This window comes from Cygnus atratus, chromosome 16 (genome assembly GCF_013377495.2).
Source record: "Cygnus atratus isolate AKBS03 ecotype Queensland, Australia chromosome 16, CAtr_DNAZoo_HiC_assembly, whole genome shotgun sequence".
Classification (NCBI taxonomy): domain Eukaryota; kingdom Metazoa; phylum Chordata; class Aves; order Anseriformes; family Anatidae; genus Cygnus; species Cygnus atratus.
The window spans coordinates 855421-1092800 of NC_066377.1; the positions used below are offsets into that span (position 1 = coordinate 855421).

A 237380-nucleotide genomic window follows, 5' to 3' on the forward strand; every position below is an offset into this window, starting at 1 on the left:
TTGAGGGCACCCGTGACTCTTTCCGTTTTCACCTATATTTTAGGCTTCACACCCTTACAAGCAATCATACACTTTACTTTCCATGGAAGGAATCAGGTGCATAAAATTAAACACATGGGTAAATAATTATAGGATGGAGATCTTAGAGGCATGACGAAGGATAAACATTTATCGGCACAGACAGACAAGCAAACATGCAAATATACACATAGCACTTTTTGGTAGGAAAGCAAAAGGCCATCCCAAACCTTCGCACCAAAAGCAATCGTTCTGTTTGACCCATGCATGGAGGATGAGCACATGTTCGGAGGTAAGCCCTGGCCATGTTTCCTCCCTCCTGCACAAGTGCAGCCTGTAGGCCGCGTGGCCAGCTGGGCTCACGGCACAGCACCTCGTGTGCAAGCAGGGGGGGACCAGACCTGCCATCCTGCCATCTGCCTCCCCCAGGAAGCACAGGAGCCTCCTGAGCCCCTTCCCTGTCTCGGAGCAAAGCTGCAGAGACAGCAGGGTCCCCCCAGTGCTGCAGCTTTGTGTGCCCAGGCTTCGGGTGCGGCGCCGAAGCGACTGCTCCGGGGTACCCTGGGGGGTGCAGCCTGCCCCGTGCCGCAGCTCCAGGGGACAGGGGGCCAGGATCGGTGCCTTCTGCCACTTCCCTGCACAGAGCAGATGCGGCAGGAGGAAGAGGGGTGACAAGGGGTGACCCGTGGGCCATGGGGTGCCAGCCCTGGGTGCAGGGGTGGATGCAGGGAGAGCGGCACCGAGGGGCAGGGAGGGAGCCCGGGCATGGGGGAACACCACAAAGGGGCCAAAGTGGGCAAGGGGCGCACGCCCGGGGTGCGGGGGTCCCGAGGAGCCCGGTTTAGATCTCTTGGGGGAAACACGCGAGGGTGGTGAGGCGCGGGATGCACAGGGCCGGCAGCACCCGGCCGCCGGGGCCTGGCTTGGGGTGCTCGGCACCTCCAGGTGCGGGGGTGCCCCGGGGGGGTGCCCGGTCTCGGGGTCCCGGGTCGGGCCGGGCCGGGCGGCGGCGGCGGTGCGGAAAGTGCGGCCGCCAATGCTCAGGCTGAGGCGGGCGCCGGCGGCGGGGCCGGGCCGGGCCGGGCGGGCGGAGCCGCGGCCGCCATGGGGCTGCTTAACTTCACCCGCGACCCGGTGCCGGAGGCGGTGAGCGGCGACATGCACAACCTCAACCAGCTCAGCGCCGAGGTGCGGGGCCGGCCGGGGGGGGCGCGGCGCGGCCATGGCTGCAGGCCCGGCCTGCACCGACGGGGCTCCGCCGCAGCCGGGTCGGGCGCCCCGGGGACCGGGCCCAGTGCGAGCAGCAGCCCCGGGCCGCGCCCCGCAGCCCCGCAGCAGCCCCGGGCCGGGCTCCGCAGCCCCGCAGGAGCCCCGCAGCAGCCCCGCAGCAGCCCAGTGCTGGGCCCGGCAGGCCGCGGTGCCAGGGCCCCTACCGGGACCAGCGCTCTCCAGAACAGAGCGGCATTTTCTGATGTCCGAGGCAGCTCCGCAGAGCCTGGCCCCACGTCTGAGGGACCGCAGCGTGCCTTCCACAGCCCTGACATGGCACAGCCTGGTGCTCGGCAGGGCCAGCCCCGCGCACAGCTTGTTCTCAGCGTGCAGGGGGTGATGGAGGGGCTCGTGTCGTGCCTGGCGCAGACAGGAGGGTCCTGGGCCTGTCGAGCGCTGGTTTTTCTCTGTGGGGCTGTGCAGCTTTGGGGTACTCGGGCCAAGGCCAGCACTGGTGCCAGCAGCAGAGGGAGTGTGCTGGGCTCAGCACCGCAGGTGGGCTCTCCAGCTCTCCTGGCTGCGAGTGCAGGAGGCAGAGGGCAGCAGCCAGGCCTTTCACCAGTTCTTTTCTTTCCCGAGTTAGTCTGGTTACCCTGTGGCTTCCATGAAACATGGGAGTGGATGTTTGCATCCTTTCTCTCTAGCAGTTTTTGGATTACACAGGATAGAACAGCAGCTTCTGATTAGCCAAGAACCACAAAAGCCCTGTGCAGTGCCAGCTACCAGCTGCACAAACCCTTTTGAGAGTCTGAAAAGCATCCATGAGCAAATCCCATCCATAGGCATCTTGTCATGCCAAGGACTGGGGTACAGTACCAGCATGGGAGATCAAACCCTGGGACCAATGTACTGGAGATAGGTAGAGCTGCATCAAGGTAGTGTATCACCCCCGAGTCGTGGTGACGATGGGGGTGGCGAGGTGCTGAGAAATGACACATGTGGATGCTCAGCTCCTAACACTGTCCTGTTTCTTCACAGCAATTCTCAGCGCTGACCGAAGTGCTTTTCCGGTTTCTAACAGAGCCCAAAGAGGTAAGGCATGTGCAGAACACCAAGAAGTGTGTAAATGCAGCTCTCGGGTGAGATACACGCAGAGATAAGATTGTGTTGCTGCTCTTTCTCTCGAGCAGGTAGAAAGGTTTCTGACTCAGCTCTCAGACTTTGCCACCATGAATAAAATCAGCTTGGGCCCCCTGAAAAACATTGTCAAAAGTATTCTTCTGGTACCTAATGGTAAGTGATACGTATGCATATGCTACCCTGAGGCCAAACAGTTGTGTCCATTCCTGCATGCTGTTTAAGGCTGTATGTCTTCAGAACTGCAGTGCACCTGACTTACACAATGAGTGCTAATAGCAGCTAATAAATGGCTTAGCATTTAAGAATCAAAAATTCAAAAATTGCTCTCCTATTGGAGTATCCCTGTCTGGTGACTCAGACTTTGTCTTCTTTACACCCTGCCTGCATACACATCTCACAGGCCTGACTAAACTCACTTACCTACTTATTAAATGCAAGCACAACACTTTGTGACAGTAACAGAGCTTGGTTTAACTTGTGCCTATAAATCCATTTTTACTAGACCAGTGCAAACTTCCATCTAAATGATCCAGGACTGTAATTCCAACAATGACAAAGCACTGTTTGAGACAGATCTGAGTGCATTCACACCCCTCTGGAGTGGGCTGGAAACCAGCATAGTTCTAGGCCACGTAAATGTGACGTCTGCCGTTGTAGTCTTGCTTTAAAAAAGCACATAAGTGCCTGGCAATTTCTCATTCGTAAGCAGTGGAGAAGAGGGGCAGGAGGGATTCCCTTTGGGTGCCCCGGTCAGACTCCAGCACTATTTGAGATTGCTTTGATGTTGGGGCTGCCATTGGACATAATGCTGCATCGGACATCTTCCCTACATGCATGTTCATTCCATGTTGATCCTTCTTGTTATTAATAGTTCCTTATAAATATCCTTCGATCCAGGGTTTCCTATAGCTTTCCTCACAACGGTGAAGCCATGCACAACTGTTTCCTGCATTTGGTCTAAACTTTCGTTCTACTGCTTTAAGCCTTTTCTTCTGTCCCAGAGAAGTGCAGAATAATTTCCTTCCCTACAACTGTCTGGGAGGCGTTTAATGTGGAATTGGCATTTTCTCCCTTCCTGTTTCTGGACTAGGCGCATTCAGTCTCACAGTTCCTGTTTGTGTGCACTGGCTCCAATACTGTTACACCTTTTCATTAGCTCTGGGATGCCACGGCCAGCATCAGAGCAGATTACAGCAGATAACTTTGCCTATGTGCTACACAGACAGAAAGCCACGTGGGGCTGGCAGTCTCTTTGAATTTATGAGATTCCTGCTCTTGGCTTCAGAGAACAGAATCCTTGTAAACTTCCATGTGCTGCCTGTGCCCCAGAACAAAGGAGGCAGGCACAGCAGGGGAAAGTGTTATATGCACACGTTCACACCCATAATCCAAAACACAGCAGGTAGGTCAAATTAGTAGCCTGCCAGCCTTAACAGTTCCCCTTTAACAAGCAAAGCTTCTATAGGAGAGAAAGCAGCAACTTCAAAACACAACTGCTGCTGCTGTTACCATGGTTACCTGCAATGAAATCTCCCTCTCTCTCTCAGGCACTTCCATAGGACTGACTTTTAAAGCACTGGGCATCCGCAAAGATATCGGCAGACACAACTGTATTTCCTATCTCACCGAGCTGTGGTTTGTTTCAAAACACAGTCCAAGACCAGTCTTTCTATGGCAGGGTCTCCATCCCTGCATTTGTTTGCCTCAGTAAAGATCGATTTGACTCAGTAAAAACTGATTTTCTTTCCTTGCGTTGTTTATTCAGGTGCCCTGAAGAGAAATCTGTCTTCCGAACAAGTCAGAGCAGATTTTATTGCTCTAGGTAGGTCACGTGACTTCCCTAAATAAAAGCTAATTAATATTTATCACATATAGTAATCTCATATGGTTTCTTCCACAGGCCTCAGTGAAGAGAAAGCCACTTATTTTGCAGAACAGGTATTAATACATCTTTCCTTGTTTCTAAACTAACAAAAAGACAGTCTTTGAGTGGGAACTTGTAAAACCCCGCTGACATGCATCAGCTGCTTTCTTCAAAACCAGCTCAGAATTTTGAATGAAAGATCCCCAGATAACCGAGAAGAAACACTTTGTCTAATGATACATCTGGTTTGCTGTGGCCTCTACCCCTAGGTTTAGTGATTCCTGCAGTTCTGTGTGGCTTTCATTGGACTGTTTTTCTGCTTTGCATGCTTTGAGCCCTGGGGTCATGCAGTTACATGAACACATGACGTTTTGTGCAGATATTGTTACACTGAACCAGCGTTAAAACAAAAACAGTGAGTTTCATTTCCAGAAGTGACAAGGCAGAGGGGATTCCTTGTAGGACTCAAACATCTTTGAAGACTCCCAACCACGTTAGTTTGTCCCTTCACACACACACATTGGGCTACTGGTTTCCAATTTATGTTGAAATTACAGGTACCATAAATAGATGTCCCTCTGAATTGGTTGTTCGTGTGTCTTGCTCTTGCAGTGGAAGCTGAATTCCCCCACCCTAACACGCCTGGCTGTTGGTCAGACGCTGATGATTAACCAGCTGATAGATATGGAGTGGAAGTTTGGAGGTAATAGAGCTAAAAGATAAACCGAATGGGTTGGGAAACCCAACAGCAGCTTTCAGCTAAAGAACTTTTTATTTCACAGCTTAGCTAACATTATCTCCCTTCTGTTCTTTCTGACTCACAGTTACTGCTGGGAGCAGTGAACTGGAAAAAGTGGGAAGTATCTTCTTACAGGTAAATCTACATCAGAGAGTTCAGGTTATAGTGCAGTTAAGGAACAAGCTATGACCAGGCATGTGGGAAGTACTGGCTGTGAGAGGAAACAGAGGAAAGCTACAGCTCATAGGAGCAGGCTCTGCAACAGTGCATCTGCTTCAGTCTTCTCAGTGCAACTGCCAGCAGATAGCAGGCACACTGCTATTTGTTACTCTTCAGAAGACATCGTGTCACAGAAGTGTAGCCCACTCTGAAAATCTGTTCAAAAAGCTCAATCTAGCAAAGGTCGTGCTATCTCGGGGAGGGAGGGGGAATGCCATCATTTATAAGGACTTCCCGGAGATCCTCCCAATGCCTAATCTGTTCCTACAGTGACACTTCTTGAAAAGCCTGTCAAAGATGTGTGTGCTTTGCAGCAGTCTGCACTAAAACTCTCAGCAGACTCCTGTCTTTTCACAGTGCTTGAAATACAGGCCTCTGAATTAAAATGCCTCTGCTTTTTCTTTCCCCAAGCTGAAGCTGGTGATTAAAAAAGGAACTCAAATGGAAAACGTATATATAGGTGAGTTAACTGTTCTGGAAAAGAAGCAAGCATTCTTGAATCTTGAATTCTTGAATTCTTGAAGCACGAAATCTGAGCTGCAGTCAGAGCTTCTGGGTTGTTCGTGGAGGCAGGGGAGCTTTGGACGCAGACCCAGCAGGGGTCACTGTGAGAGCACTGCTGGTAGATGCTGCGGCTGCTCCCGCCCTGGCCTCTCCCAGCCACAGTCGCTCTGGGAAGCACTTACAAACACTGACTCTTGGGCAGTCTTCACGTCTTTGCATGAGTAAATATAGATATGCCACGGAGCCCTGAAAAGCAGTCAGAGCAGCATGACAGAAGAAGAAAGTAAACAATTCCAAAGTGTCAGTTGCTGTTAGGAGAATCCTCGCCCTGCATGGTCCAGCTAGCGTAAAGAAACAGCTGCTGAGAGTCAGTGTCTAATCCTGCCTAGCTTAGGTGAACGTGAGTTGCTCTGCAATAGCACCAGAATGGCTTTTCCAATGTTGCATGTATAAACTGAAATCTAAGACTTTATGCCTCTTTTTTTCCTGCAGAGTTAACTTTGCCCCAGTTCTACAGTTTTCTGCATGAAATGGAACGGGTCAAAACCAGTCTGGAGAGTTTCAGCTGAAATTGCATGGGTCTGAACTGACATCTGTCCAGGATGTTTAATTTCTCCTTGTGGGCTGCAGACCTGTTCTTTCCCAGCCGACTGTAACAGTGGGATAAGGGAAGACAAGGCCGTGTGACAAACAGTAGTGTCACGGCCCAGAGAGACCCATCGGTCCTTCAGAACCTGGATCTTTGGAAAGTGTTTTGAAGCAACTACAAGACCACCCATCTTTTTTTTTTTTTTTTTTTTTACCATTACGAGATATTATTGTCAGAAATATGTGGATATTTGTACTAAAATAGCAAAGAAATAAATGCATCCCCATCCTGCACCATTTGTATCAGAATTTAATTTGTTGAGAAAGAGAGAAACGGAGCAAAGAACCATTTTCAAACTTGGATGAATTAAGCAGAGAGGACAGGGAAGCAAGGAGAGCATCTAACCTAGTGAATCACTTAATGCTCACTTCCAAGACTCTCATTTCTCTATTATCAAAAAATGGAGTGATTACGTTGTTTCCCAATCATGCCTTGTTATGGAAAATATCTCAGTAGTAGATGAATTTAAAACATCTTAACAAAACGTCTACCTTCACGCAAAGAGGTAAGTCACAAACGGGAAATGGGAACTAGATAAATCCAGCTGTGTGTATGCTGGGCTCGAGCAAGCAGCTCTGTAGCCTGCAGTTTGCGTGGAATAACACAGTTAGGTTCAAACCATTTCCCTGTGGACATACGTCCAAACCCCACGAAGCACCGTTAGCCCGACTGGCCAACAGCAAGGATGAGTTCTCCATTGGGAAGCAGAGGAGTCCCTGGCCGGACCTGGGGGCAGTGAGAGGCTGTTAGGTTCACTGAGTCCCTCCTGTGTCTGAACCGTTTAATTGTCCAGCACCTTTTGGCAGCCCGAGCTCGCTGTAAATTCCCATGGCACAAAGCTGAAGGAAATTCCCTCTTACCATGCAAACTCCTTTCACCTCTGGGCCTTCCTGAGGCACCATGTCCCTGATGAACATGGTAGTTGAAGCAAAGGGCCTGAACGGCAGCGCAGGGATGGACACCGGCAAGGTGCTCCTAGTTCCCAGCCTGCCTCTGAAGTAATTCCCTGTCCTATGGCATCCTGCAAGCCTGCTCTGAAAGAAGCAGCACTGCAGCTCCCTGGGCATGCGTTTGCTCCCCATTAAAGCCACACACTAGAAGACAGTTTCTTCCCAAAGGAGTCACAAAGCTTCCCGCAACTCCCAGCTTTACACGTACCTTCTTGGCTTGCAGAAAAGCTGACATTTTTCCCCATTGCAGTCCCCATTTCATGCAGTCCTGGATGAGTGACTAGAGTCGGTAACAAGGATAGTCTGAATCGCACGCCTGGAAAACAGTACAGGGAATCCTGCTGGCAAGCCCAGGGACAGTATCTGCATATTTATTTTCCCATATATCAGGCCATTCACAAGCATTTTAGGCTTAAGAACATGATTAACGCAATTTAAAAAAGAAAAAAGAAAAAAGAATCTTTGACAATGTCCTGCAAAATATTCCATCTCATTTTGGGTGGCAGGAAAAGCTATTTCAGGGAGGAAGAAAAGCTCCGAACAGCTGCTTTCTGAAGACAAAAGGATTTTTTTTTTCTTTACATTTTCTGCTGCCTGTTCCTTTTATTTCTCCTCACCCTCCTGGTGCCAAGGCAGCACCGCTCAACCCTACCCAGTCAGGGCGGAAGGTGGCCCACGGCGGTGCCGGGGCAGATGCCAGGCCCAGCTGCGGGTCAGGAACCCGCTGCCCCCTCCCCGTTTCGGATTAAGCTCGTCGGGGCTGACGCACACTGCGGCCTGCTGACCCCAAGCGCAGGGGTCGCCTCCATGCTGCTCCACAATCCCCACGGGCGTCTCTGATCGGCGGCATTACAGAGCTGCTGCCGCGCCACCGGGACGCGGCGTGACCTCCACGCTGCCGCCCGCGGCCCCCCGGCCCCCCGGCCGCCCCCTTTCATCCCGCGCACTTGGCTGTGCATGAGCGGAGCTGGCAGCCCCGGCGGGGAGGGACCGGGCTTGGCGCAGGGCGATGCTGACCGCAGGGGACCCGGGGCTGGCCTCGTGCCCCCGTGGCAGCTCCTGAAGCCTGTGCCGGGGTTTGGGTGGCGAGCGCAGCCCCGAGCAGCAGCAGAGCATGGGGAGGGCTGAGCGGGGACGGTGCCACGAGCAGGGGCTGCTGCGGTGCCCGTTCCTCGGGGTTTCCTGGCAGGCAGCGGGGCCTCCCGCGGCGCCCGGTGCGCGCGGCCTCTTCCGGCTGCCCGTCAAGCCCAGCCAGCCGAGGGCTAATCTCCGCGGGGCAGCGGGCGCGGGGGAAGCAGGGGCCTCTTGCAGCGCAGGGTGAAGCTAAACTCCACTTCTGCAGCGGTTTGCCTCCCCCAGGGCTTTCTCGGCCCATTTCCTCCGGTGCAGCCGTGCTGCAGCCCCCCCGCTCCTGCCCAGACCCCGCAACGGAGGCTGCAGAGGGGCAGGGGCAGCTCTGCACGGCCGCAGCTGCAGCGCAGCCACCCCCACGTGCTCAGACACCCGCACAGCCCTGCTTGACATGGTGGGGGCCACCCCACTGCACCCCAGGAGGTCTCTCCTGAAGCCAGGAGGGCACAATGCAGCACCCTGTGCTCCTGCCTGCCCCTCCAGCCTCCCACAAAGCCACAGGGGGGGGACGGGGGTTGCACCCTCAGAGTCTGTTCTCCCTCCCGGCATGGCTTCGATGCGGCTGCGATCGCCAGCTGTGGCAGATAACGATGATGGAGGGGGGCCAGGAAGCTTTAGGACATGGCACCTTCTCCCCTCGGCGAGACGCCGATGCCATTTCCCTCATGGGCAAAGAAGCCCCCCAAGGCCCGAGAACAAAAGCCCCGGCGGCTCCGCCGCCCTCCCCCTGCCCGGGGCAGTGGAGCAGACGCAGGCTCCGCTTCCGCTCCCTCCTGCAGCCGGCGGGGAGGAAGGAACCGGGCGCTGCGGCTCTGCCTGACCTTGAGCAGGTCGCGCAGGCAGCGGCCGAGCTCCCGCGGGAGCCCCCGCTTTCCCAGGGCTCGGGCAGCCACCGCAGGCTGAGCTCTTCTGAGAACCCGGTCTTTATCCATGGCCAGGCTTTCCTGTTTGCAAAATAGGGCAGCTAAACTTGGGGCTGGCCAGCGGCTGGGAAGGGGCTGTGGTAGGAGAGGATTTTGTAGGTTAGACCACAGACGAGCTGGGGAGAAGAAAGCCGGCCCTCACAGCAGCCCGGAGCCCAGCTCAGCGCCAGGCCAAGCCCTCACTGAAGCTGTAGGGAAGTGCAGGGCCTGATCCAGCTGAGCAGCAGCCCAGCAGGCAAGGAGGGATTGCCTCCACCGTGGCTTCAGTCCTGCACTGAGCACCGTGGCAGCAGCCAGCCCTGCCCCTCCTCACCCCACGCCTTCTCATCCCCAATTTCTCCAGGTTTTGGGGCCATGCAGCATCCTGGCTGTCACAGAGTGGTTCTGGGGACCCAGCCCAGCAAAAACTCACGCTGCAAACTGCAGCTCCCAAATCCGCTTTGTTTCTGTGGGTACAGCAGCCCCAAGCACACCCCTGGGAGGGGCAGCAGGAGAGGCCCTGGGGCAGTGCCACCACCCCGTGGCGCCACCACCCTGGGGACAGGGACCCACCAGGGTGTGTGGGGCTCCACATGGCCGAAGCTCTGGGCAGAGCCCCTCAGTGCCTGCCCACCCAGCCGGCGTGAGCTACATCCGCTGAGCACCGTCCCCTCCCGCAGGCAGGGTCTCCAGTGCAAGGAGCTGGAACCAGACCAGATGCAACCAGAAAACACAAATACCTATGGAGAAGTGCCAAGAGCTTTTCCTAGAAAGCGTTTGCTGTGGAAGAGACAGTAGCGGGGCCCAGCAGACCTCGCTGGAAGGAGACAGTGGGACTGCGTTGGACCGTGCACCAACACCAGCTCACCTCGCCTGCCTGGTTCAGCAAGCAGGGCATGCAGGCAGGGCACCTGCATCGCTAATTCAGCCACGGCTTTGTCCTTTGCTCCATTTCTGCTCCCAGGCTGTGCATGTCTGCTGCCTGTGGACAGGGCTTGGGGGGGATGCCCCGCTGGGAGCCAGCAGCAGAGGGTCCACCCCCAGCACAGCCCCAGCTTGGCAGGCGCAACTGCACTGGGACCAGCGGCACCGGGACTGGCCTGGGAGCAGGGGTATGGTGAAAACACGACTGGCCCCAGCTCTCCACATCAGTCTAGAGCAATTGCAAGAACAAGTTCAGGTGCCCTAACCCCACAGATCAGCAAATTCCTTGCAACAGGGGCCAGGCCCTGGGTTTGCACAGCGGGGCCTCCACGACCCCTATGGTAGGAAACAAACGCTCCATTATGGTGGTGACCCCACAGCTTCCCGGGGCAGCCCCAGCTCCTCCAGCGCCATCCCAGCCTCCATGGGGAGGCTGCTGCTGCCTGGAGGCTGCTGTGGCCGGAGGGGGACGGTGGGGACAGCCCGCCCCAGGACAGGCACTGCTGCACCCTGCTCAAGGCGTGGGGAGAAACCCTGCGCGTGAGCCTGGGCCGGTGCTGCCCATTCCTGCAGGAGAGGGGAGAAGCTGGTTGTGTGCGAGGCACTGGAAATATTCCTAGCATGTCCTCCCTTCCTGAGCCTTGCCATCTCTCTAGGCATTTCTTTGTCCAGGCACACTGGGAACAATTGGGGTTGCTCAGCCAGACCGCAGGCTGTCGATCAGCAGAGCGAATGAATGCTCAGGCATAAGGAACCCATCTTCTTCCACAGCACGGGGACATGGCCAGCAGAAACAGGGCCCGTGGCACACAAAGCAAACAATGCCTGGGCACCGGCGCCAGCACCGGCCCGAGGAAGGTGGCGGGAGCCCCGCAGCCCATCCAAGCAGCGGCAGAATGGGAGGGGATCGGCCGTGTCCCCGGCCCCGCCACTCTCAGCTGTGCAGTTTGCACCACGTGGGTGCCCAAAGGCAGCTGCTCATGCCCCTGCTGCCTGCTCCAGCTATTTTAGAGCCCCCTGATCCAGGACTGGTTGCAATCGCTTCCTTTGTGGGCACAGCTCCACCACCAGCACCCCACTCCCGCTGGGACGAACCCGCCCCGTCCCCCGGCCCCAGCTGCTCCCCACTGCAACCCCCCGAGCACCCCCAGACCCACTCCTGGGGGGGCTGCACCCCATGAGCTCAGCGACCATTTCCCCGCGCTCCCTGCAGTGCACAGCTCCATTTTATAGGTCTGCTCTGTCCCAGGGGCATCGCTGCTGCAGCGCAGACGCTAACGAGGTTATCCCCGACCACGCCACAGAGTTCACCATGGAAAGAGAGGGAAAGCGGGGTTAACCCTTGTGCTGCCAGCACACCTCGTGACTCCAGGGAACATCTTTGTTCAAACGCATGCTCCTCGCAGCCCCAGCGACGATGGTACTGTTGCAAAACACCAGGCAGGGAAGACCATGCCAGCTCCTGCAGCATGGCATCCCCCCTCTCAGAGCATCCCCCACATCCGCAACAGCAGCCCCGAGCTCCAGGGCAACACCAGCCCTTGTGCAGGGTGCCCTCGGGATGGGTTTCAGGGAGTGGCCCGAGGAAGGACTGTGCCTGCCACCACCGCCAGCCAAGCCCAAATCCTTCCCCAAGCTTTGTTCCACGCCAGCCCCTGGGATGGTGAATGACAAGAGGGACACGGTCAGCCTGCGGACAGCAGGCCTTGCTTGAATGAGGGTACTGTAAGCATCGCTACGCCAAGCACCACGGCACTGCTCACTTTTTTGCACGTCCTTGTGCATCCACCCTATGGTGACACCTTCGGTGCAGGGCTCCCATGCTCTCCCCCAGCCCTGGGCACGCTCCAGCACCCCCATGCTGCACGTCCCCCCCCCCCCCGGCAGCAGGACAGAGCCACGTGCAGGGGGCTCTGGCTCAGCCAGGACCCCAGGGCCCCAGCCATGGATGTTCCGAGCATGCAGCCCCATAGCCCTAGAAGCCCCCTCCCCCCCGGGAGCCTCCCCCCTTTACCAAACCAGAGCCATAAGAGCAGCGATGCAGCACCCCCGTGCCTGGCCCTGCTCCCACCCCGAGCCGAGTGGGGGGCCCCGGGCAGGGCCCTCCCGTCCGTCTGTCCCCCCCTTACCCCCTGCCTTCCCCACATCGAGTGCAAGCTCGGGGGGGCGGGGGGGGGGTGGGCGGTGCTGCCCCCCCCCGCCCCCGGGCCGCCCCCCGGTGCTTGCGGTGCGCGGCGCGGAGCAGCAGAGGGAGCCAAAGCACCGCGCAGCGGCCCCGCGCCGCCCCCGCCCCGTCCCCCGCCGCTCCCCGCAGCCCCCGGGCATCCCCGCAGCCCATCTCTGCCCCGGCCCTGCCGCCAGCCCCCCCTTCTCTCCCTCCCGCAGCCCTCTCTCCTCCAAGCATCCCTCCTCTCTCCATCCTCTGCCCCATCGCTCCCAGCCCGCAGCGGTCGCCTCCTCCCCACCCGACGCCCCCCCGGCAGCACCGGCTTCCCCCCCCCCAGTCCCCACAAGCCCTTTGCCACTTGGGTTTCCCAGCCAGGAGCCCCGGAGCCACCCCGAGGCCACCCCCTGAGCATCAGCCCGGGGGCACCACGTCCGCCGCCTGCCTTGGCAATCCCGTGCCGTGGCCCCCAGGAACCCGCAGCCACCCTCCTGGGAGGGCAGGAGCCGTGTCACATCAGTCACCCCCTTCTCCATTTCCCAGATTTATTCAGGATGCAATAGAACTGAAGACCAACTGCCCCTGGTCCTTCCATCACCTGGGGACGGTGCCTGAGGGGCCCCGTCCCACCCCACAACGTGCCACGTAGGGGCAGGTCATCTGTCAGGCTGCCTTTGCTAGGAGCCGATTAAAAATAATAACAATAGGAACCACGGGCTCTTTGGGGGCTAGCGCAAGGCATCTGGTTACTGAACCAGGCAGGCTGGTATTTTTAGCTACCACTACCGAGGAGCTGGCTTTTTATACACACATATATATAGGAGCTACCACGCCACCACCTATGTAGGGCACGCAGGACGCCGGCGGATGCCAGGGCCCCAGCTGCTGCCGAGGCCCGGCCGAGGCCCTGCTGTGCCAGGGGACGGGGCCGCAGAGCCCCCCAGGAGGAGCCCCCCCGCGCGGGGCTGCAGGCACAGAGCAGCTCCAAGAGCACTGCTGGAGCAGGTTGCAGGAAGGGGGAGCACACGCCTTTTCACCAGCTTTTCTGCTTGATCCATCTCACATGCAAGTGAATGCTAAGCATACAATGCAGTTATTGAATAAAATTATGCTTTTTTTAGTACTTGTGTGCATGTCATTTTTAAGGCTCTGCCTGGAAACCAAGCGTACAGACAGGAGCAAGGGCTGAGGGAAAAGCCAGGCCAAGCCCAGGCCCCGCGCAGGGCTCGGAGACCGCTGGGATGCGCAGAGGCGAGCGCAGCACCGGGGACGAGAACAGCTCGCGGGTGATGCATCCACAGCTCCTTCACCCCTGGGACAGAGCCAAGAGCACTCCTGGCCAGGGCAGGGGGAGCAGACAACACAACCCATCACTGTCCCCTAGGATCACCCTGTCCCCTCCCCATGTCCCCTCCTGCAGGGGCAAGTCCTGCGCCCCCCCCCCCCATGCCTCCCATGCTCAGGGCAGCGAAGCCGAGGCCCAAGCAGCTCCACCCGCACAACGCAGCGGGCGCCCAGGCCCAGGCGCAGCACTCACGTTGTCTCAGAGCACAGCACACGCCACCGCCTCACCACCGGTATCATAAATGGGTGGCTGCAACAACAGCGCCGTGAACCACCGCAGCCTCCCGGTCCCACACCAGGCTCTGCCTCCAGCTCAGCCCTCCCCAGGCCCAGGCTGTGCCCCAATTTCTAACCTGCCCCGGGGCCTCCTCCCCTCAGCCCTGCCCCGACCCAGGTGCCCCCAGGCCCCAATTCCTCCCACTCAAGGGCTCGCCCGAAAGAATGTCTCCCTCTCGTTAGCAGTTTGGCCTTTATCTATCGCTCCCCTCCCAGCAGGGCTCCCATCAGCTAGGGGCACAAAAAAAAAAAAAAGAAAAAAAAAAAGGGAGGGTCTGCTGCCCTGTGATAGACAGCATTGCCTAAACACAGCGCAACACAAAGGGCTTGCAGAGCTTTTATTGCTGCTGATCCCTGCACTGCTACCCGAGCCCTGCCTGGAGCGGAGTCTGCCCTTGTCGATGGCGTTTTGCAAACAGACCCCCCGAGGGCCCCTCGGATGGGCCAGGGCGCAGCTCCCCGCTCCTGGCCGTGACAAACAGGCTTGGGGGCAGCAGGTCCTCCTCTGTCACCAAACCGGCTGCGGCGACGCCGGGTGCGGTGGTGCCATCTGTTCGGCAGGCGCAGCCCAACGTCACGCTGTGCTGCAGGAGCGGTGCCAAAGCGCCCGGACCCTGCTGGGGCACTCGCACGGGAACCGCGCGCGCCCTGGGCTGGAGCGTGGTCAGGGGCTCAGCCTCAGCCCTAACAAAAATGAGAGCAGGGAGAGCAGCAGGGCCTCCCCGGGCCTGCAGATGACCCCCCTGGGGCAGGGGGCAGAGGTCCTGAAGCTGCCTGGTGGAGGTGGGCACCTTACGGAGTCCCAGCAGCAAACAAAGCACCAGCCCGTCCCAGCGAGGACGCAGTGGTGTGGGGCTGCAGCCACGCTGGGGAGCCTCGCACCAGGCTCCGTCCTGCTCCGCTTGCTTGCGAGTGAAAGGATTTGTCAACAGGGAGCTGATGAGTCCCGCGGGGCCGCGAGCTCGCCAGCCCCCGTGCACCTCCTGCCTGGCAGGCAGCCCAGGGAGGGTGCGCGGCTGGCGCAGGCACCAGAGAGCAAACTGGCCCTGTGCAGCCCAATGCTCCGGGTCTGCACCCGCTGCCCCACCAAGCACACCAGCACAGTCCCGACCCACTGCCCAGGGGAGGCCACGCAGCATGCGGCAGGCTCTGCCGGGTGGCTCCCGAGGTGCTGACCCCATACACGTTTCTGAAAGATGCTGGGTGTAACCCGGGCAGCGCTTGGCACACAGAGCAGGCGCACGCCGCTGAGAGGAATATTCTTTCACTGGGAGAACAAGAAGAGCCCTCTGATGGCTGCCTTGTCCCTTGTAAACACCAACTTTGAGAGCATCAAATTACAGCCGCTGTAGCGGCTCAAAACAAGATGGTAATCAGGAGCGCGGGAGGCACAGCGCCGTGCACAGCGGGTGCTGGAGGGCAGCGGGGGCCGGGAGGCAGCGGTGGGGCCGTGACACTCGCTGCCACGCTGCACCACCGCCACGGCCCTGTGCTTGCGATGGCCCCGCTGCCCCCTGTCCCCCAACCACACGGCGTGTGGGAGCTCCCTGCCCTCTGCTCCCGGCCTCGCTGATCCCTGGGTGCCCACGGGCAGATGCAGAGGGGGCACCCGCTGGGCACAGGGCACCCATGCGGGGAAAGAACCACAGCTCGGCCACAGCCCCGTCAGGGCCTGCCGCAGCCCTCGGCAGCCGTGGGTGTGCAGCATGGGCGGCTCCCACAGCGAGGGCCAGGATGAATGGAGCCCACACGGGACGGGGCTCGGCGTGCTGCTGCTGCCTTCCCCACTGGGGCCACAGCCTGTGAGATGAATCCTGCCTGCAGCCGGGGGCTTCTCCCCAGACACCACCTGCACCAGGGCTGGTGCGCCCGGCTCTGGCGCCAGAGGAAACCGAGCGTGGGCGCAGCCGCGTGCTGCCGAGCGAACCCTCCGCGGGCGGCACAGCCCGGCCGGCCGAGGCCCCGGGACTGCACAGCCCACGGGGCTCGGCTCCTGCCCTCCGCCCGGAGCCCCTGCCCGCCGCCCCGGGACCCCGCCCGCCCCTCGGCCTCGGGCGCTCCCCGCCGGGCTGCGGCCCCCGCGCTGCGGCGCTCCCGGCCCCGGCTGCGGGCGCCCTCCCCGCATCCCCCCGTGCCTCCATCTGCTCCCGCGGCTGCCGGGAGGCGGCAAACGGCACCGCCCGCCCTCGCTCCCGTCCCCGCCGGGCTCAGGCACCGGGAGGGGAACGGGGCGGGCGCAGCTCGGTGCTTTCCCCCCGGCTCCGCGAGCCCGGCTCTGGGGCTGCCCGGGCACCGCTCCAGCCCCGTGCGCGGCACCGCCGCACGCCCCCGCGCAGCCCTTTCTTCCCTCCCTCCCCGCAGCGGGGATTTGCTCTGCACCCCCCCCCCCGAGCCTCCCCCTTCCCTCCTCCGGCGTCCCCCGCCCTCCCCCCCCCTCCCCTGCCTTCCACTTTCATTTCCCTCATCCTCAGCCGAGGCCCCCTGCACCCGCCCGGCCCGGGCTGCTCGCTGCGGGCGGGGGCCGGGGGGAGCCCGGGGAGGCGGGGGGGGTGGGGGAGGGAGGGAGAGCCCGGGGACTGCCGCGGCGGGGCAGGGGCTGCCCGGGCCGCCGCCCCCCGCCCCCGGCCGGGCTCCACCGCCCCCGCTGCGGCAGCTGGCGGGGAGGGCAGGCGGCGGCTCAGCTGCGCGCCGCGGCCGGGATCAGCTGCTCCGAGCCGCTCGCCGCTCCCCCAGGAGGGACGGGCTGGGGACGGGGCTCGGCCCCCCCCCCCCCCGGGTAGCGGTGCGGGGCCGTGCTGCCCGCGGCCCCCCCGGGTCACTGGCTGCCGCCCAGCCCCGCGCTGCTGCTCTCCTCCTCCTCCTCCTCCTCCTCGTCCCCGGCCCCGCAGAGCCGCCCTGCGGAGCGCGGCGCCCAGCCCTGCCCGCTCGGACGGGCGCAGCATCCGCGCTGCGGCTCTCGCCGCGGAGGAGACGGAGCGATGCTGGAGCGCCGCTGAGCCGCGAGATCTCTGGACAGGGGACGGGGAAGCACAAGGCAGGAAGGAGAGAGATGCTCGCAATTATTATCCGGCCAAACCCTTCCAGCATATTGCAGCCATAGCAACAGAGATGGGCTGTCCCAGCCGGAGTCTGCAGTGCAATAAAAGGAGAGAGAGGGACGCAGGGAAAGAAAGAGCTGTGCATTGCACTGGGCAATCTCCTAAGGGGTTGGCACAAACAAACAGCAACTGGAAGCAACTGGAGCCAATCCCCCAGCTCCCTTTGTAATGCTTTCTGACACAGATTTCCTCTCCATGGCTGACTTCGCAAGTTTCCCCATCCTCTCCCCTCCTTGCACGGCTTCTTTTCATGCGACTAAATTATACACGAGAGGAGGGACATGCTGGAAATTCTAGCAAAAAATAAAAATGTGCGGGTTTGTGCAGCCGCCTGCAGCCTCGCTGCCTCCGGGGCTCCTCCTACGCGTGGAGAGGGACGGGACCTGGTCCCAGGTCAGCAGCTCGAAAGCCTGTGAATTCTGAAACCACCGAGAAAAAGGATCTTCCTGCGCAGGGCAGGAGAGCAGCAGGGCACCGCGAGCGCGCAGGGCAGGGCTGTGCCCGCAGCCAGCCCGCGGCAGGGGCCGGGGCCGCCTCCCGCTCCCCTTCCCGAGCGGCTGCCGCTGCCCCAGCGCTCGGCGCCCGGGGGGAGAGGCGTTCGCTCCCTCCCAGAAATGTCTTATTTAGGGGCCAGTAAAAAAAATATGCAAATCTCGTAGGGATGGGCCTGCGAGGCTCCAACGCAACCTCTCCCCCTCCCCCGTCTCTGTAGTTAAATAGCAGCGAGCCGAGCCCCGGCGGCGGAGGGAAGGGAGCGGAGGGGAGCGCGGGGGCTGCGGGCCGGGGGCTGCGGGCCGGGGGCTGCGGCGGCTCCGAGCAGCACGGAGCGGGACAGCGGCTCCCCCGGCCCCAGGCGTGCGGAGAAGGCTCCTGCTCCCCTCAGCCCGGGTGGGAGGAGCGAGCTGTCACTTTTCGGTGCTGGGCTCGCCCAGCATCCCTGTCGCAGAAGCGCTGCCGGGCTGCGATGAGTCAGGTCGGCGCTGCCACGCGTTCCTCCCCCAGCCCGCGCCCCGCTCCGCTCCGCTCCGGGGTGCTCAGCTCCGCGGCCGCGAGGGTGCTGGGCCGGCAGCCATCCCCCGCCGGGCCCCTCCGGCTTCGGGTCCGCGCCGTGCGGGGGTCGCTGCCCCGCAGCCCGGGGAGCCCCGGAGCCCCGGCTCGGGCGGGCATCCCGCGGGACGCGGGCACGTTCCCGTCCTGCGTCCCACCTCCTCTCCCAGACAATGAAAGCCTGCCCTCCTTCCCGAGCCGCAGCAGAACAAATAAAGCAAGCACCATATGGTGCCAAGACACGTTGGAAATGGGGCCAAACCCAGGAGGCAGGGGGATGGCAAGCCTCCATCCCCACGCCAGGCCCCATCTCGAGCTTCAGGCGAGGGTGGGTTTGGGGCGAGCCCTGCACCGTGCCGGGGCTGCTCCTGCTGCCCCCGCTCCCTGCTCTGCAGGGGCACGGCTCCGCACCTCAGCTCGGCTCTTCAGTGCCTCCCTTGTCCCCCTCCCTGCCTGCGGTGGGGCTGAGGAAGGAACCGAAGCTGCCCACAGGAGCCCTTCCTCCTGCAGGGGCTCGGGTAGCGACCTGGCTCACCTCCGGACCGGCACTCGATCTGCCAGGGATAACGCCCTGCACCCTGCCACATGACAGCCTGCATTCTCCTGCCCTTCCCCCAGAATCACAAATCCAAGGAGAACTGCAGCCGGCCTCTCCCCTACAGTCCCTGCAGCCTTGGAAGCTGGCGGGGATGCTTCCCTACAGCTTCAGGACACCACAGACATCGGCCCCTGCTGTGGACAGGACAGAGAGTGGCATCTTTTTCTACCCGCCTCAGCGATCCTCCCACCTGGACACGCTCCCACAGACCTGCAGCTCACAGGTGCCTGTGTGTTTTCAGGCCTGTCACCTCCACACACAGGCACCTGGAGGCGAGATGCCCCCAGACAGAGCCGGGCATCCCCACGGCTGGGTTTTTGGAGGTGCTGAGTGCCTGCAGTCACTTTGCAGCCAGCTTCTTGCGCATCGCTCCCAGCACCCAGCCTGCCTGGGGCTAGGGCCCAACACGGGACAGTGGGACCCAGAGTGTCCTGGGGCTGGGCATGGGGAACTCCCGGGGTCAGAGGGCTCCCCCCAAACTTTGACAGACCTTCTGCAGCCTTAGCAAACAGATGGAAGCCCTGGGCATGCCTGGGAGCCCCATTTGCAGAGCCAGGGTAGTACCTGTGCTTCCACCCTCATTTGCCCCATTCCCTCTGCAATGGCCTCAAAGAGGGAAGCATTTGACTGTGCCCTCCAGGCCAAACTGAATCAAAATTAGGATCTCCCAAAGGTTTTGTAGCCATGGGGTCCAATTCCATCACTTGCTAATGTGAGCAGATCATTTGCACCTGAGTCATGCTGATGAGAATCAAGTAAGTTGTGCAAGCAAAGGGGTTTATTGAATCATACACAAAAATGCTCGGATGATAACGATCAACCAGGGCCCAGGGAGCAGCCCACGGTCCTCCCCCTGCCCCCCTCCCTCCTGTCTAAGAGGCTGTGCGGGGAGGCGCACAGACCTCATCCTGCTCCCCACCTGCCACCAGCTCCGAGCAAGGCGCTCAGCCTCTGGAAATGCTCCATGCTGACTTGTGTTTGCAGAGCACTCTGCGGACACGAAGCGCTGTATAAAATATTCTGTTATTATTTATTGCCAGTGTCATAGATAACTAGGAAAGCAAGGGGCAGTCTTGTCCCACACAGCCTTCCTAGGCTTCCGAGCTCACGCAGCCCCGGCAAAGGGTCCCTGCTGCGATGCTGTTTGTCGGCCAGTGGCCGCGGCCGCCTGTGCTCATCCTGGCCCCAGCTCCACCCTCTGACTCACTATCCCTCCACTTGTTGATAAACAGAAAAAAATGTACAATGGGTGCATTGAAGTTGCACAGTTAAGCAAAGAGTGCAGCAGTATCGGGTCAGAAGGGGAACCTCTGTCATTTTTTGCTCTATTAATTCAGAGGTGGGAATTGGCGGAAACGGGGACAATCGACAAAATCCAGGGACAGGTCTAAATTTCTGAACGTCCCCCAGGGTTAGATCCTGGGCAGGGTTTAAACGCCAGCAGGCAGAAAGAACAGCAGTGAAATCAGGAACAAAGAGGCCGTGGGTGCTGCGGGCACACGCTGGCCAACTCCTGGGTGTGGAGGAAGGAGCCCGGGGGCGGCGCTGGGCCGTGCCGTGCCGTGCCCCTGCAGAAGGGCAGCCTGCGGGAAGAGCACGTGAAGCTGTGGTGGCGGGGCTGGGCACTGGCACCTGGGGATTAACCAAGCAGGCAGCAGCGGGGAGAGGTGGCGAGGCACTCACCTTGCACAGCGACAACCTCCTTTGCTTGAGGTGCCTGCACGCAGGGGACGGGGGACGTACCGGCTGGTGGCTGTGCCAGCATCGCCGCTGCACGCACGGGATGGTGCCCGGGCACCGCAGGGGCAGGCAGCAGGCACAGCTCCACCCAGCAGGTCACCGAGGTGCTGGCAGGGGCAGTGCAGCCAGGAGCTGCCGCGGCTGTGTGCAGCAGCCAGCCTGGGCGGGAGAAGCCCAGGGAAGCTGTGGGTCCACACCAGGACCAGGACCCTTGCAGCTCCCGAGGCCTCTGGCTGGTGCGTTCGGCACTGGGGTGATGGGGTTTGCGCCAGGAGCTGCGTGTGCCCACATGCTGCTCCGGCCAGAGCCTGCCGTCAGCAGGCAGGCCAGGGACCCACGCCTGCAGGAGGTATTTGCAGGATTGGGCCCAGAGCAATCTGTTCAGATAGAAGTGGGTGGTGAATTAATGGAAATGGGAGAACAACTCCCCTGTAGCTCCAAAGCGGGGCGTTAGCAGCGAGCAGAGCTCTGAGCCACGGAGAAGGCTGGAGCCCTCCGTGCCATTTCATCGCTGCTGCTCTGCGTCGGATTTCCCAGGAGCCCTGCAGCCTCGGCCTCATTAATTATGCAAATGAAAAGGTGTTGCCAGCACGCCATCCCGAGGTAGGATCCCTGTGGCCCAAGTTCTGCTCCCAGCCTGCCGGCCGCTGCCCCTGCGCTCAGGCCAGCGAGGGTCCGGGAGCACATCAGGCAGGATGGATGTTTGCAATAATTATCCAGTCATCCCCTTCAAGTGTACTGCAGCCATAGCAACAGACAGATGTTCTGTCCCAGCCAGAGTCCGCAGCGAGCTGGGGAGAGAAGCACAAAAATTAACCCGTTCAGGCCCAGGACAATGCAGAATCCGCTTTATTCTGGGACCAGAGCAAGCCTCAACGTCTCTGAGGAAATTCTAGGAAATCAGGTTAAAAAATAAAAACATACACACACACACATCCCATGAATAACACTTGCCCCGATGCTCACTCACCCACTGTCTTGCAGAAGGAGTTGGCTGAAGGGCAGCAGCACCCTGCAGCACCCTGCAAGCCCTGCAGGCCCTGTGGAGCCCCCCCGTGCCCCCGTCCCAGTGCGGGCTTGGCCGGCCCCGCAGGAGGCGACGCTGCAGGTGCGTGAGGCTCTCGCTGCCCGGCGGTAACCAGCCCCTGGAGATGAAGGACACCGGGGCTGCTGCTGCGGCCGAGCACGATGGGCACCCAACCGGGCAGGGAAGGGAGACGGATGAGCCACCTGGAGGAGCACCCACTGGTAAATTAACAGCTTTGTCAAAGTGTTTAAAGTATTAGGAGGTGGGACGCAGCCAGACGGAGAAATAGCTGGCATTTCGTTGTCCTGATTCTGCGCAGGTTTCCAGGATTCAGCCGAAGTTGCTGACATCCCACCCAGAAATGCTGTAACAAGGGGTCCTCCTGCCCACCACCACACTGAGAGCTTAACCCAGCTTCTACAGGGGCCCTTATCAGCAGGCAGCCCCCTTCAGGCACAAGGTCTTTGCTGCCTTCTCCTTTCCCCACTTGCCAGAGCTTCCTTTAAGCACTAGAACCGAAGTGTTTTAAGCCAAAGGGTGGGCTCCCACATAGCAGTGCCTTCCGAAGGGACCGAAGCTGCCCGGCCCGGCCAGACCCTGCCCTCCCTTCCCATGCGATGCGCTGCGGTCCTGCAGTGGCAACCCAGCCCGCAGCACCGCTCTGGGGATTCCTCTTGGCGGCCCGGAGCAATCCCCTGACCTCGGAGCACTATGAGCAGGCTCATGGGAAAGCCCCGTCCAGATGTCTGCAGCTGCAGATGCTGCTGGAGTGCACCCATGGTGAGGATTTCAAAAGAGGACAACGGAAATGCGGGAGGACAGCCCGCGCAGATGTGCCTAGGGGAACTAGTTACACCTAAAGGGAAGGAGAGAACCCTCTCCCCCCGTCTGGGTGAGCAAGACAACCCACTGTCCTGTGCCGCTCGTAGAGGTCACAGGAACGCAGTTTCACTTCCCAAACTGTAAGGCTATTTTTGATTCATATTACTTCCTTTCTTGTCCTCTGCTACCCAGACAATGAGAACTCCAGCTCGCAGAGGGCATCCTGGCTCCTCAACGTTTGCCTAGTGACAGCTTGTACCATGTCAACACGGCCTACCCTGGAACTCTTCGGTCTCCTGGTTGGGGTTTTTCCTCCTTCTCCTCAAGAAGAAGGAGGAGAGCAGTAAATGTGCTGATCTTGAAAGCGAGGGAGATGTGGCATCGTGTGCAGTCGCACAGGATGTGGGCAGGTGCCATCAGACTTCCCCACGCAGCTCTGGAAATGTAACTCAATCCTGATCTACAACTCCCTGGCTGTTCCTGTCCCAGGCTCCCACACAACTCTGGCAGCTGATGGGTATTTCAGTCCTAACCAAAACATTTAGGCTACTGCACTCCTTCTGCTTTCTTTTTTCTCCTCTTTTCTTTTTTCTTCAAGCACATCAGTTGAGCGTTCACGTGGTTTGATTCCCAGACCTCTGAAGCCAAGCTGGAGATAGAATAAGAAGGTGGGAGAAATGTCTATTATTCCCACAAATCCCAGTTCAATTTGTAACTCCAGCTCCTCTGCTTGCTTCAGTCCCAGGCCTCTCTGGAGCAAAAGACACACCAAATAACGTTTTGGTGCTGTGACATGGACAGAAATTCAATAGGCTCCAGAAGGAATTCGCGCTCTTTGCTGACTACCCTTAGCTGTTTTGACTTATTATCTGACCTGGATCTAAATCAGGTTTTGATTAAAGTCAAAAATAATTTCTACTTTGAAAAGTCTCATTGTTTAGGTTCAGAGCTAGCAAAAACTACAGGAGAATTAAAACTGATTTCTCATTTTGGGGACAGAGACCTCAGAGGTACCTGCTCGGCTGTGCCCAGCGCCCGCTGCGAGGGGCAGCTCTGCCGTGTGATGCCATTCATGAACCGACCACGCTCCGTTTTCACAGCGGTCAGGTTCTCTGCCCAGTTCTCCTCTGGGATCACTCCTGGGGAGACTCGCTGATCCGATGCCTGGTTAGCATCTTCTAATTCCAAGCAATATTCTAGCAAACTGTCTCCAACCAGAACTAGACAGCAGTCCAGGGTTTCACGAGAGCCTTTTATACTTCACCATCTCTCTCCTGAAATGACTCTCCCAGGACAACTTGGGATCGTTCTCCTTTTTCTTGACTGCATCCCGTTGGTGGATCACAGTTACCTCACCTAGATCCAGGCAGGTGCAAGTCAGATGGAGACTAGGTGAGACATGTAGGCTGCCTTTATGTTAGGTAGAAAGAGTAAGGCACCTCTGGAGAGCGACTCATCTTGCTCCACGACAGACATTTAGAGCATCTGGGATGAATCGCTCCTCAAGGCGCTCACCTTTCCGCATCAATTGTGAAGGGAGTCTGGGCAACCAGGCACTACCAGCTGGCCAGAGCTTAAATGGCTGAAGCTAAGAGAGCCAGACACTCACCCTTAGTGATCCAGTAAGTACCTCCACATTTCTCTGCTATTTCTTTTCCAAAGGAGGAACTCCCAGCTTCTAGCAGAAGTGATCGTTACTACCTCCTCAGCCCACTTTCTGCTGCTCAGGACCCTGCCACATCCACTGATGTGGTCCCAGTACAAGAACGAATCCAGCTGCTGACCAACACCACCAGGACAACTCAGGCACCGGCTGGCACCGCGCATCCCAGCAAGTCTCTGAGGTCTGCAGAGCACTTGCTGTGCGTGACTTTGCACAGCTTTTTTGTCTTTCAGCTGATAAACCGCATTTAGAAGAGCCCCAAGGAGAAGGGTACTTTCCTGTTGTGCCCTTCCCACAGCACTGTAAGTGTGCCTGGGGCGAGGGCTGGGAAGTGCCCTCCGTGCCACCTCACCCCGAGCAGGCAGCCGGCAGCCCCTGCTCCCAGCCAGCTGAGAACGGCTCCAGCACCATCCTGCCAAGAACGGCTCCGGCACCGTCCTGCTGCACTGAGGCACGGGCCGGGCTCCTGCGGGAGGAGGGAAGGCCGATTCCCCGCAAGGAGCTCACTGCCTTTTTGCTTTGCATCTCCCATGGAGGAAGTTGCCCAGTTGCCCAGGATACAACTATGTTGTGACATTTGTTTCAAAATACAACTAATCCTGCCGTGATTATTTGTTCCAAAACATCACCATTCCTACCTGGCCAGCTCGGTGGGCACTGAGCCGCGGCCGAAGGCGCTTTGTGCTCGTAGTGGTGCTGGGTGCGAGGGCCCCGGCAGGGGGTCACACGCTGTAGCTGTTGGATGGGACAGCTGCAGGAAACACGGGAATATTGCTGAGCTGAATCAGTCCATCTAGGCTGCTGTGCCGTCCCTGACCCTGATAAACATCAGGTACTTCAAAGGAAGCCCCGAGTGCTACAGCAAAAAAACTGTGGAACGGAACATCCACAAAGGCAGCGTCCTTCTCACTCCTGACAATCGGCTTTAGACTTATCCCCTAGAGCTCGAATGTTTATCTCTCCCTTTCTTTTTCTTAAGTCTGTGCCTTCACGTGTTTCTCCTCCAAACAGGCACCCGGTCCCTTTGAACACACAAACACTCTGTGTGGTGATAAATTCCATGGGTTAGCTGTAAGATGGGTAAAAATTATCTGGTTTTATCCATCTGGGTGACTCATAATTCTGCTGATCATCCCTTACTCTTGTACCTTGAGAAGAGACCTCTGAGCACCCACCCTTTGCCTTCTCCATACATTCCCATCCTACAGAACAGCATTGCAGCCTTCCTCGTTCATCTCCCACCTCAGCTAACCTGCCTTAATGTTTCTAATTAAGTATTTCCGAGGTATTATAATCACTAATTCCTGATTTCCCTGTTTTTAGGTATCTCCTTCTGGTGAGGGAATAACTACAAGCAGTAATTATAAGTACCCCTCCATGAAAAAATGTTACAAAGAGAAGTGATGTCTAGATCGTATTTCTTGGCAGTTACTAAGAACAACTTTTATTTGTATGGTGTAAGTAGCAATGGACCTCGCGTAATCTCACGCTTGTCTACAAAGGAACCTGCAGCAGATCCCCTGTGCTGAACAACTGGCATCGCTGTCATCCCGAGCTGAGAGCCTGAATGCCAGTGCCAGCAAATGCACTTTTTTTTTTTCTTTTTCTATTTTTAAGGACAAGAGTGGCCTCAATTTCATGCATTATAATCTGGCATGTCATGAGATTACCCATGCAGTGCAAGTTAAACCCTTGTTGAATCTGTGCTGGATTGGGACCTAAAATGCTGGTCTGCACACTGAGCCCGTCTGTGAGGGGTCTTCCCAAAACCTTCACGCAGAGGCTAGCAGTTCTTCTTGTCGTGCCTTGCCTTGCCAAACTGGGGAAACTCCTGTCCCTACTCTCAGGAGAGTGATCCCCCCCCCCCCCCCTTTCTAGGTGGAGCCCCAAAACCTTCTCAACAGAAAGATCAGAGAGATTCGGGTAGTCACATGAAAGAGCAGACAAGACAATTAACTGCAACTGCTAACAAATCAAAACAGATGGAAGATAGCAGAGGAACCTAGCCAAAGGAAAAGGTGAGCAGGATGTAGCTCGTCACAGCTGGAATGCCAGGAAGCACAGAAATCAAGCCCAGCAAGCGCTGCGCACCAGATTAAGGCCACTCATTGGAAATGCTGCAGTTTCCAGCAATTTTCTGCGGGGGGACAGCCACTGCCAGGGAAGACCATTGAAGTGCTTCCCTTCCACTGGCCACGCTGCCATGTGGCAGGAGCAGGCTGGCTCGTCCCACGCCAAGGATGTGTCCCAGACAAACGCCACGCTGCTGGCTGGGAGGGGGTCATGCTGCCGGCTGGGAGGGCAGCCCGTGCACACCCAGGCCCTGACCCTTATTTCCTGATGTCCCAGCATTTCCCCGCTGTGCCACAGGTGAGCGGGTGACAACATCATCATTCTAAGATGCAAATACCACCGGTGCAACAACCACCTCACTTCTGAGCACAACCAGTAACCGTGAGCCGTGCCGTGGCCCTCACAGCACCGTTCTTCCTCCTCTTGACTCACCCCTCTATTCCGGCTCTCCCCATGCTAGAAATTACCTCCCACGGCCAGTGCCTCCAAGGCACATTTTCCGCTTCCAAGCCCTTGTTGAAGGCTCTCCTCCAAGCCTTCCTGCCCTTCGCTCCTGCCATCGCACAGCTCCCTGCACCTCTCTCCCCACACGGCAGTCCCGCAGCTTGTCCCATGCCTGCTGGGTCCTTCGCTGCTCGGGGCACAGCCAACGTCCTCTGCAAAGTGCCGTGCTTATTGGGGAGGGGTGTCCCGTAACCACTGAGGAATATAATGCTTATTACTCTGCTTCGCTGTGATGGAGCGAACTTTTGGTGGTCACCATGATTTGGCAGTGATAAAGCCCAAATCCGTACTGTTCATGGGAAAACATCCAGGTCCCGTGGGCAGGCAAGTTCCTACCTCGGCTTCAGGCAGATCAGACTTTCGTCCCCACCTGCAGTGCCGTGTGAGGATGTTCCCTCTTTCCTTGGCTCCCGAGTGTTTAAATTGCAAGGTGGGAAATTCATTGATTTACTTCACTCAGGTCTGCTCGCGCTGAGGAAGGCAGCACTGCCGCTGGTCAGAACAACTCCTCATTTTCGTAGCAAAAGGGAGGCTTCCTCTTACTCTTTTCCCCACTCAGCATCTTCTGTGAAGCAGCCGGACTAGTGCTGAGCGCTTCCCTGACACTCTGGACAGGCAGCGACCCCCCCTTCCCACAGGGCTATTTGCAGAGTTCTCAGAAAGCTCACCCACCCCGCTGCCACCCCACTGCCGCTCAGCTGGTCACTGCTGGGCACCCGCAGGCAGCACGCCCGCGTGCAGGAGCAGGCTGAGCTGAGCCTCGGCAAAGTCTTTGCGAGAAAGCTGGCCATCAAGTCCCAACCATGCTGAATATTTTTCTCTTTTCTGCCATTTCCATCCCCCCCAACTGCTCCTCGCAGCTGTCCCCTGAGAAAGCTGTGCTTCCATGGCTGACTGAGGCTTGAAAGGATGTCCATCTTATTTTTAGTGGTCAGCAAAAATACTGCACTGCACTGGCAAGTTCCTCTAGGCATCCTGTGTTACGTGCCTTTGGGTAGAAAAACCAGAACAGGGCAGACCCTCTGCGCTCCACAAGTCCCTTTCCATCAGTGTCATGCTGGGCTCAGTGCAACCTGGATGGTGAAACTGGGAAATTTTTGAGAGCTGTCCAGAGCTGTCTAATGAGGTAGAAAGGGTCGACGTGATCCATAATGGAGCATTTCAGTAATTAATTTCAGTGCTTCAGCGTGACAGACATCACCTGGTGCTCACCGTACCGCCTCCAGCATGGCTAGCCCACTGCTCAGGTCCTGCAGCATTTAGTTCTCACCTCGGAGACCTGGACGGGCGCAGTGTGGCCGACAGGGTGCAAGGTGCCAAAGAGAAGAGCCGCCAGCCAGTGAAGCGCCCTCGCTTTCGCCCCTGCCTCCAGCCCCAGGCGTGCGGCACCATGGCAGCGGTATGCCTGCCAGCTCCAGCACCGCTGCGCCCTTCACCTCCAGCCCCGGCCCCAGAACACTCCCTGAAGCATCCCATTCCTCTTCCAGGTTCCCACAGGCTCCCGACTGCGGCTTCTACCTCCTCGGGTCAGCCCTACCTCCACCGGCACCGCAGGCAGCCCTCGCTGCGCACCACCACCGTGCTCCTAAATGACACAGAGCAGGCGTGTGCCACCACGGGGCAGGGCCGGTGCACACGCGTGGCACCGATGGACAGACACGGAGCACACGCGTGGTACCACCAGGAACACGGCACGTGTGTGTGTCGCTGCCGGGGACAGCCGGGACCGGCCATCCGGTCCCCACGGTGCCCCCTGAGCTGGCGGCACGCAGCCGCCACCGGAGACCCCCGGAAGGTCAAGGACGGTCCCCACGGAGCCCACCCCCGCAGCGGCCGGGCCCGGTGCCCCCGCGGGACAGCTCCGTGCGCCCCGGGCCCGCCGCACCCCCAGGCGGCCGCGGGGACCGGGCTGCAGCCGGCCAGGCCCCGCCGCTGCCGGAGCAGATGCGCGCGGGGCGGGGGGCGGCTGCCTTCCCCCGGTCACCGCCACGGAGCGGAGCGGCACCGGGAGCCCCGGCTGCTCCCCCGGCCGGCTGGGGACCGGCCTTTGTCTGCAGCCCCGGGGCTGACAGGGGCACGGCTGTCCGGGGCCGGCGGGGGCTGTCCCGGGGCGGGTGCCGCCTTCTCCCCTCCCCGGCCCGGCCGCCGCGGGGAGCCCCTGCCCCCGGTGCCCGCCCCAGCCCCGCAGGCCGCCGGCCCGGGACTAGCGCCGCGGGGGCGGCCCCGGCGCGGTCCCCGCCGGCCGTGCCAGGCCGCTCCGGCGGGCGGCGGACCTGCCGCTGCCGCTGCCCCGCGGCTCCTCCCCGGCTCTGCGGCGGCCGCGGCGCTCGGCAGGTGCCCGCCTCCGCCGGCCCGCCCGGCCCGCGGCCCCGCCGCACACGTGCGCCCGCGCCCCGCCGCGCCGCCGCAGCCGGCCGGCCTTTGTCTGGGGCCGGCACCTGGCCCCGCGCCCCCGGCCCGGCCCCCGAGCGCCCCCGCCGCCGGCCCCGGCCGCCCCCCCCCCCGCCCTGCCCGGCCCGGCCCCCGGGCGCCCCCTGGGCCCGGCGTCCCGCCGCGGCCGGCCCGGGCAGAGCCGGGGGGGGGGGGCAGCGGGCAGCGGCCCGGGGGCGGCCCGGGGCGGGCGGCCCGGGGCGGGGGGGGGGCGCGGCCCCGCGGGTCCGGGCCGGGGGGGAACGCGGGGGCCGGGCCGGGCCGGGCGAGGGGAGCGCGGCGCCGCGGGGCGGGCGGAGCGGGGGGGGCGCGGGGCCGCCGGTGGCCGGGCCGGGCCGGGCCGGGGAGGGGGGAGCGCGGCCCCGCGGGTCCGGGCCGGGCCGGGCCGTCCGGGGGAGGGGGCCCGTCGGCGGCGGCGGCGGCGCGGCCGCTCTAACAGGTGGGATCCCGCTGAGAGGAGGAGGCGGCCGGAGGGGGCGGAGGAGGCAGGGACGGGCGGGCGGGCGGGCGGAGGGAGGGAGGGGGACGAGCCGGAGCCGCCTGTGATCCTGTGACAGGAGCGGCTGCTGCTGCTGCTGGCGCCGCCGGTGCCTCCCGCCGCCCGGCTCCCGGGTCGCTGTCCGAGCCCCGGCGCCCCCCCCGCCGCGGCCCCTCCCGGGCATCGCCCCCCAGCCCCGTCCCGGGCCGCGCCGCGCCGGGGCCGGCCGGGCTCGCCGCGCCGCCTCGGCTTCCCCCAGCCCCGCCGCACGCCGCGCCGGGACAGGGCGCGGGGCCGGGCGCCGCCGCCGCCGCCGCCGCCGCCGCCGCCGCCGCCGCCGCTGTCGCTGCCGCCGCCGGCCGGGCGATGCCGAAGCCGCCGCTGCTGCTGCGGGGGAGCCGCCCCGGGGACAGCGAGCTGGGGCGGCAGTTCCGGGACTGGTGCCTGCGCACCTACGGGGACTCGGCCAAAACCAAGACGGTGACCCGGAGCAAGTACCAGCGCATCGCCGAGGTGCTGCAGGGGGGATCCGGCTCCGGCGGCGGCTCCGGCGGGGGGGAGAAAGGCAAGTTCCAGTTCTGGGTCCGGTCCAAGGGCTTCCGCCTGGGAAACGGCACCAGGGAGGCGACGAAGATGGGTCAAGTGGTGGTTTATGTGCCGGTGAAAACGGGAACGGTTAGTGCGCTCCGTGCCCCGGGGGCTCTGTGTCTGTGTGTCTGCCTGCCTGTCCGTGTCTGTCTGTCCTCCCCGGGGGTGCGGGCGGGAGGTGGGGGGGGGGCGGCGGGTCGGGGGGTTGGGGGGTGAGGGGGGACCGGGGCGGGGGCGGGCACCCCGGGGCCCCTCTGCCCGCTCCCCTACCGGCCCCGTCCCGTCAGCACCGGGCGGCCCAGCCCCGCCGCGCCGCCGGCCGCCGGGAGCGCGCATGCCCCATGCGGGGCGCGACGCGGGGCCCGGCCGCTCCCGCAGCCCCCCGCGGCTCCGGGCGGCAGCACCGGGACAGCCGCCGCCGCCCCGAGCCGACCCACCCGGGATGCGGATGGCGAGAGGCGCCCGCCCGGAGCCTCGCACCTTCCGCCGCCCCCGCCCCCCCCGTCCCATCCGGTGCAGCCCCGAGCGGGCGGCGGCGGGGACGGGGGCGGGAGGGGGGGGGGGGGCGGCGGTGCCCCCGTGCACCTGCCCCCGCGGGAGGGGGGGGGGGGGGGGGAGCAGCGCCGCCGCCCGGTGCGGGCCCCGCCGCCCCCCCGCCCCGTCCGCTCACGTTCGCCCCGCATTTCCCATCCGCCCCACGGCCCGAGCCGGGTTTGCAGTCAAGGGCAGAGCAGCGGCGGGGAGGGGGCGCCGGCAGCCCCGCCGCTGCCGCCGCCGCGCCCCGCCCGCCCCGCCGCACCGAGCCGAGCCGAGCCGAGCCGTGCGGAGCGGAGCGGAGCGAGCCCGGCCCGCTGCGGCTCGCCCGGCCCCGCCGTCCCGCGGCGCTGCCCGCCCCGTGCGGCCGCGGCAGCCGGTGCCCCGGGGGGTGCGGGCGGCGGCAGAGCCCGGATTAGGGCTGCCCCCCCTCCCCCGCGGCCGCCGTCCCGGGAAACTCCCCCGCCGGAGCCTCATTGTTCGGCGCCCCGCCGGGCCGGCGGCGCGGGGCGCACCGGGCCGCCTCCCCCCCCTCCCTCCCTCCGTCCCTCCCTCCCTCCCTCCGTCCCTCCCGCCCCGCCGCCGCCCGGGGCTGCCCCGCCGCCCCATTGTTCCCGTCCCGAGCGCGCCCCGCTCGCTCCCCGGCGCGGAGGAAAAGGCGCAACTTTCGCAGCCCCCGGCCCCGCGCGCTGGGGTGCGCCCCGGCCCCGCTGCCCCCCGCCGCCCGCCGGGGGGAACCGGGGGGATTGCTCCGGGCCAGCGGGCACAGAAGGGCTCCGGGAGGGTTTTTTTTTTTTTTTTTTTTTTTCCTGTCCCTCCCCTCCTCTCCCCGCTGCTGCTGCTGCTGCTGCTGCCGCTGCTCTAAAGGGTGCAGTGTTTTCTGTGCACACAGACTCCAGCATTGATGTGGCTGGAGGATGCTTCCATTGAGGGCAGCCCATCTGTGGCAAATGCTTCTAAACGCACTATTTACCTCCCATCTGGTCTGCCTTATTATTGGGGGGAGGGGGAAGGGTCATTATTTCTCCTTTTCCCTTCGTGGTGCTCAGAGGCGCCTTTCTTTCTCCCCTTGCAGCCCCCCTCCCCCATTCCATGCCCCAAAAAAATTCTTGGCAATTTTTTTTTGAGACATCTCTGCAGCCCTCCTCTACCGCTTCCCCTCCGCTCCCAAACAGCCCCTGCCGAGGGCGGATTAGGAGCCGAGCCCCCTTGCACAGATCCTGCGCTTCCCCCAGGTCCTCTCCATCTAGCCGGCGACTCTATCCCAGATCTTCCAAATGCTGCAGAGTCATGGTACCCCAGAGAGGCCACGCCAGACTCCCTCGACCCCGCCGCCAGCGAGACACCCCCTCCCCTTTGTCCGTGGCGGACTCCCGAGGGTCAGGAGCTCAACGAGGCCGGCGCAAGCCCGCGTATTCCCAAAGGGCTTCTGCACAGATGAAGTTTCAGCGAGGAGCGTGCCTAGGCCCCCACATCTTCCCTGGCAGAGTCCCTGCAGGCTACAGATAGGAGATACACCCAGGCTCCCGTAAGCCAACGAACAAAAAGCAGGCATGCCCTCAGGGGACGGCTGCCTTTTCCAAGGGGCAATACCGCTTATTTCCCAGGGACTGCAGTACCTGCCCGAAGTTAGGGCTGGCAGCGCTGCAAAGAGCCGCTGGCTGTAGGAAAGAGCTGTCATCGCTCTCCCCGAAATCCTCCGGTGCCAGGTCTGTAGAAGTTGTGGCCGCCTCTCCCCCAGGCTCCCGGGCCCCCCCAGCCCCACCTCGCCCCCCCCCCCCCCCCCGGGAATCCCATGGCCGGGTTCAGCCCGATGCGTGTGCTGGGTTTTGGCTTTGCCTGAAGTGGCTCTCAAATGTAGAGGTAACTTGACGGGGATTTTCTTCAGCTCCTGATAAGTCAGTGCTCTCCTGGTCTTTGGTGCTTTGGGCTGGTTTTGTGGGTGTATTTCATTTCTCTCGCGCATGCAGTCAAATAATTCACGACGCCAATACGAGCTTTTGGCTTGACAGTAAAGTGTGTATTCTGGTTTCGTGCCTGTTCTGCTGCTTCTCCCAAATGGTCCCGGACTGGCGTTTCGGTTGCTTTCTCCTGGCCGTGCTCCTCAGCAACCCGATACCCCTCGTCCTGTCCCCCCGTCCTCCTCCCAGCACATCTGCCGGGGCGCTGGCGTGCTCGGGACCGTCCCGGGCCGCAGGGACAGGCAGAAATACACGCGGCCGGGGGGCAGCGCCGGGGGCGGGGGGGCTTGGGCGCCGTTGTGCTGCATCTGCAGGTTGCTACAGGAAATCCGAGGTACCGGAGCGAGAGCTAGAGGAGAGGTGCTAAAGAGCGCGTAGAGGGCAGCAGTGGGGATAAGATCTTTCCTGCCCCTGATAGGGCTGGGGCCACTCCTCCTCTGAAAAAAAAAAAAAAAAAAAAAAAAAGCAAAAATCATCATAGTAACCCCCGCAGTGACCTGGTAGAGCCGTCCCTTTTGGCTTATGCATCCTGAGCTGGCTTGTATATTTTCTGCGCATCTGTAGCGAAAACATAATTAACATGGGGTTATTATTTTCTCTCCCGAGTAACTTTCCCTTGCCCTCCTCCAGGCCTCTCATCAGAACAGGCCTAATCAGATTTGGGTGGCTTGAGAGCTGTGACTGTGCACTGAGAAGGGGGCATCTGCCTTAGGTGGTGGTCAGAGCAGATGGTGGTCTTCTCAAAGAATGCACTGGGAATAGGAACAGCAGTGCGGACGGATGTCTGGCACAGAGACTGTTCGGATTTCTTTTTCCCAGATGAACGTCCCAAAGATGCTGGACATTTAACACATACAATTAAAAAAAACCCTCCACAGCTACACACGGGGTTTGGCAGCGTAGGGCGTTGTTGTCCAACAGCCCGGTTCACGCTCCGGCCGGGTGCTGCATCCCGCAGGCCAGGCGCTTGGACAAATCGGCGTTTAGGCTGTGCTGAGGAGGAGGGTATCTTTGTGTGCTGCTGCAGCACAAACAATGGATATCCCAAAGTGCCCAAGGCTGCCGTTCCCTCACGTGGATGGCGTGCACTAAGGTGCAAACCACCTCGTTATCCGCCTGCTGGGCCGAGCCCCGCGTTCCCTGGGCAGCGCTCCCCCTTAGCCCCGGCTTTGCTAAGAACTGTGGGAGAATTCGGTCGTGACAAGGTGCTAAGATGCAGTTCGTTAAAATCTCGTGTCCCTCCTGTCCTAAGCATTTAGCATCACTTAGACAGTCTTGTACAGAAGCACAGTGAGGCAGGGGAGCAGCGCAGGGGCGCGGGTGGCCCTTTGGTGACAGCCGGGCTGCGGGTGCCTTTCCCGGCGCGGCAGGGTGTGCTGGGGCCGGGCGTGAGCTGCGGGAGTGGTTACGCACACTCTCTAAATCAATGCCGTACCTCGCCGTGCATGGTGTGCACTTGTCACAACTCCGGAGCGGTGGCCAGCCTCGCAGGATGGATTCATTCTGGCAGCCCGCGACGCAGGCTGGAGGACTGAGTCCAATCGGACTGCGGGGTGAGGTACGGGAAAGCCTCGCGCTGGGCTGACCCTTTGGGTATTGTGCAAAGGCTCGGGGATTGGGTAGGCTCTGCAGCACTGCCTACGTTTGATTTTGCTTTCCTGCTCACTCTCTGTCCCCTGCAGAGCTGGCATGAGGTTCTGGAGTTCTTTTAGGCATTAATAAAAGGCTGATGACATTTGTGAGGGTGGGCTGCTATTGTTGTAGCAGTGCAGTGCACCTAGGCTGGCTCCCCCGGAACCGAATGTTTGAAATCATTTCACGATTGTGCCTGGTGAAATTCATCCAAGGAGGGGTACTGCGGCGGGGAGGAGCGCTACAGAGAACAGAATGAGACCAAAAAGCAAAATGGATGCAGGCCTTTCACCGACAGCAGGAAAGACATCACATGGGACACGGATAAATCTCACAGTACAGCGTATCCCTAAATGTATTTTAGTTCCCAGAGACAGAGAGCGTTGTGATGCTGAAGCATGTGAAAGCCGTGATGCTAGGCCGTGGGACAGCACAGCACAGTGGCAGAAAGCTTGAGTTGAGAAGCTGGGCATGTCGGAAAGATGCTGCTCCAACAGTTAATAGAGGCTACATTTTTCCTGGTACAAGTGCACTTCAATGCCCATATTCAGTGCCCCAAAAAGCTGCACATCTATAACCTCTAAGAACATTAGTCAACAGAAGGTTTTCACTATTGTGAATAACCACTTAGACTTTCTGTGGACTTCACGTGATAAAAAAAAATAAATCAAGACTGTTCAGAAGAGCCTTAGACAAGGCAAATGGGCCTGAGGGTATTATCTGAGAAATTGTCTATTACTTCTTTAGCACGAGCCTTACTTAGAGTATACAGAGCCTTCACCTGCTCTGAAATAGCCTACCCCTGAGCATGCAGGGCAGCACTGGCTTTTCCAAGGAGCTGAACTGGTGGCAGGTTTACATTCAAATGTGCACTTACGAGACTGGCACAATGCTGGCTGGATGCATGGTCCCATCCAACCAAACACAGAGATCTCCTACCTTAATACCAGTTCCAGATTCAGCTCTGAGTTTGCACAACATCAACAGCAGTTTTTGCTTCTGAAGACTGCTGGTGGTCAGAGTCACGCTAGCGATAACCCGTCCAAAGGTTCCCCATCCCACCCCTTCTCCCGGTCCCAGCCCCCTTACGCATGCCCGGATAAACAGTTTCCAAAACAGTCGTCTCTATCCACTGTTTATGCTGTACATCTTACGTGATTCCAGAAACATTGCTGGCATTGCCGATCTGAGAGGAATCGAGATCCAAGAGGATCTGAGAGTATTTCCTTGATGAAGCACTCGTATCACCCGAAAGTTATCTCCCCCTGCAACTGCTTTAAGATTTGTGTTTCTTGTTGGGCGTTGCTTTGAAGAAGGGAAAAAAAAAAGAAAAAAAAGAAAAAAAAAGAAGCAAATGAAACAGAGCTTCTGTAACGCCTTCTTAAAATAATGCTAAAATGCAAAGGAAGGAAAGCCCGGTCCGGTGAGACACTGCTCTTGGGGCTCTTCAGATTATGCCCGGTCTTTGCAGAGGAAGAGGGGTCCAAGCACTCAGGGCCCTGCATTAACGAGGAGCTGAGAGGACTGATGATAAGAGCAAATGTAGGCTGTGCTCTCACCTCTCCTCCAAGGGCCGTGACTCAAAGGGACTTACTCTTATTCTGAGCAGGCAGGGGAATTCAGTTGCTGACTAAGGATGGCAGCAAAGCCCAGAAGAGGTTGTTGCACTGGTTTCACTGAGAACTTTCTCAAGAATGTTTGTCCAAACCATTCTCAGCAAAATTCTCAGATAATATCGTTCCCTCAGTTTTGTTTTTGCTATTAAATTAGGACTGATATGAGCAGCGTATGAACTTTATGGACAAAATAAATTGGCAGGGAAACCACAAAGAGGCATGGGGCATCAATGGAGTGTCCAGCCAGCCAGCACATGTTGATGCTCTGGCTTCACAAAACCTTGTCCGTGTTCCTGGGACAAAGGAATACATATTCTTTCCTCTTCCCTTAGTGCAAATTAGTATTTACTTTCCCCTGATCTCATGTTAGCTGTGCCCACCTCTGAAGAACTGCATCAAGATGGGCCAAAGTCACCACCGAGTTTTGGTGTCTCATCTAATTAGCTGATTGTAGCTAGGAGGTACCTGTTGGCCAAAATCATTGTCTTTGTTGGAATGCTGCTGACTTCCACTTTTATGGCTGGTGCCAAAGAGTAGCAATTTATTTGAGAAGAAATAGCTGCAGAATGGACGTGCATGTATATGGGAGCAGGCAGTAATAGCAGAGGTTTGGAGTAATGGTTTCTTTCCCATGTGTCTGAGATTAAGCCAGCAGCCATTGAAAGTAGGAGGCTGGTTATGTCTTGCCAGAGCGGTACTGGGCCTTTCACAGGAAGACAACTGGGAAACCGGGATGCTGTGTAAACGTTTTCTCTCTGCCCTTGTTCTGTTTTGGCTTGACGGCCTGGAAGGACACGTTTTCTCTTCTAATGCACAGGCAGAAGCAATGCTAGCATCTCAGATGGACCCGTTCCTCGCCAAGAGGGAGGGATTGCTCTGGGGAAGGCAGGGCAGGGCCTCGGGACTCCTGGCTTGGCTTGCATTTGAGCGAGGGATCTAAGAGCAGACCCTGGGTCATCCATGCATCTGCGCTGCTGAGGCATCCGAACCCTTCTGGGTGTCGGTGCTGAAAGCGCTACCTGCGCTGGTGCCATGGTGGCCTGGGTGCTCCAGGGGCCCGGTGGCAGCACCCAGACGGGGCAGCTCCTCCCTGGGCGATGCTTTCGGGTCGTTGTTCCCACTGCCAGTTCGGGTGCCGGGTACTCCAGGTACCCCGGGCCCATGGGGCTGTGGCGGCGGGGAGGAGGCCTGCCTGCCCTCGCTCACCTGCCTCGGGCCTTGTGATCCAGCACAAGCCCTTGAGCTGGTGACAAAGGTCTGGATGTGGGCTGGGAAGTACGGTCCTGTCTCTTAGCAACTGGTTCCTACCTCTGAGCTCTCAGAGCTGTGTGGGACAGAGAGCATCAGTCACACTCCTGCTGCAGCAGCAACGTGCCGAGGAGGGGACGGGGGGGTCCGGCCCGCTCCAGCCACAGCCCCGACGCTTAGAGAAGCTCGGGCATTTCTAACACGAGCAGTCAGCTGTGAGTCCTAATCAAAGCTTCGGTTTAATTGCTTTCCCCGTGCCCTGTCTCTGCAAGGCGAACACATCGCCCATTGGCCGCCTGCAGGGGCTGCCTGCCAGCTACCCCGGGAGCAGCTCCGCGCTGCCCCTGCTTTTTGGTGGCAGGGTGGGGACCGGGCGGGGAGGAGGGAGGACACGGCCCATGTATTTCTAGAAAAATTAGATGTCACAGGGTCCTTCCCTGAACTCCTCCGCACTGCACTTGGGAATCCCCCAGCCCTCCTAGGGACATTTGCATTGCTATTTTCTGTCTCGGTGCTTGGTTCTGCTATTTCACCCTCGTGTTTCCTCCTCCTAACCAAAAGCGACTCCTCTCTGGTGAGCATTTCTCAGAGGCTTCCTTGCAAAGAACTGTTTCATAAACATTTTCACAAATCCTCTGCTTTGTCCTCCTAATTAACCATCCAATTGGCCCCCAATGGAGCCTTCACCTCTCCTGTGAAGATCCTGCTTGCACAGATTATAACCTGTCAGCTGCCAATTTATTCCTCATGCAGAGGGCAGGTTATATTAATTGTCTGTCTTCCCTGCCCCGTTTGGTTTGCCCTCCCTTTCTTCTGCTCACTGCAGCATCCCTGTTTCAAGACACAGGCTCACAGAAAGGCAAGGGAAGCCAGCGGCGAGGCAGCGTGGCTTTGCCGATGTGCCCAGCCTGCAGCAATGAGGCTGCTGGACCAGCCGTGGTGGGATGCTGCTGGGCGGTGTCAGCCCTGGGAGAGGGGGCCCTGTGGACGGATTGCCATGATGGCGCCGTCAGTGTTAAACAGCACGTCTCATTTCTGATCCCCCCACACGTAGTTGCAGTTGAGAGCTCCAAAAAAATCCATTTGGCTGGCCCAGGTTAATCGGGAATCCCTGGGGGTGATTTACAGATCAGATTTTGGAAGAGTTGGGGCCCACCCTGCGTGGTTACAGTGGAAACGAGCCAGAATTCAGAGCAGGGTTACCTGACAGACCTAGCAAAATTCAGTCAAATTCTGCCCCCTCCCCAGCTCCCTGTGTGGGACCCCCCCCACCCTTTCGGGTCCGTGTATGCAGCTCAGAGTAAATAAACACTGACTGCGGTAGGAGCCTGCTGTCACCAAGGGTAGGTGCCATGTGTTTTGCTTGGTTCAGGTGTCAGGGAAGGGGGTGGTGGAGTCCAGCATAACCCTTATGGCTCAGCACCATCAGCTTTTGGGGTAAAGGCAGGAAAAAGGCGCAGCAGCACAGTGCATCTCATGTCCTCGGTGCCCTTACCTGGCACAGAGGCTCGGTTCTGGGAGGGAGCTTGAGCCCCCTCGAAGGGCTGCTGAGTTGTCAGCGCTTTCCTAGAGGCACATCTTGCAGTGCCTGCGGGAGTCTCTGACTCTGGCCCACATCCTCTGCATTGCCGGGGAACAATGAGCTGACACCAGGATGCCATGCGTTTGGGGCTCAGCCTCGGCCCGCCTGACCTTGATTCACTGGAGCATCATTTGTAACTTATTTTACATAATTTTGCTTGCCCCTAACGAGCTGAGCTGCTGCTGCTGCACTCTGCCTCCTCCTACTTAGTTTCATTTTGACATCACTGTGTCCTCACGGTAGGTTCGATGATGTTGCACGGCTGCCCTGACGCTGCTGGGTCTGTTCCCAGGCAGAATGAGGGGTAACCTTGCGGCGAAGGGTGACCTCGTCACTTGGTACAGCGGCGTCTCCTCCTCCGGCTTGAAAGATTTTGCTTTGGTAGTGATCTTTATTAGATTCCTGCCTCAGAGCTGGGAAGATTGTTTACCGTGATAAGTTACTGTAGGGAAGAACCACCTCTAAACACGTACTGAGTTTGTGTTGCAGCTATATATTTTCAATATTATTCCAATATTCGATATATAATTTTCAACATATAGCTGCAGACTTGCTTTAGAATGCTATTTAATATAAATGCTCTTTTAATTATAAATTCAATTTCTTGCCACCCCCCGGCATGCCCCTCCATCTCACCTAAAAAGATCCAAATGCCATTAAGAAATTGCTCCCCGTCTTTACAGATTTATTAAAAAAATAAACAACAACAAGCTTGCATTTTAGCTCTACCTAATTGTTCAAAATAACAAGAAATACTGCAGCACGGCAGCAGCCACCAGATGACAATGCCCGTGACACCTGCCTGCTAGCGAGCCACCCTGCCACACCTCCCCGGCTCAGCGGAGCAGCGCGGCGCAGTCCGGAGGCTGCAGCCGGGGCGATTCCCCGGGCAGGCCAGAGCTCTCTGCAGTCAGGCGCTGTGCTCACGAGGCCGCACCGGTGTTTCCACCCCAAACTGTCAGCCCTGACGCAGCTCGGCCTGCCCCGGTGCACCCAGCGGTTTGTTCCCTTTGACGCGGCCGGCTTGCCCACGGCGGGCAGCGCTGGCTCCCGGCTGTGCCCGGCCACGGGGGTCACGTTCGCCCGGCAGCGTGCACTCACCTCCCGGCGCAGCTGCTCCTGTGGCTTCCCCGCGGCGGGCGGCCGGTGCTCGCGGGGAGGCAGCTCTGCTCTCCTGCACCGTGCAAAATGTCCTCTGCCTGCAGGGCATGGCAGGCACGCAACCAAGCCTCTGCCCGCCGCGGCTGCTGCGCCCGTCGCCCCTGTGCCCCATCGGCACGGGGCATCGGTGCCCACCCCACCACCCGCAGCCCCCCGTAGCCCACCTGGGCCCTCCCCGCAGCCGGAGGCAGGGCTGCCATTTCCAGGCTCGCCCCTCCCAGGCTGCCGTGTTTTCATTCAGAGCCCTGGGAGCCGGCAGAGAAATAAGCTGAGGTCAGAGCAAAGGCCTGGGCTCATGGAGACGCCTCAGCTGTGGCTGCTGAAAGAGCAGCTCGCTTGTAAGAGGCGCCTGTTCCCGGTGAAAGACATACACCTCAGCTTTGTTTGCCGTCTAAAAATAATGCGCCTGGCTCCCCCTCACAAGGAAGTATTTACCTTGGAAAAAAAGTATTGTGTACCGTGCCGGCTAGAGAAACAATGCGAATGCACCGAGCACGAGGCTGGCAGTCGGGGACTCGGGTATGCTGCTCCACCGGCCCCCGGCCAGAGTCAGCGGGTAGCCCTGGGGAAATTACTTCTTCTGCCTGCCTTGGTTCCCCCTGGAGAAATTACCTCTCCTGGGCCGTGGTGAAGATCAGTTGATCAGCAGAGCCAGGGCAGGTTTTACTGCAGTGAGGAGGACTGTAGCTATAACAGCTGGATTGGGCTTCACATTTGCCTGGTAGCTTGTGCAAAATTATGTATAAATGTTTAGCACAGAGAAACGTCATCAGCATTTTAGCTACCATTTTTTCCCAATTTTCCAACCAGATATGTTCAGAAAAAATTCCCAGAAAAATACCTCTGGAGAAAAAGGAGCAAAATCTGTAAGTTAAAGCATTTCCCATGTTATTCTGATGGGTTCTTTTTATCATTAGCCATACAGTTGATATTGTCCTCAGTCTAGCATTTCCCCAGGGCCTGTTCCTAAGGCATGCACTGTGCCCGTGGTAAGAGGGACAAGAGGAAGAGGGAAGTTCTAGGAATCAAGCTCTTCTTTCTCCTCGCAGCATTAGCAGAGGGAGCCTGCTGTGGTTTAACATATCCCCCGCAAAAGCTGCTTTCATCCTACACCTAAATACCATGAGGAGTGAACTTCCTAAAGCCCTGGAGAAGTCTAAATATAGAAGCCAATCAAGGACTGACTTCCCAGAGATGAGAAGTACCAAGAACAGTTTCTTGATCAAAAGTTGTAAGAGTCCATATTGAAATAAAGCGTCTGTCTCGGTACCCAAGCCTGTGCAGAAGGAGTAATTGTAGAGGTGGGCTCGTGCTCCTCGCATGCCGGCTCCGTCTGCCTCACGGTACCCGCAGCGCCAGGTGCCGGAGGCAGGCAGGAGGCTGCGGTCTGGTGAGGTGGATGGATGCAAGGTGCGAGTCACTGAAGCACCGACAGGAATTTTTCTGACAGTGCGACAGAATTTCGCTCCTTGCTGTATATTGCAGTTTCTGTCCCTCTGTAGGTACCCACTGCTGTTTCCTGTGCATGTCCGCTCCTGGTCACAGCTGATCATTTTTTCTGAAGAACAAAAATTTCCTTAGAACAAAGCACAACTTACAGGAAATTAGAAAGGCACGACACGAAGGTTGTGAATCTCAAAGCAGCAACCTGGCAGCGCCTCTGTGCACGTAGCAGAGGGAACCACCACGGGCACTGAGGAAGAGCAGGGATTGCTGACTGCTGCAGAGATGGCACTGCCAGGCGTGAACCCTCAGCTGTGCACCATGGGGGCACGGGATGGGGAGCCCTGCTCCTGCCCTGCAGCACTGCAGGCAGAGGGGACGGCGCTGCCTCTTCCCCGCCTGCAAGGGAGGTGACCTTGAGGGGCCGCTCAATGCAACCAGCCCCAAAGCTCCCATTCGGGTATCCCGGGGATGAGCGTGACAGGGGCCCTTCCAGGTAGCCATGGGAAGTAAGAGTTTAACGTGCTGAGAGAGGCTGTACTGAGCCGGGGGGAGATGCTGTGGTTGAGACAGAGACAAGCACTTTCATGTGGGATGTGCAAGGACAGGGGAGGGCTGAGGGTCTGCTCCTCGGACAGCATGCAGCGTGCAGCCATAATCAGCAGGGCTCTGCCGGCAGGAAGTGGCTTTTTGCTCGCAGGAAGCTGAATTCGGCTGCTATCAGCCCCTTGCGTAAAGGCCAGGGGAGCGTTTTATCTGCCGTTGAGCGCAGCAGATGGGGAAGCAGCCGGCACTCCCTCCTGGCCCGCTCCTTTTCCAGCACCCCTGCCCCACGGCCCTCGCGTGACCCCCCATCTGAAAACAGCCGCTTTCCTGCAGAGCGGTGCAGGGCAGAGCTTGCTGCGCCCAGGAAAGCTGCTGGCCCCGCTGGAGGAAGCAGACATTGCCCCTGCCGGAGCACAGCCCCGGGACCCCAGGCTCCCGAACTCCTCCTGGGCCTGTGCCGCATCCTCCAGCAGTGACCCCACCAGGCGTGCAGGCTGCGGAGAGCCAGGTCCCTGGGTGTTCGGGTGGAATCCTCCCAGCTTCTCTCAAATCAGAGCGGCAGAGCCAGGAGAGGGGACTGGGGCACAGAGGCTTGTGGGGACGGGCAGCCCTTGCACGAGGCCGCTCCTCGCACGTTTAGGTCTCGCATTGCACAGGGAGGCAGCAGCATTTGGGGGCCGGTGCAGAGGTCAGCGCGGGGGTCCCGCCGCCCTGCGGAGGGTGAAGCGTGCCCCTCACCGCTGGGCTCAGCCGCAGAGCCCCGGCCGTGACCGCTTTCACACCCCAGGCAGCCAAGAAATGGCTGCAGGGGCCTGCAGAGGCCCAGCGGGCGGCTGGGAGCAGGGAACGGCGGCCGGGGGCGCTCGGGGTGGCCGCTGCCCACCGGGACCTGGGGCCGCCTGCGGCCTGGGAAACCGCCCCGGGGCCGTGCCCCACGGCCGCTCGGTGCCTGCCGGGCCGAGGCCGGGCCGCGGGGGTCCCCGCCGGTGGCCGCCCCCGCCAGCCGGTGCCTCCCCGCCGCGAGGAGCCGCCCGGCCGGACCCGGCCCGGCCCGGCCCGGCCCGGGGGAGCGGATTACCGCCGGCAGCACGGCCCCGCCGGTTGCCATGGCGACGCCGCTACCTGCCGCCGGGGCCTCAGCCCGGGCCGGGCGCGGGGGGGGGGGGGGGGGCGGCCCCTTCTTCCCCCCCTACCGCCGCGGCAGATGTCACCGGGCGGCCCCGGGGCGGCCCCCGCGGAGCTGCACGGCCCGGGGCAGCGCGGGGGCGGCCGGCAGGGAGGGAGGGAAGGGGGGGGCGGGAAAGGGCACGGCCGCGCCCGAGCCGCTGGGCCCCGGGGGAACGGGGACGAGCGGGGCCGCCGAGGCGGGGGCCGGCGTCGTGCGGCAGCCGGGGAGGGCAGGGCGGCTGCGGGAGAACAAAGATGCGGGGAGGGGACGCGGGCGAGCCCCGTGAGGGCAGCCTGAGGCCCGCCGCCATCTCCCCGAGCCCCGGGGCGCCTGGCGCGGGGCTCTCCCCTCCTCTGGCTGCCGAGGGGCGAGGGGGGCTCCGGTGCCGTGGGTGCGAGGTGACCCTAACCCCAACGCGGCCCCCTGCCCCGAGCGGAGCCCCGGCCCCAGCAGGGGGCTCGGCCAAGGGCAGCAAGGAGAAGTGGGGGGCACGGGGCGAAGGGCGCGGGAGGCTGGCACGGGACGTGGGGCCGAAGGGGCCTGTGAGGTGTCAGCGGGGGGCACGGGAGGAAAGGGGGGGCAGCGGAGAGGAGGGAGACAAAGGGCTGCGGGGAGGAAGGAGGCAGGTGGGAAGTGAGGGGGAGAAATGGACAAGAGGGGTTGGAGAGCACCGAAGGTGGCTGGGAAGGTGGGAGAAAGGGGAGCAAAAGCTGTAGGAATAACATATAGGGGACAGGCCAGGGACAGGAGGGGAGGAGATGGGTGAGAAAGGGCAGGAGGAGAGGCCAGCTAACGCTGGGCAAATGTGGGAGGAGGTGGGATGCCTGAGCATGGCGAAGGGGCTCCCTCTGCCAAGCACCTGAGGTGCCGCCGGCTTCCCAAGCACCTGTCTCAAGGCTGACTCCTGAAATCTTGTGTGCATTTTGGGGGCTGGCAGCTCCCAGTAAAGCCCCAACACCAGTAGGGGGCAAAAGCATCCTTTATGCTCATCCTTCTTCCCAACTGAATTTTTATTGCTTTTTAAACTTAATGGCTTTTAAGCCATTCTGAGATATTACGGGCTCTGACTCATGCCTTGAATACTCGTGAGCAATACTGGGTGTGGAAGGAAGACGGAGAGGGGCGTAGGCCCTTTGAGAGGTAACCTATAGCACATATGTCCTCTTAAATCCTAGGTCAACATTTGGTTATATTGCCACTGATAAACCTTCATAATCCCAGAATCACCAACTTGGTACAGCTTCTTATATCCAGTGGCTTTGATACTGCTTGCATCTCACCTGCTTCCCAAAGCTAAATAGTCATCGTGGGGAGAGAAGTCTCAGCGCGGACAAGGGGCTGGAGAGCCTGAGGAGTCAGGAGGGCTGCAGCAGGGGACGGGCTGGCGAGGAGGCAGCTCTGGCACCCGGCATCCGGACGGGCTGGTGAGGAAGCCAGCACTGATGAGCAGAGAGGCTGTAGTGATGCCAGACCCCGAGGTTCTCTTAGCTGCAGTCATTGTAAAACCAAGGAGGAAACGGGAAACCACCGGCCTTGCAGGGATGAGGTTATTTGCTGGTTGGGATGGCCCTGGAAATAGTGATTTGCGTGTGGAGTTGGTTGCAACCTTAATTTTGAGGGCTCTGCTTGTTGCGACTGACTGTGCTTTTCTCCTGATGCAGTTTCCTTTGTCCTGTTTCTCTAATTATCCTCATTTCAACCCTGCTCTGAGGATTATTGGTCAGTAGGAAGCCTCCTAATGCCCGTTCCTCCTTGGCAAGGGAATACCCATGCCCTGGATTAAAGTGAAACTCCCCGAACAGTGACAGAAGAAATTAGATCTATATTCCTCAGAAACCCTCCCTCAGGTGAAGTTTCCCGACCCCCACCACATCAGCCCTGCCACCGTGCCCCTTGTGTTCGTTCTCAATATTCTCTTTGTTACAGCCACCTTTATGTACGGCTCAGAGCTCCCGAGGGAAGGGAGAGATGGTTTGTGCAGGAAAAGCCCCGTGCCCATTTCCAGAGCGAGCACGCCCACCCGTCCCGCTGCGGCCGCGCCGAGCGTAGATGGTCTCTGCTCTGAAATCGGGGTGAGCAGCTTCAACAGGCAGCGCTTCACGGTAAAAGACTGCTTACCCAGTGCGTTGGGTAGTCTTTAGCAGAAGTCCATCCCCCTAAATGATTGATTTTTGAGATTCCCTTGACTGGAGGCTTAAGAACAGCATTTATTCAATCTGTAGTCCGTGTGAGTATGTACAGCCCAAGCACCAATAACAACAAAAAAGACAGCTTGGAAGATGGGACATTTCCTTTGCATGCAGCCCTCTGCTTGCATTCACAGATTTGAATGCACATGAAGAAGATAGTTTGCAGGTCATTTAGATGTGCAGGTTGCTGCTCACCAGCCTGCTGTGTACAAACTGGGCTGCATCTGTGCATTTATTTTCGGAACGCAGGCCTCAAAGGGAAGTGTTATGTATATATGTGTGTGTGCGTGTGTGTGTAGCATATATTTATATATACATACGCAGCAATGGCATTTTTTCAAGCAGAGGCAGAGTGACCTCCAGAAGCCTGGCCCTTTCTGGTACTCCCTGCTGTCAGGGCAGGCACCGACCGCCCCCATCGCTGCTCCCCGTGCCGAGGCTTTGTGCCCGAGCGCCGTCAGCAGCTGCCGGCTACCAAAAGCTGCCTCCCCTCCCCGGCGCTCCCTGCCAGCGTGAGCTGACACCGTTCTTGCCAGTCGGCTCGGAGGAACACTGCTCACCACACTTCCCACTCCCACCAGTCTGTCACCACTGCCGTGTGGCAGAATTACAGCCTCCTGCTCCTCGGCACATCCGAACACAAAGAGCTGTGCTGCTGCTGCCAGCGCTCAGCTGCTCTGCGTATGTGAGGGAGGGAGGGTGCCTCGGAAAGGTCAGTGCAGGGAAGGAGGGCGATTCTGTCTCTTTCCTTTAGGGGCCGTATCCTGGCATCACAGTGAAATCTTGTCCTGCTTATTGATCGTGTTCATGGGGACTGTGTTCAGCTGGGGTGCCCCACGCACGGGCACGCACGTCTCGGGGGTTCCCAGGGTGGTTTAGTACCACTGCAGGTCCACAGAGCTTCCTCTGCCTATTCCCAGCCTAGCAAAATCATTCCACATTATGAAAATTGAATTTCTCGATTGGTTGTGACTCCGCTCTGGACTCTCCCCTCGTTTTTGTTCCTGGCCCAATTTCACTGGCAGCTTTAGCAGCAGAACAGCAGCAGCCGCCACTGCCCTGGCTACAGCATCCTCCCCCCCAGAGCACTGTTTAATTTATCCCCCACCTCCCCTGCGCCCTGGCGGCTCGGGGCTGGCGCTCTGCGACTCTGCCCCCTCCAACCACATTAGCCCCGGGCCCATCTCGTCACCCCTGTCACCCACCGCTGACACTAACTCGACTTGCCTGCACTGTTGTAGGGGGCAGATGGACTGTCGGAGCCCGAGGGCATCTCTCTGAAACGCGTGGCCGTGGTGGAAGATTTCTTTGACATCATATACTCCATGCATGTGGAGAGCTCGTCGGAGCCGGGCAAAGCACCCAAACATGCCGGGCAGAAGAAAACCTACCGAGCGGTGAGACCCCTCTTGGTGCGCCCGGCGGCGAGGGGACGGGTGCGCAGGGCAGCGGGAAGCGCTTCCAGCGGGACGGCCGGAGCGGTGCCGTGCAGGGGGAGGCTGGAGGCTGGAGGCGATGGAGGCCGCTTGCCTGTGCGAGGAGGCGTGAGAAAAGAGTTGTTTAAAGGCACAGCAGCTGCGCTCAGGAGACGGGAAGCAGGGCTGCAGCAGCAGCACAACAGCGCGGCTGCTTAGAGAGGAAAGACCGAATGAATCATACAAAGGCAACTGTACATGTCTGGGGGAAAAAAAAAAAAAAAAGAAAAAAAAAAAGGAGAAATGCTCAGCATCGCTGATGTGCGAGGGGATGTTTACCCAGTCCCCCGCGCTCTGCTCTGTGCCATCTGCCTCCCCTGTGCCAGCCTCTCCCCAGGGAAATGTCAGGCCTGGGCCTCAAAGGGCGGCAGCAGCCAGGAGAGGGGACTGGGGCACAGCCAGAGCCCGGCCCCGCTCTGCACCACGCCAGGGGCATTGGCCTCAGCAGCCCACGGCTCAGCTCCCTCCTCTGGAAAATGGAGGCTGTTCCCGAGCTGGGTCTCCTCAGGTGCTCCCCGGATGCTGAGAACCAGATCTATCCATCCTGAAGCCATTCTAGTTAGGTCAGGAATAATTTAGCTTGAAGTGTGCTTCTCCAGGGAGCTCCCTGTTTCTCCTGACTCTGCACAGCCCTTCGAGGCAAATATTTGGGCTCTCCTGTTAAAAGAAGAGCTGAATTTACTGTCCAAATCCGAGGTGCTCTCCTGAGTCCCACAGCCCTAAGGACCGAGTCGCCTGGAGACAGAAGTGGCTGGCAGCAGCTGGCGTTTCTGGTGCGCGCATCAGCTCGGAGAGCTCTGTGCAGGCCGCCCTGCTCTCCGCGATGATGCCTGGGGTTGTGCGGGGCTTGGTGCGGGGCTGGAGCCCTCACGGGGCTGGGGGCTGTCCGTGTGCGTCCCACGCCATGGGATGGTGCAGCCCTGCCCTGCAGGTCCCCACTGCTGGCACTGCAACGTGCTGTGCGCACCCTCCTGCCCTATGGACTGCAACAGCCCTTCCCCAATTACTTCAATTCATCTCTCAGAAAGACAAGGCTGTGCCTGGGCAGCTCAGGAGAGCAGCAGGGTCCCGCTCTGTGCCCAGGGCTCCTCGCTGTCCCCTCGGGCTCCCTCCTGGGCTCCTCCTGCAGCACCGTGCATCCCGCTGGGCCCGGGTCTGCAGCTCCAGCCGGTCGGCTCCAGGAGCTCGGCTGCCCCCAGCTGCCTCTCCCTCTCCCCAGCATTTCTGATTAGAGAGGCACTGGAGAGTTTGCCCTTGTCCCTGACCTCCAGAGGGAGGCAATCAGAAAGGGAGTTTGGATGGGAGATAACTCATCAGGGAAGCTGTCTGCTCTGCAGAGCATCAAATCAGCTGAGAAATAACAACTGTATCACTAAAATTAGCTGAACATTTGCAGCAGGAGCTGAGGGCCTGCTAGAGCAAAAGCGACAGGGACACCGGGCTCGGTCCCGCAGGTGAGGCGGAGGGACAGCTCTCTGCATACGCCACGGTTCCACATTTGCCAGCAGCAATTTTCAGGCCCTTGAATGTCAGCATTTCTGTGGGAGCTCCTGGTGCTCGAGCACGGATAAATACCGCGCAGAGGCAGGGGCTGAGCCGGGCATCTACGCAGCCACAGCAGAGCTAGATGGGGCTGTGCCTAAATAGAAGGAGAGTCCCATGAGGATCAGGCACTGCATCCTCCATTTGAATCGCTGGGACGAGGTCCCTGCCTGAACTTTCTACCCATCTGGCATTAGCATGCATGTAAAACACTGGGCTCTGCTGCCGCTCAGTGGAGATGGATGTCTCTCCCTCCCACCGCAGCGTCAGGTCCCAGCGCTGCTTCGCCATCACCGCGCAACCCCCCTGCCCCAGCAGGCTTCCTCCATAACGTATTTTCCATCTACTTAGGAAGACTTAAACGTCACCCCTTCCCGTAGGATAGAAAAAAAGAATGCTTGGAATTCATGCGCCTTTAATTTTGTTAACGAAATGAGGTGGGAGGCTGAAGCCCCTGGCCGGAGGAGGGTCCGGGCAGCCCGCCTGCCTCTGCCCCGCTGCCGTGGCTCCCCGGGTGTCTGGTTGCAGCCCCGCTTCCCGTGTGAGCCCCGCTTCTGCTGGGCTCGCCGCCCCGAGGAGGGGCCCGAACAATTGAATTTCTGTCTGCTTTGTGACCCCACTTGTAAGTGCTGTGACCCCTGCTGGGGTCGTGGCCCTGGTTTGGGAACCACTGCACTGGGACAAGTCACTTAGACCAAACAGGATGGGTGATTAGCAGGAGGAACCAACCCCAACATAAGAGGTGGACTCTCCACCCTCTTAATGTCCCCCAATTAAGACCAGATGTCTTCCTGGATGATGTTTTAGGCAAGGCACAGGCTGCTGGGCTGCAGGAGAACCTGGGTGAAGCTCCCTGCCTGATGCTATACAGAAGGTCGGGCTCCATGGTCTCTTATGGCCTTGCAGAAATCTTTACATTAACATTGATATTGCCTCCTCTTTTCTCCAAATAACCCAACCATGGTCTTTAGAAACACTGTAAGGTTGCTGCTGTCAGGAAATAATTGGAACAGTAGTGGCCCACGACAACCAGGTGCCTTCTGTGGGTGCTGAGGTCTGGATATAGGGCTTTAACTTCAGGTATCTGAGTTTAAAAAATTTACCCTTAGCTCTTCCTCATCTGTAAAATACACATTTCCCACAAAGGTTCAGGAGATTTAATTCATTGCTATTTGTAAAAATGTTTTCAATTCCCTAGATGAAATATGTCACAAAAGTGCAAAGTATTATTAACAGTAATTGATTGTCATTGTGGGAAAAAGTGACCTGCCCTTACAAAAGATTAATGGACTCTTCAGGTTACTGGTGCGATGGTAATTAACAACGCAAACAGAGCTGAAGAGGCCTTACTTTCTCATTTGATTCTTAGGCATTCGTGGCTTCCCTCTTCTCAGACTCCAGGGAGGAGCAGAGAGGAGTTTCGGGGCGGGGGGGCTGAACCTGGCCCTTTTTGTTTGGCCGCCCTCCAAAGAGCGTTTGCAGGACGGGTGATGCTCAGGGCAGGGCAGGACTGGGAGCAGCACCCCGTTGCTGCCCCTACCCCAGCTCGCTGGGCTGCGCAGGGTGAGGGGGGACGGTGCTGGCTGCACCCCGGCCCTCGGGCTCTCAGCCAGGCCATGCAGCCCTCTCTTTGTTTCTCCAGATTGCAGAGACCTATGCCTTTCTCCCAAGAGAAGCTGTGACCAGGTTCCTGATGAGCTGCACCGAGTGCCAGAAGAGGATGCATTTCAACTCCAACGGACTGGAGCCCAAAGGTAAAGGCAAAGGGATTGCGCTAACAGAACGGGCAGCATCTCATACCGGACATCACTGGAGGGCTGTCGGTGGCTGCCCCACTCACGGGATGTGGCCGTACCAAATGGTTTTCCCACCCTGGGCTATTTTCAGTGTGCTTTTGCAGCAAAGCCTAAAGAATTGTTTAAAACTCGTGTTGTCCATCACCGTTCATGCACTGTTTTCAGCAGACGGAGTGGGAAGGGGCTGCTCAGCCCCGCTTTCCTTCTGAGCAGGCGATTCCTCTTCTGGATCCACCTTCCCCAGGGCAACTGTACAAAGCTCGGGTCAAAACCTTTGCAGAGAGGTCTGCAATCAGCTCGTGACTGTATGTGGGTGGAAGTGCAGATCTCTGAGAAAACCTGAGCTAAAGTTTTTCCTTTAAACTATTAATTTGGTAATGAAAGACACTGAATATGTCTGAATAACTGAAGTTTCTGATAAAGAAGGAATTTGCAGTAATTAATAGATATGCACGTCATGATCCCATTTTGGATAACAGAAAGTGTTTTGGTAATCAAAGTTATATTATGCCTGTGTATACAGCCAATTAGCATGGCAACTGTGGTAGTTAGCTCATTACGGTTCTTTTGTAAACTGAGCCAATCTGCAGCTCCGAGGCCTAAAAGCTATAAGCAGTGCATAAGATGGGACCAAGTTTTCTTCTAGAGTAAATGGTTAAAGCTGATGTTATGTTTGTTTTTTTTTTTCTGAATTGTGAACTTGTTTTCTTCATGAAGTGCAAAGCATCAAACTGACTCTGAGAGGTTTCACCCAACAAAATTACTCCTATAAAAAATATAAGCAAACTGCAGAGAATTAGAATATTTCAAAACTCTTAAGGCAAATAGAATCATTTGGCAGCTCCTATCAAGCAGACGAGCAGAGTTAAATGAACACAGGATCCAACAATAGGAACTTTCTAGTATTAAATACCAATTTCCAACTGTTTACTACTAGGAACAGACCTACAGACAGCCCGGAGGTTCCGTTTAAGTGGATTATGTGTGCCAGTTATCCATAGCTAGTTACTGAAATGCTTTGTGCTTGCTATATTTTTTTAGAAACTCTCGCAAATAATCCTACGTGACATTTATTAGCCTCGGCTCCATCACTGCAGCCCTTGCCCATCCTGCCTGCCAAGGGCCCGATCCCTCCTTCAGATCAGGTCAAGAGAAATTGTGGCCTTTGGCCTCTGTGGGAGCAAGCCCGACCTTTACACCGGCCGCACTGCATCTGCCGCATGTGGGGCCCCCCGTGCTGCCCCTCGTGCTGCGGCCGCACCAGGACTCGGGGGCAAGAAGGGCAGCAGGGTGGGAGGCCGCAGAGCTGCCCATCGGGTTGCTGCCCACCGGGTTATTGCCCACCGAGGCCAGGTCCCCTTTCCAAGGGCTGTTGGTTGCAGGGTCCTGCCCTGCATGTCCCACGTGCCTCCCGCGGGGCTGCGGCACCGTCCAGGCTCAGTGGCAGCACACGAAGGCAAGATGCTGGGTGTCCTCCCCAGGAGCAGGGCTGAGATGTGCTGCCCTGAGCAAAGCAGAGCAAAATGACTGCCATGAGGTTTGCCCCCTTACCAGTTCTCTTGAAAATAATCCCAAGAGGAAGAGAACACGCATCGGAAGTCCTGCTCCTTATCCACCAGGAATGGAAGGACAGAAATACCTTTCTGCTCTGAATAGTACCTAAATAGTGACTAAGTACCTGTGAAAACACAGAGAGTAGATTAGATAAGGTAACTTTTACTGGGGAAGAGTGTCTGATTTCACTAATGCATATTCAACAATTCATCTGGAGCAAATCACCAAAAAATGTTGGGGTTGTAGAAAAATTATTTAGGTGTATTCACATGCATAAACACATACAGACATACATATGTAAACTCTAACTCAGTAAGATGGAAACATTGGAGTCATTCCTACCTATTCCTACTTCTCTTGTCCATTAAACAAGCCTCAGCACACTTCGTTTGTAATCAGAAAAATCCCTAATTAAACTTATCTAACGTTGAACCCTGCAGGGCACCCACATAGTTCATAAAAGCAAAATTATCTTGCTCATGGGAAGCTTTGAACAACACTGTACTTTTACACTGTTATTAAATTAGGGCTAATTCCAGTGGAATTATACGAGTCTGGAATTAGGATTGAAACCATTTTACTTTAAACCATTCTGCCTGTTTCATCTGTATTTCCAACACACAGGGCATGTGATATAGTTAACTTTTACAAAAGGAGCTAAGCGATTCCAGTAGACCCCTTTAGTGACAGAGGATATGAGGATTGTTCCTGTGGAGTCCTCCAGACCCTTTAAAACAAAGGTTTTCTTTCTTTCTTTCCAGTTAGCTTTAAAAAAATAAATAAACAAAGGTTTTTTAGGCTCCAGCTCTTCCTGTTGCAGTTGCCCAAATTACAGGACATTTGTTGCTGCTAGTGGGATGATTCCAGGCTTACACCGGGATGGTTTCAGGCAGATCTAAGTGCCAAGGTTCATCTCCCTTCTGCTCTCACCTGAGGGTGCTGAGCTGCCTCCGATGGGCCTCGCTCACCGCAGCAGCTCTGAGCTACGAGGGGCAAGATGCAGGAGAGCGGCGTGCCGGCCTCAGCGCCGCAGGGCTCGCCCCTTTCAGGCCTGGGCTTCAAGGAGAGAGCAGCACCATCTGTGTTATTCTTAGCAAAGCTTTCCTAAACTCGTCCCGGTGACCCCAGCCCAGCTGTGTAGGAGGCAGGTTTTGTTCCTGGGAGCTTTTTTTGCTTTTACTGCAGAACCAGCCTGCGGGAAGCACCCCTCGTGCTGGGATTTCGCATCTTTTTATCACAAGAAAACGTCCTTGCACAGTAGAAAAATGGCTTATTTTGCATGCTTATGTATACATAGAACGGCTCCTAATTAATCTGTAGGTCGACGCATGACAGAGAGCGGTGATATACAGCCATGAGAAAAGAGGAGAGGAATTAGTTTACAAGATCCCCAAGTTTACAACATTCCTAAAAGCTTTGCACCTTCATATGCGAGCGAGTGATGGCCTGAGTAACTGCGGCCATCTGTCCTGCGTGCAGAGGCAAGAACGCTTCAGATGCCCAGGACTGAATTAGCAGGACCTGGAAAGAAAACCTCGCATTTCCACAGACCTTGCCTAGGCTCTCGATGTGGAAGATTTGCAAAAACTTTGCAACGTTTAACTCAGTTACAGACAATATGTTTTTGGGTCAGGTAATTTCTTAGTCAGTCACGATAGATGTGATATTTCCAGAGGTGTGAAGCATCTTCAGGTCCACTGAGTTCCACGGGGATTTTGTGATATTCAGCATTTCTGAGAAGCAGGCCCATTACGTTTGGGTTGATGGATTTTCTAAGCTGCTGTAAAACATTTTGTGAAGGCTGTTTGTTAAAGGGGCTGTGTCAAAGGTGCCTGTGAAACTGGTGACCCCAGAAAATGCAAGCCAGGCAGTGGGATTCAGAGATGGGAGTGGAAACCTCCCACCATCAGTTCACCTTCAGCTCCTGGAAATCCTTCTTCGTTGTTGCTTAAGCTCGCTTTCCCGTGGATGGCTGCACATCCCTGCCGAGCGCCCTGGAAGGCTGGGTCAATTCTCCACACTTGCATATCCCTGTGCTGAAGGCAAAGAAATCTTCCTTTTTGCCAGCAGTCTTTCCTGTGGGAAATGGCAACTTTCCTCTTGAACAAACACACTGCATGAGCATGTAAATTTAGTGGTAGAATAAATAATTGTAGCAGTCTCCAAGTCCTGTGCAGGGAGCTCCACAGTGATGACGACAGAGCTGACAAGTCTTTGTGAATTCAGAAAAGTCACTGAGGATTTGCTTTATTGGGACTTGCCTAGTCTGGCTAGAAAAAGTGATCTGCAGGAGCAGTCTGAATCAAGAGTGATCTCTAGAGCTCAGTATGATGCAGCCAGAGGAATCAACAGGAACAATTTAAGTTGAAGATTTTTTAAAATTAAGTTTGTGTTTTAATGAGGGTGCTAAAAATAATCTTCATCACCAGATAGCGATACTTAATAAGTTGCCTTAATGTTAACTCCTACCTGAGGGAATCCCAGCAAAATTGGCAAGACTTTGCAATGCTAAAGCAAGCTGCAAATATATTCGTGTTCATCAACCTCTGCATAAATCCCATTTGCATGGAAGTGCTTCTGAGACCTTCAGCAACACTCAGTTTCTTCCTCTGTTACATTTTAGTTTGGTAGGCTGAAAAATTATATATTGTGTGTAATCTTTTTCCACAGGTGACAGCAATGTTTTTTTTTTTTTTTTCCAAAACAACATCTGTTCTGTAATTATCCTCTTGGTGGGGTCATGTTCTTATAGGAACCTTAGCTCAGCAGGCACCAGCTCTAGTTAGGGATTCTAAGTGCTTCAGATACATATGTTTAATGATTATGAGAACGCATCGCAGGTTTGCGCTCCCACATCCCCATATCTAAACTGATTTTTTCCTCTGTTCTTCAGAGAGCGAACCACCTTCCTCTTTGGTTTCTGGGATCATTGACTACAACATGCCTCTCACCTCTACTTATCTGAAGCAAATGAAGCTGCGGGTGATGAATTCGCAGGAACAGGTGAGTTCCTCTCCTGCCACAGAGCAGCGCGCGGCGCACAGCGGGTTTCTGCCCATGCGGAAGGGGCAGAGGGGGCGGCTGATGCTTTCGGGGGGATTTTTGGAGGATGCTTTTGGATATGTCTGGTTTGTCCAGGCAGGTCTGGCTTTGACAAAGTAAAGCAAGTGTTGCTGCATGGCAGTGGGGAGGGCAGTGTGCCTTGAGCTTTTGGCTGTGAAAAAGCAAACAGCTGCATCAGTCCTGTCAGCAGAGAGGAACTGAGATGTACTTGGGGCAGTTATTGTTTATAGCAGTCTGCTTGATCTTTAGACTTACGGTTCTTCCAAAAAGTTGTCTTAAAAATAAATATAGTGCATAGGAATTTGCTTCTTTACCCCTTCCTATTTGCCTGGGAGCTTTAGCAGATGGGCTCTGCCAATGCTTCAGTCGCTCTGGTCAGCAGCTTGGTGAGGCTCAACTGCAGCCACTCCGCTCTTGTGTCGCAGTGGGAGAGGGCTCAGTTGGTTGACAAGAGTATTAAGCCACTGGATTTTGATTTGGGACCGGATGGGGCAGACTGCCACAGGATTATACCCAGGCTATGCAATTTTCTGAAGTTCTGCAGCTGCAGAATTAGCTATGGGAACCTCTGTGCACCATGGAAACAGTCTATAAAAAGAAAAGCATGTTTTACTCGCTCCCCACAAATCGGCACTGCAAGCCAGTGCTGGATCTTCTCTCCAGCACACTGAAACCTAAATCTGATCTCTTGCATTATTGCCAGTTTGCAGTAATGAAAGAGTTTGCATTGTGCAGGGGAGGGAAACATTGCTGATAGCTTGAACCGTGAAGTTGTGCCCCGTGGATATTTGTTTATCTAATAGCAATCTAAGGGGATGCTGGTAAGAGAATCCAGTGCCAGGGTGTGAAATGCCAGACGTGGGTTTGCTGTCGGGAGCTGAAGGGACAGACACAGAGCTCCTCCGTTGTTTCAGCGGTGAAACCTTGCCTGAGAACGAATGGACGTCTGACAGGAAGCACTGCTGTGTTTCAGAATTTTTCCTTTGCATGTGCTGGACACCCAAGTGGGTTAAGGGTTTTGTTAGCAGCAGGCTGAGCTGCACGTCGGAGCTGCGCGGGGCTGGGCCAGAGGCAGAACTCTGGACAGCTCCAGCCCGGGCTGCGGGACGGGGCTGCGGGGTTTGGGATGCAGGATGCGGGACAGGCTGTGGTAGGTGCCGCTGCAGGGACCCGTTTGGCCAGCCAGGATCGAGGGCTGCCATTTCCTTTGGCTCGTGCGGGGCGGTTGCTGGGTCTTGGTGCAAATCCTAGCAGAGCGGTGTGACTACAGCCGGGCCGATGCACGTGCCATTAACTACCGACCTTTTCTTCACCAAGGACTTAGTGGTCTGTGAAGGCTAACCGTGCTTTTCAGCATTTGAGGTGGTTCCTTCAAGTTAAGTTTGATGTATACGTAAAGGACAGTCTGAGAGGTTTGTTTATTTACCACTTACACGTTTTCTACTGATAGGGCAGTTCCTCTTGGCTCCAAAGTGCTGTTCAAGAGAAGCGTGTTGTGAAGCTTAACTAAACTCCTGTGCCAGTTTCTACAGGTAGAAAGCAGGACTTGTAGTTTGATCTCATTTCTGTAATAGGAAATATCCTGGAAGCTAGCAGACGGTAGTACAGAATCTTGAGTTTTGAAGCTGCAAGTTTAGGGATGCGTGCTTCGAGAACTTCGGTTTGGTAACTCAGAGTTTTGAGAAGTGTGTGCCCTGAATTTTGCTGTAGGAGTTTGCACTGGCTCTATCACTAGATAGACAGACATAATGTACTGCTAACAAGAATGCAATCTGAGCTGGGGGACTGAGGGACACAGGCTGCTGCCCCCCTTCTTCCCAGCAAGGCAGCTTTAGGGTGAGGGAGCTGCGGCTGCAGTGGCTTCAGGTGTTTACAAACTGCAAAAGTCCTTTAAAGGCAGAAGTTATTCTGACTTGGCTACTAATGTGAAAACAAGGAGGAAATGCTCCCTGCTTTTAAAGTTTGTATGCACTACACAAATATACAAGGCATGGTTTTATATCTCAGAATTTACAAAAAGATATTGGTTCCTCTATCTTGGCTTTGCTGCCTTGCCACCTTGCTGCCTTGCACTGCGCTAACATTTGATGGTATTAATAGAAATAAATTAAGCAACTGACTTGTGTTCTACTTGGCTTTTGCCAAAAGCAATTATTTGTATGCAGCAGCACCAGGAGGAACTTGCTTCACTAGGGGTAACAATGAATGAATTTATGCCAAAGTGGCCTTTTAACTTCATTATTCAGGAAAAAAAATGTGCATGTAACTGTAATTTATTACTGCTGTTAAGCACATCAGTATTAGGGCAACAGTGTCTCCACGAGGAAGCACAGCCAGAAGAACCTTAGAGAAAGCATTTTATCTGTGCTTAGGGACAAAAAAAAAAGAAAACACAAAAAAAAAACAGTAAAGTAAGGCACTCTTTCCATGGCTGTTTATACAATGAGGAGTTCCTGCAGAATTTACAGAACGAGAAGGCAAGTCACCATCCTGTATGGAAGTATGCAGAGAACAAAAGTCAAATAATTTTCTCACATCAGTGAAGATCAATATATTTTGAGTCAGTACATTTATTCTGGCATGCCTGACCCACGCAGCTTATATTGGGTTCAGTAAAACATGCAGGAGCTTCTGGGCTGTGCGTCTTCCTTCATTCCAATTTTATAGCAATTCTCCTGTGTGAGAAAAATCAGGCCCCTTACCCTTGCCACGTAGTGCAGAATTAGCCATATTTCAGGGTATCTGCTGAGGTATTAAAGCATCCTTTGAACTTCTGACCTTTTCAGTCTAGCAGCAAAAAGGAATGAAAAGAGGATATTTGATATTTATCTATAATGATCCTTCCACCTCATTTTCACACAATAAATATTAGCATTTTTAAATGATTGCTTATTTGAGTTTATTGCAGTCATTTTCCAGACAATCTTTTCTATCTTATTCAAACTCATCCTTGGATTTATTTTTCATGCCGCACTGTTCAGCATGATTTCCACTGAGGCCTCATGCACAGTGGCTGGTGGAATATGACCGCTTTAGAAGAACAAACCCCAGCACTGAAATGCCAAGCTCCCTCTGCTTGGAGATGCTGCTGCTACCTTGGCAGATTCGGTCTGGGCTGAGTAACCAGGTTTAAATGACAGAGAAACATTTTCAAAGGTTGCTTCAATGACTGCTGACAGAAGGTCACACAATCAGTGAATGGCAGGAGCTGCTCTTGGATGTGAAATAACACAAGCTTTTTCCTCGTTGCTATGGCTTTGCTACACGGACTTGTAAGCGCTCGAGAGGGAGAGGGCCTTGTCCTGCACCCTCACACACTCCACCTGCCCATTAATTGCACGGTGAGGCTGGGGTGACGGTGCAAAGATGTGAAGTGCTTTGCAAAATAAGAACTCGGTTTCAAGAAATATTTCAACCAAAGCAAAAGGGTAATCCAGGAAGGGGGGGCCGAGGGTTCAGGTCCCCCCGATGCACAGGGAGCTGACGTTGTCTCACGGTGGTTAGGGTCCAGCCTCGCTGCAGGACCTGGGAGATCGTGGAGCCTCGTGGCCAGGGAGGCTGTCAGCAGTGTGAGGCCCTTCGCCTTCCACTCTGCTTTCTCCCTGGTCCGCCACTATTGTGCTTGCTCACTTGGGTGTCTCAGAAGGCTCCGGTATTACCAGAACAGCTGAGATGCATCTTGCCCTGGCAGCGTGCTTGCTTCCTTGCTGCTTCAGGTCCATCTCTGTGCTAATGCTGGGGATGCAGAACTGGCTCGCAGGAGGCAGCCAGGGCAGGGAGGAGCGCACGGCTGGAGCTGAGGGCTCGTGGTTGTGTGACGGTGCTGGCCAGCCACAGCTCGGGGCCGTCCTGCGACCCGTGCAGAGTTGGTCTAGCAAATGTTCTGGGGCAGATTTCTGAAATCTGACAGGAGTGTGGTGATTAACACAGATCTGAGTCTGTCAGTTCATTAGTGAGAATCATAGACATCTCTTTTCGTGTGGTCCAGAAGACCAGCACCAGGTTTGGCAGATCTGTGCGAGGTCCAGGTACCGGGATTTAGCTGTTTGGGTGCATTGTGAACAGTTGTGAAGAAATGTTGATGTGTGGAGAAAGCAGAAGCGTGCAGTAAGTATTCCTGTTCGGTGCTTGGAAGGAAGCGGGATGATGTGTTTCCATCACATGAGAATGATAAGGTACTTCCTAGTCCATTAGTGATTAGAGAGGGTGTTAAACATCTCCAGGAATAAATATCTCTAAATCAACATGACAAGATAACTTGCATTCAAGAGTCCTTTCCTCAGCTTGGGAAGATCGGTGTTTCCTGACATTCATTTTTAAGACACTTTGGAGCACTAGCAAAATCTCCTTGGATTTTCCCCTGGAGAAATGGGCATATTGGCCCTACGTGGAGCGTGGCACCGGGACCAGCGGTGACCCTGGGAAGGACGGGAGAGCTGTGGCAGCGGGCACGCGGCCTGGCAGGCTGCTGCGGTGGGAGAGCTTTCCGTGACCCTTGGGTGTACCGACAAGGACGGGGACAGCAAGAGGAGGCTGCGTCATCCCGGCTGGGCTTGCTGAGACCAAGACTGCGATGCCACATCCAGGTCTAGGGGCTGTTTTTGAGAGGCCATTGAGAAACTGCCGAGGGAGCGAAGTGGCACCAGGGCTGCCCTGCGGCTGGGCCGGCAGCGAGGGGCTGTGGGAGCTGCGTCTGCCTGACCAGGCAAGGAGCTTTAGGGGTAATTTGATTGCAGGCTCTGAGTACCTTGAAGTCAAACAAACTTAATAAGGAAATAACATAGACATAACAAGGAAAAAGGCTTAAGGGCTGAACTTAGGAAAACTCAAAAATAAAGGGCACATTTTTAGCAGAGGGAGAGCGAACATTCACTGAAACAAGCTCCCAGGGAAGAGATGGATTCTCCAAATTTGTATCTTCCAATCCAAATGCCTTACCCCTCTAGAAGATACTGTTTTGCTAGATGCAAATTACTGAGTTCAGTATAGACATGACTCCCTGTAATACAGATTTAATTTATGCAATAAAGGCTTGATCATAGATCTGCATCAGCAAAAAAGCCCTCTAGTGGAGATGCAGCTTCTACTGGCAGGAGTGGGCTTTGGCCAATAAATTTAAATTTTGCCCTAAATGACAGACTTTGTCCAGGCAGAAGCAGGGGAGGTGGGCCCAGCCATCATAACAGCATTCCGTACATTTGCTGCTTCCCTTCACCCTCTTAACTGACAAAGACAGTTTAGCAAAACTTTTATCCTTGGCCTTAATGGCTCATGAGATGCGGGAGGTCAGATGATCAAACCATTTAGCCTGGTTTCAAACTTCTGTGAATGGCTTGCTTTCAGTGAAGGTCAGCTCATTTTTGTTATTGGAATTAACCATGAGGTTCCCAGCTGGTAAAAACATCTGACATTTATTTCCAGTTGTGCAGATCTTACAGTATTTTTCCCAGTGTAGCTGCATTACAGGTAAGCTTTGTACGTGCTCAACGCAACACTTGATGCAAGCAATACAATTTGAGAGCAGACCCTGGGCTGGCTGGGGTAAATTCTGCCACCGCAGCTTCCATCTTCCACACGAGGTGTGATGCCAAGGCCCTGACTCTTGGCAGTTACAAGGCAAACCACGTAATTTTCTGTAAGAAAGGAGGCGTTAAATCAAGCGGCACTGCCAGATTCTGGCGATGCTCACCACACTTTGTCCTCCTGCACTGCCCGGGCGTGTTTAGCGGCTGCGTGCTGCTGCTCCCCTTTCCTCGCTGGCAGTTGTGTGTTGGAGGAGCAGTGCCGGTCCCTCGGCCATGCAGCTCCGGGGCCGCCTGGCCCCGCGGTGCCCCCGCCGGTTCTGTGTCTCTGTGCTGGGCCTGGTCATGGCCTGGGCCCTCCTGGCCAAGTGGCCTGCGGCAGCCTCGTTGCCGTAGCCTGTTTCTGAGAATACTGAGCGAATAGGGCCAGAGATCGCATCGTCTTTCTTGAATTCACCGTTTCTTCCAACTATGTCCCGTGTTTTGTGAGGAGAGATGCTGCCCACTCCCTGTGCGGCGACAAACATCACGGGCAGCTTCTTCCAGCAGAACTGGAGACCAGGTTTTGGTTCGGATCCTGCAAAGGGGGCTCTGAGGCATTTCCATGGGGGCAGCGTGGCAAGGCCACGCAGGGTTACGAGAGCGTTCAGTGTCTGTGCTCCCTGACTGAGCACCCGTGGAACAGTCCCACGGATCTCGTTCGAGTTTCCCACAGCCGTGAGAGGTTGCACCGGGGGCTCTGCACCACCTCACAAAGCCGGTTGCTGACGTGCTGCGTGTTGACTTTGATCGAGTCACACAAATGGCTGCTTCTTAATTGCCTTCTCCCTTTAAAAGGGGGCTAATACCTTAGAGAGACTTCTGAGGTCTCGCTCACTAATAAAGCTCTTCGAGAGCTCGGATGGCAACTACTTTGAGAGCGTGAACTATTATTAATGATTTCCGTTATTATAGAAGATGAAGCTGTGTGGTTCAGCTTTGTAACCTTGAATCATGTACTTGCTTGTGTTTCTGCTCCTGTTAAACCTGCACAGGCAGGCTTGCACCTTGCTTGGTTGCACAGGCTCTTAAGTCCCCCATCATGAGGCTTGCCTGCACAAAATGAGCGTGTGCATCTCTGAGGAGCCAGAGGACTCACAAAGATGGATGCTGAAAAAACAGGATGGCTAAGAATGGTTAGTGTCGGTTACGTTTCCATTGACTCAGTTCTGGTTGGGGTGTCTAAGAGGTAAGCTGTGAGGGTTGGTCTCAATTTTTAACACAATGCAGACATTCCTGCTGGTGCCATGTGTTAATGCTTTGACAAACAGTGTTAGGGGAGATTGGATCACGCTTGGCTGCTGGTACCCTGGCCCTTCAAACACCCACTTCCCTGTACTCCAGGGAAAGCAAATTACATCCACAGAAACTACTCCTTTCTTGCCTCTTTATTTGGCAGTGATTGGTGTACCCCCTGAAGTATGCTGTATTTCCTCTCCATCTCTTGGTCTTGGCTTCTGAGGAAAAAAAAAAAAAAGAAAAAGGCAGTTTTATTCATGCATATGCCAGATGCTAACAACTGTTACTTCTACAGAAGGAGCGACCAAGAAGAGGTGGGAATACAGCCCTCAGCCCACAACAAATCTGGTCTGTAATAAAGTTTCCCAAATCTTTACTCTCCTTTTTTTCCCAACTCTGCTCTGAATGCCAGATAACTTAAAATACAGCCTTGATAAAAGTTGTGTCTCCTCCTGCCACGTGACGGTGGCCCTCCTCCAGCTGCTCTCTGCTTTTACAGCGCTGCCCCTCTTGCCTCGCTCTCCTTATGGGCCTCACTCGTGGCAGATTTGCATTTTTGATGCTTATTATCTATTAGTGTGTGATGCTCACAGAGCATCAAACGTGGAGGTCCCATTTGTTATTTAACCTACTTTCCAGAGGCACAAGAACATCAAGTGACTTGCACAAGGTCGCCCATGAGTCAGTGACTCCTCTGGCATGATAGCCGGATCCTGCATCGTGCAGTCCTTGCTCTCACCACTAGATCACTGTGCCACACTCATCAGCAAACTTCCATTAAGCTCCTACAAAGTTTTCGAAAGGTAGCTTACTCCCAGATTTGGCAGCAGCCCTGGTGCTGCCTATGGAGCCTTGCCTTGGGAAAAGATGGCAGATTAGTACCTTAAGGCATTATTATCTGATATTGGGATAAGCTGCGCGACGCGTGGGCAGTTACAGACTCGGGGCATGGTTCTTGTCAAGACCTCGAGCTCAGGCTGTGGTGGCATTGGCAGTGACCTGCCTGGGCAAGCGCTGCCTGACAGGGAGCCCAAGTTTTCCACACGGGTAGGTCTGTGTCCATGAGAAAGGGTTTGCAGGGATCAGAAGTAATGAACACACAGAGAGGGAAGGAAGCAACTTATAAATAATATATTTGATGTGTATTATATATATAAAATAATAACAGTAGTACTGGTTTTATTATGTGTTGTTTTTTTTAAACTTAATCCCGTAAGGCACTTACCCCTGTTCTTGACAACTTGATAAATTATTATTACTGATTCTATATCTAATTGCCAGTTATTTCCCCCTAGATAGTTTGAATCAGAAAAACGCCCACCAGCAGGCAACTCCACATGCCGCCCTCCAGAGCTCTCCCAGCTCCTCCTGGGGGCAGCCCCGCTTCCGCCGGTGAGCCCCGCTTCTGCCAGCCTCGTGACCCCGAGTGCTGGCACAAACAATCGCATTTCTGTCGGGCTCATGACCCCACTTGTAGCGGCGGTGACCCCATTTGGGGTCAGGACCTCCAGCCTGCATGGGGAAAGGCTCCTGCCCAGCAGCTCTCGCGGAATTGCGTTTCCACCCTCGCTCCCTGTGTGGACGCGTCTGCTCGGCACTAAGTTTGCCGATGTGAAATTTAGGTTAATCCATTTCCAAAGTGGATTAACATAGCCCACACAAAGGCACTTAGTATAAAATAAGAGTGTCCACATGGGGAGACAGCACGGAATGGTGACTGCGCTTTAAACTCGCACCCTTGCTATTTTGTGCTCCTCTGCACGACAGCGCAGCCGCCTCGGTCCCGCGAGGACCTCTGCTCCCGAACGGCTTTGTGCTGGTCCAGCTCGAAGCCGAAGGGAGCGCAAGGAATAAACAAAGCCCGGCAATGGGAAGGGGTTAAAAGCCCGCTCCGCCGAAGTCCACGAGTCTCCTGTTCACCTTAAATGGTCACGATTTTATTTTAGCTCCAGGGAGGAGCAGCAGCCATCGAGCTGGAAGGAGCGCGGGGCAGGCCTGGGCTGGGGGCTGCAGCCGCTGCCCCCCCGTGTTCCGCCTCCCGTGGGAGCCTAGGGGACCCCCAGGTGACCCCCAGGGGACCCCCAGGGCCCCGCTTTCACCCTCCAGCCCCCGGCCCAGAGCTGGAGGAGCCGGAGCCCGGCCGTGCCCCTTGCGCCTCCCGGCCCGGCGGTGCGGGTCGTGCCTGGCGCACCCCAGGCGGACCCGTAAGCGGGGGGGTTACGGCGGGGGCAGGCTCCGCCGTCGAATCCGTTACACTCGGCTCGTCTGGTGGGAATTTCCCCGGAGCCGTTACCGGCGGGCAGAGGGGCCCGGGTCCGGGCCGCTGTTGCCCCCCGGGGCAGCCCCGGGCAGCCGAGGGTCAGCGGCCGCCGCCACCGGGGCCCTGCCTGGACGGGGCGGCCGGGCACCGCTCGCTGCCCGCGGCACCCCCGGGGCTCCGGGCACCGTGCTGCGGACGGGGGCTGCCGGGGGCTGCCCGAGGAGCGGCTGTAACGCTTCGAGGCGGCCACGGGGGCGCGGAGCGGGGCCCCCGTCCGCTCCCCTCCCGTGCGGCCGGAACAAAAGGATTCGGCGGGGGCGGCAGGCGGGGGCTTGGGCACCGTGCGCCCACCGGGCTGCCGGCCGCGAGGCGGGGGGGCGCCGGCCCCGACCCCCCGGGCACTGCCGAGGGCGGCCCCGCTCCCCGGGGTCCCGGCGCGGACAAACCCCGGGGCTGAGCCGAGCGGCCCCGGCCGGGGTGCGGGTCCCTGGGGCCGTGCGGTGCCGAGCGGGGTGCAGCCCCCCCGGCGGTGCCGTGCCGTGCCGTGCCGAGCCGAGCCGAGCCGTGCATTCTCGCGGCTCTCCAGCAGGCGCCCGGCCCTGGACATTGTCTCTTCCTCCCGGAGGAAGGGCCCTCCCCGGCCCTCCACAATGTGCTCTTCCAGGCGCGGCTCCCCGCGCCCCCCGCCGCGCCCGGCCCGCTGCGCCCGCCCCCCGCGGCCCCGCTCCCCTTCCCCCGCCGCCTCCGCCCCCTCCGCCCGCGGCCGCCGGGGCCCCCGCTCGCACCCCCCCCTCGCCTCCCTGTCCAACCCCCCCCCCCCACCCCTCCCGCCCGCCCCCCCGGGAGCCGGGAGTGACGCGCTCCGCAGCGCCGGCCCCTCTCCCCGGGCAGCAGCTGGCTGTCAGCCTCTCCGGAGCGCCGCCAGCCCGGGCCCCCTCCCTCCGTCCCTCCGTCCCTCCCCGCCCCGCGCACCGAGCCGCGCCGCCGGGCTGGCGCAGGCCGGCAGGGCCCCGGCCCCGCTCCAGGTAGGCGCCCCCCCCGGATCCCCCTCCCCGGACCCCCCTCCCCGGGGGATGCGCGGGGGCTGCGGGCGGCGGCGGGGGGCGGGCGGGGCGGGGGCGGGGGCGGGGGCCCGGCGGTGGGGCCGTTCCCCAACTCCGGGGCCGGGAGGAGGAGGAGGAGGAGGAGGAGGAGGAGGAGGAGGAGGCCGGGGGGAGCGGCCGCGCCGCCCCGCTTCCCCGGGAAGTTGCGGCTCGGCGGGGCTGCGAGGAAGGGTTAAGGTTAGCGCGTCCTTCCCCGCGCTCCCCCTTCCCCGGAAGAGCACAAAAGCCCAGAAGAAAGTGGGAGGAGGCGGCGGCGGGAGCGCTCCGGCCCCATTAATTCCCGGGCACCGGCCCCGCGCCGCCGCCGCCATCGCCGCGCCGCTCCCCCGGCCCCGGCCCCGGCCCCGGCCCCGGCCCCGGGCGGGGATTGTGCTGGAAATAGCCTCCTCCTCCCTCGAGGTAAAGCCCTACTTACGTGTCAATCCCCGCCGCACGCCGAGCCCCGGCTGCCGGCGGCTTTGCGCCGCGATCCGTCCCCGCTTCCCCGCGGGGCCCGGGCGAGGCCGGGCCGGGAGCGAGGAGCTCGGGTCCCGACGGCGGCTCCGCGTCCCCCGACGTCCCCAAGCCCCCGCCGGGCTCCGGCCGTGGCTGCCCCGGCTGCGCGGAGGACGCCGGTGCCCTTTCGTTCCCGGCAGGGTCCTGGCGAGGAGGCGGCGCCGCGGGGTCCCCGCCTTGCGCCCGGCAGCGGGGCGCGTCCGGTGGGGCGAGCACCGGGACCCCAGCGCCGGGCGACGGCTGCCCGGGGCAGGGCAGGGGCAGAGCACGGGCAGGGGCAGGACGGGGGCAGGGGCAGGGGCAGGACAGGGACAGAGCCGCCGCCGTGCCCGGCTCCCTCCCCGCGCACCGACCCCGGCGTTCAGCACCTCCCCGCTGAACAGCAGGAGCGCGGCACGGCACGGCCCGGCCCGGCCCGGCCCGCGGGCGGCAGCCGGGGAAGGGGCAGCCGCAGCCCTCGCCCCCTGCCCGGGCGGCCGCGGGCGGCATCCTGCCACTTGCTGGCCGCGGGGCCTCTCCTCGGGGTGATTTTCCCAGAAGAGGACTCGGAAGGGGGAGGGGGGGGGAGGCAGCGATCCTCCCTTCCCCTTCCATTTGTTGTTCACGTTGTGGCTCACCCGTTTTTGGGAAGTAACAAACACTCATTGTTGCCATGTCCCGTACAAATCAGCAGGAATTGCCCTCGGTGAGGACGCACGTAACCTGACAAAGAGCGCCCGGGATATTTTGTTTGGCGCGTGGATCGCGCACACGAGTGGGCAGCGCGGCCACAGATCGCTGCCGCCACAGCCGAGCGTGCTCGGCTGCGCTTCGGGGCTCCTCGGGCTCCCCGAAGCAACGACCACTACAGCATTTGTGGCTGCAGTACGCATCTTTGACCCGGAGTGGTTTATCTTCCATTAGTAAGCCTTTCTCTGCGCTGAACTGGTTAAGTTAGGGTCAAATCTGGTTCAATACCTTCTTGGCATGCTCAGAGGGCCGGGTTTAAACAGTTGCTGAGACGGAGATGAGGCCACCTTCCTGATAGCTCCTTGCCGAGCGCCGCGCTGCCGCGTGGGCTGGCGGTGGGAGCTGCGTGCCCCGGCGGGGCCGGCGGGTCGCGGCTGGCACCAAGGTGCGGTGGTGACGGGCCCGGCGGTCACGCGTCGCCTTTTGTTGCTTCTAAAAACACCGCTGCTGCTGGTGGGAAGCTGAGCGAGGCTGCCCGCCGAGGGGTTGCGTGGCGCACGGCCTCGGTTCCTGCTCCACGGAAGGAAATCCGACTGGGACAGGAGGCTGCGGCTTGAAAGGACGTGTTTTAAAATGAAAGGCCTTGAAAAGAGAAAATAAACTATCCTCAGAACCGGAGCCTGGAATATTTAGCGTAAGGCACGGCGTGTAAAGGACTGGAGAGACGCTTGCAGGGCAGTCCCTGAGAAACTGAGCCAGGCTGTAAAATAAGCAGGTTACCGATAGCCTTGCATTTATTTACGAGATACGGTTAGAAGAGCAGCTCCCCCCTGCCCTGTTCAGCCCGCGCTACGGGAGGTTTTTCTCCAAGGAGAGCTGCTGGTGGAGAAACGTTGTCTAGCAATTAAAGCGTCACAGTGCGGAGGTCTCGCTCCTGCTCCCGGACCTACCACCAGCCTGCTGCCTTCTTGCACCAGCCCATGCAGCCGTCGGGACCCCGGGCTTTTGGCTCGGTAACGGGAAGAATACTTTCCCAACGCGGAGGAAAGTTGAGAGCCTCAGCAGATGAGTGCACACACGGTGCCTGAAGATTCGTGAATGAAAAGTGGGACAGAAACGCCGAGCGTTCGTTCTGCACATGCGAGTGTCTGCCTTTGCCAGTTGGAAAACATTGGCTGCGAGTGTCTGCAAAGCAGCTGTGAATATTGGACTGTAGATAAGGAGAGGAGCAGGGATGTTGTTTTTCCAAACCCTGCGCGGTGCCTGGAGTCCTGCTCCGATGTTTGGGTGGGGCTTGTGAACGCACCAGCAGGATCCGACTTCCCCTTTCAAAAGAGGAGCTGCACGCACACTGCCTGACCCTTGATCGCTCGGTCCCTTGAACGTTGGAAACAAAGCGATGGGACTTTACTGCGGGGTGAGGAGATCTCTCTGGAGAGCTGGGCAAAGCAGGAAGGAGGAGGGCAGCGGCCACAATGCTCGGGTTTGAGGAGGGACTGCGGGCCGGCGGAGCAGGGCAGGCACTATCACTCCCCTCTGTGCCACCAGTGGCGTGGAACTGGGGACGAGGCGGCCAGTCCTGAGACAGGCGCTGGTAATGGATTGTGTTCTGTTTTCTAATGAAAGTTTCATTTGAAGTTTGTTTACAGGAAAGAAGAAATTAGCAGAGAGAATTCTCCTGAGAACCCAGAGAGGAAAAAGAATGAGCTGCCTGACTCGCAAGCCAAAAGAGGGTGGAAGGGTAGATTAGATTTACCGTATTGCTCCGAGTTGTAGCTGTTGCTACTGTTCAGAAACGCTTCCTTGTTTGCCTGGACAGTGGAGCCTGCTGTGAGTCTCGGTGTTCAGCCAGGTTACTGGCTTTTGGATAAAATTTGGAGCTGCCCGCCCTGCCAGGTGTTTTGATCCCGGGGCTGGGTGCTTTGGTGCCGGGAAGCTGTGCCGCAGCCCCGGGGTCTGGCTGGCGGCTTCAGGGCAGTGCTGGGAGTCACTGCTGGCATGGATGGGCAGCAGAGGAGGTCACAAAGCCCGGCTGTCCAGCCCCGATGGGTGTTGTGAGGAGAGAGTGTGCCGGTGGCTGCTGGTGGCCCCGCTGGCAGCGACGAGGTGGGTGCAGGGGCACACTGGTTGCCGGAGCCACAGCCGGGGCTGCCAGGGTGTGCAGCAGAGCAGCTCCCTGGGCTGCAGCCCCGCTCTGTTCAGGGAAGAGATGCAGAGGCGCAAGGAGCTCCCAGGGCCCCGTCTCTTGGTGCCAAGCAGAGGGGCTCCTCCAGCAGCTCACACCCCTGGCTCGGGCTGGTCGCTGCTGGGACCCTGTCGAGTTGCTCGCCGCAGCATCACCGGCAGCGTTAGCTGGGCATCGCTTGGGGTGCGCTCTGCTCCCGGACCCGTGTGCTGCCAGGGAGGTTTATCCCGGTTGCGTTTTGGATGAGGGTATGAGTGCTGAAAAGCAGGCGGCCTTGGCTGAAAGCAGAGGGTGACACCGAGGACACGGGGATGGGATTGCTGGGCAGGGTCCCGCATCAGCAGCATGCTCCCTGCTGGTGGCTGGAGCGTGGACCTGAGAATGTGCGGCGGCCTTGTTTGTCTTGAGTCATTTATGGCTTATCAGTTTCTGCTTTGATACCCAGGTTATTTCTAATAATAGGCTAATGTTATTGCACCTCGAGAGAATTGTACACATTTGTAAAGCACTTTACATAGCATGTGCATGCAAGACATCTTCGTGGCTCTGATTTTCTGACCCGTGTGAATGCATGCAGAGCGTGATGCCTCCTGGGCTACGTTCGGGTGCCGAGGCTGGGCATCCTCTGCAACGCGAGCCCTGCGAAGTTACGCCTGAGCCAGGCACTGTCCGAAAACCTTCTGGTCGCTCCCAGGGCTCCTCACCCTCCAGCTGCCAGGTGTTAGGCTGTGGGCAGCAGGGACCTTGGCATTTCTGTTTGTCTCTTAAGCTCCGACAGTAATCTTGGGTAAGCCTTGTGCAGAAGGCCAGATAGTAGGGTGGCTGGCTCCCTGTAAATGCGTGCAATAACGGGACTATAGAAAGCGTGCAGCAGGGAGACCTGTGCGCTCCTCTCCTGTACGTGCAAGATGGAGTTTGCGGAGAGGCAGGATTGCTTCCTGGCTGGGGCAGCAGCTCAGTGTGCCAGCAGCAGCGTGCCTCCCAGTGCCTCCCAGCACGTCCCACTGCCCTTCCAACATGTCCCAGTGCCCTCCCAGCACCACCTGCCCTGCTCGAGCCCCATGCAAGTGCAGGCTCTGCACCGGGGGCCCCTTGCATGTGGGTGCGGTGTGTGCGGGCACCCCGGTCCCGGGGCAGTGGGCAGCTGAGCCGTAAATTCCAGGAAACTCCCCGGGAGGCTGGGGGTGGCGCGAGCCAGCGCCTGCAGCTCCTGCCTCAGGCCAGCAGATGTGTCTGCAGGGACAGGGAGCGGGAGGAAAAGCACAAACCTGTCTTTAAAGACATTTATTTGTTCACAATAAAAACTGTCAGCCAGAGGCAGCCAGACAGGGCAGTTTTTATGAGGCACAGCCTTACGTTGGAGGGGTTCTTGCCAATTGCTTCTTACACGGAAAGGGAGCGGGTGGTGTATGTTATCTCAGGACGAGGGGAAGGAAAGAAAAGGAGCTGAGCATTTACAAGCCTTTGAAATACTTCAATCAAAGGAAAGCGCGGTTGAAAGCGCTTCTGGAAACATTTTTGGTGTTCCCCTCCACCCCGCAGCCCTGGATGCGGTCTCCGTCCGTTATTTTGGGAGGGCGGCTGGGGAGAGGAAGGCAGATAAAGGAATTGCCGGCGGGGCCGTGTGGATACGGGGACGCGCATCTGCTTCCTGCGAAGCGGCGTGCTCGGCTCGGAGGGCTCGGCTCGGGGAGCTCCCCCGGCCCCTCCTCTCATTCAGGATCTCAGCACTGCCTGGATGGTGATGGTTTTGAAATCCTGCGGCTGACCTTTCCGGCTCTGGAAGCGATCCAAGGGGTGTGTCTCGAAGTACTGTAAAGGTTAGCCAGAAGGGAGAGAGAAAATGTCCTTTCAGCAGCAGGAGTGGGAGAGAGGAATGCAATCTATGCCGCCGGGAAGCTGCTGCCGGGGGTGGCAGGGCTCTCCTGCCCCAGGCGGTGCCTCCCGGGGCGGGCAGGGGCCACTGCAGCCCCTCTGCCAGTGCTGGCCTCCAGCCTCCAGCCTGGAGGAGCCTCAGCCACCCAGCCTCGGGGTCCTCCCTTTGCTAACACAACCCCCTTCCCTCCGGGGGCCTTTTCTGCAGCATCGGGCAGCTGGGGGCCGTGGGGACCGATGGCACCATCCCCGGCTACCCCCTCCAGACGCTCCCCTGCAGCAGATGATTTGGTCTGGGGGAAAGTCTGCGATGTTTTACGCAGCCGTTTTAATGGAGCTGCGCCCTGGCCCCAGCTCCCACATGCCGCTCGCTTGCCAGAAACATGCTGGTGTGGATGGAGATTAAAGGGTAAACTCCAGGGCTCAGCCATCCGCTCCTACAGGATGCGAGCTCTTTCTAATTGTCCTCAATTAGAGACAGTGCCATTGCTCAGGCACGTCTTCAGGCAGGAAGCAGAGCTGGGGCGTTCTCCGCTGGGAAAACCACCTACCCCGGGGCTGCTCGCCAGGGCTCGGGGCCGGCAAGTTTCCGTGGGGTGCAGGAGCTGCGGGCCGAATGGCTTTTAGGAGGGCGTGCGGTCAGGAGATGCTAGAGCTGGAGAATGGAGGAAAGAAAATAGCTCGGCGCGTTAACCCTTTCCTGCTTGCCCCTAGGATGAGACATCGGTGAGCAGCGAGGACTTTGATATGAACGACTCCACATGGATCTCAGCTGACCAGCACCTGAACTCCAGCCTGAGCCCCAGCCAGGACGAGAGCATGCGCAGCCCGCAGAACCTGCACGGCCAGGAGGACGGTGAGTGCCCGCGGCGGGCGGGAAGAGCTCGGCGTCTCTCGCTCAGGATGTTTTTGTGACTTATTAAACATTAACCAGGCCTTTCTGATCAGGTGTCCCACCTCTAGGATGGATTTCATATCAGCACAGGCTTCAAAGCCTTCCCGTTCACCTCCAGGTTGCTGTCAGCCGGGGCCCTCCCCAGCTCCGAGCTGAGGGTCCCTGTGCGGGGACATGGCCCGAGCTCCTCCTGCACCGGGTGCTGGCGCTCCCCAGGTGTGGCGAGGAGACCCCTTAGTCCTCGGCCTGCCGCAGGGAGGAGACCAGCCCTTTGCGGTACTGGCCGCAGCTGCCCGTGCCTGGGAAGTTGCCCTGTGGGCAGCATGTGTGGTCCCCAGGCAAGAAATGTGTCCTCTGCAGGAACCGGATGCAACGAGGCTGCGGGGTGGCCGCGGGGCGTCTCCTCGCTTTGGGCAGGCGGTTGGAAGGGGCTGGAGGTGCTGCACGTGGGATGGGTGGGAGGCAGTACGAAGTTGTGTTGTGTGACTTCTGTGAAGCGAGCTGGTTTAAAGAAATGCTCGAGTAAATAAGTGGTAGAAGTACGAGTTCAGGTCAGAGTTCATCTCCGTGATGCTTGCACGCGTTCGGTGCTTGGACTGCCTCTCAGCCTGTGCTCAGGAGGTTGAATCTCTTATCCACGTCTCAGATGCTGCTGGGATGGCAGGAAGGGACTGGGGGCAGCCCGGGCTGTGGGGGGGAGCTCTACAAAAGGGGACTGGGAACCCCCAAGAAGGAAAGGGCTTTCATACCCACGGATCTCCCTGGGGTGGCTCTGTGTGGCCAGAGGCAATGTGACAGGGGTGCTCCGTTCATTAGTCCGGTGCACCATGGCACCCAGTTCCTATTGCGCAGCTGCACTTTGGAGAAGCTGCTAATTTTAAAACCATCCAGGAGCCTCAGGGGGGATGTGAAACTGTCCGGTGCTGCAGTGCCCTGCCCGGCAAGGCTGTGCCAGGGCTGTGCCCACGGTGCCGGGAGGGCACTTGGGTGCTTGCACCGCTCCGGGCGCTCCGGGCCAGGCTGTGGGCAGGGCTCCCATGGCAGAGCCTCGAGCACCATGGCCTCTCTTACCCGTGGCCTTTCCAGGTCTCTCCATATCCCCTGAACTTTGCTGTTCTCCTGCCAGGACATTTCAGGCTTGCGGCTTATCCCTCACCACTGTATTTCCAAGTCTCATTTACAATCTAGAATGACACGGTTTTGAACCCTTTGCTCAACACTGTTATTCACCAGGAGAGTAATTTAATAAGGGACTCACGTATTTAGGCAAATCAAGATATTCTCACTCAAGCTAAATCCTTTCTCTGCCCTCTTAGGAAATGCGTCCAATTTTTCATGCCCTGTGATTTTTCTTCAAAAGCAGGTGTACTCTTTGGGGCCCTTCTTGGCTCCTCTGGTTTCTCTTGTAAGGTTCAGTTGTGAGTGATGAAGGACAAATAGCTCCTTCCTTTTGTGAGGAATGGAAGCGAACTGGAAAAAGGCTAAAAGAGGTAGACTCAGCATGTCAGAAGTGGGGGAGTCAGGGTAAGCAAGCTGAGTCCGGGGTTACTAATGAGGCCCTTCCAGTAGAAGCCCAACACTGGGGTTTCCATCAGGCTGTCCTCCTTAAGGGGGTGTGTGGGGCCGAATGAGAGGAGCCCAGTTTTGTCACTGTGGTGAGGATCCATGGCTGGTGTCCAGTGCTGGAGCTGCAAAATTCAGCCCAGTGCTGCTGGGGTGGAAGGCCTCAATCAGCCCCTGTATCGAAGCACCGCTCCCAGGGGGCTGCAGCCCGCGAGAGGCTGCGAAGGCGACGCCGTGGCCCGGGCGAGGGAAGTGCCAAGGGGGGACCTGGAGGGCACCGGGCTGGAGGAGAGGAGCACAGCGTGGAGAGGGGGCATCGTGTTGCGAAGGGAAAGGCGAATTACTGGCGTGAGGAAGTGAATGTATATGAATTAAAATGTTGAGCACTCTTCAGTTTCCTCTTCTCATGGCCCATGAGAAGTCTTTTTAAAGAAGCAAACGTGTTTTCCCTTGTTCATGCTGGCTTACTGGGGCTGTCCACGTGCAAGACTCCCAGGGAAACCAGTGTCAGCAACCAGCACTTGTAAGCTGTCCAAGAGGCACCGCACAGAGGGCACAAGCCGTGGTGGCACAAGGGCTCTGTTCAGAGTACTTTGTGCTTGGTCTCCTTCCCCTGAAAATCCTTCTCAGGTTCTGAGCTGCTCCCGTCTGCCGTCGTTCACCGGGAAGGGTGCCTGGAGTGTGTTTTCTGTGAAAGGCTTCCTAAAGTATAGACTTTTAATGAAGAGTTGCCTGTTTGGACAGCAGTATCATCTGACACGCTTGTTTAAAAAAAAGCCTTGTTTGGAGTACTGAAGCACCAACTTCAGGTCTTCTAGAGGGCTGCAAAGAGCGTACTCTCATATGACACACAAGCACAGCCGCATGAAATCCAGAAAGGCGTGAGAGCAGGAAACGGTTGTCCCACGCTTTGATACACAGGTATCTGCTAAATCTTCAGAGAGCTAAAAAGCAGCTCGGACAGAAGCCAACACCTTATTTTGTCTGCGTGCCCAGAAACCTTGGCCCGGTATAACCACGCTGCAAACAGCGTCAGGCTTTGGAACAGCGGGGAGAACAAATAGGAGCTAATGTCTTCGGGAGGTAAGGGATAGCAGAAGACACTGTCGGGAGAGCATCAGCTGCAGAGATGGGGCTCGTGTTGGGACGTGTGGAGGTAGGGACACACCGCAGGGTGTAAGAACCCAGGGACGCGTTGCAGGACACGGAGACGCACAGCAGGATGCAGGGACATGGTGGGACGCAGGGTCAGACAGCCCTGAGCAGCGCCGCCGGCACAGGCACACACTTGCTCCTTCCATTTTCCTTTGTTACTCATCCTGCGGGCCCCAGCATGGAAAACGTGAAGCTCCCTGCAACATCCCTTCCCCATAGGATGTTACTCACAGCATACGTGCCCCGCAGGAAGCCGGTGGATACCCAGAGCAGCAGCAAGATCAACATCAACTTTTTGCTGCTGGAGCTGAGCCATTGTGCAGGACATCCTGGAGGGACGTGGCCGTGGGAGCCAGCATGAGTTGGGAGCAAAACGCCCCCGAAAGCGGCAGCGTTGTGCTGACTCCACACCCGTCACCCTCCCCAAAGTCCCGGGCGTCAGGCGCTGCCCTGCCTGAGCTGGCTTCAGGCGTGGGCAGCTGGGGTTGGGAAGCCAGGGGAAGGGGCTGCCCCTCGCCCCCGTCCTTCTGAGCAGGCAGGCTGGCTCCCCAGCGCTGGTTCTGCCTCCCTGCGGGCATGGGGCTGCTCCGTGGCACTGCCCTGGGACAGATCGCTCTGGGTGAGGTCCCTGCACGCCGTCCTTGGTGCCTGGCAGCGTCCCTGCTGAGTCTGGTCTGCCTGGAGCAGCAGGCGCTAATCCAGACCTTGGAGAAAGGACCTTCTTAACCTCCTTAGCTGTGAACGCGCACGCTCGGCAGGGCAGCCCTCGGGAAGGCTCCTGGGTGCCGGGGACGTCCCCCGGGAGCGCTTCGAGGAGAAGCCATGGGGATGTGCATGCGGGCGTTATTTCTGGATGGTGTCCTGGGGAGCGGGGGTGCTTGTGGCTCCTCAGGACACCTGGGGAATGGCAGGGGCAGCACAAACTATCCCACCTCTTCTGGCACCGCACACGTGCCGTGGCTCCTGGTCGCAGCACCGTCATTTCCCAAGGTGCCTCTGACTCTCTGCACATCTCCAGGTTCCCTGCGGTACTGACACAGCAGAGAGGTTTCTGGGGAGAGGAGCGAGCCTCTGGAAAAACGCTCACCAGAAGCTGGGCAGTGCCTGCACGCTGAGCTCGGCCTGCCCCATGCCACAGCCACCCCAACGGCTCAACCACAGGGCGCTCGCTGCAGGGATTCAGCAGGCCCTGACCGGATCTGTCTGTGCTTTTCCCAGGCTGCCAAATTCTCACTTTTCAGGGCTTCCTGCACCAGTGTGGGACTTCACTCTCTTAGAGACCCCAGCTTGGGGTGAGGAGGCACCACGCAGGGCCATCCTCCCCCCTCTGCCCTGCCTGGGCCATATGGGGCTGGTGGCTCGCTGTGCCCTCACCTCTCCCCAGGGCACTTCTGTTGATCGGGAGGGATCAAAGGCCCCCTCCAACAGCAGGCACCCTTGTTCCAGCCGCTTCTGGAGCCTGAGGAACGCAGCATGGTGCTGAAGGACCCCAGCTTCACCCACCCTTGGAGCTGAACGGGACGCCAGGCTCCCTGCGCCTGCCTCCAGGTTGAGCAGTCATCGTTTTGTTTATCCTGGGTGCAAACCCAGCAGCGCTGAGCTGGGCGCCTCTGATCCTTGTGCCCCCACCTCCATCCTTGAATCTGAGCATCCCCAGCCTGCCCAGCAAGCGGGGGCAGCGGGGCGACCCCTCAGAACATGCCTTGGCTAAGCAGGGTGCTCCGAATCCCTTACCCACTGCCACCATCCTGGCAGCAGGGACAAGGGAAATCCAAGCCACGAGGCCTCCTGCAGCTGCGGTGCGAGGGAAGATGTCTGTCGCGAGGCCCCCCGCCGTGTGGCCGCTCCCTCTGGCCGCGGGAGACGGCACTGGGGGGCACCGGGGGTGCCGGGGAGGGGCCGTGGCCGCACAGCGCTGCCTTGTCTGGCCGGGCCTGCCTGCGGCCATGCTCCGTGCCCAGCCGTGCCAGGTGTCCGGCTCGCCGGGGGCTCCGGGAGGGCGGGCGGAGGATGGAGGTTTCGTCTGGGACCTAGCGAGGTTTGCATTAACGAAGGAAGACAGGAAATACAGTGTCTTAACTGGATGCTGGCCAGCCCCACTTCTCCGCATCTCCCATCGATGTTTCTTTTTTTCTTTTTTGCGCGTCTTGGAGGAAATCAGCCGGGCAGGACCTGGAGAAAGCAGACGTCCCCTCCGGCCTCTCAGCACCCTGCCCTTGGGTGCTGAGGCCCTGGAACGCCACCCGCTTGGGCCTGATGAAAGCTGTGCTCCTGCCCAGCAGTGGCCCCCCGTGAGGCCCCCTTTCCCACTCCGTCTCTCTAATTTGTATTAAGTATCCCTTCCTCGCAGGCTTTCCTCCTCCCCTTCTTCCCCCTTCTCGTCTCTTTTGTGAGTGAATAATTTATGGCACTTTTCATCTTCCTGGCTGTTGTTACAGTCAGACGTCTGTGGGATGCTTTGAACACTTTTGACAGTCGTTTGCAGGCTGGATGCGAAGCTCCAGCCCGTGCGGGTGACACGGCGCTGGGCACGGCCACCTCTGCCACCACCATGGGCATGGGTGGGCACAGCTGGGCAGTGCGGGGAGCAGGGGGCTCCCCGGGACCCCAGTGCTCCCAGTGCCGGCCATGGGCGGGTGGGCAAGGGCTGAGCCCCCTGTCCTGGTCCCGGTCCCAGCCGGGGGCTTGGTGGCCCCTGCCCCGCCGTGGCGGTGCGGGGCTGCGGCGAGGTTTCCGTGGGCCGCTGGCTCTTACATAAGCTCATTGTTTTCCAAGTCAAAAGAGGTTTTGTCTTCGCTCTGGAGATGTGACAGGAGGAGGAACAATTTGCCCCATTCATCTTTAATTCTGCCTTTGGACAGCAGCGCGGTGGCCCTCGCTGACATAGATGTTAAACCCAACCACTTCCCTGCCGTAAAATCTCCCGGGGAGCAGGTGTTGGAAATCTCCCCTTCCCCTCCTGATCTCTGCAAATCCAGTGTCACAGAAATCAAGGATAATCCAGAAGCCTCTTCAAAATGAAAACGCTGAGCCCTGATTAATTCATTTAATAAGTGACTGATCCCCTCCTCCCCCATCACCACTACCCAAGAAGCCATTTTGCTTCGACGCTTCCCTGGGATTGGCGCAGCCGGGGAGGGACGGAGGCCACAATAGACCCGGCGCTGCCTCCCCGCTCCGCAGCCGCCGCTCGCCCTCGCCCCTCGCGGTGCTGGCGCTGGTGTGGCCGTGGCAGAAGGGAGCGGGGATCCCGTGCCGAGGGTGCTTCCACCCCGGCCCCTGCGCCCATCCACGCGCCCGGCTTTCAGGGGCTCCTCCGCCTCCATCCCCCAGCCCGCGGAGCCCCGGCTCCGGAGGTTCGATTGGGGAATGAAATATTTCGCTTCCCAACTGAAAGATCAAACCAGCTCGAAGTGACATTGTTTTTACAGTTCCATCTGCTTCAATTAGGTCGTGGGGGTGGAGCAGAGGGGCTTCCAATTATCCTCATTAGAGGGGCTCCTCGCTCAGCCAAACTCCAGCCGCGAGCAGAGAGCTCACGAGACTCGTGCTGGTTGATAATGAATATATTCATGGCTGCACAGCCTGGCTTTGCTCTCCTGCTGCTCGCGGAGCCCTGCTATTTATCTGTGTATTTTGGGCGCGCTCTGGGAGTTTGCAGCAAAGCTCCCAAATCGCAGAAGTTTGGTGTGCGTGTCTCAGCGGCGGTGTCTGGGAGCGCAGCCCTCCCTCACCCCTGCTCGCGGTCCTGCAGATGCCACGTCCCCAGTGGAGGGTGCGTGGGGCCAGGCGCAGGGCCGGGCTCTCCGACAGCATCCACTGTGGCCAAGCGAGCCCTGGGCCCAGCACCCAAGTCTGGTCCCAGCACCCATGCGGGGGGGGGGGGTCTGAATCCAGCCCCCCCAGGGCACCGCTCACTGCTGGCCATGGGCCGGAGCTGCCCCGGTGCTCCCTCCCGAGGGTTTCCCTGGTTTTAAGCTGGCTGAAGCCATTCCCGTTCTGATCCATGGTCCTCGGCAATCTGGATTTGCAGCCGTTTCTCTGCCCACAAGACTGAGATTAATCCACCGTTCTACAAACAGAGCTTCTGGGAGAGCGTAACCCATAAAAGTGAAGAATTAAGAAAATTATCTGTAGCTAGTGGGTTTACAGACCTCGCTATTTACGCCCATTCATCCTCGGTTTAAACAAAATTGTTCTTGCAGTAGGTGCTGGTCCCTTATGTTCAATTCCCATTTCATTTCTGTATTCCACCTGAACGGGCTCCTTAACACCACTTCGTGTTTGTTTTCAACATTTTTTGTCTGTAGCAAAGCCAAGGTTTGTAAACGCGGTGGGACTGGCTAGAAACCTGGTTTGCAGCTGCTGTGCGTGTTTTGTGCAACACAAAGGCAACCCCGAGACATCGGAAGCCGGGAGGAGGGCCGTGCCTCCCCCTGCACCCTGCCCGGTGTAAGCAGCCGGCACAGGACCAGCGATGCCAACGGGGCTGAGCTGGGGGCTACGGGGAGGCTGGAGGGGTGGGCAGGGCAGTCTGAGGATGCCCGGGGCAGGGCAGGGATGCTCACATCAGAGTGGGGATGCTCAGAGCGCTGCGAACTCTTCTCCCAGGTGCTGCCTCCCTCTGTGCCCCCTGCCCGTTGGGGGTCTCTGTGCTGGGTGCCATGCCGGGGGCTGCCGGGGTGCTCCAGGGAGCTGACGGGAGGTCCCTGCCATTGACACTGATCGGCCGTGTGGTCGCTGTGGCTGTGCCTGGGCTGGCGATGGGGCCTGGTGTGCAGCTCGCGCCTCTGCGCACGGCAATAATGCTCCTTAATCCCCCCGAGAGGCATCGCAGGATGAGGCCGGAGCCTCCCTCTGAGCCCTGGGAGGAGAGCAGGGGGAGGGACGAGGCTCAGCCTCCACCAGCCCTCTGTGCCCCTGCCACCTGCCCCAAGCTGGCATGGATCCTGCGCCCACACCAGCTGCAGTGCCCATGGATCCTGTGCAGTGCCCAGCCCCAGCCGGATGGGATGGGGGGAGGCAGAGCCGCGGCCAGTCGAGGACACGGAGTCCGTGCTGGGTTTGGCCACAAGCCCACGTGCCTGCCCCATGCGTGCACGGGGCAGGGGGCTCGGGTGTGGAGCAGCCGGGAGAACATGAGGGAGCTAAGCTGGGGCTGGCAGCCTTGCTGCCGGCTGCAGAGCAAAGCCTGCGGGCACCTTCCATGCCCTCAGCCCCGGGCGGCAGCTGGCAGCACCTCCGGCATCGTGCTGGTGCCATGGGCCGGGCTGCAGCACCCCACGGGGCCATGGGCATGGAGGGTGCCCGGGGCGTGGAGCCTGCGCTTGCCTCAGCCAGGAGCCAGGGTTTCTGCCTGCTCCCAGACCATGAGTGGGTCAGGGAAGGGAAAGGGACAGGGAACTCGAGCGGGGCTGTTTTAATTCGGGGGCTTGCAGGGGATGGAGCAGTCTTGGAGCAGGGAGCGCTCGTGCCTGTGCTGGGGCGGTTCGGGACATGCATGGCCCTGGCCGGCCCCCACGGACTGTTCGGGTGCCTGAGCGTCCTCAAGTCTGTTTATTTTAAGGGATACAAAGTCCTGCGCTGCTGCAGCCTCCGCAGGGGTCACAGGAAAGTTCGCTGCAGCCTCTCATTAAAGTTCCCTGCAGATGCTGGCCGGGGGGGTGGGAGAAGGAGGAGGAGGAGGGTGGCAGCAGCCGGGCACCGTCCCTCTGCCCCGCGCCCGCACACCTTTGGACTCTGAGCCCATGTGCCGGCAGCTGGCGACACGGGGCCGGGGCCACCCCACAGCCCGAACCTGGGGCTGGGGACCAAGGATTGGGGACCAGGGATTGGGGACCAGGGACCAGGGACCAGGGACCGCCATCTGCTTGTCACCGGCTGCAGCTTCTTTGTTCGCAGCTCGGCGCACACTTGCACAGGAAGCGGCTCCCCACGTGCTTCGCCCTTTCCCTCTTGCGGAGGCACCTAATGAAATAAAGGATTTACTGCAGCGAGGGGGGGGGGCAGGGGCAGGGGCTGAGCGGGGTTTAAAGATGTCCTCCCTGGCCTGGGGTCGGGCTCCTTGGTGGGCGTGGGGCTGCTGGCAGCACAGGGGATGGGGACGGGGATGGGGACAGGGACGGGCTCTGCTGCAGCCAGGCAGAGCAGCACAAACATGGGAGGCTGTGGACAGTCAAAGACCCGGGTGTGTGACCGGACGGAAAAAGAGAAAGCGGGGTTGGGGCAGGGGAGGGTGCGTGGTGCCGCCGGGGCTGGGCCCACAGGGTGCGGCGAGGGCGATGTTTTGCATGGGCAATGGGGCACTGTGGGGAGGCCGTGGCTGCCAGCAGAGCTTTGCATTTGGAAAAGCAGCAGCGGGAAGAGGGAGGGCAGGGAGGGATGGGAGCGGCCGCCCTGGTGGCCCCGGGGGAGCTGAGCCCGGGAGGGGCACGGCACAAGGGGACGAGAGAGCCCCAAAAGGGGCTGCGGTCGGTGCGTGATTGGTGCTGGGGGCATGGGGACGTGGGCAGGGAAGGAGATCTTGTACGTTGGGTGGGTCGTGGTCAGTTGGTATTGAGCTGGGAGGGACAGGCAGAATGTGTGTGGAAGCCCCCTGCCCCCATCCTCCAGCAGCATGCCCGAGGAGCCTTGCCAAGGGGTCTGCAGGCTGTTTACAAAGCTCCCAAAGCCGCTTGCAGGCTGCACGAGCCCACTTTTTCCTCCCCAGGTGATCCTGCGCTTACACACAAGGGGCAGGTCCTCGCTGTGGCTCCCTGGGTGCTGGAGTTCATCTCATCCCTCCCGCGCCAGGTCCCAAACTGTGCCAGGTGCACCCCTTGTGAAAGCCTTCGGAGGCAAGGGACCCAGGCGGGGAGAGGAAATGCCCCTTTCTCCTCCCTGCAATGCAAACAGAAACCTAAAAGGACCAAATTCCAAAGTTCTTATTCAAGCCCGGGCGCCGTGGCCCCGGGCGGAGGTGCGGACAGTGGGACTGACACCTCCAGAGGGACAGAGGGACAGGGGGACAGGGGGACAGCTGGCCGCGGTGCAGAGGGTGCAGGGAGCGGCAGTGTCCGGTGGCTCTGAGGAACGAGGCAGCGGAGCCGTAAAGCGATGGCCCTACAGCCTCCGGCTGCTGCCTGCGAGAGTCCGGAGCTGGCTGTGCCGTCTGTCCCTGAGCACCTCGCAGCGAGGCCAGGCCTCTCCGAGCAGCACCGTGGCCATGCTGTACGTCCAGCCGGGCTGGGAGGGGAACATGGTGGGGGGGCCGGGGCTGCCGCCTCGGGGCCGTGGCCCTAGGGCATCCCCGGGGTGACCGTGCGTCTCTCCTTGCAGATGACTCCTCATCAGAGAGCTGCAGCGGGAATGGCTCCTCCACCCTGAACCCCTCCACCTCCAGCAGCACGCAGGGCGACAGCGCCTTCCCCGAAATGAACGGCAATGGCACCGCGGCCCCCATGGACTTCACCGCCTCCGCCGACGACCAGCCCATCAACCTCTGCGACAAGCTGACGCCTGCCCACGTCACCCCCTCCTACCAGTCGGACAGCTGCAGCACCGACGGGCTGCGCAGCAGGGTCAAGTACGCGGTGAAGACCACGGCAGAGGTACGGGGCTGGGCTGGGCTGCGCGGTCCCAATCCCCCGCGCGGGGCACAGCATGCGGGGAGCGAGCGCACGCGGCCGCACGTGGTGCTCGCGGGCTGGGCTGCGAGGGGGAGGCTGGGACATGAGGAAGGGGAACAGCAACATCGAGCCAAGGAAAAGGATTTTGAGCTGCCCGTCCCACGGCTGCGCCTGCGGGGCGGTGCGAGGTGCCCACGGTAACCCCTGTCTCCTCGCAGTCCCCTCCGTACAGCTCCGGCAGCTACGACTCCATCAAGACCGAAGTCAGCGGCTGCCCCGAGGACCTGACCGTCGGCAGGGCCCCCACGGCCGATGAAGATGACGACGACCACGATGACCACGAGGACAACGATAAGATAAATGACTCGGAAGGGATGGACCCGGAGAGGCTAAAGGCCTTCAACGTAAGGACGGCACCGCGGGGACGGGGTTAGGGTTGGTGAGCCCGCCTCGTGCTGGTTCAGCGTTCCCACCTCGTGTCTTTGTGCTCTGCAGATGTTCGTGCGCCTTTTCGTGGACGAGAACCTGGACCGGATGGTTCCCATCTCCAAGCAGCCCAAAGAGAAGATCCAGGCCATCATCGAGTCCTGCAGCCGGCAGTTCCCAGAGTTCCAGGAGCGGGCTCGCAAGCGCATCCGCACGTACCTCAAGTCCTGCCGCCGCATGAAGAAGAACGGCATGGAGATGGTGAGCGGCCGCCCCGCATCCCGCCTCGCCGCGGGGGCCTGGCGGCGGGGCCTGAGCACGGCTCTCCCCTTGTGTCTCCGCAGACCAGGCCCACGCCGCCGCACCTGACCTCAGCCATGGCCGAGAACATCCTGGCCGCCGCCTGTGAGAGCGAGACGCGGAAAGCAGCCAAGAGGATGAGGCTGGAGATCTACCAGACCTCCCAGGTACCGTGCTCGCGGCAGGAGGGCGCGAGACGGGGCAGGAGGGGAGAGCGGGAGGACTTCGAGCGAGTTGGCAAAGCGTTTTCAAAAGCCTTCCTCGAAGTCACGGGGCTGCAGAGCAGGGAGCTGCGGCGCGTGCTGGGGCGGGGAGCCCCGCTTCGTCCCGGCCACGCGTCAGCCCTCGCGGCCTCCTGCTGCAGGAGGCCGGCCTCGCTGCAGCCAGCCTCTGCTTCCCTGTGCAGGATGAGCCGATCGCTCTAGACAAGCAGCACTCCAGAGACTCCACAGCCATCACCCACTCCTCCTATTCACTGCCAGCCTCGTCCTACTCCCAAGACCCCGTCTACATCAATGGAAGCCTGAACTACAGCTACCGTGGCTACGGGTCCCTGGGAGGCAGCCTGCAGCCACCCGCGCCGCTCCAGACAGGGAACCACAGTAACGGTGAGTGGCCCCCGGCCCCCCAGCACCCAGCCTCGGCCCCAGCCCAGCCCTGCTCCCGCAGAGCCTCTCCAAAAAGCCCCTCTGTCTCAGCAGCCCATGGAGGGCTCTGCCCCACGGTTCAGCTCGCCTCGTTAGCAAGCGGTTAATTGTTGACGTGAACTTGGAAGGACAGTCTAGGTGGAACTGGTGGAGTGAAGGAGTGTCACTTAAAAAAAAAGAGAATCTGTACCAGCTATTAATAATTAACAGAGCGAGTGCCTATCACCGCCCTGATCTCATTGCTGGTATGAGCCGTTCCCTCCCCAGCCTTCATCGCCTGCTCCTGGGGATGGGGCCAGGGCCGGTGCAGTTTGGGGCACAGCCAGCTCTGGCTGCAGATCAGGACAGCGAGGGGCTGCGTGGCAAAAGCAGCTGGGGAAACAGAACGGATGCTGCAAGGCGAGAAAGCTGTAGGAGAAAGCAGGCAAGGCATGTGGGGCCGGCTTAGCCGTGAGCAAGTGAGCAGAGTGGAGCAGCCTGGGCTGGAGCAGGGCACGTGTGGAAGCACGATGGGAGTGGGAACGGGCAAAGTGAAGCTCCCTGGGCAGCAGCCCTTTGGCTTTGCTCGCCCCCCAGCCTGCCATACGGCCCCATCGCCACGAGCAGCCCCGCTGGCCACCTCGGGCGGTCTCTCCCAGCCCTGCTCTGCCTTCACCCACCCCATGCACCCCGGCTTCCTGCCCCTGCCCTCCTTGATGGAGGGAGGATTTGGAGGGATGTGATTTCCGGAGTCCTGAGAGATGCCTGTCTGGGATTAACTCTTATCATCCCTTCCTAATGCTTCTTAACCCTGAATAAAGATCCCACCCTGGCCTCCAGCTGCTGAGACCTAATCCTTGTGGCTGCCGTGGCGGCAGCTACGGGTCCCCTCCAGCCCAGCACACACAGTCCTGGCCCCACCGCCCTCCTCTTGCTGGGCACGGACACCGAGCGGGCCCTTGACAGGAGATGGCAAACAGCTGCGGCCCCGTCCCACCGAGAGCCCCAGCAGGAGCAAACAGGCTCCGTTTATAGCAGACATCAGCAAATTTGCTTCTTTTTAATGGATTTTTCAACCTCTGCTTCCCTATTTTTTTCTTCCTTTGCTCAAGCGCTTGCCCAGCGCCGTGCGAGCACGCTGCCCTGGCACGGGGCAGGATGGAGCCCGCAGGGGGCTGCTGCCCCTGGGCTGCCTCCTCCCTCCATCCCCCACCGAAGGCGATTCTTGCTCAAACCCACTTCCCTCCCTCCCAGCGCCTTCCTCCTTGGTGAGCTGGGGGGGGTGTCACGGGCTCATTTTCCTGCTGCCTTTTCTGTCCAGTGAGATTGCTTTCGCCTGGCAGCCTCCTCCCCTTCACCCGAGCTCCCTTCTCAGCACTGCTGAGCCTGCTGCGGAAGGCCTCCGCTTGCTCTGCTCCTCCCTCACCTCTTGCAGCTCCAACGCTGCTTTTCCTGGTGCTCACCTCCCTGCTGCTGCTCCCCCCGGGGCCCTCCTGGTGTCCCCAGCTCCTCCTGCACCCCTCTGCACACTGCTGTGCCTGGGCAGCGGCCGGTCTGCGCAGCTGGAGCTTGGTTCTCCTAAAGCCTTTCTGCAGCAGCTCCAACTGCTCCAGCAGCTCCGGCTCATGGCTGGGGGATGAGTTCGGGGCCCTCTCCTTACCCCCAGGCTCCAGCTCTCTCTTCTCCCTCGCCCCGACTGCAGCCGCGTGTGTAGGACGCCCCTTTCCCCTGCTCTCTTAGTGTTTGGCTGATTCTGTGGTTCTTGCACCTCGTTTGGACTCTCTCGGTTCAACGCAAAAAGAAATGCGGTTTCCTCCTTGCTTTCACCTGGATGTGTCGCTCCTCGAGCTGTGCACCAGCTTTGCTGCCAAAGCCTTCCCAGTGCAGCCACCAAAACTGGGCTGCAAATGTGTGCATGTGCTCGTGCACACCGACACGCACACAGCTGAAGCAGCGACTGGAAGACGTTGCCCAGCTCTTGGTGAACTCGGTCGTTGTGTGGCTCTGTGCAGGCTGAAGGTCCGGGGTGTGGGGGCGGTTCTGCAGCTGGGGCCGGCGGTAGCGTCCCGTCCCCCCCGCAGGCAGAAGCCCGCGTGGCTGGAAGCCACTGGCACGCTGGAGGTAGAGCAGAGAAACACTTCAGAGAACAAATTACCCCTGCCCATGAAGCAGGCCATAAGTTTTGCAGGACTCCATTTCATTTATGGACTAAGCCAGAGACGTGTACAGCCCAGTGAGCACATCCAGCCCCCCCGCCACGCCGTGTGTCCGGGCAGCCCGAGCCAGCAGCCTGCGCAGCGGCTCCTCTTGGCCAGTGCCCCCAGGCTCCAGTGGGCCGCAGTTACCCAACAATAAAACAGGGAAACGCACCCTGGGCAGGATGTGACTTGTCACGTGCAGGGGAAAAACCAGAGACTGGAGGATCGGTTTGAGCAGGGGCAGGGACGTCCCTGGCAGGCAGCGCAGGTTCGGCGCCTGGCAGCTCGGGGCTGGCGGGCGGCGGTCACGAACCCTCCCTTTCGGCAGAGCAGATGAGGCAGACTGCAGGAAGTAATTTTTGTAATGTTGACTCAAAAGTCCCTTCCCTCGCGGCTGGTGGCGAGGCAGCTGCTTACCTGTGCTCGGCTCCAAGCTCAGCGCTGCGGCGCGGGGGCTCGCTGCGGGGTCCGGCTGGGGACCTGCTGCCTCGTCCTGAGCTTCCCTCTCGCTTCTCCTTGGCAGGTCCGACTGATCTCAGCATGAAAGGGGGAGCCTCCAGCACGGCCCCGTCCAACAGCACCAGCAGGGGAATGCAGGCTGCCCAGCTCAGCCCCACGGAGATCAGCGCGGTGCGGCAGCTGATCGCCGGCTACCGGGAGTCTGCGGCGTTTCTGCTCCGATCTGCAGATGAACTGGAAAACCTCATTTTACAGCAGAACTGACTCCTCGTGTCTGCATCGCTCCTCTGTCAAGAAGACAATTTATACCTGCTAGAAAGAGGCTCCCAGCAGTGTCCTGCTCAGGACCACCATCGTCCTCCCGTGAAGCAGTGGGTACATGTAGTTTTAGAAGGTGGAATCCAAAAGACCTGTTTTCTTTTACACTCCAAGCACCTGGGACTTCAGGCACAAGGACACATTTTTGAACCGTACCACCACACGTGCGTCCAGCTGACCAGAAGCCAAACCTGCGGCTTGGAAGGATGTGGGACTTTCAAGGGCAGAAGGGAGCCTGGGGAGGTTTGGGGCTGCAGATGTATTTAGAATAACCTTTGTGGACCCAAATGTTAGAATCCCGTCCCCAGATAATTTCCAAGTCTTAGGTGAGCTGAATCACATATTTATTGAGAAATGGACCCTCCTCTCCCCTTAGTAATTTATTTTTCTGAAAATGGATTCTTTTGAGTTTGTACAGATTGCCAGTTTTTTGTCTGTCTGATCAGAAGGAATTTATTCCTGTGAAATAACACATTCCATATCACTACACTACTAATTTCCAGGCAGCTATGCCTGTTTCTCTGGGGAGCCCTTGTCCCACAGGGTGCGAGTTTGCCATCCAGCCCTCGCGCTTGTAGGTTGCTCAGCCCCCGGTAAGCGCAGGTGGAAGCTGACCAACGGAGGGAGCGTCCTGCTTAGACCTTTGCGCTAAGCAGCCCCGTGTAGCAGCAGCAGTGGGGGCTCAATCTCCTGCAGAGACTCGGCAAGCTCAGCAGACCGGCTAGAAGGACGTCTCGCGCTCTTTTAAGTCATTGCAGATCAGAGAAGGAAGGAAGGAAGCACCTGAGAAACACTGTCTCGCGTTCACCATCTGTATTCTACCTCACACTCCATTGTGGGCTTTTTCCAGGACTCCCGAGCTGGCTCTGTGACTGTAAGCGTGGCAGACAAGCGGACAGGACAGCACGGAGGAGCCCGGGACCAAACCAGCAGCCAAGGACCGACGGCGCCGCGCTCCGTCCCGCCGGGGTGCCGCCGCTGGCCCAGCGTGCGCTGACCACGCTCGCGCCGCGCTCCTCGGCGAGGGAGGCTGTGCTCAAAAGTCTGTGTGAAACCGACACTGGGGGTTGCAACAAGAGAATAAACTATTTAGAAACCACGCACGGGTGTAATAAAGGCTAGCGCGGCCTCTCTGCGTGAAAGCAAGCTCCGCCAGCGAGCGGCTCGCTCCTTCCCAGAAGACGTTCGGGCACCGCTCAGCAGCAGACCTGACAAAAAAGCTCTCCAGGGCCCAGGATCCTCCCCCCTCCCTGGCCACAGTCCTGGAACAAGCCCACAATTCCCAAAGTGTGGAAAAAAAAAACAAAAAAAAACATAGTCTGGTTACCATTCTGCCCCATTACCGTCCCTCTCCCCCAATAATGCACTTCGTTTTGCTCAGTGCAATACCTACTACCAGTGCTGCTAAAACCAGGGACTTCGCTCAGGCACTAAGATGCTGAGCAGAGCCAAGCAATGCAAGGCGCTCTGTAGCCATATAGAGCAGCAAGAAGTGCTGCCTGACACCGCCAATTCTTCTCGCCGCCTCCCTCCCAGTGCTGGCGTGGCTCCTCCCGGCCCTGCTCAAGGGCAGGAATTGTCACCACGAGATCGATTTGATAAGTACAAAACCATATATAGCTCATTTTGACCAGAGATACTCTCTCTCTTTGGAGCCAGTTTTTCTTTTTTTTTTCTCTTTTTTTCCCCCTCTCTTTTTAGGCCACTTTGAGCCTGAGGATGAGGGCTGCTGCTCTGCGGAGGGCGAGCGCCGTGCGGGCAGGAGCTGCAGAGAGCCCTGCTGGCACGGCCCGGGGCTGTTACAGGTAGCAGAGGCCGGTCCCCCGCCACGAGTGGACCCAGGCAGCTCGTTCAGTAGCCTTTGTAGCCAACTGAACGCCCAACACACTGGAAGAAAAACAAAACCTAGACCCAGTTCTTAGTTTCAGTACAGAAAGAGCCACCGGCTTTTGAGGACAGGCTCGCCTGGCCCGGCATCAGAAGGGATGAGCTGTTGCATTGACTGTTTTCCCCAAACCTTAAACTTCCCCTAACATTTGGAGAAAAGGGACGTAGCTCCCGGCCATCCCGCGCAGTCCGAGCATCCCTGCAGAGGTAAGGTGGAGGCCTGCCGGTGCCGTGCTGGTGCAGGAACGGGGAGCATGGCGCCTGCTCGGAGCACCCCTGGGTTGGGGCCGGGCTCCCCCTGGCCCGGCAGGCAGGGGAGCGGGGCTGGGGTCCGGAGCAGGACCCCAGCCCCGGCGGCCGCACGCGAGCCAGGTTCCAGACTCAATGCTTTCCCCAGCACTTCACAAGCCTGCTTGGTTTGTCCACTGCATCCTCCCATACTTGGAATTTATGTAAATATTTATTTTTGTGTGAATACCATGAAGTAACAAACCTTTTACAAAATATGTAACCACAGCCATTTGTGAAAGTCTTAATGTTAAAGAAAGAGAGGCAGAGACAATCGCTGTCCCAGAATTCTCTCTCTCTACGATTATAACCCAATTGGTGCCTCTGCTCCCGTAAGAGGCCCTGAAGAACATTTAGCCATAGGTTTGCCATCCAGTTCACCGAAAAAGAGGTTACCCAGGGGCTTACGAACAGATTGACATCAGCTACAGTTTGTTTAAAGTTTTATTTATACAAGTTTTAGCTGTCTTGACCAGATCACCTTTGAACTTGTCTTAGCATGTATTAAAGTTTAGTAGCTCTTACACTTTTTTAAACTGCTGGTAGAACACAGATGAGACTCATGGTTGCATAGGAAGGATGTTAAACAGTCTACCCTGTCACAACAACTGATGTTCATAACTTGCAGCTGAATGGTACAGACTCAGATTTCCAAAGCCCTGGTGACAGCCACATCTGTGACAAGTTATGAAACAAATGAGATTGACTACGAATTTCTCTGTCAGGGATTTTTTTTCTTCTCATTTTATTTTTTTGTGAGCCACAGCTTCATGGTTTCTTTGGAGCAAGCTCCGCAGACATCTCAGTGCTCTTTACCTGATCTGCACCCAGCTGTGGCTCCTCTGCGGGCCAGGACTGTTTCACAGCCACGTTCCTGTGCTCTCCCCAGGCAGGAAGGGGTCAAGATCTAGTCTAGGTTCTCAACAAGGAGTGAGCAGGAGCAGAATACAACAGCTTTCCAGATTTTCTGAGAGGTGAAAGGAGAATGCTGGGTTAGCAAATGGTCTGGATGTTTTTTTGTTTAAGAAAAGCTAATCACGGATTGAGAAAATAGATTTTTTTGGGTGTTTTCTTTTTTTTTTTAAATACAACCATCCTGCCCTGGATGTGCGGTTCCCATGATGGTGTTTCTACATGGGAGAGCGTTCCCGGGATTCTGAGCAGATGTAACTTGTACCTCCCCGATCCAAAGGGCCACTTCCCTCCCACGGGTGGCTGTCGGATTTAGTACCAGTTCATTACAAAAATGCTGCTTTGAACTCAGAGGGTTAATATACTTTTGATTTGTAATTTTTTGTAAAACTTTTTACAAGGTAGCATAGTATTTCACCAGAATACCAACTACAATCCGTCCATGGTCTGATTTTTATATAATTTAGTGGTGCTTTAGAAACTTTTGTTTGGTTGTTTCGGAGCTGTACAGCTCAGTTCTTCGCCTGTATCTACCTAAGACCAATGTGAACCTTTGTATTTTTGCTCCTAATTTTGGACTCAGTGAAAGTGTACTGTTTACATGTACAGAACTCCCGGCCCCTGTGTGTTCTGCAAGACCTGCTGTTGAAGAGGAAGGTGCACCTCACCCGGTTCGTCTGCTTAACAAAGCCACAGACTCACTCACCCTCATTGACACACGTCCCTACCTTAAGGAAGACCCCACAGAATCGAAACGCCCTTTAAACAGCTTTGGGTTTTGCACAAGATATTATCACTTTTTTCCAGTGGCCAATTTAAAGATTGGCTGCAAAACGAGAATTAATCTGAAGTTCAGTTCACTAAGTAACCAGACCTCCAAACACAAATGGCACAGTCCTCCTATTTCACCATCTTCCTTCTGACATCGGGGGCACAAAGGTGAAAGCTGCCCAGCTCAATTTAGGGTCCAAACAATGGAGAAGAGCAATCGAGCCAACTGGGGGCTCGTGAGGAAGCAGGGGGGGAAACACTCATCAGCATAATTGGAAACATACTTTAACTAACATGGTTAAATCGCCCAAGATGTTAATTTCAGATTAAAATGGTAGGAGAGCATTCCCTCGGGAGACGGAGGGGCTCCAAAACAAAGCAGAAGATGGCTCTTTGGAAAGTCAGCGCTTTCCAGAGGGGCCAGAGAGAAAGCATATGGCACTTAATCCAGCTTTTAAGGTGACACTTTATTGCTTAATCAATTGATTCATTTCAAAATGTTATTTTTGCAGATAGGCACCTATGCAACTTAATGTGGCTCTTAAGCAGATGAGCACTTCCTCCTCAACGAGCTTGATAAGAGTTATTTGTGTTATATACTGTGGATTTTTCCAGTAAATGTGGCTTAATATTTTAATTCTTAGAATGTGTGTCTATTATATATGTGATGCAACTTAATTCTGTTCTGTTTGTGGAATGATTAGCACAGGCCAACTCCCTGTTCCCCTCACTTAACAAAGACCAATGAGCTGTTAATCAAGCTGTTATCTCCATGGTATTACTTGCTAAATGCACTGATTTCATAAGTATGTGGAATCCTTTTTTTCTTTTGAATCTGTATATCATATATAAGACTGAATCTACTTAATAAACACTGTATAACAAAAAGGGCTCTCTCCTCCGCTATCAAACCCAGCGGGGGCTGCTCGCTCCCCGCTGCGCCCCGCGCCATCGCCAGCCGCGTCTGCTCACCGCAGCACAGGCGTAGCCCAGCCCCAGCCCCGCAGCGCGCGAGAGGTCAGTGTCATTTGCCACCAAAACAGCTTCTAAATTTAGGTCTTTAAAAAAAAAAAAATTACCATGCAATTATTTTGACATAAGCTGTGCTTTCCATTCCTTAACAGACAGCTGCAGTTACCGTAGAGAGCAGCGTTAGCACTCACAGGTGGGGATAGTCACGGATTAATGCTTAATTTATATTTTGACAAAATTAATTTTGTGAAGTGTCTGTTTTTTGTGGAAATATGGAGTTTTCATTGAAGTTTGTGGAAAGTTCTCCCTCTCCTCATGGAAAATATTGATTTTTCGTTATCAGCTTTATTCATTAAGTATAATAAATCTTTGCATCCATAAACCGTCTATCTCAAAGCACTATGTAGATAAAATCTCCTGATTGGGATCAGTGACTGGCCGAGTCAGGAGGACCGAGGAAAGATGAGTCAAATCCAGTCACAGCTTTGGTGGAAACATCCCATTTTGACGCGTACGCACTTACCTGTGATGCAGAACAGGCAGGACCTTCCCAGGGATTTGCCTTGAGCGAGCAGCCAAAGGGTGCCCTGAACATTTGCACTTGTCAATAGTCAGCTGGGACGGCACATCCCAAAACAGACCTTGCATGTTAATTGCTGTTAACACACGTGCGCCTGTGTGCACACAGAGCTAACGTACGTAATGCATGTCCCAGTGCTTCCAGAACACAATTCGGTTTTAACACACGTTAAGCCCCTGGGGAATCTCTGTTCCCGAGTTGTAAACCAAGCAAGGGAGGTGCTGCTGCAAGTCACGGACACCAGCAGCCGCAGTCGCCTGGCCGTGCAGAGCCCTTCCCCTACCTCTGGAAATACCTGCTGCTGTTCCGCAGCTCCACCACGGAGAGCCTTGGCTGGGCTGACCACCGCTCCGCAGCACTGCAAAGCGGGATGCAAACAGCGAGCAGGAGACTGCCTCTGAGAGAGGAAATCGGTTATTTACCAGATAAATTTCATGGAGGAAAAAAATATTTGTATTTATTCTATGTGAAATTCAGACATTAATAACAGCTTAGCTTTGAAGCCTCCACGCTCCTCTGTTCTGCAGATAACTAATCCTGACATCACCATTCACCACACCAACAAAATATAGCTGGTGATTTCAATTATTTAACAATTTTAAAGCTCCCTTAAGTAACAACTTAATTTTTGCATTCCTTGCTTTTAGCTTACTTACATTACCTGGGTATCTTTAAGGATACCCGTGTTTGCAGACACAGGCTGCTGGTCAGGACACCACCATCGCAGGACCCCAAGCCACAGCCCCCTCTTCTCCCTCCCAAGCCGGTGCCAGAGCAGCCGCTGCCCCAGCCCGCGGCTCCCCTCACGGACAGGACCCCTGGAGCAGCAGCAGCTGAGGTTCAGCCAGCTGAGGTCAGCGGGTTTCTGATGAGCCGGCTGCCTCTGCTGAAAGACTGCAGCTAGGACTGATGGCTACATGGAGACAAATCTCCAAACGCGAGGGATTCAGAGCTTTAACCTTCTCCTGCGCTTAGGACAGAGCTTCTCTTTGCACTCAAACGGAGCAAACATTCAGCTTTTGCTCCCCCCCCCCCTTACAGTCTTATCACTATTTTTAAAGCAAGCAGACCAAGGAATGTAGGCTCCGTGACTGCCATGCTTGTGCACGCAAACAGCCCGGCATTAATTACGTGGTGGAGCTCAGGGAGCAGAGCACTGCCACGGCTGTTTTGCAGCACTACAGAACCCACGTTATACATCGCGCTGCCGCAGGGATCCGAGCACTCCCAGCAGCCCCACCGCCCGCTGCATGAGACCGCCACCTGCCTTGGGTAAGATCCACGTAATGAGACCAGAAGTGAGGCACGTAACGGGATCTTTCATGTTATTCTTTTTAAAAATGCTTCCTGCCTAGAAAAAAAAAAAAGAGAATGTATCAATAAACTAAGTTTACAGATAGTTTCAAAAAAAAAAAAATACAAAAAACCAATATAATTGATATCCCATTGTTATGCTTTTGAAAACATTTCCAGATCCATTTACTCAACAACTCGTTAAGACGGTACCGTAACATACAAGCTGTACAACAGCAGGAACAGAGGCTCTGCCCGGTGCCACGGGGAGGCAGGTGGCTCGGGTCGCCGTCACTGCGGAGTGGCTCATGCAAACTTTGCTCCAGCAGCATCCCACACCCACACGGCTTCCGTGTGAGCCTTTACAGCATCTACTTCCCAAGAGCCACGCAGTGTCTGCAGCAGGCGCACGGTCTTCAATTATCTGCAAGTGTATAAAACACGATGGGATGAGGCTGTGACAACAACGCACCCCCCCTTTTTAATCATCTCAGCCGGGAAGCTCTGGAGCACTCCCAGTTAAAAAAAAAAAAAAGGAAAGAAAAAGCAATAATGCCTTAAAGAGCACAGCGGATGATTTCAGAAAAAGAGGATTGAAACCACAAATGGAGGTTTTACAGAGTGTTTATTTTTCCAATACCACAAGGGACATACATGAGCAGGCCCCCCTGGAGGGCTCTGCAAACCAGACCGCTTCAATCTGTACACTACAGTGGCCCCGAAGGAGACAGAGCCAGAGAACCCCAGCTCTGCTCCCGATCTTTGGTAAGCAGGTTTCACACCTCCGCTCCGACCTCACTAATACTGCGTTTCAGCTCATCCCAGGGCGCGCGTGTGCACGCAGGAGTTGGTCACCTCTTTCCTTCCACAATATGAGACTGTCAGATGCATTAAGAATAAACCCTTCCAGAGACTAAACTTGTTGCATCCCTCAGGCTTGCACCTCAGTTTAAAAAAAAAAAAAAGTGCACGGTGAAGGGAGGTAGGATAGAGCTAGAAAAGATACAAGCAGAAAAAAATAAAAATAAAACCCCCACACTTCTTGCTACTGTGTGCTTAAAGAACAGCCGACTTTTGCCCCCGTTGAAGCAATTCACTTTTGGTAAGTAATTACTCCAAAGAGGAAGAGAGGCAAGTCTCTGCTCTCTGCCAGTCCACGGCTGCACGAGTCCGTTCACCTTTCTGCAACGTGGCTCTAGCCGAGCGCTGGGAGATGCGGTTACAGCGACAGCTGGCAACTAGCTCGGAGTGACCAGTAAAGCACACTCAGCTCAGCAAAGCCCCTCAGGTCATCCTCGAGCTTCTACATCACAGTCTACCTGCACAACACAGCACGGAGCCCTGGGCAGAGGAGGAGGGTGTCAGAACCGAGAGTCACCTTTGCATGTTGAGCTTCACGCTAGGTAAGACAGAATACAGTGGCTCTGACTACAGATGCAGATTAATAACTAACACCACTTTAATGCAATACTGCTGTAGAGCCCGAAAATCCAAGGAAAAAAAAGAACCCTTTATGTTCTATGTACATTACATCCATTTACAGAGTTGGCCAGTACTGTGTACAACATATAAATACATGATCAAACAGATGCATAGAGGATACTTACAGGAGCCAAATAATTCACTTTATACATCCAAGAATGAAAATATTTTTTAAAAAAGGAAAAAAAATACTGTTTTAAATGTTAGATGATCGTCACACAGATGCACAGCTAGACACTTGCAAGTGGTCAGATGCTGTCACGTTAAGGTCCTCATTGCAGAGCTACAATACAGAGATCGCTGGCCACCTAAACGAGCTTCTAGGAACCTTTGACTTTCCCCACTAACTTGTAGCAACAGCCAGCCAAAAGAGGCAGTCACAGCAGCTGGTCCAAGAGTTCAGCCAGGCACACAGTTCCACGGCCCACGCGTCTTCCTGCAGACCAGCAGAAGGCATTCAGTTGGCACACGCCACCTGTTTTCTTCTTGCATCCTCTCAATTGGCTCCATCCAGTACCTGGTCAGCTGCACGTGGCTCCACCTGCAGAGTGCTTCACTGGTCACTACGTTCACCTGCAGCATCCAGAGCCCGTACAGAACCGTCACCTGCAGAGCAGCTTTCTGCTCGCGCTTACTGTACAGTGGTACTTCCCACACAAACCGAGAATGGAGATGGCAGAAGGGGAGAGTGGAAGACTGTAGGGGCTAACCTAGCGCAGCCCTGAAATAGAAAACACCCTGTTCCAGTTCCTTTGGATGTAAAGATTTCCTCTACAGAGGGTCCACGGATTGCCACAGCAAACTGCCTCCCGGCCAGGTGTTAGCCTCAGCATGTGTACCAGAGCACAATCAGTATTTCCACAACAGCGTTAAGCAGAAGGATCGCTCCAGTGGGGCGCAGCCCACAGACAGTGGAGTAGTTGTGAGCAAGAAAGGGTTTTGCGCTGTAGATTTCAGTGGGAAGGCAAGTCAACTTTCCTCACCAAAACAAAGTGTAACAGCATTTCTACTATAAACAGAATAGCATTTTGTGTACAGGTTTTAGGATCAGTCATTATCAAAATACACACACTGAATATACAATTTGTCCCATGGCCATAATTTATTATCTCACCACAAGGCACAATACACAAAGCTTAGAGGGTCCTATACAGTCATCATGACAAAATGCCCCACAGCCTTTACACATAATCATGGCTTTAAGGCTGCACGAACACTTGAACGATATTTCTTCAACACTGCTGCTATCAGCAAACATCTGCACAGAAAGGGATGTATTATGGTTTGCAGCAAAGTTCGCTTTGTGGGTTAGCTGCATCATGCTTCCAGCAAGACTTCTGGGAAAAGCTGGAGTGTTAGATGAATAATTAAAGCTGGTGGAATTAAGCTGCAGCTTAGAAAGCTTCCCATAAAATGCTTGTTTGATATTGAACTGAGAAGGTATGGAAGAAGGCTCCAAAGGGTGATTGTGTCTTTTCCCTGGTTCCCTTGAAAACTTAAGAAATGGCAGGTCCATAACCAGCGGAACACTTTGCAAGGGCTCAGTTAGCTCCACAGGGCTTTGTGCTGCGTCCTTCTGCTTCTCTCCACTGTTCTTGGTTGGGCTGTCACATGCCAACGCATTCTCATTTCTTATTTCTCCCATGGTGTTCATGTGCTGCTTTGAAGTCCATTCTTCCCTTACACCTGGCATTCCTTCTCCAGATGCACAGCTCTTGGTCAGAGGAATCTGTTTGCTGGGGGCCAAGGTCCCCATGTCTGAAACTTGATCTGAAGCCCTCGAGTGATGTAGTCTAACACTGGCGTTGCAAGGAAAACCAGAACCAAAGAGCTTTTTGCCTTGAACTCCAACGTAATTTTTATTGGCCGGTGTACTCCCTGTCTGTTTTGGACCAAGAGAATTTACATTTGGAGATAAAAACAGAGGCTCTGGAGATGGGTTCAACTTCTCGGGACTTTTATTTGTGATAACATTCGTTAGTGGGTTGCGCTGCGGCACCCGATGGTTCTTGGACACTTCCTTTTGCTCTTCAAAGCTACAGGAAGAAAACGTTCTTTCCTGAGGGCTCATCTCTTCATGCTTCTGAGAGGCACTTGCCACATTTGCTAGTTGGTCTTCGCAGCTTAAAGCTGAGTCAATTTTGGAATGTTTTTCTGGAATAGACTGATTCTCCATATCCTCTGCTCTAGGCAACGCTGCCCCTGGTCCCCGCTTCTTTTCCTGGGAATCTACAGAAGATCTCACCGAGTGGAAGTCATCACTCCTGCTTGGGGCGCTTGTCTTTACTTGCACATCTGGAGAAGATTCTTTGCCAAAATAGCAACTGCCACCTCTCTCCACTTGCATGGAGAGGCTTTCCGACTGTTTGTCTGCAGGTGGTTGTGTAACTTCCAGCTTGACACTGGCTTGAGATCCTGGGATGACTTCTTCCAGTGGATGGTTCCCCTTAAGCAGCTGCATCACCAAAGGGTTGTTGGTTTCAACAGAGGATATGGGCTGAGCAGAACCTGACAGCCTCTCGGATTTTGGGGGCAATGGTGCATGCGGCCCCCATCTCTGAGGTGGAGGTGCAGTGCTCATCACTGAGACTGAAGGGAAGTCCACAACATAGGCCAGACTATCTGTTTCCACAGGTAACTTCGATCTAACTCTATCACGTCTCTCAATGTTGCTCTGACAGGAGTCTTTCCTGGTTACCTCCCTGCAGTTGACACTTCTAAAACATACATCCATCTCTACGCTCTCATCAGCTATGTCAGCTTCAAAATCCGAAGCAGTATCTGTTGTCTCACTGTGTGTACTCTGTATTTCATCATCTCCATTCAGCTTGAACTCTTGAGTCTCTCTCAGTGGCTGACACACATCTTCTGGTTCTGTTCTGGGGCATCTCTCTCTCAGCTGCACAAGTTCTTCAGAGGTATCTATCCTATTCTGAGAAATGAAGTCCTCACATAAAGAGGATTTCACCAGAGACTCTGTATTCTGTTCTTCATCACTTGTTTTGCCATCACTCTCTCTCTCTGCCTGCACATGTGTGAACTGATACCGTGCAGGCTTTACTTTCTCCACTCCAGTAGTCACTGTTCTGGAGTTATCACTATCATTTCTCGTACACTGTTCCACAAATGTTTCAGAGCCATTACATCTAAATCTAGATATCACTTCTGGCTCGTGGCATTCTGGCTGATGGCATTCTTTACCACCTGATGACAATTCTGGCAGAAGAGTAGGACAACTGGAGGAATTTTCCTTTACATCAGGATGATAATCCAACTGTACTGCGGGAGAGCTACCACCTTTGGGTTCTGACAGAATCCCATCTCCTGTAGGACTGATGACAGTTCCCTGAACCTGAGAACAAGACAGACCGTTTACTGGAGGAACCAGGCATTTCAGCTTTGTACTTTGCCCCTCCTCTGATGCAACACAAGCTGGGGTTTCAGTCCTTGCATCACAGAGGACCTGTTCAGGGCTCTCCTCCCGCCTCTCCAAAGTTGCACTGTCAGACGATGACCCAGTCACAGCATCACAGAACTGCCTGCTAGGTGAGCCATCCACGTGCTGAGCTTCCCCTGAGCTAGTGCCTGCAGTGCGTTCCGGATTGCCGCTTCCCTCACTCTTTGAAGAAAAGGAGTCTTGTGTTGAAGAGGCAAAGGAATCCGCATTAGCTGCCTGAGCAGCCATCTCGGAGTCAGCCTTTTCTCCATTTAGACGGAGAGACGACAGTAATTGTGTTCGTTGTAGATCTGACGAACGCTTTCCATGAGTTCTCTTTGATCTCCTGTGCTCTGTGTGGCTGTTGCATTCTCCTCCGCCACCTCCTTCGTCAGTGCTTCTCCCTCCGCCTGGGCCACCCCCACCTCCGATGGCAGCTGTAGCAGCTTCTCGCTGGGCTCGGGCCTGCAGAGCACGGGCTTTAATGTCTGCGAGTGTTCTGGCCCCGCTCCTGCCCCGGCTGGAGGGCTCCGTGTTGGGGATGATCCTGGGGCATATTTGGTAAGCTGGCTGACCTTTAACCACCCAGGGTGGTTTAATACGTGAAAGTTGAATCTGAAAGAAAGAGAAAAGCACTTAGTTCTAACGCTTGACTATTCACAGACAGTGACATGCATTTTATTAACATCTGTTCATCGTAATTCTTGTTATGAGAATTCAGTATAAAGAGTTAAAATTCCAACTTAAAAACAAACTTTGGCAGAGAAGTAGCATGGTTCCCGTAACCTCTGCTTATGTGCTCTGTCACACGATATGTAAAGCTCACTTAGTATTAACACTGCTTTACCAGAGCCAGCAGATGAATATGAAACGGGTGGTTTGCTTTCAGAACTTTAGAAATCAAAATGGTCTCCTTTACATCAGGATGACTACTCTGAAGCTAGCAAGATGGATGCCTCTAGTTAAAACAGCAAAAGTCAGAAGGAATACTTTTCTGCCCCCGAAGGAAAGGAACTGGGAAACTACACAGGATAAAGAACATGATTTGAAGGTCTCTTTAGCAATAAGTCAGCTAGTTTCAGGAAAAGTGATTTCTGTATCCGCAGAAATGCAAACTAACAAAGTCAAGGTTACCCTGTGCTCTTGTGCAAAGACCTTGGAATGATTTTCCATTCTTTGCCCTTCTAAACAAGATAGTAACCTGTGGTAATCTGAGGTACTTCGCCAGCTCTGCCAATGAAACCCTTCCACTACTTCTGCTAAAATGACAACACTTGACATTTCAATAATGTTTTGATGCTAATAAGCATGACAGCCCTGAGATACCAAGCAGCTATAATTCTCTTTCCTACCCGGATGGGTGGGACTTTTGGCTCCTCTTTAGTAGGCTGTGGCTTTTCTGGGTGAACACTTTCAATTGTGTTACGAAAGGACTGACGATCTTCAAGCCGGGGCTTCTTTTCGGGGAAGGATGCAGAGGCAGCCTCCTCAAAGCATTTCCTCTTCTGGTCCTTTGACTCCCGAGCTGAGTTCTCCTGGGGCAAACTAGGAATTCTGCTTGCAGCTGCCAATGACGGATCTTCCGATTTACTGTGTGACTTGGAAGTCTCCGGAGAGAGATGCAGTTCTGAACTCTCTGGATTCAGTGCTGCAGTAGAAGCACTTGTCGGATCATCTTTCTTCAGGTCCATCTCAGGTTTGGTCTCTTTACGAAGAGAGGAATCTGGTCCCACAGAGGCAGTCTCTTTGGAAGCCTCCTTTTGCTCAGATTCACGTAATTTGTACAGGCTCCTCCTGGCTCTGCATCGCAGGTCGGCCCGGGAGCGTTTCTTGAAGTGCCCATCTCTCTGCCGTGTAGAAGGACCGCGTGGCAATCTTGCTTCTCCTTTAACAGACAGTCCTGTCCTGTTCTCAGCATCTTCTTGCACCAAATTCTGCTCTTGGGATTCTTCTTGGGTCAAGCCCAACCTATAAGGCAAACATAAAAACTAGTTAAAAGCTAAAGCCCATCCTAATTTAAGCATTTCATCTATTATTTATAGCTGTACTGTCACCACTATACATAGTAACATACACATTACAAAGCAGAGACTCATCAAAACCTCATTAAGTCAGTCTGCAATGAGATAACCTGTACATCTGCTATCCCACATTACTGTCACAGGGAATGATGAAAATAAGAACATGTAAAGATCTGTGATGGAAAACAAATACTATTCACTTGTCTCGAAAACAAAATAAATAGGCTATAAAACTCTGCTCTGACCAAGCCAATTCCACTTAAGGATTCCCCTGAAGCAACAGTCTGAATGATTCACTCCACAACTACATTTTTACAAGGAGTTTATGCCGCATCTTCTCAGGTAACCACAAGCAGAAACACTCTGCTGCCTTCATAAGCATAGATAAAACAGGACAGAGGAGGCGAAATTTCTTACCTTTGTCCATAGTAGTCCTCAAAGAACTTCTCCTTCCATTGTTCCACTCTTTTCTCCTTTTCCATCTCCTGCCGAATTCGAACTTGCATTTCATGCGTGAATTCACCTACATGAAAGCAAGATACTGAAATTCAGTTCCAAACAAAATCAATTTTGCAAGTGTAACCTTTTTTTTTTGTTTTAATAGTATAGTACAGTAGCTCTCTCTCTCTCTCTGAAGGACAGATCTTCTGTTATCATGCTGTTCTCCACCCTACTACGGATCTACATGCTGCTCTCCACCCTACTATGGATCTACATGCTGCCTGCAACTACTTAAGGACAACAGTCACACAGCCTCAAGCAAACCTGAAAAAAACAAAACACAAGTTCTATTTTACCACATGTAGGTCACCATTTAACAGAAGATAAGTCTAACATTACTTTACACCTCCACCATTCTGTTCTGAAGGTCCCATGGCACCTAAGGAAAACATTGATTTTAACAAAAAAAAGATTAAAATTGGTGGCAATACAGCCAGATATACAGCCAAACTGGACTAAATTTCCATTTGCTAGCTGTAAGAGAAAAACAAAGAAAGCCCACAAGATGAGTACCCATTCTCCAACCACAGAAGAAAGCAAACCTACTCACCATCAGCTAGTCGTTCTCTCCAGCTCTGAGCAGCATGGGTGAAAAATTCGTTATTCAGAGCACTGCCACTGAGACGCATCAGCCCATCAGCCCCAACCTAAGAGGACAAAAACAGGTCAAAGAGAAAACATTTGCCTTCGGATGTTCTGCAAGCAAGAGGCTACATGGCGAGTGGAAAACACCCAAGTGCTGCACCTTCATACCTGTCTGTCAACTTCCGGAAGGAGGTAAAGAAGCTGCTGCTGGAAGTGCGATGGGAGAGCATTAAATGTTCTGGAGTTTATCAGAGCTCGCAGGTTTGTATTGACAAGAATGGAACCAGGTGTTTCGAAGTCAATATCCTCACCCCTGTTTCGTTTCATTTGTCCTGTAGTTTAAGGACAGGCAAATACGATAAACATTATTGTACCAAAACGTTTCAGCATTATGGGCAAAAACCCCACATCATAAACTACTGCAGCAAAATGAGTAAAGACTCTAGTATTCAAGTGTGAAGAATGGCTCTCTCAACCATGCTAATTAACAGTAAGCATGCATGTGGAATTTTGATATGAGGTCATGTTTTTGTCATATTCGGGTACAGTTTTTGCTACTGATTTTCAGACTAGGAAAACTTTTCAACAACTGGCTCACTGTGGTTCAGAGAAGAAGGTCCAGATGAAGAGCCTTAAGATTGTCATATACCCTCTAAAGCAAGAGAACGCTGGTGTTCTTTTCTCGGAAATATACAGACTTCAACACTGCCTGCTTTTATGGATGATTTTCTCCTAACTTTAATCAGGATCACTTACCAGCCGTGGGCTTTCGAATACCTCTCAGTAGCTGTGGCGGATCCCTGTTTATTTCTGTTCTACTGCGCAAGGTGGCATTGCACATGGCCAAAGAGCTGCTGCTACTGCTGGATGTGCTACTGCTCTCCCCATCAGCATGCCTTCCTGTGAAGCCTAAAAGCAAAACAATCTCACAAAACCATGCAAAGAGTAGCAGAAGCCCAACTTGCAGAGTGGTTTTAGCATACAAAAATTACCTGCTAAGAACAACAGTTCCACTATTACATGGTTTTGTCGTCCAGTTACCAGCTATTTTGATGGAGATAAACATATACTTAACAGCACAACTCAGTCACATGCATTCTCAGCAAGTGTTAAAGAAGCCCTCAGTCAAACTTACGATTAGGGACTACTGATTAAAAGCTAACTACGTAGTCATTGCAAAAATCACCAAAACAAAAGCAATGCTCACCAGATGCAGACTCCATGTGCGCCCCATTTACTTTCAGTGGTGTTAAAACAACACGTGGCAGCATTACACCAGTCTTTTTCTTTTGTTTGGTTGTCTGTGGTCCAGAAAGAAAACAAGAACAAAACAAAGAAACAAAGATGTTATAGAAAGACAGGTTAATCGTCCATGTACCATATTTCCCAAAGAACCACCCAGTTCCTAGGTAAATCTTCATGTGTCAGTCATTAATTACATTTACAAAGAGCAGAGTATTCAAAATTACCTCCTTGTATATGATCCCTCCATGTCATAGAAACTCCTCACCTAAGGAGACATGCCCATAACTCTCCCTGAGGCACCTGCGCACACCTAGTCCCTGTCATCATGCTAATCCCAACAGCATGCAGCAATGAAAGCTCTCCTTCAGAGGCTTTGTGTTTCCATTAGTCCCACATTTTCCTACCTGTGAGGCTGTTCTGTTGCTCTCCCTGGCAGTAGAGGATGCCTTGCTCTGAGATTCAGTGGAACAGGAGGCATTAGAGGAGGTTTCATCAAGAGACACTGAAGTAGATGGGCACTCGGTCAGACACAGAAGTAGATGCTTATAACTTAAGATTAACGTTATCAGACACTTACCATCATTATCACCACTCACAGTGCTTGCTTCATTGGACTCACAACTTTCTGCGTCTGCTGTATCCTCCAGTTCATCCCCTTCTGGCACAGACAGATTCCGAGACCACTGAAGAGCATCCTTCTAAACAGGCAAACAAAGCTCAGGTGACTACAGTCCTTCCTCCCAACAACTACCACTTAAGCCAATGGGAACAGATGGTTTAGTGGATGTAGCTTTTAATTTAGATTTTTTATCTTCCCTATTTTAATCCCTTTGATGCAGTAAGATATTTTTAAGCATGTTTAGGCTCCTAATGGAAAGAAGTCATCCAAACTATCAGCACGCTTCACAGACACTTCCTAGATGAATAACTCAAATATATCCAAAATATGTAAGGTTAATATATCACGCTTTTCTGCAAGAAACAAGCAAGCAGTTTCTAATGAAGAGAAATATCTCATTCTTATTACTAGAAGAACAGGTATCACCAGAGTTGCCAACTACTAAGATAGCAAGTAGATGCATTTACTACTTGTATAATCAAAGCCATTTCAATTCCATCTGTTTTCAGTAAAGTATAACAAATTAATGACATTTTCTGACAGCAGGAAAAAAAGGATGCAAATTAAATAGCCAAAATACCAGTGTCTATTAAGCTGATATTTATCAGGGAATCCAACAGTACAAAACAATGCAGAAGAAAAGCCTGAGACCAGAAATATTTTCAACATTTGTGATTACTGGGACAATAGACTAAAATAAAAAACATTTCAGAGAGACCTTGAGATGTGAGGAAGATGGTGATGCTAACTGTACACAGAATGCAGTGAAACACCAACCAAACAGAGAAAATGAAAATATATTTTCCAATTGAGATTTTACTCGGAGCTACAAGTTCTCAGACCACTGTAATTTATTGGTTGGCCGCGTTCCCTTGTGGCTGTTGGAAAAGGAGTGTAACAGGACCATTTTGATAATCAGACACCTGAGCTGAACTCCAAATACTGGAATAAGAATTTATTTTGCTTGTGCAATTCAAGAAATAATAAGGGGGTTTAACATGAATTTATCACCTATGGCTGAACATAGCTGAAAGGTACAAACTAAAGCGAAATAATGAATTCCAGACATACTTTCACAGGATGATCTCACAGGCAGCACACTCAGCTCACATGATACTCAGTAACAGTTTAACATTCAGCTATGCATAACAAGCAGAACTTGCACCTTGGCCTTCAACTGAGAGTAGAAACTCAACGTTTACCTTGAGCGTGAACAGGCTGATCCGTCCAGGCAGTTTGTAGAAGAGTCCATCACCTCCCCTTGAATTGGAATGGAGCATGGCATTGAGGCAGGCCAGGGGAGAAGTGCCACTGAAAAAGAGGAAGGCAGGAAAGAGACTCAGACAATAACTTAAAAAAAAAAAAAAAAGGGGGGGGGGGGGGCTGATCAAGAAAACGGCCTGAAAGATCTGTTTAAATTAGCATCATTTATCTGACTTAAGGGAACAAAGATGATACTTATTAACCTTATGGGATAGGCTCTTCAGTCAGAATAGCATTACTGTTTTCCTGTTTGACCTGTAAATTAGCCTCAACACATCACAGTAAAGCAATCTGCAGAAAACAGGAAATGTCATCCTAATTTTGTAGTTACTCCTGGTCATTCTTTAGCCATTTCTAACTTGTATTATTCGTTTGCCTTCCTTTTTTGCTTCAAATTTTCAGAATTGGATTGATTTTACTAAAAAAGAGATTTACTCAGCAGTAGAAAAACAAAAAGTCAGCAAAAATTATACACGTATTTCTGAAATGTCTTTCCTAATAGACAGCACTGCACTGGCAGAGTTAGATATAAAAGGTCTGATGAACTAATTTGTCAAGTCCTATGTACCAGCCTCGTTTTGCCATTTGTGATTAGAGCAGCCTACGCTCACACTGATGGAACTTCTGTGCCATGTAATCTCATGTTTTCCAATAAGTCACACATGTGCATGCAAAAAGTTACCTGGAAGAGACATTAAAGCAATATTGATTTCAAAATTATTAAAACTGAAACTGAAAATTGGATTGAGACAAAACATTTCAAAGAAAATCATTCTCAAATTGAAAACAGCACTTAGAACAATTTCTGTTTCCACCCTCAATGCATTTGGTTTTTGGGTGTTTATTCACAAGCCTCAGCAACAGAGGAAATTACCCTCGATCATTTTTAGATACTATGAAAAAAAATTTCCAGCCTTCTGGCCTGTTAGACAGTGCTTTCCCTTCTGTATTTAACGGAACACCCAGCAAGCCAACCAGACACAGAACGCATTTTCTTAGAATGGCAAAAAACACCAAAACCCCCCAAAACAACAATAAAACAAAAAAAGCCCAAACCATGCTTTTTCCCCCAAAGAAGAAAAACCAAACAGTTAAAACTTTCCCAGGAGGCAGAATTCAGCTCTGGTGCTGGACGCCAACATCCCAGCTCGTGCACAGGGCGTGTAGGACAACTGAGGGCCGGGACCCTTCTGACGGGCTGGCGTTACCCCGGACCTGGACAACACTGCCTTAAATTGATTCAAAGGGAAAACCACATCTTGAGTCGCCAAGCCATTTCCTTCAGGAAATGGAGTTTCAGGAAGGCCTTTTATTCAAGGACCAGGAAAGCCTGCCGCATATTTAGCTAGACAGGATCACTGCCTGTATTCTTTGAACAATTATGCTGTGAAGAAAACAGTCTTTGCTTAAAGCAGAGAATTAATAACGGGAAGAAAACAGACATTCCAAAGGAAAACCACCAGCCTCTAAACAAATGACGTAGCTCGGTGGGGTTAAGCATGACGCATGCTGCAAAGTTCAGTCCTTAGCTACCTGCTAAGTGACAGGTCACTTGTCAAAACCGGGAGAACATCACAATAACTAAGGTCTGAGAGAATGGATCTGCTGTTACCTGTAGCACAGGACAGCCTGTGCACATAGGGCTTCAGCTATCTACCTGCTTAAGCAACAGGGCTGACCTAAGAAAGATGCAGGGTATTGATTAAAACAAAGATATATGACAGTTTTCATTAAAAGCCTGCCTCAGGGCTGTGATACCACCACCCGCATCCAAACCACGGAAGATCTACTCGGTAAGGATCCCAAGCCACAAATTGGGTGTTCCAGCAGCTCCGGTACTGATGCAGCAACACGGTGGCACAGCACCTCGCCAAACAATGGTAACTCCCACGCACAACACCTCCACGTGCATCGAAGTTTTTCACTATTCAAACCATCACAGCTGTTTCCTGGCTTCACATACAAATACGGAGCAGAAACAAGCTAACACTTTGAGTTGCTGGGTCCCAGAAGAAATCAGTTTACTTTCTGTAGCTGGCCAGAGTACAGGTTCAAAGAATGCAAACCCAGTGGTGGGAAACAGCCCGCAGAATCAAGGTGAGGAGGTAACCATGACTAGAAGAAGTCTGCACATCTGGCTTCTGCAGAAGTCAGTCAATAGGCTGCAGATGGAAAAGACTGCTTCTTCTGGTCCTCAAACCCTCATCCTTTCCTTTTTTTTTTGGTGGGGCGCCACACAGCACTAACTGAGGCACTTGGACTGTCACGGCTACTTACTTTCTTTGATGTGCAAGACAATCTTTATTTTCTACTGGCTCACAGAAATAGAGGTTCACAGGAACCTAACTGAAGAAAATAATCTCCCACTCCTGTAGCTTCCTAAATTCCACATCATTTTTTTTCCAGATCAAAAAGGACATATCCTCTGCACGATGTCAAGAACCACAACAGTGTAAGCAGCACTACTACAGTGCTCAAAAACCTGAGCAGAAACCAGGACAGTAATATAAAACAAAAGAGACTTTTCAGAGTATCCTACTATATAATGGCTGCTCTAGAAATCTCTAGAAATGAAGCATCAAAGGAGACAGAACTTAAACTTACTAGAGCCACAATAGTAGAAAGTACCAGGAGCTACTTATGAGAGAAACATATGAGTGGCAAATGCAACACAATACAGGAATCAAATCTGCAACGGGCATTTATTACACAATAGGTGGATGAAGGGGGCTCCGTATGTTATCAAAAAATCCAAGAAAAGCTTCCAGTTATTGTCAAAGAAAAAAGTATATAAATGTCTGTAATGTTATCTGAAATTACCACGCTGGAAAGAGAAAAAGGGAAGAAAAGTGGGCTAGAGATGAGGCAGAATCACGCGAAACAAGCCAAGGCTTTGTATGAGGCCTCCTCACCCTCCATGCACACACACTGTTTTAAATGAGATCACCAATACTAACCTCATTTCCTTTAGTCCTTCAGCCTCTATGACCTGCAGAATCTGTTTTGGGGTCATGGGAGCATCCGAGTAGTTTTCCAGCACCTGAAGAGACAGAAACACCGGGTGTCATCACAGAACTTGCTTCTATATTCACGGAACTACTCCATAAACCGGGGCTCAGAGACAATGCTATGCCACTTAGAACTTTCTTTATCTACAAAAGACAAATGCTAAAAATTTCAGGCTACCTCAAGATGACGGTAAGCATTACAACAGGCTTACCTTCATTTGGTCCCTAATTAACTGAAATATAAACGTGAAGGAGAAAAAAAAAAGCAGCAGAATTTGGCCATAACACAAAAGCCAGTTGGAGCTTTACCAGACTTCAATCTGCATTAGACCACGTTGCTACCACATCCAGCCTTCAACTCTGTACAGTGGGTAGAGGTCCTCAGTGATGTAAAACGTCCTCCCTACCACGTACCTTCCTACCTCTAAGCAGAGAATCCAGTACTTTTCCGGCAATAAAAATATCACTGTCCAACTACGTAATTCAGAAGCGTACCTTCCTTGGATTACTGCATTCATCTCAGCCTCGCTCCACCTCAAGAAGGGTACCACGGGTAAGAGTCAGAATTCTTGTCAGAGAAGGACAGAACTCAGAAAAGGACTATGATAACGGTAAAGGATATGGAAAAAATTATGGGTAGACACTAAAAAGATTTTGACTGCTTGCCTTTGAAAGCAAACGAGTGAAGTCAGGTATTAAAAAGGCAATAAAATAAATAACATCTCATCCTTTCATATATCATAGGAAGCGCAGAATTGCCACTTACATATGAAGGATTAAAGAGGCCATTCATTATTTTTAAAGCCTGTGGAACTTACTGCTCCAAAGAATCTAGAAATCAGAATTTCAATAACACAAAAAGAGGACCGGACATTTGTGTGATAAGATTACCCACATCATCAGGAAACAATGACCAAAAGAAAGCTGCAGTAGATGTAAACCACCACGTGTCTTTGGAAGCGGATAACCCTACAACTGCCTGGCACCCTCTGCCTCCCATCGAAGCAGACAGGGCTGCTCCCTGAACGCAAGACACTGATACGGCAGGCCTCTGGGTCTGATCGAGGGCGAGAACTGCACCACAGGCGTGTGACATGGCCCGAAACAGCCAAGAAAAGTGGCAACGGGTATTGGGCCTGGAACTTTTTGATCATAATCACGATCTAAATTCCCCAAATGTAATGGCTACAGTGATGCACAATCCTGATTTTGTTTGTCACCAGGCTTTAGAGGGCCCCACAACACGATACTGGCTTTCAGTTTGACTTGTGTGAGAAGCAGCGGAGGAACCCAAATGCCCCAGTTATATCAGCAGCATCTAGAACTGAGTCACTGCAGCAACGTGTCAAGGCACAGAGACTGCTGCCTGCCTTGCGGGGCTGTGTGAACGGGACACTTCCAAAAAACGCCGTGCAGGGGACCACTTGGATCTCCATATTATCTCCCAACCTCTGCAAATAAGGAAAAAAACCACCTCACGTTACTGTAGAGCTCAGCCACGGTTTTTGATTAGGGAATTTCTTAAGCGACATCCACCCTATACGGATTTTTCAGATGCTTGAAGATCACACGAGTAAGTGATGCTAACCTGGTAGGGGACAACTACAAACCCTGAGATAACACACAGTGAAAACAAAAGGAGTTTAAAGAAAAGACAAAGAAAGTGATAAGCTATATTCAAAGAGTAAACAATTTAAATTCCCTGTCAATACAGCTCCATCACACTTTCTCCTTCGCTAATCAGAAAACCTCTGTAGGTTACCATTCTTCTGTGCCTCCCCCTTAATCTGTCACTGCCCATCACTCCGAAGGGACAGGCTGACAAGGGGAAGCACATTGCTCCAGGGGCAGATGCAAGATCCACAAAAGGGAAGATGCCTGTTCTGAAAAAACAAGGAAATTCTTCACAGCTTACAAAACCTCTCTCAAGTGTCAGACACAGTGCAGCCTAAAACTGAGCATGAATGAGCATTTACATAAAGATAAAAGAATCTGTGCTCAGGGGAACAATTTCCAATCAACAGCTACATTAAGTGTACAGACTACTTAACGGAAGCACTGGGAGAAGATCCTGCATCACTAGCCAGCAGAGCCCAGCCACCAGCAACCATACCCCAACCCGAACCTGCCCGTGCCATGTTAATCCTTCAGCACAAGCGACACCGTAACCAACCCACGAGGATTTTCCCCTCCACGATTTGTAGTACTGACAGTCAAGGGTTCCTACGCCCGTCACGATGGAGGCTTACATCGCTCCCCCCGTGAAATCACCAGTGGCGGAGGTGTTTGGCACTGACAGCACTTGTCCAACAGTTCCACGGCTCTGGGTGTTCGAATGAATCTTTAAAGGCTTATTTTATGGAATGTGCATGATATTAGCTCCGTAGGAGCAGCAACACTAAAAAGCACTTTTGCCTGTGATTCTCGGAAACATTGAGAGGAATGCAGAATCCAATAGCGTGCGTCAGAAAGGAAAATTAAAAGCATTTTGACAGGGAGCATGTGTAAGCCTAGTGTTAAATAAAGATCTATTTTTAGTGGATTTACAATCAGTCCTGCAAGCTGGAAGTGCAGCTACGCAACTGCAGGTCTCTCTAAGTAGATAATCTAGTAGGAGATAGTTCTATTTCTGGGTCTTCAATGGCTCTAAGATGCTGCTGAGGCTTAGGCATCTCATGCACCTACTGTGACTGCGCCCGAGGCTCTAGCCAAAAGAGCAGTAGGTGAGAAGAGCTGTGTTTGTGAAGAGATTCCTTCCCCATCGCTCGATGAGGGTGGGGAGGTACGTCAGGGAACGGCTTCTTAGAAACCCAGCCACACGTGGTGTTCTGGGCAGCCCATAAATATGGATTTTTCATCCCTCAGAGCTCAGGACATTGGAACGAGAGGGGATTTTGTACCAGATCACCCAGCGCTGCTCCAGCCACGAGGTCACTGCCCGCAGCCAAGCGCCCCACAGAGCCAGGGCCTCCCAGGAGCGCAGGGTGCGGCACCACACCGCCGGATTCACGCACCCAAGTTCCACAGACGCTTGCTTGCACCCTTTTCCAGTTTTTCAAGCGACGTCACGTGGGTCAAAAACATTATCATTTCCACACAAAAGATTATGCAAGTTGCTGGAAGACAGATGCCTGTCTGATTAGGTTTCTCCCTGGCAAGCAGCGAGAACACGCTCGGATATCCAAACCAGCCTCGCGCACCAAGACCGCACCGTAGGACACGCTCGGTGCGAGAGGTGAGGCCTCGCCCATGCTGTCCCCTTCTGAGGTCTGCGCACTCCAAGACATAACCTCACCGGGTTAAGACATAATAACGACACAGCCCAACAAACAAACAAAAACAAGCAAGGAGAACACCCTCAAGCCCTATAAATCCGTTCCTCCACAGCGAGCACGCCCATATCCTCACAGACCAGCGGCTGAGTACCGCTGACGGAGGTGACGGCAGCGATCCGCTCACGCCCGTACAGCAGTGGCGGGATCACCGCTCGATCCACGCGTCGGCACCTGGGATCTGCAGAGATCCACCTCAGGGTGCCCCGAGGAGAGCGGCTGCTGCCCAGGGGCCAGAGCACGAGGTGCTTCCAGGCTGTGGTGGCCATCAGCCCCTCACCACGCACCAACAGGACAAGAGGAGCCCACTCGTTCGGTCGCCTTCGCTACCTGTGAGGCGCCCAAGCTGGTTTTGTCACGTCCCCTTGTTCACAAATTGGGTTCAGGACGGACACGGCTTAAACACTTCACAGGGGGAAGTTGTGGTGGGCAGACGCCGGCAGGGAGCCACCCCGCCTGTGCGGGCACCCCTTGGGAAGTTTGAGGGCTCCACAAACGTCCCCAGAGCGCAGAGCTGGGGGCACACACGGCTGCACCTCCTGACCCCAGGGAGGAAACAGCTCCCGGTCCCACCGATGCCAGCCCCAAGGCTCAGTACGGCCACTGGCACGGACAGCCCAGACCCAGCCTCGGGACCGGGACCGGACCTCCCGGCGGCAGCACCCCCGGGCTTCCCGCCGGCCTCTCCCCGGGGGGCTGCGGGTTCTCCCCCGAGCCCCAACCGGCCGGGAGGAGGCCAACAGCAGCCGGCTCCCAGCGCGGGGCGGCTCCGGGCCCCTCGGGCTGCGGGCAGAGGGGACCCCGGGAACCCCCCGAGCCCGGGGCCCACCCCAGGAGCCCCCCGCCGAGCGCCGCGGCCTGGAGGCGGCACCGGGCCCGGGACACCCCCAGTGTCGGGGCAGCCCCCCCACCAAGGCCCGGGCCGCGAGGGGCCGTCCCGGTGGGCCCGGGGGGTGGGGGTGGGTGGGGGCCGGGGCTGGGGGCGCTCCGGGGGTGCCGCCCCCGCCCCCCTCCCGTTCTCCCGGCCCGTCCCGGCCCCGCGGCGCCCCCCCCTCACCAGGCGGGCGGCCTCGGCCCACGTGCGCTCCTTCTTCCTCCGCTGCTTCATCTCCTTCATCCTCCTCCTCCTCCTCCTCCTCCTCCTCCTCCTCCTCCCTCCCTCCCGCGCGGCGCGGACCGTTAGGCGCGGGCGGGCGGCGGCGGCGGCGGCGGAGGCGGCAGCGGGCGGGTGGCGGCGGGGGCGGGGCGGGGCGAGGCGGGCGGCGGGGGCGGGGCGGGCGGGGCGGCGGGGGCGGCTCCGGGCGCTACGGGAGGAGGCGGCGGCGGCGGCGGCTCGGGCCCGGCATAACAACGGGGTCAAAGGGCTCGGCGCGGGAGGGGGGGGGGGGGAGCGGGGCGGGGCTCGGCGACGGTGGCCGCGCCGGGACACGGCGGGCCCCGCGCGCCGCCACTCGAGGGGCGGGGCCGCGCGGCGGGCCTGGGAGCCGTTTGAAGGAAAACAAACCGCGAGGGCTGCCGGGAGTTGTAGTCCCCGCTGCGGGAGCCGTGGCGGGGCGGGATCTGCCGGCGGACTACAGCTCCCAGCGGGCGCCGCGCGCGCTGCGCGGTATGGCGGGCCGGCTGCGGGCCTCGCCTGGTGGCTGAGGGGAGCTGAGGGCCCGGCCCGGCCCCAGGCCGCGGAACGGGCCCGGTACCGGGCCCGGCACCCCCAGGGGCACCGCCGCGGCTCGGATGCGTTTGCCTCAGCGCCTGACGGCCCCGCAGCTCGCCCCGAGGCTTCTGTAGAGCCCGAAGTCCCCGCGCCCAGCCGCCCCCTCACAGCTTGACGGTGAAAACGGGCGCGCTCTGATGCCATAAACCTCACCGGCTTTATTACACGTCGTGTTTAGGGGCACTTTACATCCCTAGGCCGAAGAGATGGTACAAATAAATACAAGCCGTAAAAGTATGGACAGGACTATCGGCAGGGTTTTTGCCTGCGGATCACCCGAGGGTCGGCCGGGCTCAGTGCGGCTCCGAGGAGCTCGGAGTGCTCTGGGAGCTCTCTGGGAGCTCTGCGAGCTCTCTGTAAGCTCTGTGACACCGCTGTGCCCGCGAGGAGGCCCTCGGGCCCTTGGGTTCAAAAAGAAAGAGGAATTTAAGAAGGTAGTAAGCGCCTGGACCACGGAGAGTTAAACCCACCGTGAGCAGCCGCGACCAGCGCTCTCACTTCAGTTCCATCTCAGCCTCCAAGTATGGCTTTTGCAGGTTAAGTTTTCCAATCTGTGTTTTAACACAACAGAAAACACTTTTTAAAACTCAGTGCTTGTAAAACGTTGCGGATAGAAGAGAGGACAGATCCAGCTTTACAGGTGCCTCTCTGGAACTTGGCAAGCACTCCGTGTGCAGTGAAGGCAGACTTGCTACAGCTAAAAAAAGAGAAGTTTGATCTGATCTGTATAATGCATCGATGTAATCCAAGATGCTATCACAGAGGTATGCGTGTGTTTTAGAAAATTCAAGCAGCATGCAAATGTTTTTAAAAAGGCGCTAGATCTACGTTAAGGATTTTAAGAAAGTGCTTTTACTCCTACACTTCAGCGTCATGTGGTGCTTGCTCCTGGAGCCAACGGGCTGCTTTTGCTGCAGGTCACTTTTTTTTAAAAAAAAGATCCCACTATACAGATCAGAGCAAAGATGAGAAGGATGTAAAACATTCCTCTGAAAAAGCTGTGACTGCACACCAGGTCCAAGGGCCTCTTCCAGGAGTCTGCTGGATTTCCTGTCTTTGGCTGTTAACCTGCAGGAAGCCCAGATGGTTCAGATAACAGCCAGAGGCACGCAAACTTGGCAGGAATGTTTCTTAAAAACTTCAACACAGAGTTCAGTACATTTTGTAGAGCTTAAGACAATGTATTTTATCTTAATATCAGTGCCACTGAGTATCTGGTCAAGGGTACGTCCATCAAAAAGAGAATCTAAAAGCTTCTGTAACAATCTGAGATTGCCCATGAATACATTAACCAAGTCTCTAACCACTGCTCCGATTTAAATACAATGACTAAATATGCAATTTTATTCTTTTTCCACCTCACTGAGTTTCTTTTACCTTGCTAATGAATTTCTACAGAATTAAAAGCAGAGCCTTTCTGACATATTTACCAGCTAGCTTATCAGTACTAAAATGAGAACGGTTTGGGTTTGCACTGTGATTTCCACTGTACCAGTCCTGCCACAAGGGGAGTTTCCAGCATATGAGTTTAATATAGGATTCCCTATGGAACAGAAGTAACTGAGGCAGTGTGCGCATGTGCAAACACATGTGGCTGTGTATGCATCTTCCCATGAAACATACATACACGTAGGTGTGTACGTGTATGCGTATATATATTACGTTGCTATTACAGGTTGTAGAACCCCTTGTTTCACTTCAGTTCTCTGAGCACTTACAGCATACAATCATCTTTTAAAATGTCAAGGTACAGAATATTATGTGCTAGGGAGAGACGGAGGAGAGGGAAGAGAAGTTGACGTTACATTATACAACAAGAGCTAAGTAAAAGGCTCTCTGTACATAAACAGTGCTTTATAAAAAGGAAGATTATACCAGCTTTCCATGTTCTGGTTGAAATTTGTCTGGTGATTGCTCTCAGTTATGGCCAAACTCCTTTCCTCCACCAAAACTAAAATATATGTGTGTGTGTGTGTGTTGATCTCGTGATCCAGAAAAGCACTCCATGAACCAAAGCAGCTGACCTGGAGTTTAACGGGGCCCACCTGGGCAGCTGGCTCACCGAGGCACCATGCCCGCAAGATGCAGAGGTGAGCTGTGCTGAGTGTGCAGTTCCTTCTGCTCATGGGGGTCAGGCAAAATGGAGTTCTCCAGCCTGGATGAAGTCACTCAGCAGATACGTAACGAGCACACAAGGCAGAGTCCATATATCAGAGCATTTCTAAAACCAGGCAAGTCCTCATACACTCACACATGTCAGTCTGGAGAAAGTCATCAGTGAAGGAGAGGAAACAGGTAAAAACATTCATAGGGTGACAGCCAACAGCAACCAGAAAAAATAACATCCCAAGTCTCAATATACAATGAACTAAAACTTACAAATGAGCTGCGAGACACTAGACAGGGACACCTTACTCTGTCTTCAACACGGCAGTTCCATCTCCCTCAACCCTGCCACACAAGCCTGCAGCATTACAGCAGCCTGCTTTAGTCATAGGGCAGCTTGCAGAGAGACCGTCAAAAGCAGGAGTTCTTCCTCCCTTGTTTTCAAAGTACAGCCCCTGGATTTAATGCCAGAATCCGTTACCCAGACTCGGTTATATCTGCTTTCACTCCCACCGGGCCCTGCACGGTCCAGGAGGTGCAAAGGAAAAACCTCTAACGTGACACGGGTGAGGCACAAGGGGTACCGTATGCTGAACCTCCTTAGACACTTCGGAGGGGCCATACTTACAAGAACAGTGCACTCAAAAGCCAGCTTCTCATTAAGGTGCTCTACTTTCTACCCAGCTTACAGGGGAGAGCAGAGTCAGCCCTGTGAGCCTGCTAGGCAGTTAGCTCCATGCCCACACTACGTTTCCTGTGAACAGTGGGAGATTTGAGAAAACGGCCATGCGCCGCCCCCCCCCCGTTCAGACTTGGTGTGGAGACTGGTTTCAAATGCCAGGGGTAAGGATGGAGGCAACAGAGAGGAAGAAAGCTGTGGAGCTGGCACTGGTATGCAGATGAATTCTTTGACAAGGTGGTTCCTGTTGGTAGGGGTGAGGTCTGCAGGAGGTCAGTTTAGAGGAGCTCTTACTTATGCCTGTAAACAAGTAAAGGACTTCAATTTCTATTGCTTCCTTTCTACAGAGTACAAAGTTGCTTTCAAGACCCCTTCTTGTCCTACACTTCTAAAGGGAGGCACAGCTGCCTGGTGGTGAATACATGCTGACAGCTGCCATTCTGCCTGGTCAGACCAACTTCTTAACCCCAAAGGATGATGCCAGCCTCTCAAGCAGGAGGAGGAAAAACTGTGCACCTAGCCAGGTTTGGATAAATCCTTTGCTTTTTAACCTCATTTGGTTCTCACTATGAAGCTCTGGAGCGGTGGTTCTGTTGAGATGACTTTCAACTCTGTCTTCTTATTGCCCAACAGCAAAAAAGCCCAGTGCAGCAAAAGGGCTAGTGCAGAAGGAGAGACGGTGATGCTGTGAGGTGATCCCCATGCTTCCCATTGCTTCTAATACACTGTAACGTACCTCATGCATTTCTGATTTCCTAACTAAAATCTGTTTCCCACAGAGGCCAAATGCTGAATTGCAAGCACGTATCTTCCTGTGGCTCAGTGCACCTGGACTGGCACAAGTCAGTTAAACAGCAAAGAGGCCACCTCCAGGGGAAAGGGGTTGGAGTCTGGCTGGGAGGTCTCTCTGCAGGTTTTTACTTGTCTCTGCTCTCAGAAGGCAAAGGCTGTTCACGCCCTGGAGAGGAATTGCTGGTTTTACTTTGGAACCAGCCCTCGGGACTGTGGGTAGAGCTGAGAACTATGGGTGCCTGCTGAAGAGGATCCCCCTGATTTCCTTCCAGTTTTAGGCCTGAAGAAGTAAAAATGAAAAAAAATAAACAAAAAAGCCCCAACAATGTCACCTGTTACTCATCAAAATTAATCTTCCTTTTTTTTTTTTACTGGATTTATACTCTAATCAGTCTCAGCTTTCTCTACCGTCCTACATTCCTTTCTATCTCTGCTTTACAGCCAAGTTAGCCATAGCTTGGCTGATGAGAACTGCAGACAGACAGCAATTACATTTGTCCCTTTGCTGTTGGCTAGTCTGCTTACTAAAAATTCAGCTCACCTGGCTTTTGTTTTTTTATTTGAAGTGCTCTCAAAGGTCGAAGCATCCACCTGTATCTCATCTTCATCCTGCAGAGCTGCTTCTAGAGCAGCCTGAACTTTGGGAGCAATGGCTGGTCCTTCATAGTCTCTTGTTGTTCGGCTAGGCATGTCAAGTTCCAGTAATACAATATTCTCTGCCTGAGAAAGTAGACGCAAAATCAAAGCCTGCATGTTTTCATACAAATAGTTTCTTTTCCCCCCAGAAGCTTATTCTGAAGTACTTTACAAATCTATGCAGGACACTGTGAAAATGTACGTCCCATAGAAGAACTAACAATCCTCTGAAATTCACATTCCCCTGACCAGGAAGGCGAACATTTGAAAGTTGTAACCACATCTGGGCTTACCCTGTACCGAGCTTCTGGACGGATCATCATGGACGTCCTGGCGTGCTGGCTTAGTGGCCTTTTGTATCCTACAGCAGACACCGGTCTTTTCATCATTTGCTGGTTACTACAGAAACACAGATACTCAGTCTATTATGCACCAAAACCAAAAACTCTTCTTGGAATTTATGAGCTACAACATCTGCAAATTCCACATGGAAATACGTTTCAAGAGAGCAGAAACAACCTAGACTGCATTTCCGAGAACAGCTCTCAGCAGTCAGTCAACAAGATAAAGCAGTTATCCCTTGTCATCTGTTCCCTGCACAAAGCAGGGTATCTCCATGGTTTGTTGTTGTTGTTTTTTATCATACAGACCACAGATGCACTTGGTCGCTCCCTGCTTACCAAATTTGCTTTAGAGAACTTCCTCTGTAGAGATTCAGGATATACCCACAGCTCTCGCATAATAATTTCTGAGAGCTTTCCTAAGTAATCTAGGAAACAAATACAATAGGAATTTACTGCTATTTCAATGGTGCATGCAGAATTACATATATTCTACATATAATTACTGGGCTCATCTAGAAGAAAAATCTTAATCTTCCAAGAATTTTCCTAACTGTGCATTCCTATTTTATTCAACCTACTCAGATGAATAATATCTTTGTTTTATAATTCAACAAGAAGCTAAGAACTTGGAGGGCCGTTTTACATCCCCAATTTGATCCCTCTGTTGGGGTGCCTTGTTCTTAGCAACTAGAGGGTTTTATGCGACCTGTAACTAGATCCTAAGTAGAAGATTAGAAGTACACTCACTCCAGCCGGGTTATGGGATGCAGTTTCCACTGGTCTTCCTCTTCATCAAAGAATGATCTGTTCATGATCTTATTCTTTTCTTCCAAAGGAATAAAATTTTCAATAATCAAGTGCCTACATAAAACCACAACAATGGGAAATACACAAGAAACACAATCAGCAGACGATTTTCTCTACTGCTCCTCTCGCACTGACTTAATATAGCTGTGGAAAAGAAGGAATGTTTTGGCTTTCTCTTGTTGAAATCTTGTTCCACAAGCATGTGCAGAACAGTCCTTCCTTTCACTCCCCCCTAAGAAACCATCTCTGTTAAAGTGAACTGACAGGAAATGAAGTGACGGGACTTACTTTAGCTTTAGTTCCCTGGTAAGTTCATTCTGGGTCTGCTCCAGTTCCTGGCGCTCCTTGATGTGCTCTTCTTGGAGATCATGGATCTCTGCCTTCACAGCTTGCAGCTTGGAAAATAACTGGAACAGACAACAAGAGCTGAAGTCATAACTTGCCAACGTTCCTCTCAGTTTCACACACAAGTTGATTTTATTCCTAACCCAGCGGATGTGAAAGAATTTTCTTTTTACCTTTTTGAGTTTTTTGGTCTTTATGTCCACCTCTTGCTGAAGAGAACTATAGGTCTCCTTCAGCTCTAGTGTTTCCTCATCCCGACTCTCCATCTGCTGCTGGATTTCTCGCTCCCGACGTTTCTGAAGAATGTGATGTACAGTATTAGGGACCACAATTGCATTGCCACCTCCAGGCTGACATACATGAAACCAACACTTGGGATGTTTTTACTTCCCTGGGTTCCAGGGCTTTTGCTTTAGCTTCTAGTTCTTCCTATCTCTTGCCTTAGAAATACCAGAAGCATTAGCTCTTCTTTGTCTTTATTTTGGTGAGGGTCTATTGGAATCAGATAGGGTGAATAAGTGCTCAGGTTTCAGTTAAAGGAATTAAATGTTGTGGTTAGATTTTTTTAAATCAATTCATACTAATCATTGCACTTAACGAATTACCATCAGAAAATGCGTAATAGAAAATAAACTTCTGTCACATAGCAAACACCCCTTCCCTCGAGTTAACAGCTGAATTGTCACTCTCTGAGGCCTTCCAATTATTTCTTCACTTACAGACATATCTAATTAAGATGGAATATAAATCTTTAATGTGAAAAGCTGGAAGAAAGGTATTATAAACCTTATCTACATATTTCATACAACAATAAATAGGACACAAGCCCTTGCCCCTTTTTTTGAGATTTAAGATTGCCATTAAATCAATTTCAGGGTTAAACCTGTGCAAACTTTCTTACCTTTCTCCTGATACAATGTTTTATAGAAGTTCCACAGCAAGGCTTTTTATACAAAAATAACAAATGTTCTTCCTTGTACCTGTTCTGCAATTTCCTGTCGTTTCTGTTCCAGGATTTTCTGCTGTTCATTTGTATGATCCACAATATTTTTTCCTCCCACCAGAAGTTTGCTTTCCATTGCCTGAAAGAAAACACGGTCATTAAGTTCCTCTCTCAGTGACCAGCTAACAAGTCTTTTCCGCAGGATGTGACTTTCTCTCATTTACATACGACTTCTTCATGAGGGCAGCTCTCTCTGAAGTCATCTGCTCTGAGAATTACTATTTCTAAAAATTGCTGTAAAACTGGGGGATAAATGAAACAGTAACTTGCTTGGAATTACACATTGCTGTAACGTGGCCAATCTGAAGAACTAAAATGTGTACTCTCGTATAAAATCTTGTTAATGATCTGTTACAGAATGAAGCTTTTTTTTTTGTGCTACAGCTTGCGAAAAGATGCATCATCACATTTTATTGTGATGATTGCTTAAGATCTTACAAGATCAGCATATAAGAACAATGCAGCAACTCATGAATATTGAGGTTCCTAATTAATGGCGGAAACTAAGGGAATTTCAACTTCTGTCTAGAAACAGTTTATTTTAAAATCTGATTAAACACAAATCACTATTCTGGAAACTTCTTTTGAAATACCTTTCCTTCCTGGGAAACCTGCTATTCTCCCCACTGCCTAAATCAATTGCTTTAAAAAAGTATGAAAGTATGATGAGGAAGAATTCTACCTTGATTTTAGCACTCAACATTTCTGTTGCTTCCTTCTCTCGTCGCAGGTCCTCCATTTTCTTTTCTTTCTCTTTCAGCAGTCTCATCTTTTCTTCTGCTACCAAGCTGTGATCCTCAACAATAGCTTTCTTTTCAATCTCCAGCTTTTCTTGTTGCTCCCTCCAATAGTCATCTTTGTCGTCTCCTTCATCCTCACCCTCTTCAGTATCCTCCTCCTCTTCCCCACCCTCTCTTCTCCTTTCCCTCCTCTTTCTTTTGCCAATAGACCGTTTTTCCAACTGTGCCTTGAGTCGAGCAATTTCTTCCTGGAATTCGCGTAGCAGAGCATCCTTAGGATCCTCATTCACTCTCGGCTTGTTCTTGATGTTTTTGGCACGATTGGCATACCTTAGTGTTGTAAGAGTCTCCTCTACGTTGTACGAGGCAGGGCCTATATTGGCCACCATCACAGTCTTGGCATTGCCACCTAATGAGTCTTGAAGTAACCTAGTTAGCTTTGAGTCCCGGTATGGAATGTGTGTGCTTTTGCCATCTACTAGGGCAGATATAACGTTGCCCAAAGCTGAAAGAGAGAGATTGATTTTAGTAGCTTCCTTTAACCTTTCCCCCTGTGCTCCAGTCTTAGCTTGGCGCTCGCTGCCCGCAAGGTCTACCAGGTTGAGTTTTCCAACACGGATGTGATTCTCTCCATCAAGTCCCAACTCGCTGCATTCAATAGTGATCACAAAAATGGCATGAGATCGAGAGCTGTGTTCGTTCATGTTGGTGGCACCAACTGAGCGATTTTGGTTTCCCACGTTCATGACGTGCTCTATCTCTTTGACACTTTTTGTAACAAAGGAGGACAAATCCTTAACATATACACCTGTATCTGGCCTCTCTTTTAACTCCAGCCGTTTGGATTGATCCTTTGATAACAAGTCTCTGATTTCTTCTTGGTATATTTCCAAATAAGAAGCTCTAACTAGGTATTGCTGATTTTGGGATCTAGAGATGTGGGTGAAGATGTGATCAAATGAATTGGGGATGACCCCTCTTTTTTCAGGATCACCACGCACCCCTTCCATCGTATATGTTTTCCCCGTTCCAGTCTGCCCATACGCAAAGATTGTCCCGTTAAAACCTTGCAGAACAGAGTCCACGAGAGGTCTGAAGGTCTCATCGTAGAGTTCAACCTGTTTGGAATTCCAGTCGTACACAGCATCAAAGGTGAAAGTTTTAGGCAGTTCATGAGATGTTCCCCGCGGATTCTTCACTGAGACCTGCCCTAATTTGACATCCACGTTAACGACTTTTTCATACGAAGCTACCTTCTCTTTGCTGTTCATTGGCCGGCATCGTACCACCACCCGAACAGACTCAGAGCTCTTTAACTTAGACATGACAGCAGGTCTGTGGCTGGCGTGTTCTGATCAATGGCTGATCCAGTGCTAGAAACCTAGAACAGAAACAAAGAAGGCATCTATGAAGGCAGTTTTCTGCACAGAGCCAATATTCGATTCATCTGTTCAAGCAGAATTTTGCATTACGTTCTGAGGGATTTTGAAGAATAACAATTAAGGACAACATAAAAATTTTTAAAAAGGCCTGAGCCAAGACAGTATTATTTTACCAAAGCCCGTCAGTATCATTTACACAGGCTCTGCTGCAAAGAATCTTCATCAAATCTCACCTTTGCAGTTGGCAGAGATCCTTTTCTTGACCTTTAAAAATAATCGTAACGCTTTAAAAACTATTTATAAAAATGATGTAACTCCTTGCCACTGATTCTCTTTGCAGTTTAGCTTTCTGTTTTATATCTTGTGCTTTGAAAGTCCAGTACAGACCTGCTCTGTCCATATTGCTCAGAACGCAGCTGCAGGCTCGTGAAAGGAAATCAGTTGGTGATTCACCTGCGTGTTTCACCTACCTACCAACATTCAAGAGATTACAAAACATAAATATAGTATTTTCAGAGTTGCCTCTTCTTATGCCTCCCATGTATTGACAAAAATGTCTCATTTTTATGAGACCACCTCTACATTATAGTCTTCTCACACGTGATGTGATGTGATGTGTCATCAGGACCATCCTGACTCGGAAGGTTTAAAACCTATGCCTGGTTTTCTTAAGTGACAGCGGTTCCCTGGAACACTGCCCAAATGCTTTTATGTCTTGTGCATTAAAACTTTTGAAGTCACTTTCTAAAGCCTACCTACAGCATAACAGATCTTTAATTGGGCTACAACAGCTGTGAGGATTCAAGATAAAATCGTTAAATAGTTTGTCCATTCCCAGGCATCCCATCCCTGAACGTTCCGTTTCCACACCTAGGAAAACTGATGTTACTTTCACTTTTCTGTCAAGAATCAAGTGAAGGAAAATAATTGTGACACAAAAGTTTTCCCACGTCTCACAATCTAGCTGGCGGCAAAGTAGAGCGTTAAGGCAGCCAAGTGTAGCCGCGTTCCAAGGCTTGCAGACACTGTAAGCCAAACCAGCCGGGGGACCAAATCACCCCAGTGAGCTGGACGCCAAAATCCGTTGGCAGCTAAGAGGAGTGTTTCCAGCACCTGCCTTCTGCCGGGTGAGGACAGCCAGCCAGGAGCGGGACGAGGCACGGCGTGGGCTCTGCCACCCCCAGCCGGGAGCACCCCAAGGCCCCCTGCTCTCTGCACCCCCTGCGGCCCCCCACAGGGCTCGTCCGCTCCCTGCTCCGCTTCCAAGCTTCCCGGTCGATGTTGATCTTGCATTTGTGCTTGCTGCACAAGTATTAGCGTACTTAAAACAGAGGTGGCATTTCCAGCTTGTATCCAGCAGAGAGTAGAAGGGAAAGCTCTAAAGGCGGAATGATCTACGGTATGCCTCGCCTAATGCTCAAGCAATCAGAGGACATTAGGGTGTGAAGTGGACACCTGCCAGGATTTGCCCTTCTCAGCCTTCTGAAGGTGAGTTTAAGCTCCTTTCCTATCACTTATAAACATTTCATAAAGCACTCAGTCCTCTGAGGCCACCGTCGTCTTTCTCTAACATGATTGCCCTCTGGGAAAGGATTCTGCAAACGAATGTCCTCCTCAGCTAGAGCTCGTGCGTCTGTTTTTATAGGAAACAGCAAACAACCACGTGTGCCTGAGAGCCTTCAAGCACAACTGTTTGCACAGACCTATGCTATTGTTTTTCTTTCACCAATACACTTACGGGGATTTTCCATAAAAGCCAGCTCTGCTCACGCACGCTAACCGCACGGCCCGCACGCCACGCTCCAGCTCTGCTGCACCCGCTGAGTGGGGACCACCGGGCTCACAAGGCTCACCGCCAGCCTGAAGGCACGGCGCATAAATCCAGTTCACGGGTCCGAGCCGTTCCTGACTCTGGGCTGCAGAGGAAGACACGTGCTGTTGCATTTCCCAGCAGTTGGCACAACGAGCTGCCATTTAAAACAGAGCGCAGAGACCGCGTTACTGCTAAAGCGACAGCCTTGCACTGAAGATCCAAATGGTACAGCTTGCGAAATGCAGTGTCATTTCTAATAAGCTTTTTTTTTTTTTTTTTTTTTCCAAATGCATCTTTCTACCAGCTTGATCTGCAGCAGCCCATGGATTCGGTCTAACCGTTTTTACTCAGTAACTGCATGTCTCCAGAGAGCTTCTCAAATAAGGTGACAGAGAACTTCAAGAGCAGAGCTAGAGGACTGAAGAAGGAAGCAGAACGCTCCTATCTCAACGTCCAGACTGCAGATCTGCACTACAAAGAATAGCACAAGAGGAACAAATAAACATGTTGAAGAACTGTATGGAAACCTCTACACGACCTTCAGAATTTCCGTGCTGTTGTGCAGGGAAGCGCCTCGCTCCCTCGTTATTCCCATGAAAGCATTTAGAAGTTACTAGCAGGAAGATGAAAAACGTGCGTGGAGCTGCCCAAACTGGACAATGATCCAGAAGCGTTTAACCCACATACTGAACTGGAACCGCTATAGGAATTTTGGATTGCAACTGAAGAAAAAAATTTCCCTCCTAGCTGACAACTCCAAATAAAGATGACCTTATTTTCTGGCCCACAGGGAACATGTATTTTGGTATGCCAATAGAAAAGAACACTTGAAACGGGGACAAGTCTTGCAGAAGCAGAAAAAGCAACTCTCCCTCTACTCATCATGAGTAATTATATATATAAATACATGCTGTGATTCTGTGATGCTTCTCCTTCCCCACCTACCTGAGATATTCCTATAGTTCAAGTTCACAAGAGACAAGCTCACAAAACAAGCGACGCATCATTTATCTGCATTACATGGGGAACGTACGTACTGGCAAATACTCAAATTAGGCACAAACTCTGACAAGAGGAGCCTGGTCCTTCTTTACACAATTAATATCCAAAATGTAATTTTGATGAGAAGGGCAGCTTGTGAAAGAGATGCTGACTAGGATTAAACGATGAGGATTAAGTTAATCTTCACATTGGCTGCTTTGTTTTTCAAGAGTATACATTGCTGTGCACACACTCACCTGGAAGTTAAAAGTGAAACGTCCAGCACATGTCGTTTTAAGATTTGGCAACGCATACTTTTAACAAAAAAAGTTGCATATTTGCTGCTCCTCTGGGTGTATCTCATCAATATGAGCTTCCTAAACTTTTGACGCATTCCCCCGTTTCACTTGCAAGTCTCTTTTTATAGACCCAGACAATTTATCTTACCCTTGATGCGGGCTATTTTCATAACAACCTATCACGAATCATCCCCATTTATTTTAGCTGCTGCTGTGCAGCTTACTGAAAGCACAACACATCAAATTACGCTTCTCCCCAGACTCACCCAGCTGTTTGACCAAAAGCAGAACCAGTTTGTGGTGTTTATGGTCACAGGAACTCTCCTGCAAGGACGGAGCTGCAGGGAGCGGCTGCACAGGGCCTGGCCAGTGGGGCCTGGCAGCGAAACGCGGCGCAGGCTGCAGCACCAGGCGCTCCTCTGCCACGGGGACTCCTTCACGCCACCAGGCAGGCCTCGAGCGACCCGGTTCAGTCCCCTGAGCGTCCCGTTGGGACTTAGGGTTGAAGGAATGCGTTGGTAGATGGGCTCCGTATAACCAAGGTGGGGAAGGCGGGGAGCAAACGGAGCATTTGAGTTCTTTTCTACAACAGAAGATTGCTCCTGAGGAAACAAGCACTGCCACGGGCTGGCTGTGGGCTAACGGGGGCACTTCTGGATGGGAACATTTGGCAGCGAGGACGCGGCACACCCGGGCACACCCGGGCACACCTGGCCGACCCCGCAGCCTCGGGCCTCGCGAGGCTCCCCTGCATCAAGCGTAGAGAGGAGCGTAGAGATCTGGGGAAGCTCTAGGAAGGGTGCCCAAATCCTTGCCTCGCATCCTACAGGTACCGCCCCGGGTACCACCTGAAACCCACCGCCGCTCTCTCATTTAAACCTTTCAGATACTGGGGGCGACGGTGCCCTGCCTTACTCCCCCCGTGCCTCTCAGCCCTTCCCCAGGCGGCGGCTGGCCCCGCTGCCCCCCGACCTCCCCGCAGCCACCGGGCACCGACCGGGGCGGCCACCCCCGGCCCCCGCTCGCCTCCCGCTGCCGGGCACCGCCCGGGAGCCCCCGGCCCGGCCCGGAGCCCCTCCGCCGGCGGGAGGCTGGGGTCGGCGGCTCGCCCCCGGCCGCTCCCCCCCTCCCCTCCCCGTGGCTGCAAGCAGCCCCCAGCGGGCCGCCGCCGCTCCCGGGGCCGCCCCGAGCCGAGCCCCGCGGCAGGGCCCGGCGGCAGCAGCCCGGGGCCGCCGGGAGGGGCTGGGGGAGGGAACACACAGCGGGGCCGGGCCGCGCCGCGCCGCTCTCACCTGCGCCGTCACCATGGAGCCCCGCGGCCGCCTCCTCCCGCGGCACCGGATGCGGCGGGGCCGGAGCGGCGCCGCCCCCCCCCCCCCCCCACTCCCCGGTCACTTCCTTGGCAACGCCCGCGCCCGCCCCACGCCGCCGCTTCCGGAGCGCGATCGGGTCCCGGTAGAGCCCCGGGGCCGACCGCACCCCCCCCCGGTAGAGCTCCGCGCCCGCCCCCCCCCCCCGGCCCGGTAGAGCCCCGGGGCCCCCCAAAAGGACGCGCAGGGCAACAGCATTGCCTACAAAAGCTCTTTATTGTTAGAAAAATCCGTTTTTTCTAAAAAAAAAAACCAAAAAACCCACAACCAACCACCCTTTCTTTCTCCTGCTCCCCCCGCCGGGCCCCGCGCCCACCCCCGGGCTCCTCCGGGCCCAGCAGGGCTTTGGGTGCACGGAGCCGCCACCCTCCTGCACAGCACGGGGAGGGGGGGGCGGCAAGCGACAGCAGTAACAACAAAACACCAAAACTCAGCCGGAATGAAACCCCCGGGAACGCTCGGAGGGCGTTATCTGGACCGCACTAGAGGCGGCCAGGCCGGCAGCACAGCCTCACGAGTGGCACTTTTAGGAATTAACCAAAGTTCTGCAGTCGGTGTTCAAAAAAGGTGACAGGAGCACGAAGAGGCATTGGCCGAACCGAGGCTTACCGCTGAAGACCCTGACGTGGTACCGGAGGTAAACCGCGCTGGGGCAAACCAAAGCTTTTTGTTCGTTTTGCTGTTTCGCCATTAGCTAACGCCTTTCGGTTAGCTGTGCTGGGAACTAGCCCTACCACCAGGAATTCTGTTGTCAGAGGGATTATTTTTACAGAGTACAGAAATAAAAAAAAAAACAACAACAGAAACCATTAACACGGACCTAGGTAAAACATGCACCAACCCACGCTACAGCTACTTCAGGAGTTTTAGCTTAAAAACAATTACATTTCTAACAGACTTCCACCTTACATCAGCAGCTACAAAACCCTACGTCTCCAACTCGACTACGAACAATCTTCCATCCATGTCCCTCCAAAAACCCTTTCCCCAGTTCAATACAAAGAACGTCTGAACACATAACTGTAACGAGTAAATGCCACCACCAGGCTTCTCTAGCACCGCCGGAGAGATCAAGGTGTTGCTCCACAGCCGCCCACTCTCAGAGCACTGCTGCGAGGCAGTCCACTCCAGGGAACGGAAAGCGAGGCACCGAGGTGATGTGGGTCCAGTAAGGCAATAACCGCACTCGATAAAACCCAGATCTCATTTCCTATCCTGAGCTTTATCTTGCGCTGCTTTTCAGGGACCATGGTATTTCTGACAAACAATTTCTGACAATACTTCGCTCTTTAAAAGAGCTTACAGTCAGTTTTGGACAATGAGAAGCTTCTCAACATCTCCAGATAAAATTACTAACGGCAAAAGAGAGGAAATCCGAGCAGCTTCTTTGTAATTGTTGGCAAACCCCAAAAATGAGGATGGAGAGAGATATAAACTACATCATAAGAACTGTACGCATATAGTTTACAGTTTCCAGTTTCCTACGAACTTCATGATTTAAAATTCCTTTTCTGTCTGGTATCGCCCTGGAAACACAGAAGAGAGGTCAGTCAGAAGAGTGACTGTGAGGAGTACCCAGGAGCTGGAAACAGGCGTGCGGCAGCCCGGCAGTGTGCTCTGCACAGCGGAGAACACCCTTAGCACCCGAGTGGTCCCTCAGCGAGGTACCGCGCTCAGAGCTCTGAGAACTATCGAGCCTGTTCCTCTTTTGGTCAGAACTCATCCCGTAACCTCGGCGGGTGGTCCATGCCAAAAAACGAAGAGGGTTTTCCATGCACGTCACGCTCTCTTTTTACAAAGGCAGTAAAGGAAGAGACGCAGTTCCCGATGAAGTGATCGGACTGGCCAAGAATATACAAATCGATCTGAGCCACCTCCGGCTGCAGGCTTACGACTTTGACCTGCAGAGAAAAGCAAGGAACGTAAATTAACCCAGTCATCTGTTATTACAATCCAAATGTCTCAGCATAACGCCAGCTTTTATTAAAGCACTCCTGCTGGAGTAAGTTTCCAGAAGCTTTACCTTTCCTTGGAAGAACTGCTGTATTTCCTTTGCGTAGGGCTCGGAATCAGTAGCAATATAAACAGATTTAGCTTCTGTCTTTTTCACCCACAGCTTGAGGGCACGTTTGATCTCTTTGAGGTCCGGCAGGCACATGTCCATGGTGAGGGGCACAGCCGTGCTTCGGTCATAGCCCACGCACTGAGGTGACGCCATGAAGTGGGACCCGGCTGTCCCGTCCTTTAACATGTTACAAGCATTTTTCTGTTGGAAGAAGAGAAAATATCACGTTTGAAAGGAAACGCTGCAAGAACACACTACCAAGCCCCCCACCCCTACCAGCAGCGTTACGGTCTGTCTGAGGGAAGAATCCCAACAGCACCTCTAGCAGCGAAACGCAGCGAGTTACTGAATGCAGGCAGGGTTCAAGCTTCCGTCCCAGAAGGGCAGCTTCTACTCCAACAGCTTTTCCACGGTGTTAGCCACCCACCTACAGCAACGAGCCCCGCACCGAACCATACCCAATCCGAGCCGATCCTCAGGTGAATTCCTACATACGGCCTAACCAGCAGGGAATGAATGTAGGCGTCTCCTTTCTTCACCATTTCGTCAGACCACACGATGTACTTCTGGAGGGGGCGGTGCTCCTCTAGGACCGGGAACTGGGCTGGAGCCCCGGGTAAGGCAAGTACGGGGTGCTCAGATGGTGGAAACCTGGGGGGTGGGGGGGAACAAATCAAAAACATCAAACAGATGGCAGTATAACAACCTTGCACGCATAACCTTGCGCAAGGACTGCTGAGTACAAGTTTTGGGAAGGTAAGAATGGAAACTACGAGCAGCCTGAAACACACAGCACCTACTGCTCCGGATTTACACAAGACAGGTCCGAACCGTTTTGCCGTGGGAACAGAACAGCGGAGCAAAACTCCAATAGCACATTTTACCTCCCACCCAGTAACAAATTAATTAGTATTCTTTGACAGACAAAAAGGTAAGAATCCGATACACGTAACGACGAGCTACCTAGCAATGACAGCTTGTGTTTTCATCCCAGGCTAGAGCAATTGTCACCCAACCATATCGATGTGACTAAAGTCACTTGTGGCTTTGTTTTCCTGAGTTAATCGAAACGCTTAGAGTGGCATGCCAACAGTTCCCCTGCTTCTCGCTACCTTTGGATCCACTGGTCCTTGTATGCAGGACTGAAGGAGATTCCCTTGAACAGTTCAGACTTATCAAAATCCACCTTGAACTGATCCCAGAACGGACCAAAGGGATTTCCATCCTGCAAAGGAGAGACAAGCGCTCGCCCAGTGCACACGTGGGGTCTGAGAGAGTGAGCTAACAAGATCCCGGGCTGCAGAGCCAAAGAGTTCCTCCGTTACAGGAAGAGCACAGACTGAACGTAACGGCCTGTGTGTCCCGTATCAGTTCCACGGGAAGAAGAGAGTGAAACGTTAGAGAGAGCTAACTGAGAACTAACGCAAAGGCTGCTTTAAAAGAACACCACCACCACAGTCATTAAATATTTTAAAGGTTACTTTAAAACCAGTTGGACAATTATACCACAGACAGGAACCAGGCAAGGACCGGTAGGAGACGGGCATTTTTTCTTCCAGGCTTGTTTTCCTTACAGTCACAGTCAGGTCAGAAGAGGTAAGCCCTACTTGCACAAACAGCCTTCCCGAACCCCGGGCATTTGCTGGCAGAGAAAGGCAGGAAGGTGCAGCGAGGCACACAGATCAGCAGTGACGGGAACGTCGCTCGTGGCGATTCGGGGCCCGTGTTTGTGAACCAACGGTGACTTGGGTGAGCCAGCCACCCCTGAACACCCCCAGCACCGAGCTGCGGGAGGCCCTTACCTTCATGGGACAGCTGCTCCTGTCCGCGCTCCTCTGCGCCGCCGCCTCGAAGCAGTACGCCACGCGCTCCCCGGGCGGCCAGTGCCGCGGCGCCAGCTCCGCCATGAACTCCTCGAGGCTCAGCACGCGGTGGTAGCGCAGCAGCGGCTGCAGCCTGAAGTACTGCTCGTAGGGGACGTGCAGCTGCGGGCGGCACGCGGGGCCTCACCGCGGGGCCGGCCCCGAGCAGAGCCCCCGGAGCCTCGAGGCCAGGCCCATGCTCTGCCCCCTGGTCCCCCGGTGCTCCCCCTGATGCCCTCCCCGGTTCTCCCCCCCAGTGCTTCCCCCGGTCCCTCCCAGTTCCCTCGGGTGCTCCCCCCTGGTCCCCCCACCCCGATGCTCCCCCCGGTCCCCCCCCCAGTCCCCCTACCCCGGTGCTCCCCTCGGTTCCCCCCCCGTCCCTCCCGGTTCCCCCAGGTGCTCCCCCCGGTTCCCCGCCCGGTTCCCCCCAGTGCTCCCCCCCGGTGCTCCCCCCGGTTCCCCCCCCGTCCCTCCCGGTTCCCCCGGGTGCTCCCCCCGGTTCCCCACCCGGTTCCCCCAGTGCTCCCCCTGGTTCCCCCCCCGTCCCTCCCGGTTCCCTCGGGTGCTCCCCCCGGTTCCCCACCCGGTTCCCCCCCCCGGCGCTCACGTTGGTGTATGGCGGCCGGTGGTGCCGGTACTCGATCCACGGCGGCACGGCCAGCGTGCGGTTGAGGGCTCGGGCGAAGGCGAGGGCGCCCAGCAGGTGCTCGGCCTGGTTCCCGAAGCGGCCTGGGGGGGGGGGAGGTGGGGGAACGGGCCTAGGCCTCAGCCTCCTCCGCCCCACCGGACCCCGGCGGCGGCGGGCAGGGGTGGGGAGGGCGGCGGGAGGGCCTCACCCATGCAGGGGCAGTACAGCAGGTACCCGGCCGCGTCCCACGCACCGGCTGCCAGCGGCGGCAGGAGGAGGAGGAGGAGGAGGGCGGCGGGAGGCGGCGGCGGCGGCGCCATGGCGGCGGAGGGCGGGAGGTCTGCGGGAGGCCGTCCCCTTCCCGGCGTGCCCCGCGGCCCCGCGGCCCCGGCCGCTCTAGCGGGGCGCGGGCACCATCGAGGCGGCGGCGGCGGCGGGCCCCGACGTCACTCCCACAATGCCCCGCACAATGGGGCCGCCGCGGCCTGCGCCGGAGCCGCGCCTGGCGGGGCCCGGGGGAGCGGGGTGAGTGCGGGGGGGGGCGGGGCGGGGGCGGCACCGGCTCCTTCCTCTCTCCCCCCTCCTCCCCCTCCCCCTCCTCCTTCTCCTCCTCCTCCTCCCGGGGCTGCCCGTGGGCACGGGGGGGCGGCACCTGAGGGCCCCCGGTACCGGCAGCGGCCCGGGAGCACGGCCCCGCCCCCCCCACCCCCGCGGTCCCCCCCCGGTCGCTGCCGCCCGCCCGCCCGCCCGCCTGTGAGGGCCCGGGGGCACCGGGGAGGCCTCGGGCAGAGCACCCAGCACCGGGCACGGGGCTGCGGCTCGGGGGGGCTCCGCGGGGGCGTCGTGGGGGCGGCGGGACGGGGGCGGCCGCGGTGGGGACGCACCGGGAGGCACCGGGAGGCACCGGGCCGGGAGGGCGCGGGTCGGTGCGGGGCCGGCCGGGGCGACACCGGGGCCGTGGGGACGGAGGGAGGGAGGGAGGGAAGCGGCGCGGGGTGGCCTGGGGAGAGCAGGTGCCCGACGGCCGCGTCCGGCTCCGGCCTGCCTTTAAACGTAAATACTAATCAATAATAATAAATTAGCGCGGAAACGGCTGAGGAAAGCGGCAGCGGGGACTCGGGGTCTGGAAGCGAACCGCGGCGGGGCTGGGTCGGAACCCAGCGCGGAGAAGCCCGGGGGTTTCGTTGTGATTTGCTCCGCGCTGCGGTGCCGGGGCAGCTCCCGGCGCTCTGCCCCCGCTCAGCCCCAGCAGCGTCCGTAAGCGAGGGGAGAGCTCGGGCCCGGGGGGGCTGGCGCCGGGCTGCCAGGCCTTGGGGCACCGCAGGGGCTGCACTGAGCTCCGGGCCCCTGCCCGGCGCTGGGCTCCCACCGGCTGCAGCCCTCGGCTCGGCCGGGTCGCCGAGCCGGTGGAAGCTTGCACAACTTAGGACGGGGGGGCTCATCCGGCTGGGGGAGGGCAAATTAAAGAATAAGCGGCTTTTCAGCAGGGCGAGCCCCTCAGGCCCGCTGCTGTAGAACAGCTGGGCCAGGGCAGTGCAGAAGGAAGGGGGGACGAAGGGGACCTGGGAGTCCCGAGGCCGACCTCGCCGGTCCCACCGTGAGTGTGAGCGCAGCCGCCCGTGCGCGGGAGGAAAAGGGGCAGCGCTGGAGCAGCTCCTTAGCAAAGGCGCGGTGAGACAGCAGGCAGAAGCCGGGGATGGAGCGATTCGAACCGCACACCAGAGGTGCCTGTTAGAAAAGAGGAGCTGCAGCTGCGAGGTGTGGGGACCCGTCAGCCAGGCCTCCTGTCCCACCATCCCCGCTGCAGCGCAGCTTTGCTGTGGCCCAGGTCAGAGAACCGACCCAGGCTCCTTTTGGTGTTGCCCGGTCGTCTTTAACCCGGGTCAGCTCCCCGGTGTGGTTCCCAGCACGGCTGTGTGACCAGAGGGCTCTCTAGGGGCAGACGCTGCTCGAGTACTCGGTAACAAACCCTGCCTGGAGGAGGTTTAACCACTGGAAGAAACTGTCAGAGCAGGTGGGGGACTCTAGGGCAGGGACTTGCTGTGACGCCTGAGAGCTTTTTGTACCACCCGCTAACTCGGACGTCTCTCACTGCGCTCTGTACAGTGACAGCTGCCTGGGATCGCACACGGTCCATCAGCTTCTACGATGCCTTCTAGATGAATTTGCACAAACCCGATGTGCGCGGCAGTGAAATATTTCGTGTACGTTGGCAGCCAGCGGGGATCCAGCCCTCAGGTGGATCGTATTTTTTTCCAGCTTGTTGTTCACTCTGACAGCCTCTCAACCTCTGTAGAACTGAAACAGAGGAAAATCCATCTGATGGGAGTTTTCTGTAACGATCTTACTTAAGATTTCTGAAAATTCATAGGCTGGAAGTGTTTTTCAAGGACTGTGTAAGACAAACAGGCTCCCGGTGCTGGCACTACTGCTGTGATCAAGCACAGGTTAAGTGTTTCCACGCAGCGGTGGCTGTTTCTCTCTGGTGGCTACAGAGTTTAGGGAAGTGCTGCTAAGAAAGCTATTCTAAATATGAACGTAGAGATCCCACAGAGTTTTCTAGCCACGTGTGAGTTGTGTTGTTAACCTTCCAAAGATCCGTGTCACTATGCTTATGCTGTTACTTTTAGGTGAACCAAGCTGCTGAAGAGTTTTCATTGATACTATGCCAGACCCTCATCTTGTGTTTTTTTTTCTTCTTTCTCACTCTGCAGCTGTCCGTGTGCCATGACGTGCCTTTAGAATTAGACTCAGTAGGCAGAGTCCTTCTTCGTGCAAGAATCTTACAGTTTTTAAGGAAGGTTCATGAAGTTTAACAGTAATCAAATACAGAAATTATCACGTCTTAACTCATTTGTATTTGGATTTTTGCTCCGAAGGCAACAGGTAGTTTGTGCACCTTGCTGTTGAAGACAGCAAAGTTCAAATTTTGTCTTCTTTCAGGTAGCTTTGAAACTGGCACAGATGGCTGAGCTCGTGCGGAGGGAAATAAGCAAATACCTGGAGGAAGTGGCAGAGAGTCCTGGAACGTGTACGCAGCCCTGACGCAGGAGACAGAGAACATTTATCACTTTCGGCACCCATCTCATCATACAGAGGTGAAATACTCACAGTCCTACACGCCGACAAAGACAGACCGCTCCGAAACACGGGATTCCTGCAGCCTAAAGGGTAGGAGCAGCCGCCACGTCACGCTGTGTTGTACCAAAGTGGCGCTCAGCAATCCCAGTCCTTTTTTGTCGTGCTCTGCCTGCGTAGATTCAGCCTGCCCAAACCTGAATCCTGTTCCTAACGGACGTTTCCACACCTCCTACGCAGTGACACATTGTCTTGGAGCCATCCCGTTTCCCGGTGTTTTCCACCCCGAGGGAACGGCTCGCGGTATCGGGATTGATTGTGTGGCTGCCGTTATTGTTATTTCAGCTATTTATAACGTTCCGCGGTGCCCTCTCTTAATGGGGGTTGGTTAGTTCCCTCGCAGTTGCACATCCTGCCCACAACGGGCACTCTTGTTGATGTGCAGGCAGGAAGTTCCTCCCTCTGAAGCAATCATGGAGTGAGAAAGAGCTTGAGGGTTTGATGCTATTTTAAGAAGTTTCTTAGGTAGCTAAATTCAGCGAGAGAGAGCTTTTCTGAGGTTTTTATTCCATCTCACCACGTACTGGTGTAAGTGCTGGTAGAACCTGACAGAAATGCAGTACTCTGCCAACAAGACAAACGCAACCCAAGAACAGCCCGCTAGCAGAGATCAGTAGAGATTTTCTTCTACATACAAGCCAGCAGAGAATCGCCATAGATTAAGAGGATGCAGGAGGTGTGTTTGGTTGAGTGGGTGATAGTTTGAAGTTCCATATCGATGGATAAGAGTGTAAAAGAAAAAAAATATGTTTATTACTGTAGAAAACTTGGAATACAGAGAGGCAGAATTTGCCCCACAGAAGAAAAGAGAAATGACGGTGACTTATCGCGCCCTCAAGAGAAGTAGCACCTGCTGCCTTCCTGAAAGAGGTAGCTGTGTGACGGTGCTGATAGCACCAAGCTTTCTTCCACAGCCCTGTTCGCCCACGTGGGGCAACGCAGATTGGTTTGCTGGGAGACGGTCTTGCTAGTGCAGCGTGTTGGTAGGAGAGTGGATGAAAAAAGAAATAATAAATACCTTAAATTTCTGGCCCAGGGGAGCAAAGAGCAAGAGCAAGGGAGAGTAGACATGAAGAACGTGAAAAAAGGGGATGAGGAACGCTCTGCAAAAGATGCTGGGAAAGGCGAGGTATTTAGTGCTCCAGAGGCAAACCCACCTATTTCAGGAGAAAATGCACGCAGCAGGTAACGCTGGCTCTTTATTCAGGGAGACGGAACAGGGGTTAAGAGAGGAAAGAACCAGGCGTATTCTGGAGCTGGGAATTCCCCATGTCTGTGAACGTGCAGCACGAGCGCCTTCGCGCATTTGTCGCGCTTGCTGATGCTCACCCGCGTTTGCGTGCTCAGGTGGAAGATGTAGTGGGTTAACACCAACTCTTCTGTGATTCCAGATGATGATGTTTTGCTGTTAAAGCAGTTTGGTCACAGAGGGTTCCAACTGAAACTGCACCAGACAACGTCACGGCAAGACGCCTGCAGGCTCGAGTTCTGCTTGACATGGCCATGTTCCACTAGGCCTGCCATGACGGCATTTTTTCCCAGTGTTCCCAACTGGATTCAAGATGCAAAGCAGGAGGAGGAAGAGACAGGCTGGAAATTAGTTCCCAGGCCAAGAAGTGAAGAGACTGAAAGTCAGGGAAAATGCCAATGTGAAATATCAGAGACCTCCTTCACTAACGTGGACAAGCTGAGAACTCACACGCTTTCTCATACCGAGCAGCGACCGTACAACTGCCCCCAGCTGCACTGTGGCAAAGCCTTTGCTTCTAAGTACAAGCTGTATAGGTAGGTAACTGCTGAGTGCCTCTGCAGAACAATGCTCCTCTGCCAGAAGAGATGGGAAAACCCCTCCATCATGTTTTTTTGATTGAATTTCTGAGAAGGTGGAGGAGGGGGAATGCCCTTGTTACCTTGCGAAGCAGTTGAGTCCCAGACATTACCATACTTGGCATCTCTTTAAGCACCTTCCAGAGAACCTCAGATAATACTTTATCCTGAGCTCAAGATGTTTTCTGTTTTACTAAGGAGGAAATTGAAGCAGAAAGTGAAGTTCACAGATTAAAAACCAAAAAGAAAAGCAAGAATAGCATTCACATTTCATAAGCCCTACCTCTGTAACTTTAATCACAGAAACATTTCTATGGCACCATTGCTCTAGCATGAAGAAGCAGAGCTCCTATTTACCTACTGAAATATAGAATAGAATAATTAAGTGATGTGATCATTAGGAACTTGAAGACTAGATGAACAGTGTCAGAGTATAAGATACCAAGGTAAAATCAGTCCACGGTGGCCGTCAACAGACATTGCCACCGTCCGATGCTTCCTGATGAAATGAAGCCATCTCATCAGCGGACGAGCATTTCTTGTCCTAAACCACTACGACTTTCTTTGTCATTTCCCCCTTTGGTAGCCTCAGCAGAGAACAGGAGCTGAGTAGGTGACTGAAGTATCCGTCCGCAGAGGTGATGCGTTCTAGGGAGGACAGGAACTGCTGAGACAGACCCTAACCGTGGCTCGAAATGTCGTGCTTCTGTGCCTGGAGAGTCACTGCTGCCCAGGCTGTCAGTTCAGCACCGCTTAGTGGCGTTAAAATGCCCCCTGGGATTTCTATGGCATACAGTGTAGGACGCAAGGAACGTTTTGAAAAAGTAGCATGTGTTCTCGTAGGGGTTGGACACTACTCTAAACTTTCCCGCTTTTCTCCCAAAAGGCATATGGCCACTCACTCTGCTCAGAAGCCTCATCAGTGCATGTACTGCGAGAAGATGTTTCACCGGAAGGATCACCTTCGCAACCACCTGCAGACCCACGATCCCAACAAGGAGGCCCTCCACTGTCCCGAGTGTGGCAAGAACTACAACACCAAGCTTGGTTTCAGGCGACACCTGGCCATGCACGCGGCTGCCAGCGGTGACCTCAGCTGCAAGGTATGCCTCCAGACATTCGAAAGTACCCAGGTCCTGCTGGAGCACCTCAAAGCTCATTCTAGACGGGCTTCTGGCGGGGCCAAGGAAAAGAAGCATCCGTGTGACCACTGTGACAGGCGCTTCTACACCCGGAAAGATGTGCGGAGACACTTGGTGGTGCACACGGGGCGGAAGGATTTCCTGTGCCAGTACTGCGCTCAGAGGTTTGGGCGGAAGGATCATCTGACCAGGCACATGAAGAAAAGCCACTCCCAGGAACTGCTGAAGATTAAGACGGAGCCCGTTGACATGCTGGGTCTCCTAAGCTGCAGCTCGTCTGTAGCAGTAAAAGAAGAGCTGAGTCCCGTCCTGTGTATGGCATCCAGAGACATGATAGGTGGTAAGAGCTTCCCTGGCATGCTGCCCGTGGGCATGTACAGCACGCATCTCCAAACCATGCCAAGCTCAGGAATGCCCCATTCTTTGGTTCCTAATTCTCTTCCAATGGGAATGAGTTATCCTCTGGAGTCTTCTTCTCCCATCTCCTCCCCACCGCAACCTCCTCCAAAGTATCAGCTTGGATCTACCTCATATTTGCCTGAGAAACTACCCAAAGTAGAGGTGGACAGCTTTTTGTCAGACTTCCCTGGCAGCCTGTCTCTCTCGTCTGGTGAGCCTCAGTCCTCTTCGCCTCAGCCACCCCCTCTGGACGAGGCTTTGCTTTCCAAGAGCCCTGCTAACCTTTCAGAGGCTCTCTGTGCTGCTAACATGGACTTTTCTCATCTTCTTGGCTTCCTCCCCCTAAATCTTCCTCCTTGCAATCCACCTGTGTCTTCAGGGGGATTGGTCATGGGCTACTCACAGGGGGAGACGCAGCCACTGCTTACCACTTTGCAACATCAACCTCAAGAATCTCCTGGAGCTGGGGCCTCCCTGAACTTTGGGCCCCTTCATTCATTGCCCCCCGTCTTCACCTCCAGCTTGAGCACAACCACGCTGCCACGTTTCCACCAGGCGTTCCAATAAGCTGAAAATAGCACTGGAGAACAGATCTTTCAGTCACCCTTCTGTGGAGAGCCTTAAAAACGCACAACTCTTACTTCCCTTTGGGGTGCGAAAGCTTTGCAAAGCTGTTTCAGACAGGAGGTTTCTGATCTCTGGAGGGAGCACTTGTAGACTGGAACAGCAGAGATCCCCGTGCAAGTCCCAGTCCTGTACAGCAAGAAGTTTTCAGCTAATAGACTGGATATATTTTATCTAATTCTTAATCTGTGAATCAGGAGCCACACTTAGCACTGACCTTCCCTGAGATCCTGGAGCTATGTTCCTCTTTGGGAAGGGATCGTCCCTGAGAAGGAGTTGAGACTCTTTCATCCGGGGCTAAACTTTTGAAGAGTCCAGCTTCCATTTCATGTTACGACACTGCAATTCTGGCAAAACAGCCAATACCTTCACACGGAGAAGGAGAAGTCAGGACACCCGCTGTGTATGAAGCCAACGGGGAGGAGGCTGTCCTTCCCCACTACCTCTCATCCCATCACCTCATACAGCTTACTCCACCGAATACAGCTTACTCCACGTCAGTGTTAAGCACCGAGACCGTTTACATGGAGGATTCAGCTACGTCACCTCATTCTTCTTCGCGGAGCCGTTAGGTTCAACTCATTACAGTGACCTTTGTTTACACAATGCAAATCTGTCCCCACCGTTACAACCATAGGAGGCACCAGGATACACTGGCTTTATATCTGGTGTAGCTAGAACACTGTTTACACGAGGAAGTCAGGTTGCACTGATTTCTCTTCACTTATCACGTTCTTCCCCCATGGGGAAATACACTGCTTTTTCGGACCATTTCAGCCTCTGCCCCTGCAGGCAGCAGCTTCCTGTGTATTTTCTCTGACTACCCACGTGTCAAGGGGATGGAGCAGCTCGCAGAACTTAGCTTGTTTTTGTGGTGTATGGATAAAGCCCTTTTAAGTATCTCCCGCAGGCAAACAGATCGTGCATCTGTTCTGGAAACCAAAGCATGTGAAGAAGCTGGGTGAGGAGGGGGCAGCAGCACTGAGTACCGTCCGACCAGGCACGGGTGGGAACGAGCTTCAGGCCCCGGCTCCACGGGTTCCCTTGAGATGAGGAACAGAGTACGAGTTTCTAGTGTTTGGTTTGTTGTTTGTTGGTTGCTTTTTTTGTTTTGTGTTTGTTTTTTTTTTTAACCACAACAGTTCAGTGAGGTCAGTACCCTTTTGGCTTATCTACGAAGCAGTCTCGAGAGATAGATTTATTTTTTTTTCAACCTCTGTCATAGGGTGATAACAGCAAGGAATTGGGAGGAAAAATTGGTCCCAGCTTCATTTACACTCTGTTACTGTATTTGAAGCATTTTTCCCAACACTAATAGTTGCAACAAATGCTGAGAGTTTGGGCCTGCAGTCACCCTTTCACTTAGGATTTGGTTCCACTGGCCTTTTTGTTCTCTCTTTTTTTTTTGAGCTTTGCCTCTTGAAGTTCTGCTTCCCTTGCTCCCTGCCCCACCTCTTAAATTCTTCCCCGGACTGTCTCCCTCCCGAGGGCAGAAGGGTTACACTGCTAAGTGGCAGCGAGCTGCTGGATGTCATTTAGCGTTGTCTTGTCTCCTGCTCTCATTTTCCTGGGCGCTTGTATTGAAGTAGTGACATGTGGAGGTCACTCTCACCGTGCAGTAGTACATGTTTATGATTACAGACATGCAGATCCTTGTACCTCAGCATGCAGGAACCACTGTAGGCCAATATAAACCAGGAAATCTGTCAATATTGTTCTCTATAAATCCAGAAAATGCAAAATCTACCTCTGTTCTGTTATCCCAGCTCCTTCCGTGAAGCCAGATACTGCCCTTGCTCAGCTCCCCGGAGCACACCCGCTGCAGTCAGGACGCGTTAACCTTCTGCTGAGCCACCGATCCCACAGCCTGGCATCAGCCGTGCCTCACGTTTTATGGGCTTGTCCCCGTTCCATTTTACTCACAAATTTTATTTTAATTTAGTTTAGTAATTCCTCCCAGAAGGACTGCTTAGTGATCCATTGATTCTCCAAACCATAGACCGTTTGTTTTAGGTTAGCCAGCGATGCTGCAAATAATACCTTTGTATCAAAATGTAATATAAGATTTATTTACCTCAGCAATATCCTGTGGCAATGATCTCCCCGAGTTAAATGCAGTACTTCCTTTTCTCCACTGTAAGATGTTGCCTTTCAAAGTTCAACGAGTGCCTTCTTGTTCTCTAACATAGAAAAGGTAAATAGGGCATTTCAGCTAGTCTTCTGTTTACCACCACTGAATACCTCAGTCCCATCTCCTGCTGCTTTTCTCTTGGCAAACTGAAGAGTTTCTCAACGTTATCAATAAGATGCAAGCCTTACCCCGTCTTCAGTCGAGATATTTTTTTTGAGAAATAAATGGCCAGAACTGATCACTTACTGCAAGTGAGGAGTAGCAGAGTTATGCAATGCCATCGCACACCTTCTTCTTCCCTTTCCGAGTATTCAGCTTTCTTGCTTTTTGCCTGCATTGTACTCTCAACAGATGTCATCACTGGAATTCCTTTAGCAGCGGTAGCTAAACTTAGAGCCAGGCATCTTTTTCCTACCAGTAGTCTGTCAAAGAATAAATGGAATTCATTTCGCTATTATTTGCATGTGTGATTTGCTTTCCACAGCTACGCTAACGATCGGACTTGCAGTAACATTTGTTAATTAAATGAAAGTTTAAACCAGCAAGGGGAGCGTGTTTGCAGACAGCATATACAAGCTGATACCAGATATTTACACTGGAAACTGGAGTCAAAATTTCTGTTCCTCAGCAGAGCTTAGCACTTGCAAGGAGTTTCTCAGCCAGTCTAAAACTACCGCGTCTACTTCCACCTGAAATACTGAGCGCACACAAAAGGAATTATTTACTGAAGCTGATCAGTGAACATCTTTTAGCTGATTGTACCAAAAGACTACGACAATCTAAGATATGCCACTTAAATCTAAATTCTTTAGGAGGCGTGTACTGAGCTATTAGAAAAATCAGTAGAAGTCAGCTTAGACAAGCTCTTGCTAGTGCTAGTTGTAGGTAAAATGCAGCGTCGTGCTTGCCATGCTGTGAGGATGCTTGCTGCTGCACAGCCCAGACAATTGTTCCGTTTGTGCACAGGATGTTCATGCACGAGGGAATGGTACCCATTACGATAGTTACAGGACGATAAAAAGTTTCAGCCCAGAAAGGTTTTTTCCTTTTAAATCAAGGTTTAGGGAGGTTTAAGTCAACATGCTACTTCCTCTCATAACATCGTGATTAACGGGGAGTGGGAGACTGCAGGGAGAAATGGTGAATGTGGAAGTGTTCCTTAACCAGAGACCCAGAGCATCGGCGTCAGCGACCACAGCACCAAGCCTTACGGTTACAGACCCGCATTCTTCTGCGGCAGACCGCTGAGGGCCACGGGTACGGGGCTGCAGGTGCTGGGTACCACTGCAAGTCAAACAGGACAAATACAAATTAAGCCACCTGGAGAGGCACAAAATACTTTGATAGAAGAGAGGAGCTTTTAAAGCAGTATTTTCAGAGACTAAATGAATGTAGGAGACGGCAAGCTAGGCTGGGTCTTACGCTGAAATAGGGCAGCAGAGACGTGTCAAGATTTGAGACACTAAGCACCAGTTGTAGGAGAGCAAAACTCTGAATGGCTCTGGCAGAACTGATGAGACTTGTCTGCAAAAAACGCTACGCCAGCAGACTTCTCATTCTCTTAGCCTACTAAGTACAAGACAGACTCCAAAGATGCAGAGCATTTTAAGTGCTGAATGGACTTCAGTGGGAGCGCCCCCTGGACCCCCCCCATTGTGCTGTCTTTATTCCAGGCACGTCTGTGTCAGAAAGGTGTCAACAGACTGAGCCCGAGAGGAGCAACTACAGCAAATAATTGGCCAGCAGGGTTTAGTTAAGTAAAGAAATATTCTGAAGTGTGGCGACTTGAGGGCTCAAGACCTGTAGGAACTGTGCAGATGCCTGAGATACAATTGGAGAGCACAAGTCTGTGATAGGGCAGGACATGACACAAACGCCAGCAATTACAAATCAGAATGTCCCTCAGTTATCAAAAAGGCAAGGACACAGCGTCCCACTGAAATAAGAACAATTCCAGCTCGTTCATTAGAAAATACGCAGGATGAGCCACTTCTGTGGCAGCGCAGGGTTAACTCACCTAGCCAGCCCTTCCCAGGCTCAGATTTCTGGAGCTGTGTGAAAGTCTGAAGATCTGTCTCCCCATGGGATTACAGCTTGCTCAAAATCCATTTGTATGAAGGAACAACATGTTAACTTGCATTTGTTTCCACTGAATTTCACTTGACAGAATGTCCACGTACGGCGTTTTGACAGATCCCGTTCAGCTGTCTCACAATAGTGCCTGCTCTTTAGCCTCAGTGTTGAAAAATGTTGTCACTTCAATGGGAATCCCTTTTTTCCCTCTGGTAGATTGATGATTTCAGTACTTTTGTTGGGAGCTCAGCTCTTTGTTCTTTAATTCCTTCCTTGCTGACAGGTGAATAGCAGCTGCTTGGAAGATTTCCTGCAGTTCGCCGTTAAAAATCCCTATTTCCTTTCTCTGACATTGCATCACTTTTGCTATCTGGAAAGCATAATCCCACAGAGGCATTTTCTACCGCCTGCAATTAAAATTTTTACAAAGAAATCTTCAAAGATGCTCTCCCCATCAGCCTACCTTCCTGCTTATCCTCTCTAATCCTGGCTACTCAGGCTCACTGAATTCTCCCTTGGGTGCCTATTTTTCAGCTAATTGCTTGCCCAAGCCCAGCAGACACCGCCACCAGACAGCGAGTGCACGGCTCCGAGCGGAACGGCTCGAACAGAACCACTTCATTAAAGCTTCGTGGGTTTCCATCTTTTTCCAAAATTTGTTTCTTTTTCGTTACTCATCTGTTTTGTGTTTTCCCCCATTGCTGGCTGAGGCCCCGCATGCAGTCCCGCCGGGTGCCCACGTGCAGGAGGCGGCCGCCTGGTTCGGCCCATGGGCTGCCAGGCTGGGGCTCAGGAAACACACGCTCTGCTTTTGCTGGAATCACCGACCCGGGCACCTCGCGGCCCTTCTGTGCCTTTTTCCCTGTGCCAGGTCACGGTAACAGCGAGCCTCCGTCGTAAGGCAGCTGGAAGCTACACTCGGAAGCGCGCTGCTACTGCTGAGGCTTTCTTAGAGGCCCTCTCGTTCCCGTTACTCACCTGTTCCCCTGCCTCCACCGCCTTGTCGCTGCTCTCGGTACTTTCGGGTCCTGCTGTTCCACCTGCACTGTTAGCGGGTGCTCCGGTTCAGCTTCCCTCTGTGCTATTGCCCCGACCCCGCAGTGTAATCGCTTCATTCTGGTGGACAGCCAGGAGCCTTCAGGAATCCTCCCACGCGTTTCAGACATTTTGTAGCGTCAGGTAGAAAGTTTTCTCCCAAAGCGTTTCCTCAGCAGACTCCCGTGTGATCTGCACCCAGCACCGCACGCTTACACAGACCACGCACCACTGAGCGCTTCGGACCTCAGGAGCAGGTCAAGCAAAATTCTTTCTGGGTCTGATTTTGCGATGACCAAATACATCGTTTTCTGCTTTTCATGAATTACACCCTGGAGTTAGCTTTGCTTTCCTGCTGAAAGCACGCTTTGTTTCTGTGCGTACAGGTGGCCTTCTGCATCGTCTGCGCTGGGTGCTCGCAGCTGAAGCTAGGGCTCCAGTAATCCTCTCCAGCAGTGCCTAAACACCAGCACACGCAAAGAACTCGTATGACACGGAGGTAACTTCTGTGTAGCTGGAGCTCACTGTAACAAGGAAAGTTAAAGACGCTGCAAAAGAAAGAACAGGGAATTTGGAATCCATTTTTTTACTGCTATTAAACAGGTTAGCTCTCCATTTTCAGTTAGGGGAACAATCCTCAATATGAAAACGTCTTGTTAACAGCATCCCCTCCTGCCTCCCTTTCTAAGTTATCCTCACCTTCACTCTCGCCCTCTATTTCACATACCGTGTCTGTGTCTTTGGAACTACTATGCAAGCGGACAGCCGGGTCCGACGGATAATGTACTGAGACAGAAGAAAAGCTCTGCATAAAGCCCACAGGACAGGGAGAGCTGCCACGTGTCACTCAGCACATGGGCCCAGGTGAAAAGCTCCCACGCAGGTGCCTGCCCCAGCTGCCCCTTTTCCTCTGCAGCTCGCTGTCCTGCGCTTGAAGGTAACACCTGAGCTGCCGCTTTCCGTGCAGACGCCGGCACGCGCAGGCAGAGCTGGTCCCGGGCAGCTGCAGTTACTGCTGGTGGAAGCCTGGCCGGAGTTTCTGACTCCTCCTTGCCCTACTGAGTGCCTACGCCTTGACTTTTTCTTGTGCTAGTGTTCCCTAATACCTAGAAATTATTTTTAGAAAGCTGGTTTTGTAATATTTGTACTGGCATTTTACTTGAACGAGGATATTGAACAAAAAAAAGTAGAGATGTCTGCCTTCGAAGCAGTCGTGAGAGGGAACCTGTGGAAGCCACGAGGATTCGCCCCGGGAAGCGGTCACGCACCGAAACTGCTGCCGGAGGAAAAGCTGCTGCGGAGCCCTCGCGGCTGCATCCCGCTGAGAATCCTGGCCCTGCAGGGCAGCACCGCTTCTGCTCCTGCCAGAAGCTGCAGGTGCAGGGGCAGCACCTGGTCCGGAGCCTGCATAGGTCCCGCTCTAAGGCAGAGGGCTTGGGATTTCTCAGCCCTGGGAGCTGATGGCAGGGGTTCAGCATCTTTCCCTGCAGCTGCGGTCCGTGCCAGACCCAGTACCTGACCTCTTCCTGCAGCTGGCAGAGCCAGAGCTTCCCCTTGTTAAAGCTCGAGTGGCTTTCTAAAAAGAAACTTTCTAGCACTTTTACACACATTGAGTAACCTCTTTTAATGGAGTATTTTGGGGGCTATAAACAAGGTTTTTAAATTGTAAAAATACGAAGTGCCATTAGGAAACATACAGCTCACAACTAAAATTAGCTCTTTCCTCGTCTTGCAAAATGAACTTCAAATTGAAAGTTTTTTTAAATAAAGAAGGTGTTTATTAAAAGCATTTGAATTACTCGCCTTGAGTGTCGTTTTGGAGGGGAATGGGGTTTTCGGTTGGCCTGTTTTAAAGCAAAGACAGAATCATAAAGCAAGTCAAAGACCCAGCTTCCAACACGAATCCACGCAGACTTTTAAATTTGTTTCCAGCAGAGAATGAGCACCAAGGAAGGACAGGGCAGCCTGCTTGGGACGTAGCAACAGCCAGTACCGTTACCTTGTGCCAAGGAGAGAAATGTTTGTCAGACAGGAACTTTGGTGATCCGGTTCCACTAAAACCACCCATCCAAGGGGAAGCGTTCTGGATGAGCACAGCCCACCCCCTCCCTCCCAAATAACCCAGAACCATCCGGCTCCCCAGGACCGTGCCCTGCACAAATGCAAAGGAACCAGAACCAAAACTTAAAGCTTAAGCCATGACCGTCTTGCTGACACCAGCTGCAGAAGCGTTTTGACGGAGACAAAAAAGGACTCTGCCCTCTCAGAAATCTCTTTTCAGGACGTGGTTTAAAAGCTGACAATCATTTTCACCGCTCACAAGCTTTTCTGGGACGATCTCGTTTTTGTTCTTAATACAGACTGGCAAAGTGCTGCTGCCTGAGTTGTGTTCGGACTTGGCACAGGAGGAAACGGCACACTTTACCAGTCTGCTTAAAAATGAAAAACAAGCTCAGCGCAGATTGTCCGGCTGGCGGAGCCGAAGTCTTCCTCCACCCTTTTTAAGGGTAGAATTGACTGCTCCAATGGTTTTTGATTAAAAATTTAAACTATTTCCCCACTGGCCTCAGCAGCTGATCACCGTCACAGACATTCAGCAGCCACTGGCAGCGCCGTAACGCGTTACCAGCCGGAGCTGCTCGCATCCCATCGCTCTGCGGGGCAAAACATCACAAGGGAGCTCGCTAACCCTCCCGCACTCACCGCCTCTGAAGGAAGCTTTGCCCACAAACGCCCCAACGCAGCAAAAACGCACAAGTGCTGGTAAAGACGCCAAGCCGCAAGCTAACAGTGAAGGGGCACCTTCCGACAGCGCCGGCACGGCTCCAGAACAGGAGGAGGGAACGCGGCTCCCTCAGCTGTAGGCTCACAGCCGAGCTGCTCCGAAGCACCGCGGAGTTGCCGCGCACGGTGCCAGCCATCGACAATCCCTCCCCTCGTGGCGCTCCAGCCCTTAGCGCTGCGCGAGTCCAGCCACACGTCACGCTGAGAGAACCGAGTTGCTTAAGCCTTTTTCCCGCACAGCGCACGACAGCAGTACAGCGAGGAACAAATCAAAATGCCTTGACCGGCGGCGTTTTAATCACAACACACAGCAGTATACAGGACATGCCACGCTGGGAGAAGCTTCAGTGCTCCATCAAGTTTAGCAGGAGAAAAATATCACGGAAGAAACTGGAACGTACTCCAGGCTCTGCTTGTGACTGAAGCCACACATCGAAGACCACACAGGTGCCAAAACAGGCTAAACGTTATGAGAAGAAAATCAAAGAGGTGGCTTGGGAGAACCCAGAACAGGACAATGGCAGATTTATTTACAGTAGGGCACAAAGAATACATACATTAATTAAAAATTACAAAGAATACAGAGAAAACACTCCGGGGGGAAGGAGAGAAATCAATGCTGGCTGAGCCTCTCCACAGGTGGGGATAGCAAAAAAAAAAAAAACAAAAAAAAAACCAAAAATCTCAAAGATCTTAGATCAGAACCGACGCAGTACTCCACAGCACAGCTGGCTCGTGCATCCCCTGCTCTCTTTTTTCCATCCTTGATTCCTGGCTGCTCAGACTTTGGCATGGCGCATGGCTGAGGAAGTTATTAGGCAAGGCCAGAAAGACTTGGGGCTGAGGAGGAATCAAAGCATCTGTGAAGCCAGCTCCTCGCAGGGAGCAAGGCCATCAAATAAGAGGCACAGGTCCTAGTGTGGACCTCATGGAAACTCTTAGGGCAATTTGGATTAAAATAGCCCCAAACCCCTCAAGTGCATGCATCAGTGCTGGTAACAGGGAGGGCTTGGGACAGTTGTGTTGGAATGGTGTCACCTGGGACAGCCGGTCACCTGGAGGCCTTATTTCTTAATATAGAAAGAAGCAAAACCAAAATTGTTCTAGATCTCACAAACCGCCACATCTCTCCCCTGTAGCCCTGACTGAATCCAGCTACTCTGGGGATGGAGGGAGCCTTCACTGCAACATCGAAGTTTTTTACCGGTAAACATCATAAATGACCAACATAAAACTTCAAACCTCGTTTAAAAAGATCTTCCCAGGGGCTTATTCAGGCATCAAGCCACAGAAAAAGAAGAGCCTGCTGCAGAAGAGCCCACACTGGCTGCCCAGAGGACTTAGACCGTTTCGTGGAGAACAAAATACAGCTGAGGGGGTGTGAACTTCTGTTCCCTGGAGGTAGAGAATCTAAGAGAGGAGAAGAGAGCAGCTGGGGAACAGGGCAGGCAGTGAGGCAGCCCGCTTCTGGCAATGGGAGAACTCCTTGGGGCCACTCCCCGTCCCCAGCCCCTTCTGCGTGGCCGGCGCACGTCTCGCCGCAGCTGAGGCCCAACACTGCATCAGACTGCTTGGCACTAACGCAACGGCGGCGCTGACTTCAGGCTTCCCAGAACCGTGGGGTTCCCAAGAAGGATGCCGGCCCCGTTTCCTCACCCGGCTGGAGCAGAGCTATGGACATCACAAACCCTGGCCGTTACCTCATGCATCCTTCCAGTGGCGTGTTCTAGCACCAGCACAATCACACGCTTCCACCAGAACACTGCGGCCCGCTGCACCTTCCAAAGAGGAAATCCCACCCTCCCATGCTGTCCAAGGCCAGAAGCTGGGAGAAATGATGCTGAGGGTTGCAGTTCTCCAGCTCTCTCACGGTGAAATTGCACTTCCTAGGCTCCGAATGGCACCTCCATCAAACTGTAAACAAGCTGATGCCAGGACTTCTGCAGCGAGAGCACGCCAGACCCATGCTGGGTGAGCTTTTAGGATCCTTTTGTTTTGCCACAGTCAAGCTCTTCTGTGCAGACATGAAGGCAGGAAAGAAATCCAGTCTGATACTTGTCTGAAGAGTCTCCCTGAATCCTAGAGCACCCTAGGGGCTGGAAGAAAATGTTTTCACAAGTGTTTCCACTGCTGTCTTAAATCCATTCATCATCAACATAAAAAAAAAAAAAGATGAATTAGCAAAAAGGGGTTTACTTATACAGAGGGATATTTCTCTGCTAAAAAACTCCCTCAAATCTGGAACAGGATAATAAAGTTAAAATGTAAGGTATCTACAGGCCCCTTTTCCCCCCAGAAGTAGCCCAGAATCCATGTACACTGTGCCAAAAGTTACATTCCAAAATGAGGAGTTATTTATTTCTTGTCACTCTCCCACTGGATTTTGTTTCCTTAAAAGAATTGGGAGAAGATGTCTCCTTCGCTCCCAGGAGGACATGTATTCAGAGGTGTCTGCTTTCTGCTGGCTCTGTGCATCTTCAGTCTATTTTCACTGCGGCATAGATCTTCCGGACAAACATGTAGGCTGCATAGAAGCCAATGGTGCCAGTGAGGAGCCAGAAGGACAAGACCATAAGGGCGGTGTAGCCAAAGTACAGTAAGGAGGGAATGAACTCAACAATATCCAGCTAAAACAGAAGAGGAGTTAAAAATAAGTAAAATCATGTTCAGAGGTAACATGAGTCAGGTCCCACACCAGCCAACGCCCCCAACAAGGGGCATTCAAAGTAGAAGCAACCCTCTGCTCAGCTGAGATGTCCCCTTCAAGAGAGGGGCTGGGACCACTGCTAGCAACTGATGGCTCCACACAGGTATCCCAGGCAGGGGCCTCAGGTACTTAAATCCTCCTCCCTGCTTTGGAAATGCCATTAGCACAGCTGGCTGCTCAGCTGCCTTGTGCTAGCACAGGGATGGGCTCGGACTAGGCAGCCCTATCATTTCCTTCCCCGGATCCAACAATTTCTCCTAGAAAAGTGGCACTTTGGTACGAGAGGGATAACAATACCTTGTTCACAAAGTAGAAGATGGCATAGATGAGCACGTAGAAGGCAGATCCTCCAGACACCAAGAAGGTCCTCCACCACCAGCGGTAATCCTGACAGGGTAAAAAGCCTCAGCATTATTCCACAGGCTTCTTTTTCATGTCACCAGCTTCACTGGCTCAGGGGAGCTGTGAGCTTTTTGGGACAGGGAGAACATTACCCATTTTCCTTCAAAGCAAAACCACAGTTTGGGCATGGGGAGCTACTTTGTCACAAAATTATTTCCAAACAAGGACAAAAAGCTGACAGTGAAACGTGCCAGGTCAGCATCACAGCACTTGCTACCGGAGAACATGGCTCAGCCTTTGGCCCTGCATTTCTCTTCAGACATGGATGGAATTAAATGGTTTCTTTCGGAAGAGATGTCAGCTCAAAATACCCTGCTCCCAGCAGAATTGCCTGTATGAAACCACAGTTCCCAGTCTAGATGTCAAGTAGCTTCAATTCTCCTTAAAGTCTAGAGGTGTAAAGAACAATCACACCCACGAATCTGGGCCATGCTGCATTTTTGCTAAGCAGCAGCAATAACGTGACCTGTGCTTTGCCAGGAACGAGTGTGCACCCTGAGCTACTGAAACTATGACAAGGGAAATCTCACCTCAGCACAAAGCTGGAAGTACACCATGACAATGCTGATTTGTGAGCAGGATACCACCAGGATTATAAACACCAGGAAGAGAAAGCCAAAAAGGTAATAGAACTGGTTCTCCCAGATTGCCTGAAACGAAGACACAGCATAAAATTGTTTCCATGCTTCTGTAATCAATCAGCAAATGCGAGACTACCTTCTTCCAGCTAACGCAAGAAAAAAAATGAGGGACCCTCGGCCCCACAGAGATGAGGCATCAGTTCAAGTGCATTTCCCAAAGGGACTGGGTTGCAAAAAGATACCCAAAGACAGCTACGAGGTAGCTTGCTCACTCCCCTTCATCTTCCTAGCAATGGAACAGCAAATTCCTCCATGTCCACAGAAAGGTGAGAAATAAGCAGCAGCTGAACGTCTTAAGGTCAGGTCCCCTCTTTGCCATAACGTTACAACAAGCGTTATCTTCACCACCATCCTTCCAATCACCCTTCAAAAGAAGGTTCTGCAGACATCTCCAGGTGTTTTCAGCAAGAAGACAGTCTGCAGAGACCCACAGCCCAGCTCTCTCTAGGAACAACACTGAAAGACCCGGAGGGAACCTGTCAGCCCCTCCAGTAGGTACAGGAGTACGAAACTGCCCCAGGCGGGTGCTCCCTCCCTTTCAGAGGCATATTGGCTTTGGCACGAGAGGAATCCTATTCAAGAATGAAGTGGGTTAAATGCTTACGCTGAAAATGAAGAACAGTTCAATGAACATAGCTCCGAAAGGCAGAATACCAGCCATGAGAATCCTATAGAGCGAGAAAGAAAAACTGTAAGCAGCACAACATAACTGTCTGGCCATTAGAAGCTCCCTGTAACCACCCAGAACACTCCTGGCAGAAGCTCTACAGCTCCAGATTGCTAGAATAAGTTTCATGCAGTAAATGACTCAGCTGCTCCTGTTGTTGGGTACATTAAACATGTCAAGATTAAGTCTCTGATACTGCATTACTCAGGAAAACACCTCTGTGACCTGGCTGTGTCCAGACACCAGCAGAAAGGTGATGGTCAGCAGCCTAAGAGAACTGAGGGAATGGGGCTTAACTCACCGTATTTCCTAGACACTCATCACTCACCCGACAAATTTATTCATATACCACCTCTGCTCCGGGATCTGCCTGGGAATCTGGTTGGTCCGCACGGGATTGTCATACGGCTGCTTGCGAAATCCAAAGTAGTACCCCAGGTACACCAAGGGCAACGAGATCCCAAACCACATGCAGAGCAAGGCCACCATGGTAGGGAAAGGCACCTGGAATCACACAGAGTCATAAAAACAAGCAAGTTCATCTGCCTGGAGACTGAAGTCACTGGCCAGCCCAACTCACTGCACTGGCACCCACATGAGAAAGGTGCTGTGAAAGTAGGCAACTCCCCCACAGCCCAGTCACCCGCCTCCCACTCCAGCAGGCTCCCAGGATGAAGGAGGTACCTACCGCTCCAGAGGAGTGTTTCCCCCAGATGAAACAGTTCAGGACAAAGCAGATACCGAAAACGACACCCGGATACAAGGTAGCTGTCTGCAAGAGCAAACACAAGTTAAGAGGAAACACCTGACTTATTAACCAGATGCTTCTTTTTAATGAGTCCATTGCTGGGACAAGGCACACGTGGAGGAAGCATCCCTTCTGCTCCCACAGCAGACGGGCAATGGGGAGGATCTCAGACAACCCTCTTGCTTTGCAGCAGTACGTGCTCTGGTGTTTACCCTTTCACGTAAAGCTACAAGGGCTCAATCCACACCAAATCTCTGCACGTCCAGCCAGCGTGCATCCAGCTACCCACAAATGCATGCGGAACTTAACCCCAGACCTTGCCATCATCAACCTGGATAAGCAGCACAGAACACCAAGAGACTCACACAGAAGGCTCCCTTCTTCCATCGATGTCCTTTCAGAGTCCGGTACAAGCGGCCAGCGAAGAATCCACCAAATACCCTGGACAGAAACAAGCCAAGACAAAGAAAATGAGCTTTCATTGCTGGGGAAAGGGAGGGCAGGTGTAGGCAGGACAGTTCAGTTGTGGAAAGCAGTGGGCACCTACCCCATGAACATGAAGAGAAAGCAGGCAGTAGTCATCAGTGCACCCCGGCTAGAAGGTGACAGCATCCCCAGCATGGCAACAACTGCGGAGGAAAAACCAGGACAAAGCACAATGGCTCCGATGCACACGTGCCAGCCTGCACCTGGAGGCCAGGGGCCATCCCACAAGCTGCATGCAGCCGCCTGGGATCGCCGCCTCCTCCACAGACCTCATTTCCTTCAAAGCCTAACACACCCACAGCCTCCAGCACTGGCCGGAGAGAAAGTCACAGCTTTGCTCTCAAGCTATAGATCATGCTTTAGCCTCATTGCCCAGAGATTTGAGCAGGTGCAGCTCAGAAGGCAAAGCACACATGCGCAAATGTCTCTCAGTCCACTACCACCCGGTGCTTGTTTCTGCAGAATCCCTGCCTCTCATATCTTGATTACAGAAAATACAAACTCAAAAAGCATCTCTCAGCTGAAGGCGTCTATCTAGAAACTCAGAAATGCCGAGCACAGGCCTACAGCCTCCATCAGGAAGCAGACTCATGTGACTTCACTCAAGCTAAGGTGAGCCTAGACCGAAGTTGCAGTTTGGAGCTGCAAACACCCTTGAGCACTGCTCCTCTTCTTGTTATGGCCGCTCCATGCAACACGTGCCACTTACAGATGACGATCAGGATCATACAGAAGAGCTGAATTCCAGAACCCAGGAGAGAACTGAGGATCATGGGATACTGTGGAGGCCTGAAGACATCTCCGTGCACAAGTTTCCAGCCGGATTCCTCCATGGTATCTTCCTGTAGCAACAAGAACGTATTTAAATACAGTTTAGCAGTGGAAATAACGGTCCTATCACAGCCACCCTAAGAGGCTAATTTCCTTGTATCTAGTTCTACAGAATCATATCGCTCTAGTTAACAAACTTCTTTCCTCTCGCACTTCGGTCAGTTAAGACCTGAACTGCCAGTGCCAGGACACACGTTTATGGAACTGTCACCAGTCATTACCTAAGCATGAAGACATCTGTACCGGTAATTAGCTGTCGTATACAGAGTGCCAAAGGTGTCACAGAATCACATCAAGGAACAGTTTGGGAGGACCTTTAAGGATCAGCTACCTCATCCCCCCTACCACGGGCAGGGACATCTTTCATTAGATCAGGTTCCTCAGGGCCCCATCCTGACTTTGAATACTTCCAGTGATGGGACACGTCCTGAGAGCGCATTACGGAACCGCCTCTCCAATCTTCAGGGTTCAAAGAAAAATGGGAGGCAAGGTGGGAAGAGATACTACAGGCACATCTTCAAACCAAATCCCTCCTCATCTGTGCTTCCCTCCCTCTCCAATCCCAGCCCCAAGAACAAACACGTCATACAATGTCATCTTCTTTGTTGTAGTTGGCAATGTCCTTCCGGAGGGTGCGGATGATGATCATGCTGAGAATACCTGAAAACAAGTACAGGTTAGCTCAGAGGCTCCTGTGTGGCCCTGCTGCTCTCGTGCTGTGCAACCACACTGATCCCACCAACGTACACAGTTCTGGCTAGGAGAGGAGGCCTTGAACCATTACTCTTCTCCCCCAGCCTACAGCAAAAACAGAAACAAAGCCCCAGGGAGTAGGGAAGGCAGAATTTCAGCATTAACAAGGCACTGTGGCTTTCCTGTGTGTTTTTTTTTTTTTTTTAAAAAAAAAAAAAACATTAACGATTCTACTCCCCCAACTACCCCAGTCAGAGCACAAAAGCGGGTAGCAGCCTGACCCCATGGGGTGCTGCCCGAACCAGGAGGTTTTATACGTGCTAATGCTCATTTCCTGCCCCTTCCAAGCAGGTTCAGACACGGCCACTTCCTCCTTAAGCTACAGGCAACTGAGGCTTAAAGACAATTCCCTGCACTTACGGTAAAGCCTTCTTCAGCCCACACATCTCACTCACCCGAAAGGAAAAAGACGACCACAACCGAGTTGATGATAGAAAACCAGTGAATCTGCACATCGCTCATGGTCAGGTAGGTGTCCCAGCGGGAAGCCCATTTAATGTCGCTTTCCTGAAAGGACAGCACGGTGTGACCAGAAGCCCTTCGGACACCCCAGCAGCTATCATTGCCCCATGTCTTCTCACACCAGCACATTCCCGATGTCTTCCACAACACCCCTGTGACAAATACTTGGAGCACGAACTGCCAGCCCGTGCCAGGCAGGGGCAGTTAGCTGCCAGCCAGCTTCCCACTACTCCCTCACCTCCCAGTGGACAGAGTACGTGAAGATAATCTGGTTCTCCTTAGAGGGATCGATTTCCTGAGGGGCAGAGCCTGTGGCTTCAGGTAGGGTGCACATCCCCTTCTCATCAGCCTTCAAGTCTGTAACAGAAAACACGGCACACACTAGGTCAGACCTTCCCTGAGGCACCACCTCTCCCGCTGATCAGCCTGGCCCCAAGTTCAAGGCACTGTGCCACTATTACTCCAAATACTGCAGGGAAAACCTTCATTCCTTTCCCAGCTGCTCTGCGGTTTGCACAACTATTCTTCCAATCAGCAGTGAACAGCATAAACAAATTTTAAGGAAAGATATTATTGTTACAGCTAATATTATTCTTATAATTCAGACTCCCTCCCTTCCGTGCCCTGAGACAAGGAAGTAACAACTGGCACTGGTACCTCAGCGTGTGTTCAACACTTGACCTACAAGAGATTCTTCTCCCTTGCTCCCCTCCCTAGAAGTCACTCACCTTCTTGTTTAATACTCTGGGGAATCACTTCAAAGCGCACAACCCTGTAGGTGGGCTCCTGGTTTTCTTCCACATCCTCTCTGTGGTAGTAAAGGATGAAGGAGAGGTGGTTGTGCAGGTAGAACTAAAACAGATTGACATTAAATATAATGTTAGCCACCCGAGAGAGGAACAAGCAAAGTTTAGAAGCAACTGGAGAAAGCAGTTTCAGTGCAGAAAAGTGAAGACTCCTGCTGTTCCCAGATACATTGTGCTATAGTGCGAGATCAAGCTAACACTGCCAAGTTTAAAGAACAAGAGGAGAGAACACAGGTATTGAAGAGGTGACACCTCAAACACTCCAAGCATCAGTGACGAGGTTCCAATCTATTTCTGGCCCAGACAATACCATTATATTGAGATACATCTCCACGATGCGCTCAGCGGAGACTTCAGTGGCAAAAGAACCACAGAATTTATGTTGGAAGGACCTCAGCAGCTACAGCCTTGAGTTTCCTGCTTGCTTTTTCTAACAGACAAGCATCAATCAGTCTGCTGGTGCTCACAGCTGTCCTAAGCTTGTACTTTCAAAGAGCTCTTACATCACCTACGGCAGGAACAAAGTGCAGCAGCTCTGTTTGCAGGCACAGAAAGTTCATTCACCCGTAAGAACTTACACTCAAGCGATCAGAGCCGTGTGTGCAACTGAACTCCTGACTATGCTAAAAAGATATATCAGTTAAGTCAAATACAGCTAATCTTTAAGGCACACAGTTAAAAAAAATATCTACAGGAATACACATTAAGTTTCCATTTGCAAATTTAAGAAACTTCTTCCAGATGGTTACAAACAGGATTTTTTTTTTTTTTCTCACAATTTGCCAGTGCTTTTACTTTCTAATATCCCATACCCTTGCCATCCAAAGCCTTACGGCAGGTCCATGCTAGGAGCTTTGGCTGTCATACCGGTATTCCAGCACCTGCCCTCACTCTCTTCTGTTAGAAGACCTCTCTTGTATTTCTATTCTATATAAAAATGTCGGTTGCATTCCTAACCCTGATGCTCTCTGGTGGATTTCCAACGCTCTGAGAGACTCCCACCGCTCCTCTACGCACCCCTCCGACAGCACCCAGATTCTCTACCTTGTTACCGTCCATAAACCCAAGCCTGTATCCATGCTCGAACTGCACATCCTTCTCCTTCTTCTTTTCCTCTTCCTCACGATTGGAATAAAACTCCAGCCGTGTGGCCACAGGGAGGTTATCAGCAATGCTGAAAGTACATATTTCAGATCAAATTTGTCCACGACACAGAACCCCCACCGACACAAACCCATGCTCCAGGCGACTCACAGGTGCACATAGTAATCCTCCCTGATCCGCTCAGCGATCAGCTTGCTCTGCTCCACGGTCAGAGTGACCGGCTTGTTGGGAAAGTTGCAAAGAACTTCACATTTCTTCTCCACATTCATGGAAACCTGGAAAGGTGTATTTACAATTCGATCCCCCCGGAGAACCTCACCTGGAAAACAGGAGAATAAAAGCAGGGTTTAAGACTGCCAGGCTTCTTGCCACTGATCCTGCCACCCGGTTTGCAGAGCACTGTACAGCCAGGGTCATGAGAGCAAGTCTCCTCCGTTACCACAGATGCAAAGAAAAAATTAGAGGGTAGCTGACTGTTGGAAGTACCAAGCACTACGTGTAACTGGTTACGTGCTCTCTCCTTCAAGTAAGTTGTTTCCTTTTTCCAGCATACGGACATTCTAGTTTGCAAACTGCCAGCATGTAAAGAAATAGAGGGAGCAGGCCCTCCACAAACAGTTTATTAGAGAGGATACTTGCAAATCGTTTTCCTCCTTTAAACATACTCTCACTCAGCTCATAAGCAGCAGTTTAGTGCTGGGGAGCATGCTGTTCGGCGGATACATACCGAGATTCTCAGCCTTGTACGTTATCTTGGTGGGCTGGCAGAAGGGCAACGAGTAGTACTCATATGGTAACTGGGTTCGTGAGCTGGTGAGCTTCACGGCCTGGAGGAAGAAAGGAAGGATTATCCCCATGACAGAACTCAGTTTCCTGCCCTCTGGTAAACACACCTCTCCTACGTTCACTTTTGTAAGAAAGGAGACAAATATTCCTTTTGCACAGTTCCTAGTCATACATTCTCTACCCTAGGACTTAGCAGCATTTCAATCACAAACAGAGAAACCCTTGAAGAAAGAAGCACGGCAGATATTTTTTTATTTTTACAAATTTATGACTCAGTGAAGTCCCACAAAACAACAAAGAGCTTGAAAGAGATTCTGAGATACAAGAATCAAATTTCATATGAGACTGCAGTTATTTCCTAAAAAAATATTTAAAAAAAAAATAAATCACGTCACACCAGACCTAGAGGTCTGGCCTCTAGTTACACGAAGGGTTGAGCAATTTTTGTCACTGGAAGAAAAGCCAGAGAGCCACCAGATTGGGAAGACAAAGGGCAGCGACAAAACCCAAACATTTCTGGAGAGTTCCCACAAGTCACATGGCACAAGGGAAGCACAGACATATACCACGATAGCCAAGGCCACAGCTGCTCAGAAAAACAGGAGTGTTTTGTAACGCAGCCAAGCTCCTTTATTGGAAGAGCGCTGGCAAACAGGCTGACCTGCCTTATCACTTGAAGAAGCATTTGGCTCATGAAATCCCTCTGAGACCAGCCACTCCAATACCCCCTCTTCCAGGAAGCTCACTGTAGCCACAGGCAAATCACATTTGCTTAAAAATAGCCCAGGTCTGGCAGCCTGCAGCCAGAGAGCAAGTTGTGCTGTGCTTCATGTGGGAGCATCAAACCTCAGCAGCCCCAAGGGTGCTGGATTTTGCTGAGACAGAGGCCACAGCTTTAGAAAAATAAATGAAAAGGGCTATAAATTGCTGATGTCTGGAAGCGGGGCCTGGCTTCCTCCTGCACAGGAGAAGCGGTTCCATCATTCACTACCAGCAACGCTGTACAGGAACAGCTCTTCAGCAAGCCTGGGCTGGAAGGTCCCCACCACTCAAGGACAAATGCCTGCTCCTGGAAAGGGCTTAGCATGGATTTCACTTGGCTTGAAGACATTGCATGTGCAAACTGGGTAGAAGAGAACACTGAAAAAGTCTGACTCGACTACTGCTTTATCCTACCGTCCTCAGGCTCATCCTCCACGAGCATTTTGGGAGTCAGTACGGTGCCGGAAAAAGAATCTGGTTAAATTCGCTTCAAAACTGCAGAAAGAGTGCGCTCTTTGGCCAAACAGAGCAACAACTTGAGGACTTTGGTGCAATTGCTGAAGGGATTTGGTAGAAGAAATCAGAAACAAGCAAGAGAATCACGCTGGGAATTGCAGGGTGAGGTGACAAGAGTGACCACTTGAGGGCTGCTTATCCCCAACACCCTACACGAAGATAGTAAAAACGAAATAACCTGCACCAAAAATTTAGTAACAGGATCGATCCCAAAGTTTGACTTGCCCATCCCACGTAGCTATGATGATACAAACAAGGAATAAAAATGTACACACACACACAAAAAAAAACAAACGAACAACATACAACCAGACCCAAGTTCCTCCCACCTTTATTTCTACAGGATCATTCCGATGGAAGTTGATAGGAGCCACACCGGGCACATAGAAAGAATCTGTACCACGAAGCCACAACAGCAAGACCAGCAAACACCTTAGCCTTTCCTGCAAAAAGGAGAGGAAATATTAACATATTTTTATATTTAATGTTAGCACTAAAATATAAATCTATATATTTAATATTAAAAATAGTAAAATAAACACCAGAGCAACGTTAGATATGGGCAACAACACTGAAAGCATTAATTCCAGACGTTATAAAATCTGTAAGGTCAAGGGATTACGCACAACTCCAGGAAAGCTTTCCTCACTTCGTTTTGTGACTCTCATCGGGTCACCTTCCACTCTGTCTGGTTCTTCGCCTGCACTCAGGAAAGCGCTGGCTTTGCTGAGCTGCAGGAAAGATGCGTTTGTCTGGAACGGTTCACCCAGCACGCTGTCACCTGACTTTTCTACCCCCACCCACCCACCCGCCACGCTTGTGAGGAACGGCACAACCCCGTGGCTTACTGGAGAACTGGGCACCAGCCCTGGCACCGGGCTAACCCTGCCCACCAGGAGCTGCCCCACACCGCTGCCTGCGGCGACCAGCGCGGGGTGGTGCGGCAGGGGCTGGGCACATCACCACCTCTCCCTCCACCCCACTCTTTTCTCCCTGCCCCTCTGGGCCACAACACAGCTCGGCATCAGGGAAAAAAAGCTTGCAGGATGACAAAAATAAGGACAGAGCTTTGGAAGGCGCTCAGAGACACACGGGCACATGGAAGATGAAGTTTGCGATGGCACCTTCGGCAGAAATCAGGCTCTCTGCACGCAGACGACGATGACTCAGGCAGTACCAAGCAACAGAAGAGGCTGAGGGGGACTACGGAAAGCGCTGCCAAGAAAGAGCATTTGGTAACAAGAAACGGGAACGCTGCTACGCAACAGGTGGGGCTGAGTTTTGAAAGTGAAATTTGAAGGAAAATTTCCAATGCGGGCTCCTCAGCAGCCAGCTCTGCCTGGCAGAGCACGTGCAGGGAGAAGCTTGGAGCCTTCCCGGGCAGGATCTGTGCTTCCATACCCACGGAGGTGCTGCTCCTCCAGCAGTTAGCGTGGCAATGCGGACACGTGCCAAAACACCTGCACAGCTCCTGGGCCTGGCCCGGCAATCGTTTCATTTCAGATGCCTGCAGGGCAGACCGTCTCCCGCGCAGGATCAGAACTCGCAGGACGCAGCCCTGCTTTAGGTGAGTCCCAGAGCCCCGGTGAGGCACAGGCTTCAGAAGGCAGGGGACCGCCTTTGTGGCCTTCCCCGATCCTGTACGCTTCAAAAAGCTTGCATGAAAAATCACTCAGGTGCCGGTCTTTGTTCTAAGGTGCCAGGGAATCGAACAACGAAGCAACACGCAGCACAACAGACACGCACAGCTCCAGACCAGGAAAGTCAGCCCAGGGAAATGGCCGAGAGGGCAGGCAGCACGTCACCCCAGGACGCCTGCGGCGGGGCGGGCGCTGCCACACGAGCACACGGCCACCCGCAGCAGCGACAGGGGCTGCCTCTTCCCGTCGCGTGAAATTCAGCCCGCCCGATTCAGCCTGCGGGACCTCTGTCAATCCCGAAAGCGTGACGGGCAATCTCCTTTGAAAATCCATCCCTGTGATTAACTTTGGAAGGAACCACTTAACAGGAAGGACAGTTTAACTCAAGCCTTCCTCGCAGCCATTCTCACAGCGCGCTTCTTGTCCTACGCGCAGGCACCAACAGAAGCTCGCAGAGAAACCCTTCCAAGAAGCTACTTCTCAGTAATTATCACTAGACTTTACATTTGCAAACAATTCCAGGACAGTTTCTTTGATTTATCTCATTTAGAAAGACCTAAAAAATATTGCCTTTATTACTTCTTCTAAAGATCCACCAAAGCTTTACCAATCGCTGCCAAAAAAGCGGGGTTGTCGAGCTACGCCCCGGCCGGACCCAGCAGGAGAAGACCCCCCAGGACACCTTCCTGTGACCACACACGTGTACACACACGCAGTCTGCAGGCTCGGAAGCTGCCAGTGCCAGAGTCTGAATTCCAAAGTTTATCCAGGGGAAGGGGCAAACAGGAGCCCGCAGGCAGCCTTTCCCCAGGCACTCTGCCAACGCTCTTCAGCATCACCCAGCGCGGCCGGGCCATCAGGGCCCGGGATGCCCCCGCCCGGCTGCCGGCAGGCATTTTCTAGAGGCTGCCAACACGAAGAAGCCTTCGAGCAGCAGCGATTTCCAGCAGCCTGCAGCCCGGTGATACGCCCGGCACCGCGTTAGGGCTGGCTTGCTGGTTGATAATTCACCCAGGAAGGTGAGAACACAGCACAGGATTTGCTTAAAGGGAAGAAAAGGAAGCAGGAAATGACAACAATGGATAGCGTATGAATGAGATGACAGATAAGGCTTCATCTCTCTTACACAGAGAAGGGCAAAAGGTACAAACAGCAACAACCAAGGGCTTCTAACTTTCGGTTTTGAGGAAAACCAGGGAAAAGGACCTGTGCACAGCCACTCGTCCGGCCAGATCCACAAAGCTCTGAGGAGCTGGTCCAACTACCAACACTTTTTGATATGAGGTCAGAAGGGGAAGAAGGGAATCGCCCGCTACTCTGTGGCAGGAAACGAAGACCCGCTACACCGGAGCACCCCAAGCTCCCTGCCACGTACGATCAGTCTCCGCTCGGCCATCAGGACGTTAGCCGGGCGCAGGCAGCACCCGCTCCTCGCCCCTGCCAGGTGCCAGCCTGCCACCTCCCAGCCCCGCTCGCGGGCTGCCTCGCCGGGTGTCTCACAAGTGTTTGCACAGGCCCAGCTTTATTGCCCGGCTTACGCTTGCGCTCAGAGGAGTCACTGAAGGGCTTTGGAAAGGAGACAAGTGCTGCATTCACACGGATCTCTGAGAGCCCCTTTGACACCAGGAGGGCTGTCAGCAGCCTTCTGCCTTTCGTAAAAGAGGAGGCTTCCAGGAGATCCCCCGGAGAAACGTCTTCAGCTCTCGAAACGAGCTCGGGCCCTGCCTCCTCCCTGCCTGGGAGAGAGCCAGCAGCACGTACCGATGCCTAAATCAAACCAGACGCGCACCCCCACTCTCCGATCCCCGTCCGGTTTCCGCCAGCCTTGGCGCTCCGGGATTCCCCGCGCCCCGGTGCCGGCCAGCAGCGCCCATCCTTCCCCCGCAACCCTGCTCCCGCAGCGCCTCCTCCTCGGAAACCTTCCCCGAAGGCGCGGGGGCACGCTCCCCGTTCCGCCGGGAGCTCACCAGCACCTCGGCAGCGCGCTGCTCCCCCGGGCGGTGCCGCCGGGGCCTCCCTCAGCGGCTTCCCACCGGGAACAGCCCCGGGGCACGGCTCGGGACCGGAGGGGGTGGGAGGGGGAGCGACAGGCTCCCGCCCGGCCCTGCTGACAAGCCGCAGCGGGCCGTGACAGCCTCCCCCCGCGGCGCCTGGGGCCGGCCGCTGCCTCCGCGCCGGCGCTGCCCGGGAGGGACGGGGCCGGGCCGGGGCCGCCCCGGGAGGCTGCGAGGCCTCGGCCCGATCCGGGGAGCCGCGCCCGGCCGCGGGGGAGCCGGCGGGGCTGCAGCCGGTGCAGCGTCCCCGTCCCGTCCCGTCCCGTCCCTCCCGGCCCGGTTCGGCCCCCCCGGTCCCGTCCCGGCCCCCCCCCGGTCCCGTCCCGGCCCCGCTCCGTGCCCGCCGCCGCCGCCGCCGCCGCGCTCACCATCGCCGCCGCCATCTTGGATCCACGTGTCGGCGCTGACGTCAGCGGAAGCAGCGAGCGGTTGGCTGCGGGGCCGGTTGCCATGGCGACAGCGGCCTCGGCGGGCCCGGCCCGGCCCGGCCCGGAGCCGCCAACAGCGGCCGCGCGGGGCCCGGCCCGGCGCTAACGGGGCCGGCAGCGGGGGAGGGGGAAAGGGGGGGGGGGGGCCGCGGGGGCCGGGCCGGCGCTGGGCGTGAGGCGAGGGCCGCGCCGCCATCTTTGTTGAGGGCAGCGCCCCGAGAGCGGGCACCGAGGCCTGGGCGGGCACCGGGGCTGCGGCCCGGCCCTCCCGGCACACGGCGCCGCGGGCGGCAGCAGCCCGGGGGAGGCCTCGGCAAGGCCCCGGGGGTTGAGGCTCCGTCTGCATCGGGGGCAGCCGAGAGGAGGCGCCTCGGGAGCGTTTGGCGAGCTCTGGGCCCGCTGCCACCGGGTCGCCCGAGGGAGCGCTGCAACGATGGGGCTGTTTAAATAGTTTATTGACTGTAAAAAAAGCTTCTCAAAGCTGATAATAAAAGCATACAAAAATCGTGTTTGTCTTTTTATATGAGGAAAAAATACGCAGTCATGGAAGTCCGTTGTAAGAAGTAAAGAACACCCTTTAAAATCATTACTTCCTCTATTCCTCTTCCCTAAACAACCTGCCATTAAATACTAAAAACGAACAAAACCATAAAATGAGCGTGGAAGGAACGCATGGTTCGTTGCTGATAATGCAAATCAGCGGGTACGAGGTAAATGACATCTGTGGGCGAAGCGGAGGTGTTGGAGTGGAGGGGAGCAGCCCCGGGAGCGCTGCAGGAGCTGCAGCTGAAGCACGGGGCAGGCTCCAGAAGGTTGTATGGGGGCAGATCGGCGGGGTTAGACCAGTCCCATCGCTAAAAAGCTCTGTGTGTGCATATCCACTCCCTGAAGCACGCGCTGCCCTCCTTGCTGAAGTAGGCTCACCAAAATTTGCACTCAACAGATGAAGTACCACAAAAAAAAGTACCGCAAAAAGAAAAGTACCAAAAAAAAAAAAGTACCAAAAAAAAAAAACCCCACACCATCCAGCAGGGCTTTGGGAGAGTCTCGTTTCAGTAACGCTTCAAAGCCAGTTCCCTGAGGCAGAGACGAGCTGAGGTGCCGCAGCGCAGCACCCGGTGGCGATCCATCGGGATTTCACCAGCGCGTGGGCGCGAGCGGCCAGGTTGTGCGGGCGGTGGGCACTGCACAGCACCCCCAGGGCAGAACGGCCTTTCAACAAGCACAGTGCAGCACAAGCGCCTACTTCTGCAAAACAGCACGATAAGATCTCAGGCGGCTCAAAAAACCTATTTCTTTTTTCCTCTGTAGCTGAAGCAGCCGTGGCCCCAGCCCTCCTCGCGTGGTGCTCTCACACCAGCTGGACACCCACCAGCAGGCACGGCCCGGGGCAGCTGCTGCCCGGCAGTCTGGCACGTGCAGAAGGCACAAGGTGCAGCCCTGCCTCGCTTATCCCCGGCCTGGCAGCCCCGGGGGTGGCTGGAGCGATGCTTCGTCGTGCCCTTGCTCCTAGCCAAGCCTCCTCAGGAAGTCTTTGGTTTCTGGGCCAGGCCAGCAGACGAGGAAGGTGTGCACAGATCGAGAGCGGGACAGGGAAGAGCAGGGTGCATGTGCTCGCTGCTGCTAACACGGCGCGCACAGTGCAGGGCTGTCCATCGTTTCCACCAAACTTTCTGCATTATGGCTGCTTCTGATACTGGCTCTCTGTCGCAGTAAAGAAATCCTCCAAAATACTCTGCGTGTACTCAAAGGTGGGGCGATCCTCTGGTTTGGTCTTCCAGCACCTCAGCATAATGTCGTACAGCTCCTCGGGGCAGTTCTCTGTGCGGGGCATGCGGTAGCCGTGCTCCAGGGCCCTGATCACCTCCACGCTCGACATCCCTGGAGAAATGGAGCAGAACGGGTGAATGTTTCACAGTTTGTCACTGATTTCTTTCAAAGGCAATGAAGAAATAAAACCCAACACTCACCCTTTGGACACTGTCACTAGGGAGAAAAAGGACAGGTTGGAGGAGCAGGGGAAGGGGAGCCCCTACTCCTGTTCAGGGAAACATGCGAACAACTGGGATGGTGCGTCACTTGTTGCATGCGGTTTTGTACCCCATTTGAGCAGACCAGATGGGAATTGTAATTGTTTTGTATAAATTCCCCCCAAATAAAGGCGGCATTTCTCCATCTGCTGAGTCTTTAATGAGCCATTCCTTCGAGAGTCACTGATAAATATAAGTTAGTGCCGATGGCAGAGCTGGTCCTTCCCTCGCAGCCCTTTAAGCCACCCCACATCCTTCACGGCCAGCTTGTGGCAACGTCCTTGTGCAGAATCATTTTCCATTGAAAAAAGGCACCAGAGAAACAACTAGTATACAGTACAGGGTGGCTCCTAACGATGAAGATTTACAGATTGTTTGAGCCTTCCCAAAAACATCTGGCCCAGCTATCAGCCCTGAACTCCTGTGCTACTTCCAAACACGCTTAATCTGCAGGAAGCAGAAGAGCATGGGTTAGTGGTGTGCACACAAATCTGTGTGCTGTCCAGAGATCTTCCAGCTCTGCTCCCACTGTGAGATTCAAATTTCCTGCCATTGCCTCTGTTTTCAGTGACCTAACTTCACGGAGAAGCAGATCCCATAGATGGGCCCCAGAACACAGAGCACATCTTTTTGGAAGCGGATTAGAGGGCGCATTTCAGCTCCATACCTGGGTATGGGATGCGCCCATAGGTAATGATCTCGGTCAGGAGGATCCCAAAGGACCAGACATCTGATTTTATTGTGAAAGATCCGTAATTGATGGCTTCTGGTGCAGTCCATTTAATGGGAAACTTGGCACCTGGACAAAGAGATCCAACGAGAAACACGAGCTATAACCCAAATGCTGAGAAACTCGTAGTGAAATATGGGGAACAAGAAACAAACAGGAAGATGTGAAGCAATGCAAATGAGAGGAGCTTCCACTCATCTGTCCATTTATGCAGTATGTCCCTCCCTGGGCCCTTGCTGCCAAAGCTGCACATTTTAAGTGGCTTTAAGGGAATCCCACAACCCTTCACCATCTCAGAAAGTGGCCAGACTCCCACAGCAGCTCTTGTACCTTCCCGGGCCGTGTACTCATCGTCTTCAATGACCCTGGCCAGGCCGAAGTCTGCGATCTTGCACACCAGTATTGCTGACACTAGAATATTGGCAGCTCTCAGGTCTCTGTGGATGTAGTTCCTCTTCTCAATAAAAGCCATTCCTTCTGCAATCTGTAAAAAGCAGAAAAAGGCAAGGGGTCTGTTTGAAATAACACAAAAACCCTAAAAGTGACTGTTGCTAGGAATGGAAAAGAGCTTAGTTGCTTCTGGCGAGTACAAGAGAAGCAGGGCCAAAGGCGGCTGAGCCATGGCAGAGCACAGGGCAGCCACAGTGGAAACGTGATCGACTGCTGCATGGGAACCACTCCCAGCGCAGGGAATCCCTTGTGAAAGACATCAGGGGTTTGGGTGGCCGGGCCAGCACAACCCATTTAAGGCCACATGTGAGAAAAGCAGCAAGAGCTGGTGTCTGGGGAGCTGACGTGCTTGTGAGCAAGTGTCTGTGAATGTCCGCAGGTCGAGGTGTAACAGCTGGGCAAACCGCTCTCTGCCGAGGGGACAACAAATGGACTTTAACTGCTGCTGTTAGAACCTGTCAGCAGTACAGAGCTTCTCTGGGGAGGACAGAAAAGCCCCATGATGGCCCCTGGGCGAGGACAGGGAGTTGCCTGAGGGCTTTGAGAGCAGCCCATGAAGTCAGCCCCTCCATTGCACCCGCAAGGCTGGACCGGGGCAAGGTGCAGAGACCCACGAAATACAGAAGTAAACCAGCACCGCAAGAGCGGAAGGATCATTTCCAGGGCCACGGGCGGTTTTGCTCGCAGTGACTCAGCCCCAGCGCCGGCACCGGGCTCACCGGCTGCTGCCCTCGTGCAGGTGCTGGGGGCTCTGCCCCGGTGCTGCAGCCGTGGCACGAGGCACGGAGGGGGCAGCCCGCGGAGGCAGCCTGCCGGGAGCAGATGGCTGCACGCCTGCCTCGCTGCTCGGCACGGCCACAGCTGGCTCGAGGAGCCAGCGACCTGGTCTAAACCTCCTGCGCCTGGGCCTTGCTGCTGCTCAGGTTCCTCCGTGAATTATTTCACTGAGGCACCAAGCTCAGCTCAGTGGTCGCTGGCTGTGGGCGCTGCAGAAGCAGCAGCGACAAGACAGTGGTTGCACAAATGATTGCACACGCGAAGCTAGATGTACAAGCACACTCAGCTGTACCCAAAATCAGCTCCTGAAAATACCCCCGACACTGTTTTCACCGAGTACCCCTCCCTTTCCAGATGCCTTCCTCCAGCCCATGGCTGGAAGATGATTTTAAGTGTAGTTACTGCCATAAAGCTCCCATAGGCACTGCTGTGGGGTAAAACAGCATGTTACATTCCTTGCAGTGCTCTCGTGAAGGCTGTCCCCTGGGCTGTATCGCACCGAGCACTATTTTCAGGTAACTGTCACATCAGCAGCGATGGACACAAATCGGTAGCTTTGACACTGCTGCTCCCCGGGGAGGCCACGCCAGCCAGACCCGGGGTGTCCTGGAGACAGGACCGTGCAAACGTCAGCAGGTGAGAACCAGCTCCAGCCCTTCACCCCGCGGCTTCCAAAAAGCAGAGCTGTGCTGCGGGCCCCCAGGGCTGCGACCTGCTGGGCAGAGACCCACAGCCCTAACAGAGGAACCTTCCCGGCTCCCGAGAGGGTCTGCTCTGCTTCAGGGTGCTGGGCACAGCCCGGTGCTGGCTGCAGCTACCGGGTTAGTGGGGAGGAAGCAACCACTTCTCCTTTCCTGCACACCTGCTCCCACGCTCGGAGCACACAGCAGGCTGCCTTGCATGGCACCGTGACCCTCGCCAGCCCCTTCCCCACATTTCCCAGCCCAAGCGCCTGTCCCCGGGGCGCTCTGCAGGCAGCGAGGCCTTCCCACCTGAGCTGCGGGCGGGCTGCTCTCAGTCTGCCCCCCAAACACCTGGAGAACAGCTCTCGGGGGGATCTGGAGGGCTCGAGCTCAGCTTTGCAAACCCCGGGGTGCCAGCAGCCGGCCCCGTGTCCCGGGAGCTGGGACGGGGAGCTGGGGAAGGTCTGTCCCCTCCTCACCTGGGCAGAGAAGTCGATCAGCTTCGGCAGCGGCTGCTTGTTCCCCTCCTCGCTCTTCAGGAAGTCCAGCAAGCTCCCTGCGGGCAGGCAGGGCACGGGGCTCAGCTTGGCCAGGGCCGTGATGCTGCTCCGGGACCCTCTGGGGCCCACCAGCTCCCAAACCCACCCACAGGCAGCACAGATCCCATCCTCCTCTGCCTGTCCCCCTCCCTCCCTCTCCCAGGGCCATCCCCACGTTCCCCCAGAGCCCACGTCTCCCCTGGGGATGGGGGGAGCCAGTCCTGCACCGCGGGGACGTGCAGGGGCGCGGGCGGCACCTTTCTCCATGAACTCGGTGATGATGTAGATGGGCTCCTCCTTGGTCACGACGGCGTGCAGCTTCACCAGCTTGTCGTGCTGCAGGGTCTTCATGAGGTTCGCCTCCTCCAGGAAGGCGCTCACAGACATGCTGCCGGGCTTCATGGTCTTCACCGCCACCTTGGTGTGCTTGTTGTAGGTAGCTGGGGGGGGGGGACGCAGGCCGTTCCCCAGGGTGCCCAGCCCTCCCCAGGCACCCCGCACTGGGAGCACTGGGCTGTGGAGCCAAGCCCCCACTCCTGCAGGCAGAGCTGCTGCGCGACGGCTGGAGACCACGCACAGCCCCGGGCCATCCCCACGGGAAGGACAGGGCCACCACTACTTCCCAGTGCCCCTCTCTCCTCCCACCAGTTGCTTCCTCGCTGTCTGCTCACAGGGCACTCCCCCACCCCCTGCCACCCCTCCACCTCCTCTCCCATCCCTCGCCCTTCCTCCTTCACCATCGCCTTCCTCCTCCTCCCAGCTGCCTCCCCCCGCTCTCACCCATCCACACTTCTCCAAACTGCCCGGCTCCCAGCTTCTTCTCCAGCTGCAGAGACTCCCGAGGGATTTCCCACGCATCTTTCTCCCAGGGCTTCTGGGGTTTGGGCATGCAGCAGGGGTAGGTGAGCTTCTGGCACAGCCCGTCGCTTTGCCCTGCCGGGGAGCGGCGAGTGCCATCAGCCAGGCTCCGTGCTACGAAGCGCAGAGCCCGCGACAGCCCCCGTGGGTGCAGGGCACGACCCAGCGTCGGACACCAGCACCGCAGCACGGCCCTGCTGGGACATGGCACAGTCAGGGCTCCAGCCTGGGGACGGGCAGTCCTGGGCACTGCAGGCATTTGGGGCACCACCACCCACAGCTGCGACTGCTGGGCACCACGAGGAGAAGCCGAGCGGCCGCACGGAGCCCAGCGGTGCCAGGCAGGATCGTGCTGGAGCGACGCCCCCGGGGCTCACCCTTGTAGTGCTCAACCAGCTCCTGCAGCGTGTCGAAGCTGTTGCGCGGGGAGATGTAGAAGCCGCCGCTGTCCAGCGTCCGGATCTTGTAATGCTTCACGCTGCCTCCCTGCAGGCCGTCCCCGTCCCGCACCGACAAGGAGTAGCAACCTGCTCGGGGAAGGGCGAGGTGCAAGCCGCGGCATGGGGCAGTGCCCCCCCCGGCTCCCGGACACCCGTGCGGGGTCCCAGCACCGCCCGGCCGAGCCACCAGCACAGCACTGTCCCCTCCTTGCCACCGCCACCCCCTCAGCTCCAGCATGAGGCCAGCTGAGCCCCGAACACCAAAGGCAGCCTCGGAGGGACCGGGCGTCCCTGGACCCTGCAGGGCTCAGGCACACGGCAGTGCTGCGGCTCTCGTGGGGGCACTTGTAGAGGGAGCAGACCCCAGCTCCTGCCCGGCAGCAAAGCAGAGCCCCCTAGGGGTCCTGAGCCCCTCTCCCAGGCAGATCTGCACAAGGGAAGCCCTCCCAGGGCTGTCCTCGCCCTGTGGGGTCCCTCGGTACCTTTGGTGGTCTCGCTGTCCCGTATCATGAAGGATCCGATCACGTTCCCAGGGCCAAGCAGCAGCCGCTCTGCGTCCTTCCTGGTGATGCCCTTAAAAAACCACCTGGGGCAGGAACAGAGCACACAACGACCACCGTCGGGGACCAGAGAGCCAAGGTGGCGTGGGCTGGGGGGGCGTTAGCCCCCGCTACAGGGGGGACACGGGGCAGGAGGGGGGAATGGCCACAACTGGGCAATGTGGGAGCTTGTGGGATGGGCTGGCCCCGGAGGGACGCTCACTCTTCTGTCTCCAGCGAGTCGGCTCGGGCCACGTAGTTGCTGGGGATGAAGCCCTCGTGCCCTGTCACCAGCGACCGTGCCTGCCACCACTCGCCCTTCCTGAGGATAAAGATGGCAGCGGGTCAGTGCTGGGCGCCACCAGCTCCTTCATGCCAGCGGCACCCAGGGCGCATCGCAGCGCTGGGCACAGCTGTGAGCGAGCTGACGGTGGGGCAGTCACCGGAGCGCTACAGCACAGAGCAAATGGGCAAAGTCCGCAAAAACAGCAAGCAGGGCCACACGAGCCTTCAGGACACCCTGCGGCAGGGGACACTTACTCCTCCAGGACCTTCAGCCGCTCTCCCTTCTTGAAGCTCAGGTCCCCAGGGTGCATCGCCTCGTAGTCATAGAGCGCCAGCACCACGCTGTCCCCTGGGCCTGTGGCAAGAGGGGCTCCTGGGCACCCGTCCCTGCGATGGGACCAGGTCCCTGCCACCCCGCGCCACGGCCGCGCTGCGCACGGAGGGAGCCCACAGCTCCCAGGCTGCCAGGTCCAGCTGGGCTCGATCCTGGGCTGAGGATCAGCTGCGCACCCCCACGTGCCCACAGGACCGCGCGTACTCACCATCCACGGGCAGGGGCACGGCTACACTGCAGGCATTGTGCTGGAAAGCAGGACAACAAACAGAGGGAAGTCACGGGTGGCAGAGACCGGTACCCCGCGGGCCTCTCGGCCACTGCACCGGCATCTCCCCGTCTCCCTCCCCGAAACCCTCATTTTTCTCTCTCTTTCCCCGTAATTCCTTTACTTCCACCAGGTTCGCCCTGTGCCTCGCCCCAGCATGGGCTGGGCAGACCCTCTGCTCCCATCCCAGCGCCCCCAGCCAGCCCCCGGCCAGGTGCTCACGCAGCTCCAGCGAGGCCAAGGGCAGAGCCCACACGGGTGGCTCCAGCGCTGTGCGCGCCCCCCCCAGCGGGGGCACAGCATCTCCCACTTACGTGCTTGTTGTCAGCCGTGGGGTCCTTCACGTAGTGGCCCTGCTGCAGGCCGGGGCCGAGATCCGTTTTTATCACCTTGTCTTGGATGTCAGCTTCCTTCGACTTCACGCAACCCATCCTGTGAAGGGGGGCAGGGGAAGTGGAGCCGTTGCAACAGAGCAGAAAGCCCCGCGCCAGCAGCTCCTGCCCCTGCCCACGGCCCTGCTCCCACGGGCAGGGCGGGCTCCGCTCCCCCAGCACCACGCACAGCACCAGCACCCAGCCCGGCCGGTCGGAGCCGTGGGCAGCCCGACAGGGGCGTCAAGGGGCGAGAAGAAAAAGGGATCTTGTGGCGTAGAGAAAGCCGTGGCAGGAGGTGAGTTTGGGACAGGCAGGGTGCCACGAAGCAGCTCCGCAGCTGCTCCCCAAAAAAGCTTTCCCTGCCCGGGGTGCCGGGGCTGAGCTCCACAGCAGGGAAGCGCCACTCTGCTATCTCCCGGTGCTCAGAGCTCACCAGCCCAGCACGGTTATCGGCACTGTTATTCTTTTTGCTTTTATTAAAGAAGGGAAATGAAAAGTGGTTCAGCCCAGGACAAGACCACATCCGAGAGAATGGCTGTGCTGTGGGCAGGGCCCCGCCAAGACCTGGGGATGGGTACAGAAGGGTGGCCAGGGCCAGCAGGGGCCCGAGGAGCCCATCTGGGCACTGAGCCCGTGGGGTGGAAGCCCAGGGAGGCCGGGGAGACGGCGAGAGGAGCCCTAGGTGCTGCTGTGGGCTGGCACCCCTCGATGTGGCCGTGGGTCTCTGCTCCCTATCGTGCCCCCCGGCTGCGCCCTGCAGGGTGAAGCTACCTTTGGCAGCCACCAGCCCAGGATGAATCCAAGTGCTCAGCTTTCCCCAGCTCCCCCAAGGAAACGTCAGCAGGAAAACCTGCTGCCAGAAGCAGCAAGTGTGGGGGAAAACCCCCCAGAAAAGACACTTCCCTTTGTCTGGTGGAGACCTCAGCACAGGGGAAAGGAGAAGGGTGCAGGCGGTGACAGCAAAGGAGGAAGCAAACGGCCCCCGCATTGCAGGGGACGTGCACAGCACTGCCTTGGTCCCACAGCTCTCAAGGGACCACCGCTGTCACCTTCCAGCCCAGCCACTGTCATTCCTCGTCCTTTCCAGCGTGCCGAAGCCTCCGCCAGACCCCTCGTCAGGGCAGGGCATGAGTGGCAGCAGCAGCCCGAGCCGACAGGGGCAGGGAGCACGTCCCCCTCCCAGAGGACACCCTGGACTCAGGCATCGAGACCAGCTGCCAGTGAACCCCAAAAGCCCAGCACAGAGCAGGGCAGCATCAGGCCCCTGGGGAGCCGAGCACGCCGCGGCCCTGAGCCTGCAGCATCCCGGGTCACCGTCACACGCAGCGGCCGGGTGGCGAGGGCTTTCCCACAGGCTCTGGTGGCACCGGGAGCACCGGCACCGGGAGCTGTTCCCTGGCACACCCCGGGTCCAGCAGCTGGCCTGGCTGCCCCGAGCGCTGGGGACGGGACGGGAAGTGGCGGAGGTGTGAAGGCGTGGGCACACCGCAGCGCAGCCGCCCACGGCCCCGTGTCCTCGCTGCTGCTGGGACGGGGGGCGGCGGGGCCCCGGCAGCCCCCCGAGAGCCCCGCATCGGGTGGCGCCTCCACGGGGTGCACCCGGGGCACCCCAGCACCACCCCACCTCTCCCCTCCTCGCACCCCGGTGTCACCTTCCCGTCCCCCCCGGACATCACACGCCCACCCCGGGACCCCCCCCCCCCCGGACCACCCGGGGACAGGACGGGGCCAGACCCGTGCCAGCACGGTGCAGGACCCCGGCAGCACCGGCTGTCCGGGGCAGGGACCGGCCGGCTGGGCAGCCCGGTACCGGTCCCGGGAGCTCCGCGCGTCCCGCCGCTCCCCGGGGCTCTGCTCTCACCTCGGCCGCCGTCCCGGGGCACGTCCCGGGGCACGTCCCGCTCCCGGTCCCGCTCCCGGAGCCGGGGCTGCCGCCGCCGCGCTCAGCTCGGGTGCGCCCCGCGCCCCGCCCCGTCGAGGCCCCGCCCCTCCCGGTGAGGCCCCGCCCCTCCCGGTGAGCCCCCGCCCCTCCCGGTAACGCCCCCGCCCCTCCCGGCTGCAGGCGGCCGGAGCGCGACCCCCGCGCCGCGCCCCCGGGGAGCAGGGACGGGGACACCCGGAGCCCCCCCCCTCGGGCCGTGCCGCTCCTCTCCCGGCCCCGGTGTCCCCGGGGCGCCCGCTGCGCGGCCCCGCCGCACGGCCCCTGCTCGGCTCCGTCACCCCGAGCGCCCCCGAATGGGCTGGGGGCGACGGCAGCCAGGGGCCGTGTGGCACCCCCGTGGCACCGAGCAGCCCCCGCCGCCCCCCCGCCGTCCAGGGTTTTGGGTACAGCGCTGTTAGGGGACAGCTCTGCGGGCAGCCCGGCCCCTGCCCGCCCTGCTCCCCTCCTTGCCCCATCCCGGTCCTGCCGGGGGGGCCCCCGAGGCACTGCCCCGGGACATCGGGACTGCGGCTGCTCCCATCCCGGGCGTTTAATTGCGATCTGCGAAAATTACAGCACGGGGCGCTGCTGGGGGGGGGGGGGGTCCGCCCTGACCCGCCACTAGCCCAGCCGAGAGCTGCCAGGGCAGCGCGGAGCCTTGTCCCCTCCCGTGGGGACAAAGTGGGGACAGTGCCAGGCAGCCGGCACGCTGCCCATCCAGGCGTGGAGCTCCAGCACCGCGCTGGAGAGCAGCGAGGGGCCCGCCGGGTTGCAGCAGCCCCTCACAGATAGTTGTCCTCCTCCTCCTCCTCCTCCTCTTCGTCCCGCGCCAGCGCCTCGATGTCGTGGGTGATGTCCGTGATCATGCGGTTGAAGGACTCGGACTCGGAGCGCAGGGACCAGCTGTCGTAGCTCCGCACGGCCGAGGCCGACGTGTTGCTCATGCTGCGCTTGATGCGGCCGAAGCTGTCGGTGAGGATGCCGCCCTCGCGGATGCCGATGCTCTCCAGGAAGGTCTCGAAGTACCCGATGTCTTGGTCGGGGATGAAGGGCCTCATTCCTGCGACAGACGCCGTGAGGCTCGGGGTGACCGTGCCCGGGGGGTGCCAGCCAGCCCCATCCCAGGGCAGGGGCATCCGCAAAGCAGCGGGGACCCAACACCCCCCGGTGCACACCCAGGACCAGCTCCCCATCCCCAAAGGACACATGGACGTGGCCAACATGACACGGCAACCCATTGCTGGGGCTACTCGGATGCCCCGGCAGCTGGGCTGAGCGCCCGCGCCGCTCACCCAGGAGCAGGAACTTCCGCCGGTCCCCGTAGAGGCGCAGGAGGTCGGCGCAGTACTCCTGCACCGGCGTGCCCAGCCGGTACTCGCGCAGCATCAGGGCGAACTGCTGGATCTCCTGGGGTGACAGCTTGTTGCGCAGCTGCGGGGACGCGGGGACGGGTCGGGGCTGGGGGCAGCGCATGGCCCCCAACCCCACCACCCCACACCCGGACGGCTGCTCCCCGGCACCCGAAGAGGAGAGGAGCCCCCCCCCCGCGCCCTCACCGTCACCATGTAGTCCTGCAGCTGCTCCAGCCCCGTGCTGCTCTGGTCGCTGCCGCTGCAGGCGGTGGCCAGGCTGTGGTGGGACTGGTGGAAGGAGGGCGAGGAGGCCCCGCTGTAATATGCCTCGAACGTCTCGGAGCCATTGCTGCTGGAGGGCAGGGGCGGTGGGGGGGGTCAGCAGGTCCTGGCACCCCCCCATCGGGCAGGGCTGGGGGGTCTGCAGCTGGGACAGGCACCCACCACGGGGGCACCCAGGGGAAGCCAGACTCACAAGGAGCTGCAGCAGCTGAAGTCGGCATCGTAGCCGTACGTCCCGTCCGTGCGGCAGCTCTCACCTGGGGAGGGAGAGCCGAGCTCTGAGAGCCAGGGCAGGTGCCCCCCATGCTGTGCCCAAGCGCCCCAGCCCCGTGCAGTCCCACGTGGCATCCCGCACCCCCCCCCCCCCCAGCCACTCACTCCTGCTGGAGAGCCAGGGCCGCGTGGGCGTGGAGGTGTAGTGGTACCCGGCGCGGTCCACGCACTCGATGCTCTGGTCCCCGTAGATGATCTGGAAGACCTGGCAGATGAGCGCGCAGGACTCCTCGGCGGCATCCTGCAGCAGGCAGGGGGGGAGAAGGGAAGGTGGGCGCGTGCTGGGGGGGGGGGGGGGGGGAGAGGTGGGCGCGTGCCAGAAGGGTGGGCGCATGCCGGGGCCGCTCACCCTGTTGGGCACGGCGAGGATGACGAGGTTGGAGTAGGCGTCGGGGCAGGGCTCCTGGGGGTCCAGGGGGTTGCTGCCGGCGTGCCGCCGCTCCCAGCTGCCGAAGCCGGTGCCACGCTCCCAGCTGCCCCCGGCCGTGCCGGCCCGCCGCCGCTCCCAGCTCCCGCCGCAGGGCTGCCGCCGCTCCCAGCTCCCCGAGGGCCGCCCGCGCTGCCGCCGCTCCCAGCTGCCGCCCCGCCGCCGCTCCAGGCTGCCGCCCTGCCGGCCCTCCTGCCCGCCCCGCGCCGCCCGCCAGTCCAGGCTGCAGATGGTGTGCCGCCGCTCCATCGGGCCCCCCAGCCGCCCCGGCTCTGGCCACGCGCCCCCCGGACGCTTCTCGGCCGGGGCTGCCTCCGGCACGCCGACCGGGGCCGCTTCGGGGTGTGCTCCGGCAGGGACCGGGTCCACTCCCAGGCCTGGGGGCAGCGAGGAGGGACGGGGTGTCAGGGTGGGGGCTGTGATCCCCAGCCCACCCGGCTCCCAGTTCAGCCCTGGCTCCCCCGGTCAGGAGGGAAGCAGAGGGGCTAGGGGTGGCAGGGGGATAAGGGAGGCCCAGCGAGCTGGGGGCAGTGGGGCTGGGTGGTGGGGGCTGCTGTGGGGTGGGAGGGTGGGAGCAGGGGGATTAGGGCACAGCTGCGGCTGGTTTGGTGGTCACAGCACCGGAGCCTCTGTGCCCCATCTGGGGCTGGATGTACGGGGGGGGGGGGGGGGGGGGGGCACTTCCAGCATCCTTTCCCACCACCATCAAATGGAGCCGGTACTGGGAGCACGGCTGCCGCCCCGGGAGGGCACACGGGGTGCTCGGGGTCGGCCGCATCGCGCTGGGACCCCAGCAGGGCGCCCGCACCCGTTTTGAGGATGAGGAGGTGCAGGGCGTCGTCGCGCAGGTAGGAGGCTGCGGCGATCTCGTGCGTGGGGATGCGCAGGATCAGCTCCTCATCGTCGCGCCAGGTGAGCAGGAGGCAGCGGGCGGACAGGCTCAGGATGCTGTCCTGCTCCGGCGTCGTCTGCAGGGGCAGCTCCTTCAGCTGCTGTGGGGCAGAGAGCGTGCCGGGTCGTGGGGGGGACCGGTGGCACCGCGGGGCAGTGCGGGGACGTCCCCATGGGGTGCCGGGCACCCTCTTACCCTGGCGGTGTCCAGCAGCTGCAGCACCTCATCCCGGCTGGAGGGGTTCAGGGAGGCTGTCACCCAGGTCAGGTGCCCTAAAAACTTGGGGGGGGGCAAAGCCCCAAGGGGTTTTGGGGAGGGCAGGGGGGAGCCCTGTGGGAGGAACGCCAGCCCTGGGGGGCAGTGGGGCTGGGGTTCTGCATCCTCCCACCGCCACGGCCCCACGGGCAGCCTGCACCTCCCTGGGGTGGAGTGGTGGGGAGACTGCCTGCACCCCAACCTGCCCCCCCCCCTCCTTGGGTGTTTGTCCAGGACAGGAGGGGGCCAGAACCCTGCTGGCCACCATGGGTGGTGGCCTCCCACATGGCAGGTGTGGCCACCGGTGTCCCTGGGCGCCCCCCCCCAGCCCGTTACCTTCACCTCCTTCTCCACGTAGTCGTGCAGCAGGATCTGGGGGTCTATCAGGTAGTCGGGGGGGTAGAGGGGCACCGAGTGCAGCGGCCGCCGGTAGACGCTGCTGCGGAGCGCCGGCTTCCGAGCGGCCTTGGGGAAAACCAGCCGCTTGATGGGCGACACGAAGCCCTGCGAGGGACAGCGGGGTGCGGGGGCACGTCACCACGGGGGGGGGGGGTGGGGGGGGGGCCAGCCCTGGCACTGCACGGCTCCTCCTCGCTGGGGTCCCCAAATCTGCGCCACCTGAGGGCTCGGCCCCAGGGGACAGCAGGTGGGGACCCCCCCCCATCTCCCCACCCCTCGTTCCAGGCACCACGAGTGCTGCAGGGCTGCTCCTGCCCGCCCCGCAGCCCCCGAAATGTGCTCACCTTCTTCCCCCTCTTGGCCTCGCAGTCCATGGCGCTGCCGCCGTCCTCCCCGTCCAACGCCTTTGTTGTTTTCCTGTGTCGGAAACTCCACCAGGACGGCTCTGATGTGAGTTCCTGCCCCGCCGGGGGTGCTGGGCTGGGCTGGGCTGGGCTGGGCCGGGACTGGGACAGGACTGGGACTGGAACTGGGCTCGGACTGGGACTGGGACTGCGGTGGAACTGGGACGAGACTGGCACTGGGACTGGCACTGGCACTGGGGCAGGGCTAGGACTGGGACGGGACCAGGACTGGGGCTGGGGGTGCCCCGGGACCAGGCAGCAGAGCAGCCCCTGCCCCTCGCTGCGCTGGGGCTCCCATGGCCCCACAGCAGCCCCCTCCCTGTGGCTTCACTCGGGGGCTCCCTGCCCCTCGCTGCCCCTGTCCTGCCCTGCCTGCGAGTGGCCCTGCCATGGGGGAAGGCTCCAGCTGGATCCCATGCAGGAGCCCCCAAAGCACCCCGACCCCGCAGCTGCCCATGGGGCTCGAGGCCCCATGTGGGTCTGGGGGGTGGATGGGGACCAGGGCCTCCGGCAGGGAGTTAACTCGGCCTGGGAGAGCTGGGACGGGGCCGTGTCCGGCAGTTTCCTCCCCGGCACACCGCATCCTGCCCGCGCACCCCTTCCCTGCCAGCTGCTGCGCCAGGGCAGTGCCAGTGGGGGCCCCGGGCCCCGGACAGGTGGCACCTCCCCAGCCATCCTGCCCTGTCCCTGAGTGTCCCCAGCACCCCAGGACAGAGCCCCCCAGCACCCCAACACGGCTGGGCAGAGCCCCCCAGCACCCCGGCACGGCCACGCAGAGCCCTGCTCCGCTGCAGAGCCCTGACCTGGAGCCACCGGTGGGGACCGGGGAGAGCTGGAGGCGCCAGCAAGGAAAAGCTCCCGCAGGCAGGGCTTATTGAAATGAATTTAATATCTCATGTTGCAGCAAAATTAAAAATATACAAAAAGTTTGTGGTATACAAAAAAGTCTCGGTCAGACCCCGGTCTCCCGCTCACCCCCTGCCCGCGCCGAGGGTCCCAGAGAAGAAGGTGGCACACAGAGTATTTACAGTACGTGACAGCCGGGCTCCCGGTCCCGAGCACCGTGGGGACGTGGCTGAGACCCGCTGGGACGCAGCCCCCAGCTGCCCCCTCCGGGGAGAAAACAGCCCCGGCCAAGAGCAGCAGAGCTCAGCCCCGGTCCGAACCACGTCCCCCCCCCATTCCCTGAACCCGGGGTGGCCCCGCTGCCTGCCCCATGCTGCCGCCCCCCCCCCGGGACCAGGACCCCCTTCCCCAGAGGGAGCTGGAGCAGCCCCGGAGCTGCCCCTGCCCCACAGCACCCAGCTCAGCCCCGGGTCGAGCCCCCTCGGCGCTCCCTTGCCAGCGGGTGCTGATGGCCTGGCACCACCATCGCCACCACCACCAGCCCCCCCTCGGCGCTGGCTGTTCAGCCCCGTTGGCTCAGGACTGGGCCAGGCATGGGGGCTGCAAGCACGGTGCAGGTGGAGCTGCGTGTGGGGAGGGGGCCCAGCACCACGTGCAGCCCCACGCCGCACCGCAGCCAGCCCCGGCTCCTGCAGCCGCTGCCCTGACCCCGACACGGGAGCAGCCCGGGGCTGAGGGTACCGTGGCTTGAGTGCATAGAAAAGTGTCCCTCCGACCCGCGCCCCCCCGGGGAAAGAGCACGGGTTGGGGGGGGGGGCGGGGCGCAGATCACCCCAAGCTGCGTGGCTCCGAACCCTGGGGGCACGGGCAGAGGGTGCAGGAACCGGCACCGGCACGGCACCGCGCGGCGGCTCCCAGGGCCGCGGAGGGCTCCTGGCTGCCCCCGCACCCCAAACCCCCCCCGGGTCCCATCTTCCCGTCGTGCTTCCCTGAGGATAACAGAAGCCTCCTCCGCTGAGAGCCCGGCTGGACGGGGCTGCCCCCAGAGCTCGGCTGGATGGGGGATTTTTTTTGCCCGTTACTGGTGGGAGAGGAGGAGTGCGGGTCCCGGGGGGGCCAGCCCGCTGCCCAGACCCCGCGATGCTCTATGCCCTCCTCCGAAAGGATTTCCGAGGCTTTCAGTTAGCACCAGTTAGCACCAGTGACCCCAGCCCGGCCCACCCCAGCCCGCAGTCATCCGGGGCCTTCGAGCTACGGAGAAATGGGAAAAAAAAAGCAAGGGGGCACCAGCGGCACCGCACACCCCGCTGCGCCTTGGGGACCCCGCTGCACCTTGGGGACCCCGCTGCACCTTGGGGACCCCGCTGCACCTTGGGGACCCCGCTGCGCCTTGGGGACCCCGCTGCGCCTTGGGGACCCCGCAGCAGCCCGGCCCGCAGGGGCACAGCAGGCAGGGCTGCCGGCCTGGGGCACAGCTCAGCACTGCGGGGCCGGCACAGCTCGGGGACTGGGGGGGCACCAGGGCTGGAGGAAGGCACGGGGGGGCTGTGGGTGCGTGCCGGGGGGCTCTGCACGTGCTGCGAGCGGTGCACGGCCTGGGGAGGCCGGCAGCTCTGCCCTGCGGACCCAGCTGCAAACACAGAGGACGGACACACGGACGCGGGAGGGGGCACGGGGGGGGTACATTCAGCACAGCCCTTCGGGCAGGGACCCGGGGAGCCCGGCCCCGCAGGAGCAGGGCACACATTCAGACCCGGGGCAGCCCCGCTCCTCTGTGGGGACTGGGGGGCGCCGGGGGCAGGGGCAGGATCCTGGCTCGGGTTCACACCTCTGAGCTGGGGGGGCTGATGCTGATGGGGACGTGGATGGAAATGCTCCCAGCTGGGAAAGGGGGGGAGAGAACGCCTGGGGGTGAATCCGGCCTTGGGGAGCCCCCGGGAGCGATGCCACTACCCTGCAATGCCCCCCCCCCCGGTGCCAGGCAGGCCCTGCCCCACCAGCGTCAGCGGAGGTAGAAAATGTCACACAAATGTCACCTACCAGGTGAAAACAAACACGATGCGATGAAGCTGTTCCCAGGAGGGCGGGAGGGGATGGTGGGGTGCAGCCACCGCCCCACAGCGCCCGGCCGGCATCGGGGGCCTGGCTCAGGGCTGGGGGCTGCGTCCCACACGGAGCGGGGGCCCCCCCTGGGGCGCAGGCACGGCCAGAACCCACACCGGGGGGAACCGAGGGCTGAGATGAAGGGAGACACTGGGACCTGGGGGGCTTGGGGAAGCAGGGGACATGGGGGGGTGGCCAGACGCCAGATGTCCCCTGCTCACTCCCCACCGCCACCTGCTCCCTGGGGGTGACAGGAGCCCCCCACACCCCAGTACAGCCCCTCTCCAGCATCCCCACGGCCCTGTCCCACCGCCCGTGTCCCCTGCATATCCCCTGCGTCATGCCCCACCGTGCCCAAAGCCCCTCCCCGGAGTGGGGCACCCACCACCCCCGAGCCCCGGGGCGCCCCACGGTCCCCACCCTGCGCCGCCGACCTGGCCAGCCCTGCCGGGAGCCGGGCGCTGCGGGGCTCAGGCACAGGTGAGGTATTTTGGCAAGGACAAGCCCCCGGCGCAGAGCCGGGTGGGACGAGGAGCGGGATCACAGGAGGGCGGCGTGGGGGGGGGGGGATAGCACCAAGGGACCTCACCGGCCCCTGCCCGCGGGGCGCTCGGCGCGGTCACCCCTCGGCGCCGGTGAACCGAAAAGAAAGGCAAAACGCTGCGAAGAGATGGGACAGCCCGGCCGGGGTGGGGTGGGGGGGGTGCCACGGCAGCCCCGCGCCCGCCCTACACGGTGGTCTCGTACTCCAGGAGCTCCTGGGCAGCGCCGGCGGTGCGGTACTGCAGGCGCGGGGTGGTCGGGGAGGCGTACTCCAGCGCCAGGATGGTCTTCCGCAGGCGCCGGTCGATGAAGTGGGCGTCCCAGGCCGGGTACTTCTTCCTGGGCAGGTCTATGCGGATGACGGGGCCCTCTGTCCGCGGGGCGCGGGCGGCCGGCGGCGGCGGGGCGCAGGGCCGCACCTGAAAGACGGGCACGCAGCTGTCCCGGTCCCCCGGCGCCCCTTCCCGCTCCCCCCCTGTAGTCCGCGGCAGCGAGCGCGGGGGGCTGGTGACGGCGTCCGCGGGGGACCCCGGCGCCGGTGCCGGCCGCTGCCGGAAAATGCAGCCCCCGGCGTGGGGGCCGAACATGGGGCCGTTGGGGTGCAAGAGGCAGTAGTAGATGAACATGAAGAAGATGCCGAGGGCGAAGCTGGAGCTGACCACGCAGACGAGGATTAAGGCGTCGAAGTCGGACGTGGTCTCGCGGTCGTAGTAGAGAAACCAGAGGACGGTGAGGGCGGCATTCTCGGACAGCGTGATGACGTAGTAGATGCACATGCGGTAGCGGCTCCGTCCCTCCTTGACGTTGAACCAGCAGAAGATGTAGATGATGCCCACCACCATGTTGTAGATGATCTCCTCCCACTTGGACATGCAGAAGTCCGTCTCGCCCTGGATGATCCAGAAGGTCATGATGCACCAGTGGGTGACGATGAAGATGCCGAAGTAGAGCTGGAACACGGAGGCGAAGAGGGCGAAGGCAATGGCGCGGGCGGCGATGGTGAAGAGGTGCCACAGGATCTGCACGATGGCCCCCTTGTATGACATGGGCAGCTTGTCCTCCCGCGAGTCCCGCAGCACCTTCTGGTAGGAGGCGATCATCCACGCCAGGGAGACGAGCGAGGCCGAGGCCGAGAGCCCTGCGGGCACAGAGCACGGAGGGGGCGGTGAGAGCGGGGTCGAGGGCAGCAGGGGGACAGGGGGCTGGGGCCATTCCTGGCCAGCAGCATCCTGGGCCCCTCCAGCCCCCTCCCCAGCTGTGGGGGCCGTGTTGGAGGGGGCTGTCCCTACCTTGCAGCGGCTCGATGCTGTTCTGCTGCACCATGATGCTGAGCTGCAGCACGAGCTGGGGCGCGCTCTTCAGGAAGGTCTCCAGCAGGCGCAGCATGCTGATGTCCGCGCTCTCAAACATCATCCGCCAGTAGAAGTGGCGGCGGCGGTGCTCGGCCTGCCACCGGCTCTGCAGCCCCAGGTACAGCGTGCGGAGGTACCTGCGCGAGGGGGGAGGGCAGGGGCATGAGAACGGCCCCTGCCGCATTCTGTGCCAGGCATGCCCCGGGGCTGCCACCACCTTGCTCCAGCACGGCATTTCCCCACCCATCCGAGGCCATGGAAATCCTCCTGCCACCGAGGCGCAGGGCAGCGGGGTGCTGTGCGCGTCCCCGTGCTGCCCCAGGAGGCAGCGGCTCCACGTGGGGCCCTGAGATGCCAGGGAAGGGCAGCTCGTGCCAAGCCAGCCCAGCGCCCGCTCCCCTGCGCCCTCTCTCCCCATGCAGGGTCTGGTTCCTGCCCCCAGATGGGGACCTCAGCCCGTGGCCCCACTCTTCATCCCCCAGAGCATTTCAGGTCCCAGCCCACCGGCTGGGTCTCAAAGGGGATATTTTCGCCCCGGCTGGCGCACAGCCCCCCCTGCCTCCCCCTGCCCCAGGCAGGCGGCGGCAGAGGAAGGAGGGAGCAGGAGGAACCAGCTGGTCGTGCGGGGTGCCCGCGGGGAGCCCCCGTCCGCCTGTGCCGGTGCTGCCTCGGCTCTTGGCAGGGCCGCAGGCACGGGCACGCGCCGGCCCCGGCCATCTGGTCAGCGGCCGGGGGTCAGCGGAGCTGCGCGTGGCACCGACGCACGCACCGGCTGAGTCACCGGGGACCCCTTCCCGCGGCACTGGGCCAGCTCCAGCAGCCACAGGGCGCAGGGAAACGCTCCTTGTCCTAAGGAGGGGACACGGGGCCGGGCGTGCGGGGTGTCCCCAAGCAGCCGTGCCCGGGCAGAGCCACCTCCGCCGGCTGCTCCGCACCAACCGCGCACAGGTTTGGGGGGAGAGGAGGGAGACGGATGACTACGAAAGCAGAAAGATTAAGCAAAAGGAAGTCAGACCGTAAAGCTTCCTCCCAACCTAGTAAAACTGTCACGCAAACTGATGGACTTTATATCAGATCCATAAAACGCTGTCAGCCGACTCCATTAGCCCGTGAGTGCCGGGAGAAGCCCTGATCCCAGCACTTTCGGCTCATCCATCAGCAGGGAGGAGGCAGGAGCCGGCCCTGCTCCCGCTGCGGGGACATCCCGGGGCCTCCCGCACCCGTGGCCACGGCCGAGCTCCTGAGCCCCTCCTGTGGCCGGTGCGGGGCCGGGGGCCGCACAGCCTGGAGACGTGGTGGGGGCCATCAGCTGGCACCACCGCAGCCCCCCAGCCGCCCCGCTGCCGCCGCCATCTGCTCCTGCCCCAGGCAGCCCCGCTCAAAGCCACAGCGGGCAGGAGGGGAGGGCAGCACCCGGCAGCACCCAGCGGCCCCACAGGGCTCCTGGTGCCGCTCGGCAGGGAGGGGGCACCGGGCATCCGCAGGGCATCGGCTCCAGCACCCTGCAGGGCTGCCCCCCGCGTCCTCCCACCCTGCTCACGTGAAGCCGGGGCAGCCCGAGGGCCCTGGTGAGGCCGGGGCTCAGCCGGGCTGATTTCAGGCTTCCCATCTGGCTTCCCCCTCTCTGCAGCCCAGCTCCGTATGGCTCCTTCTGCAGCCTCCTCTCTCTGGAGGAGAGCCCAGCGCTGGGCAGCAGCGGCCGCATCCTGCTGGGCTGTGCCGTGAGTCGGCGCTGGAGGGGGCTCGGGTGGCCAAGCAGGGCGGCGGGGACAGAGGGAGGCTGGGGAGAAGGAAGCTGGGCTCCACCAGCAGCTCGGGGCACGACCGGTGTCGCCAGCAGCGCCGCGTGCCCCGGCAGCCTGCGGTCCCACCAAAACCCTCTCTGCTCAGCATGCAGGGGACAGCAGAGCCGTGTCCTGGCGTGGTGAGGCTGGGAAAGCACAGACCCACGCCGGGGAAGCACCCTGGCAAGGACCAAAGCCGCTTTCCCACACAATGTCCCCAGCAAGGCCGGTGGAGCCCCTGGCAGCCCGGCACCACCTGCCCCATCCACCCCTCCCTGAGAGTCTCGCAAAGACCTTCCGAGCACTGGCAGCCACACAAAGACGTTCCTGTCAGCAAACGACGTGATTTTAGTACTTCCAGCCCGGTTTCACCACGTGCCAAGTGCTGCCAGGTGCTGGCCCATGACCCCGCAGGCTCCTGGTCCCCGCTTTGTTTCTTTGCCTTAACGTAAAAGCGGGGCTGGAACACGCAGCCCGGGAGGAACAGCCGAATTTAGTGCCTTCTGCAGCCCATGGCTCAGCGCTCGGCAAGGAGAGGCTGTGGCCACCCGGCACCTTCCCCAGCCCCAAAGCTCGGGGTGCAGCGGGGCGTTGCAGCCGGTCCCGGGGCACACTCAGCCTCCCTGCCCCAGCACCAGGCCCGGCGGTGAAGCCCCGCGGCCCCAGCAGAGCCAGGACACCGAGGCAGGAGCCCTGCCCGCCCGCACACCAGCGACCTGCCCTCTCCCTGTAATCAGTCACCAACCGGGCTCGTCATCACCACGACCCCGCTGCCTGCAGCACACAACGGCCCCACACGCACAGACCCTACAGCAGCGCCGTCCCTGTGGTGCCCCGGCAGCTGCCGTGTGCATCCATCACCATCACAAAGGCAGCAGCAGGATGGGGAGCCACGACCGTGCACGTCTCCTGCGTGCGTGGTCCCCGGCTCCTCGGCGCTCAACAAGTGACCCTCGGCCTCCGCCGCTTTTGGCGGGGCTCAATTATTCTCCCATCTTGCTGTCAGCTCCGTAGATCTCATTAAAATGAGATTTCGTCTCCCATCAAGTTGCCAGAATGAAATGTTGGTTCTTATTTGTTATGCGCTTGATCACACGGTTTGTGTTTCAGCCCAGGAAAATATCCCCGCGTGCACTGACAGAGCACCGCCAGGTTTTTATGAACTGAGTGCAGCAGCAGCTGCACGAGAAATACAGAATCAATTACTTTACAAAAAAAATCATTTAATTTTCAAAAAACTGATGATGAGGCAGAAACCAACAGAGAGAGCTCGTAGGGCTAATTACTGCCTCCTTTGTATTAAAAAGCCCAGTCTAACAAAAATCTCCACCGAGGGCTGGGGCGGGAGCGGGGCAGCAGCACCGTTCGCTCGCCCCCAGCCCAGCAGCACAACGCGGGTCCTGGCGGCACAGCTCCAGCCATCGGTCACCTCCGTGCCTCCCGTCACCGACCTGGTGCCCAGCGCTCAGGATCACCCCTGGCAAATATCTGCAGCCGCTCCGCTGGGCAGCGCTGCCCCGACGCCCTCCCTGCGGCTGCCTCCGGACCTCAAACGCTGGGAGAAAAGAGGTGCGAGGAGAAAAGCCAGGCCCTGGCACATCCAGTGCCACCAGTCTTCGTCCTTGGGTGAAGGAGCCGGAGGGAGCCCGCAGTCCAAGAGCAAGTGATAGAGTGCAATTTTCCTGAAAGGTAATTAGGGATATCATCCCTTAATCCTGTATTTAAACAAGGAGAGGATTGCTCTCCTGCTGCAGCCTTCCTAATGCATCACACATCCTGCAAACTCGGGTCGGGGAGAGCGCCACGTGCCCCAGACGTCACGCCAACACATGGACGAGGGCCCCCATGTCCCTCCTTCCCCGCACATCCCTGGCTGCCAACCCACGGGGCGATGCGGGGACCAGCCCCTCGCCCGCTCCCGGTGTTGTCACCACGAGGGAGACCAGGTCCCGGCGGACCTCCCTTCCCGTCGGTGTTTCTACACGTGGCGAAAAAGCTGCTGACCTTCTGTGAACAGAGCGGGTAAGAGTTCCCGAGCTGCCAAACCCCAGCAGGAGCACGGGGAGGCTCCGTCCCGCGGGGCTGGGACCAGCAGCCCCCTGCCCCCGGCCAGCACCCGCGGGGAGCATCCTGCTGCCCTGCGCTGGGGCTGCCGGCCGCGAGCACGCTCCTGCCACCGACACGTCTCCAGAGGGCACCCACGGCAGCACATTTACATGTGCATTGTGAAGGTGCTGATTACAGCTACCTTCCGCGGATTCTCGATTCTCGCAGCAGCTTTAATTTGGGACGGTCTTGAGGTCGGTGCTTGTGGCTAGCACGCCTTTGCACCCGGGAAGCTGCTGCAATTGTGTGAGCTGGGGGTCCTGGCTGGAGCGCAGCCGGGGCCGGCGCTGCGCAGAGATCGATCCTGTAGGGTGAGAGCTGCCGAGGGAATCCAGGCTGCCCAGGCCAGGGCCGCGCAGATAAATCAGGGAAGGGGGAGGTGTTTGGCAAGGGGCGCAGCAGGGCCCCGGCGCCCTGGCCAGGGAAAAGCCTTCCCTGCACATGCAGTATTTATTCGGTCATAATTCAGCACTTCTTAAACTGTCACATCCACCTGCACCGGATCCAACCCCACTAATGGGTTTAGCAAACTGCATTTAACTGGTCACCCGAGCAAATCCCAAATTCCGAGATTAGGAAGAGCCTCAGCTGCAGCCTGCGCCCAGCATGTCCTGGAGGGTCGGTGCCGAGTTCCCGCTTTAATTGGCTTAAGAGCCTCCGCGGCGCAGCAGACAGGAGACGCGGCCGACACAAGCAAAACCCCGACCGCAGCACGGCCCCAGCTCAGGCCAGGCCCCGGCAATCACCCGCGGGGCCCTGGGGCTGCTGCTGGGGGCTCAGCAGCCAGCGGCCCTGGGAGCCCCGTCCTCTCCCTCCCCAGCTCTCCCAGCACACAAAGGCCAGGCTCGAACCCATCCTGGGGCTCGCACCCATCCTGCCCCTACTGAGAGCTGCCGTGGGGCAGAACAAAGCGGGGAGGGGCAGGGGGTGGCCGTGCGAGGGGAAGGAAGGGGCAGGAGCATCCCTGGCACAGCGCACGGTGCGCCGTGAAACAAAGTTAGTGCTCCCTGGAGCATCCCAAGCAAAGCAGCAGAAAAGCGCGTGCAGACAACAACAAGGACTAGAGCTGCCTCTGTACTACGGTAGCTCGTGAGGGGAACCGAAGCAGGCCCAGGGAGCGCGGCTTGCTCAGGGCATTGTTTCAGGAATTTGCCATTGTCTCCGCTCCCTCCCAGCCTCCCCAGGAGCCAGCTCCATTACAGCGCCGAGGAGGGAGCGGCACCGCTCCATCGCGCAGGGGAGGAAGGTGCTCAGTGGGAAATGATCCTGCCAACAGACCCCCAGCCCGGGCTGCTGGAGGCTCTGCGGAGCTGCAGGCAAAGGGGCTCGAGCTGCTCAGGACCAGCCCACCGCTCGCCCTCCCTGCCCAGCCTCAGGCCTGGGAAGGGGCAGGCAGCAGCGATGCAGCCCCCGGGGGAGGCTGGGGCACAAACACCCCCCCTACACCCCCAGCCGGCTGCAAGCAGGAGCCTGGGGACACGCCTGGAGGAGGCTCTGAGCCAGGGGTGCTCAGGGCTGCCAGGAGCACCCCAAACCCCCAGGATAAGGCCATGGGGGCCAGTGGGCCTGTGCCACCAGCGGGGCTGCGGGCTCCCAGTGCCAGCTCTTGCCCACAGCCACCCACACCTGCAGCCCGGCTCTGTCGGGGGCTCCCCACCCCCTGCTCCTCCTGCTGTGGCTCCAGAGGGATCGATCCCATGCCCATCCCAGCTGCCCGGGCCCCTGCTTCACCTTCCCACCCCCACCTACATCCCCCCATGTCCCTGCTGCACGCTGCCCCTCCCTCCAGCCCCCCCCCCCCCCCCATCTTGGTGACCACCCCGTACCTCCAGACTTGCCCCAGCTGCAGCAGGTGGATGCAGCCCTCCAAGCCCCATCCCATCCCAACCTATCCCATCCCACCCCAGTGACTCCCCCATCCCATAACAATGACCCCTATACCTCCAGATCTTCCCCAACTGCAGCAGGTGAATGCAGCCCTGCAGCCCCATCCCACCCCATCCCAGTGGCCCCCCCACCCCACCCCAGTGACACACCCACCCCAAACCCCCCCCCGTACCTCCAGACCTGCCCCAGCTTCAGCAGGTGGATGCAGCCTTCCAAGCCCCATCCCATCCCCTCCCATCCCCTCCCAGTGACCTCCCCACCCCACCCAGTGACACCCCCCATCCTGATGACCCCCGTACCTCCAGACCTGCCCCAGTTGTAGCAGGTGGATGCAGCCCCACAGCCCCATCCTATCCCATCCCATCCCACCCCAACCCCCCCCCTTACCTCCAGACCTGCCCCAGCTGCAGCAGGTGGATGCAGCCCTGCAGCCCCATCCCACCCCACCCCAGTGGCCCCCCCACCCCACCCAGTGACGCCCCCCATCCCGACGGCCCCCGTACCTCCAGACCTGCCCCAGCTGCAGCAGGTGGATGCAGCCCTGCAGCCCTATTCTATCTGATCCCATCCCATCCCATCCCATCCCATCCCCTCCCAGTGGCCCCCCCACCCCACCCAGTGACGCCCCCCATCCCGACGGCCCCCGTACCTCCAGACCTGCCCCAGCTGCAGCAGGTGGATGCAGCCCTGCAGCAGCCAGACGCAGAGGCGGCAGCAGCCGCGGGGGCCGCGGGCGCTGTCCTTGGTGCTGCCGGCGCTGCCCTTGGTGCCGGCGGCGAAGTCGTAGACGAACCACCTGAAGCTGAGCAGCTGCACCACGAGCGAGGGCAGCAGCACGAAGAGCAGCGTCAGCCCGAACCACCACCGCTGCCCCCGCACGTAGTAGTGGGCCGCCAGCCACAGGTCCGAGGCGCCGTCCGCGAAGCAGACGAGCAGCGCGCCCAGCACCCAGCAGCCGTCCCGCAGCCGGTACCGCCGGGACGGGGGGGACGCGGCCCCCCCCGCCCGCCTCCCCCCCCCCCGCCCCCCCGCCGTCGCCGCCGCCGCCGCCGCCGCCCCCGGGGCTCTCCAGGCTCACGGCCGGGCCGCCGCCGCCGTCGCCGCCGTCCGACTTCGCGGCCATGTTGCGGGGAGAGGAGGAGAAAGGAGGCAGCGGGGGAGACTTCCGGGGGGAGGACGGCACCGACGAGCCCGCCCCGGCAGCGCCCGCCCCCGCCGGCCTCGCCCCGCGCCCGCCGCACCGGGGACCGGCACCGGGAACGGGCGCCGGGAACCGGCACCGGCACCGCCCCCCCCCCCCCTCCGGGAAACTCCCTCCCCCTCCCCTCCAGCGGCACGGCACGGTACCGGCGGGGCCTCCCCCCGCTCGCCCCCCACCCCGGGATGGGCACCCGGTACCCCCGGTCCGGTCCCGGTTCCCCGCCCGCAGGGGCCGCCCGGTCCCCGCCGAGCCCCCGCGGCGGCCGGGGGAGCTGCGCGGTGCCAGCGGGAGCAGCCCCGGGCCCGGCCCAGCCCCCGGGGCCGGCCCCACGGAACGGGGAGGGTCGGGGGGGGGGGCTGGGAACACGGAGGTGCGGTGCCTCTGCTGCCCCAGCGCGGGGACATGGGGACATGGGGACACCAAAGGACATGGGGACAGCCCAGGGACACGGGGACATCACAGAGACACAGGGACACCACGGGGACATGGAGACACCAAGGGGACACGGGGACACGGGGACACCAAGGGACACAGGGACACCACAGGGACACGGGGATACGGGGACACCACAAGGACATGAGGACACTACGGGGACACAGGGACACCAAGGGACATGGGGACACCAAGGGACATGGGGACATGGGGACACGACAAGGACACGGGGGCACCACAGGGACATGGGGACATGGGGACACCACGGGGACACCAAGGGACACGGGGACACCACGAGGACATAGGGACATGGGGACACCAAGGGACACATTGACACCAGAGTGACACCAAGGGACACAGGGACACCAAGGGACACGGTGGCACCACAGAGACACGGGGACACCACAAGGACACAGCCACCAGGCTCCTGCCCAAGGCCACCAGGCCCCTACCAGGGCAGCCCGAGGGAGGGAAGGGGGGAGCCGCTGGGGCTGTTCCCCGCCCCCGCAGCCAGGACCTGCTGGGCTGAACCCGAGCCCTGCTTCGGAAGGAGGGACCCAGCTCTGGGAAATCCCACGAGGAGCCCCACGGAGGTGAAGTGCCGAGGCCTCCGGGCAGACCGTGGGCACCGACCGGGCTTCGTGTGCCAGCTGCGCCCTGGTCCTGCCCCGCTCCTCGGCCCCGCTCCATTCGCTGCCCACCACCGCTCAGTGCCAGCAGCGCCGGGGGACCCAGGAGGGAGGGAAAGGGCTTTTTGCTCCTTTGCAGGGTGTCTCCAGGGAGGGTGAGCGCATGAAGGCAGCTGCCTCGTTACGGCAGCCCCAGCCCGGAGGACGGACCCTCGCTCGCTGCGTGCAGCCCCCGAGGCTCGCCCCGGCGCGGCTGCGGGCGGAGGAACCGAACGCGTGGACGGAGCCTGGCCCACGGCGGGCACGCCGCAGCACGCAGCGAGGGGGAGCCTGTTTTATCCCAGAAAACGTGGCCAACTTCCCAAGTCCGCCTCGCACAGCGGCGAGGGGATCAGCCCGAAGCTGGGGAGAGTCTGGGTGCCTGGCGCGTGAAGCGAGGGAGCGGGCTGGGGGAGGAAGGCGTTCGTCAGCCCAAGGGAGCAGAGTCAGGCCCTCTGCGAGGCTCCCAGTGCTGCATGTATTAGCATGGGTAATGTGACTTAAATGCCTAACCTTGAGATGCTCCTGACAGATCCCCTCTGCAAACGCCTGCCTGGGGGAGGGGATGCTCCCAGCATCCTGGAGCCAGAAGAAAGGAGCCTGGTGAGGCCGCTCAGCGCCAGGGCTCCTCCGGAGGGAGGGCTCCACTGGCCAGAGCCTGCTGCAACTCGCTGCGATGAGGGGGATCTGAGCACTGCTGGGCACCCCCAGCCCTGAGGGGCCTGTCCTGGCCGGGCAATAGGACAGAGCCAGTGCCACAACCCATGGGTGATGGTGGGCACGGCCCCAGGGCAAGGGGATGGGGAAACCAGGGGGAAAAGGAGCTGCCTTCCTCCTCAGATCCCGCAACGCCCCCTCCAAAAGTGGAATTGAATGTCCGAAGTCTGAAAACACGGTGACCGAGGTTTGATGTCTGATTTATCTTAACAACAGACCCTGGCAGTCACAGGGAAAAATGAGAAAAAAAAACCTATAAACATCCCCGAAGCCTTCCCATGCAGCTGTCAGCAGGCAGGCAGGGAGGGTTTCTAGCTGCATAAATAAAAGTGCTGCAAGGAAAAAAAAAAAAAGGAACATGCTGAAACCCAAACCTTCTCTTTGCACAGCAAAACACAGAGTGATGCAAACCAGCCCGTGGCAGCGGGCGGGTGGCCACTCGCTCTGGCTGCACAGTTTCCCAGGAGGGCACATAAACATGCAATCAATCCAAATGGGCCTCCGGTCTCCGGGCTGAGTCCAGCTTCCAAGCAAGCGGCTTGCCCGTGGCGCCGGATCCAGGAGGAGGAAGGCCGTGATGATTTGTGGCTGGCTCAGAGCCTGGCTCAGGAGAGGCCTGCAGAGCGCGGCACCAGCAGCCGCTGCTGCCCTGGGATCGTTCTCCAGGTGCCCAGGGCTTTGCCATGCCTGCTGCCGCAGCAGGCTCAGCCGCAGCTCCCCACACGCCTGTGCTGAGCTGTGCCCCCCGCATCTGAACAGCCCTGGTGAAACCGTGCCTGCATTTCGGTGTGTGCTGGCAACCAGCAAGCCTGCCCCAGAGATGGTCACTGAGCATCTCCCACTGCTGCCAGGACATGACAGAGCATCCCCATCCCATCCCAATCTCACCCCATCCCATCCCATCCCATCCCATCCCATCCCATCCCATCCCATCCCATCCCCATCCCCATCCCCACCCCATCCCCATCCACACAGGGCTTCTGCTACCCATGGAGCTTTTTGTCACTGCTCTGAGAAGTGTGTATCCCCAGGAGGTAAATCTGTCTCCAGCTCTAGTCATGCTCCCAGCACACATGAAAATCAGGCGCGCTGCCTTCTGATCCCATCAAAGCACTAAGGATCAAATGCTGCCTTCGTGCCAGGCAGAAAGCTGGAGCCAGTTGCTTTGCGGTGGATGCTGCGGTGTGAGGCTGCAGGGGCAGGGCAGGTCCTTGCCCCATGCCCCACGCATGCCGTGTCCCTCTGCAGCTGACCCAGCGCCCACATCGCACGGGGACTCTGCAGAAGCAAACGCTGAGGCTGTGGATGGGGAGCAGCTGCCTCCCAATCCAGCCCTGAAATCTCCAGCCGGCAGCCCCCTTCAAAGGGAGTGTTTTTCAGTTTTGGCATTTAGCCCCAATCCTGCTGGTTCTTTTGGTTGATGTCAGGAAAAAATCCAAACCAAGCCTGAATCACTCCCATCCCGGCCAGGATGCTGTGCATAAGTGCTCATTTCCATCACTTCACTGAGAGCCTTCTTATTTTAGCACATGCTGCCGCAGACTGAGATCTCTCCAGTTAACTGTAACAAATGACCTTATGCGATTAGGGCCAGTAATCTTCCAATCTGGTTAATCTTCCTCCGGGGATTATTTGCACACAAAGTGTGGTGACCGCCGGCCAGCCACCACCTTGCGCCCCTGTCCCCATGCCCTGTGGCCACCCCACTTGCCCCGGCAGTGCCTTGCAGTGCTGGGTGCCACCGCACCCCCCTCGGGTTATCCCTCAGAGCATGTTTCCACCTCGCAGCCCACCAGGGCCATGAGCCTGGTGCTCCGCTCAGCCGTTATCAGTGTTTCCACGTGCCCAGCACCGCAGCTCTCCAGGCTCCACAGTGGCACCTCCCAGCACAAAGGACACCGCTGGCTGCAGATCTGCTGGTCTGGGCTCCGTGCAGGACCACCGAGTCACAGAATCATTGAATACCCCGGGTTGGAAGGGACCCACCAGGAGCCCCACTCCTGGCTCCGCACAGGACCGCCCAAAACCAGACCCCGTGTCTGAGAACGCTGTCCAAACGCTCCTTGAACTCCAACAGCTCGGTGCTGTGACCTGGGGAGCCTCTTCCATGCCCTCCCCTGCCGCAGCTCCATGCCGTTCCCTCGGGTCCTGCCACTCCCTAACAGCTTTAGGTCCTTGTCCCGCGGTGCGCGCAGTGCTCGAGGCGAGGCCGAGCAGAGCAGGACCCCTTCCCCTGGCCGGCAGCCGTGCCGTGCCTGAGGCACCCAGGGCAGGGCCGGCCCTCCTGGCTGCTGGGATCAGCTCGCTGACCGATGGGTCCCCCTGCCACTGCAGCAGCGGGGACCTCAGAAGGGTGGGAAGGAGGCGGTGGAAGCCCTTGGCCCGGAGATGCTTGGCCTGGAGATCCCTGGCCTGGAGGGCTGAGGGAGCTGGGGTTGTTCAGTCTGGAGAAGAGGAGGCTCAGGGGCAACCTTATTGCTCTCTACCTTAAAGGAGGCTGTAGCGAGGTGGGGGTCGGTCTGTTCTCCCACGTGCCCGGTGACAGGACGAGGGGGAATGGGCTAAAGTTGCACCAGGGGAGGTTTAGGTTGGATGTTAGGAAGAACTTCTTTACCGAAAGTGTCGTTAGGCATTGGAATGGGCTGCCCAGGGAAGCAGTTGAGTCTAAACGTCTCTTAAACACCTCCCTGGAGGTATTTAAGAGACGTTTAGATGTAGAGCTTAGTGATATGGTTTAGTGGAGGACTTGTTAGTGTTAGGTCAGAGGACTCGGTGATCTTGGAGGTCCCTTCCAACCGAGGTGATTCTGGGATCCTGGGATTCTGTCCCTGGCCTGGAGGTCCCCGGCCTGGAGACCCTTGGCCTGCAGGTCCCTGGCCCAGAGGTCCTTGGCCCGGAGGCCCTTGCCCCCCCCGGCCCGCAGGCCCTTCCCCTAGCGGGGCGCCGAGCTCCGGGCTCCGGTCCCGGCCCGGTCCCGCTGCGGCCGCGCGGGGGCGCGCTGCGGCCCGGCCCCTCCGGGCGCGGAACTCGGGAACGCGGCCGCGGCCTCCGCCGGGCGGGGAGCGGGGACGGAGCGGGCAGGGGCCGGCGGGCATGGCGAGGGACCCGGCCTTCGTGCTGCGCTACCTGGCCGAGGTGGAGGAGCTGGCCGAGGACGTGCTGGCGGCGCGGCAGCAGGTACGGCCCGGCACGGCCCGGTGAGGCCCGGCCCGGCACGGCCCGGCCCGGCACGGCCCGGCCCGGCACGGCCCGGCTGAGGCCGCCTCTCTCCCTCCGCAGATCGTGGACCTGGACGTGAAACGCAACCGAAACCGCGAGGCCCTGCGGGCGCTGCACAAGGACCCGGAGCCCGACGGTGAGGCCGGGCCCCGAGCCCTGCCCGGTGCCGGCGGCGAGCACCGGGAGCCCGGTTCTCTGCTGAGCCCCTTCTTGTCTCTCTCCCCCCCCGCAGGAAAAGCCATGGTGTGCTTCGGGAACATGTTCGTCGAGCTCCCGAAGTCCCGCACCAAGGAGATGATGCAGAAGGGTACGGAGGCCCCGATAAGGTTGGGGACGGGCAGAGCGATGCTTCCGTGCGGCGCTGGGTTCTGGAGGAGCCCCGAAACGCTTACCGAGGCTGGCTGCTGCCATCACCCCGCTGCCATCGCCCCGCTGCCCTGGGCAGGGCCCCAGGGCGCGTTTTGGCTCGAGGCTGCCGGGGGCTCGGTGCCTGCGGGCATCAGGGCCTGAGGTGGGACCTAGAGGTTCAGGAATGTGGCTTGAGAAGGGCCCCTCCTGCCCCCAGGTCTGCGCTTCAGCACCGAGCATCCCGCAGGTTGTGTGTTGTTTCTGTGCGAACCCCAGAGGCCCCAGTCCTCCTTATCCCCGTCCATCTTTTCTCAGATCAGGAACATCTGGATGAGGAGATAAACAAGCTGCGGAAGGAGCTGCGTGTCAAGGTCAACCGTCTCTTTGAGGCTCAAGGTAAGTGCTCCTGTTCTTGAACCCTACAGTGAGCGCCTGAGAGCAGATGTCAGGAGGAGGTTCCAGAAACTCAAGGTCTGGAGGCTCCTGGGGCCTCTTTTCCTGTCACTTTGCAACTCCTTCCCTGTTCCAGCAATGCTGTGCTGCTTTTGCTAGGAAGCTGTCACCCAGCAGCGTGCTGAATGTACTCCCAAAGCACATGGGGGAACCCTGTATCAGTTTCCAGTGCTGCCACTGCCCTCCCCAGAATTCCTGGAACAGTTTAATAGGGACTACTTAATTTATTTTATAGCAAAACCGTGATTTCCTGCACGTTCTCATAGGTAAAGCTGAGCTGAAGGGATTTAACCTGAACCCCATGACCCCTGAGGAAATGAAACTCATCAATCGCATACTGGAAGGTTGAGGCGGTGGTGCCATCGCTGTCTGCAAACACCACTCGACGTGCTGTGTTCAGGCTGCCACTCGTGGCACTCACACTCTGTCAGCCACAGCCTCAAAGATTTCCAGAACGCCTGTGTTGCTGGAGCCTCTCTCAGGTGATGGACTGAGCGGACATGGGAACATTTGGCTCCTCAGCTGCAGCTCCTCTGGCTCTAAACCCTTCCTGCTCCGTGCTGGGAACTGGGTGGTAGAGCACTGCAGAGGCAATGCTGGAACACAGGCGCATTCACGGCCTCTGACAAACACCCTCTTGCAAGTGGGATTATTAAAATCAGAGCTGTGGGACATTCCTAACTGTGTGTGTGTGTGTTTTCAGATTTTTCTGTGAGAGCTTCTGTAGTTTGGCTTCAGAGCTAGGAACAGGAGTAGGAGGAATTGTAAATCCACAGCGTGCCCAAGGCATAGAAGAGCTGTGTGTGCCCGTGGTATTAAAACAAAGTGAAACTGTGCATCTGAAACGTGTCAGGAATCTCCTTAAAGAGGTATAGGGATGGACAGAAGGCAGCATCCTTTTAGTCTCACTGGGAAAACACTTTCTGCTGTCAAGTTGAGAGGCAAGAGAACACAGAAAGTGAGGCTTTCAAGAACAAGATGAAGGGATAAAATGTATGTACGTTAATAAAACCCTGCCACTTAAGGAGGGCTGACCAGGGATATTCACTGGGCCTGTCCAGTTGACATGACCAATGATTTCTCCAAAGGCTTTAAAATTTGTCTTCTGCACTGCCCTCTTTAGTCTGAGCTTGCTACCCCACTACAAGTTAAGACCTTATTAAGTTTTTGAAAAATTAATCATAATTAATATTGGACTACAGTGATTTATTTTTTTTTTGGTACAGGAAACCATCTGCCCTTTCTTTTCCAAACTTCTATAAAGACTGTCTTTAATATAATTTAAGGACTTTAAACGTTGCAGTTGTCCCTGTTTCACTGTAGCTCCAGCTAGCTCACCTGTTCTGTCAAACCTAACACAAAGGTGGATGTGACTCTGCCCTTGCTGTGCCTTCCTGCAGCTTTTGCACAGCCACGTCAAACTTCACACAACACCACCCTTTTCCTGGCTCCGTGACCCACCTTCCAGCACAACAGGTTACAGGTGCGTCCTCCAGGCAGCCCTGCATTGCCTTGTCTAGTTCCCCATGCACTTCAAATTATGCAGAGTTCAAAAAAAATCCTCTGTCAGACTCATTAAAACTGAGGGATTGCTCATTTTTAAAATCTATAAAGCCAACTGCCATTTATTTGAGCCAAGTTTTTAAAATTTTGCAGCTAACACAACATAGCCCAAGTGTTCAACTGCAAGAAGCAAGGCTGTCCACTTCAGGCTTATGCTTCAGATACATAAATTAAGAGTAACATCAGCTTATTATCTGATCTGTCTTACCAGTAGCTTTTCAGAAAGCTGCATCTCTTCTGGAAGTGAATGGCAGCACCCTGCCAAGTGCCTGTGTTGTAACTACGCTCTTACATAACCTGTGTAGTACAGCCGGGAAATGTCTCCTTAACATGTGATGGCAAGGTTATTTTTACAGTATCATGGCAACAGGTTTTATGATCTGACATGTTTCCATAGTAGTAGCAGCAGAGGGATCAGGTGCCCGCCTTCCTTAAAAGCTTTGTTTTGCTATGCAGAATGTGTTTAGCTGCTTTCTTTTCTCACAGTCTGTGTAGGTTGCAGGTGGTCAGCTGAGAAGCCAGCATCACTTGTGAGTGTCTTGTGTCGGCCATTATGAAATATTTTATTCAAGCCTGTTGCAGCCTCCCAGCTGGGGAATCCTTAGGAAACAAGCTCAGCAGTCTTGTGCTGAGGCAGCCATGTCCAGAGAGGAATGGAAACTGCTGCTGCATACGAGGAAGAGAGGGAGAGACACCACAAACTTCACCTATGGTGATCTCCCAACCCAAGCTTGGTATCGGCCTTACACTGTCTGCTGCGCAGAAAGAGTCCTGAAAAGCTGCTTCAGTTGTTGCTTCCTGTCATTATAGCAGCCTGCAATGAAAATATCAACAGGGGAGTTGCACATGACCTTACTCTTCATGCCTGTGAAGGGTAAGGTAATTGCTGTACTCGTGTTTTATTAGTTAGGAACTACAGGCAGTGATGATCGTATGCACACTGAGCACTACAAAATAAACTTAAGATACATTAGCCTCTTGGAAGTATGACTTCAGAATCCATGTGCTACTTCACAACAGTAAGATACGCAGCTAGCTTTAGGGGAGTGCTTAGTAAACGGTTACCACAATGATTGTAGAGCAGATTTTCTGCAAAACTGACATATGAAAAAAAAACTCTGCAGTGACTTAAAACTTGAAAAGCAGGGCTATAAACAAAGTTGTTCCCCCTGTGTTTATGTGCTTGTTTTCAACAGTGCTTCTGCAGTCTGGTTGCTTACATCTGCTTTTGGAAAATGTTCCTTTTGGACCCTTAATCTCAGAGTCCACACTCCCTGTTCTCTTGTTCTCAAGTGAAAGGTGCGTGCTCTCCTCTTGTTGAGGAAAGGATGTGAGTAGGGCACCCTGCCAGTGCTGGGTGAGTACGTACCTAAATGTGTGTTTGCCATGAAGTTCCCATTCACCGGGGTACCCAGGTTTCCCTCTCTGCTGACAGGCCCGTCGTTCCATATCAGATCAAAGCCTCCAACACGCTTCTCCTTCCCTGTCAGCCTACAACATCAAATACATGAACTGAAGTACCTGAGTAATGATTATCTGTCTGTGCACGGGAATAAACTCCCTGTCAGAGACAAAGCTGAACAGCTGAAAGCAGTGGACATCTTTCTACTATTAATATCCAAGGTTAGCACAGTTGTAAAGTCAATCACAAAGTGATGCAAGACAAGCTTCTTGGAACAGATTGCTCCAGAAGCAATAGGTGTGGGAGGCACAATGCAGAAGAAACTGAAAGAGTTCTTGTGCAAGTCCCAGCTCTAACACTGACTTAATTCTCTTTGCAACCCTGGGCTGTTTTGTTTTCCCCACTGAAGTGGCAGTAGGCTTGCTTGCTTTGCTCGGTTTCTGGAAATTCGTTATTTGACAGTTATAAAGCTTAGAGCATTACAATCGGTTGCCAAGAATAGACAGGACAGAAACAGACCACCCGTTTCACACATTAATAAAAACCCTCAGAAGGTAATAAGCTTCTTTGCCCACCTGCCTTCCATGTCCACAATATGAAGTGTGTCTTTGAGAAGATGACACTTGAGTTCATAGTCTTCCTGGCTACTGGCAACAAGGGAAGGTGAAGCATTTACCTCCAGAAGCCAGCTGAGGAGATAAGACAAGAGTAACTTAGGGGGAAACAGGCAGTTTTGCCAGTGGTTCATCTAACAGAAGCGTCCATCCGCAATAACCCTCCTGCCTGCTAGCAGGATAATAAGTGTGAAGCAATAGGAAATCTAACCCCAAATCTCTTTACCACACACCAAGCCAAAGAACATTCTGAGCTTATTGCGAAGTTTCTATTCCTGTTCTCAATAGTAATAAAGAAAAAATCCCTCTAGCATCCAGAAAGTCATGCAAGTTAAAACCAAACTCTAGATGAAGCAGTAAACACTGAGGGTAATTCACAGGATAAGCACTAACCCGTTTTAGTGGAAGAATGCAAATGTGTCCTGGGAACAGTTTGCTAGCACAACAGCGTTCAAATAGCTCTCCTACGAGAGCCAAGTAAACATAGCAAACAGCAGCAGTGGCCTCTAAGTACTGTAACATCAATGGCTTTTATTCCGATTCACCACTTGGATTTGTTTCTTGATGAACCGAAGTCACTCCAGATGCTCATGTGCATGCTGCCTAAGCACTAATTCGGTTTTAGGCTACGAACAGAGTAGACTGTACAAATTAGAGCTACCAGGACCACAGCTGAGTCGCATTTACTTGCTCATTTGAGATAAAGCTGTCCCCAGTGGCACTACGTGAAATATTAGACTGATGCTGACGGGACACAGGGCTGTAACAGGTATGCCAGCTACTATATGTTGTAAGAGGAAACAGTTTAAAAAAATTAAAGACACTTCATAAGAGAACACCATCAACATAAGTCATATCTGAGGGATATTTCCTTACCTACGGTACTATTTGCATTTTATATGATTAAGGCTGAAAGAATTATCCAATTTAATTGTCATTTCTGAAGTACTACTTGCTGTTTCTATTTTTCTCAACTCATGTAATGACAAATCAGTTGCACTTTCAGGTTCCTGCTGTTGCAATACTTGGGTGGTGTATGCAGCAGATAAAAATCTGAGAATTTCAGCTGAACATTTAGTCATATTTTTCACTTAGTGAATAAAAGCTGTATTTAAAGATATCTAAATAGAGTCAAATTACGTTTTCAAGTGTTTTGGGAGGAGGGGTTGTTTGGTTGTTTTAAGCATCCTCAGCTCCTGTGAGGCCTCTTTTTTTCCCCCACAATTAACAAAAGGCATCTCTTCCAGTTGGGGTCTACCTCTTAGGCAGTGTACCACAGACACAGGGGGCATGTTTTAGTGCTAGCAGCCTAATGGTGCTGGCTGGGCGTTTATCATTGCCGATGGGACGCTGCTGCTCATGTGTATTGCAGCAGAAGAGATGATAGTAACCCTCCCACCTCCCCCAACTGCTGTGATACATTGATACTTTGGGGGAAACATATCACAGAAATAAAACCAAGTTAGCAGGTTTCCACAATGCAGTGCTAGAGATCCTACAGACAAACTCACATGGTGCTGATCCCTTTTAATACACCCTGACACTCTGAGCAAAACCAGCTGTATTCCTTCTGTATTTCAGCTTCCTGTGCTTAAAACAATTCAAACCTCTCCATGCTTCACTTGCAGTTCCTGGACTGGCTCACTCGTAGCCAGCCTGCAAGCAGCTATCTACACAGAAGACAGAAGCATCTCGAGGTGTCCCCACCATCACAGGGAAAGCAGCTGGCCTGCTGCTATAATCCCTTTTATGTTCATTAACACCCTTACGGTTTCAGATCCCGATCGATCAAGATGTCATAGCCGTAGAGCTCAAAGCAATGCTTGTCACTGATAATCACTTTCTGAACGCTCTGGAGGCTCTTGATGAAAATGTTGTCCATATCAGCAAAGAGAACTTCCACCAATCCTGGTCCATGCTTGGCAGTCAAGTACTGCCTGAGCTGCTGAATCATCCACTTGCAGCCCTGAGACATCCAAACACAATTATATTAAGCTGTTCACAGTGGATGAACACACATTTTATCTGCATGATTTTCAGTCATCGCTCCATAATCTCTACAGCCAAGCAAGAATTCTTAGTAAAAACCCAGAGACCAGAAGGCAAGGGCCACTAACCCCACACTGCAGTTAAGTGATTCAAGCTTGATTATTGTACAGCTATAAGGGGGGAAAAAAAAAAAAAAAAGTCTCCAGGTCCCCATCACAAGTTCCCAAACAGCAAATCACCATCTTATCTTCTGTCAGGGTATTGCAGAGACCCTCCTTTCCATAGAGATGAGAGATTTATAAGAGGGAATACACTATAAAAATGGGAAGTTCAACACAATCCTCTGTTACTCTCAAATGTCAACCCTCATCTCAGATTCAGTAGGAATCTGACATCTCATTTAAGATTATTTTCTCTTTCAGCTGCCACCTCTTGAGACATGAGGCTTAAGAGTGACAGTTGTGTGCAGCAACGCTAACCTTGTTGTATCACTGAGGTCTTAGAAATGAAGGGCCAAGCGATAAGGTATCTACAGCTCAGAAGAGTTCTAAGCAGAAAGCTATTAAAGTCAGAAACATCAGCCTTGTAGATGAGCAGACGGCTGCAATGCAATAGTTAAAGCAGAACGCTTGCCCAGCCTCTCTCCTATAAATGAAATCACATTTATGGGTGTCTGGAGACAAGGCAGCACATTTAAGTGGCTGCCGCACATGTCCGCGGCATGGCAGCTGGCATGATGAGGTCAGCTTGCTCGCATCTGCCAGAAGAGCCCAAATGGCAGGCATCAGGGGAATAGTCTGCAGACAACACACACTTGCTCACCTTCTCGGGATCATAATCTGGAGCAGTCTTTTGCACTGCCACATTGGTGAGATGAACATCTGGCATAAAGCAGAGATAAGGATCAAAGACACAGAGATGCTGAACAAGTAAATACTGAATTTTTACTCTACACCATCCTCCTTTGCCGCAGTACCAATTAATTATCCTCCCTGTCTGTAATCAGAGGCTTCAGCCACCTGAGCTTATATACAGCAGTGCATGATATCTTACTAACAATTGCAGGAAAAAAATTAAAAAAAGCAGTCACTTTCCAAATAGCACTCTCAAAAGAGTGACTGCCCTGAACCAGCCACGTACCCCCTGGCTGGCATGAAGCTCTTCATGTAAGCGTGCCTCCAGACCCCAGTGCACTCCCACCCAAGACCGTCTGCTGTACCTCCATCCTGGTACAGCTTTGGGTCATTCAGAGCATGCTTGAACTCTGCTGAACTTTCACTGAGAGACGTGATGGATTTTCCTGTCTCCTAAGCCATCAAATTAAGGTCAGATACCTTTTGGGAAGATGTGTTAATCAAGTAAAAGCTATCAAACTCAATACAGTAACAAGCGTGACACATAGGAAATCAAATAGTTCTATCCCGTGAATCACTCTGTCCTTCCATTCTCTGAAGCTAAGGAAGAAGAAAGGCTGCCAAAATTCAACCACTAACAGTAAAATCAGGACTGACATTTCAGTATGGGTTCCTAGCTGATTTGTCAAACTGACATTTCCCGTGATCTGGTGACACCAGCCTTCCAGTGAAAAAAAAGACAGGAGAAACAGAATAACAGTGGCAACAACACGACAGGAGAATCCTGTGGGTGTTTGCAGGTGTCAGAAGTGACAAGGTTCATCTGATATATCTAATACCGAGCAGTAAAATTCTACATTTCTTTTCTCATCCCTCCTTACCACACACAGAGACAGGTAGGATACAGTGATCATCTATGCTATTCAGAGTAAATCGTGTATTGGAAAAGCGAGCAAATCCATCTCTGTATAACCAGGCCTTCAGTGGGATGTACTGGGAGAAAAAGGAAAGGAACAACTGAGCACTGAGCAAAAAAATCCAGTTTTGATGTAAGAATTTAATAACAGTGGCTTGCACTTACGGATGTCACTAGAACATAAACTCTCAAGTCAAACTTTCGACCTATGAAGAACAGAAAAATAATGCAATACAGTTGTCGATACCACTGCCTAGAAGTACCCAATATCAGTTTATATCTAAATAAGCACGCAAAGGTAAAGGATTGAAAATCATACTTTTTTTTTTTTTAGAATCAGGAACTTTGTGAACATTTATCTAATATTAAAATAAAAACACCAGTAGGGCCACTATTCCAGGTCAATGACTATTTACAAGTTTCTGGAAAAATAATGCAAAGCTTAAGCAAGCATCCCTTTGCATTCTTCTGATGAATATTTGGGCATGCACGCTAATGGTGTAATGATCCGTCTAAGAGCGACAGCACACTCATTCTTAACATGTTATGCATTGAACTAGTCCCAGTGGTTGTTCACCGAGTCACTTCTACATTCTCACAAGCCTTTCCTCAGCAAGCCAATTAGTTACCACACCACAGATATCGATGCTGCAGATTATTTACAGTCACTTATAGGCCCAGAAACAGGTCACTCCAGGAAGTTAGCCACATACGGTTCAGCACAGAACAACCTACGGTGTCCTTTCTATCCAGTGGGAATCCCATAGGTTAGGCTAATTTTTCCCCAAACCAGAAAAGCAGAGGCTTAGATGGGCATCTTACCTCCTATTAAGTATGGGTTTTCAATATACTGCTGGGCTACATAAGTTTCTATTTGTGTAGCATCTTTCTGCTCATCTGCGCGGACACCATCCTGTGAGAGAAACAACATGCAGCTTCTCCTTTCAAGAAACTGTTTTTCCACCATCTTTCCCCATATACACTCCGTTGTTTTGGAAGCTCTGCCTCCATTTAAGAAGTCAGATCCCAGATAAAGTATCCAACGATTTGGGAAAACCCACCGTAAGAAGCTTTGTTGTCACTCGGGGGAACAGCAAAGGAATATTGCAGAGGAGGACAGAACAAGTCATTGGCAAAAACTGGGGATGAAAGAATAGAAAAAGAACAAAATTCCAGTTGGGCATCGCCTAAAGAGAAGACAGTTTTTCTCACCTTCTTCCAGTCAATGATATCCTTCAGTTTTCGGAACAGGAAGATTCCTTTACCTTGTGACCTGCCAACCTACAGCATGGAGAAGCAGTTACTTGCTTTCGCGTTAGGATTTCCTGCTGTTCCCCAGAGTTTCAGCATAGCAGCCCTGCACAACCTGATTCATCATCTGTTTGTATGCAAGCGTAGTTATTTAATGTTATGGGGACAGGGAGAAAACGAAGGGATCCAACAACAGCTCTCAAGTGCTAAATGCTCAGATTACAAGTGTTAGGAGAATTCCTGGTGGAAAGGGCAAAGCAGGCAGACAGCCTATGGGGAAGTTCCATAGTAACGAATAAACAACTCTGTCACATGTTTGCAGAAATATAAGTAACACAACATATGTTGTTGGGAATTTTTAAGTCACACTTGAAATTTGTGTATGCTACAGAACTTAATTAAACAGGAAAGTCATGAAAGATGTCAGAACTACGGCAAGCAAGAGCAGAACAAACCAGAAGAGAGCCTAGTTCGTGCTATGTATTAAAAGCAAGTTGAGTGGCCCGGATAAGCCACCTGAGAAGCAAGACTCCCCAGAACACTTTCAAAGGAAGTCCAGATTCCTGCAGTCCTGGGATCTGGCACCATGCACGTCCTGACCTACGGTACCCAAGCGTGGGAGTAGGCAGGCCAAGACATCACTACGTGGGGCTGCTGAAGAGCGCAGACCGACAGAACGAGCACCAGAGTTATTTTCACTTGTTTGTGAGCTTCTGAGGTCAGTCGCAAACTATTTCATTTAAGTTGTTGGTAAAGTCCCAGCAATCCCAGGCTTTTCATATATCCTTGTTTACCGTATGCTGTTTTTTTCCACCATTTTAATTGAGGTTGTGGGCATAAAAATCAGCTTAATATAAGGTTTTCTATTGACAATTAACACATTCCCATTTGCAGAGTTGGATAATCACTAGCTGCTATCCTCCTGGCTGTAATTCACATGTTAGTTTGCATAATTACCTCCCATTCTCCTCTCAAAAGGATGCCCTTACTGATGGGTCTGACTCGCAGCTACGGCAAGTTGTCCTGTCCCAACCTTCTTGCCAGACCTACTGCACAAAGCAACGTGCCCATCCTCTCGCAGTCCCACAGATCAGTGTATTTTTAATTATGCACCGTGGCATGATACTCATGATGTTATACAGCTTGAATCAACTGGCAGAAGCAAGACATTTCTCAGCTTTACATTGTAATTTGTAAAGGAAATAGTACAATTTTTTCTTGGTTCCCAAGGACACTGGCTAAATTGAAAGTTGCTTCATTCAGCACAGTTCCACCTAGCCGTAAGTTTTGTGGGACAGATTTGATTCAGAGCATGAGGCTACACTTCAGGTCTCTAACTACAGAGCATAAAAAAAAAGTAATGCCAACCAAATCCACCCCAATTTACACTCCAGGCTGCTCGTGGAGTTTTCTGTCATCCTAAGAACGTTAAGAGATTAAAGTCCACTCAGTATGTTGGCTGGATTTACAAGGGCTGACATCTAATGTAGTGGGGTTTCCTTGAAACCAAACAGATGTTTTCATAGCTCCATCTTTAGGAGCTGCCCTAAAACACTGCTTAACCAGAAGCCCGATTAGACAGCTGCCCTACATACACACACACCTTCTTGTACACCTGCAGCTGAACTGGAATATTTCAGAGCATGAACTTGGCCGTAGCCCCATAGCAACAATCCCTAAGAGCACAATCTGTTCCTACACACAAAAATCGTGGGCTTTACACCTTCACCATTGAGTTAACTTTGGCTCTACAAATAAAATGAGCTGTTTTTCAACTGCTGAAATAAATTATGACACAAAAGGAAGTGTTTTGGTAGTACGTGTTGGCCAGGAAACTGGACAGAAGTATTGCTGCTCCTAACCACCTTGCTACATGTCATTATTCCTGTGGGTTTCCTACATATTTTCCTCTCCTTCCACAGAATGAAGGCATCCATTCATCTCTGTCTCACTTTCCTCAGAGGAACATACACTTACCGGTTTCATTATCCAAGTGATGCCAGGCTTCTTGCGAAATTCTTCCACAAACAAATGGTACTCTGAAGGCATTTCAAATGTCTTTGGAAAAAAGTCACATTTTGCTGCCTCAAGCTTTCCTGCTTCTCTTTCTAACTGCTTCCGAAACCTCTTCAGGTTCTTCACTAAATAGTTCTTCCGACTCAGCTGGGTAGAAAGAGAAATATAAGGTTAGGTTCAACAGATGCTCACGCAGCCTGACTCACTTTCATTGCCCTTGAGATGTTTCTGGTGACATCTGGGGAATCAACTGCACCACATATGCCTCAGGAAAAAAAAAATCAACAAACGTGGAAATCATTGAGAACTGTTTTTGCTTTGTGGCAGAGAAGGCTTGATTTCAATTTTTATTTAATCTCTGCACAAACAGAGGGAAGCTAGAACAGAGCAGGTTTTACAACCCATGTTTTACCATTTCTAATGTAACCTTTCAGTGCAGTCAGCATACTCATTTCCAGCAGACAGCCCTGTTCAGAACTGCCCACACCAACAGCTGTAATCATGTCTGCAGGCAGGCTTAACCCAAACCACTGCAGCCCCACCGCTCCTCAGATTGCAGATCCTGTGGCATGATCAGCTGAGCTCGAAGCGTATCGGCTCCTGAACTGCTGCAGGTTACAGACGAGTGTTACAAACCACTGTCAGTCCCCATTTATGCTAACACTGGTGAGCATGAAGGCTCAGAACAGATGCACATCCTGCTCAGCAGCCCTTACTGCTGAAATGAAGTCACCATCCATGACAGGATGGGGGGCAGACCTCTGAGATGGTAAGTTTTAGCTGTTGCAACTAAATCTGCTCATAAATACAAATGAGGTTCCCCAAAATACTGCCCTTTTGGAGGACCTGTTGCAATGCACCAGCCTTAGATGAATAAGGTTAGGGTAAAAGCTCTCTTTCAACGGGCAAACGAGAACACGTATGTCCAATCCTAATGCACCGGAATTGCAGGAGATCCCACTTGGAAACGTGTCAGGAAACTCACCTTCACCTACAAACAGGAAGGGCTGTATTTTTAACTAGATCCCCTTACACTACTGGTTTTGTAATTTTCAAGAGTCATGGACTTGCTGGTGCTTACTGAATTGGGAACAAGGTAAAACGGTGTCAGGATCCAGAGCAAAGCCCTACCTGAGACACAAGGATGTTGATACATTCTGGAGGTTTATCAGAGCTGTAAGAGAAGCCAGTTTTCATGGTGGAAAACATTACCAGGTATTTCCAGTCATAACCACTTCTCGTGGAAACTTACTGACAAGTTAAAAATACCTCCTCAAACCCTCCTAGTTTCACTCCACCTTTGAGGGGTTCTTACCTCATAGTGATTGCGAAAGTGGCAGATGCGAACATGCTCCTCCATGTACGTGTGGTCAAAATTCTCCCGAAGCCAACTGACATCACACCAGAGAAAATCCCACTCCTCCTCGCTGGGGAGGAAGGCCCCCATGCAGAAAGCACCGCGCTTACCCGGGGTCACCACCGCCCACAGCCACCTCTCCTCCCCGCACCTCCTACACCAGAGAGAAGCTGCTCGGGCGGGGGGCGTCCTCCCCATCTTTAAAGTCAGAAGGGGAGAAAATTCAGGATTCCCACCCCCAGGCCTGCCTCGACCTACACAAACCCAGGATCTGGGGGCACAACCTGGGGAGCACTATGGGGCTTCTTTGGGCCAGGCACGCAGCAAAGCACAGCCCAGGCCCCAGCTAGCTCCCGGGGACCCCCAGCCGGCCCCACCGGGGGGACCCCCAGCCGGCCCCACCGGGCCGCTGCCGAACGGGACGCGGCGAGAGGGACCCCCCACAGCCGAGGGCAGCGGGGCCAGGCATCGCTTACTCCTTCGCCTGCTGCCAGCCGGGCCGGCAGCGCAGCACATCCAGGACGGGCCCGGCGAGGCCGCACTTGAAGCGGACGCAGGGGCGGGGGAGGCCGGAGGGCGGCGGGGGCGGGAGCGGGGCGGCCCCGCGGGCAGAGCCGGCCGTGCTGCCCGGCCCGGCCCCGCCGCGCTCCGCCGGGCGCTGCTTCGGCCTCTTCGGGGCGCGGGGAGCGGCGGCCTGCGGGGAGAGGAGCGGAGAGGCGAGGCGGTGAGAGGACGAGGAGGAGGAGGAGGAGGAGGAGGAGGAGGAGGAGGAGGAGGAAGGCCGGGGGGCAGCGGCCTCACCCTCAGCCCCGCCATGGCGCAGGCCCCGCGGGCCGCGGCCGTCCCCATGGCAACCGCAGCGCAGCAGGGGGCGCCCGCGGCCCCGGGCCTGGAGGGGGGGGGTCCCCTCGGGCCTGTGGGGTCCCCCTGCCGCCCTCCCGGTCACCCCCAGAGCCCCCAGTTCCAACCCCTGGGCCCCTAACGCAGCCCCGGTGTCCCCAGGGTGCTGGGTTGTCCTGGCTCCTTGCCCAGCCCAGGGGGGGAGCGCTGTGGGGTTGTCCCCTGCCATGGGGTTGTCCTTTGCTATGGGGTTGTCCCCTGCCGTGGGGTTGTTCCCTGCCCCGGTGACACCAAGAGGGCGGCTGCCACCCCAGCAGGGCACACGGGGCAGGGGCTGCAGGGGACCGGGTCCCCGCAGGGGCTGGGAGTCCTGCCCGGCTGAGGACGGGGGCGCAGGCCAGGCCCCGACCTGCCCCTGGGAGCTCTGCAGCTCTGTCACCGCCTCGCAGGGACGGTGACAACGCTTCCCAGTCCCCTCAGCGCTCAGGTCACGAAAAGAACCCTGACTTTGCTCCGGTGCGGGCGACGCGGGAGGGAGGGAGCAGCCCTGACGCACCGGCTGGGCGCTCGCCGGCTGAACCTGGCCTCTTGCCCGTGCTCAGGTGACGGCACCCGCTGGCACTGCCCAATCTGTGGGGACAGAAGGGACGTTTCCCCCGGGAGGAGAGGCGTCTTGTCTTGCCTGTGTGCGGGTGGGTATGGAGCTGCTGCTGCTGTCAGCCTGCGGTTCTCCTGCAGCGCAGGAGCTGGGGTCTTGTACCCCCACGGCAGGCACAGGGAGGGCCGGGCATGCCACCGGGCGCTTGGCTGCGTGGCCAAACAGACTGTCCTTGATCGAGCAGGACAAAGGTTTTGTTCTTCTCTTCACACTGCAGCCTTGTCCGGCCGTGCTGGCAGCGGCGGCCGTCAGCAGACAGCGCACCCAGCGCTCCCACACCACCGCTCAGAGGTGGAGTTTCTCCTCCTTTGTCTCCTCCCGGTAAGAAGGAGCAGTCGGTGCGAGGGAGGCGGGTGCTGGGGAAGGGCTTCAGCAGGAGCCTCAGGGGAAGTGGCCAAGGTCTCTCCTGTCCGGGAGAGCCCGCTGCTGCCAGGGGATTGGCCTCCGTGTGCTGGAATCGAGCCCCCTGTGACAAGCGGCTGTCCCGCAGGAGCAAGCTCTTCATGACGGAAACCCTCCCAGGGAGCGTCCAGAGCAGCTTCGCCTGGGGACAGGGCGGACGGTAGCATCGGGGACAAGGACACCTGCTCCCCGCCCCTCCCTGGGCGCGTCCTGCAGACCATGGGAAATGGCATGAGCAAGGTAAAGGGAGCGCTGGGGTGCAGCTCTGCAGAGCCGGGCGCTGCAGGTCAGGCTTGCAGTGCTGGAGGTGGGAGATGTTGGTCTGGTTCTGTTTGCTCTGCGATGCCGAGCAGCGTTTCGCGTGCCAGGGAGCCTCCCTGCCGATGCTGAAAGCGGCACCAGGCACGGCTGCTGGAGGAGCTTGTTTACCTGCAGGCTGAGCAGAATCAGATGAGAAGCAGGCAGAGATGCTGTGCGAAGCTGCAGCTCGGACTTACCCTGCAAGCCACCTCCGGCCACTTCTGTCAGGGCATGCCTGGTTTGAACAGCACTACCGGGTTCACGCCAGAGTGTGGAGGACGGGAGGTCACAGCAACCCCTCCAAGGGAGGGAGGAAACTTTCAACCCCTTTAAAGCAAAGGCACAGGATCCCAAGCACACGCCAGCAGCCCTATTAGACCCTGAGGGTGGTGTAGTGCCACATACCGTGCTTGCCAGCACTGGGCTCTGCACAGCGCTCAAAGCATTGCTTGACAGAGGGGACAGGCACTATTTCCTGCTTGTCTGAGCTTTTCCCAGGTCACAGGTGAACGGAGACATCTTTATGCTTTAAACATCCCCTCCAACCTAAAAAAACTCATTATCTGGGAAAGTTTTCAGTGTTGTAGACAGAGCTGCAATGCCCCATTTTATTCAGCGAGGAGTGGATCAGACAGTTACAGGGACAGGAATGTGCCATTATTCATGGCTCAGCGTCCTGCCCCTGGGAGCTGGCCTTGCTAAATGGCTCTTGTGCCATCTCATTTGCAGTGCAGTTGCTGAAAGTTAAAGGCGCCCTGTCGATATAAAATTGATCTAAAATTTAAGGAATCATAAAAAAGATCTTTAAGCTGTTAGAGCAATAGAAATGTTTCCAAACATGAGCAGTGAGATAAGTGCAAGCAAAACTTTATTTGTAGAAATCCTCTCTGCTTGCCCAGGTCCCAGCCCACCAAACACGCAGCAGGGAGAAGCTGGAAGTGAGCCTGAGCGCACACAAGTGTGCACAGGCTGTTAGCCCTCATTTTCCAAGATGGGAAAAAGGATAATATAAAATAGCTAAGGGTAGGAATGGATGCAAGGTGTCTCACTTCTGTAATCTGGAGTGCTGTTAATAGAGGCACTGTCAAGTAATTATCTTTTCATCATAAGAAGTGAAATTTTGCAAGACAATTACTTTTAAGGCACAGTGTTCAGAGCAATCTGTCCCAGGCCTGTTAGAAACGGGCTCCCTGGGGAGCACAGGGAGCAGAGCAGAGCTGGGGGCTGTGCGGAGTGTGTGATCACTCCCCACTCTGCCAGCGCTGGCCAAGGCTGTCCTGGGTCACGTCCTCCAGCTTCCCTGGGTCTGCTGCTTCCTCATGCCTCGAACAGCAGGATGAGCACAGGTCAGGGGCGCAGTCTGAGGCTGCGTTAAGGTGTGTGCAGCTTGCTGAGCTCAGATAAAAATAGATAGATAATGAGCAAAAGGAGGAATAAGAAATCGCTAAAGAAAGTGACAATGGAATTGATAAGGGAGCAATAAGAGAGACATGGCAGACTTCCAGTGCCTGCAAGGGCCTGGAGCACGAGGCAGGAAGGCAGAATGGGGCTGCCACTGGTGTGGCCAAAGATCAGTTGGGCTGGATGTCAGGCACCGAGCTGCATTGCTGCTGCTGCAGGCCTCGAGGCAGCGAGGTGACAGCGGACAGGTCATTTAGCCATTCATTTTGGTGGCAGCACTTCTGCCTTTCCAGCTGTGGCTGGGCTCACCAGTCTGAGCCCCTCCGCAGGCTCTGCTGGTTTGCCACAGCCCGTGGCTGTGTGGGCTGGAGTGGCCGGAGTCCAGGGGAGGAGAGGCGAGTGGTGAATGCTGCTGGTTCCCTCTGTGTGCTTCATCCTGGCCTCTGCTATGCTCGGGCAGAGGTGGTGGCAGGGGCAGGTTGGAGCAAGGAGCCCCAGCGCAGTGGGTACCAGGGGCTGCGTTAGCTGCTGACAGACTGACACCTCTTCTCTGTGTCCTGCAGATCCTCCCCGGCCTTTACCTGGGAAACTTCATCGGTAAGCAGAGCCCCACGCCACGGAGGAGTCCTTGAGCCGGGCAGCTCTGTCTGCCCCAACCCCACAGGCTCGTGCTGCGAGGAAGCGCGCTCTCTGCACGCCCGCAGCGCCTGCTGCCTGTGCTGCAGGGGTGGGCTGTGCTCGGAGGGTCAGCAGCAGGCACTCAGCTTCCCCATGGCTTGTCCCAGCCACATCAGGAAGGCTTAGGGGCTCCTGGGTGCTTGAGTGCACGATGCTTCCTCTTCCAGCTGAGGGATAAAAGCTGCTCTCCTGTTGCACTCCCCATCATTCCGGTTTGTTTGAGCCCTGCTCAGGATGTCCCTTTGCCTAGCAGATGGGCCAGCTCCTCCTCCAGCACTGCCTTCCTCTGCCTCCTCTTCCCATCTCCAGCCTTGCTTTCCTTTCCTGGGGAGGGGAAGAATCAGGAGCTCAGGCATGGGCAGATGCAGGCGCTGAGCCTGTAAACTAAATAGCGTGGAGAGAAGCAGTGGAGAGCTGGAGCTAACTCTGGGTAGGATGATGCCTCATCATCCTGGAATGAGGTTTCCTCTGCTACACAGGCGTGCAGTTTGTGTTAGCAACAGCAAGAGAGGAGGCACTGGTGGGAATGCAGGGCAGAAACTCTGCCCTTGCTCTGCTTGCCTTATTTCTCTTTAATAGCTTTCCTGAGATCTCAGGAAACTGGAGGAAGAAGCTGAGCAGGGCCGTGACCTTGTCAGGAAAGACCCAGCAGCACCTGGGCAGATGCTGTGACACCAGCCAGAGCAGGGACAGACAGGTTGGAACTGAAAGCCCTCCTGAAAGCCTCGGCCTCCCCCACATTTTAGCAGCGAGTAGGAGGGGGCTGCACATGCTCGGGTGTTTCTCCCAGAGGCTGAGTCGCCCTTCTCACACCGAATCACTGTTTTAATAGGTTTTCACTGTCAGTCACTCATGAGTAAGGGCTGGCATCTGCCATGAAAAGCCAGCATTTATCAGAGCTCCTGCCTCCCTAACGGCTCTTTTGACAGTTTGATTCCTGCTGTAAGTGCTGAGAACATTTGAAAACACTGGCATGAATTGCTAAGAAAATGTCATTAGAACCAGTGTGACAGTCCTGGCTGGCAGCAGCCTGGCCAGAGCACGCTCCTCAGCATCGGAAGGGAACGTTTCAGGGGTTAGGGCTGGAGGAGCTGCTGCTGGCTGGGTGCTGTTTGGGAGCCCTGTGGGGAGCGCACCCAGGGGTACCCGGCTCCCGAGCCCTTCACAGAGGTTACTGCAAGCAACCACTGATGTTTTATCTTGGCCTGGTGCCACCAAAGCATTGCTCTACCAAGAAATTCAGTGTGATGACAGAGATTTAAGGCCCGCTAAATTAAGCTCTGACAGCTCATAGAGACATTTTCTCTGACTGAAAGCATTTTCCAGCCATAGTAAGCCTTTACAATCGTGTCACTAATTGCCGTCATTCTGCCTGCCAGAGCCGGGTGGGAAGGTGACAGCTGATGTACGAGTCCATGGACAGAGGGTCCCCGCCTCCCTCCCCGCTGCACGCACACACAAGGCATGGACTCTAATGTGAAGCGTGCCTCTTGAGACTCACTTCTATTAAATATTCACATCATGCCATTAGCACATCATGTTTCAGATTCCCGAGCCAAGGTTTCACACCACTCGGAAGTTTAGAAACCCAAAGCTATGAGATGAGAAAATATTAGTACTCGTCTCCTGCAGCTTGTGCATGATCAGCTGGTCATGTCATGAAAGGAAAACAGCTACAAAGCTGCTTAGCCAGCAAGATGAGCAGGCTATCGTCACAGCATAATAACTTTTATGCTAGACCAGTGACCAGCATTGCAACCAGAGGATGCTGAAGCATTAGTGAAAAGTAGGTCATTTCCCCAGAAAGTTGAGGGTACTTGATCTCTGTGCATGCAATGGCAGAGGGGTACATGCAAAGTGCTCCAAATTGCAGCTCAGTTGTTTTCTGCAGACCCCTTAGATACTAAAAACGAACTCAGCCTAAGCCAAGCTCAGTGTTGGTATGAAAAGCTGCAGCTCCGATTCTGCAGCCTGTGAGATAAATCATTTAGGCTGCAGTAGGTCCCATTACCACATGTTGTGGTTGCATGGGAGAGGTGCGGTCACAGAGCACGTTCTTTCTGCCCTAAGCTGGGTGACAAGTAGAGGCAAGTGGGAAGCTGCCTGCTTGCACAAGAGAGTGCTTTCCCATGCAGACGTGAATTCATCCAAGCAGAAGCAGCAAGGTCAAGTGCCTTCAGAGGGAGTAGGTCTCTGTTTTGGTGCCCCGGGTTTGTGTTCCCAGATTTCCAAGAGGCGTTTGCATATTTGCCTGTGACTGCTCTTCTTCCAAGTGCGTCGATGTGCATGGGAGGGGGTGTAATGCAGCTGCTCATCCCGAGCAAGGCTTTGCGTGCTGGTTTGTCTGCAGGAGAGCGGTGGATGTGCTTGTGGGAGGAGAAGGGTAAGAAACAAATACGTGCTAATATCTACTTTTATCTTTTAGATGCCAAAGACCTGGAGCAGCTAAGCCGGAACAAGATTACCCACATTGTTTCCATCCATGAATCCCCCCAGCCCTTGCTGCAGGTAGGGTCCCGTGCCTGACGCCAGCATGCAGATTGCTGCAACTCTTCCCACGTTGCAGCACCTCCCTTCAGCTCCGAGCATCCCATGGCACGTCCACCTCGCCCCAGCAGCAGAGTCCCAGAGGAGCGAGGCAGCCCCTCTGCTCTGGGAAATTTGCTGGCTTGTGATCATAACCTGGCCTTGAATGCTGATGAGAAACAATTTCCAGCTCTCCAGCTTCATCTTGTTTTCCCACCCTCTGCCACAAGCTTCCTCTTTCCCTGCTGCCCTCCCCGATGCACGTACCGAGGGGGAGAGCAGCCCCATCCCGGCACGGAGGGAAGCTGTGCTGTGGGAATGAAGCCCGAGGGGAGTGCAGGCGAGCAGATTGCAGGACCCCGGTGTCTGAGTTTCTCCTGTTTTCATGTCTTGCAGGACATCACCTACCTCCGTATTCCCCTGCCAGACACACCAGAGGCCAACATGTGAGTACTCAGCGAGGCCGGTGCCCAGACGGGGGCACGCAGGAGCTCAGTCTTTGTGGGACAGCCAGTAGTACCCCGAGCCCTCACGGTGCTGCGTCCAGCTCCTCAAATGCAGCAAGCTGCAGACACGGTGCTGTGGTGCTGGGGACAGCCTCGGGGCCCCGGCAGAGCAGCTTCCCAGCTCAGCAACTGCAGCAGGTCCCAGCCCTGAGCTGAGGCAAGAGGCAGCCTGTCTGCAGTGGGATGCAGAGAAGGAGGGAGCATTCCACCTGGGAGCCTGGGCAGGGCTGCCTGGAGATGGGGGAGAGCAGGGAAGGCACAGAGCTGGCCAGGAGTGCTGGCACGGTCAGAGATGTGAGCAGCCGTAGGCTTTTTCCTGGGAAAATAGTCCTGAGCTGCTTGGGTCTCAGCAGCTGGTGATGGTGTCTGTAAAGCAACAGGAATTTTATTTTTGTTTGTCTTCAGACACTCAGGGCTGCACCACCTGCAGCCTAAAAATCTGGTTCCACACCTGCAGTCCTTACTCTGTTCTATTTTTCCTGCTAGCAAGAAGCACTTCAAGGAATGCATCAGTTTTATCCACCAGTGTCGCCTGCATGGAGGGAACTGCCTTGTCCACTGGTAAAACTCATTTTCTCATGCCCAATGCCACATTCTTCCCAGCACAGCAGAAGGTCTAGCTGCCAGAACCCCCCACTTCAGCTGCAAGTGTCTGCCAGGGGGTCCCCGTATGCACGAATCCACTCAGGATCCACCATCAGGCTTAGCTGCAGCCTCCAAATGAGCAGGATTTGGGGAGTCCTGGGGCTGGAGAGCTGCCAGAGTGGGGCAGCTTTTTTGCTGTCGTCGAGCAAGTGGGAAGAGAGCTGTTTGGGGCAGGCTTCCAGGCAGCAGCTGATACTTTCACTTCCCCAGGGGAGCGGGGTGTATTTATAGGCACTGATCGAGAGGACCTTGGAAGGGCTTTGGCTTCCCAGAGAGCAAGTTTGCTGAGAAGGGGAACCAAAATAGCTGAAGCACAAGGGTGGAGGAAGGGGTCAGGGCAGCAGCCGGGAGGGCACACCACGGACAGCCTCCCATGTGCTCGTTCCCGTGCCAGCCTGGCCGGGATCTCCCGCAGCACCACTGTCGTCGTCGCCTACGTCATGGCCGTCACGGAGCTGAGCTCTCAGGAGGTGCTCGAGGCCATCAGAAGCGTGCGACCCGTCGCCAACCCCAACCCTGGCTTCAGGCAGCAGCTGGAGGAGTTCGGCAGCAGCGCAGCCCGCAAGGTGGGAGCGCGAAGGGGACGCAGCCTTTGCCACCCGCACAGCCCTGTGGCTCTGCTCCTCTGTGGCGGTGCCGGCTCGTGGGTCTCAGGGCAGGAACAGAGCCCAGGGGCACCAGATTCCTTCCCGGTGCCCCTTGCTTGCAGGCTTGGTCTTGCACTTCGAAATAAGCATGCTGGGATCTTGTTCTTTCCCCAGATCCGCAGGCACCTGAGGCAGAGGTATGGGTCATCCCCTTTCAATGATGAGGAAGAAATCAAGGCCCTGCTGCCAGTGGGGAGAGGAGCATCCAGAGCAGAGGGAGCTCTGCAAGGACTGGTACCGAGAGCCAGGGACATCAAGAGCACCGCTCCCTTTCTGCTGCGGGTGAAGAGGACATTCTCCTGCATCCCGGCTTGTCTGAAGTGATCACAGCCCGGGAGGGAGAGCAGCAAAAATCACCTAACAGCCTGGTAAAAACTAAGCTGCAGCACCGCTGGCCTGGAGGGGAAGTGCTGTGCTGCAGAGCCACAGGCAAGCACAGCTCCTTCTCCTCTCTGGGTTCAAGCGTGCCATCTTCTGTCCTGGCTTTCAGCTATCGGGGGAGGGATTCATTTGCACTGCTGCGCTCTGCAGACCACTGCGGGGGTCAGCCCCTTCGTGCCTGGTGTGGGAGGACATCTGGTGAAAGCAGATGACGGTCCCCCGGTCACTGTGGGCTCTGGCTCCAGGCAGAGTGACAGACAGGGCTTCCCAGCAACCAGGTGATGCTGACAGCAGCTTTAGCACTTCAGTACCAGCTGCATGGGCCTCAGGGGCACACGGGGTGCAGGAGAGCTTGCTGACCCCTTGGGGCAGATTTCCCACCAGCATCAAGCTTCCAGAGCCGAGGTGGCTGCGGGGCAGGGGCGTGCGGGTGCCCCGGCGCTCCAGGCCAACCAAGCACAAGCCCTGAGCAAGCACTGCAGCTTTAGGAGTTCATCGCACCCCATTCCCACTGATACCAGGGCACAATCTTTAAATGGTGGGAAATAAATGTTTAACCTAGCCAGACCTCACTAAAGCGGAGCCTTAAGCCATTTTGCTTGAAGACTTTCTATGTCCTCATAGTAATAAACGTCTCTTCTCTGCGGTCTGCCTGGGATGTAAATTGACTCGTGGGTGATGGCTGGGTCACAACGGGGGGGGCTGGGGCAGGAAAGTCCTGGCATGGGGAGAATCTGAAACCCGTGAGCAGCACAGGAAAGGGGCACAGTAGGTGGAGACACTGGCACACCAGTACAGAGGCCAGCCTGCTGCCTCGCAGGGAGGCTACAAGGAGGCAAGGGCCCCCTGCCCTTCTCCCACCCAGCTGCGCTTCACAGCCCACATTTGCTGGGGGCTTGAGGCCCCGCAGCTACAACCCCACAGCGATGTTTTGGGAACACCACGTGCAAACAGTACCGGCCGTGCCCCAGCAGCATTGTCCTTGGTGGGAAGCCACCCAATGCCACCCCACAGCAGAGCCACTGGGAGCAAACTGCAGGGCACGGGCTGCTGACTAAAGCCTGCTCAGGGCACAGGCAGGGCCAGAAACCCCGGTGCCACTGCGGGGCTGTGCTGCTGGGGAGCTCAGGAAGGAGCAGACGGGCACTCACATGGATCCTGTTCTGCTGCAGCCTCTTCACTGCCTTGAGCTGGAGTCTGCTGGGAGCTGCGGGGAGGCTGGGCAGTGCAAACCCCATTCCTCCCCAGCCCCATCCTGCTCACACCTTGTACTGCCGCAGTCTCAGGTGGGGATGATGCTGCCCAGCTGGGCCATCAGCATCACCCTGCGGGCAGCCAGCGCAGGTCCCTGGGGGCTCCCTCATCCCTGCTGTCTGCACCACGGTTCCCCTCTTCCTAAAGGGTTCAGTGTTCCTCCCCCCAGCCAGAAAGGGAGATTTGAGCTGTGCTCTGAGTACCAGACACAGGCTCCCAGGGGGAAGGAGCTGCCGGGGAGCGGGGATGGCCTCTGCCCTGGGTGCTTTCAGGAGACAGCGCAGTCGGACAGGACATGCCCATCAATAATTAATGATTGCTCATTTACTGCTGCATGACGGCTGTGGCTGAATGCAGGCAGCTGACGGGTGTCCCCAGGGCCCTGCTGCACCTGCGGGTACTGCGCAGGGGACACGGAGCTGTGCGGGGAGCAGTGAGGGGCAGCAGGCGGAGGGGCTTTGCCCCTGCTGTTCGGGGGGGGGGGGTGCCGAGCAGCGCTGCAGCTTTCGGCACCCCAAATTTCCCATCTTGTTTTCATCAGGATAACTCAGCATCATCCCCCACTGCTTCTGCGCCCTCCAGTCCCCCCTCTCCTCTCGGCCCTGCCAGCCCTGGCTGCTTCCCCGCTCCCTCGGCACAGAGCGAGGTGCTGCAGGGGGGGCTCCAGCCCTGGCCCCCAGCGTGCTCCCCCTGCACAGCTGCGCCCTCCTGCCGCCCCCCCGCCGGGACATGCCGCACAGAGGTATTTACATGCAACATTTCCTGGTTCACGCTATAAACCCACATCAAGGCTGTGTGCAGAGCAACGGCATCTCCAGGTCCAGCTCCGCAGCACGGCAAAACATATTTATTTTGGCAGATCTGGTTTGCACAATTGGAAAAAAACAGGTAAGGGCAGGGTTAGCTGCGAGTTAATGTTTGACTGCTTCTGAAGTGCATTTCAGCCTGAAAAGTGTAAGGGTTAAGCAGCTTCACCTTCCCTGTGCAGGGAGCAGAACAGCCGGGAAAACAATTCTGAGCATCTCCCCTGATGGCAGGGTAATTACCTCCCTCTGGTCCTGCATGTCACCACCTCGCCGTTAGGAGAGAATTCCCCAGCTGATGAGGGCTTATCCAGCCGGGCTCTGTCTGGCTGAGGAGTCGGCGGGCTTGGACTAGCTCCTGGGCTTGGGGCTAATCCGTACAAGCCATTGAGATGAGGCTGTGCAACAGCCCCTTGGCATCGCCTCATCTCCCAAGGCACAAGGGGGAGATGCAAATCCTCCTTCCCTCAGTCCCAGGCCCTTTTCCTGGTATAAAGCACCCGAATTACCCCAGCGAGGGGGCTGGAGGGGGCCAGGGCACTGCCCCTGCTCCACTGCTCCTGGCAGGGGTCAGCACTGGGGGGGCAGCACGGGGTCGGGGGCCAGGACAGGGCTGGCGCTCAGCCCGTGCGTCAGAGCCGCCAGTGGAAATCCCCTGCTCGCTGGCGCAGAGACCGGCACGGCTTCCTGCGCTGCTCGGCATCCCCTCCCCGGGTCCCCGAAACGCTGGCCTGGCCGGAGCAGCACCGAGCAGGACGGCTGCATGCTGCCAGTGGGTCCTACCTGCTGCCCCAGCCCCCTCCCCAAACCGCAACCCGCAGCGCTCAGCACCGCTGCCTCCTCTGGGGTGCAGGCAGGGCCTGGGTTAGCCACAGCCCCGAGCACACAGGCAGGGCAGGCAGGGCAGGCAGGCCTCGCTCTGCGGTGGGGAGGCCAAGGGCAGGCTCAGTGAGCAAAACAACCCCTGCCAGCGTGGCCGGCTCACGCACCCTGCGTGGCCCCACGTGCTCTGCGCCATGGGGCCGTGTCCCCGTCCCCGTGCCGTGCGGGAAAGCCCGGGGCTGGGCTCAGGCAGCAGGGGGAGGCCAGAGCCTGGCACTGTGTCACCGCTTATTCATTTTGAGGATTTCAAGCTCAGAGCAGCCTGCGGGCTCTCGGGAGCCTTGTCTGCTTCCTAGCCAAGAGGCAACTTTCTCTTACTCAGAACTGGAAAGGAAACCCACCAGGGCAGCGGTGATGGAGGAGCTACAGAGGCAGCCGCAGCACCGGGCACGCTGCCCCCCACCCTGCCCACACAGCCGTCACACTGGGGTGGGCCAGGGGAGGCTGGGGGCAAAGCGGGGTGAGATCCCCCTTAGAGGAGGCTGAAGGAATTTTAGTAGATAAGATAGGCTAATGAACACGTGAGAGGAAGCCAAAGGAATTTTAGTAAATAAGACAGGCTAAGGGACAGGTACTATATCTTCCCCTACCTATTGTGCAAAGAAACTGAAACAGGAAATTCTGAGATTTCTCACAAAAAAACAGTTCCTGATAGAAACAGGAAACACATTTCCAGAACCAACTGAAACCGAATCTGCAGTTTAAGCAGAAGCTGAGAAGCTTATGAGTCTGCGTTGAGACGAGAGGTCAACCAGTGGTGGCGAGGAAGACTCACTAATCTTCACCCCCATGACCCCCGGCGACCACTACCAGAAAACACTGCGCAAGCGTGGATAGGAGGAATCTATGAAAATGACTCCCTGGAACTAATTTTAATACAAAGCGGGAATAGGTCATGCATCTGTACAGGAGTCTCGAGCAACTTCATGCACGTGTAGCATGTAACCAAGCACATAACCAAGGCAAGTGCCGCGTTGGGGCGCGCACGACTTTGGTGGGACTACCCCTATGCTGCCCAGCGCTGAATAAACGTACCTACTTTACAATTTAACCGATTGTGGAGTTTGCTTTCCGCACGTCACCCCTTCCCCTTCCCGTGGGACGGCCGAGACGGGCTCCTCGCCGCAGGGAGGGACAGGCCCTACTACGGGCAGCGGGGAAAAATGCTCGGGAGCCAGCCGGGAGCGAAGGGGCCGCCTGGGGCCACGTGCCCCCACTCATCTCACCCGCACAAGCACCCGCACGAGAGCCAAAGCCCCCGCGAGGCTGCACGAGCACAGGAGCTGCTGCCCGGCGTGCGGGAAGAGGCACCGCGGCCACGAGCAATGCGCCCACCCGCGGGGCCGCCGGTGCCAGGAACCCCCGGGGAACCGGGCAGGCAGCGTGGGCGCGGGACGGGCCAGGCCCTTCCAACCCGGTTCCCGTCCTGCTTCCCCCCGGTTCCCCCCGGTTCCGCCCGGTCCCCCCCGGCTCAGACCCGGGCCGGGGGGGCAGAGGTGGACGCGGCAACCGGGAGAGGGGCGACCCCGGGGGCGGCGGGGGGAGCGCCGGGGGGGCGCGGGGAGGCGCCCCGGTGCCCAGGGCAGCAGCAGGGGGCGGCGGGCAGGGCTCCCCGCAGCCCGGAGCCCCCGGGCACGGCCCCCGCGGGGGGTCCCCGGTGCTCTCCGGTGTCCCCGGTGCCGCCCCCCCGGCCGGGATCCCGGCGCCGCAGCGAACCGAAAGCGGCGGCCGGGAAAACGAAAGCGAAAGTCCCCGGCCCGCCTTCGCTTTCGCCTCCCCGGCGCGCTCCCGAGGGCACCGCGGGGCCGGGCCGGGCGCGGGGCGCGATGGCGGAGCCGGGGTCGCCCATGCGGCTGAAGGAGTGGCTGATCGCCCAGATCGACAGCGGCCGCTACCCGGGGCTGCGCTGGGAGGACGGCCGCAGGACGCTGTTCCGCATCCCCTGGAAGCACGCGGCCAAGCAGGACTACCGGCAGCAGCAGGACGCGGCGCTCTTCAGGGTACGACCCCCGCAGCCCCCCCGGGCACCCCCTGCCCCGCGCCCCCCGGGGCTCCCCCGGCTCCCCGCCGCCCCCTGGCCCACGGCCGCGACCCCCCCACCCCGGCCGCCCAGCCCAGCCCCGTGGGCTCCCCACGCGTGGGCTCCCCCCTCCCCAGCCACCCTCCGGTCCCCCCCCCCCGCCCCCCAGTCCCGGTGAGCGGAGGGCTGGGGTCCGGGCAGCCCCCGCAGCACCGAGCCCCCCCCCGCCCCCCCGCAGGCTTGGGCCGTGTACAAGGGGAAGTACCACGAGGGCACGGACAAGGCCGACCCGTCCACCTGGAAGACGCGGCTCCGCTGCGCGCTCAACAAGAGCACCGACTTCCAGGAGGTGCCCGAGCGGAGCCAGCTCGACATCTCCGAGCCCTACAAGGTGTACCAGATCGTCTCCGACGGCGCCCGCGACGCAGGTACTGCCCTGACACCCGCCGCCCGCTCAGGCTCGGGGCTCACGCCCGTGCCGTTCCCCTGCCAGCCCCGTATCCCGCAGGGATCGCCCCCCCGGGGCCCTTCCTCCCCGCTCCTCTTCCTCAGCGGTGCCCTGGGCTGCGCTCAGGCAAAGCCCTTCCCGAGGCTGCGCCCTGGCCGCCCGCTGCGGGTCAGGGCTGGGTTTGCTTTCCCTGGGGAGCCAGCGCCTCCCCGGGGGCCGTTCCCGCTGTTTGTGGGGCTCAGTGGTTTTTTTTTCCTCGCTCCTCACAGAGAACGATGGTGGCCCGCAGCCCCTAGCCGGCGAGGACCTGCAGGTGAGCCAGCCCTCACCTAAAAGTGTGCTGGGGGGGCGTCCAGGGCCGGCTCAGGTGCCCCCGCTGCCGGCCTGGCCCTCACCACCGCCGCTCTCATCCCCAGGGCCGTGCCGCAGGGAGCCCGGCCGAGGAGGGCGTGCGGGGCGCCGGGGGGTCCTGGCACGGGTCTGCGCTCCCCCTGCTCTCTGCCCACCCGGCTGAGCGAGGTGAGAAAAGAGCCCTGGGGGTAGGGGGGGTCACGTGGGATGGGGCTGGGGCAGGAGGGCATTGCTGCCCCGCCGGAGGCACCCCGTTTTCCAGAGCCTTGTGCCCATGGGAATGGAGACCGGGGCTGGGACTCCCCTCCTTTGAGTCCCAAAGCGAAGCTGCCTGGTCGTGCACTGACGGCTTTAACGAGGTGCAGCAACGAGCAGCAGCTGTGGGAAGCACCCGCCAGCCCTGGGGGCTGGGGCTGGGACAGGACCCCCGGGGACAGCTGCCCACATCCCTCTGCCATCTCCGTCCTGACCCAGGGTACCACATACGGGGAGTCTTCTACGGCTGGAACCCAACCCACGGCCACTTCCTCCCCAGGCCCCCCTCCTACCTCCCCGTCGAGGATGTCAACCACTCAGGTAGGAGCTGCTCTGGCTGGGCTGCAGCCCCTGGTGACCCCCAACCCCACGCTAACCCCCTCTTCACTGCAGACTGCTGGCTCCACGTCCGCCTCTACTACTGCGATGTGCTGGTGAAGGAGCTCACCACCCGCACGGCCGAGGGCTGCCGCATCGCCTCCCGCGCCGAGTCGGCCGACAGCGAGCGCCTCTACGGCCCCTCGTGCATGGAGCAGATCGAGTTCCCCCCGCCGCGGGCGCTCGGCGGCAGCAGCCGGGTGGCCGGCGTGACCGAGGTGCTGGAGCGGCTCCTGCCCCACCTGGAACGTGGGGTCCTGCTGTGGGTGGCCCCCGAGGGGGTCTTCATGAAGCGCCAGTGCCAGGGCAGGGTGTACTGGAACGGGCCGCTGGCCCCGCACCGGGACTGGCCCAACAAGCTGGAGCGGGAGAAGACCTACAAGCTGCTGGACACGCAGCAGTTCCTGCAGCGTAAGTGCCCGCCCGCGCCACGGGCACGCAGGGTCCTCCGGCCCCTGCCCCGGAGCCCCTGCCACCCCTCGGGGTCCCCAGGGTGCTGGCGACAGGTCCCATCCCCGGCACGGTGTCTTGCAGAGCTGCGGAGGTACCTGAGCCAGGGGCAGCCAGCGCCGCAGTACCAGATCCACCTGTGCTTTGGCGAGGAGTACCCCACCAGCGCCAGCCACCACTTCCAGAAGCTCATCATGGCCCACGTGAGTACGCACGGGGCTGGTGCTCACCACAGCCGCGAGCGGGGGGCCGGGGCGCCCCGGTCCCGGGCGCAGACCCCGTCCTCCCGGCGGCTCTGTGCCTCTGCAGGTGGAGCCGGTGTTCGCGCGGGAGCTCTTCCATCACGCCCAGCGCATCGGCCCCACGCTGCTGCGCGACTGCCCCCAGCCCTGTGCCCCCGGCGCTCCTGGCCACATCGTCCACGTCCTCCAGCAGCTCTGCCAGCCCTGAGCGGGGCAGCCGAGGCGCGACGAAGCCTCGACCGTGCTCACCGCTGCGGAGCAAGGTGCTCAGCCTCCCCGCGGCTGCGCTCCGGCCCTGGGGACAAGCGGCCTCCCAGCAGCGATGCCGCAAGCTGCCGTGCGCGGGGCACTTGGCGCGGCGGGGACGGAGGTGGGTGGATGCTGGCCGGAGCAGGAGCTGTGTTTCTTCCCGAGAACCGCTGGGAACCATCCGGGGGGTGGCTGGGTGCTTGTTTGGTGCGCAGGGCAGCGGTCCAGGCTGGCGGGGGACAGCCAGCTCCGTCCTTGTGCTTTGCACCGCGGGGACTCGCTGTTTGTGGTATGTAGGAATAAAGGTTGTGTTTCATACTGCAGGCTGCAGTGTGGGGCTGGGGCCGTGCCAGCAGCACCGCGGGGTGCCAGGACGAGGTGGGTGCAGGCGGCCGGGGGAGCTGAGCCAGGCAGAGCCTCGTGCCGCAGGGCAGCGGGAGCTGAGCACCCTGCTGGGAGCCACGCTCGCTCAACACCCGTCCTGCCCTCTGGTTCTGGCCTCTCGGTGGGGCTGCAAGCAGAGGCAAGGTGCCCGTGAGCTGCCCTTGCAATGTGGCACCGTGCCCCAAAAGCACTCACTGCCCGTGCCTCAGTTTCCTCTGGTGACGGGTGAGGAGGGGGGGGGGGGTCGTGGCGCACCCTGGAGGCGATGTCCCCAACCAGCTGGGCACGGTGCAGGGACACGGCGCGGCACGGGGATCTGGTGCACAGCGGGGATCCAGCACACTGCAGGGATCCAGCACCACCCCAGGGGCAGGGGGCAGCCGGGGAACCGAGGTGCAGGACAGCCCCATCCTGCACGCTGCAGCCCCCGCACCCTGCCAGCATCACCCGGGGCTCCCGGGGGAGCAGTGACCGGGCAGGATGAGACCCAGGCCCTGGGAACCTCCCGTGGGAAGAAGGGCTGGGGCAGCGGGGCCGTGCCCTGGGGAGGCCGTGGCGGTGCCAACCCATGGCCGCTGGCTCCCGGCCGCAGGGCTGGCCCTGGCGGCGCGTCCGGCTGCAGGGACCGGCGCTGGACGACGGGGCCCCCGCTCCGCCCTGGGCGGCCCCGCGGTCCCGGAGAGGAGGGGCCCGCCGCCCCCTCGCCGGCAGGGCGCGGGAGGCTGGGCCGCCGCGGGGTTTTAATGGGCTTGGCCGGAGCCGGACGGCAGAGCAGGAGCAGCAGCAGCGGAGCAGGACGGCTGCGGCCGGGCAGGAGGATGCAGCCGGACATCCCCGTCGGCAGCGCGGCTCTGCGCGGCCGGCCGGCCCCCGACAGCCCCTTCCCCGGCCCCTCTCCGCCAGCCGTCCCCGAGGCCACCAAGCCGCCCTACAGCTACATCGCCCTCATCACCATGGCCATCCAGAGCACGCCGGAGAAGCGCATCACGCTCAGCGGCATCTACCGCTACATCATGGGCCGCTTCACCTTCTACCGCGAGAACAAGCAGGGCTGGCAGAACAGCATCCGCCACAACCTCTCGCTCAACGAGTGCTTCGTCAAGGTGCCCCGCGACGACAAGAAGCCGGGCAAGGGCAACTACTGGACGCTGGACCCCGACTGCTACAACATGTTCGAGAACGGCAGCTTCTTGCGCCGCCGCCGGCGCTTCACCAGGAAGAGGGGCCTCCGGGACGCGCCGGGCGCCGAGGGGGACGAGGGGCGCAGAAAGCCCCCCAAGCCCCGCTCACGGGGGCCGCCCGCTGCCCTGCCAGCTGAGGAGGGGAAGGCGGAGGGCGGCTTCGCCCCACCGGTGGCCGCCAGACGCCTGCTGGGCCCCCCCGAGCTGGCCGACGATGCTGGTGGAGGAGTGCCGGGGTGCCCCGAGCCCTGCGCCCGGCGGCCCCCCCCTGGGGCCAGGCAGCCCTGCCTGTACCTGCCGGACGCGCCGCAGCCCAAGGGGCCGTTCTTCGCCAAGGAGCCGTGCTGCCCGCCGCATGGGGCCCCCCCGGAGAGCCGGCCACCGGCCCCCCCCCAGCCCAAGGAGACTGCCTTTGGGGGGCTCCCGGCGGCTCTGCAGCTGCCCCGGCCAGGTCAGTACCCGGTGCCCGGCGAGCGCCCGGCGCAGCACCGTGCCCTGCTGCCCGCCGAGCCCAGGGACCCCGCGCAGGACTCCCCGGCCCCCACCGCGTCCCCACGGGGCGAGCTGGAGTGCAAGGAGTCGGCGGCCCCCACCTTGGGGCTGGGCCAGCCCTTCGGGCAGGTGCCCCCCATGTTCCCCAGCGCCCTCCTGGGTGCGGGCAAGCCCCCCGCGCCCTGCTTCCTTGACGGCGATGGCTACAAGCAGCCGCCCGTGCCCGTTTTCGGCTCCTTCGGCCGCTCGGGGCCCGAGGCGCTGGGCGGCAGCTACCAGTGCCGGGTGCAGGCGCTGAGCTTCTGCGTGAACGAGCGGCCCTGCGGCGCGGCGCTGGAGCATCTCCTGGCCGCGGCCCCCGCTGCGGCCCCCCCTGCCCCCCGCCAGACACCCTTCGGGGCCGCGGGGCCACGGGCAGGCGAGCAGAAGGAGTCGTGGGGCGCGGGGGGAGCGATCCCGCTGCAGGGGGGCAGCGGCTACCCCTTGGGGCTGCCCCACTGCCTCTACCGGACACCCGGCATGTTCTTCTTCGAGTGACGGACTGGTTCCCCCCCCCCACAGCCCCCAGCACCGTGCGGGGCCCCAGCGGCGGAATAAAGCACATTCGCCCACGCTGCCTCTGTCATCTCTGCGCCCTGCTCGGGATGGGGAGCGGGCAGGGGCGCAGCGGGGGCTGCTCTGTTCCCACCTGGGCGCTGGCTGTGGGACACGTGTCCTCGAGGCCACCCACGACGGCTCCCACCACGATGGTGCTGCCGTTGGATGGTGAGGCCACGGGGGGCCAGGGTACGGGGAGGGGGTGCCCCCGTCACCCGCCTCCAGGTCCTGCATCCCTGGGAGATGCTGGGGATGAGGCCCCTCTGCGATAAAGCTCCAGGAGCCCCCAAAGCCCCATCCTGGGGGGGACCTCAGCCATGAGGGGCAGGGGGATGTCCTGCGCCCCAAGAGTGATCCCCGTGGCCCCTCATACCCCGCACTGCTCACTTGTGCCCGGCTTCACCCTGTGCTGGTGCCGGCCTTGGTGGGGGCTCCACCTGGAGAGCTGCTGGGGGGGGTGTAGGGGCTCTGTGGGATGGGACGCAGGTGCTTGGCACGGTGCTGGGGGGGGGACGGGGGTCCCTGCTTGGGGCCATCCCACTGCCAGGTCCCGCAGCTCCCCGAGCAGGGGGCCCTGCAGCGCCAGGCTGTGCCAGGGCTGCCCGTGGGCACGTCTGCGGCTGCAGTGGGAACGGCCGAGGAAAGCGGCTGCGTCTCGGCAGGATTCCTCCGACCTGAATCATCCCGGGCGGCTGCCGGTGAGGAGGCACCGGCTGAGTCACTGCTCCCACCAACAGGCTGGGCACGGGCTGGGCTCTGCTGGGGTGGGGTGGGGTGGGGTGGGGTGGGATGGGGTCCCCACGCAGCCCTGGGCCAGGATGTGGCCACCAGCCCCTTTCCGTGGGCTGGGGCTGGCATCTCCACCACGCCGGAATGGAGCCGTCCCACTGCCTTCGCAGCCCTGAGCTGGTCCAGAGCGATGCTGGCAAAGTGGGGACCTGTGCCTGTGCCCCCACCCCCCTGCCCCTGGGAAAGGACCCCCCGGGGGGGGGGGGGCAGTGCCCCCAGGCTGGGGGATGCAGGTGCACAGGGCTGCCACGGCTGATCCCGTTCCACCTTGGTGGGGCCGTGGGGCACAGCCAGTGCCCGTGGTGGGCACGGGAGGAGGATGCTGAGTCGCTGGGGGGGGGGGGGGCTCTGTGATGTGTGGGGGCTGGCTGTGTGGCCAAGCCCCCGGCTCCCCAAGGCCAGTGGGACACAGCTTGGCCAGGCCCCGGGGTCTCTGTGAGGGCTGGTGCTGGCGTCACTCGGGGACCGGGAGCACCGCCACCGCGTCAGCCCCGTTATCGGCCCAGACGGCCGCTGCCGGGCCATGGCCGCGTCCCAGCCGCGGGCAGGGCAGGAGGGGCTGCTGTTCGTCATCGCTGCAGCAGCGACGGTCACTCGTCCCTGGGCTTTGCTTTTTCTCCCTTTTTTTTTTTTTTTTTTTTCTCCCTCCCCTGTGGAAAACAATATTTGAGCGCCTAGATCATGCTGGCGTCTCCGGAGCCGTCTGCAGCGAGCGCGGCTGACCTCAGCCCCCTCCTTCACGCGGTCCCCGGGGGCGCGGGAGGAAGCGAGCGCCGCGGAGCCGTGCCCAGGGGCCGTCTGGTTCCCACACAGCGCGGCCGGGCCGCTCGCCCGCCCGGGCTCCCAGCCTCCGCCTGGGAACACGCGGCCACGGCCCCGGGCAGAGCCGGGCGCGGGGCCCGGCGCCGGGAGCATGGTGGGACCCAGCCCATCGCTGCCCCCCAGGGCACAGCCCCCGGGATGGGGACCCCTCCCCGACGGACATGGGGTGCGGAGGTGCCCGGTTCAGGGCAGGGAGCTGGGGCTGCAGCAGGACGGGTGCCCCCGTGCAGGACGCACCAGGGCTGGAGCTGGGGCTGTGCGGGGGCCTGGGAGCGTGGCCCCAAGGAGAGCGGAGCCCCAGCTCTGCTGGCTGCAGCCCTCGGCATCGCCGGTCCCTGAGCTCACCAGGGTGGGACTGGGCAGAGCCCAGCCACCTCCTCTGCCGTGCGGGCCACCCACCTCCAGGGCTCCCTTTGCCCATACCGGCCCCGCTCCCCACCACCAGCCCTGGCTCTGGCCGTGGGCCCGCTCCTCTCCCTGCCCTTCCTCCTCCCCGGCTCGCTGCCGGCTCACGGTGGGTGGCCTGGCCCCCAGCCCGCTCACCCACTCCCAGCGTGGGCCATGCCGTGGCTGGGGACCGTGCCGCAACGGGTGCTGGTGCTGGAGCCCGAGCCCCCAGCTCTGGGAGAGGTCCCAGTGCCGGCGGTGGTGGGTGCTGGTGTGCGGCATCGCCCGCTCGCCCTCTCTCCCCTGGGGCTCAGCCCTGCGCTGCTGGTGGGGCCACGGGGATGAGGAACCCCACGTGAGGAATGGCACCGGCTGCCGTGGGCGCGTGCTGGACTGGGACCAGCCCCATCGCCATGCCCACTGCAACGATGGAGGCATGAAGGGGACCCACATGGGGTCCTTGGTTGGAGATGGGGCCGGGGAAGCCAAAGCAGGCTGCAGGGCAGGGTCCCCATCACTTCGGCCTAGGGGTGCCAGTGCCTGCATGCCCCCGTACAGCACCGTGCCCCCAGAGCGGCCACCCCGCAAGGTCCCACCCCGGGGCAGCCGTGGCTCAGCCGTGCTCCCAGCCAGGCGCTGCCGCGGTGGGCTCGCTGCCCGGCTGCTGCGGGGCTGCGGCTGGGAACCGGCACCGGCACCGGGGCCGCCCTGCGCTGGGCTCTGCAGCCCCCGCGGCCCAGGGCAACGCTCGGCTCCTGGGGCCCAGACAGGAAGGAGACGTCACCGCCGCGGAGCGTAACTCAAACCAGATGGGGCCGCGCTGTTTTCCAGGACCGCAGGGTGGTCACCGGCAGGAACTGGTCAAAGGCTGCCGGCAGGAAGCGGGCTGGGAGGGACGCCCTGGGCCGAGCGGTGACCCTGCCTGCGCAGCCTTAACCGCTTCGGGGCCAGCCGCGGCCGGAGGGGCACAGGACCCCGGGGGTGGACCCCACGTGCGTGGGGCTGGGGGCTCCACGTGCAGGCTCAGCCGCTGCGGGGGCAGCGGGACCCCCCAAGCCTTTGCCTGGGCACAGAGCCTTGGGCAGTGCTGAAGCCGTGAGGACACCTCTGTCCTTCTGTCCGTCCACCCATCCGCTCCTCCATCCATCCGCCCACCCGATCCCCCTTTCCTCCAGCTTCCCATCCCCATGTTTAGCTGCAGACCTCAGCTCCTGGCTCCCAGCTGTGCACCCCCTGGGGTTTAATGCCCCCCCCAGCTGGTGCCCAGGATGCGGGGCTGCTCTCAGACCTGTACATTTATTTACAAGAAGCCGAGCGCGCAGGCGGCTCTCCCGCATCGGGCAGGGCCCTGCAAGCCATGCTGCTAGCCCAGGCAGGGGCCGGGGTGCCGAGCCCAAAGCCACATCCACCTGCTGCCGCCAGCGGGGCTGGGGGGCCGCTGCCTGCCCCTGTCTCTGCCCAGGGCCAAGCAGCAAGGGCTCTGCAGCAGCCACAGAGGGCACAGGCAGCCCCGGAGCGTGCACAGCCCTCACTCCATGGGAAAAAACAAAGCTGGGGGGGATCCCGGTGCCAGCCAGCACTGTGCAAGGCTGGAGGCTGCAAAGCTGGGGGCCGCCGTCCCCTGGGCGTGCTGCGAGGAGGGGGCTCACGGGAATGGAAGAGCCACGGGGAGAGGGGGCGAGGGCTGGGCGAGGAGCGGGAGCAGCACCCGCTGCCCCGGCACGGCGGCCCCGGCACGGCCCCGCTGGCGGCGGGGGGACGCTGGCGGCCGGCAGTTCCTGTGTGTTGGTGGTCAGGGCTGAAGCAATCCTTCCAGGAGCCGGGGAGGGGGGAGCGCGGCCCAGCTGGTCTGCATTAGGACGCCTCGCTCGCCTTTATCTGGACGGGGCGGGGGGGGAAACGCGTGAAGGAGAGGCTGCGCTTCTCCCCCGCTGGCAGAGCGGAGGGCAGGGGTGAGGAGGAACACAAAGCCTCCTTCTTCGCTCGCTGGCTCCCAGCTGGGGACGCTCCTGGAAACGTGCTCGGCGCTTCCTCCCTTCCTGTGCGCGCCGCCCTCCCGGCGCGAGCAGCAGCGCGGGGCCGGCTCCAGCTTCCGCGCGGCGGGGAGGCGATGCCGCGGCCCCGGCTCCTGCGCCAAGTCCCCAGGGTGCGGGTCCGCACCTGCCTTCCGCCACCCCTGTGCCACAAACCCGCTCCCCACCGCGGGAGCAGAGCCCGGCACCGCACGGGGCAGGCGGGCGCCTCGGGGTCCGAGAGCTATCACGCGGCAGGGCCGCGGCGTTTACGAGCGGAGCGTGCAAACCTTGTGCCCATGTGGCGGTGAGCGTGCAGGGCTGGCAGCAGCGCCGGCGTCGGGCTGCTGCGAAGTCCCGGGAAAGCAGCGCGAGCGGGGAGCGCTGCCGCAGGCCGGGGAGCGCTGCTGCGTGGTGCTGCCGTGCCAGGAACGAGCGTGGAAACCACCTCGCGGTCCATGGAAATGCAGGCGGGAGCATCGGCTCGCTGGGGACAGGGGTGGCTCAAGCCCCGAGAGCCCAGGAAGGGCGGCTGCGGGTGAGGAGCCCGCGGGGTCCGGGCCCCAAGCAGCCCCGCGGTGCCCGGTGCTGGGGCAGGGCAGCGGCCGCAGGGGACGCGGCGGGGCAGGAGCGAGGCGGTGGCTTCGTGGCGAGGCGCAGCGGGGGCTGAAGCAGCCGGCTGACACGAGCAGAGCTGGGGCTGCGCGGTGCCTGCGGGGCCGCCCCTGCCCAGATCCTGCTCCTGTCCAGGGGTGAGGCCCGGGCACGGCCCTGGGATGGGGCTCGGCAGCCCCCGAGCCCCCTCTCCGAGCGGTTCCTCTGGGCTCACGGTGCTCAGCCCCCGGCCCACGCTCAGACGCCCAGCGCCGTCAGCGACCCCGAGCTGGTGATCTTCTTGAACCGGTTGGCAGCACACACCCCAATGAAGTTTTTCTGTAAAAGGGAAGAGGAGAGGCACGAGTCCGGCTGCAGGCCTCGAGGCTGAGCCCAGCGGCACTCCCAGGGCTGGTTCGGGAGCTGGGCCGGGGAGCTGGCAGCCGCCCAGGCACTGCCTGCACCAGGTTTCACGGGAGAGACGTGCAGGGCTAACGCCAGCCCCAGGAGCTTCCCTCCCCTCCATCCTGACGCCACTTCTGCCACTAAAATGTGCTCTTGGGAAGGGCTCAGGGGAGTCAAAAAGGCACCTGTGTTTGGGGAGATCCCACCCTGGGGGCACCCAAGCTCCCCCAGACAGCAGAGCGGGGCGGTGTTGACCCCCGTCCCATCCCGTCCCGTCCCATCCCGTCCCCACGCACCTTCCAGCGCCGCCGCATGACGTATTTCTTGAGCAGCACCTGGGACTTGAGGCGGCGGTTGCAGCGCTTCGCCTTCTCTGCCAGGTTGTTGAGCCAGGGATGCTTCAGGCACTGCCCTGCGCTCATCCGGCCGCTGGCGGCGAGAGGCAAGCGGGTCACCCTGGGGCCCCCGAAGCCCCTTTCCCCCATCTGACCCCTTCTTGTGCCATCCAAGAGCCCCCCATCTGTGCCCTGGCCATCAGCCCAGGGACCGGTGGGACAAGGAGGGACCGTGAGCGGTCCAGCGCGTCTAGGTTGTGGCCAGTGGCCCTGCAGGGACAGGGGGCTCTGCTTGGGGACAGCCAGCATCCAGGGCAGGGCTTTGGGGACACGGCTGGCACAGGGGGCTGCACGCAGAATGCACGGGCTGGGCAGAGCCGAGAGCATGCAGATGGAAGGTGCCCACCCTGGGGCCACCACGGCCTCCCCCAGCATCGCACCTTTTCTCTTTGATGATGAGGTTTGAGACGAAGTCCTTGGCCTCGTCGGAGATGCCCTCGAAGGTCTCCTCGTCGAAGTACCAGTTGGCAGCCAGGACGTTGTTCAGCGTCTCGGTGTCGTTGTCGCCCAAGAAGGGGGAGAGGCCGCTGAGGCTGGGGGAGCGGAGGGGGACAGATGAGCAGGGGGTGCCCAAACTCCCCCTGCACGGGGCTAACCCAGCTTGGGGACTGCCCTGTGCCGGGGGGAGCAGCGGGGGCTCAGCCCCAGCCCCCAGAAGGGTGCTGCGAGCCCCCCGGGACCCTGACGTACAGCATGTAGGTGATGACGCCCATGCTCCACATGTCCGTGGAGTAGGAGACCTGCTCGTAGTTGACCACCTCGGGGGAGAGGAACTCGGGGGTGCCAAAGTTCACTTTCAGCTTCTCCTGGGGGTTGTACCTGTGGCCGGGGCGGGGGTTCAGCAGCAGGGTGACAGGCTGGCCGCCACCACGAGCAGCCGGCCCCGTGCTCCCTGCATCGCCCCGCATGCAGAAGTGAAGGTGGGAGCGGGAACAGCAGGAGGACGAAGCCGATGGGGACAGGGGGAGCACGGCACCTTCGAGCCAGCCCGAAGTCGATGATCTTCACCATGTGCCCGGTGGCAGCGACGCAGAGGATGTTCTCGGGCTGTGGGGACAGGGACCCCCCAGTCAGAGCCCGGCTCCCAGGGCAAGGGCCCAGAGGGGACGTCCCAGCCACGAGGACGCGAGGAGCTGCAGTGGATCGGGAGCCACCAGCACCCCGGCCCCGCACCTTGAGGTCGAGGTGGAGGACGCGCATGTGGTGCATGAAGCGGATGCCCTCGCAGATCTGCCGGACGAACACCATGCAGTCCACCTCCGTCAGGTGGTAGTCGTCGTCGACGATCCGCTCGAAGAGCTCGCCGCCCTCAATGCTGCACGGGCACGGACGGGTCCCCGGGTCACCCGGGGTTCCCTCCCCACGCCATCCTCCTGCAGAGCCCCCGGCCCTCGGCCCAGCCTCACCGCAGGGAGGCTGCTGCGGAGGCTGCCTCGGAACAGCCACGGCAGAGCCAGGGTGGGACGTGGGCACATTGGGGTCGGACACCCCCGCTCCCCCCCAGGATCGCGGAGCAGAGCAGCCGCGGCCTGCCCAGGCAGGGGGAGCGGGGGCCACATGGGAAGGACCCGGTCAACCCCAGTCTCAACACAGCCGTGGCTGAGCAGATGCTGCCCCAGCCATAGAGAAAGACCAGGAGGTGCCCGAGGGGACGAGCAAGGCTGGGGGCATTCCCCGGGGCCGGCCACCTCTGCTCGGCCAGGGGCTGAGACATCTGCCCCACGGCCGGAGACGGGCGCAGCCCCCCGCGATGGTGCCCCTCGCCTGGGCACTGAGCCCCGCGCAGCGCAGCCCCGGCACTCACAACTCCATGAAGAGGATGATCTCCCGGGGCGTCTCGATGGCGTCGTAGAGCTGGATGAGGTTCCGGTGGTTCAGCTGGTTCATCACGTCGATCTCCAGCAGCACCATCTCCTGCGGCAGCAGCCCCGCCGGGGGGCTGGTGTCAGACCCAGCCGAGCCACCGGCACAGGGCCGGGCTGGGTCACAGCCCCGGGGGGGGGGGACAGCAGCCACCAGGCACACATGAGGGCCCGATGCTGCCACACACGTGGCCACGAGGAGTCCCCCAGCTTGGCACCCTCAAGATCCCCCGCTCCCGCACCCATCGGTCAGACCTTGTCCTTGGCGCCCTGCTTCTTGATGACTTTGGCAGCCAGCTTGAGCCCCGTCTGCTTCTCGGTGCACGTGTGGACTTCGCCAAACTTGCCCCTGCGGAACGGGAGAGGCGTCGATGGCATCACGGCCGCCTGGAGACCCCAGCACCCACGGCAGCAGCTCCCCGCTCCCCCCGCACCCATCCTGCACCAGCCCCTCCGCAGCCAGAGGGTCCTGCTGCAGGCAGGGGCATTGCTCCGAGCCGGGCGCTGGAGGCTCCCCAGGGACCCCTTCACTGCTCAGAGCTGGGGGAGAGCCAGGCATCCTCGGCCCTCCCGCAGCCCAGGACCCCTCCTTACCCCCCCAGGATCTCCTTGGAGCTGAGGCTGAACTGGGAGCTGACGCTGGCCGACCGCAGCGTGACGATGCGGTGCGCAAAGGGCGCGGGCGGCGGGGGGACGTCGTCTGCCGAGAGAGGAGGGGGTGAGAAGGGAGCTGCCCGCCGGGGGACCCCCCTGCCGGGACCCTGGGGTGCCCCGTGCTGGGAGCTCACCCAGTGCCTCCTGCAGGTCAGGGGCCCCCAGCAGCTGCCCGGCACCCCCAGCACTGCCCGCAGCATCGCCCTGCCTTGTGTCACCCTGCCGTGTGTCACCCTGCCGCGTGTCCGCTCGCCACCCGTGGGCCACCAACACGCGTGTCACGCTCGCCCTTTCCAGGCCACGCTGCTGCGTGTCTCCCTCCGTGGCCACCATCCCGCTTGGCACACTCACCCCTCCTTGCCACCCTGCTGCACGTTTCGCTCGCTCCCTCCGTGCCACCCCCTCCGTGCCACCACGTCCTGCTCGCCCACCCAGGACAGACCCACTCCGGGGCACCCCACGCACCCGCGCTCCCCACCTCGGCAGGAGCTGGCCCTTGCGGGGACCCCCCCCCAGCACCCTCCGCTCGAGGGCTTGGCGCAGCCACCCCGCCGTGCCCGCAAGGACGGCGGCGCAGGACACGGGACACGCTGTCCCTCGCCAGCGGCCAGGCGGCGGCTGTCACTCCCGCGGCAGGACAGGCTCCTCGTCCCGCCGGGCAGCCCCGGGCAGCGCCACGTGTGCCAGGCTCGGCTGGGAGAAGCCTGGGGAGGGGACACGCCGCATTTAGCCCTGTTTACAGTGAAACCGGAGCTCGAAGGCTGCCGGTGGGCGACGAGCCAGGAGCATGAGCTGGCATCCCGGGAGGGCAGCGGCGGAGACATGGCAGACCCCTGGGCTGCTTCCCCGTGCAGGGTCCCGGGGTGCCACTGCCACCGGGCTGAGGAAAAAGCACAGAGCACAGGGCTAGGGGGAGGCGCAGCCTTACCCAGTATCTCAAAAGGGTCTTCCTTCCCAAAATCGGGGGTGAGGTAGGGGCTGGGGGGTGGCTCTCCCTCCGTCGAGGACGGCTGCCCCGCGGCACCGGGGCCAGGCTGCTCCGCGTCGCCGGGAGGCTCCGAAGCGGGCTGGGGCTGCCCTGCGGCACCGGGCAATGTCCTCTCCTGCGGGATGCCAGCGCTGCCCGCGGGGTCAGGCTGCTTGGGGGGCCGCAGGTCCCCCTGGGCCAGGGCGGGCTCCACCAGACCTTCTGTTGCTGCTGCCACCGCGGTCTCCTCCGGTATCATCTCCATCGCAGCCACCTCCGCCCCGGGCCGCTCCTCCCTGGAAGCAGGAGCAGGAGGTGAGCAGCGCCCCGAGCCCCACGCCCGGCCCCCACCTCTGCCCCGTGGGACCCCAGGGAGGGGACCCCCTCCTCGGAGGGCAGCAGCTCGCTGGGCAGCCCCAGGGGGATGCTTCCCCGGGTACCTTTGGCAGGCGGCTGGGCAGCTCAGGCTCTGCAGCAGAGCCGGGCGCGCGGGCTCGGGGCCCCTCGGTGGCTGCTGCTTGCTCGTCACCTCCGCACCGGCCGCTTTCTCCCCTTCAGGCTGAGCCTCTGCAGCGGCTGGGGCCTCCTCTTTCGTGGGCTCCTTGCCCCCATCCTGGGCCGTTGCTGTTGCTGGGGCCTTTTCCTCCTTTGTGTCTTTCTTCTCTCCATCCTGAGCCTTTGCAGCAGCTGCTGTGGCTTCCTCCTTCGCAGCAGCTGTGGCTCCTTCTTTCGGAGGCTCTCCTTTGCCTCCATCCTGAGCCTTTGTCACAGCTGCACTTTTTTCCACCTTTGCGGGAGCTGCTGTGGCTTTCTCCTTCACAGGAGCTTCTTTGCCTCCATCCTGAGTCGTCTTTGCAGCTGAGGTTTTCTCCACCTTTTCTGCTGTCTTCTCCCCATCCTGTGCCTTTGCCGCAGCTGGGGCCTTCTCCTTTGTGGGCTCTTCTTTGCCCCTGTCTTGAGCCTTTTTTGCAGCTGGGTCTTTTTCTGCCTTTGCTGCCTTCTTCTCTCCATCCTGAGCCTTTACAGCAGCAGGGGCCTTCTCCTTTGCAGGCTTTTTTGCAGCTGGGGTCTTCTCTGCCTTTGCAGCTTTCTTCCCTCCCTCCTGAGCCTTTGCAGCAGCGGGCGCCTTCTCCTTCACAGGCTCTTCCCCCGCTCCATCCCGAGCCTGTGCTGTCCCCTCTGCGGGCTCTGCCTTCCCTCCTTCAGCCTCCACCGCAGCTGGAGCCTTCCCTTCCGTGGGCTCTGTTTTTCCTCCGCCCTCAGCCTCTGGAACACCTCCGGCTTTCTCCGTGGGCTCTTCCTTGCCTCCATCCTGAGCCCCTGCTCCAGCCGGGCCCTTCTCCTGTGCAGGTTGTGCTGCATTCCCTGCCTGGGGCTCTGCTGCAGCCTCAGCCTTCTTGGGGGGCTCTCCCTTCCCTGCACCCCGAGCCTGGGCAGCAGCCGGCACCTTCCCCTCTGCGGGCTCTGCCGTTCCTCCTTGGGGCTCTCCCTCAGGCAGGGCTTTCCCCTTCACGGGCTCTTCCTTTCCTCCGTCCCGAGCCCCAGCAGCAGCCGGGCCCTTCTCCGAGGGCTCTGCCTCCCCTCCCTTGGGCTCCTCCTTGGCAGGCTCCTTTCTCCCCGCATCCCGAGCCTCAGCAGCCGCAGCCTTCTCCTTCCCGGGCTCTTCCTGCCCTGCACCCTGAGCCTGGGCAGCAGCCGGCCCCTTCCCCTCTGCGGGCTCTGCGTCTGGGGGGGCACGCGGGGTTGTGCTGGCCTCTGCTCCGGGGGGGGGCCGTGCTCCCAGCCCCCCCGGCATCGGCCGCGCTGCCCGCCACGCCGTCCTGCTCCATGGGCACTCTGCGGCCAGAGGCGGCTGCCCCGGGTCGGCGAGGCTCCTGCAGGAGAGAAGAGGCGAGCTGGCGGCTCCGGGCACGGCGAGGCTCCCGGGGGGGCTCCTCTCCCGCAGCCCCAAGGGTTCCCTCGCTGGTGGCACGGGGACAGGCCCCGTGTGGGCCCCCCCCCCGGTCCCTGCACCGTCCCGTTGTGCCCCGATATTTGCTGTGCAGTGACTGATCGATGGCCTGACACCGGCACCTGTCGCCGCCACGGCGCCGCGCAGGCAGCCGGCACGGCCGGGGTGCCAAACGAAGGCTGCGTCCCCCCGTGGGGGGCAGGGGACGCCGGGTGCCCACACGGGGGGGGGGCGAGGGGAGCATCCCCAGGAGCTGCCGGCAGAGCACGGCCCCGTCTGCTGGGGGTCCCGGCAGCTCCCACCCAAGTGGTCCCACGCCGAGGGGCTGTAGGGGGTTAGGCAGCACCCGTGGGTGCCCGTGTGCCAGCAGAGCTGCCAGGCCGGCAGCACCAGCCCCCAGCCCAGCACCGCGGCTCTGCCCTGGCCCCTGCAATCCTGACCCTGGTGGGAATAAACCCACTGGCAACCGTTCTGGCAGTGGGGCAGCCGCTTACTGGTTTTACTGGGCTCGGAGCTGCGGGCCGCTGGCAGGGAGCAGCGTGAGGCTGAGCTGTCCCCACTCCCCGCAGCCTCGGCTCCCTGGCTTCAGGGCTTGGCTGTCCCCAGGGCCACCCCACTGCCCCTGGCACGGGACCGGTGCCTACAGGGACCCCGTTGCCCACCCGCACAGCCCCTCCTGGCCCCTTTACCTGGGGTCCCCGGGGCAGAGGGCAGTCAGGAGAGCAGCATCGGCGCTGTGGCAGCGCCTGGCCGGAGCACCCCCTTCTATACTGGGTGTAACGGAGCTGGATTAGTGCGGGCAGAGAGGAGTATCCTTTACACCAGCAGGAGCCGTCCCGCGTCGCCTTTCCCAGCACCTGTCGCTGCTGGAGCCCGTTCAAAGGACACGCCACTCTTCGTGCTCCTGCCGGCCGGCAGCGCGCACAAGCAGCGAGCGGTGCCGGAGCTGCCCGGGCACGGCTCACCGCTCACCGCCCCACCAGCACGGCAGGGAGGGCACGAGGCAGCCCCACACGGGCACCCCCAGCTCTGCGCAGGGTCCCACGCTGCTGGGGACAGCCCCTGGGGCAGCGGCTCCAGGGGACCTTCGGCTCCCCCAGCGCCACGCGGTGCCCGCGGGCACAGCCAGCACCGGGCAGCGCTGCCGGGGGCCCAAAGCAAAAGGGGCGTCAGCAGGGAGCCGCAGCACCAGCCCCTGTCGCTGCTGCAGCTGCCTTTGGGAACCAGCTGAGAGGCAGTAATGGGAGTCTAAATGAACATTTTGGAGGATCAGGAAGAGAAAAAAAGGACCCGGGGGTGCTGCTGGACGGGTCGGGCTGTGTGCAGGCGCACGGGCACCGAGAGCCCCTGCCAGAGGTGCAGAGCAGGGCTTTGGGGCCTGAAGATGGTTCAGTCCCAAAGGCTGCACCAGGTTTTCACCTCACTCCCCCAGCCAGCAGAGCCTTGTTTACTTTAAATCTTTGAAACTTAAGGTGAGGAAAGCATTGCTCAAGGGCACGCAGACTCTGTCTCTCGGGTTTCTGCTGGGGGTGGAGGTGGTCATTTGAGGTTTGCAGGAGGAACCCCAGGGTAACTGGACCCAGCCCTCCCCTGCCAGCCCTGCTGGCTGAAAGCACTCCAGTAATACCAACTATTAAAAACCCAGCACACCGATTTATCACACAGTGGCCGCAGGAATGCCAGGGCAGCCTGGAGGAGGAAGGGCTCAGCCCTCTCCGCCTGCATCTGTTGCTCCTTTGAGGGGGGACAGCAGAGGTCTCGGCTTGGTGACGGGCAATAAAACAGCGAGAGCAGCTCACAGCAGGACAGCAGAGATGCCCCAGGGCACCCAGGGTCAGGCATCTGCTCTCGGAGCTGCCCGGGGCTCCTGGCCGCCCTGCAGCTGCTCGGCTCCTCGCCTCCCCTGCCAGGGAGCCCTGCTCCTGGGGGGCACCATCCCACAGCACGGGGCCGGCCGAGCGCTGGCCTCACTGCCCCACGGGCAGGCTCGGGGCCAAGAGCACCGCAGGGATCCCCTGCCACGGCCAAACGCCTCCCCCTGAGCTCCACAGCGGGGGCATCACCAAGGCTCGGGTCCTGCCGACGCCAGACCCCAGCTGCTCCGCACAGGGCTCGGCGCAGCACGGTGCGGGGTGTGGGGATGGAGCTGGGCTGAGGCCCCCACGGGGTGACCGGGAGCCGTGCTCATCTCGTCCAGGGCACCCCAGAGAGGATGCAAGGAGTCCCTGCAGAGCACAAGGCACAGCAGGGGGAAGGGGTTTGGGTGATGATGGGGGGCAACACGAGGGGATGGTGCTTCTGCTAAGCTCTGCCTCCTGTGGGAAGGGGCCTCAGCCGCATGGGGGTTTGTGATCGTTGCACAAACCCCACTGCCAAATAAAAGCCTTAAAGCAAACCTGGACGGGGAAAGCTCCAGGATCAGCCTTGTAAAGGACCTGGCCCATCCTCTTTCCTAATCAGCTGCAGCGGAAAACAAGAGGTGAAGCACGACCTGCCCACCCACCCCGCTGCCAGCTGACCCTGTGCCCTGCTTCTTAACGGAGGAACCGGGGGCCAGGCTGGAGCCCTGGGGCCGTTTCTCTTCCCGCTGCACCCAGCCCTGGAGGGGGATGCGGAGCTCCGGGTAGGGCAGAGAGGTGCCCGAGGTGCCTCCCCACGTTGTCCCCAGCCGGTGTGGTCGTGGGCTGGGGTGAAGCCGGGCTGCCGTGGCCCTGCTCCAGCAGCTGCACGACCCCAGCAAGGTGCTCAGCTGGGAGGCAGCCTCCTGGCAGCAGCCTAAGGAAGTGATTATCTAGAAGAACAAACCTGGAGGGCTGGGGCTGTTGCTATTTCTGCCTCCAAACTGGCCCTGCTGTCAGGGCTGGGCCCTGGGAATGCTCCTGGCAGGGCCCCATCCGAGCTCGGCCGTAACCTTTTCCTTTGTGCTCCGGCTATGAGCAGAACCAGCTGGTTTGTACAATGGAGACTTCTTTTTAAACTATTACCTACCTCCATCATGTGAGCAGCACGCCCAGGGCTGCAACTGCAGCACAGGGACTCGGAAAGGGAAGAGCAGCCCCGTGCTCCCTGGAGGCAGCCCCACTGGGAAGCCTCCCCCAGCAGCACCCAAAGCCCGAGGCTGGGCGCGCATCCTGCATGGGAGAGACGTGGCACTTGCTGGGGGCTGCAGCTGGAAAGCCTCAGGAAGGGG

The 237380-nt window shown here is 57.1% G+C and overlaps 16 protein-coding genes across 29 annotated transcripts; 7 read left to right on the forward strand and 9 right to left on the reverse strand.

The window, feature by feature from the left end:
• The first annotated feature begins 1073 nt into the window (after positions 1-1073).
• On the forward strand, positions 1074-6575 carry COMMD7 (COMM domain containing 7). The gene is made up of 9 exons (XM_035567212.2): positions 1074-1206; positions 2266-2319; positions 2418-2520; positions 4133-4189; positions 4268-4305; positions 4844-4934; positions 5056-5105; positions 5601-5649; positions 6186-6575. The coding sequence occupies exons 1-9, from the start codon at positions 1123-1125 to the stop codon at positions 6260-6262; spliced, it is 603 nt and encodes a 200-aa protein (XP_035423105.1). The 5' UTR covers positions 1074-1122; the 3' UTR covers positions 6263-6575.
• A 23304-nt stretch (positions 6576-29879) lies between these two features.
• Positions 29880-86914, forward strand: NOL4L (nucleolar protein 4 like). Of its 3 annotated transcripts, XM_035567041.2 has the most exons (11): positions 29880-30188; positions 46423-46578; positions 49841-49952; positions 54442-54551; positions 70713-70854; positions 80929-81200; positions 81437-81622; positions 81714-81905; positions 81989-82111; positions 82351-82552; positions 85292-86914. In XM_035567041.2, the coding sequence occupies exons 1-11, from the start codon at positions 29880-29882 to the stop codon at positions 85489-85491; spliced, it is 2004 nt and encodes a 667-aa protein (XP_035422934.1). In that variant the 3' UTR covers positions 85492-86914. The 3 variants fall into 3 exon arrangements, with proteins under 3 accessions (XP_035422934.1, XP_050569912.1, XP_050569913.1); XM_050713955.1 differs by lacking the exons at positions 46423-46578; positions 49841-49952; positions 54442-54551 and having other exon boundaries at positions 30035-30188; XM_050713956.1 differs by lacking the exons at positions 29880-30188; positions 46423-46578; positions 49841-49952; positions 54442-54551 and adding an exon at positions 64563-64696.
• A 7899-nt stretch (positions 86915-94813) lies between these two features.
• ASXL1 (ASXL transcriptional regulator 1) lies at positions 94814-110960 on the reverse strand. 4 transcript variants are annotated; one of them, XM_035567034.2, is made up of 12 exons: positions 110798-110960; positions 106358-106440; positions 103340-103448; positions 102096-102216; positions 101923-102020; positions 101481-101574; positions 101030-101182; positions 100442-100605; positions 100239-100335; positions 99605-99710; positions 98519-99134; positions 94814-97781 (listed from the first exon to the last, which is right to left on the reverse strand). In XM_035567034.2, the coding sequence occupies exons 1-12, from the start codon at positions 110855-110857 to the stop codon at positions 94836-94838; spliced, it is 4647 nt and encodes a 1548-aa protein (XP_035422927.1). In that variant the 5' UTR covers positions 110858-110960; the 3' UTR covers positions 94814-94835. The 4 variants fall into 4 exon arrangements, 3 of the variants coding, with proteins under 3 accessions (XP_035422927.1, XP_035422926.1, XP_035422928.1); XM_035567033.2 differs by having other exon boundaries at positions 101923-102216; positions 110798-110924; XM_035567035.2 differs by lacking the exons at positions 101923-102020; positions 103340-103448; positions 106358-106440; positions 110798-110960 and having other exon boundaries at positions 102096-102189.
• Positions 110961-112969: 2009 nt separating this feature from the next.
• Positions 112970-124757, reverse strand: KIF3B (kinesin family member 3B). Of its 3 annotated transcripts, none has more exons than XM_035567037.2 (9): positions 124671-124757; positions 118846-120284; positions 118141-118242; positions 117334-117456; positions 117104-117222; positions 116756-116869; positions 115958-116063; positions 115570-115748; positions 112970-115308 (listed from the first exon to the last, which is right to left on the reverse strand). In XM_035567037.2, exons 2-9 carry the CDS (start codon positions 120226-120228, stop codon positions 115215-115217), a joined length of 2220 nt encoding a protein of 739 aa, XP_035422930.1. In that variant the 5' UTR covers positions 120229-120284; positions 124671-124757; the 3' UTR covers positions 112970-115214. The 3 variants fall into 3 exon arrangements, with proteins under 3 accessions (XP_035422930.1, XP_035422931.1, XP_035422933.1); XM_035567038.2 differs by having other exon boundaries at positions 112970-113712; positions 124671-124754; XM_035567040.2 differs by having other exon boundaries at positions 112970-114536; positions 124671-124754.
• A 190-nt stretch (positions 124758-124947) lies between these two features.
• POFUT1 (protein O-fucosyltransferase 1) lies at positions 124948-129671 on the reverse strand. The gene is made up of 7 exons (XM_035567042.2): positions 129512-129671; positions 129283-129404; positions 128616-128798; positions 127926-128038; positions 127272-127464; positions 126772-127014; positions 124948-126649 (listed from the first exon to the last, which is right to left on the reverse strand). The coding sequence occupies exons 1-7, from the start codon at positions 129621-129623 to the stop codon at positions 126461-126463; spliced, it is 1155 nt and encodes a 384-aa protein (XP_035422935.1). The 5' UTR covers positions 129624-129671; the 3' UTR covers positions 124948-126460.
• Positions 129672-129719: 48 nt separating this feature from the next.
• PLAGL2 (PLAG1 like zinc finger 2) lies at positions 129720-139021 on the forward strand. 3 transcript variants are annotated; one of them, XM_035567045.2, is made up of 4 exons: positions 129720-129828; positions 132247-132474; positions 133833-134226; positions 135155-139021. In XM_035567045.2, exons 3-4 carry the CDS (start codon positions 133964-133966, stop codon positions 136374-136376), a joined length of 1485 nt encoding a protein of 494 aa, XP_035422938.1. In that variant the 5' UTR covers positions 129720-129828; positions 132247-132474; positions 133833-133963; the 3' UTR covers positions 136377-139021. The 3 variants fall into 3 exon arrangements, with proteins under 3 accessions (XP_035422938.1, XP_050570018.1, XP_050570019.1); XM_050714061.1 differs by having other exon boundaries at positions 129773-129828; positions 132018-132474; XM_050714062.1 differs by having other exon boundaries at positions 129780-129828; positions 131410-132474.
• A 5943-nt stretch (positions 139022-144964) lies between these two features.
• Positions 144965-160347, reverse strand: TM9SF4 (transmembrane 9 superfamily member 4). The gene is made up of 18 exons (XM_035567043.2): positions 160190-160347; positions 156457-156570; positions 154791-154890; positions 154214-154382; positions 154004-154133; positions 152882-153005; positions 152392-152510; positions 152087-152198; positions 151528-151598; positions 150817-150949; positions 150169-150250; positions 149987-150062; positions 149562-149645; positions 149202-149377; positions 148811-148874; positions 148096-148215; positions 147461-147550; positions 144965-147083 (listed from the first exon to the last, which is right to left on the reverse strand). Exons 1-18 carry the CDS (start codon positions 160271-160273, stop codon positions 146934-146936), a joined length of 1998 nt encoding a protein of 665 aa, XP_035422936.1. The 5' UTR covers positions 160274-160347; the 3' UTR covers positions 144965-146933.
• Positions 160348-161927: 1580 nt separating this feature from the next.
• Positions 161928-167927, reverse strand: HCK (HCK proto-oncogene, Src family tyrosine kinase). The gene is made up of 10 exons (XM_035567047.1): positions 167836-167927; positions 167519-167617; positions 167239-167342; positions 166694-166843; positions 166239-166391; positions 165716-165898; positions 165399-165475; positions 163340-163493; positions 162947-163078; positions 161928-162130 (listed from the first exon to the last, which is right to left on the reverse strand). The coding sequence occupies exons 1-10, from the start codon at positions 167889-167891 to the stop codon at positions 161928-161930; spliced, it is 1311 nt and encodes a 436-aa protein (XP_035422940.1). The 5' UTR covers positions 167892-167927.
• A 3332-nt stretch (positions 167928-171259) lies between these two features.
• CCM2L (CCM2 like scaffold protein) lies at positions 171260-174731 on the reverse strand. The gene is made up of 10 exons (XM_035567049.1): positions 174702-174731; positions 174295-174462; positions 173899-173982; positions 173620-173803; positions 172734-173188; positions 172490-172625; positions 172305-172368; positions 172034-172181; positions 171770-171908; positions 171260-171537 (listed from the first exon to the last, which is right to left on the reverse strand). Exons 1-10 carry the CDS (start codon positions 174729-174731, stop codon positions 171260-171262), a joined length of 1686 nt encoding a protein of 561 aa, XP_035422942.1.
• Positions 174732-178438: 3707 nt separating this feature from the next.
• On the reverse strand, positions 178439-186505 carry XKR7 (XK related 7). Its single transcript, XM_035567050.1, has 4 exons — positions 186439-186505; positions 186032-186404; positions 179543-179742; positions 178439-179391 (listed from the first exon to the last, which is right to left on the reverse strand). The coding sequence occupies exons 1-4, from the start codon at positions 186503-186505 to the stop codon at positions 178439-178441; spliced, it is 1593 nt and encodes a 530-aa protein (XP_035422943.1).
• Positions 186506-191390: 4885 nt separating this feature from the next.
• Positions 191391-193101, forward strand: PDRG1 (p53 and DNA damage regulated 1). Its single transcript, XM_035567054.2, has 5 exons — positions 191391-191577; positions 191680-191755; positions 191852-191926; positions 192283-192363; positions 192687-193101. The coding sequence occupies exons 1-5, from the start codon at positions 191494-191496 to the stop codon at positions 192767-192769; spliced, it is 399 nt and encodes a 132-aa protein (XP_035422947.1). The 5' UTR covers positions 191391-191493; the 3' UTR covers positions 192770-193101.
• An 898-nt stretch (positions 193102-193999) lies between these two features.
• Positions 194000-205198, reverse strand: TTLL9 (tubulin tyrosine ligase like 9). The gene is made up of 13 exons (XM_050714074.1): positions 205184-205198; positions 204859-205100; positions 204341-204452; positions 202987-203172; positions 200971-201039; positions 200581-200671; positions 199924-199964; positions 199724-199835; positions 198811-198869; positions 197769-197965; positions 195961-196074; positions 195353-195474; positions 194000-194797 (listed from the first exon to the last, which is right to left on the reverse strand). The coding sequence occupies exons 1-13, from the start codon at positions 205196-205198 to the stop codon at positions 194727-194729; spliced, it is 1431 nt and encodes a 476-aa protein (XP_050570031.1). The 3' UTR covers positions 194000-194726.
• On the forward strand, positions 204978-214015 carry DUSP15 (dual specificity phosphatase 15). 3 transcript variants are annotated; one of them, XM_035567052.2, is made up of 10 exons: positions 204998-205106; positions 205825-205914; positions 206098-206201; positions 206371-206522; positions 208547-208580; positions 211087-211169; positions 211584-211633; positions 212180-212254; positions 212733-212904; positions 213100-214015. In XM_035567052.2, exons 4-10 carry the CDS (start codon positions 206502-206504, stop codon positions 213307-213309), a joined length of 645 nt encoding a protein of 214 aa, XP_035422945.1. In that variant the 5' UTR covers positions 204998-205106; positions 205825-205914; positions 206098-206201; positions 206371-206501; the 3' UTR covers positions 213310-214015. The 3 variants fall into 3 exon arrangements, with proteins under 3 accessions (XP_035422944.1, XP_035422945.1, XP_035422946.1); XM_035567051.2 differs by lacking the exon at positions 205825-205914 and having other exon boundaries at positions 204978-205106; XM_035567053.1 differs by lacking the exons at positions 204998-205106; positions 205825-205914 and adding an exon at positions 205672-205824.
• Positions 214016-218047: 4032 nt separating this feature from the next.
• LOC118258334 (interferon regulatory factor 4-like) lies at positions 218048-221016 on the forward strand. Of its 3 annotated transcripts, XM_035567058.2 has the most exons (8): positions 218050-218305; positions 218564-218753; positions 219043-219086; positions 219190-219292; positions 219599-219700; positions 219773-220168; positions 220292-220410; positions 220517-221016. In XM_035567058.2, the coding sequence occupies exons 1-8, from the start codon at positions 218132-218134 to the stop codon at positions 220655-220657; spliced, it is 1269 nt and encodes a 422-aa protein (XP_035422951.1). In that variant the 5' UTR covers positions 218050-218131; the 3' UTR covers positions 220658-221016. The 3 variants fall into 3 exon arrangements, with proteins under 3 accessions (XP_035422948.1, XP_035422950.1, XP_035422951.1); XM_035567055.2 differs by having other exon boundaries at positions 218048-218305; positions 219190-219700; XM_035567057.2 differs by having other exon boundaries at positions 218048-218305; positions 219599-220168.
• Positions 221017-221851: 835 nt separating this feature from the next.
• Positions 221852-223366, forward strand: FOXS1 (forkhead box S1). Its single transcript, XM_035567059.2, has one exon. The coding sequence runs from the start codon at positions 221901-221903 to the stop codon at positions 223290-223292; it is 1392 nt and encodes a 463-aa protein (XP_035422952.1). The 5' UTR covers positions 221852-221900; the 3' UTR covers positions 223293-223366.
• A 4848-nt stretch (positions 223367-228214) lies between these two features.
• Positions 228215-234068, reverse strand: MYLK2 (myosin light chain kinase 2). Its single transcript, XM_035567164.1, is given in 14 exon segments — positions 228215-228295; positions 228658-228790; positions 229137-229289; positions 229447-229575; positions 229733-229803; positions 229930-230071; positions 230561-230670; positions 230874-230967; positions 231213-231318; positions 232201-232535; positions 232680-232882; positions 232922-233080; positions 233258-234007; positions 234009-234068. Coding segments are annotated over 14 exon segments (2526 nt in total).
• Positions 234069-237380: the final 3312 nt, after the last annotated feature.

Excerpts from the sequence above, each read along its gene's own strand:
- COMMD7 (XM_035567212.2), top strand. The coding sequence starts at position 1,123 with ATGGGGCTGCTTAACTTCACCCGCGACCCGGTGCCGGAGGCGGTGAGC. Across the intron at positions 2,320-2,417 it reads TTCTAACAGAGCCCAAAGAG|GTAGAAAGGTTTCTGACTCA; the intron begins GTAAGGCATGTG and ends TCTCTCGAGCAG. Across the intron at positions 5,650-6,185 it reads AATGGAAAACGTATATATAG|AGTTAACTTTGCCCCAGTTC; the intron begins GTGAGTTAACTG and ends TTTTTCCTGCAG.
- ASXL1 (XM_035567033.2), bottom strand. The coding sequence starts at position 110,857 with ATGAAGGAGATGAAGCAGCGGAGGAAGAAGGAGCGCACGTGGGCCGAG. Across the intron at positions 106,441-110,797 it reads GGGCCGAGGCCGCCCGCCTG|GTGCTGGAAAACTACTCGGA; the intron begins GTGAGGGGGGGG and ends CTGTCTCTTCAG. Across the intron at positions 99,135-99,604 it reads GAGGACTACTATGGACAAAG|GTTGGGCTTGACCCAAGAAG; the intron begins GTAAGAAATTTC and ends TTTGCCTTATAG.
- XKR7 (XM_035567050.1), bottom strand. The coding sequence starts at position 186,505 with ATGGCCGCGAAGTCGGACGGCGGCGACGGCGGCGGCGGCCCGGCCGTG. Across the intron at positions 179,743-186,031 it reads CAGCTGGGGCAGGTCTGGAG|GTACCTCCGCACGCTGTACC; the intron begins GTACGGGGGCCG and ends CCCCTCGCGCAG. Across the intron at positions 179,392-179,542 it reads CAGCATCGAGCCGCTGCAAG|GGCTCTCGGCCTCGGCCTCG; the intron begins GTAGGGACAGCC and ends CTGTGCCCGCAG.
- DUSP15 (XM_035567051.2), top strand. The coding sequence starts at position 206,502 with ATGGGAAATGGCATGAGCAAG. Across the intron at positions 208,581-211,086 it reads TTACCTGGGAAACTTCATCG|ATGCCAAAGACCTGGAGCAG; the intron begins GTAAGCAGAGCC and ends TTTATCTTTTAG. Across the intron at positions 211,634-212,179 it reads GACACACCAGAGGCCAACAT|CAAGAAGCACTTCAAGGAAT; the intron begins GTGAGTACTCAG and ends TTTTCCTGCTAG.
- TM9SF4 (XM_035567043.2), bottom strand. The coding sequence starts at position 160,273 with ATGGCAACCGGCCCCGCAGCCAACCGCTCGCTGCTTCCGCTGACGTCA. Across the intron at positions 156,571-160,189 it reads CCAAGATGGCGGCGGCGATG|GAAAGGCTAAGGTGTTTGCT; the intron begins GTGAGCGCGGCG and ends TCCTTTTTGCAG. Across the intron at positions 150,063-150,168 it reads TTTCTCTTCATGTTCATGGG|GGTATTTGGTGGATTCTTCG; the intron begins GTAGGTGCCCAC and ends GTTTCTGTCCAG.
- KIF3B (XM_035567037.2), bottom strand. The coding sequence starts at position 120,228 with ATGTCTAAGTTAAAGAGCTCTGAGTCTGTTCGGGTGGTGGTACGATGC. Across the intron at positions 116,064-116,755 it reads CATCCCATAACCCGGCTGGA|TAACCAGCAAATGATGAAAA; the intron begins GTGAGTGTACTT and ends GTGTTTCTGTAG. Across the intron at positions 115,309-115,569 it reads AATAAAAAAACAAAAGCCAG|GCCTAAAACTGGAAGGAAAT; the intron begins GTGAGCTGAATT and ends TTACTTCTTCAG.
- PLAGL2 (XM_035567045.2), top strand. The coding sequence starts at position 133,964 with ATGACGGCATTTTTTCCCAGTGTTCCCAACTGGATTCAAGATGCAAAG. Across the intron at positions 134,227-135,154 it reads TCTAAGTACAAGCTGTATAG|GCATATGGCCACTCACTCTG; the intron begins GTAGGTAACTGC and ends TTCTCCCAAAAG.
- PDRG1 (XM_035567054.2), top strand. The coding sequence starts at position 191,494 with ATGGCGAGGGACCCGGCCTTCGTGCTGCGCTACCTGGCCGAGGTGGAG. Across the intron at positions 191,578-191,679 it reads TGCTGGCGGCGCGGCAGCAG|ATCGTGGACCTGGACGTGAA; the intron begins GTACGGCCCGGC and ends CTCCCTCCGCAG. Across the intron at positions 191,756-191,851 it reads CAAGGACCCGGAGCCCGACG|GAAAAGCCATGGTGTGCTTC; the intron begins GTGAGGCCGGGC and ends CCCCCCCCGCAG.
- LOC118258334 (XM_035567055.2), top strand. The coding sequence starts at position 218,132 with ATGGCGGAGCCGGGGTCGCCCATGCGGCTGAAGGAGTGGCTGATCGCC. Across the intron at positions 220,169-220,291 it reads CACGCAGCAGTTCCTGCAGC|AGCTGCGGAGGTACCTGAGC; the intron begins GTAAGTGCCCGC and ends GGTGTCTTGCAG. Across the intron at positions 220,411-220,516 it reads AGAAGCTCATCATGGCCCAC|GTGGAGCCGGTGTTCGCGCG; the intron begins GTGAGTACGCAC and ends GTGCCTCTGCAG.
- TTLL9 (XM_050714074.1), bottom strand. Across the intron at positions 204,453-204,858 it reads GGCTGGCAGCAGGCGAAGGA|CGAGGAGGAGTGGGATTTTC; the intron begins GTAAGCGATGCC and ends CTTCCTCCCCAG. Across the intron at positions 197,966-198,810 it reads CAGATTATGATCCCGAGAAG|GGCTGCAAGTGGATGATTCA; the intron begins GTGAGCAAGTGT and ends TGGATGTCTCAG.
- POFUT1 (XM_035567042.2), bottom strand. The coding sequence starts at position 129,623 with ATGGCGCCGCCGCCGCCGCCTCCCGCCGCCCTCCTCCTCCTCCTCCTC. Across the intron at positions 129,405-129,511 it reads GCTGTACTGCCCCTGCATGG|GCCGCTTCGGGAACCAGGCC; the intron begins GTGAGGCCCTCC and ends CCCCCCCCCCAG. Across the intron at positions 127,015-127,271 it reads TGAGGATCGGCTCGGATTGG|AAAAATGCTTGTAACATGTT; the intron begins GTATGGTTCGGT and ends TTCTTCCAACAG.
- HCK (XM_035567047.1), bottom strand. The coding sequence starts at position 167,891 with ATGCACCCTGGGGACCTGAGCTTCAAGAAGGGAGAGCGGCTGAAGGTC. Across the intron at positions 167,618-167,835 it reads CGGCTGAAGGTCCTGGAGGA|GAAGGGCGAGTGGTGGCAGG; the intron begins GTAAGTGTCCCC and ends CTTTATCCTCAG. Across the intron at positions 165,899-166,238 it reads GTTTGGAGAAGTGTGGATGG|CTACCTACAACAAGCACACC; the intron begins GTGAGAGCGGGG and ends CCCCCCCCCCAG.
- NOL4L (XM_035567041.2), top strand. The coding sequence starts at position 29,880 with ATGCCGAAGCCGCCGCTGCTGCTGCGGGGGAGCCGCCCCGGGGACAGC. Across the intron at positions 70,855-80,928 it reads CCTGCACGGCCAGGAGGACG|ATGACTCCTCATCAGAGAGC; the intron begins GTGAGTGCCCGC and ends CTCTCCTTGCAG. Across the intron at positions 82,553-85,291 it reads GACAGGGAACCACAGTAACG|GTCCGACTGATCTCAGCATG; the intron begins GTGAGTGGCCCC and ends TCTCCTTGGCAG.
- CCM2L (XM_035567049.1), bottom strand. The coding sequence starts at position 174,731 with ATGGACTGCGAGGCCAAGAGGGGGAAGAAG. Across the intron at positions 173,983-174,294 it reads ACGTGGAGAAGGAGGTGAAG|TTTTTAGGGCACCTGACCTG; the intron begins GTAACGGGCTGG and ends CCCCCCCCCAAG. Across the intron at positions 173,804-173,898 it reads AGCTGCTGGACACCGCCAGG|CAGCTGAAGGAGCTGCCCCT; the intron begins GTAAGAGGGTGC and ends TCTGCCCCACAG.
- FOXS1 (XM_035567059.2), top strand. The coding sequence starts at position 221,901 with ATGCAGCCGGACATCCCCGTCGGCAGCGCGGCTCTGCGCGGCCGGCCG.